The sequence below is a fragment of the Podarcis muralis genome, chromosome 3, assembly GCF_964188315.1.
Source record: "Podarcis muralis chromosome 3, rPodMur119.hap1.1, whole genome shotgun sequence".
NCBI classification, from domain to species: Eukaryota; Metazoa; Chordata; class Lepidosauria; order Squamata; family Lacertidae; genus Podarcis; species Podarcis muralis.
Window position 1 is genome coordinate 15,920,983 of NC_135657.1, and position 237,708 is coordinate 16,158,690.

General features: G+C 43.1%; 5 protein-coding genes and 1 long non-coding RNA gene across 8 annotated transcripts; 1 reads left to right on the forward strand and 5 right to left on the reverse strand.

Moving 5' to 3' along the window:
* Positions 1-37,688: 37,688 nt before the first annotated feature.
* Positions 37,689-89,999, reverse strand: MSH2 (mutS homolog 2). Its single transcript, XM_028725015.2, has 16 exons — positions 89,636-89,999; positions 86,402-86,556; positions 85,162-85,440; positions 83,142-83,288; positions 78,163-78,312; positions 76,066-76,199; positions 61,012-61,208; positions 59,603-59,712; positions 51,387-51,510; positions 49,784-49,934; positions 49,542-49,639; positions 42,995-43,240; positions 42,132-42,336; positions 40,655-40,902; positions 39,472-39,644; positions 37,689-38,155 (listed from the first exon to the last, which is right to left on the reverse strand). Exons 1-16 carry the CDS (start codon positions 89,904-89,906, stop codon positions 37,985-37,987), a joined length of 2,859 nt encoding a protein of 952 aa, XP_028580848.2. The 5' UTR covers positions 89,907-89,999; the 3' UTR covers positions 37,689-37,984.
* A 4,180-nt stretch (positions 90,000-94,179) lies between these two features.
* Positions 94,180-105,540, reverse strand: EPCAM (epithelial cell adhesion molecule). Its single transcript, XM_028725016.2, has 9 exons — positions 105,152-105,540; positions 100,127-100,231; positions 99,749-99,992; positions 99,069-99,134; positions 98,575-98,635; positions 97,469-97,570; positions 96,963-97,157; positions 95,380-95,421; positions 94,180-94,641 (listed from the first exon to the last, which is right to left on the reverse strand). Exons 1-9 carry the CDS (start codon positions 105,219-105,221, stop codon positions 94,600-94,602), a joined length of 927 nt encoding a protein of 308 aa, XP_028580849.2. The 5' UTR covers positions 105,222-105,540; the 3' UTR covers positions 94,180-94,599.
* A 211-nt stretch (positions 105,541-105,751) lies between these two features.
* Positions 105,752-123,208, forward strand: LOC114594846 (uncharacterized). Its single transcript, XR_003706096.2, has 5 exons — positions 105,752-107,364; positions 108,524-108,652; positions 114,401-114,562; positions 116,069-116,165; positions 122,894-123,208. It is a non-coding gene; the product is annotated as an uncharacterized LOC114594846 (long non-coding RNA).
* Positions 123,209-125,806: 2,598 nt separating this feature from the next.
* APMAP (adipocyte plasma membrane associated protein) lies at positions 125,807-144,400 on the reverse strand. Its single transcript, XM_028725013.2, has 9 exons — positions 144,126-144,400; positions 139,756-139,872; positions 136,054-136,169; positions 134,493-134,585; positions 131,539-131,655; positions 130,093-130,267; positions 129,298-129,432; positions 128,396-128,588; positions 125,807-127,243 (listed from the first exon to the last, which is right to left on the reverse strand). Exons 1-9 carry the CDS (start codon positions 144,338-144,340, stop codon positions 127,034-127,036), a joined length of 1,371 nt encoding a protein of 456 aa, XP_028580846.2. The 5' UTR covers positions 144,341-144,400; the 3' UTR covers positions 125,807-127,033.
* Positions 144,401-147,790: 3,390 nt separating this feature from the next.
* On the reverse strand, positions 147,791-182,021 carry ACSS1 (acyl-CoA synthetase short chain family member 1). 3 transcript variants are annotated; one of them, XM_028725010.2, is made up of 14 exons: positions 181,510-182,008; positions 174,343-174,439; positions 168,312-168,511; positions 167,545-167,720; positions 165,760-165,912; positions 164,350-164,497; positions 162,480-162,617; positions 161,081-161,173; positions 155,751-155,863; positions 155,170-155,296; positions 153,971-154,098; positions 152,944-153,007; positions 150,530-150,648; positions 147,791-149,004 (listed from the first exon to the last, which is right to left on the reverse strand). In XM_028725010.2, exons 1-14 carry the CDS (start codon positions 181,859-181,861, stop codon positions 148,828-148,830), a joined length of 2,085 nt encoding a protein of 694 aa, XP_028580843.2. In that variant the 5' UTR covers positions 181,862-182,008; the 3' UTR covers positions 147,791-148,827. The 3 variants fall into 3 exon arrangements, with proteins under 3 accessions (XP_028580843.2, XP_077781601.1, XP_077781600.1); XM_077925475.1 differs by lacking the exon at positions 181,510-182,008 and adding an exon at positions 178,574-178,592; XM_077925474.1 differs by lacking the exons at positions 168,312-168,511; positions 174,343-174,439 and having other exon boundaries at positions 181,510-182,021.
* Positions 182,022-194,296: 12,275 nt separating this feature from the next.
* Positions 194,297-204,561, reverse strand: VSX1 (visual system homeobox 1). Its single transcript, XM_028725009.2, has 5 exons — positions 204,035-204,561; positions 200,939-201,017; positions 199,048-199,171; positions 197,624-197,804; positions 194,297-196,282 (listed from the first exon to the last, which is right to left on the reverse strand). Exons 1-5 carry the CDS (start codon positions 204,483-204,485, stop codon positions 196,011-196,013), a joined length of 1,107 nt encoding a protein of 368 aa, XP_028580842.2. The 5' UTR covers positions 204,486-204,561; the 3' UTR covers positions 194,297-196,010.
* Between the last annotated feature and the right edge of the window lie 33,147 nt (positions 204,562-237,708).

Sequence of the window (237,708 nt, forward strand, 5' to 3'; positions counted from 1 at the left end):
GCAAATCCACTTTTAGAACGAAACTGACTTTTTGCAGTTAGGAAAGTGACAGGGAAAATGCATTTGAAAAATGTGGCGTGAACGAATGATTAACAAGAAGATGTATAAACACCCTGCAAGCAGATCAAGATGAATGGGACAAGCATCTTGGCTCAGTTGGTAAGAGAATGGGATTCTTAATCTCAGGGTTGTGGGTTTGATCCCCACGTTGGGTAAAAAGATTCCTGCATTGCAGGGGGTTGGGCTAGATGACCCTAGTGGTCCCTTCCCATTCTATGATTCCATGAATGTTGTTGTTTGTTGTTTAGTCATTTAGTCATGTCCGACTCTTCGTGACCCCATGGACCAGAGCATGCCAGGCACCTCTGTCCTCCACTACCTCCCGCAGCTTGGTCAAACTCATGCCGGTAACCTCGAAAACACTATCCAACCATCTCGTCCTCTGTCGTCCCCTTCTCCTTGTGCCCTCAATCTTTCCCAACATCAGGGTCTTTTCCAGGGAGACTTCTCTTCTCATGAGGTGGCCAAAGTACTGGAGCCTCAGCTTCACGATATGTCCTTCCAGTGAGCACTCAGGGCTGATTTCCTTAAGAATGGATGTGTTTGATCTTCTTGCAGTCCATGGGACTCTCAAGAGTCTCCTCCAGCACCATAATTCAAAAGCATCAATTCTTCGGCGATCAGCCTTCTTTATGGTCCAGCTCTCACTTCCATACATCACTACTGGGAAAAATTCAATTAATACCCATTGTCATATAACACCCCCCACAAGCAAATCAGCATGAATGCTCAATAAAGACCAAATACAATCTAACCTCCTCTGTTTAGACTTTGTGCAAGGAAATCAGGATGAATGCTAGATAAATGGGAGCCTTAGGGCAGACGCTTTGAGACTATTTAAATAGAAACACAGGAAGCTCCTTATGTTGTCAGAGCATTCGTTGATCTAAATTAGTATTGTAAACATTGATTGACAGCAGCTTGGGGTTTCCCCCAGTCCTACCTAGAGACAGGGGCCATTGAACCTGGCATCCTTTGTATGAAAAGCATGTGCTCTACCAATTGGGCTACGGACTCATTAACATGCAGCAGTCAGTATCTTTCACGTAGGAAGTTGAACTATTCATTTAGGCCAGTATTGTCCTTTATGACAGGCAGCAGCTTCCCATAATCGCCAGCAGAGGAGAGGTCTGTCCCATACCTATCTAATTCCTTGCACATCACTTGATTTATTCCATTACTTGATGGCTTGCAAATGGATGAGTGAACCAATTCCACATTGCCATGGAGGTGACAAATTTATCCATGGTGCTTCCCCTGTGGTGACTCGTCATCATTATTATTACTAATGTTAGTCGTTCCTTCTCTCCCAACACCAAGCCCAAGGTGGATTGCAGATCCTTAAAGGCTATCTCAATAAAATGCAATAGCCTGAAGCGATTGGTGGGGCTTTGTGCTAAAGGAAAGCACTGCCACTCTCGTAGGGCAGAGCACCCCATTTTTGGCAATCCCACCCACCTACTGCAGTCCCTGAAATGCTGCTCTGGGAGTCATGGGCTGTCTATGGAACAGAATGGGGTATTGCAGGCCTGGGGCAGTTTCAGGAGAGGCAACAAAAATGATCAAGGAATGGGTGTGAAACATACTCGGAGTCGAGAGTGGATTTCATGCTCTTTATTCAGCTCTTAGTGGTGAGGAGGAATGGAAGTTCCCCCAGAAAGTCTGCTTTATATACATTATTTACACAGTGGGCCCCGCGTGATTGGCTAATTCCGGGATTCACCTGTAGGCCAATCAGGTTGCGGATTCACTTCCACCTGGAGCTCGATTGGTTGGCTCCTGCATTCTGGATCCAATTGTTCTAGGACCAATCAGACTGCTGTATTCTGAATCCTATTGTTCTAGGGCCAATCAGACTGCTGCATTTTGGATCCTATTCAACTCAGTACATAACACCACAGGGTGCAACTCCCCTGTGAGGAAAGGCTACAGCATTTGGGACTTTTTAGTTTAGAGAAACAGCATCCCCTCCAACATTTCTCCAATGAAAAGAGGGACATCCTATTCTGTTGAAAATAGGGACGTCCAAAGGGAAAGCAGGACAGTCCGGGATCAAAACAGAAACCGGGACACATTTTGTACCTCCGGTGACTGCCCCTGGGAAATTGTGATACTTGGAGGGTCTGAAATGGCAGGAAAGTGGGGACGGAATATGATAGAGGTGTATAAAATATTGCATACTGTGGCAAAAGTGGAGATCTGAGAGTCCTGATATCAAAGCAGGGAGTTCCATAAGTACACAAGCCATAATTTGACGCTGCAGTCCTCAAGTGATGAGCATGCATGCCTGAGACTCTTGAGCTTTTCATTTATATTTCTTTTGACTTTTGTCCCTTGTTGGAAAAGTAAAAAGGGTGTGTGTCCTTTGCTGCCTAGGCTTCTCAGGTTTTCTGACTCACAGCCACAGGGTTCCCTCCTTAAGAAAGGGCACCATGCAGACAAGGACCCTGGCACAGCTTCTAGGTGACTTGATAAAGCTTGGCTGACTTTAATCAAAATATTGCTTTATGGAGGAAGATAATCTTCATATTTAAGGATGCCTGAAGCCTCACCTTAACCGTATAACTTGGAAGAAAGTCCCACTGAAATGAATTATGGAACTGACATCCAAGCAATGTGATTTTGAAAAGAAAAGAAAAAATCTCAATGTAGGAGGTCTTTAGACTCAATCTCCAGTGTTTCCAAATTGGGAAAACAGGGCTGCAAAAGATCTAATTTTGAGAAACTAGACAGCTTAGTTTGAGACGAGTTGACAGTACGAGGCCAGATGGACCACTGTTGTGGTTCAGTATAAGCCAGCTCTTTCTAATCCAGGATTCCTGAGATCCAGGTTGACATTTCAAGCACAGCTGAACAGGAGGTGCAACATATGCAACAATGGCCTTATTATCACCATAGAGACGATGGTAGGTGACACAGCCATGTATCTGGTTTTTATATTATTACTATTGGAAATCCATTATAGCCATCTTTGGGTGTTTTATTGGAAGTGAAAGCTGAGGCTTTGCCCAAGTGAATCCATTTTCCATATTGATTCCACTGTGGCTGTCATAAGCAGAGCAGTGTAAGGCTCGAATAATGAAGCTGACCTCATTATTCAGTGCAGACCCAGTCCAAGGGAGCCAGTGCAAGACACTTGTGGCTACAGCGTCTCTGGATATGGCACCCCTTGATAGACCCTTTTAATCCTTCACTGAAACACAAAGGAGAGTCAACCAGCTTCCAAGGAAGTCTATTTCACTGTGGACCAGCATGGACCATCAGCTCATGGACCTTCATACAATGAAGCTGAACGCCAGAAGATTCAGATCCGAAGTAGTTTTTCACATAAGGTAAAGGTAAAGGGACCCCTGACCATTAGGTCCAGTCGTGGCCGACTCTGGGGTTGCGGCGCTCATCTCGCTTTATTGGCCGAGGGAGCCAGCATACAGCTTCTGGGTCATGTGGCCAGCATGACTAAGCCACTTCTGGTGAACCAGAGCAGCGCATGGAAATGCCGTTGACCTTCCTGCCAGAGTGGTACCTATTTATCTACTTGCACTTTGACGTGCTTTCAAACTGCTAGGTTGGCAGGAGCAGGGACAGAGCAAAGGGAGCTCACCCCGTTGCAGGGATTCGAACTGCCAACCTTCTGATCGGCAAGTCCTAGGCTCTGTGGTTTAACCCACAGTGCCATCCGCGTCCCGTTAGTTTTTCACATAGCACATAGTTAAACTATGGAGTTCGCTCCTACCAAAGGGGATGGTTTCAAAAAAAGAATTCGACATCTTCATGAAGGTGACAGCTATCAGAGGCTACTAGCCCCTATGGCTATGTTCTACCGCCACTGCCAGAGGGAGTACACTTCTTAATGGCAGTTTGTAGGAATCACAAGTGGGGAGAACGCTGTGGTGCTCAGAGATTATTTTCAGGGTCCCACAAGCATCTACTTGACCACTTTGAGAATCAGGTGCTGGATTAGATCAGTATTTTCCAAAGTGGGTGACACCGCCCCCTGAGGGCCACTGGAATGACTAGACTACTGCAATGCACTGTACGTGAGGCTACCTTTGAAGGTGACCTGGAAACTACAACTAATTCACAATGCGGCAGCTAGACTGGTGACTGGGAGACCACATAACACTAGTCCCGAAAGACCTACATTGGCTCCCAGTACATTTCCAAACACAATTCAAAGTGTTGGTGCTGACCTTTAAAGCCCTAGACGGCCCCGGCCCCGTATACCCGAGGGAGCGTCTCCACCCCCATCGTTCAGCCCGGACACTGAGGTCCAGCGCAGTGGCGTAGCGTGGGGGGTGCAGGGGGGGCCGGCTGCACCGGGCGCAACATCTGGGGTTAGGGCAAATCCACGGGTTAGGGGGCGCAATTCCACAGGTTAGGGGGCGCAAATCCACGGGTTAGGGGGCGCAAATTACTTGCCTTGCCCCGGGTGCTGACAACCCACGCTACGCCGCTGGTCCAGCGTCGAAGGCCTTCTGGCGGTTCCCTCACTGTGAGAAGCGAGGTTACAGGGAACCAGGCAGAGGGCCTTCTTGGTAGTGGCGCCCTCCCTGTGGAACACCCTCCCTTCAGGTGTCAAGGAAATAAACAACTATCTGACTTTCAGAAGGGAAGTTTTTAATGTTTGATCTTTTATCGTGTTTTTAATATCATGTTGGGAGCTGCCCAGAGTGGCTGGGGAAACCCAGCCAGGTACATGGGGTATAAAAAATAAATTGTTGTTGTTGTTTTGTTGTTGTTGTTGTTGTTGTTGTTGTTGTTGTTGTTGTTGTTGTAGCCTCAAGTGCCATTAGGGGGTGTTGAATAAAAATAAGGGGGCAGTGGTGGAAACATAAAGAAAGAAGAGAAGAGAATTTTGAAAAACACATTTCGCCTATTGTGTAATGACTCTTACCACCAGGTCTGGCGCCATTGCGGGACGGCAGCAATGCCTCCCCTGGACCCTGCAGTCGTGATGGAGGTGAGGGGTTTTTCTGGGCTTGGGTGAACCCTTTTTAGCTTCTCTCAGGCCCAGGAAGTGGATCACAGCTCGCCTGCCTGTTCATTATATAGATACATAAAAGGACGCAAATTTGTCAGTGCATCTTTCTGTTCGTTCGCTTAAAGAAGGTAGATTCTTCCGGGGGAGGAGTGGGAAAACCCCAAATTGCTGTGGAGATGGCAATCCTGAAGAGATTGCAGTGGGAGGGTGGGGTGGAGATTGTTAACCCTTTCCTCCCATCAATCAGCGAAAATGTCCCCACCAAATATTTGGCGAGGGGGAGAGCCAACGTGAATCCAGAATTTTATTTTGATTCCCAAGTCTGGAAGCGGAGTTGCTACATCACTTCCAGCTTAAAGCAGGAAAATTAACAACTGGAAGCTGCTAAAGCAGGGGCAGCCCAACCATTAACCGTGGTGAGGCAGTGGCCTCAGGCGGCAAGCAGGTTGGAGACACCTGGGAGGGACGTCAAATCTGGGCTCCTGAAGCGTGTGCATTTTTGTCACCCACAGCCAGCACCTGGGAAGAGCAGAACCACTGCTGCCTCTAGCTACTCCTCTTTTTTTCCTCCCCTGCTGCCTTCCATCACCTCAGGTGGCAGAGCAGGAGTGGGGCTTTTCCTGGTTTGCCTCAAGCGGCAAAATGTCTTGGGCTGGCCCCATGCTAAAGCACCCACTTCTAGAATCCCCCTCAGTGTCCAGGGAGCAAGGTGGAAACCCTAGTAGCAAATGGACCGTGATGTGAAAAGATGGTTACATAAACACTCCCTGTGGCACTGTAAATAAAAGCATCCTCCATTCTGCAATTTCACACCAGTTGCCGTCCTAAGCCATTTTCAGGTCACACACACAAACACACGCTGCTTCATTTTCTCTCCTATTTTTGTTTTTTTGGCCTTCTAAAACGTCTCTGCAGGAGGGCTTGGGAGAGTACAGAAGCAGTTGCTGACTCATTGTTTGAGTGTGATGACTTTTAAAAACACTGGACCAGTAGGAAATACTTGCTTAGGGCTTTTATTATTCATATGAAACAGAATGAGCATTAATAGGAATATTACAGAAACAAACAACACACACACACACACACACACACACACACACACACACACACTTCCCAAGTTGCTTGTGATTCTCTTCCTGACTGCTCAGACCAAGGGGACAGCACTGGGTTCATAACAGGACTGTGCACCTTTAACACTTAGAAAGGAGGAAGTCTGAATTATAAAAAAATAAGATCGCCACAAAGGCATCTCTGGAAAACGATGTGCTTAAATTTGCCCCAGCAGACAAGACTCAAGAGTCTAAAATCTGTTTAAAAATATGTACCTTAAATACATCAGCAGAAGCCTAGAGTTTGCTTCCATGGTCTTCTACAGCTTCTGGGGTGATTCACTGCACTGTACACACAGATGCACTCCCCAAAACTGAGCTCAGTAAACATTTTTTCCTTACTCCTGGATAAGGGGCACACTCCCACCTCCTATCCTAAGACTGAAGTAGCAGCAAATTATGCCATGTAGGGGCTCCTAAGGATTACTGGATTTCCCTGCCATAGTAGTTTGCTCCCAAACTCAGAAGCCAAACAGGAAATTACTTTTAGTTCTCTGGGGATTTTTGTTGTTGTTGTTGAAAAAGGCATTTGTTAAGCCCATTGCTTGTTCTGAGGAGCAGTTGATGTTCCTTTCTGCTGATTGCCCGATTTCCATTTACACTAGCAATGCATTGGCACTAAGGCTGCTAGGTTACCAGCTGGAGAGACTCTGCACCAACTTTATTGACTTTTCAGCACCAGGTACAGAACATTTTATTTTCCCATGCTATCAGCAGTGGATTTAATTTATGATCTTGATAATTTAACGTCTTTAAACACGACAGGAGAGGGAATAAACCCAATGTGGAAATAAAATGCTAGTATGCAAATCTGAGTGCGTGGGATGCTGTCAGTATTCCAAAAGGATGCTCCATGGAAGGAAAAAAAGGTAAAGGTACCCCTGACCATTAGGTCCAGTCACGGACGACTCTGGGGTTGCGCGCTCATCTCACTCTATAGGCAGAGGGAGCTGGTGTTTGTCCGCAGACAGCTTCCGGGTCATGTGGCCAGAATGACTAAGCTGCTTCTGGTGAACCAGAGCAGTGCATGGAAATGCCATTTACCTTCCCGCCAGAGTGGTACCTATTTATCTACTTGCACTGTGTGCTTTCGAACTGCTAGGTGGGCAGGAGCTGGGACCGAGCAACGGGGAGGAAGCCTTCCACGGAAGGAAGGTTGCTGCAATTAACTTGCATGCATTGGACCAGCCTTTCTCAACTTTAGGTCCCTGTATGTTGTTAGACTACAACTCCCATCATCCCAGGCTAGCTGGACCAGTGGTCAGGGGTGATGGGAGTTGTAGTCCAACAACATCTGGGGAGTCAAGGTTGAGAAAAGGCTGTATTGGCTGATAGCCAAACCTGTCACTTGTGCCAACCTTCCTTCCCAAATCTCACCTGAGTCTCCTCTCTCAATCACTTCCCCCCACCTTACCTGGAGGCATAAGAAGGCAAGCAAAGGAACTCCTTCTTGAAGCCCTACATACGCTCACAGGGTGGCATTCAACTAAATTGACACTGACCAGTTTGGTGTGGCAGTTGGAGTGTTGGACTGGGAGATCAGAGTTAAAATCTCCACTCATCCATGAAGTTCCTTGAGTGCCCTTGGGCCAGTCACTGTCTCTGAGCATTTCTGCAACCAAACACTATGTACAAAAAAGAATCTGTCAGGGGCAAGTGTGCATAAAAACACACGCAACATGACAAAATGCATCATATTGGAGGGAACTCTCACACAAATGTACATTTTAGGCAAAACTGAATACCAAAAGACATTTTATTAGGAGAAATTCACACTCAAAATGCTGATGAATTTTCATTTTAATCACAAATTGCTGTCATTTTAGAAGAACTGAATTTTAAGATGGGAAAAAATGCTAAACTTACAGAGGCCAGATCTGGCAAAGTTGTTCATCCTGTGGGATGACCAGCTTCAAACAACAGGCTTAAGTCTAATGAATGCATGAAGGGGTTAATGCTGTCCTGCTAGGTTTTGCTTCGCCCACTTCCCCTCACCTTGGAAGGAACTAGGTCATCAAGCCTTTATTTTCCCTCAGTCTACCCGAGAAGCTCAGCTTGTGAAGAGGTTTGAGCTGGTTGCTCCAACTCAGACCACATGGCTCTCACAAGCCACTCTTGAGTTCCTAGACCAATAATTTAGGAAGAAAGAACTATATTTTGCTTCCATGTTGTTTCTCAGTGGTCCTGTTTGGCTCCAGAGTTCACCGTTAGAAGGAGTTGGTGACTATATGGAACCTTGAGGCTTAGTGGCAGAATGCCTCTGAATGGCAGTTGCTGGAGAGTTGGGGAGAGTTGTTGTCTTCTGGCCATCACTGTGAGCTCTCCAAAGGCATCCGGTTGGCCAGAGGGGAAAGCAGGATGCTGGAAGAGATGGGAACTTTGCTCTGAGCAGGCAAGTTCCTTCTTACACTCATAAGGGACAAGTTGGCTAGAAGTCTAAAGATCAAAGCTGCAATAGTGTGTACTTTCTAAAGAAAAAACAAAGCCAAAATCTGATCAAGGCAAATTGCCACCTGCTTGTTCTGCGCCATTTATTTCACTTCCAGAAACCAGATTTGGGAAGAGGTTAGGGGAAAGTTCATAGCTGGGGAGCCTCCTTCTAGGTGGGTTGCCTCCTTCCAGCTTGACAAACCCATCTCATCCCTCTGCAAAAGCAACTAGGATACCTAATAATAATAATAATAATAATAATAATAATAATAATTTATTATTTGTACCCTGCCCATCTGGTTGGGTTTCCCCAGCCACTCTTGGTGTCTTCCAACAAAGATTAAAAATACATTAACAAAGATTAAAAATACATTACATTTTTGGCCCTGATGGGCATAAAATAGCCCTTTTATGTGCTAGGGAAATCTTATTTCCCTGCAACAGAAAGCTTTATCTTGAAAAAACTGTGTCTGGACTGGAGCTACCCAGAAACAACTGAAAAATAGCTGCATTATCACCCGAGAAACTTAAATCAGAAAAAAAAACTTCTTATTTTGAAATTCAACATGGCAGCATTCAAATATTGTTTTACTTTGCTTCTCAACAGTAGTATTCAGGAGGAATGTGTGGTGTAGACATTCCCTCCCCCATCTTCCTTTATGAGCACTTTTGTACTATGACATACTCCCCCCCTATATGAGCGTAGCCTTTACACTTGTAATTGTTCCCAAGAGAGCAGCTCCTGGGAAGTGATGCTTTTCCACTTTACCTCTCACACCATAAGTGCAAGCGTGAGTGTTCTCAGCAATTCCCAAGACTCCTACAGCCCCTAATTAGCTCTCAAAGCCAATTAAGCGCAAGTATTTAACGCGTTCTCTTAATTTCAGTTGGGATAGTTCAGATTCCTACCAACACAGTTTCATTCGTTGTCTCAGAGCTCCCATGTCACAAGAAGGGAAGACAGTCCTTGTCTGGGAAAAAGGCGGGATATAAATAAATATAATAGTAATGCTAACAATAATGTTGTTGTTGTTTAGTCATTTAGTCGTGCCCAACTCTTTGTGACCCCATGGACCAGAGCACACCAGGCACTCCTGTCTTCCACTGCCTCCCGCAGTTTGGTCAAACTCATGCTAGTAGCTTTGAGAACACTGTCCAACCATCTCGTCCTCCGTCGTCCCCTTCTCCTTGTGCCCTCCATCTTTCCCAACATCAGGGTCTTTTCCAGGGAGTCTTCTCTTCTCATGAGGTGGCCAAAATATTGGAGCCTCAGCGAAGCCTCCGCTGCCGCCCGCCAGCATTTTAAAAAACCCCGGGACAGCAGAGGACTTCTTCTCTGTCCGGGGTGATTTAAAAGCCCCCGGGAAGGCAGGCAGGGGGGAGCAAAGACTTTTGCCCCCCGCCGGCCTTCAGAAGAGGTCCTGGACCTCTTCTGAAGGCCAGCGGGGGGCGAAAGTCTTTGCTCCCCCCCGCCTGCCTTCAAAAGCCGTCCGGGATAGCGGAGAAACGAAGGCTGGCGGCGGGAGGAGGTCTCTCCGCCCCGCCGCCAGCCTTCGGAGGAGGTCCGAGGACAGTGGGGAAGACGCGCTGCGCTTCCCCGCTGTCCCGGAGATTTCCCTATGGGCTTTCGTCTTGCGAAGGAAGCCCATAGGGAAATTCGTTTTGCGAAGCGCCTCCAAAACGGAAAACCCTTTCGTCTAGCGGGTTTTCCGTCTTGCGAGGCGTTCGTCTTGCGGGGCACCACTGTACTCCAGAATGCAGCACAAGATTCAACTAGTGCAGAACTTACTTGCATCTCTTGAAATTAAAAGCACTTATCTTTGCCTGGATTGAGCTTCTATTATCTAGAAAGGTCCAGCTTGTCCAAAGTCACCATATGGCACTAACAAAGCCAAACGCGGCATTTTCTGCAGAGTACTAATTAAGGTGCCCTTGACCAAACCTTCTAAAAAAAAAGAAACGTGGTTTGAAACCTGTCAGGCACCATCTTCTGCAGAAGGGGAAAGGGAATTCTATGATTCTATGAAAGGAGGTAAAACTTCATACAGGAAAATGCGCGTATGAAATGCCAGAGGCAGAGAATCACAGAACCATAGCATCGCAGAGCTGGAACCCCACGGGGTTGTCTGCTCCAACCCCTGCAATGCAGAAATCACGACTAAAGAATCCTGACAGATGGACCTCCAGGTCAATTAGGCCTTTTTCAAGAGGACCAAAAAATAAAAAATAAAAAAATCCTGCCGTGGCAACATCACCCAAACAACTCAAACTTTTAGTGATGTTGCCTTAGTAGGAAAATAAACAACATTGTGCCCCTGAAGAACACAGGAAGATGCCTTATAACAAGTCAGGCTGCTGCTCCATCTAGCTCAGTACCTGTCTACACAAACTGGAAGTAATAATAATAATAATAATAATAATAATAATAATAATAATAATACATCCGGGTTAAGAACTTAATTTGTTCTGGAGGTCCGTTCTTAACCTGATACTGTTCTAAACCTGAAGCACCACATTAGCTAATGGGGCCTCCCGCTGCTGCCGCCGCCGCCGTACGATTTCTGTTCTCATCCTGAAGCAAAGTTCTTTTTATATATATATATAAATTTTAATTAGTTTTTTAACATATCATTTTCAACAGTAATTACCGGTAAACATACTTTTACATCTTATTCAATTTTTTTGACTTCCATCTAATCTCTTAGTATGCATTTCTTATTTTCCCTATTACATTTCATTCTCATAATCAATAACTCTGTCTTTTTCTACTTTGTAACACTTTGTATATTTCTCCTTACAAAACTTCTTGTAGTCCTACTAGCGTAATTTGTTGATTACAGTTGCTCTTCAAATAATTCATATACTTCTTCCAATCTTCTGTAAATCTCTGGTCCCGCAGGTTTCGAATCCTTCCTGTCATTTTGGTCAATTCTGCATAGTCCATTAATGTCGTCTGCCAATCTTCTTTCGTTGGAATTTCTTCTTGCTTCCATTTCTGGGCTAACACCTGAAGCAAAGTTCTTAACCCAAAGTACTATTTCTGGGTTAGCGGAGTCTCTAACCTGAAGTGTCTGTAACCCGAGGTACCATTGTAATAATAATAATATATTTATACCCCGCCAATCTGGCTGGGTTTCCTCAACCACTCTGGGCAATATTAAAAACACGATAAAATATCAAACACTAAAAACTTCCCTAAACAGGGCTGCTTTCAGATGTCTTCTAAAAGTCAGATAGTTGCTTATTTCCTTGACATCTGATGGGAGGGTGTTCCACAGGGCGGGCGCCACAACTGAGAAGGCCCTCTGCATGGTTCAGTGTAACCTCACTCCTCTCAGTGAGGGAACCACCAGAAGGCCATCGGAGCTAGACCTCAGTGTCCAGGTAGAACGATGTGGGTGGAGACGCACCTTCAGTTTTACTGGGCTGAGGCCATACCTGTCTCAATACCTGATTACACAAACTGGTAGTATCTCTCCATGGTTTCAGGCTTGGGGAGTTGAACCTCGGTCCTTCTACACACAAAACAGATGCTCTGAGTTATATTTTTGCCAAAATGTGTTGGGCATTTTATAAGCACGTTTTATTAGTTCGAAGAAATTCTTTTTTTCCGTACTGTTTTGAGGTACGGCCCGCTTGATTTTTCCCTCCTGGTGTTTGGTCTGCCATCCCTTCCTCACCACGTAAACCCCACTTGCCTTCCGCAGAGGAAGTACTGTATTTTTTGCTCCATAAGACTCACTTTTTCCCTCCTAAAAAGTAAGGGGAAATGTGTGTGCGTCTTATGGAGCGAATGCAGGCTGCGCAGCGATCCCTCTTGCTGTTCTGGCTTCTGAGATTCAGAATATTTTTTTCTTGTTTTCCTCCTCCAAAAACTAGGTGCATCTTGTGGTCTGGTGTGTCTTATAGAGCGAAAAATACGGTAGATAAGATCAATATCCCCGTAAGGTTTTTAGACTCCTGAGAGGGAGACACTTGGCTCAACTGTCAGCTTTAAAGTGGCACTGAGAGAAACAGAGAGGAAGGTGTGGCTTCTAAAGTAGATCGAGAAGTCAATGCAAACGCTTCAAGGGCGCTGTACTAAGAGGCTCACCTCAAACAGCATTAATATTGATGTTGTCAGAGATACAGCCAAGGGCAGGCCTGATCAGCAAGGAGCTGTCTGTCATTGCAGGGTGTAAACAGTCTGAGGAGAAGAGATGTCTGTGTGTTGTGAGGAGGTATAAAAGCCATTCAAGTTTTTTTTAAATCTTTGATGTCTCATTGAGTTTTTATATTTTGCTGGAAGCCACCCAGAGTGGCTGGGGCAACCCAGTCAGATGGGCGGCATTCAAGAATAACATTATTATTATTATTATTATTATTATTATTATTATTATTATTATTCAGTTGTTCTGTGGTGCTTCCCCAGTGTTACCACTTCATTGCCATCTGGAGGTGCAATCTTGTGCTATAGCTCAACAAAAGCAGCATTAAAAATAAAGGGGATCATTTGTGGTACAAAACAGTCGCAGGATTTCAGCAGGAAGTTATGGAAACGACTAGAAACAAAGTCGTATGTCTGTCCAAAAGCTTTTGCAGATATGAACAGTATTGAAAGCTGAATCACACATAACTGCCCTGGTACTATCATGAGCATAAATTGTTGCCAATGCACAATAAAAAAGGATTTCTGGAAGTGCCCTTACAGCTGTTCCCAAGGCCAAATCTGTTTCAGTGAGTGCTAGTTTGCCACCTCTGTTTTATAGTCTGGCTAAGATTAGGGAGAATTAGTTAGTTAGTTAGTTAGTTAGTTAGTTAGTTAGTTAGTTAGTTAGTTAGTTTATAACAGCAGCCTTCAATTTTGTATCCTGCATTCCACACCTGAGTAGTGAGAGACAGTCTCAAAATTCTATTTCGGTTCATATGCAACAACAAGGACAAACTCAGCCATCTGAATGATCTCTTGAAACTCTCCTCTCATTGTGCTATTTATTCTTTCTTTCTCTGAGAATAATAATAATATTTAAAAACCCAATCCCATGCCCATTTTCTAACCAACGGCACTCAACACACTTGGAAGAAAGGCTGAGATTAAATATTTGCCTTTCGAGAAGTCATTTGCATTCCAGCTACAGACACACTTCACCTTCTTGGAACTGGCTCAGAATTCCAAACAGCCCCACATTTCTTTTTATTGGAAAGATGCCCAAGAAGGCACGATTCGTCAGCCTGGGTTTGCCTTTCAGAGTATAAGCGTTGTATGTTTCAGGACCTTGCCTGCATCCGACTTCAATGCCTCCATTTTGTGCCGATTTGCGTGCTGTTTGTCAATTTGACCTTTGACGGGAGCATTTCCAAACCTGCTCTACCTGTGGAGCCAGCAAAGGGATCCGCTCATCTGTGAGGAACTTGTGGAGCAATCTGCATTTTTTTCTAACAGCAGAAAAACAAGCTGAAACAACTTAATTGGGCAGGAAGAACAGGTTTCTTTGCCAAAGGAAAATAAACTTCTTGCTTTCACTGCCTGAAGAAGACTGCAAGAATAGCGGGTGGGGGTGAATTGTCAAGAGGACTGTCAGCTTTTTCTGCTCCCGTGAGTTTAAGAACACCTTCACAGGCAGAAGTGTGGCAGGCAAAGCCTTTCTTGGCATGGAGATAACTTCACCTACTTAATTTCTCAGGCTGCTGTTGAAGACACCCTGGACTGGTAATACACACCCTCCAACATTTCTCCAATGAAAACTGGGACATCCTATTGTATTATTATTATTATTATTATTATTATTATTATTATTATTATTATTATTGACACTTGGTGTTCAGCACATGTGGGTCGCAATTCGGTGCTTCTGCGCATGTGCAAAGCGTGATTTAGTGTTTCTGCGCATGCGCGAGCGCTGAAACCAGGAAGTAACCCATTCCAGTACTTCCGGGTTCGGCGTGGTGCGCAAACCGAAAAACGCACAACCTGAAGCGTCTGGAACCCGAGGTATGACTATATTATTATTAATAATAATAATAATAATAATAATAATAATAATAATAATACCCTGCCCATCTAACTGGGTTACCCCAGCCACTCTGGCAGCTTTCAAAATATATAAAAACATAATAAAACATTAAACATTTTATTAAAACCTTCCCTATACAGGGCTGCCTTCAGATGTCTTCTAAATGTTATTTGGTTACTTATCTCCTTGGCTCGGAGGTCACATAAGGCCATGCCCTCTAACATTTCTCCAAGGAATATGGGGACGTCCTAAGGAAATGTGGGACATTCCAGGATCAAATCAGAAACTGGTACAGCTTCTGTAAATCTGGGACTGTCCCTGGAAAATAGGGACACAGAGAGTCTGATAATAGGGGTGGGGTGTTATAAGGAAATATGGGGTTGGCTTTTACAGCCCAACTCCCCATCAAGGGACCCAGTATGACCCAAGTTCTTTATCAGTCAGAGAAGAATGAGTGGAGGCAGGAAACTGTCGAATAAAGCAAGGCAGAACTTTATTTTCTGTTGAAACCGAGTCCACCCCCCTTTGCAAGAAGGTGAGGGCGAAGGAATGAGTTTCCAAACTCTAAAATCTGACTGTGCAGGCAGTCTGAAACGGGCCCCAAAATGCAGGAACAGGAACACCCTTTTATGGTCAAGAGTACAGGAACAGGAACACCGTGGGCAGGTTATACACGTAAGTTGACATCACAGATGTTCCTGCTCCTGTACTCTTAACCATAAAACCATAAAACCATAAAAGGGTTTCCTGTTCCTGTACTCTTGACCATAAAAGGGTTTCCTGTTCCTGCATTCCTTATCTTGGGGTAAGAAGGTCACCAACTCTAAGAGTACTCCTGGTGCCGTTCCCGGGGGGGGCTGACAAGGTCTGTGCGTCATTGTGGTCAGGATGTAAGATAAGACCCAGATGTGTCATCCCTGCTCCACTTTGGAACTGGCAAGGCCATTCATTAGGCGTCACGGACTGATAAAGGAGAGAGCTTTGTTTATACAGCTGTGTTCTTGTTATGCATTTGCTCAAGTGCTCAAGTTAATGGTTTTTAGCTAATGCACCCTTGGAGAAGGAAAAATGAGGATTTTGGGGCCCGTTTCAGACTGCCTGCACAGTCAGATTTTAGAGTTTGGAAACTCATTCCTTCAAGGGGACCCCAAAAAAGGTGTGTAGCAGCTTGTAAAGGCTTTAGAAATTGCCTGAGACAACCATCATACAAACGTCACAGAAAAGAGGCAGAAATATGAGAGTATGACTTGCCCGCTGTCTGTCAAGATACCTGATCATGCTTGCTGATTGCCTTTTCCTGGCCAGTGTGGGCTATTCTTTAGGAATGGTTCTTGAATCCATTATCATACCTATTCCTGCTCATACACAGAAGATGCTCTTTTGACAGGTCTGCTCTACTTGCAACAGATACTTGTCAGACAGGTTTCACAGAGGGGTGGTGAAAAGTTAATTTATTTACAGGATTTGAGGGATTAGCAAGTGGAAGGAACACATGTCTATCAGGAAAGGCTTTATCGAGAACTTCCTACTGTCTGTTTTGGAGGGGGTTTCAGAGTTCAGCTGCAGGCTAAAAATGGCTTTGGTCTTGTTCTCTGTACTATTTCAGACATGTGGTTTGTGTGCGCGCGCGCATGTCGTTTGTGACAGCTTAGAATTTTTATAACGGGGAATTTGATGCAGTGCATATTTAAAGGCAAACCTGCCTGATTTGCAATTTCCTAAACAATATGCAAACTGAAACACAAGTATCCTTTGAAATTTGCATTTCTCTGAATTTTGCAATGCAAAATCAATCCAGTGAATATTGTCAGCCCTAATTATGCCTGTTCCCCAATTTGCATTGTGTTTCCTTTGCATTGAAATGAATGGTAGTAATATAACATTGCAAAATATTGACAGTCCAGAGGCACCCTAAACAACAATACAAAGGAAGAAAAATGACACCAACTACATTCAGCGCACAATTTGAATGAAATAGACACATCTCGTTCAGCAGTTAAGAACACTGCTTCTAGTATGGATATGTATCTGAACAACAGGCTATTGCACTGTGGCTGCCATTCGTTTAAGTCTCATAATGACTCCTATTTCAACACAGAAGAGAGCATTTGGATTAATGATGCCCAAAATAGTCAATGCACAGATCTCTGATAATACCCAGGATGCATTGCACTACTTTTACACCAAACCATTTTTCATGCAGTTTCATTGATCGCATTTCATTATTTCAACTATCTTCTTTCTAATGAGGCCCTGATCACAAGAGGATGAGGTGCGATAAGCATATTAGTTTCAACACTTGCTTCCAAGGATAGTAAAACCAGCAAAGCCCTGTGTGTGAATGCTGATATTTACTAAGCTTGCTTTCGTATTAAACTGCAGTGTTCCTTTCCAATACGGAACACAGCTTATCCATTGGGGGGGGGGGGCGTGCCCTAGTGAAGTACTGTTAATGTTCTGATACACACAATATGGACATTTCCAGATGACCTGTTTATTGAGCATTCAGCCTGATACACTTGCAAGGAGATTAGATTATGCTGGCTATTTACTTAGCATTCAACATGATTTGTTGGTGGGGAGGTTAGACAATGTATCAAGTGTCATCCCATACTTTCTATTGCATTTCCCCACCATGTTCTTTATCGTAAAAAGTCCGATAATTCCAGGAAGTGGGCTTGCTGCACGATACCTCCCAATTAACTGTATTTGCATACCCTCCAACATCCCACTGATCAAAATTGGGATGCTCGCATTTTGGTCCCTAGCTCTTCATAGGCGACTTGTATGAGCGCACAAGACCAAAAAATGAACGTCTTTTGGTCTGGCTCTCTGGTGTGAGCCAGATGATTTGTGTGAGAGTGCGAGACTCCCAAAAACCCTGAGCATCTTTTGGTTCAGTGCTCTGGCACAAGCCAGCTGACTCGCAACAGTGGGGCAGACCCAAAAACAGGACCTTCTCAGATCCAATCAGAAGCCAGAATGGCTTCTGTAATTTCAGGGAGTCCTCCTTAAATTGGGATGGTTGAGGAGTATGTATTTGTGCAATCTGGCCTCATGGATCAAACGGAGAGGCCTGGTGGGCCCAATTTGGCTCACAGGCCAGAGATTTCACACCCAAGCATTAGAAAATAGTGACAGGCTGTCACTCTTTTCAGGGCATACTAAAGAAATACTGTAGCTGTTTTAATAAAAGAGCTGTTTAGCTTACTGTGCCTTTCATTTTCCACTATGGCAAAATGATATTGGCTGAACAAAATATGCTTGCTGAAAGCAAATGCGGCACCTGTGTCCATTCCTCCTCTAGGCTTTTGCTGTCAAAACATGCATCTTCCTAGAAGCAGATATTGTCCTCTGTGTTTTTGTTGCTAAACCAAAGCCACTCTGAAGGCTTGTGTTAACGACCACATGGAACCAGATACAGGGGCACCCAAAGAGACAAAGACAAATCCCTTATGATCCAAGACCCCCGATTCCAATAGCAAACCTGAAAGCAGGTGGCCCAGCTGGGGACAGTGGGATTATGCACTTCTAGAACAATAAAGCCACTTCCCAAACTAAAGAGGAGGTGGGGTTGCGGGCTTCAAGCCCCTCCCCACGCTCTCAGGGGCTGGTGCACAGCCCCCGCGATACTAGGGGAATCCTCAGCAGCGTCATTCCCCCAACCAGCCAATCGGCTGGTTCGGGGGGCGTGGCCCGGCCCTATTTAGGGCCGGCCGAGGGCTGCTCTCTTTTCATCGCCGCACTACAGTTGACCAGGTTTTCCCTCCCCACCCATCCTTAGGTTAGGTTGCTATGGACTCAGGTTGGTCGCCGTCAAGAGGCCTGGTAGGAATTTTTCCATTTGGCAAATTGGCTCTGGCCATCTGGTTTTTTCGCCTACCTCATAGCAATCGTCACAATTTTTGGGGCACTGGCGGTTAGGCGTTGGTAGGGGTATTGTTATGCAGATTACATGGGGTGGAGGAAGCGCCATCACCTCCCCCCAAAATCGAAGGGTAGTCCGGTAAAGGATTCTGGGGGGGCGTGGCCTCATCCTAAGCCTATGGAGGTGTGGGCCAACGGCACGCCCCCAAGCGGTGACCCCGGGGGAATGCCTAGTTGACGTGCCTCAGCAGGACTCCCCCTACTGGTGGTTAACCCTTGCCGGTCTTCATCCATGCGGGCTGAAGCCGGTTAGCTGATAGGACCAATGCCTAAGCCAATACCTCTCAATTCCTGTAATCAATAAAGTTGTGGCCTAATTTGACCCATTAACCTTAAACTCTTGGGTTTTGTGTATTTATTTCCCGGGGGGGGGGGCAGGAACTCGGCACGCAATACAGAATTCCTGGTTTAGGAACCTCATGTGTGTAACCAGGGTGCGTCAGTGTGTAATTTATTTTCATTTCCCAACACAGTCCTTTGGATTCTGGATAAGGGCTGTTAACACAAATCTCCTGGAGCAATAAATCAGGCCCAGTCAATGATGTCTTGATGCCTGATTCAAAGGACAAGTCGTCCCCCGCCCCATTCCACATACAGAAGCCAACCAGACTAGCGATTGAATCTTGCTTCAACACTGGCAATGGGATAGTGTCCTCTACTGTGCCAGAGGGTATAGGCTCGTTTAAGGAAATATTTTTCAACCTTTGGGAAAAGGCCTGTAGCTCAGTGGCAGAGCATCCGCTTTGCGTGCAGAAGGGACAGTCTAAAAGTCCCCTGTTTTCACATGCTTGAAGGCCCTGGGTTCAATCCCTGCCATCTCCAGGTCCAGCTGGTAAAACACCCCAGTCTGAAATCCTGTGGAGCCGCTACCAATCAGTGTAGATGAAGCTGATCTCTGTGGACCAATGGTCTGACTCAGAAAAAGGGAAGCTTGCTAACCTTGAGTCCTCAAATGCTGCTGCCCTACAATTATCACCAACCCTGGCCATCAGCTAAGCTGGCTGTGGATGATGGGCATTGTAGCCAGGCTGAAGAAGATTAGTTTAGGGAGTGCATGAAAGACAACGTGCCACACTTTGAACAGGTGGGCTTCTCACCTTTCTAAAGCACAGCATGCATGCATCTATATTTATACCAACTGTGATGGCCTGGGATTCAGGCTCAGAGGCTGAACCTGAGGAATCCCAGCCTGCATAGGAGTCCCCACCTCCAGAACCAGCTGAGCTGGGGCTGGGGCCTGAGCCTGAAGGGTCCTCACCTGCGCTGGATCCTCAGGTGCAGGCACCAGCTGAGTCTGCTCTGGCCCCTGAGGTGATGGAGGGCCCATTGCCTGCAGGTGCTCCACTCTCAGCCCCATCAGGGGAAGAGGAGGTTGCCTCTGGGTCCGATAACCCTCCAGCCTCTCCTGAGCTGCAGAGGCTCAGGGCAGAGAGGCAGAGGGAACTAAGTTCCTGCAAGAGGAGTGCTTGCCTCCAGCCCAGGAGAGGCAAGTCACCTGTGGATCGGGGCCGCCCTATGCCTCGGGGCAGATAAAAGCCAGCCAGCCCCAGTCCCAAGTTGTGGGAGCAACATTGTTGGTAGCCTGTTCCTGCCTGCATCCTGTCCTGCTCTTCTGCCAGACTTCTTGACTCCTCCGGACTCCCAACCTTGGACCCAGCTACAGCTTTGATGGCCAGCCTCCACACCGCACCATCGACCTCGGACTGGACTCGGAGCTCACCTCTTGGCTAGCCCCAGGGTCAGCACACCGACCCATTCAGCCTCCATCCCAACCACAACATTTAGGATCAGAGAACTGTAGAGTAGGAAGGGACCCCAAGGATCCTCTAGTCCAGCCTTTCTCAACCTGCGGGTTCCCAGATGTTGTTGAACTACAACTCCCATTACCCCTAGCTAGCAAGGCCAGAGCTCAGGGATGATGGGAGTTGTAGTCCAACAACATCTGGGGACCCACAGGTTGAGAACTGCTGTTCTAGTCCAACCTGCTGTAATGCAGGGATTTCAACTAAAGCATCCATGACAGATGGCTATCCAACCTCTGCTTAAAAACCTCCAAGGAAGGAGAGTCCACAATCTCCCATAGGAGTCCATCCCACTGTCGAACAGCTCTTACTGACAGAAAGTTTTTCCTGATGTTGAGTCGGAATCTCCTTTCTTGTAACTTGAATCCAGTGGTTCGAGTCCTACCTTCCACAGCAGGAGAAAACAATCTTGTTCCCTCTTCCATGAAACAGCCCTGGAGATATTTGAAGGTGACAATTGTATCTTCTCTCAGTCTCCTCTTTTCAAGGCTAAACATACCCAGCTCCTTCAGCCGTTCCTCATAAGCCATGGTTTTCACAAATGCAGCTACAAAACTGTGCCAGGGAACTGAGAAGTTAGTGACATCCCTGGTGCTGTGCAATAGGTGCCTTCCACAAGGCTGTGTTTGTGAACTTTCCCCAGGTCAAGTTCATCCCTACTTTCAGTGAGAGTTCTAACAACCAAGAGGAACAAAGTCTTTGTTCCATCAAGACCCGCCTCTGTAATATTTCTCTATAACCCATCTTTCACTCTCGGAAATGTTCCCATTGATTTCAGGGAGAGCAGATGGAGGCATTGTGTACTCATGACAGAGCCCAGTTGGATTTCCTCTTTGGCGGGAAACATCCTGTGATAAACGCACACTACAATAGCCCTAAGGCAGCTGCTGCTGCTCCTTTATTTGACTGAACGTTAAGCTCCTCAAACAAGACCCCCAGCAACAGCACAGAAAAGTGGAAGGTGATAACAGGCAAGTCGGAAGACGAAAGCCAATACCTCATACAGCCAACAGGTATAAGCGCACATTGCAATATCAAAGACGCAAGTGGAGAGGGAGAATAGTGTTTTTACAAGGTATTGATTGAAAACCATGTCAACACTGTGATTTCAGCAAAATGACCGCTTTGTACAAGTCATTACAAGCCAGCGAGAGGGAAAGGATGTTAAATACAGCAAGGGCCAGGGGACGTTATTTCACATTTCAGCAAAGAAGATTTCGAGGGTGGGAATTATTGTCAGCGAGGCTTCAAATAATGCTGGCCCAAAATTTCAGCTGCCAAAAGAATAATGGGAGCAATAAGAGGAGGCAGCCCAGTATCTCTAGACCATGGGTAGACAAACTAAGGCCCGGGGGCAGGATGCGGCCCAATCACCTTCTAAATCCGGCCCGCAGATGGTCTGGGAATCAGCGTGTTTTTACATGAGTAGAATGTGTCCTTTTGTTTAAAATGCATCTCTGGGTTATTTGTGGGGCCTGCCTGGTGTTTTTACATGAGTAGAATATGTGCTTTTATTTAAAATGCATCTCTGGGTTATTTGTGGGGCATAGGAATTCGTTCATATTTTTTTTTTTTCAAAATGTAGTCCGCCGTCCACCTCCAAGGTCTGAGGGACAGTGGACCAGCCCCCTGCTGAAAAAGTTTGCTGACTCCTGCCCTAGAAAAACAAAAATCTAAATGTGCCTCTTTTAACTACCGTAGTTGCATCTATTTATCTATTTATGCGTTTCTGTGCGCTCTAGCACTCGTCATGGTCCTCCGTGCGCCAGTAGTGGTTTAGGCATGCTGGCCACATGACCCGGAAAGCTGTCTGTGGACAAACGCCGGCTCTCTTGGCCTGAAAGTGAGATGAGCGCAGCAACCCTATAATCGCCTTTGATAGGACTTAACCGTCCAGGGGTCCTTTACCTTTTTACCTTTACCAATTCCCTCCTGCTCCCTTACTGTGTTATTCAAGCCAATCAGGGAGCACATACCAAGGAAGGCGACATCACAATGCTATGCAACCAATCAGTTTCACTACAAAATGTAGTGAATTGCCCTCTTGGAAAGTAGGGGATGGATTGCATTCTCAAGACAACAGACCAACACACACACACACACACACACACACACACACACACACACACACACACCGTCTTCCAACATTGTGTGTGCTCAGAAAATATCCCAGTTTTTAATACCTGCAAAGTGACTGGATAATATCTGCCAAGACACACTCTTGCCGATGTCTAAAGACCCTAATTCACAAGACTCCTAGATTGTGTGCTTGTGAAACGTGGACCACTTATAAAAGCCATCTCCAACTCCTCGAAAGATTCCATCACCTGTGTCTCCGGAAAATTTTACACATCACCTGGGAAGACAGGTGAACTAATGCCAGTGTACTGGAAGATGCAAAGATCACCAGTGTTGAAGCAATGATTCTTCAACATCAACTTCACTGGACTGGTCATGTTGTGCGGATGCCTGGTTATTGTCTTCCAAAGCAACTACTCTATTCCAAACTTAAAAATGGAAAGCGTAATGCTGATGGTCAACAAAAGAGATTCAAAGACTCACTCATGGCAAATATTAAAAAATGTAGTATAAACACCGGCAACTGGGAAACACTGGCCTGCGAGCGCTCCAGTTGGAGAACAGCCTTTACCAAAGATGTCGTGGGCTTTGAAGACGCTCAAACTCAGGACGCAAGGGAGAAACGTGCTAAGAGGAAGGCACGCTTGGCAAACCCTCACCATGATCAACTCCCGCCCGGAAACCTATGTCCCCACTGTGGAAGGACGTGTTGATCCAGAATTGGCCTCCACAGTCGCTTATGGACTCACTGTTAAGACCCTGTTTATGGAAGACGATCTTACTCAGCTACTCATGATCGCCAAAGAAGAAGAAGAGATTGTGTGCTGGAATTGTTTGAGTAGTCAGGTTAGCTTCCTGGTGAGGCAATGGGTCATTAAGGGAACAAAGGAAGGGGCTCTGTGCAAGATGAAAAATGGGTGGGAGGCCCTCCCCCAACTCATTGGTAGGTAGAAAGACAAAGGCAGGGTTGAGAGCAGAGAGTTTGGAGTGATTTAAGCTAGAAGAAAAGCAGCAAGCTGAGAGACAGAGCAATATTTGATTTCCATTTGAATCCAAACCTGTGGCTATGAAGGAAACAAGGCCCTCTTGGGGAGTTAATGCTGTGAACCCCTCCATCGCAGACTCAGGTGGCATATATGTGTGAATACACCATATATCATAAAGACTGCCCCAAAGGAAACACAAAACGTAGGTAACCCCCGGAATCTCACAGCACTCAGAAATTGGAATGACTGTGCAAGAGTTTGTGAAATGCATATCCGCTGAGGCGGCTTGCTAACAGGTTAATATCATGACACTCCTATGCTCACAGTTATCCCTGCAGTTATTTATTCCATTTTGGACAGGACTCACGTCTGCCAGGAACTAGGCAATGACCTTGCCTGGTCAAGAGCTTCTCATTAATGCCCCAAACGTAGAACTGTTCAATAAGAAAGATTAAAAATGTGATAAAAGATCTTTGCAGAAATTGAACTTGTGTGATGAAGCAACAAGATCTTGGCGGAAGAGTCTTGACCTTCAAGTTAACTGCTGTAACAGGCAATAGATTTGCTAATCATTCCTCTGGTAAGGAATTTAGTATCCTGGGGTCAGCAGAAATCTTCAGTTAAGGATCCAAATGTTATTTTCTTTCTCTCTTTACAAATGTCCATGCAGAGAACTAGGGGCCATGAGCCAGCAAAGGTTAAGCCCTTTAAATTTCCATTGATTTAAAGATCTGAAACACACCCGCACCCACTGAAGAGCTATAGTGCTTTTGCTCTGCATGCAGAAAGCTTTATGTTCAATCCCTGGCATTTCCAGGTAGAGTATTTTATTTTTAAAAATACCTGTTTATATTGCAGCCTTCTAGATTGCCATTCCTGGAGTAACAACTCTTTAGGATGAACTCAAATGCCCAACTGCGTGTAGAAGTTATTTTAATTATTTACCATGTTTCATACATCTGCATAGTCTTATATTTAATGGATAAACATTTTTGTCTTATGCTTTCAAAATTTATGGGAATAACCCATGCTATTTTTGAGAAAAAGAGGTGCTGGGACTCACCATGAAACTGTTCTCTTAGAATGGCAATGGCGCTCACTTAAGGAGTGCCAGAACTGAGTTCCGGCTGGGGGGAAAATGCCTTGGAAATAACATATTCCTGAAAGGAAGAAAAAAATGGAACGAAAAATTGAAAGCGAAATAATGGCTGCCAATCACAAATAATTCACCAATTTGTATCTGAAGAAGTATGAAATAAAATCCTGGAGATCTCATTAATATTATCTGTATTATTTGAAGAACTGCATTTTTTATATACGGTGACTTGTCTGGATAATTTGTATTTGTAATTCTGTATTTTATTCACATACACTAGCATACGTTTGCATTCAGCTTTCAATAATAATCTTCATTTTATTGTCATTAGGGTCCCTATGACTTTATCTTTCTATTACTGGGTATAATTTTTTAAAAAGCCAGTGTGGTGTATTGATTAGACTAGGACCTGGGAGAGCAGCATTCCAATCCTGACTTATCCATGAAGCTCACTGGGTGACCTTGGACCAGTCATCATCTCTGAGCCTAACCTACCTCACAGGTTGTTGTGAGGATGAAATGGGGAGTAAGAGAACCATGTATATCACATTGAATTCATTGGAAGATAAAGGTATACCAGGGTTGCCATATTTCAAAAGGTGAAAAGCTGTACACAAAAGCAAGATCTCAAAAAAAAAAAAAGTTTTTAAGCTATTTTAAAGGAAATTCGCCAAAATCTACACTTCCCACTTCCGACATGGGTTGCCATATGTCCGAATTTTTAGCGATTTAAGCGATTTCTGCCTGGACACTGTTTCCAATTATTGAATCCTGGCAATGTCTGGAAAATTCTGGACGTATGGCAACCCTAAGAGGAAGGAAGGAAGGAAGGAAGGAAGGAAGGAAGGAAGGAAGGAAGGAAGGAAGGAAGGAAGGAAGGAAGGCTGCTTCCTATGTTCCTAAATCCCTGGAGCTTAGAGTGCTTAACATTTGGCTGGATTATATGATATATATGAGCAGAGTCTTTTCTGTGGTAGCCCCAATATCAAGGAACATTTTTCCAAGAGACATTTGTACAGACTCCTGCCTGCTGGCTTTCTGAAGGCAGGTAAAAACCATTCCTGTCCTAGCTTTGAGGTCCAGCTATTGTTATGCTTGCTCTATATTGATTTTCATTTCATTGCCGTGCTACTCCGTTTTACGGTTCTTGTTTTTCATTTGTGTTTTATTACTTCATTGTTCGATTGCGGTTTGCTTTACTCGCTTACGAAATCCTCGTCAGCAGCGGGCGCTGCAGACACAACTTTTAATCAATAAGGAACAATGAAAGGCTTCCATTCTTGCTTTCAAGTATGTCACACTAACGTCTATTTCAGGTGAGGAGTTTCTGCTGTACATCAGCTGAAAACTGGGAAACGAAAGATAAATCTGGCTGGAGTCAAGGCCCATGGAGAGTGTCGCCTTTTCAAACAGAATTCTCAATTTAGTTGAAAGCACCGAAGAATTTCATTGCACTTAAAGCAGCGCCATGTGGGAAGACAACTTGCTGGAAGGCCACCCCCACCCCCAGGAGAATCAGGTGACAGATCCCAGAAGATTTTTCTCCCCCTGCTGTTCAATGAATAGAGTCATTGGAGCCGTAATATTTTATTGATAGATACTTGGATGCAGAAAGCAAAGACCGAGAGGCAGACTAGTCAAAATACGAGTTAAAATAGCTGGCATTTTTCATAAAGAGGGGGAGGGCGGAATGCTGCGTGGCAGCTAACTAGTTTTATTTGAGAATAAAAATTGGAGAGAGGAAAATGCTCCCCCTTCTTAATAATGCCTCTCCTTCAATGAATGTCCAATTAAGGACAAAAATAAACGTACAGAAAGCAATCAGTGCTAATCATACTCCATCTCTGAAAACATCCAGCAGAACTCCTTATGGCCCAATTAGATGAGCCCGGCAGCCTGAGATTATGCTTGTTTACATGGAAGTAAGCTCCACTGAGTTCAGTGGGACCAGTCACTGGTACAAGTGCTGGATTGGGCTGGATTGGGGGAGCGGATGTACATTTGTTATGTATTTCCATATCCTCCAACATTTCTCTGATGAAAATAGGGACGTCCCTTTGCATAATGATAATTTTACTATTTATACTCACTCATCTTATTGGGTTGCCCCAGTACTGGGCAGCTTCAAACATATATAAAAACATAATAAAACATTAAACATGGAGGGGGGGGGGAAACTTGGAGGGTCTGTATTTATCCCACCTTTCCTCCAAGGAGTTCAAGGCCTCTGCTCCATTTTATCCTCACAACAACCCTGCGTAGTCCGGCCTTTCTCAACCTGGAGTCACCAGATGTTGTTGGACTACAACTCCCATCATCCCTAGCTAGAAGGACCAGCAGTCAGGGATGATGGGAGTTGTAGTCCAACAACATCTGGGGACCCAAGGTTGAGAAAGGCTGATTTAGGCTAAGGGATGGCGAATGGCCCAAAGTTATACAGTCAATGAGAAATTGAATGAAGCCCTAGCCCAACACAGAAACCCAGCTTCCCCCAATCTGGTGCCCTGTAGTTGTTGTTTGACTACAACTCTCACTATCCCTGACCCCATGCTGGCTACGATTGATTGTAGACCTTCCAAGCGTCCGAATTATTCTAGGGACGTCCCTGATTTAGAGAAGCTGTCCCAGTTTCTGATTTGATCCCGGAACGTTCTACTTTTCTTTAGGATCTATTTTCATTGGATAAATGTTGAGGGGTATGGAGTTATCCGACCCCCAAGCCATCTAAAGGCAATCCTGTATAGAGAAGTTTTTTAAAATGGTTAATGTTTTATTATGTTTTTTATATGTGTTGGAAGCTGCCCAGAGCGGCTGGGGCAACCCAGTAAGATAACATTAAACAGAACGTGTGCAGAGGAGGGCAACCAAGGTGATCAAGGGTCTGGAAACTAAGCCTTATGAGGAACAGTTGAAAGAGCTGGGTATGTTTAGCCTGGAGAAGAGGAGACTGAGAGGAGATACGATAGCCATCTTCAAAGATCTCAAGGGCTGTCCCATGGAAGAGGGAGCAAGCTTGTTTTCTTCTGCTCCAAATCAATGGCTTCAAGTTACAAGAAAGGAGATTCTGACTCAACATCAGGAAGTACTTTCTGACATGAAGAGCTATTCAGCAGTGAAACAGGTGGTGGACTTGCCTTCCTTGGAGGTTTTAAGCAGAGGTTGGAGGGCCAAAAGTCATGGATGTTTTAGCTGAGATTCCTGCCTTGCATGGGGTTGGACTAGATGACCCTCGAGGTCCCTTCCAGCTCTACAATTCTATGATTCCAGAATACTCATAATCCTTACAAAACACAATTTTATAGTAATGAGAAAGAAAAAGAAAAACAGAGGGGGGAACTAAAAAACAAACAAAAACCCTTTAACACATTTATGTCATATAATATCGGGGGGGGGGGGGGGGACCAGATAAAAACAAGAAAAACTTATTTCTTCCTATGTGACATTTATCTGTCAAGTGATAAAGCTTTGGATTTGGCTCCACCTTCTGATGTGATAGGGGACGCGGGTGGCGCTGTGGTCTAAACCACAGAGCCTAGGAAGGTCAGCGGTTCGAATCCCCACGATGGGATGAGCTCCCGTTGCTCGGTCCCTGCTCCTGCCAACCTAGCAGTTTGAAAGCACATCATGTGCAAGTAGATAAATAGGTACCACTCCGGTGGGAAGGTAAATGGCATTTCCGTGTGCTGCTCTGGTTTCTCCAGAAGCAGCTTAGTCATGCTGGCCACATGACCCGGAAGCTGTCTGCGGACAAGCGCCAGCTCCCTCGGCCTATAGAGCGAGATGAGCGCCGCAACCCCGGAGTCGTCCACGACTGGACTTAACAGTCAGGGGTCCCTTTACCTTTTACCTTCTGATGGGATGGAGTCCCCTGAAAGCCCCGTCCTTCCGGTGCCTTAACCAGCAGTGGGAAATCTGTGGTCCTCCAGTCATTGTTGGACTCTAACTACCATCAGCCCCAGCCAACATGACCAATGGTCAGGGGTGATGAGAGCTGTCGTTCAGCAACACCTGGCGGGCCACATGTTCCCCACCCCTGCCCTAAACTCCAACCATGTAGCAGATTTTTAAAAATATCAAAGTTGGCAGCCCTATACTACAGGCCTGACTCAAAAAATCTCCTGAGCATCATGTGCTTGCAATTAAATGAGCAACGTAGCACAGAACCCTGACAGCGCTGCAGCTGTAGCAATTACCTGGCAGCAATTGCCAGAGCTGCAGCTGTGCTTTTTCAAGCCGCGAAGCTTGTGGGAAATCGCGACTGGATTGCTGACGGGTGGGCCTTGTTCAACACAGCAAGGATGGCCAGGATGCATCCCAAATAACAGAGTCCAGTGGCACAAAACTAGCCCCAAGAGGGAAGGGTACATAAGCAAAGTCACACACAGTTTTGCTTTTCCAATAAATAATAGTGAGAAAGCACCACCCCTGCATCAGAGCAAAGGCCTGTCTAGTCCAACGTCTTATTTTGCCCACTGGCCAGGCAATGCCCGTGAGAATCTCACAAGAAGGTGTCACCCTACAATGGGGGTCTGGAAATATACCGGTCCTCTTTAGCCAAATAAAGCGTCTCCACCCCCCATTGTTCTACCCGGACACTGAGGTCCAGCGCTGAGGGCCTTCTGGCGGTTCCCTCACTGCAAGAAGCCAGGTTACAGGGAACCAGGCAGAGGCCCTTCTCTGTGAAACACCCTCCCATCAGATGTCAAGGAAATAAACAACTATCTGGCTTTCAGAAGACATCTGAAGGCAGCACTGTTTAGGGAAGTTTTTAATGACTGCACACTTACTGAGGTTACGGGACATTTTTAGTGGTGACTCCACATCTGTGCAATCTGTTTCCACCTAAGATTCACATAGTCCCAAACCCTGACGCCCTTTCAGGCATGCTGTTGAAACATTATTATTGTTGTTGTTAACTCAAGCCTTTCATCTTCATTGAGAGTTTACTTGATTGGTGTTTCCCTGCTGGTGGTAAAACAAGAAAATAAAAGCTCACGACACAGTTATCTTTGAGGTTTTCCTTACTGTTTACTGTTTAAATTGGGGGGGGGTTCCCCCCAGTGATTTTTTTTTAAAAAAAAGGTTTTTCACCATTTTTCAGAGCTCCCATGAATCGAAAAGCGGATTATAAATTTTCAAATTAAACGAATAAGTGAAATAAAACCGAGTCAGCTTCTCACCCCAGGCTAATATCATCACAAAGCATCCTGCATTAATTGAGGCCCCACAGGGCAGTTGTGTTTACAAGCCAACACAATTTTTCATCGCTAACTGGATCATTAACACAACAGTGTGTGAAGAATAGCGCTCTATGCAATTCAGGGTGCGCTGAAAATCACCTCAGAGGGCGTCAGCAGCCTCTCCTTTACCTCTGCCAGGATGCAGAAAATTATACCATTGGCTGCCAGCATCCCAGGATGAAGATTGCCATGCATTATATATATATTTGAGACAAAAAGGTTAGAGGGATCAATTTATAATTTAATTAAGCTCAAACCTCTAGACTCTTTCCTTACAAGGTTAAAAATACAACTTTACTTTAGACTCTCCAGGCACACCATGTTTTATTTCAATCCATAATAAGATAAATATTTATGTTGTTACTTGAGGGACAATCGTTTTTCACTCGACGCCCTCAGCAAAAGGCCCAAGTAAACAACTTTGCTGAACGCAGAGTTTCTTCCATTAAACATAAATAAATGTTTCCACATTTTCAGGTTTGTGGCAGAAACCTACTTCTTTTCGCACTCATACCGCTAGGACCCGGAGTCAGCCGATTTAACTGATTGGCAGGAGAGCCAGACAAAAGTGAAGGACTTCTTCATGCAGTGGGTAACAACTTTGTGGAAGTTGCTGCCACAGAACGCAGCAATGGGCAGTAGTTTCGGTGGCATCGAAAGGGGATTAGATGAATTCATGAAGGACAACCGCAGATAGATTTACTAGCTCAGGGGTAGCAAATCTTCTGTTCTCCAGATGTTCCTAAACTCCAGCTCCCATCCACCCCAGCCATCATGGCCCAATGATCAAGGATGATGGCAGCTCTAGTCCAGCAGCATCTGGAGAGCAACACATTGGCTACTTGGGGTTGTTTCCAAAGCAATGCACAGCATAACTTCTGTTTCCTCCTCTGCTGCCTGCCCACTCTTGTCCAGATGGTCTTCTAATCCTCTGGAGCTGATGTTGAGGGTGCATAGGGAGATGCAGGAGAAAGAAGGGTGTTAAGTATAATTGTTTATTTCTCACTGAAATGGAGAATTCCTAAATGTGTATTACTGAAGGCTTCATCATGGGGATTTTCCATGGGGCTATATTAAGCTCTCTGGGTTCCTAGATGGGTTGATACTTAATTGTTATTGTTCTCTGCTAGCTCTGACATAGTGTTTTTTCTTTTTTTCTTTTTTCTTTTAGCTCTGACATAGTGTTTAACCGTAGATCAGGTGACAAAGGTATTTGGCTACAAATCTCCATTTTGAAACCTGATCTCCATTTGCCACTTGATCTAGGTTAAACACTCACATGTTAGCTAGCAGAAAGCAGCAATAGTTACCGTACTTATCAACCCATCTAGGAGCTCAGAGACCACAATATACATCAGTGGAATTTCCCCACATTAAAGCCTTCAGTAATACACATTTAGGTATCCCCCCATTTCAGTGTCAATTAAACAATTATGCTTAACAATGGAATCCCAGAATAATCACAGCTTTCATTGCGGGAGGCCAAGGCTGCACGAGGAAGAGTGGCAGCAAGCAGTGCTTCTTTGCAACACAGCATGAGAGGAGAATCTTCGTGGCTGGCTGTTCAGAACATCCTTCCAGAGCAGTACCCAAGGGCAAATGTCCCATTTACCCAACTGGAGGGAAAAAACCTTCAGTCCTGCTGTTTGGGAAAAGACACCTGCTTTGGAGCTCCAAGGCTAAGTTTAAGGCAGGGCTCATTGCCTCCAGGACAAAATGATTGTTAATCCCTTTAAAGAGCAACATGGCATTACTTCATGGGCATTCTTCTCCTCCAGGGGAGACATGGCGAGAGGTCTGATGGCGACATTTTAATTTTCCTTTCTCATTAGCTGCTTTATGCCAAAGCTGGCCGTGTTTTTGTGTGTGGGAGAAGCCACACTTGCTACGTTCGGGCCCGCTGCCTTATTAGCGACAAAATTATTTGTGTTTCTCTTCTCTTTGCAGAGCTGGCCGCCAAGAGGTGTTTGTGCATGATCGCTTCTCCACTCAATTTGTTATCGTAATTGCTGCCATTGCCATTTTTAAAATTAAGCAAATAAAAGCCAAGATTGGTACCTGGCGTAGCAGTGATCAGAGCAATAGAACAGGAAGGCATAAACTTGGAGATGTTAATTCAAGGTTGCCTGTTATAGCCAGAACAGGCTATAAATAACCAGATAAGATGGGGGAGAATGCCCTTAAACCTCAGAAGAAATTCATTCTTTTGTTTTCAGAACATTAGGGAGGTTCTTTTTCCATTTTTCTCCCTCTGTGTTGATATCCTTGATTGAGAGCAGTCAAAGCAAAGCCAGCACTTCACTTCTGAAACTGGAAAAAGCTGCACAGAATGCTAATTCTTTTATCAGTCTTTTCACACGTGGAGCATCAAAACCGAAAACCGGTAGCATCTAAGGCATTACACTTCCTTTTTAACTGCTGTGAACTCTTTGCCATAATTAAAACCACCTTGGTACCCAGTGCTGTAAGCCCATCAGATCCTGGCTGCCTCTTCAAACAAGTTCCAAGGAAATTGTTGAAATGGCTGAGATTGAGGAAGTACCTGGTGACCAATATGTTATGATCCTGTGATGGCCAATTATAAGCAAAGATCCACAGTGGATTATTATTATTATTATTATTATTATTATTATTATTATTATTATTATTATTATAAGATATTTATTAAGATTTTACAAAATGAAAAAAGAAAAATACAAAATAAAAATAGTTAAAAAACAATTCCATCTTTCCATCACTTATTTTTCATATGCTTATTTCCCGGACCTCCCTGCACCTCCCTTTTTTGTATTCCAATTCAAATTATTAGTTCAGCAAATCCTTTCCCTCTTTGTTTATCCTAGTCTTTAATCTTAAAATATTATAACCTTAAATTTTAACCTGTTAATAATCCATTTTTTCATATTCCTTATAGCATTATAGCTAGCAACCACTTAACTTTTTATCCAACATCATTCTAACATTCATTAATTTTACAATATTTCTGTAAATAGTCTTTAAATTTCTTCCAATCTTCTTCCACCGACTCTTCTCCCTGGTCTCGGATTCTGCCGGTCATTTCTGCCAGTTCCATATAGTCAATCCACAGTGGATTATTCAGTCGGCCAGCTGAACGCTACTAGCTTCAGAATAATAGCAGCTTTTTGATAACGACAGAACAAAAGTGGGCCATGAAATGCTTCCCTTCCAAGTACTCAGAGTACAACAACAACAACAACGTCATTAATTATATTTCGCCCATCTGACTGGCTTGCCCCAGCCACTCTGGGCAGCTCCCAACAGAATATTAAAAACACAATAAAACATCAAGCATTAAAAACTTCCCTGAACAGGGTTGCCTTCAGATGTCTTCTCAACTTCAGATAGTTGTTTATTTCCTTGACATCTGATGGGAGGGCGTTCCACAGGGCAGACACGACTTCTTGCAGTGAGGGAACCACCAGAAGGAGCTGGACCTCAGAGTCAGGGCTGGACGATGGAGGTGGAGACGCTCCTTCAGGTATACAGGATGGAGGCTGTTTAGGGCTTTAAAGGCCAGCACAAACACTTTGAATTGTGCTCGGAAACGTACTGGGAGCCAATGTAGATCCTTTAACGCAAAGGAGTATTTACTTGGACATCAATATAGGGCTATTTAGTATAGAGAAAAAGTAAGAGGTGACATAAGTTTATAAAATTATACATGGCATGAAGGGAAGGCATTATTTTCTCCCGCTCTGATAAAAACGGCACTAGTTGGCCTCTGTGAGAACAGGAATCTGGACTAGATGGGCCATTGGCCTGATCCCACAGACTCTTCTTATAGGTCGAATGACAAGGGGGCCACCCATGCTCAGAGAGTGTCCCCACATGCAACATCTTCCCCTTGATCTAAGTGGAGGGAGTAGGGATGAGCATATGAACTTATGCCTTCCATTGAAGTGAATGGGGAAGGAACATATGTCGGGATCTCCGCTCGGCCAAGCTGATAAATGTCATTTTCTTCCCCCAAGTCTTCGGAATCGCCTCTCGACGAATAACGACCTGAGCCTTTGATGAGGCTCCAAGGCACGTTCCATTCAGCAGAGTTTCCAGCACGGGAAAGAGACGAGAGGTTTGGGCTACATTTATTTCTAAGCTACGCAGACAGAAAAAACATCCTCTCTCTATGAAAGAAGAGCAACTGAACAAAGGAAACAGGAAACCACTAATGTCACATCCTGTCTCCTTTCCCGTGAGACTGGAAGGTCTCTGGAATGTAAACAGAGTCCTGTGACTCCAAGCAGCTGCACAGTGATAAGAACAGAAACTAACACCATATACCCCACTCAGTAGCCAGACCTAACTTGGGTGAATCTACCCATTCAGGACCAAACAAGACCATGATGATAAACCACATGGTGGTCCCTTGAATGTTTGCTTTTTCTTTATCAAACACTTGTCATGGGCAAAGTGCTCTGGTGTGAGACTATGGTTCACTTTACCCATGAACATGCGAGCAATGATTTCTTTGAGTACAATCTTACCATAGGATCCTTTTTTGGATATTCCGCCTTACACTGCATTTGGAAGGCCCTCTCTCTCTCTCTCTCTCTCTCTCTCTCTCTCTCTCTCTGTGTGTGTGTGTGTGTGTGTGTGTACACCCACACGTTTCCCTCCAAATATTTCTGGACTACAACTCCATTGCTCATTCTGGTGGGGGGTGATGCAAATTAAGAGTTCAACAACATCTGCAGGGTCACAGATTCTCCTCTCATAATAAAAATATATCTATCTGCACATAGATATCTAGTGCATTTCTAAATGGAACTAGTACAGTAACAATAGTATTATTAGCTAAATTTTACTCAGAGTAGAACCACTGAAATTAGAAAACGTGATTAAGTTAGGTCCATTAATTTCAACGGGACTATTCAACTCAGTAAACCTGAGTTGAATAACACTCATTATATGGGCATGTGCCATGAATATATCTGATATCTTGTAGAAAACAATATCCGGCTTATTACGGTGCGTAACAACCCCTCCCCGTTGCTAGAAAGAAGAATCAGGAAACAACGTGGAAGAACAACTATTCTGTTAATCAACACAGAAAATGTTAAATCCTAATGTTAGAAACATTTGTGCCACCTTGCTGGAAAGGATATTCTCTTTAATAAGCAACTTTTGGATGTGCATGGGCAAAAACCGAAGATTTATTTTATTTTTATTTCTTGCTTTAAATGTCATTTATTTTCATCACAGTGATGACTTGTCAGAATGCACTCCAAGCGCATCTCACCATCCCCCCCCCCATGAAGATAAATGCCAAGCTGAAATAAACAGATGAGAGAATATATTTAGAAATCGGACGTTTAGCAATACAGCTTTTTGCCTTTTTTTAAGGCTGGTTGTTGTGGGGGAGGCTAAGAGAAATGTAAGAGGCAAGTTATTTACTGTAGATCTTCAGAAACAAAATCTTGTTATGATGGCAATTATCTAGATTAGCACATGCGAGGCAGAATTACGTATTCATCGATCACATGCTCAAGGAGGATATACAGGACAACCAGGCAGTGTTCTGTTGATCCTTATTGCAGCGTAATGGTATCATTCACTTTTAGACCATTCCCAATGCCATTATGCTTTGAAGCACCAAGTGGCTAATCATGTCGTTGGCTAGGGATGGGGAACCTCCAGTTTGCAAGCCAGAGTTGGCCTAACATGTGTCCCCGTGAGCCCGAGGCAACTTCTCCCAAACCATGCCCATCTGTCCCACACCTTAAGTCATATGTGAGGCAGATAGAAACATAGAATTGTAGAGTTGGAAGGGACGCTGAGGGTCATCAACCCCCTGCAAAGTAGGAATCTCAACACGTGGTCCCCCAATTTGAAACCGTGCTGGCTCACGCTTAGCTTTGCAAAGGCGCTAGCAGTTTTATTGCTGCATCACCAGGACGCCGCCCTGGTGGTGCAATAAAGAAGAAGAGGAGGAGTAGTTTGGATTTGATATCCCGCTTTATCACTACCCGAAGGAGTCTCAAAGCGGCTAACATTCTCCTTTCCCTTCCTCCCCCCCAACAAACACTCTGTGAGGTGAGTGGGGCTGAGAGACTTCAAAGAAGTGTGACTAGCCCAGGGTCACCCAGCAGCTGCATGTGGAGGAGCGGGGAAGCGAACCCAGTTCACCAGATTACGAGTCTACTGCTCTTATATGTGCTGAGTGGCTGACTTCCAGCACATTTATTATTATTAAATGCAAACTTTCTTATTTCAGGCAGTGGCCCAGTCTCACCAATGAAAAAATAGAGAAATGCGGACCCAGGGTGGTGCTTTCAAACACCAAGTAAAAATGGGCATTCTGCAACACCCCCCCCCAGAAAATGAAATACTGCAAGTGCATTTGCCTGCCTAATGCTCACAACTCTACCATATAATATCCCAATTTCCTCCGCTGAATAGAAGCAGAAACCATCCTTTTCAAAGATGACAGCACCTCTGAAATATACCACCGTGGGCCATGTTTTGTAAAAAGAGGGAAAACAGGTCTTTCACTGCAACCAAATGCTATTTTCCTCCGTAACTGAAAAGCCACTGAATGAACTGCTTATATTGTCGGTGCCTTCAGTCCTCAGTACCTTCTTTGGATGAATTACCAGTGTAAATAAGCACACCAGAGGAAGAAAATCTCATCGGCACACAGGGCTGACAGTCAAGTGACACTTGGACACTCAACATCAGCACAATTTCAGCTGCGAGGCTTTGATGGCTCTGCATTCAGTGCAAATGTACTCCAGAAAGTCGGGGGGGGGCAGAAATTAGAACAAGTAGCTTTTCCTTCTCTCTGCTTGAAGAAAACAGCAAGGTACAGCCTGTATGATGGATGATATCTTACCTTGGAGCCTGTGGAAGAGTTGGGCTCTCCCTTTGCAGAAGGAGGGATTTTACCCTTGGAATCCATCCAAACTAAGGCTGCAATCCAACTCATGAGTAAGTTTCATGGAAATTAGTGAGATTTATTCTGATGTTGATATGCACAGGATCGGGCTGCAAAAGCCACCTTTGATGTTACATTTCCCCACACCAAGTAAGATGTCTAGTGTAGTGTGTGTGCACATTTTGATGCCACCAGAACTTTCAGTCTCCCAACGATATCGTAGGTTGAGGACAGTACTAATGTACTTGGGGTATAGTTAGGGTCATAGAAAGCCATCTTATACTGAGTCCGACCAATTGGTCCATCTACCCGGACTGGCAGCGGTTCTCCAGGATTCAGATGGAGGTCTCTCTATCCTTGGGAGATGCTGGGGATCAAACCTGGGAGCTCCTGCATGCTCTACCAGTGAAGTATTGCTCTTTCCCAAAATTATTCAGCTGGAATGACGAAGAAAATTCCCGGTGACACCCAGGAGTGTATATTTATGCAAAAGAACTGTGAGCTCCATTCCATTCTGGTGCTCAAAACAGCTCCACCTTCCAGGCCCGATTCTTCCTTCTTAGAAAGCTACTTTTACTTGATTTGCAGTATTGACTGCACTGTAAATTCCCCCCTTCCTTTACCCACCTGTAGTTCTCACTCAGTCAATATTGTAAATAAGGGGTAAGTGGGGAAATCTCAGGTCAGGGGGCCAAAAGCAGTCCTCCAGGCCACTGTATCTGGCCCTCAAAACCTTCTCTAGTTATCTTCCACCCCAGGCCATGCCCCTCACTGCTCCCTTGAGTCCTTCTGTTTGTGGCTGGAGAGCGTTCTTGAACTGTGGTTACACCTCTTGCCTACTACAGCTGTTGCTCTACCTATTTTTTCCTCTGGCCCCTGGAAGGCTTCCCAGGAGGAAATGCGGCCCTCAAGCTAAAAAGGCCTCCCCACCCCCATTGTAAACTGCTGAACTAACAGAGTCTCCACACAGATGTAATAAGGCATGGGAGAACATTTCTAGCAATAGTGAGCACCATGTCCAATTCTGTTTTCCTGCTGTTGCTTATTTAAATATTTCTATATGCAGCGGAAATAAAACAAGGAGTAACAGTTTAAACCATGATGCATTGCATTTATTTAAGGGCAACCATTTCAAAATTCGAATACCATAGAAAATTTTCAGCATATCCACAACCCCATCATAGGAGAAAACCACTCAATAAGTAACATGCAAGTAAGTCCTAGCTGGGAAATAACATTTTGTTCTGGTCTCCAGTATTTAACATGGCACCTGCCATTGTGAGAAACAGGACGCGGCATCACCTCCTTTGGCAATGGCCTTTGGCCGAGTGCAACTGTGCACTTCCAACCTGAGTTCAAACGGCTCCTTGTTTAGATTTTCTCATGTCACGCAGCTAGCTTTGTTTGGGAAAGGATTTCGTTCACATAGCTGTTGTTTTTTGCCCCGACTTCATCTTTCAGCTGCTTCAGTTTGGTTCTGATGTCCTCCTCAGACATGTCCGCCAGTGGCAATGCTTTCACATTAGAAAGGAAATCCTTGATTATTTTTTCACCTTCCTAGAAAGGAAAAGAAAATGATGTTCAGCCTCTGATTTGCGTCCTCTGCAGCATGGGTGGGGAGCCTGCTGCACCATTTCTAAGCCCCTACGAAGGCATTCATCTGGCACTGAAAATAGCAATTTCAACAACCCAGGGTTTGTGGATCAATGACTTAAAATGGCAGAAAATGGCAAATTAAGCAGATGTGATACACAGAAGATCTAGATTCAGACTCCTAGTTAAAGTGTGTGTGTGTGTGTGTGTGTGTGTGTGTGTGTGAATACTGATTGTTATCACAGAATCTATTTGCTTTGGCTGCTGCACCCAAGTGATTTATACAAGTCCTGATAGCCTTTAATTCCTAATACTGTGTGTAACTGATGAGATGAGCTTTAGTCCATAAAACCCCAGGCTACAATAATCCGGTTCATTATCTTAAGGTGCAACTAGAGTTTCCTTGCTGCAGCAAACTGACATGGCTACTTCTCAAAATCAGTTCACAAAGCGTTCTTTACAGTTCTGTTTATACCATTCAGCAAACGTGTCTGGACAGCATCAGTCTAACTGAAGAAATCAGGGAAGAAATTTGCAGACTGAAAAGGATTAAGAATTAAACACACATTGGCGAGTGAGCTTTTGCAAGCCAGTGCTTCAAAAACACAGAAAGTATCATCTGAGCAGTTGTTAATGCAGCAGCTGTTGCTCACCCACAAATCATCATCTTAAAGCAAAGAGGCCGCAGAATGCAAAACTCTCAGTGATGCAGTAAGCTAAATTTCCTGGTTTTGGAGGAGATGGCTCAGGGAGCTCAAAGTGGTATCAGTCTTCTGATAAATGACATAGAGAGACAGGGACCCCTGGATGGTTAAGTCCAGTCAAAGGCAACTATGGGGTGTGGCACTCATCTCATTTTTCAGGCCAAGGGAGCTGGCATTTGTCCACAGACAGCTTTCTGAGTCATGTAGCCAGCATGACTAAACCGCTTCTGGCGCAATGGAACACCGTGACGGAAGCTAGAGTGCACAAAAAACCCCGTTTACCTTCCTGCCACAGTGGTACCTATTTATCTACTTGCACTGGTGTGCTTTCCAGCTGCTAGGTTGGCAGAAGCTAAGACAGAGCAACAGGAGCTCACCCCGTCATGGGGATTCAAGAGACAGGAAGGCAGGCAGAGTATACTATGCACCCTATAATGTTTTTTTGTGGGCACCATTCCAGGGGCAGTGGTATCACTTAAGAGGCTCTTGTTGACAAATCCGTATCTAAATCTTGTAGATACATTATAGAAAAGGGGGAAAGAAATGATTTCAACAAGTGTATGACAGTTAGCAAACCTGCTTCTCTTTGTAGAAGTTCCTGGCTGGTGGCTCTTCCTCCTCGGCCTGTGGATTTCCAACGGTCTGGAACTCCCCCAACTCCAAGGCCTTTGTCTTGGCATTCTCTATCACATGCTTGGGAAAAGCAGCTAGCTCTGCCACGTGGATGCCAAAGCTCTGGTCACAAGGCCCTGGAAGAAGCATCACTGGGGTCAGTCCTCAAAAGGTGAAAGCACAACCTGTGCATCTGATTCCATGCTGCGTATTTCAGAAAGAGGGGGGACTGACTGCCTGAAAAGTGATGTCCGGGTCAAACTCCGCCCCAATTTCTAGCAGTTAAACATAATCCTGCTTGAGCTGGGGAAATCTGAAACTCAGCCTGGGTCAGGGGGTTTCAAACCCCATTAAAGTGAACATTGCTAAGAAGCAGTAAGTTATCAAAATGGGACAAGAGTACAAAAGGAAAATGTCCATTTGGGGTTGCAAAAGCATCGTGCGTCAACCATTAAAAGTAATTTGCGGGGGCCATAAATTGGAAAGGATTCAGAGGACAGGAATGGAAAAGGGCACCGAAATATGTACATATCTGGCCCAGAGCCAAGCAATGTTGGGACACCCCCAAAAGAGGAGTAGCTTGGAAACTTCCATTTAAGTTAACGGTGGCTTCCTGTGTCATTCAAAACAGGAAGGGTGGCTAACATTAACCATGGCTGCTTCAACAAGCCAGTTTCTCAAAGTAGTTTAAGTAGGCTTGTTTGAAACCAATCAGCTAGTGTGGGTTAACCACAGTTTGCCCTCCAGGTGATATGACAGGCTGCTAACTAAAAGTGAAAGCTTCCCAACTCCTCTTCCTGGCCAGGTGGAGGGGTGGGGGAGCACATGAGTCCAGTGTTCACAATACACTAAACTAGGACCAGGGAATCTATGGCTCACCAGGTGTTGCTGAACTCCAGTTCCCATAATCCCTGACCACTGGCTAAGTGAGTTGGATTCCAACAATGTTTGGAAGGCCATAGGTTTCTCACAACGCCAACCTTCCCCCATGTGGTGCCTTCCAACTTCCATCAGCTCCAGCCAGCATGGCCAACAGGCAGGGATGATGGGAGTCGTAGTCCCAAACATCTGGAGGACATCAGACTGGTGAAGGCTGCTCTACAGTAAACAAGGTGGATTTGTTCCAGGGATCTGAAGCGAGCCTCACCATTTTTCACACGATACAGCATTGTCAGCGTGTCCTCTGTGGTTAGCGCTGTGACGTGCAAGTTATTCACGGTGGGGATCTCGTCAGCAAGTGCGGTCAGTTCGTGAAAATGAGTGGCAAACATACAAAACGCTCCAATTTTGCTGGCAATATATTCCGAGATTGCCCAGGCCAATCCAAACCCATCATAGGTAGATGTTCCTCTCCCAAGCTCGTCAATGATTACCAATGAGTTTTCTGTTGCAATCCTAAAACCAGAGGCAATAAAGTTGTCAAAAGTGGTACAGCTTCAAAACTAAAAAGGCAAACTACACCCCTGGCCCCTGAACAATCAAGGACACACAAATGCTACTTCCTCAACATTCCTCTCTTTTAAGAGCCTCCTCCAGATAACATTCCCTCTATTTCCAAAGTTTAGAACTCTTGTGTAGGACTCCTGTGTAGCCCAAACACTCCAAAAGTACTTCAGGGACTGAGGATGCTCAGTAGCCAAAGAATGTAAATGTCTGAATTTCATGGGAAGGAAGGTGAAGAACCTACGTGTGGAATGTAGTGTGGAGAGAATCAGAACCTACAGGGTTAAGAGGTTCTGTGTGACGTCTCACATTCTGAGGCGTGGTTTACTGAGGGGAGTGTTTCCTGTTTCTCAGTTCTGTTCCGTTCGCAACGGAGAGAGACGAGCAAGATGAGTGCTCAATCACCAGGAAAGATTTAAGAGTTGTTTTTCTACACGAATAAAGACTTTTAGAAGATAAGGAAGACACCGTGCGTGCAGTCTGATTTATCACACACACACGCACAGCAACAGTCTCACGCTGCGTGCACTCTGCTACAGTAGCTGACCGAAGAGCTGAGGGAAGCGCGTGGGCTCCATTTACAGCTACGTAAATACCCGAAGATGTAGTGTCCTAGAGAAGGGTACTGATATCCGACTATGGGACTGAACAGGAACACAGGATACTGAAACATTTTGCTGTAGGTCCCATTTGTTCCCAATAATACTGAACTAAAACGGCAATCAACTTAGAAGCAAAATGAGCCCGTTGTTTTCTTCCTATGTTTGGAGACTTCTGAGATTCTCAAAAAGATACTACAGTGGTACCTCGGGTTACGTGCACTTCAGGTTACATATGCTTCAGGTTACAGACTCCACTAACCCAGAAATAGTACCTTGGTTTAAGAACTTTGCTTCAGGATGAGAACAGAAACGGCATGGCTGCGGCGCGGCAGCAGCAGGAGGCCCCATTAGCTAAAGTGGTGCTTCAGGTTAAGAACAGTTTCAGGTTAAGAACGGACCTCCGGAACAAATTAAGTACATAACCAGAGGTACCACTGTATTCCAGTTGCTGTGGCCAGTCTCAGAGAGTATCTGTCCTGTGCACAAAACAGATCACAAGCACCTTGGGGAGTGGGGTCACTAAGCTTGTAGAAACACTTGGGGCTTCTGGCAAGCAAGGTTTGCAAACGGAGGTCTTACCTAAGGATGGCAGACGTCTCCAACATTTCCGCCATGAAGGTAGACACGCCTTTCAGCTGGCTGTCTCCAGCTCCTACCCGAGCCAGGATGCAATCGACAATGCTTATCTCTGCAGAGTCACATGGCACAAAACAGCCAATCTGGGCCATGAGAACAATCATCCCTGTCTGGCGGATGTAGGTGGATTTCCCTCCCATGTTTGGACCTGCAGAGCAAGTAGCAGCAGGAAATTAAGCGGCATTTCAAGCAGGAGGAGTAAAGGTCTTCTTGACAACCTAATATGCAACTTCAGTTTAACATACTGTGCTGTTTTTTAATTTAAACTACTTAGTATTTCAAAAATCTGTATGCGGCTTACACTGTACATGATATAAAAAATGTATCTATTGAAGCAAAATGCTACCTAAAACCAACAAAACAATAATTCTGATTAAATACAGCTATTCTTCAATGTCCTTCTTCATTAACTTTTGATTAATTATCATATTCATAAGCTGTTCTACCTTGTCAGTGAGCGACACCACCACCAATGCAACCATGGCTGTTCCATCTGCATTTTATGAAAATCACTTCCACTGATTTGCATGTTGGGTCAGTTTTGCACTGGTTGTCAGTCAGACTTCAAACTTGAAAGCTGGAACGCTAAGGCTTGCCTGAAGATTGCTTCCCCATTTCAAATCAAAACACCCACCTAAATGCAGAACGCTCGTCTGCAGAAATTATTATAGGCTCATTTCTTCTCTGTTTTGAGGCCGGGATACAGGCTTATTTTAAAAGCATCCTCATAAATAACACGTACACATACAACACAGAAGATGGAGGCAAGAGGGGAAACAGGCATGGCATATAAACGAAGTTTTTACCGGTAATGATATGGAACATCTGCTTGCCCTTCTCAAAGGTCACATCGTTCGGGATGAAGGAAACGTCATCTTGAACTTCAATGCAGGGGTGTCTTGAGGCTTTCAGCACAATCTTCCCTGTCCCCTTTTCCAGAATTGTTGGGCGTACGTATGGGGTCGGCGCTGCATTTGACGCATGAGCAAAACTGACAATAGCATCCAGCTGGGCTATGACATCACTCAGGATCTGTATGGGCTCCTTATACCCTGTTGGAAAAGCACAGGCTCAATGCAGCTTCCTGCTTTGCAGAAATCTAAAAGGAATCCAGACATTATTCTGGCACTGCCACCCGCTTCTATCAACTTCTACCATCCTAGCACACAATGGGAATTCTAGCTGGTGGTGTGATAAGCCAACTTGCAGGTGAGAACATAGAACACTTTTCTTTCTTTGCATTTGAATATCCCAAGGTGGGGGCGGAGGGGGAGGTCAATTGGGGTCCTGCCTTCATGGTTGCAGGTGCAGCCGTTTCAGTTATGCAATATCCTTGCACCTCAGTGAAATGTGTTGCTGTCCCCTCTGGCTGAGTGGTCCCTCTCCCTGCAGGCTCAGTGTCCACACAGGAATCTGCATTATACGAAGTCCTATCAAGGGTCTATCTAGCTGAGTACTGTTCATACTGGCTGGCAGCTGCTCTCCAGGGTTTCAGACAGCAGACGTTCCCTGTCCTATCTGGAGATGCTGGGTTCTGAATCTGAGACCTTCTGCATGCAAAGCAAATGCTACACCTCTCCCTTACCGCTTTCATTTCACTTTAAAAAAACAGCCAGACTAAATAGCCACACCTATTTCACTACATTAAAAAAGGACACATAAACCAGTGTGGCACAAGTCTAGGTAGTGTGTATGGAAGTCCTGGGCTGCCCGGACGACAAGACCTGCCCCCTTCGGCCTCGCTGGGGTGGTCCAAATGAAAGCAGAGCAATATGTTTAGACCAGCTTGGCTGCAGGAGTTGCCAGAAGGAGGCGCACAAGGTGCCATCCAACTATCGTAGGGACTCCACTTTGGATTTGTCCAGGGCTTACTCTTTAACCTTTTCTTCTCCCAAAGATGTCCCACAAGCTAGCAGGTACGGGTTGTTCCTCAGGGTTTGCTCCCAAAGCCTTTCTCAGGAACGAGTCTAGCCACAAAGCAGCAGAGGTTTAGGATCAGGGTTTTCCTTCTCCTAGATGGGCTCCCTTCCCAGGTTGACAATCCCCATGTGCCCCTCACTTCCCTCTACAGCACGTGCAGAAACAATCTTCTTGAATATTGGACCCGCTACTGGCCTAGTCTGTTCAATCCGCAGGAGCCTGACTTCGCATGCAGAGGATAAAAAGGTAAAGGTACCCCTGCCCGTACGGGCCAGTCTTGACAGACTCTGGGGTTGTGCGCCCATCTCACTTAAGAGGCCAGGGGTCAGCGCTGTCCGGAGACACTTCCGGGTCACGTGGCCAGCGTGACAAAGCTGCATCTGGCGAGCCAGCGCAGCACACAGAAACGCCGTTTACCTTCCCGCCAGTAAGCGGTCCCTATTTATCTACTTGCACCCGGGGGTGCTTTCGAACTGCTAGGTTGGCAGGCGCTGGGACCGAGCAACGGGAGCCGCGGGGATTCGAACCGCCGACCTTTCGATCGGCAAGCCCTAGGCGCTGAGGCTTTTACCCACAGCGCCACCTGGATAGTCAAGTCTTAAACACACACTACCACAACTGCAGTGCTCATCAGGAACAGTATCTTCCCCCAACCCCCCATCCTCTCCTGACATATATACACTAAGTGCAACCCTCAGCCATGAAGGCTCCTGAAATCCTCAACCACCAGTACTCAAAGTGAAGCAAACTAACCCAAACCACCACTTAAGTCGCTGAGGATGTCTGGGCCATAAAAAGTGTTCTGCCCCTAATAAAAAGGTAAAGGGACCCCTGACCATTAGGTCCAGTCATGGCCAACTCTGGGGTTGCCGCGCTCATCTCGCTTTATTGGCCGAGGGAGCCAGCGTACAGCTTCCGGGTCATGTGGCCAGCATGACTAAGCCGCTTCTGGCAAACCAGAGCAGCGCACGGAAACGCCATTTACCTTCCCGCCAGAGCGGTACCTATTTATCTACTTGCACTTTGATGTGCTTTCGAACTGCTAGGTTGGCAGGAGCAGGGACTGAGCAAAGGGAGCTCACCCCGTTGCGGGGATTCGAACTGCCAACCTTCTGATCGGCAAGTCCTAGGCTCTGTGGTTTAACCCACAGCGCCACCCGCGTCCCTGAGTCTGCCCCTAATAATGACACCCAACTCCGTCCGTCCCCCCTCAACTTCAGGTGAAGCACTGCATTCCTTAAAAATATGCCTGAAGGCAGTTACTGACTGCATAAGGGATAACAAATGGAAGCTTAATCCAGGCAGTAAAGAAGTGATAATGATGGGACAGCCCAAAACTATCCTAGCAGAGTTAGATCCCCCACTAAGGATGAGATTTGCAACCAGGGGTTGCTCCTAAACGCTGAACTTCTGTTGGATTCTCAGGCGGCTGCAGAGCCTAGGAGTGCATTTTGCTGGGTTAAGCTAGTGAGCCAATGTGATGCTCTTTTCAGATAAAGAGTTGAACTCAGTCCCTCATGCTTTAGTAACCTCCCACACAAGTGACTGAAACACGACCTACATGTATTCTATGTTTCAAGAAGCAGCTAGCGCAGAATGCTGCAGCTCATCTGGTTACGGAAGAAGCCTCAGTGAAATATTCCAGATCTAGCTCATCTGCAGTGGCTGCCTGGCCCGGTCGCTTCCAGGCCCAGTTGAAATTGCTGCTGCTGATCTTTTAAAGTCTGCATCAGAGCTGGGGAACCTCAGGCCAGGGCCTTGATACAGCCCTCTTCACCCCAGGCCATGTCCTCTCACCCCTAAGCAGCCATGTTCCACTCCCAAACTGTCCTTTAATTGGGTTCGTGAACTGATAATACCTATCGCATGCCTAGATGGAGAGCTGTGGGGCAGTGGGACTGAGGCTAAAGAGCAATGAATGTAAATTTGGCTTTTGTGTGGTAGGCTGTTTCTACACCCACAACCAACCACCCACACACCCTTTCTATTCTCCATCCTGGGAAGTGAAGAGACACTATCAGAGCTTATTTCAGCCAGGATAAAGCACTCAAAGACAGTGTAAAGCAGGGGAAGTTGGGGTGCTGCCTGGGAAAGTCCCATGAGCCAGATACTGAGGTTTGGGGGGCTGCATTCAGCCCCTGAGGTTCCCCACCCTGTTGTAGCATCAAACCAAGATATGGTACTACGCCTGAACAGGGTCATGGAGTACTATAAAGCACTAGTTGTAGGCTGCGCCAAAGTATCATTAAGCTCCAATTAAGCATTTGAAACCAACTACACTCAGAGCCTGTTGACACTACTCAGGAAGGATCCTGCCGCTTATATGCCAAGTCCTAAAGTATGTAAGCGATGTCAGGTGACAACATTTTAGCACTCAGAAAGCTCATTCTGCAAGTGCACACCAGGGAAATCACTCTTGCACATTTTAGTATTCTCTCTGGAAAGTTTTCCAGCGCAAACCTTCGCCATCTCATTGAACTGGTAAAGAGCAAGGGCTAATTAAACTGCTGTGAGCAACCCTGGCTTTGAAAAGGCATATCACTAGCTGTTAACACTGAATGCATAAATTGGTTGACAAGACAGACCTGCTGTCTCTCTATTATACATAAAACCTTCCACAGGGACAGAATTTGATCTTCTTGACAGCATCATTCTCTCCCCCACCCGCCCCGCCCAAACAAACACCCCAATTCACTTTCACAACGCCTCCCAACTGTGCATTTTATTGCCCCAAAAGATCTTCTAACTACCATGCAACGATGTCTGGCCAGATGTTCAGAGACCAGTTTCTACCCACAAAAGGCTACTGGGGAAACAATTATAGATAATTGCCCTGGAAGGAGAAGTTAGGGAAGGTGGGTGGTGTTAGCTAATGCAGTTAAGAAAACCACCACTAATGTATTCACTGAGACGTTTGCAATTCTGCTCCCATGCACCCACAAAGCTAGGAGGCATTCACTCAAGCAGCTTTTCCTGAAACTGCTGCTGAACATGCTAGCGTGCTCCAGTAGAGCCACTTCGGCTTTGGGTCAAACCAGATGAGATGGAGATTCAGTCACAGATTTCCTGATTCTAGTTTTTGTTCATTTTTTTACACATGGTGGTAGGGTACTTTTAATTTTCCCATAACAGGCAGGAAAGGGGCACAGGAAGCTGCCATATAATAAAGTCAAACCACTGGTCAATCCTACTATGTACAGCCTACAAACTGACAGGCGGAGGCTCTCTGGAGATTGTACAGAATGCTGCCATTCTGCTTGCGCAATGGACTTTCGATTGCTCAGTTAATCTCTCCCCTACCTCCCAGCTCCTGTGCAACTCCCCATGCACCCTCAAAAAACCGGCTCGCGGGGGCGGGGTCCTCCCAGCCCCTTCTTATCTCTCTTCCCACAACTTCCCTTAGTGTTACCTCTACTACAGAAATTTTGATTGTAAGATCCTTTGGGGTAGGGAACTGTATTTTGCCTATGTAATTCTGTAAAGTGCTTTGTACATTTCACGTCAAGCGATAAACACAAGATGTAGTCAAACAAAGAAGCCAGACGATTCCACAGCTAAACTAAACACCAGAGCACCCACAAATGAAGAATGAAAAGATTAAACGGTGCAATCTATTTGTTCGTTCATTAAGCAGATTAAAAATATGAATTTTATGCAGGCTTTTTATTAGAGCTGTCCTCAGCGAAATTGATTCAGCACCAACTAAATTACTTGCGTCTTTTTGCCAGCTCGATATAAAACAGTCACCACAGAGGCCATGCCAAGTTCCTTCCTTTTGCAAGATGAAAACTGGGCTAAAATGGACAGACTATGGCCGTGTTTACACATTTGAAGGACTATGATGCCTTTTTAGACAGTCATGGCTTCTCTCAAAGAATTCTGGGAACTGTAGTTTGTCACAGAGCTACAATTCCCAGAGTTCCCTGTGAAGAAGGACTGATTGTTAAGCCATTATGGGACCTGTAGCTCTGTGAGGGGGAATAGGGGTCTCTTAGCAACTCTCAGCGCACTCAACAACTATAGCTCCCAGAATCCTTTGGGAGGACGCCATGACTGTGGTATCACAGCACTTTAAATGTATGGTTTGGATGTGCCCTGTGATATAAATCAAGCTTTGGCTGCAGATATCTTAGTAAGCTGGACCCCTTCAGAGGCCATCTAATTCAGCTTTAATCCAATCACATGGCAAATACAGCAGCCAGCACAAGGGGGGGGGGGGTTGGTTGTATGAATGCACCATTAAACAAATTGATAAAACCTTTAAAAAATGACAATCTTAGCTGACAATGTATTTCTTTTCTTATTCATTTATTTATTTCCAGCCATTTTACCTAAGCGGTGCAGTATCAATACCTCTCAGCACGTTTTAACACCTAAAGCAGGTGGTGTTATAATCAACACTTCCGTTTCACTCAAAACAGCTGGCAGCAAAATGCAAACGCAGCGCACAAAGGTAAAACGCTACGAGGCCCAATCTCACACACTAAACGAGGCTAACTGTTTGAACAACACATTCCTTTAGCTGCCGTGCCCAAGTGCTTGGGCGCCCGCTGCGCCCAAGCATTTAAGCAATCTGGAACAGCTTACGCAAGAGAAAACCACAAGTCTTTCTCATCTCTATCACCATCTTACTCATGCTAAAGCTGCCTGCACATCAGTGCCCTGTCGGAACAGGATTTGAGGGTTCCCGTTGCTTGAATCTACATCCGATTCATGAGCGCAGAGATCTCTGCAATGGCGCCCCTTTAGGACACTTAGGGGTGCAGAGATGCAAACTGTCACATTAAAAATCACAGGACATGTACACGTGCCAAAAATAATAGATCAGTGACAAAAAATGGCACCAGCATGTTTTAAAGCAAAGAATAGTATTTGGATATAAAATACTATTCCTACCAGTTTTAAAGCCCTCTCTAGACATTGATTGAGATGCTGCGACCTCAGACAACTGATGCTCAGAGCTGCTAGCATGCTCACTTTTGTTTCTAGAAGCGAGACCACCCAACCCGCCACTGTCTGAACAGCCGTGGTGTCAGGAAATGTTCCTGGAAAACCAGAACAGGGAAAGGAAACCAAGGTGGAAGGAAGGCTACGGTTCTGAAGTGCCTTCTGTTTCATTAGCAGCAGTTGTGCCGACATCTGTAGCTGAGTGCTATATAATATCCAGAGGAAAACCCAACCAAGTTCTGCTTGGCATCTCTAAGCAGACGTACGGCTGCAGGCCATGTTGGCAAATTGTTTTCCGCAGTTAACGTAGTTTGTCCTCACCACAAGATGGGTCACATTTCTCTTTCAGAGAGGCCGCAGGCTGAGAGCAGACCAATTACTTTTGTACTCACTCCACAAATGGTGTGTGGGTGTTCTACTCCTGGTTAAAACATATCCTCGGAACATATCTGGCGATTCCATGTATAAGCACACAGTGTTCCTTACCTGAGGCAACGCCGATGATTTCCTTAACAACGATGGCCTGGCTTTTTTCATACTCTCCTCTGATACTTATGTATTCTTCATTGATGCTTTTCAGTTGACTGTGCAGGAACAAAAAGGGAAATGTTAGCAAACTTCCGCAACCTGGCAGAACACTTCACTGACTCGCACCCACCCCACAGGAAGTTTAGAGGACACTTCCATTGCCGTTTCGAAGCAAAGGCAGGGATATGTGTTCCACGCACATGTTAGAGAACTTCACCCCGTTCTTCTGGGTTTCCAAGACCTTATACTTCAGGTTGTTTCGCAGGACCTTCTCTTCTCTGTAGGTGATTCGGAAAAAATGCCCAAACTGGGAGTTGCATTCTAATTTGATGCTCTTGCCGGCTTCCAAACCTGTTTCATGGGAAGGGATTGGGGGAGAATAAAATCCATGACTGACTGTGGCATTATAAACACACAAATCACATTTTCGTTATCCCCACTCAGTGAGTCAAATTTCTCTCTTGGCTGGGTTTTGCTGCTTGATATTGTACCAGGCCACCTGCCGAGAAATTAACTCATAGTCACAGGGCTTGGAACAAGTCCTAACACCTAGCTCGCTAAGAGTTAGAGGAGTTTCAAACTGCGGTTCCACTCACCACTTTAGAAATCCCTCTACTGTAATGCCACGGAAACCTAAGATTATCCAAACTGGCAAGGAGAGGGTGCAGCTCTTATAGGAATGCTTTATTTATTGACACTGGATTGACAAGATCATCACAAAGGATAAACGCATGCCTGTACTTCAACCGTTCTGGCTGCTGCACCTCCAAAAGGATATTGTAGAGCTCAAAAAGGTGCAGAAAAGAGCAACCCGAAGTTATCAAGGGTCTGAAATACTTCCCTTACTAGGAAAACTTACATGGGTTGGGACTATTTAGTTTAGAAAAAGGGCAAGTGGGGAGAATGACTGAGATTTCCACTGTTGTGCATGGTGTGGAGAAGGTATAAATGCAGAAGTTTCTCTCTTTCTCACAAGACTCAGGGTCATGGGTTTGAGTCCCACGCTGGGCAAGATTCCTGCATTGCAAGGGGTTGGACTAGATGACCCTTGTGATCCCTTGCAATATAGTACAGTGGTACCTCGGGTTACATACGCTTCAGGTTACAGACTCCGCTAACCCAGAAATATTACCTCGGGATAAGAACTTTGCTTCAGGATGAGAACAGAAATCGTGCAGCAGCGGCAGCTGGAGGCCCCATTAGCTAAAGTGGTGCTTCAGGTTAAGAACAGTTTCAGGTTAAGAACAGACTTCCAGAATGAATTAAGTTCTTAACCCGAGGTACCACTGTACTAGACGCCAACGTTATCCAACAAAAGCTGAATGGTGAGAGATTCAGGACATACAAAGAAAGAGTCCTTCTTCACACAGTGCATAGTTGCAATGATAGCGTTTGATGGCAGCTTTAAAGCACTCATTCCACATCGCCTCATTTGCCAACAGATCTCTGTGTGTCTGCCAAAGAAAACCTGTGCACTGCGGGGGATTCTGGGTGCAGGAGAAGAGGTGTTCACTGAACAGAGACAAGGCGCTGGTCAAGTTTGCTGTGCTTCATGCAGGCATGAACTGACTAAGAGTGGACCTTAGAAGATATCCAGTTCTCCTCCTTTAACCATGTACTGTGGGAGAAGTTTCCAACAACAGGTTTGGTTTTTTGGTTTTTTAAAAAAGCAAGTGCACAACTGTATTTTAAACAGTGAGAATGTGAAGCATTTTTCAGCATCAGAACACAGACTGGAAGTGGCTTGGGGGGGGGGGGACTCTAAATCACTGTGTAGATAAAGTGTAGGTCAGGCCAACATACTTAGTTCCCTTGCTGCCGCCTTCAGCACACCCTGCATTTTCTCCTCTAGCTTATCCATATTCTCTCTCAGCTCAATGAGGCTCGGCTCAATGGAGGGTTTCAAGAGGTATTCGTGGCTCTCCACCTGGGATATGGAGAGAGAAGAGTTATCCACAGAAGAGTTAAAAGCAGCCGCCATGACCCTTCGGTCATATTACGAAGCATTTAAAACCCACCAGTTCATCTAAAGCAACTTCTGAGACCACATAAACTAAGTAACAAATGTGGAAGATTAAAACTCTTGATTAGATCAGTCTAAGTGTCAAAACAAGTATTTATCAAAATATATGTTAAGTTTAGGGGACGCGGGTGGCGCTGTGGGTAAAACCTCAGCGCCTAGGACTTGCTGATCGTCAGGTTGGCGGTTCGAATCCCCGCAGCGGGGTGCGCTCCCGTTGCTCGGTCCCAGCGCCTGCCAACCTAGCAGTTCGAAAGCACCCCTGGGTGCAAGTAGATAAATAGGGACCGCTTACTAGCGGGAAGGTAAACGGCGTTTCCGTGTGCTGCGCTGGCTCGCCAGATGCAGCTTGTCACGCTGGCCACGTGACCCAGAAGTGTCTGCGGACAGCGCTGGCTCCCGGCCTATAGAGTGAGATGAGCGCACAACCCTAGAGTCTGTCAAGACTGGCCCGTACGGGCAGGGGTACCTTTACCTTGTGTTAAGTTCACAGAACATTCTGGGGTTTGCAGCCTAAGGGCTGATCAACACCTTACATAAAATAAAAATAAATGAATGAATCACATGGTGAGGACTTTTACCTTTTTTTATTAAAAAAAAAGTTCAGTCACGTGAACTCTATGCATATCAAAAATGATATGGATTTGGGATGATTCTAATAAACATTTATGTCATAGAGAGATGTTAAACTTTTCAACAGTAGCTCCTCATTTAGAGATAGCGAGATGTCGGCATTCCGTAACAGATTTGTCCCTTGATTTGGTGTACTTGAGTTTGGGCAGTTGCTCAGGCAACTGACATGCCAAATCCGAGTGGCCAGGGGTAAAACGAACCCATTGTCTTTTCACGTAACTTAGCAACCATTTACTTCATATATGCAATGTGAGGACCATACAAGAATACCACCCAAGACACATGGCAATCTGCGGAGAGATTTTGGTTGGTTTTCATGTACATTCTTATATATTCTATATGTCTGCAATGAAATTCAAAAGCAGCTAACAAGCATTTCTCCAGAAAGATCAAACGGTGCAGTCACTGTCTGATCTTTCTTGAGAAACACGTTAGCTGTTTTTATTGCTCATCTTTTATTACTGAGTTTTGAAAATACAAAACATAAAAAAAAGAGTAGCACATCAGCAGGCTAGGCTAGAATCTCTCTCCACCAGTGTGACAATTCCTCACCTGCAGCCTGAAGCTGCCTAGCTCAGGAAAGACTCAAACCTTTGCCAATCTGGTGCCTCCAGGTGTTTTAGACTGAAACTCGTGGCCAGCAAATGTCAACTGAAGCTGCTGGGAGCTTCCATCCAAAACACCTGAAGGGCGCCGGAATACTCTACACTGAGATCCTGTTGAACAGGTAAGCTCAGACTGAAAAAGAACATAAAAATGTAAGATGAGCCTGAAGGACCAGGTCAAGCCTGTAAGCTGGACATGAGCGCAACAGTACTCCGCCAACCTGAGATTCCCAGCAACTGGTATTCAGAGGCATAACGCTGTCTTTTCCACCCGCCCAAAATGGCAGATCATCTGGAATGCAGATGAACTTCACACTCCAGTCACACTTAAATCTAAATCTTCTCCATGAGTTCCTCAGGAGCAATGATCTTTTGGGGCTACAAAGCACAGTATGAATTCTAAAGAAAGAATGAGAGTTTAGTCAGGCTGCCTTCGAGATCCCCAAAAGAGAACGCCAGAATAACACTTCTATGAACACTGCAGAAATCTAGTGAACAGATCTTAGGCAATAATATATTGCGATGTCAAACCACTTCTCACATATTTTCTTGTAATCAGGTTTGAATTACTGGATCACGTAGGGTCATGTCCAAAGGAACAATTTGTGCATAGTGTGTCAAGAACGGTGTTAATGCTAAATAATGCAGATGTGGTAGGAAGAACAGACTCAACAGATGCCACTAGTTCATACAATGCACCATTTATGTATGGAATCCGCAGCCACCAGGTGTTTTGAGGGCCACTAGACTGGATGACTTGACGGCGACGTCTCTGGGCTGCTTCTTTGTAGGTGATGAGCGTTAAGACACTCCCTTTTGGGTTTGGGAGACTGGGACAGCTGGGTTGGGATGAAGGGGAGGCGAAGGTGAGCCAGCCTTGCTTCTAAGTGATAGGTAGAATGCTGGGGTGCTGCATGTCTGGCGAGACCATGAGCACAGCTCACACATGTATATTAAGCACGACAGGCAATTGTGAGGCTTCACATTTTTACTGATTTACTCTTGTATTTACTGTGTTTTTATTCTTCTTTTGTATTAATCTGTTCACTGCTTTGTGGGCCTTTGGGTCCAAAAGTGGCACATAATAGCTATATGAATGGACCTCCAATGATAGAGAAAGCTAAGCGGCAGCAGAATGGGACAGCTATTGCCTTAATTGCCCTGCTTGAGGACTTTCCCATGGGCCACTGTGGAAAACTAGATGGGCCACTGATCTGACAAAGCAGACCTCTTCTTGGTAAACTTTCCATGTGGAAACAACGGCGCTGCCACTTCTAATAGCAGATTGCTGGAGCATATTCAAAACAAAACGGGTGTCCTCCTGGGGGGCTCACTTCTGCTTGGAAGGGCTTTTGTGAAAAGACGCAGCTGCTACTGTGATCGTTTTGTCAGAGAGATGCTCTAACATTTACCCAGCAGGGACACATTAGCAAAACAGAGGATGAGGTGGTCTACTGTATTCCCGAAACATCGGCCCAGCCTTCCAGATAAGTACGTAAGTCAAATCAATCAATTGAAAAGTTCATCAGCCGGCTGCCTGACCGTACCTAGACCTAGAGCAAGGGTCAAAAGGTAGCTAGATACAGGCAGGCAGGCAGGCAGGCAGGCGGCTGATTCCAAGGAAGTGGGTTTCTTCTCCAAATTGCTGAACAAATCTCAAATAGCAGCAAGTCATCAATGGCAAAAAGGACAATAAATAAGAAGCACAAGGTCTGACTAAGTATTAGATATATAGCAGCATGCAGAAATAACTGAAACAGGGCTATGGAGCTCTAGGTTCGAGGTCTACAAATTTCTAGCAGCCACACACAGTGGGATGAAAACCCAAAAGGCAAGCAAAATGATCCACCAATATGTTGTGCTACTAGATCTCATGATTGCTCTGCTAATATTTTAACTTCGAGGACAGACGCTCTATTGTTGCTGTTTTAAACTTCTGGATGTTAAGGGATGGGGGAAGGACTTTTGTGCACTGAAGGTTCAGCTATGTCAAAAAACATTTCCTACCTTACCAGGAATTGATTTTTGAAAACTCATCTCATGTTAGGTATAAGATAACATTCCTGAGGATCTATGCTTTTTTTTTTCTTTTTTCAAAAACAGATTCTAGTCCTCAAGGTGAGTCACTGCCTCTCTCAAAAGTACTTTTCTTTCTTTTCACCTTGTACCAGAGCATCCTCAGAAATGCAAATTGCTTTGTTTTTGGTTTCCCCTTCATAATATGTTATTAAAGCTTTTTCGCACTTTGATTCATCAGTTAACAAACAAGATGGTTTTCAATATCCAGAGACTGGTCCCTCCCATTCATTTGCCCTCACATGTTAACTTCAACTTATCATCTCTGCACTTTTCTGCCCATTTGAGAAATCCATATAATGGGTTTCTGAAAGCAAAATTCAAAAACCATCTTCTATTAAATCCATCCCTAGCATTTTTAGGAGAAAAAAATCCTTTTAACTTTAAGCTGCCACGTCCTTACGCTGCTCACACGTTATCTGTTAAAAAGCTATTTTCAAAACAGTCATTTCATCAGGGAAAAACGGGTTTCTCGTAGGTCACACTACTCAAAATGGGACGAGGGAACCTCGCTTTTACCAGAAGCTTTGGGGGAAATAACAAAAGAGGTGAAAGCCTTCTATCCCCTTCACTCCCAAACTTGTAAGGATGATGAAAAATTCATTACAAAAATGCTGGAAAGGACTTGTGTGCTTTCTGCACATCACATTGTAACCTGCATTGCAGCAAAGAAAAGCTATCTAGAGCCTGCAGGGAATGGGAGGAGGGACAGAGCTTTGTGATCACACTGTACTATCAGCAACTACAAAGAAGCCCTTTGCTTGCTTGCGGACCAGGAACAGCTGAATGCCACCACCGAGGAAGTCAAAATATTCCCAGAAAAGTGCAGAGCAGACCCCAAAGAGAAAACAGGGGAAGTGAAATTATCTTTCCCTACATCTCCTGGCAGCTACCTGGACTACATTCAGGGGCACACCAATTATTTTTCTCCGTCCCTCTTCTGCGCTACAGCTCAATGGCAAAGCACTTTCACTGCATACAGGCACTCCTGGCTCAGTCTCTACCGCTGCCAGCTAAAATGTTAGGGATGCAGGAAGCTAGCTTTGAACCAAGCCAGACCCTCGGGGTCCATCTAGCTTAGCACTGTCTGGCAGTAGCTCTCCAGGGTTTCAGCCAGGGAGTATCTCCCAGCTCATGCTGTTGACATTCCAGAGGATGCTACCTTGCAATGCCCTGCCAGAGAACGTGTTAGCTCAACTGTAAACGGCATCTTTCTACCACCCCAGTGCTACGCATCCCCAGCTGAACTCCCCTTCTTTTTTTTGCAGGTCTGAACCACTGCATTCACTTGGCCTTTACAAAGTTAACCCAAAGCCTAGGGCCTGAGTAACTTGCGATCCCTCGGCTCGAGATCAAGAGCAAGGTGACCATCCGTATGCTGGCGGCACCAGGCAATATTTCTCCTTTCCATTAGATTCTGGCAAGGGGTGGAAGTGCTGAATCAGTGCTTGGGTTCGGTTAATGGAGTGGATGAGGGCCAAACCTGAAAGACCACCTGCCCCTCTATGGACTAGTAAGTTCGCTTGGATCAGATGGGTAAATTCTACTTGCGGCACTGTACCCTACAGAATACCCTGCGGAACAATACCCTTCCTTCTGCCATCAGTTGTTTCACACGTCTTGTAAAAATATACACTTTCCATGAGTCATAAGACTGAATCCTGCTTTATACGATTTCCCTGAATCTGTTTTATTATACACACATACAAAACAATAAAGGGATATTGTTTTTACCCTGTACACAGTGTACACTGCTTAAGAGTTTTAAAAGTTAAGCAGTTAAGGTAGGCATGTAAAGAAAATACATAAAATAAACTGGAGCCCAGTCAAGAGATAATACTGGTATTATAAGCCAGTCAGAATTACTCCAAAGCACAACTGGAGCAGATCAAGGATGGGGCCACTCTGGGCCAACCAAATTCAGCTGTCTATGACCTGGTCCACATGCAAAATAGTATGGGATGGGATCCCACCTTTCTACCGCTGACATCAACCAAGAGACACTTCACCTCTGACTTCCAAGTGTAACATCCAAAACACATAGATGGTGCGACCAATTCCAGGATTTTATCTAGTAAACTGGGGTAGGCAACCTATGGCCCTCCAGATGTGGCTGGACTCCCAATTCCTACTTTTCCAAGTGCCCCATAATGCCAAATCCGCATTTGCAAGGAAATGTTCCTTCACTGGGTGGGGTAGCTCCTGTGCTCTGGGGGTCCCTGCCTACTGACATGGGGCAAGCACTCACACTTTATTGTTTTCGACACTGGCTGAAAGCTTTCCTGTTTGGGCAAGCCATTTGCTTTTAACTGGTTTGTGGGTTTTAGTTCTGTTCAGGGGCTGCGGCACAGTGGCAGACCAGCTACTATGCATGCAGAAGGTCTCTGACAGACAATGTGAGCTAAATAGACCAACAGCCTGGCTCAGTATAACACAGCTTCCTTTGCCCCAGCTGTAATTTTATTTTGCACACCACTTGGAGAGCTTATTGGTTGAGCAGTTTGTAAAAATTTCTCAAATAATAAATAAAATCTCAACCTTGAAAATATCTCCCCCTGGACACCCACCAAGGCTTGGAAGAGACTATAAGCTCCTTGTCACAGGAGGCTTGTGACATTGTTCTGTGAAGTGCAATGTACACAAGTGCCACTATATAAACTGCCATAATATATACACGCTACCTCACGCAATGTATCTGTGGCTCTATAAACCTAAGTCCGTGAAGCTGGAAGTTTACTCAGCGCAGGCCGAGCAATATAATTTGGTTGCTATGCCAACCTGCAGCTTTACCGTACCCTATTAAAGAGAATGATAGATTCTTACAGGTCTTAATGCGAAACACAAGGCCGTAGAATCAGAACCTGCGAGATCCCGCTTTCTCGCCCACTGCGGACAGTTTGCTGTTCCAGCAACCGCAGCTGCCCCTCCAACATCGGCCTTAATTAACTTCCATGGATTTTGGAAATGCAAACAAAACTTGGAGTCATGTGTCTTACTTGGCTTCATTTAAACTTATCTACTTTAATATATGGAGAATTTCTCGCCCTTTTGTTTTTGAAAGCAGGTGGGTAAAACCTAAGGGAATCCTCGACAGCAGAGAGACACTCAGGAGGAGTGGCTCACGGCAACAGGTCCCTAGCGGCGGCAGAACTGTCTTACTTGCTGCGAAGAGAAGCGGCAAGATCAGGCTGCACGAATGTACCTGCAGGAACATCAGGCTGGCAAAACAAGCAAATGCACTTTTTTTTTTTTTATTTCTGTGTCCTACAGGTTGCTGAATCCATTTTTCTTTGTGTGAACTTCTGATGGGGGTAGAGCCAGACTCTATACGTACAGCACTTAAGTTAACTTCCTATTTTCTCCTCATCCAGATTTCAAGTCGGCTGAATATCTAGGAATATCCGAAGCTTTATAACCAAGCCAGACCAACGGTCCATTTATCTCGGTAATGCAGACACTGACTGGCAGCAGCCCTCTGGGATTTCAGGAAGGGAGTCTTTCCTAGCCTTACCCGGAGGCACCAATGGGTGCCTTTTGAAGTGGGAACATGCTCTAACACTGACCTACAACCCTCCAGTCGCAACTTGACCCAGGCAGCCCAACAAACTTTAATTAACACACATGAAAAATCAAAGCAACCCTTTGTGGTAGGGACAACTCCTATTCAAAAGGATTCCCCAATAGCACTAACACTAACACTAACACACACACACACACACACACACTGTTCCTGTAGCATGTAACTGCATTTCAAGAATTAGTTAAGACCCATGTGTAGCTACTTGGGTATGCCAGCATCATGGTGCTGTGCACGTCATTCTGTGTTAGAGGCGCTCAGCTGCATTGGTTATGGGATGCGATTCCTGGATGTTGATGCTCTCACCTTGGAGAGGCAAGTTTCGTGTTGACAGCCTTCTGACAGGCTGGCCTTTCGTCCCAGCCCTATGATTTTATTCATTTATTAAGCTATTTATATACCGACAACTCAAAATATATCAAGTGAACGTACAACAATATATACGCGTATAATAAAGCCCAGCACACCATAAAACCAGTATAAAATAATCGTTTAAAGGATGGGCTAATCTAGAAAGTTTAGGCAGCTGCATAGGCTTGCCGGCCTTCAAACAGGTGTTCAAGAGATGTAAATAGGTATCTGCCGTGTCAATAAGATGAAATGATCACAGCACATTCACTGAAGGAATGTCTCTGCCCACTGAAAGTCGCCCCCACCCTGGCCACTCAGATCTTCAGAAGAGGACCCACCACATCTAATATATAAGGGAAGAGCCCTATGGCTGTCTGTAGCAGGGCCTTCTCTGTGGTGGCATAAAGTCTCTGGACCTCCCTCCCTAATAAACTCTGTGTCCATTACTCCCTACGTTTCTGAAGCACATCATACAGTTAGCTTCAACACGTGCCATACAGTACTGACGGGACAGATTTATGTTATAATCTGATTAATGCCAGTCCTTGGTGATTTTTTAAATTGTGCTGACACTTCGTTTCTTTTATGGCTGTTTTTAGTCATTTTGGCGGAACAGCCTTGAATAAGTTTTTAGAAAGGCAGGCTGAAAAGTTTAAATGTAGAAAAGTTGTGCATGCTGCTAATACCATCGGGTCATCATCCACCCAGCACATCTTTGACAGAACCAAGCCACATTATTCTGCTTCCTTTAGATTACCGTGTTCATGTCCAAAGTTTCATCAATCATATTTTGGAAATTGGAGAAGTCAGACAGCAGCTCCCTCAGAGGTCCTGTGAACACTGCTTGTACTAATGTCTTGCTGTTTTCTGAAAAAAAGGAAAAAGACAAACATGTATCATAATCACCATCAATTTATTCCTTGCCTTGTAAACTGCCATCTCAAGGCAATCTAAATATAAGATAATTAAAAACAGTTCAAAACGGCAAATATGTTTAAAGCAAGAATTGCTCTCTAAAGAGCAATACAGAAGCCAATTTTCAGGGAAAGGTGGCAAACACTGCAGAGACAATTTTAATTTTTTAAAAGACAACAGACACAATGTATTCCTCAGGCTGCCAAATTAAAGAGTGCTTTTAATATATATTTCAGACATCCCCATTTCATTTTCTTAGCTACTGGCACATTCAAATCAGAAAAGTACATCTGCAGAGGTCAAAATAGTCCATCCCTTTTCTTCTCTTAATGAGCAAGGCAGTTCTCTTAAGTTCACCATTTTGCTTTTTTTTTAAAAAAAGAATCCAACCTTCTACTTTAAATTGCCCTGAGAAGATACACTTATTAATATTGAAACCAGGAGTTGTGGGGTGGGGAGAGAGGTGGAAAATCCTCTGGATTTTGGACTACAATTCCCACCACCCCCAACCAGCTCTGGAGGGCACTGGCTTGGCAAACGCTGCTCTAAAATTTTAAAAAACTGGAGGAATAATTAGCCATGCACTTCACAAATTAGTCCTGCAAAAGCAACACTTTCTATGTGAAAAAGGAAGGAAAGAATGTGTTGTCCTTTTTAAAAAAACACAGACATAAAGACGTTTTCATTTGCCAAGGCTTCTCAGCATGTAAACTAGCTGCTTTTAATTGCCAGTGTTTTTTCCAGCCCTTGCGCTGCTTTTATAGCTTTTACAGCTAGTTTTATATGGAGCTTTTATTGCCTCTGCTGTTTTTCTTGCTTTGTGCTTGATGGCTTGATGCCTCCTCTTTTATGACAGCGCCTGAGAGTTGTGGGCTGCAGCCCTGGGCGGCAGGAACCTGATCCCAGGCCCACTCAAGAAGCAGAATGATATTGGGGGCAATTTCCTCCTCTAGCGCTCCTAGCCTAGATGGGCAGCCCCCACACAAACCCTGCAGCCCATGCTCTGAAAGCAAGGAGAGGCTTTGGCCCTCTAGGTATTGGTGGAGCTACAACTCCTATTATCCCAGCAAGCACAGCCAGGGACAAGTGGGAGTTGCAGGTCGGCAATATCTGGAGGGCTAAAGCCACCCCACCCGTGTCCCAATGGAATCCATATTACGAAGCAAGCAACTGTATTCAAGTGCTCGCTGCCTCTTGCTGGCTTAAGAAAATGGCTATTCCAGATATAGCACAACAGTGAAAATGCATCACCGTCAACTCTGTCCAGTGCTTCTATCACATTCGGTATCTGATTAACAGCCTGGTATATTTTGTAACAGTCCTGGAGTGTGGCTTTCTTGGGGAATTTTTTCGCTATCCGGTTGAAGTCCGGAAAGCGACGGAGCACGTCTTCTTGAAGAAACTGCCTCAGCTCTGCGTCTTCCACAAAGGCCTCCACCAAGTTTAGCCTGAGGGTGGGACAAGATGAAACAAAAAGAGACCAAAAAAATCAGTTCGTGCACACAGGGCTTTCGTAGCCTCCGGAGGCAACTACAATCGCTCTCTGTCCCCACACTTCTTCTTTTATTTATTAATGGAAGCACAGAAGATTCAGCTTGCACCAACAGCCCACTCCCCGACGGTGGCTGAAAATCATAGTGAGAAGAGCCAAACAACTGAAAATCTTGACAGCTTGGAGCCAGTCCCTTGGCAGTTTGCTTTGCTGCCATCAATAATGTTCATGATAAATGTCTGGTCAAAGGTTTCAGCGAGAATTAAACGGGAAACTGTTATCTTTAAAAAGTTCAGCAACACCCTCCCTTGAAGCAGAACACTAAATTATATAATAATAATAATAATAACCCCCTTCATGGATCACACGCATCCATTCTTAAGGAAATCAGCCCTGAGTGCTCACTGGAAGGACAGATCGTGAAGCTGAGGCTCCAGTACTTTGGCCACCTCATGAGAAGAGAAGACTCCCTGGAGAAGACACTGATGCTGGGAAAGATGGAGGGCACAAGGAGAAAGGGGGCGACAGAGGACGAGATGGTTGGATAGTGTTCTCGAGGTTACCAGCATGAGTTTGACCAAACTGCGGGAGGTAGTGGAGGACAGAGGTGCCTGGCGTGCTCTGGTCCATGGGGTCACGAAGAGTCGGACACGACTAAACGACAACAATAATAATAACAACCATGTGTCTTCCTTTGCAGAGGACAATCCTCTGAAAAGGTGGCCAGTGCCAACCTGGTTGAAAGATGAAGCCTATAGAAGGAGGGTGGGGATTAGTATGATGATGATGATGATAATAATAATATTTATACCCCACCCATCTGGCTGGGTTTCCCCAGCCACTTTGGGAGGCTCCCAACAGAGGACTAAAAACAGAATAAAACTTCAAACATTAAAAACTTCATCATCAACATCATGACATTTCTATCCCACCTTTCTTCCAAGGAGCTCAAGGTGGTCACATGGTTCTCCCACCTGCATTTTATCCTCTTAACAACCCTGTGAGGTAGGCTAGGCCTAGGATGTTCAAAGCATACCCACAAACACAAACACACACAGAGTAATGCTTAAAAGACGAATCTTTAAAACAGAGATGGAAAGCAAGTGTCCTGCAACCATGACTTTGCATTCCATTTTTATAGACAAGCCATGGACCACCCAGATGGAATGGGGTGGACCACTGGTGGTTCGAACTGGCCCATAGAACCCTTGCATGTAGCCTATACAGCACTCTCTCCTTCTCCAAGGAAAAACATACAAGGAGAAGCCATAACAGCATCTACCCCCTTCCCCGACTAAGCTTCATTCTTTGGGGGCCAAATATTGACGTGTATGCCCCAACGTGCTTCACTACAGAAGCACATTGGAGCTCTACAAGATATTGCACTCTTGGCCCCACCTAGTCGGTTCAAAGGACAAAATTGCTTCCCATCCTCATCACAAGGCAAAACCCGATAGTGGAGACAGGAGGGGACGCAAGCTCACTAGCAGAAATGCAGTCTGAGGTTCCAAATATTGTAAGCTAAATAAGCTTACCAGCTTTGTCTTTTAATTAGTACTTCCATCCACCACAAACAAGTACCACTAAGACAATCAACTTTCTCTGCTTTTTTTAATTTTGCAGAAGGCTTCTCAAGAGCAGCACAGCCAGCAAGGGGGAGACGGGTACATGTGCAGGAGGAGAGACTGGGAGAACGCTTCTGGTTTTTCAGTTCAGGTGCCAAAATGCCACCTCCGGAGAAACGCCTTGAGTCAAAGTATATGACCCATCCTCCTCCGTTAAATCCAAAGCAGGGATCAGAAAGAATGAATTCTAGAGAACATTACCCGCTTAATTCTCTTTTCTTCCCATTTTTTTTTCATTGTTGAGGCTATATGGAAAAAAATCCCACTTTTAAAAAGGGTCATAAAGCAAGGAGACTTTCCCACAGTCGTATGACAAATGAGACCTGCAAGTAGTGGGTTTTATTTTCTCCAAAACTCAATGCACCCTCTTGAAGGATGATTTTTCTTCTACTCCTGCAATAATTCCATGGCATTAGAATTCTATCTCTTTCTGTTTCTGCAGCAAAGCAGAGCGCTCGGGATATTTTTATTGCTTCTTTCTCCATAAAGGGGACGATCCCTTACCTTCCTACACTCCAGCATTATTGTACTAGGAAGAACAAATTAATGCAAGCTTTGATAGCCGTCAAAGCACAGAGGGCTGAGATCTGCCGTCAGTTCAATGCACAGCTGACTTGTTAATTTATGCTCACATATAAGCAGGCAGGCTAACTCTCCGTTAAATGCTTCTGGAATCAAGTAGAAACTCTTCAGTGACATCTTGCTAAGAGCCTCGCTAGAATAACCAGCGTTACGCTTTTCTTCTTCGTACACACAACTGTGACTTTGGGGGAAATTAGGTTAGATATCAGAAGCTGGTGGAGCCAGGGACAGATCTGGTCCTGACAAATGTATCTGCCAGTTTCCAAGTAGCTCATCACCACCCCTTATGCCCTAGGCTTCCTGGAAGTTTGGAAATGAAAGGGAGGAGGGAGAAAGGAATGTCAGAAATGAAGGCTCTGCCTTCCTTCCATATCACTAGAAAGCAGCTGATGGGTCACTTTATTTGCAAAGCAGTTTCTTGCTGAAAAGATAAGTCCAGAATAAAGAAGGGGGAATAAAACGTATGAACTCAAATCAAGGGACACTGGCTAGACAGCAGCACTGCTGAGAACGAGGAAGAAGATCCAGGAGGCGATTGTGAATCACAACTAAATGTGGCACAAACATCATGATGGTGCTAAAAAAGGAAAATGACATTTCAGACTCATGAGCTGAAGCATCTTATTGCATGACGTATCCAGCAGTTGTTGAGCAACCGTCAGGCTTTGGCTGAAGAAACTATAGGTACCATGCTCTTATGGAGAATTCAAACTGTAGCACAAAGGCAAATAAGCAGGACTCCAAAATACAAGGAAGGAATGGGAGAATTTGCCTTAGAGTGGAATGAGGGTCTTTTGGAAGCAAATAAAATCTCAAAATTTGCAGCAAATAACCTGTCATGTTTGTTTGTTTGTTTGTTTGTTTGTTTGTTTGTTTGCATATAGATGCCACCTTCAAGGGGTACTGGTTTTGGTGTGTGAATGACTGTTATATGTCTTAGTACCAAACAATGATGACACAACCTTGATGGCAGAAAGTGAGGAGGAATTAAAGAACCTTTTAATGAGGGTGAAAGAGGAGAGCGCAAAATATGGTCTGAAGCTCAACATCAAAAAAACGAAGATCATGGCCACTGGTCCCATCACCTCCTGGCAAATAGAAGGGGAAGAAATGGAGGCAGTGAGAGATTTTATTTTCTTGGGCTCCATGATCACTGCAGATGGTGACAGCAGTCACGAAATTAAAAGACGCCTGCTCCTTGGGAGAAAGGCGATGGCAAATCTAGACAACATCTTAAAAAGTAGAGACATCACCTTACCAACAAAGGTCCGTATAGTTAAAGCCATGGTTTTCCCAGTAGTGATGTATGGAAGTGAGAGCTGGACCATAAAGAAGGCTGATCGCCGAAGAATTGATGCTTTTGAATTATGGTGCTGGAGGAGACTCTTGAGAGTCTCATGGACTGCAAGAAGATCAAACACATCCATTCTTAAGGAAATCAGACCTGAGTGCTCACTGGAAGGACAGATCCTGAAGTTGAGGCTCCAATACTTTGGCCACCTCATGAGAAGAGAAGACTCCCTGGAAAAGACCCTGATGTTGGGAAAGATGGAGGGCACAAGGAGAAGGGGACGACAGAGGATGAGATGGTTGGATAGTGTTCTCGAAGCTACAAACTTGAGCCTGACCAAACTGCGGGAGGCGGTGGAAGACAGGAGTGCCTGGCGTGCTCTGGTCCATGGGGTCACGAAGAGTCGGACACGACTAAACGACTAAACAACAACAACACCAAACAATGCTTCTCTGAAACGTGTTAATGCTGAACGTGACTACTGGAAGAAATCAACAAACAAGCAATACATGAAGTACTGTATGTTCAACGGAAACGCAGCCATGCAAATATTATCAAATTTTACAATGAAGATTAGGCAAACCTGGTCTGTTTGCAGAGAACTGCTTGGCACTTCTAAATTTATTCTGCTTCCACGATTTGGCATTAGAAAGAAATGTAGAGGCAGGGTAAAGGAACTGGTAGACATTTCCATATTGTTTTATGCAACTGTGATGAATAGGAAGCTTTTTATTTTGTAAAACAATTAACCTCCAAGAATATTTCATATAATAAATGAACAACACACATTTCCTCCAATAGTTGCTTTCAGCATTCAGCATGACACCAAGCAAGGCACACATTAAAGATTAGTTTTAAAAAAGAGTAAAAACAACTCCAAACACTCACAGATAAGATATAAAATAGAAACACGATTTAGCACTAAGATGTATAATACTCCTTAATGTGCACCAAAGCCAGGGTTTCATATAATTCACACACCTCTCTCTTGCTCACACTTCAGAGTCATAGATCTCTTATAAGCCTCTCGTTCTGCAGTTCTTTGGGGCAGAGTGCTCCCCTCTTGTTATTACTAAATAACAAAATTGTAAGAACTGCATGAAGGGAGGCTTTGAAATTAGATGCTGAGGTTATCAAGGCCAAGTGCGGACTACATATCTTTTTCTAGTGCTCAGCAGAATCCACTGCTGCAATTTTGAGGCTTGCCAAGAGAGGTAGCAGCGTGTTGCAGCAAACACAACAGGTAGTCCTGTAGCATCTTACAAAACCGATTTATCACGGCACAAGGCCAAGTGGGAAAGTCCACTTCCGTCGTTGCAAGTGCCATCCCCAGATGACAGGGGTAGATAAGATACTCATTCACAAGAGGGAGAAATTGCAAACAGAGGGTCACAGATTAAAAGGGTGGCAGTGGGTCTGTGGCATTTCTCTGCAAGTCACAAATATATGCAAGAGCAGAACAGAGGAGCCCATTCAAAAGAGCAATTATAGTTGGGGGGGTGGGGAAGGGTTACATTAAGATTCTGTTAACACCTACAGGGAAAGAGCAAACCAGAGTCCTGATTTAGTCCAAACTGAGCGCAACAGAATTTGCTGGTTCTGTAGTTTTATGCTAGAGCTTCTTGTTAAGTCTTTTTGTTGAAAGTATAGTGACTTTGAAGTCAGCTGCAGAATGCTCTGTAATGTATTACCGTGGAACCTCGGGTTGCGAACATGATCCGTGCGGGAGGCACTTTCGCAACCCGCAGTGTTCACAACCTGTGATTTAGTGTTTGTGCACATGCGCAAGCGCCAAAACCCAAAAGTAACCTGTTCCGGTACTTCTGGGTTCGGCGCGGTGCGCAACCTGAAAACACGCAACCTGAAGCGTCTGTAAACCAATGTATCTCTGTACAGCTTCCAAGGCCTGCTAATTTTTATGTCAGATTTGAGCCCCAAGTCCTATTCTTAAACACTTACAAGTTATTAAACTGGTAATAAATATTTTCCCATGGCTATTATTTCACGTGAATCCTTTCTGCTAGAGCAGAGCAAATCTGCTGGATCTGTATTTATTTCTACATGCTGCTTCAGATTATCCAAACGTTCATCTGTATTACTTTTCTGTCCCAGGGGCAGGGCAGGTCTGCTTCCTACCTAACAATTCTGTACTGGAGAGCTGAACGTTTATATATACTGTATATGTCTGGCTTATCTAGTCAGAATGATGCTGCCCTGAAGCTGTATCCAGAACAACTAAGGAATGTTGCAGTTTTCCCTTAACAGACTTATGGCTCTGAAACATGTAGAGGTGCATAAATTTTTTCTTTGGTGATAATCCAAAATCGAGACCACTTAAAATGTGCCACTAGGAACATTAAAAAAACCTATGTGAAGTGTTGGTTCTTTCTGTTGTAAGTATAAACAGCATGTCTCCACTCAGAGAATACTTTCCTCTCACAGTGCGCAAAAACTTTTGAACAGAATAAATTTTCAAGTTACAAGTCCTCAAAATTTATCGGGGATGTGTAAGACTCAAAGTAAGGTAAAGGTAAAGGTAAAGGTAAAGGTACTCCTGCCCATACGGGCCAGTCGTGTCCGACTCTAGGGTTGTGCGCCCATCTCACTTAAGAGGCCGGGGGCCAGCGCTGTCCGGAGACACTTCCGGGTCACGTGGCCAGCGTGACAAAGCTGCTCTGGCGAGCCAGCACCAGCGCAGCACACGGAAACGCCATTTACCTTCCCGCTATAAAGCGGTACCTATTTATCTACTTGCACTTAAGTGTGCTTTCGAACTGCTAGGTAGGCAGGAGCTGGGACCGAACGGCGGGAGCTCACCCCGCCGCGGGGATTCGAACCGCCGACCATACGATCGGCAAGTCCTAGGCACTGAGGTTTTACCCACAGCACCACCCGCGTCTCATAAGACTCAAAGTACAGCAATGCAAATGTAGCTTATTTATAAAGAGGTACAGATACTGGGTTGTATCCAGTGCTAGTCCTACTCAGAGTAGACCCACTGATGTTCACAGGCACGACTATTCTTTTTAATATGTCAACTCTTGAGTAAAACTTAGCTGGCTACAACGTTTTTAGCTCCTGCTCAGCAGCCCATGTGGTCCTCAGTACCACCTGAAAACAGTGTAAGCCTCTGAAGATAGACGCAGGTGGAAGAGCAGGGAAAGGGAGGGGAGAGGACTCTAGATCAACTACAAATGGAGACCCAACTGTGGTTCATGCCAGCACAGATGTACCGGAGATGTTGGGGAATTGCATGCGCACGATTTGCCTTGCTGTAATTTTGCACCTTTGCACCTGCTAAAGGCAGGTGGTTGGTATGCATAATAATGCAGGGCTCTGGAGAAATTAACAAGGAAACTTGACAGATGGGGTTGGCGTTCCTGCAAACAACAGGTATATCAGATGCACAGGAGAGTCCATGGCACTTGGGAGCATTGGATCAGGTTCAGCTGTCCCTGCTGCCTAATAAAATTCAGCAATAGATTACACTGCAGCCCACTTGACAGCCTTTTCACAAGCCATTAGAAGCGACTTCATGTTGGGAGACCCCTGGTTTCCAACAATTCCAGGGATGATGTGCTATAATAAGCATGTTGGCATGACTGTTCCCTGACTTTTATCTTGCCCCACCAAGGTTTTGATGTGCCTGGGTCAGGGTCACTTCTCCTACCTAGGCAGTTATCTTTCCACAAGGGTCAACACTGATGCCAAAATCCAGCATCGCCTAAGCTCTACGAGTGCGGCTTTCTCCCAATTGAATTGCAGAGTGTTTGAGGACCGGAACATTCGCAGGGAAACCAAAATGCTTGTTTACAAAGCTGTTGTACTACCAACCTTACTGTATGCTTGTGAAACATGGCCCACTTAGAAACGCCATCTCCAACTTCTTGAAAGATTTGATCAACAGTGTCTCCGAAAAATCTTACACATCACTTGGAAAGACGGGCAAACTAATATCCGTGTAGCAATGATTCTTCAACATCAACTTCGTTGGACTGGTCATGTTGTGCGGATATCCACCTGATTATCGTCTTCCAAAGCAACTACTCTATTCCAAACTTAAAGATGGAAAGTGCAATGCCAGTGGTCAACAAAAGAGGTTTAAAGACTGTCTCAAGGCAAATCTAAAAAAATGTAGTATAAACACCGACAGCTGGGAAACACTGGCCTGCGAGCGCTTCAGTTGGAGAACAGCCTTTACCAAAGGTGTCATGGACTTTGAAGACACTCAAACTCAGAACGCAAGGCAGAAACGTGCTAAGAGGAAGGCACGCTTGGCAAATCCACACTGTGATCAACTCCCGCCCGGGAACCAATGTCCCCACTGTGGAAGGACATGAGGATCCAAAATTGGCCTCCAAGGTCACCTACGGACTCATTGTTAAAACCGTGTTTATGGAAGACAATCTTACTCGGCTATGACTGAAGAAGAAATCACAAGCCAGGGTTGAGATTGATCACCTCGGATAATACATCTGGCGTTTTGAGGATGAAGGAGTACTGAAATTTATAGCCGAGGCTACAGCAGCACTGGTCGTACTTCTGCACGCTATCGTGTGTGACTTGATCTTTCTGCCAGAACGGGAAAGGCTATAGCTCAGTGGTAAAGGACACACTATGCATGCAAAATGTCTCTAGTTCACTTTCTGCTGGGCTGGTGTAGTGGTTAAAGTGTTAGACTAGAACCTGGGAGACCAGGGTTCAAATCCCCACTCGGTCATGAAGCACATTGAGTGACCTTGGGCCAGTCCCTGTCTCTCAGTCTAGCCTATTCTCATAGGGATGTTGTGGGGATTAAATGATGGGAGGAGAATGATGTACCGCCACCTTGAGCTCTTTGGAAGAAAAGGTGGAATATGAATGCAATGAATGAATGAATGAATGAATGAATGGGCTTTTGAAAGAAGGCTACTTCTGGACGACTATTTTAAAATCGTCACGGTCACTGCCCTCTCACGTCACCTCTCTCCCTTGCCTCTGACTTTATGCAGGATTTAAGATGCACTCAGAATGCCTCCAAAGAGCGAGCAAAAAATCAGCTGTCAATCCTAACACTTCCTCAGGACTGGAATTCAGGCGATATAAGAAGTTCTGGTTCCTGAACCTGCGCTGCACTCTGGAAGGGCCCTGAAAGTCAGAATGTTTCCAAAGCACCTACCAAAGGATTTTCTTTTGGTTGAGGGGGTGGTGGGAGGGAAAGACATAGATCACTGATGTTCCCAAATCCTGGCAGGTTACCAAGACCATCCAAAATTAGTGGCCCATCTCTAATCTCTACAGAATTCTAATAGCGTTTTATCTATAGCAGCAAGACAAGAGGTCTCGCAACATTCATACCTGTTATCTGATCACAGCCAGAATGACCACTACCAGTTTAAATGCCTTTTCAACGCTTATTTTGTTATTCTGGCACAATTCCACTCAGTCCCAGAACAATTTCATGTTGTTCAATCAAATTAATTCCTCACTTTGAGCTTGGCCAGACCTTTACAGCATTAAGAGAGAAATAAAAAATGTAACGCAACAGCATGAACCATCCTTTCACAACCTGGTGCCCTCCAGATGTTTTGAACAACAACTCCCATCAGGGCTTTAACGGGTGCCATTTGAAATACAATGGAGAAATCAAGTTTCCTAGCAGCAAAAGTGGCTTACGCTTGTCGCTGAATGGAAGCCACCCCTTTAAAAGACATGCCTAGCATTTAAACAAGCCCTTAAAGACCTTTATACTCAACTAGGTATTGGGTAGGTTTCCCTGGAAGACACATGCAGATGCCTGGAAACAGACATTAATTATGGTTCATTTCAAACCCGTCATCGTCGTATTAAGGTTTTTGACACTCGCTTGTTGAAAGCACCCATAGTAAAGTGTTAACCACAGTGCTGACAGCACAGGAGGCAGGTGCTAACTCACAGCAGAAGCTTCTGAACGCCTCCTCCCAGACACCTGGACGGAGGAAAGGGGAGGAGGGGAATGAGCAAGCCCAGGATGAAGATAGGCTCACTGGTATCTGCTAAACCAGGGGGGGGGGGACCTTTGACAGCTCAAGGGCCACATTCCCTGCTGAGGAACCTTCCAGGGGCCACATGCCAGAGGCTGCTGGAGCCAGAGGCAAAACTATACATTTGTGCAGTAGGCTGGTTTCTGCACATACACCCCTCTCTATGGAGGTCTATGGGTGACATTTAACCAAGTTTTATTCAGAGTAGACCCACTGAAATTAATTGACCTGGCTTAGTCACATACGTTCATTTCAACAGGTCTCCTCCTGAGTAAAGAGCAGTTGCATACCACTCCATTGTTCTAATTTGGCAGGAGACAAGTTAGTGTTATGGTCCTTTCTTCTGATTAAGCTTCAACTGTGCTGCTATTCTGCCAAAACAGGAAAGAAAAAGGGAAAGAGAAGATCACACAACTGACCTGGTGTTCATTAACTTGCAAGACACTTCAGGGGGCAAGACTGCCATTTCACATTCATTTTAAGTTGGTGAGTTTTAGCAACTGGGAGCGGGTGGTTAAGAGCCAGCTAGGAACTGCATCTGTGTACAGTCATTCCTCGGGTTACAGACTTTTCAGGTTGCGTTTTTCAGGTTACGGACCGCCGAAACCTGGAAGTACCAGAACAGGTTACTTCCGGGTTTCGGCGGCCGCACATGCGCAGAAGTGCTAAATTGCACTTTGCACATAAGCGTCGAATCACAACTCACATGTGCGCAGACGCGCCGCTGCAGGCTGCGGACACTGCGAGTTGCGAATGTGCATCCCACACGGATCACATTTGCAACCTGAGCGTCCACTGTACTGTACTTAAAAACTTGCTGCTGCTGGGAGCGCTGAAGTATTACTTGGCGGCCTTAATCCAACATCAACGGATTTACGGTATGCTCCTCAGACTTTGGATCTGGGCACCACAGAGTTGAATTGCCTGAAGAAATTGGTCATTAGCCCACAACTGTGATTTTACAGATGAGAAGCAGAGGCAGCTTTGTTCTCACAAAATATCCAATGGAGCATCTAAGGTGTTTTTTTTTTTTTGGTTTTTTTTAAAGAAGTATGGTGGGGGATGCACGAAGAAACATTTGATCACATCACACACACATACACACAAATACACACACCCGCAGTCTGAAGCAGCACTGGCCAGATACAGCATTTTTACGTTTCTTCATTCATTAAAATGCTTACAACACAGGTTCATTAAAAAAAGAAAACCAAAGCAGCTTGCAAAAAGAACTAAAAGCAATTAGCGCACTGTATAAACAGAACGTAAATCAACAGAAAGCCATACTGTTGAGATTACAATCAACAGTTTTTATATTTTTAAAAAATAGGTCCTTGTGAGAAAAGATTGCCTTTGCTTGACGTCCAAAAGCCACCAAACATAGGAAAGTGGGAAGCTACCTTGCGGCAAGCTACCTTGGACAACCTAACTCACGGGCTGGCAGCATGTTAGGAATTCTGAAGAGAGGGTCTCTCCCAGTCCTCCCAGGAGATGCTGGGAACGAAATCTGGGAATTTTCGCATGCAAAACGGACGGTCTACCGCTGAGTTGCGGACTTCCCTAAAAGGAATGGAGATACTCAAGGGAAGGAATGCCTTAATGTCAGTGCTATCTCAGAGAAGGCTCCGACCTACATTGCCACAAACACCTCGGCAGCTGCTCCTCAGAAGAACAGACAGAAGCCTATGGACCAGGACTCATGTCTACCATGAATGTGGTCTTAGGAGAGCAACATTGTCAGTGCATCACATTAGGAAGGAGGAAGATAATGATATTACTGGTATTATTACTAATACTACTTATTTTTAATGCAATTAATATTTCTTTTCTAAAAAGTTATATACCACTTAATGTCAAAATAGGCTTATACAAATATAAAAATTGTTTCGCTAAGAAGATGTGGACAGTGATGGGCACCTGTCGGGTGGGGGTCTGTATCACAGAGGGCTAAAGTGCAAGGGGAGATTTTCACCCGCCTGATTTTAGGAAATTCCCCCCTTGTACCAAGCCCTATGGGACCCACAGTGTCAACTGTTCAGGAGGGACCCCCAATTCTCTGGAGAGTTTTTTGGGGGCATACAGGCGATGGGAAGAGCAGCTCAGTCGGCAGAGAACGGCTCTTAATGTCAGGGCTGTGGATTTGAGCCCCAAGTTGGGCAAAAGATTCCTGCATTGCAAGGGTTGGACTAGATTACCATCATGGTCCCTTCCAACTCTACAATTCATATTCTAAATCATATGATCCACTGAAAGTGTTAATTTTTAGCTGGCAGCTGGTTTCATCTTCTCTTTTGTATTTTTTGGGTATATTGTTTTAATGTAAACTTGTGGTTTTATTGTTAGCTGCCTTGGGTATTTCCTTTGGGAAAGCATGATACAACTTTTTATAATAAAGAAATATTACTACTGCTACTATAATAACCAGCGTGGGGGGGTGTTACGTTAAGTAATTTATATACCACCGCAAGCACTTTGCTTGCTTTACAACCTTCACAACAGCCCCGAGAGAGAAGCTCCCTAAGTTTTTGCCCCCTGTAGCTGAGCAAGGATCTAGGCACCTGTGCCAACGAACACCACGAAAAGGTTTTCATACAGGGTTCTGGTCTAAGTCAATCCTCCACAGGGAGTCTGTCAGGCTTTGTTGAACAGAGCTTGATGTGTTTTCCCCTCAGGCTTTAGAAGACATTCATAGTTCTTCCCACACAAAGTCTTCTTATAAGCCCACATGCTGTCTGCTGAAGTCATTGGTCGCTGCTGACAAGCCTAAAGAAAGATATCTTCTGAGTAAGAGCTGCTTCTTTTTTAGGAGGATGGCACTACTACCATCCCAACTTCTATAGATCTGCAATGGAGGAGATTCTCATGGAGCGTTATCAATGCCTGGTAGCCACGATGTGGGATAGCTCCGTTGGTGGAGCATGAAACTCTTGATGTCAGGGTTGTGGATTTGAGCCCCACCTTGGGCAAAAAAGTCCTGCATTGCAGGGAGTCAGATGACCTGCGTGGTCCCTTTCAACTCTACAGTTCTATGATTCTCTGGTTATGCTCTGCCTCCAAAGTTGGAAACCACAGAATGGGAGGCTGCTCGTCCTCAGGTCCTGCTTTGAGGAGTTTCCTGCAGGCATCTGGTTGGCGACTGAGAACAGGAGGCTGAACTGGATTGTCCAGCCAGCTCTTCTTATGTAGTAAACTTGAGATGGGTGCAGAACAGAGACAGTGAATGCTGCCTGGTTAAGGCTGCGCTTGTTGGGATACTGTCGGGGAGACGGGGGCATCAGGCAGGCATCAGGCAGGCCCCCAGCTGGCTCCAGCCACTGGTCGGCAGCCGGTCTCCCTTGGAACAGCAGCAATCAGCGACACGAGCCTGAGATACATTTAGAGACCCGTGCACGCTCTGTCAGCAGAGTGTGTAAATCTTGTCACAGCAGAAGAGGCGGGCAGAGAAATGTGTAAGTATAACATACAGCATTTTATTCAGCATCGTTCAGGAACAGAGGAAAACATGTCTGCTTCCCTTCGTCTCCAGCAAAACAGCAGTAACACAAAAGCTATATACAAACGGAAGTTCCCAGCAAGTGCTGGAAGTAAACAGGCATGTGACACACAAGAGTCATACCTGTTCCCTTTTAAGGTCGAACGGAACTATATCCTAACAGTGCTGTCACCCACATGCACACAGTCTTTATGGAATTCTCTGCTGCAACCCTTTCCCACCTCCTAAAAGCTGCTCCTGAATGCTCGGCAACCTCCCTGGGGTTGCATGCAGCGCACTGAGGTGTGTGATCATTGTGAAAACTGGGTGACACCTAAACCCACCTCAGACAGGCACATACTTGGAAACACTTTCTGCTTTGGCCACACTGTATCCTGGTCCGGTATCGATGGAAGCAGTTCTATTAGCAGTGTCTCTCGACCTTGGGTCCCCAGTTGTTGATGGACTACAACTCCCATCATCCCAAGCTAGCAGGGCCAGTGGTCAGGGATGATGGGAGTCGTAGTCCAGCAGCAGCTGGGATCCCAAGATTGAGAAATACTGTGATAGCACAAGGATTTCTGGCTACGCAAGGGAACCCCTCCTTCCTCTCTTCAGGTGCCCACTAAATCTGTTCTAGTGGTTTCTCCAATCCTGCAGAGCAGATCTGGGCAGGGTGCAGGGAGAGGAGAGGGAGGTTTAGTTCAGCTGCATAGCCAGAAGCCCTTGTGATGAAAAAAAAAACTACTTTGTTGATGCTGCCCGGGCTATTCTTTCCATGTCTATTCATTATCCAGCTTCTTCCCTTTCAGAACTAAAGGACTAAAACTTAAAAATTGTACAGCACAGTATTAAAGCCAGAAGATACTGGTGCCAAACTATTCAATGTATTGGATTCATTAAGCCTGAGAGTCCACTTTAATCATACAAATCCATTAAGCCTATCCTAGTTAAATTCAGATAGTCCACTAACATACACTATAAATCAGCCTTCCAGACCTTCACCAGGCAACCTGTGACAGGTATTTTTGGAGCTGAAAGACCAAGCTGAAGCCCCTTTGCCATGCAAGCACAGCAGGGGCACCGACTGTCATTTGCAATCCTCTTTTCCCTCTCTGTTGACCCACAAGTGAATCACACAGCCCTGAGCTGAATTGGGAGCTTTTGTTGTTTGCAAGATCAAGGATGCAAATCAACATTACTTCTTTAAAAGGTCAGATGCTCAGCTTTAGCTGCACTCAGCTTCCCCAGATTTCATGACCAACGTAATACCAAGTCTGGTGCCATGAAGCAAATAATCATTTTACTGGCTTAAGACAAACAGAATCGGAAGTATGAGAGCAACAGCTAATACAAACGTTAAGATAAAACAAGGAAATGGCATACCTAGTACAGTACTGAAGATTCACTGTAACAGAAGCAACAGAAAACTCAGAGAGTTGGACTCAAGATTAAATTAGCTGCACTTGGTTCCCACTGATTTCAACGGCTCAGAAGTCCAACTAATTGAAGCCCAATTCCTCTTATCATAAACATACTCATGACTTGCAGCAGAGAAAACCTATTAAGGGTGGTTCTAAACACTAGAACTACCACTGATTATGTACACCCAGGAAGTTTTCCAGCCTTACCAGAACTCCCTGGGCTAGTTTCCTTCCAGCTACTGAAAAGCAACCCTGCCTTTTTGGAGCAATCTAAACAACCATCCTCTGAAAAGCAAACAACTCAATATACTCGCTTAAACACCAACAAAAATTGTGATCCAAAACTGTAGGAAAGTAGTGGTGCGTTTTCTAATCTAGGCAGTTCCAAGCATCAGCCCTGAAAAAGAGAATATTTACCTTTCTTCTATTTTGTTCCTGTCCACTAGGGGCTGTTTGATCCACTGGTTCACCAACCTCTGTCCTTGGGCCGTTCTGCACTTATTTAACAAGCCAGCCAAACAGTGCGTACCTTGAGCATTTTCTGAAGAACGCTGAGGGGAAATAACACATTGTGGTAGAAAGTCAATTAAAAGAAAAACCAAAAAACATTTGTGCAAAAGTGAGTGAAACCCCTCTAAAAGCAGAATAGTGGCAAGTGAGAACATGTATGTGTTTTGCATTTTAGTACTTTTCTTCTGAATCAAGAGGTGGTGCTCCATAGTGGTTAGAGTGTTGGACTATGACTTGGAAGGCCAGAGTTCAAATCCCCACTCATTCATGGAGCTCACTAGGTCACTTTCGGCCAATCATTGTCTCTCAACCTTGCAGGGTTATTTTGAGCATGGGGTGCAGAGAGCCACGTATGAGTGTGTGAGCTCTTTGGAGGGCAGTGTTGGGAGAGCGCTCTGGGCTATCTGCAGCCCCCTGGATTTCCAAGCATCCTCCGGTGAGTGTAGCTCTGGAAAAGGCACCCCCTTCTTCTCCAGGGCACTCTAGAAACATAAACCAACTTGATTTATGTGGGGTATAAATGTAATAATAGATAAAATTATTTCCTTTATGCTTGAGTTAATTTGGCATTCTGCAACAGAGTTCAAGCCCATCCTTCCAGTAACAAAGGAGGCGGATCATAGGGAAGACAAGCTAGCTGAATTGAGAGATGAGGGGAGAGAAAAATGGGGGCGAGGGTCTTTCCCTTCTATGTGGATGTACACAAATGTACTAGATCTGTGAAGATGAGGAACCAGGAACTTAGCTGTGGAGCGGTATCAGAGCGCAGCCCGATTTTAAAAACAATAAAAGCCATGTAGAGCTCTGAAATAAAATAACGGGCTTTACAGGGCTATATACCAAGATCAATATAACTTTAAAGCGTCCCTGGCTAGCTTCACAACGTGGCTTATGTCTTTCCTTATGTCAAGGCAGATTCTGCCACATTGCGTGGATTAAAGGTTTACTTCTCCAACATTTTCCTTCCCAAATGCTGTCTGATCCATCGAGGCAACACAAAATACATTCTCTTAAAGCTTTCAGCACATATTTTATTTATCTAAGCTTTGCCAGCCTAATATGCTATGCAGGAGTGGGGAATACTCGCTGCAGGGCATCTGCATATATTTGCATGTGCACACCTGTCAAAACAAGGGCTGCAACATGTAGTCTATCTAATCTATTAGATCTAGGATGAGGAAGTAGTAGCCCTCCAGGACTTACCGGACTATAACTCCTATTGTCCCTGAGCCTTGACCCTGAGCCTTTGAGATGTACATGCACCTTCTCTCTTCCAATTTATTGTTTTATTTGTATGCAGATTTTAATCAATTAACAGGCATAGTTTATTATGATTTAATAAGTGGATTATATCCACTTAAGTCATGCTCAGAACAGACCAACTGGAATTGATGGACATGACTAATGCAGGCAATTTGATTTTGAGGGGGGGGGGCAATTCAAGAATAAGTTAGACCAAATTAATGGCCGTTTAGGCTTCTTCCACGTGAATAGTTCACTTTTTGAATAATAAGAGTTATAAAGATGCTTAGGTTGGATATGGCCAAAAAAAGGGTTGGGAACCACTGCGTTAGGCCATCAAAATCTGCTCCAGAGGTTTGGGGGACCCTCTGGAGCAGATCTGAGGAGTGCGCAGGGAGCTGGAGGGAGGAGAGGAATTATTTGTGCAAGCAGAAGTCCTCTCACACAGTGCTGGATGCAACCTACTGGTGTCAGTGGGTCTACTTTGAGTATGCCTTGATCAAAATAAGTTCCAATTCGAAAATCCTTAACCTGGGCTAACTCCTGAGAATACTGTTCTCTTAATTCAACTAAGATTTGTTTCTGGCATGAGCTTGTGTTCACATTTCATTTACATGCTTATCTGGATGCCACTTTCCCACCCAAAAAATGTATCCAACTTAAAACAGATGTGCAAAAAAGGGCATGTGTCCCTATTTTAGGCAAGTTTGTGTTGCAGGTCTGTGCCCAGAGTCTTACGTACATAGCAACGCCCCGGCTTACCTGGAACAGGTTAAGTGCCCTGACAGCGGAATGATCCAGTGTGACATATTGATGAAGGTTCATGGTGGAGAGTTCAAATTGTCCAAAATTAGACTCGTCTGTTAAGAGTTCTAAATACTTAATCACTGCAGCCAAGGAAGTGATGGCGATCTAGGGGCAGAGTGTGAAAAAAAAGGGGGGGATTACTCCACATGCAGTAAGACAGGCAGCTTGTCACTGGCGTACTTTTAGGTACAGAGCTGGATGCCGTCCAACTAAGGAAGAGTTCCCAAATGAACAGCAGAATCGGCAGTTAAATAATTCCAAGTGAAATTATTGCTAGAAATTATACGGCAATCTACTTCCGAAGATACAAGCAAAAATGAGTTAGCACCTGGGTTCTGGGAGCAAAGACTGCAAAGCCACTGTATCTCCCCCTGCCCCCCGATCCTACTGCTGCCATGCTACCCAGACTTAAGCAATGGTTTGGTATAGCATTATATCCAAAGCTGGGATAATGACTTGTCTGGCTCCAAACAAACCACGGTAAGCCACAGAACAAACCATGGTTATAGGAAAACTATGAGCCCAGGTTAGATGCAACACTTAGCCAAACCATGGTTTAGCCCCCCAGGCAGCAAAGCAACAAGAGGAGTTGCAATATTCACTCAATGAACACATGTGTTTGCACAAAGCCATGGCTGACTCTAAGTTATATGTGAACTAGGGTCTGTATCTCTGTGCTAGAAAGAGACAAGGTGAACAGACAAAGTAGGGCAGGAAGCATTAAGAGCCCTATCCTGGACTGTCCCGGTCAAAGGCTTTATCCTTCACACACCTTTAAACTAGTGTTCAGAGAACCGCAATAGCCACTATCTGCGGCAGGAGAGTAAGGAAAGAACAGAAGCAGCCATTTATTCCACACTGAAAGGACTATGCAAATATAACAAAAGTACTTTAGTGCTGAAATGCAAACGTAAACTGCAGTTGTTTGAAAAGCTAGCTACAAACAGATCTTCTGTTTAAAAGTGACAGTGATGCCCATTTTCTTATGCAAAACTCCTCCATAGTGCTACTTCTCTCACTTGAAACTGCATGTTAAACATCACCAATAAACATTTGCAAAGCGTAGTTCAAGTGCAGAGAGAGAGGGAGACTAAGGCTACATTCAGGTTTGTGGCAGAGATGAGAATTGAACCAAGGACTTTTAACTCACACTTAGCAACTGCACAAGCCTTCCACCATTCAAATAAAGGTTGTCATAAAGAACAAAACCACAAGTATGGTTCAAAGAAAACCTTTGGGAGAGCATTAGTTTTAAAGCAAGCCTTATACCTGTTTTCAGAATGTTATTAAAAGTTGCAGGCAGTCTCCCCAGCAGGAGGAGGAAGTGCTAGCCATAGCTTATGTGTGTTAATTTAAAATTGCCCACGCACTGAGTTGGCTGTGTGTAATTTTAAGTGGGTGAGGGAGGAGAGCATTAAAAAAAATGGTAATTTTTAAAGATGCCAGTCACTTATCTTGTGTAGAATGAATGCAAGAGGTCTAACCTATCTCTCACAGATTTTTTGCTACAGTTATTATTATTATTCCATAAAATTTATACACCGTTTAATTGTAAAAAATACCTCAAAGTGGTTTACAGAAGGTAAAACAGTAAAATCAAGAATTATTTACAGCCCTACTTAAAAAAACATACAAAAGTTAAAATACTAAAACGGATTAACAATTCCTCAACTTTCTAAGCATCCATCCTAAAGATTCCAGGAGAGCTTCCCTGAAAAATAGTAATTACTGATGGGCTTTCCCTCTCCCAGTCACCTGTTTACAGTAGTTTAAGAATGTCAGCATTCTTTAATTTAGGGTGGAATTCTAACCCCTAGACAGCAGCTTCAGGGCTTGCTGGAGCAATGCAGTCAAGCACAGCATCCACAAATCATCTCTGCTGCACCAGCTCACAGCTCATCTTGGAGAAGAAGCCCAGATTGGGCCTGTCTTCACGATGGCAGCAGGGGGTGCACAGAATCAAGTGAACCCTGTGCCAGTCCAGCCCTCCCCACAAAAGCCTTGCTCTGGGTTTTCTGATGGCTACCACTGGTATGAATACCAGCAGCAGTGGCTTCTGCCCATTCGCCATTTGAGCAACTCTATGGGGATGATCTTCGCCAGTGTAGTTCCCCAGCTGGTGGAGACTGGCAGAGTTGAATGGAAAGGTGGCTCCAGTCCCCACAAACGCTTTCTACCATAGCAGTTTGGATTGCTCTGATATAACAGCTTGATTTTACCATACAGTCGTATCTCGGTCTAAGTACAGTCCTGTTAATGAACGATTCAGGCGACGCACTCCGCAAAACCGGAAGTAGGTGTTCCAGCTAGCGAACTTTGCCCCGGAAAACAAACGGAAGCCAAGTAGTGGAAGGCCACCAGCGGCGGGAAGCCTCATTGGGGAAAGCACGCCTCGGTTTAAGAACATTTTTGGTGTAAGAATGGACTTCCAGAATGAATTAAGTTCATAAATGGAAGTACCACTGTTTATTTAAATTGGCTGTTGCTGCATGAGTTTTCATTCCATGTATTATTATTATTATTATTATTATTTATCACCACCATCTTAAATCATCTTTTCTTACTACGTTAGTTACCCTGGGAACACAAGTATATATTGAGAATACAGAATATGAATTACGTACGTACGTACGTAAATAAATAAGTAAATAAATAAATAAATGTTACAACAACTTTCTTGAAAATATGGATTAAGATGGGGTGGGTACAGTAGCTTTATACATTAACTAGACAAGGCAGCAATGCTAAATATCACTTTTAAAATATTCTTCACATCCATGCTGTAACGGTTGCATTGCTTTCTGTAGCAACGTAAATGTTTAAAGAGGGCTTTATCTTGTCTATCTGCAAAAAAACCCTGTGAGTCACATCATTCCAATTTTACAGATGATGCAAAATAACAAACAAAAAATAACAGCCAACGAAGGCTAGTTTATATGTGCCATTTTGTCTAAACAGAGGTAGGACCCATGTAGAAAAATGTATATACCACTATGTGTGAGACAGCAACATGTATTTGGAAGTCTCTCCAGCAAATAATAATAAAATAATACTTCAAAAGCATTTGTGTAACTTACTTGATATTTAACTTCAATGAGAAGTTGCAAGAAAGTATTTGTTTTGACCATGCCCATTTTTACCGTGCATCCCATTCCACGGTGCAGCTTAGGACTAGACCTTAGGACTGAAGTCTAGAGCCACCAAATGACCACTCAGGGAGCAGTAGATGTCAGTGAAGTGGCAAACAGGCCCAGTATCAGCATCTGAACTGGTATGAGAATGCCTGAGTCACTGCAGCATCCTTTCTTTCTTCTCCTAAAACATATTTTTGGAACATAGGAACAGCCCTACCTGTAACTGCCAGGTATTGAACCTGGGATCTCCTGTATGCAAGGCAGATGCTCTACCACTGAGCTAAGGCTCTTCCCCTTAATATTATAGTCCAGGAGCAGACAGCCAGGCAGGTACATTGTTACAGGTGCTCATTTTATGTATTATTGTTTTCTGCAACAAAATGGTACTTATTCCCAGGTAAAGGTGTTCAACAGCAGGACAGCAGTAGCAAACACCCATTTTATTTCTGTGGCATTGGCAGTGCTACAATTTGAGTTTAAAATGCAAAACCAATCATGCTCAGGAAACTTTAAAAAAAAAAAAAGAATGCTCAAGATTGGTTTAAGTTTTTTGCTCTAACAGAATCAGCATTGTAGAAGCTGCTGTAAGCATGGAATGGCATTTGTGGCGGGGGCGGGACAGTCTAGCACAAGGGCCTGCAAATAAAATGGCTAATCTGGATGATACCGATTCCTCCAGTATCATCCAGATTAACTATTTTGTTTGCAGGCCCTTATGCTAGGCTGACCCCTCGTGGCAATCATACATCATAGCAGCCAGCAAAAGACAACTGTCCAATCTAGGCTGCCAGCAAATGAGCTGCAGTGAGATCAATGAAAAACTTTTAGTTGACTAAAAATGGGCTCCCAACTGATCAGGTAGCAATTTATTTACACATGTTATAGATATATTTAAGAGCTCATTGTTTTATTATTAAAAAAATGGAATCTGCAAGCATCATAAAGGGCATTTCTCTCCTCTCCTTCACACAACTTCTAAAATGATACCCAACATGACACGCTTGCATCAGAGAATTGTACAGTTGCAATGCAGAAATATGCAGCTGTCCCATACATGAATCGAATCTGCAACCTTGGCATTATCAGCACCACACTTTAACCAACTGAGAAAACAAAATACGCTTCTTGTTTCAGAACTACTGTTTTACCCACATGCACATTTAATTGACATTCTAAGCCAACTGGCATTCCTTTAGTCAAGGAATAGATAGATAGATAGATAGATAGATAGATAGATATCTGCATCAACCACTGGCCTTTGCAATTTGAGTATAAAATACAAGCATGTATAAACAAAATTACCAAAATAAATCAAAATAACAGCCATTGCAATTTGGCCTGGTTCAGACCCTCACTGAGACACCACTCCAATTTATCAGGAAGAATAGCACAAGTCAGTTTGGATGGGCATAAACCCCCTGGAATGCCTCTTTTTAGGGACTCAGATCAGCCAGCTAAGCCCTGGCCTAGCCACGATGGCCGGCAGACTTCTGACATAGCCCAGGCTCAGCTGGAGATCAGTCTATTCCAAATTCCACTCATACCAGTGGATTGCTCTATAGGGCACAAAGCACTGGGAAGCACTGAATTCTGGTATACAGGTTCAAAACACCACTCCAAACACGTACAAAGAAGAAAGCTGTCAAACAGGTTCGGCCATTTCCTCTCCTTTTCAAAAAGAATTTACATGCAAGTGGCCAAAGAGGAGGCGCAGGTGCAAAATGCCACTGAAGCCACAGGTTACCAGGCTATGACACTTTTATGATATATATCCCCCCACCCTCAAGCCTGGTTACCCACCTGTTGGTCCATTTCGGGTAATTTTGCACTAGACATCTTCTCCTTCCCTTTCGATCTCAGCAAGCGGTTGAGATCTTGAACAATGTCCTTTGTTACAAACTCGGTCTTCTTCCTCTCTGTAATCAGAATCCCTCCTCTCTGAACAACCTGCAAATATATATATATATATATATCTTTAGATATAAAAATTGAGAATGTTCTCTTCCGTTAGAGGAGGGATGGGGAACCTGTGGTGCTCTAGATATTATGGGACATCAACTCCTCTTGTACACTGGCCACTGGCCAAGCGGGCAAGGCTAATGGGGAGTCCAACAACATCTATAGAGCTGCAGGTTCTCCATGGTTGGAATATGCTTCTGAATACCAGCTGCTGGAAACCACAGGAGGGGAGAGGGCTCTTCTTCTCAGGGCCTGCTTGCAGGTTTCCCACAGGCATCTGGTTGGCCAGTGTGATAACAGGAAGCTGGACCAGGGGGGGCCACTGACTTGAGCCAGTAGGCTCTTCTTTTGTTATCAAGTGCACCCGTATCAGCCTAAACGTCTGCTCAGAAATTGACTGAACTCAATGGCTGCTCACTCCCAGATAAATGTGCACAGAACTGCAATTTGACCACAAATTTACTAACTTCCATGTAAACATGCATGTAAATCTCTCAATGAATTCATTCAAAATGGATTGTACCATAACATTTTAACCAAAATGTTTGAATCAATGTAACTACTGATAAACTAATAATCAAAGTGAATTATTTAATAACAAACACAATAATGTATTCTCTTTAATCGTTTGTGGTATTAGCAATCAATGTAGGGTGAGATTCTGGCAAAATATAAGCATTCCTATAGAGTCCAGGGGGGAAGGTACTTTACATACATTAAATCTTTCCCATTAAAATCTATAGGATATGGAGCCACTTTAATTCAGAAATAGAAGATCCCATAGTGTTTCATTGGACTCCCAGGTGAGCCTGGGATTGCAGCTGTAACATGTTTCACTTTGGATGGATTGTGTCCATTTTAGAACATGAACTACTCATTATTAACAAAAGATAAGCACTAGGAAAGATGAACATGCTTATTAGACATATAACCCACTACAGTCTAGAAACTATGAAAAAAGCACTGGTTTCTCCATAAAAGCTCATTATTTTCCCCTCTGGGTGAGAAATATACACTCCCTGCTCCTTACAATCCCCCTTATATGGTGGAAAAGATGGTTGATGCTTTTACATTCCTATAAACTAAGCTGTGAACTTTGTACATACTATAAATATTTCATGAAACTGATGAAAGCCAAATACCTATGCTCCAAAAATACGTGACGATAAATTGATGTGTCACCATCCCAAGTAAGTTTGGACTTGTGAGTTGCCATACCAAAAAGGTTGGGAACCACTGAAGAATGTTAAAAGAAAAGGGAAAAGAGAACCCTACTTTCTCTTAGCTTTTCTATTCCTGCAGCACAAATTAACTTGAAGGCCCTGTCCACTTCTGTAAGTCTTCTACCAAATTTAAGAGGGGGGGGGTAGAACGGGCAGAAGGACAGAGGCTTGGCTAGTAATCATGGCTCATGTTTGTAGGCACCGGGCAGTAACCACAGGAGCCTAATTCAAACATAATGCAAACCAGGGAGTGAGCGAGGGAATCTAAGAGTGTGAAGGGAGGAGCACATGACCCTGAGAATCAAGCCATGGTTTGGCCATGACATTTGAGCCAGGTCCTTGAAAAGCAGCCATAACAAAAGTATCACCATCTCAGCGAACTTAATCAGCCTGGTATAGAAGGCAGAAACTGGAATCAGAATAATAATAATAATAATAATAATAATAATAATAATAATAATTATTATTATTATTTATAGAAGCATTGACCCCCACCAAAAACTCAACATAAACTTAACTGCTAAAGCGAATTAAGGCTTGAAGACCTGTTTCAAATGTAATCTTCAATGAGCTGCTCCCGCCTCTGCTCCAAATTTATGTAAACAAAACCTACAGCCCATAACATTTCCATGGCTTACCCCTTTCAGCTTTTCCATCTCTCCAGCAGCCTCTCCAGTAGGTAGAATACATTCCTTGGGGCCCATCTGAACTAGCAGAGCTTCAAGGTTTGAAAACTGGTCATTATCTGGAAACTCACATACTTCCAGCTTCCTCACTAATGTATCCACAAACCCAACTCCAACAAGTTTTTGACCATCAGCTGAGGATACCCGAATGCCCACAACACCAACAGAAGATGACATATTGTGGTTAGAAAACAGAACGTCTTCAAAATGGGCAAGGTTCCCCGGAGAGCCCTATTTAAGAAAGAAAAATCACAGTTTGAGAGTTTCTTCACCTATGTATCTGGTCCACCTGCCTCCCTCTCCCTGCATTAGAAAGACCTTTTGAAACACCTATTTGGGTAGTCTTAGCCTGAATAGTTTCTTCATCTCGCCCGAGGCCTCTAAAGTTTCAACTGCAGATTCACAAGGTTTAACATGGATCAGCTTCCTCATCATTGTCTGTGGGTCTAGGATTCTTAATACAATTTAATGTCCCTTATGCCCTTAAAAGGATCTCCAATCTCATTTTCCACTGGGCAAATGTGGAGTCAGTAAGCTTTGCAAGGGTAAAGCTATGGCCACTCATTGGATACTGGGCTGCCATGGTTAAAAAGTAAGTAAAAAGTAACATTGGCAGGGGTTTGCTATCCCCATTAGCAAAAACAAGAGAACAAAAAAACAAAGAGCTCAAAATTCAAAAAGCAAAAACTTTTCTCAACAATCTAGGTGCTGTCTGGGCCCATAAACCAATGTTGGAGAGAGGTTTGGAAGAGATTCGTACTCAAGGAGAGAGGGGGGGAACAGAGGTTGCTGCAGGCCTGCTAAGCAACACCCACTCTGGCAACTTGAGCTCTGGGCTCAGATTAACCCTTTTGTGCATGCAAGTGTGAATCAGTAACTGTATGTAACAATAATGACAATTTAAACATGTGAGGCACAGAATTGCAGGCACAGACTTATTATCTCAGGATCTAGGCACTGGTCTCTTATTGACCCAAATAATTATTCAGCTCTCAACACGACTGGTGCTCTGTGATGCTTTTTGAGTGATGCAAGGTGACTCCAACTGCTAAAGAATAGAACCCAAAATCTTAACGGATAGCAGAAAGGCAGTAGGAAATGCATCTTACTAGATATCAGATGAAAAGCACACACAGATTTGCAAAGCAGTAAGTATTTTATTTACTGCAACTGTTTGTGATGAAGACTTTACCTTATATGCCAAATACCACTCTCCCTCCTTGGTGGATTTATTTCCCGCCTTATTCTTATACACCTCAGCCCTGTAGCGACGAATCAAAAGCAGATTCCTCAAAAAAGATTCAAAGTTCATCTTGCTAAGCGCAACACTTTCAAGTTTCCGGTTTCCTAAGAGATGAGAAAGCAGCGTAAGGAAAGTGGCTGACATACCACACAGAGAAAATTTGATCCACTGAAGTAAAACACATTTGATTTTGATGGGAAAGTTAATTTGCTCCTGTTGAAATCAAACATGCTCAAATTGGTGTAGATTACGTTCATGATAGCTCCCACACTTACTGTGAAAAGATTTTTTTAAAAAAAGATTAAACAGCTTAGAAAGTAAACGTGACAAAGCAAAAGGCAAACAAGAAATCACATGAAGTATACCTTTCCTGTTGCATATAGACAAAAGGCTTACATACTGAATCAAGACAGTAAAATGAGAGCTCTAAAATAAATCTCCAAACCACAGGTGTAAACTTGAAGGGGGGCTTGATTCCCCCGGGGGTCACCTCCCCAAGAACTTAATCCGTTCCAGAAGTCCGTTCTTAAACTGAAACCATTCTTAAACTGAGGCGCACTTTCCTAATGAGTCCTCCCGCTGCCAGTGCCGTTCCACCATTCGGATTCCGTTCTTAGTCTGAGGTAAAGTTCTCAAACCGAGACACTATTTCCGGCTTTGCGAAGTTTCTAAACCGAATCGTTCTGAATCCAGGCTGTTCTTAAACCGAGGTACCACTGTATACATTCAAGGCAACATAATTAACAGGAAACTAAAATATTATCTTAAAGATTTCAAAATAAAACATTGCAAAGGAAGTCAACTAGAGAATGCACATTTAGAACAGCAGAGCTAACACACACACAAAAAGAAAACATTAGTAAAGGAAGTAAAGTATAAAATACACATTTAAAACAGCATGGTTAGCAAGAGAATAAAATACTATCATAAACATAGAACATATCTACTGGGTAGTGGCCCAAGCTCAATGACCTGGATCTGCACTCAGAGACAGCCAAGATACCATCAAAATCATTGCAAATCATGCTCAGTCTTACATATTGACAGTCTCACATGACAGACTCATTTACAACAGCAGCTGCACCACAGGTGTGGGTGGGTGTATATACAGTGGTACCTCAGGTTAAGTACTTAATTCGTTCTGGAGATCCATACTTAACCTGAAACTGTTCTTAACCTGAAGCACTACTTTAGCTAATGGGGCCTCCTGCTGCTGCTGTGCCTCCGGAGCACAATTTCTGTTCTCATCTTGAAGCAAAGTTCTTAACCTGAAGCACTATTTCTGGGTTAGCGGAGTCTGTAACCTGAAGCGTATGTAACCTGAGGTACCACTGTGTGTGTGTGTGTGTGTGTACACCAGAGAGCCACTGGTGATCAAAACTTTTGAAGCAAAAGTCCATTTTAATGGAACTGGGGTTTTTTGTTTTTTGCTTTTGTGTATATATTTATTGCAATGTGATGGTTTGCGTGTCAGACTAGGACACTGGAGAACAGGGTTCAAATCCCAACTTTGCCACAAGCTCACTGCCGGCATAACCACAGGGTTGTTGTGAGGATTAAACAAGGGAGAGGGAGGACCATATATGCCACCTTGAACTCCTTGGAGAAAAAGCTGAGATATAAATGCAGAAAATATATAAATAAAAGATACACATATAACATTATTTTTTTTAATGCTTTAAGCTCAGAAGTTAACATAATCTCCTGCCTTTACTTCTGTGTTCTAATTACAGGCTCTGCTTGCTTTTTATAACTTAATTAGCTGTTTATCTGGCAGAACTGTTTGAATAGCATTAGCTGTATAAAAGTAAATGTAAAGGGACCCCTGACCGTTGGGTCCAGTTCCGGACGACTCTGGGGTTGCAGCGCTCATCTCGCTTTATTGGCCGCGGCGTACAGCTTCCAGGTCATGTGGCCAGCATGACTAAGCCACTTCTGGCGAACCAGAGCAGCGCACGGAAACGCCGTTTACTTTCCTGCCAGAGCGGTACCTATTTATCTACTTGCACTTTGACGTGCTTTCAAACTGCTAGGTGGGCAGGAGCAGGGACCGAGCAATGGGAGCTCACCCGATCTTCTGATCGGCAAGCCCTAGGCTCTGTGGTTTAGACCACAGTGCCACCCGCATCCCTATTAGTTGTACACTGGTACCTCGGGTTACATACACTTCAGGTTACAGACTCCGCTAACCCAGAAATAGTACCTCAGGTTAAGAACTTTGCTTCAGGATGAGAACAGAAATCGTGCTCCGGCGGCGCAGCAGCAGCAGCGGGAGGCCTCATTAGCTAAAGTGGTGCTTCAGGTTAAAAACAGTTTCAGGTTAAGAATGGACCACTGTATAGGTGAGTGTTATTTTTCGGAATCTCAACTAAAGCAAACCCTGACTCTTGCTGATTCTGAAACCCACAAGCGCACAATCAAAACTTGATACAGTGGTACCTCGGGTTAAGTACTTAATTCGTTCTAGAGGTCCGTTCTTAACCTGAAACTGTTCTTAACCTGAAGACCATTTTAGCTAATGGGGCCTCCCGCTGCTGCCGCGCCGCCAGAGAACGATTTCTGTTCTCATCCTGCAGCAAAGTTCTTAACCCGGGGTACTATTTCTGGGTTAGCGGAGTCTGTAACCTGAAGCGTATGTAACCTGAAGCGTATGTAACCCGAGGTACCACTGTACTGTATTTAACTTGACCACAAGCAGACTCCGCCCCCCCCCCCCCACCTCGGCTGCAGGGGGCTGACTCCCACTTCTCCCCCGCCCTTCCCCCACCCAATTCATTTCAGCTCCTGTTGTTCAAGACTTGCTGCAACTTTGCGTTATTTTCCTGCTTCCAAACGAAAAGAACAAAATGCGCGCGTTGGAGAAGGGGTTACTGTTTGTTCCCATTTTATATTGTAAAGCTAAACCAAGCAAGCAAGCTTCCTTGAGGAGCTGTTGTTATGAATGCATGTTAGGAACTGTCCTGCGTCCTTCGGCTGGAGGGCGGCGTGTAAATTTACTTGATGATGATGATTGGAAGAACGGCAACAAAGCAGGTGACGAACGGAGAGGCAGCTTCGGCGAGCCCCGTCGTGTTAACGGAGCCGGCGTCCGACGGAAACCTGCGGGGGGGGGGGGGAACCGACCCCCTGTCCCTTCCGAGAGCCGGCAGCCTCCGGACTCAGCCCTCCCCCCGGCGCCCTTACCTTGCGCCAGCATCCGAATGACCGTCCGCGTCTTGAAGACGTCGGCGGCGGCCAGCAGCGCGTCCCTTCCATGCACCGTATAGTAGTCGCCGCGCTCGAAGAAGCGCACGGTGGTGTCCGGCTTCTCCGGCAGCGCCAGGATGGCGCGCACGAAGTTGCTCTCGGCGTTCGCCCCGTCGGGCCAGCACGCCTCGCGCGCCGAAGTCGAGGGGGAGCCGCCGACGGCGATGTCCACCGAGACCGCCAAGGCCGCGTTGAAGTCGGACGCCATGCTGCCGGAATCTCCCGCCAACCGAAAAAAAAAACTGCCGCGCTTACTGGTCGCGCCTCCTCAGACGCCGACTGCCACGCCGCCCTCTCGGCCGCCGTAGCGAGTCACGTGCTCCTCGGAGCCCGCACGAGCCCTTGCCGGATGTCATGGCAACGGATGCGCGCGCCGCGACGGCGGTTGAGATTTTCAGGGCCCGTTTTGCGCATGCTCTGGAAATGGTGGGCGGGCTTTGGGGCTCGCCTGTCTGTCCTCCTCTCGCTATTGAATGAATGAGGATCTTAGCCAGGGGTCAGCAACCTTTTTCAGCCGTGGGCTGGTCCACCCTCCCTCCGACCATGTGGGGGGCTGGACTATATATTTTTTTTGGGGGGTGAACGAATTTCTGTGCCCCACAAATAACCCAGAGATGCATTTTAAATAAAAGCACACAATCTACTCATGTAAAAAGCTATGGTTTTCCCAGTACAGTGGTACCTCGGGTTACATGCGCTTCAGGTTACACACTCCGCTAACCCAGAAATAGTGCTTCAGGTTAAGAACTTTGCTTCAGGATAAGAACAGAAATCGTGCTCCAGCGGCGCGGCAGTAGCAGGAGGCCCCATTAGCTAAATTGGTGCTTCAGGTTAAGAACAGTTTCAGGTTAAGTACGGACCTCCAGAACGAATTAAGTACTTAACCCGAGGTACCACTGTAGTGATGTATGGAAGTGAGAGCTGGACCATAAAGAAGGCGGATCGCCGAAGAATTGATGCTTTTGAATGATGGTGCTGGAGGAGACTCTTGAGAGTCCCATGGACTGCAAGAAGATCCAACCTCTCCATTCTTAAGGAAATCAGCCCTGAGGGCTCACTGGAAGAACAGATCCTGAAGCTGAGACTCCAATACTTTGGCCACCTCATGAGAAGAGAAGACTCCCTAGAAAAGACCCTGATGTTGGGAAAGATGGAGGGCACAAGGAGAAGGGGACGACAGAGGACGAGATGGTTGGATAGTGTTCTCGAAGCCACCAGCATGAGTTTGACCAAACTGCGGGAGGCAGTAGAAGACAGGAGTGCCTGGCGTGCTCTGGTCCATGGGGTCAAGAAGAGTCGGACACGACTAAACAACAACAAAAACACGTTGATTCCTGGACCGTCCGCGGGCCGGATTGAGAAGGCGATTGGGCCGGATTCGGCCCCCGGGCCTTAGGTTGCCTACCCCTGGTCTTAGCCATGCTCTGTGCCCACCTGCCGTGTTTACTTGGGAAGTCCAGCCCTGCTGAGCTCTGCGGGCATCACTGCTTAGTGGTCCTTGTCTATCCTACCTCCAGCAATCCCCGCTGAACTTCGTGGGACTGGCTTTTGAGCACACAGGTGTAGGACTGCGCTGCTAAATGAGCTTAGTTAAAAATATAAAAAGAAGTGCCCTGCTGGATCAGAACAATGACCCAGATAGTGCAGCATCCTGCTCTCAAAGAGGGCAGCCAGATACTTGTGGGGAAAACCAGGGAGCAGAGCATGAGCCCAAGAGCTCCCTCCCCCCCCCTCCTGTGGCATTTAGCAACTGCTGCTCAGAAGTGTTGCTGCTTGTGCAGGCAGAGCATACAGTGGTACCTCAGGTTAAGAACTTAATTTGTTGCGGAGGTCCGTTCTTAACCTGAAACTGTTCTTAACCTGAAGCACCACTTTAGCTAATGGGGCTTCCTGCTGCCTCCACACCGCCGCAGCCCAATTTCTGTTCTCATCCTGAAGCAAAGTTCTTAACCCGAGGTACTATTTCTGGGTTAGTGGAGTCTGTAACCTGAAGCGTCTGTAACCCGAGGTACCACTGTATAGGGCATTATGGCTAGTAGTCCTCGGTAGCCCTCTCCTCCATGAACTTGCCTTATGCTATTTTAAAGCCATCCAAGTTAGTGGCCATCCTTGTGGGAGGGAGTTCCATAGTCTTGACTTTCTTTTACATTGAATCTTCCAACATACAGCTTCCCTGGATTTCCAGGGGGAACGAGAAAGGGAGAATAAGCATAAAAGTATCCACTTTTTCCATGCCATGTTTATACCAATGGTTCTCAAACTTTTTTTTCTCCAGGCTGCACTTTCAGGAAAAAAATGCATTGAAAAACACAACTGGGATTGTCCTCAGTATCACCTGATGTTCCTCTTCTCATTTTGAAAAGATAGTAAAGGTAAAGGTACCCCTGCCCGTACGGGCCAGTCGTGTCCGACTCTAGGGTTGTGCGCCCATCTCACTTAAGAGGCCGGGGGCCAGCGCTGTCCGAGACACATCCGGGTCACGTGGCCAGCGTGACGAAGCTGCTCTGGCGAGCCAGCACCAGCGCAGCACACAGAAACGCCGTTTACTTTCCCGCTGTAAAGCGGTACCTATTTATCTACTTGCACTTAGGGTTGCTTTCGAACTGCTAGGTGGGCAGGAGCTGGGACCGAAAGACAGGAGCTCACCCCGCCGCGGGGATTCGAACCGCCGACCATACAATCGGCAAGTCCTAGGCACTGAGGTTTTACCCACAGTGCCACCCGCGTCCCGCGTGAAAAGATACCCATCTGTATTTCACAAATGTTTTTATAGTATACCATGTAACTTAATTGTTTATATTTTCCTTTGGTTGTCCTTGAATCTTCCCACCACTGCCATCCTCTCCTGCAACGCTAGTGTGGCGCACCACACCATTTGAGAACGAACAGTTTATACGTTTCTATCATGTCACTTCTTACTTGCCTGTTCTCTAAACTAAAAAGCCCCAAATGCTGCAACCTTTCATTAGGGGAGTCACTCCATGCCCTTGATAATTTTGGTGCCCCTTTTCTGTTGTTTTTTTTAAATATATATATAATATTAAGTTTTCCAATTTAATAATCCAATGAACCACATTAAAACATTCCAAATTGCAATACAATAAAAAAGCCAGATATAAATGCCAATTTTTTTTATCTTTGGGTGACTTCCCATGCTCTGAAGTGCTGATCATCTAATCTCACATTGCATTTCTTAATCAATAAGCCATTCCGATGTTAATCCTTCACATAATTTTCATTTACTTTCACAACCACTGGTCTGTTCAACTTTTGCCTTCTTAAGTTCTGTATGAAATATTTCCCCCTGTTTTCCACAGTCCAGCAATTCCATTTTGTTTCTGCCCCCTTTCCAACTCTACAATATTATTTTTGAGGTGAGGTCACCAGAACCATACACAGTACTCCAAATGTGATCGCACCATAGATTTATATAAGGGAATTGTGATACTGGCACTTTTATTTTCAGCTCTTTTCCTAATGATCCCTAGCATGGAATATGTCTTTTTTACAGCCTTTGTATGCAAGTACCTTCATCGAGCTAGTATAGCAGGCCCCATAATACACTGATCTTCAACTGGTGCTCATGGCCTGATCCAAAGTGGGTCACAACAGCAGCAGTACCACCATGCAAATATATGGTAAGTGGTTAAAAAATGGGTCCTCAGGTTTATGTTTGGGTGAAAAGTGAGTGCAGAGTCAGAAAAGGTTGAAGATAACTTGCCATAACACACTTCAGATGGAGGGAGAAATATTTCTTCCCCCAGATATTGCTCAACTACAACTCCCATCAGCTACAGTAAGAATGGCCAATGGCAAGGGAGAATGGCAAGCTGCAGTTCAGCAACATCTAGAGGGCCAGAGGTTCCCTTTTAGACAGGTACAGCAAAAGGTGAGAAGGTAACTATCTAAAATTAATAAATCCTAGGCATGCAGTCTTCAGTGGAAATTATTTCTAAGGAAAATGTGCACCAAATGATAGCTCTGCTGTCTTCCAGCCAAGTACTTCTTTGCACTTCTGTTACTCTTCAGGTTTTCCTCCCTGCAGCCCAGTCCTATACCTGTTTACTCAAACGTTCTCTGTACGATAGAACTTACTGCCAAATAAGTGGCATGGCACCTGAACCAATGGATTCAAGTTACAAAAAAGAGATTCCAATCAATATCAGAAATAACTTTTTGACAGCAAGAGCTGTTCCAACAGTGGAATAGACTCCCTCGGGAGATGGTGGTCTCCTTCACCGGAGGTTTTTAAGTAGAGGTTGATGGCCATCTGTCATGGATGACCTAGCTGAGATTCCTGTATTGCAGGGGGTTGGACTAGATGACCCTTCGGCTCTCTTCCAACTCTACAATTCTATTATATCAAAATACCTTTTTCCTAAATGCGAATCCAATTAGAGTTATCTGTCTCTAAAACTAGAATGAAGATATTGGGAAGTGTCTCATTAAGTCATTCTTAGAAATACCACAGAAGAGCCGAAAAGATTTTCAGAATTTATTAAAATTACTTGTAAAAAAAAGAGCAAATTTGAAGGAAAATATTTACAAGCATTAAAAAAACCCACACACACTATATTCCATGATCTGCAAGAGATGCAAGGTGGCCAAATTCATTTAGTAACTTACTAGACACCTCAAAGTTTATACAAAACAGTTATTTAACATACATCCAACAAAAAGGCATCAGTAATTTTACACAAAGAAAGGACGTTCATCTTGCCCAACTAGTAAAAATGTTTAAAAAATGGATTACAGCCCAGCAAAATGCAGTCTAGTGTCAAAATTTGAAGTAATCCTTTTATTAAACTATAAGGAAGTATTTAAACAAAAAAAAAGTCTCTACAGGTAATCTTCAGTTTACATGCTTTTGCCATGTTTATCCTTATTTCGTGTTACAGCAATTATGAGTTTAGTTCTCTGTGCATTTCGTTCATTTCCTTTACCTGAAGACACACAAAAAAGAGTTTTATTCCTTTTCAGTTTTGATGCCTTTAGAACATGTTCATATATTAATATTACCAATAGAATGGACACCAGTCACCAGCCTAGAAACTAATTTTTGCTATAATGTAACTCCCCTTGCCCCCAATAATGTCTTATGTTCAGCTATTTGGCTGAATTCGTCTACAGAAGAAACTACAAAGCTGTAATTTGCAGTTTTGTTTTTACTACATAAAAAAACCTCTTCCCTGGGCCAATGTATGTATCAGATCCTAAGCTCTCTAGAAAATAATATTTCCTGTATGCAGCATTTAAGTGACTCCCCAAATTGTTAGATGTCAAAACACACCCCCTCTCTCACACACAGAATGTTGGCCATACTTGTTACAAACATGGCATATGAACCTTTCAGCAACTTATTGCATGGCAAGTTAAGCAAACAGATACTGTAAGAACCTGAGAATTATTCCTGTTCACTTTCTTGATAGATTATAGTTTTCATTATTATTTTGTTTTATTTTTCACTCTTCACACTAAGGTCACAGGGCAGGTCAAAACAATTTTACATACAACATTAAAAACAATTTTAAAATTTTTAAAAAATGAACCACAAGAAGTTAGAATAAGCCGTAAAATATGCACCTCAGATGTTACAAGGTCAGAGGAATTTTTATAGTACTGTTCTATGCTACTGCTTAAATTCTTAACAGTTCCTTTGATTTTGATTTTTTTAAACTCACCTCAGCTTTTTCATATTTCCCCTTCTTTCTTCTAGTAAAGACCTGCAGGGAGAGCAACAGGTTACACCAAGTTTTTGCAAAGCTTAGCAGTTCAAGGATCCACAGAACACTCATGCAACATCCACGACTTCCCAAGTCCCATTCACTGAGGTCCCCTAAACGATAAAACCTTCTGGCCAATCAGGTCCATGTTGCCTATGAGACCTGAAAGCAGGGATGGCCCAGCCCAGGGGTCTGCAACCTTTAAGACAAAAAGAGCCACTTGGCCCCTTTCCAAAGGAAAAAAAACTGGGAGCCGCAAAACCATTGCGACATTTAAAACAAATATATCTCCAGAGCCGCGATCTGACAGCGGGCGGGAAGGTGACGTCGGGACGGTGCGTGACTAACGCACGCACCGCCCCCATGCGACGTCACAGCCAGTACAGCGCCCGCCACAGTGGGGAGTGTCGGGGTGCACAATGCGCCTCTTCCCCTCGCTAGTATCCGCCCTGGAGCCGCGGCAAAGGTGTAAAAGAGCCACATGCAGCTCCGGAGCCGCGGGTTGCAGACCCCTGGCCCAGCCCATTTCACCATCTAAGACAAAACAGGAATTGCCACCTCCTGCCCCCGCACCCCGCCACAGTGTCCCACCAGAATGCTCCAGCTTTCATCAAATTCAGGTGTTTCACAAGTGGGGCAGAAAAGATGAATGGATCTGAAAGCAGCCATTGTGATTCCGCTGTCTGAGGTGGGTGCTGCGCCCTGTCTCATGGGTGGGCTTGGTTCATGTGCACACAGGACCAAGTCTCATCTACTATAAGAATTTATTTATTTTTATCACTGCAAGCCAGGTCACTGTGGGAAGCACAGTAGCTCAGTGGTATAGCACATGCACTGCATACAGAAGGTTGAAGATTTAGCCTCTGGCATGTCCAGGTAGGACGGGGAAAGACCCCTGGAATGAAAGCCCAGAGAGCCACTGTCAATCAATATAGTCAATTGTGAGAATAATGATCTAGTGATCCAACTCTGTTTAAGCATCTTTTTCCATTTCTTTCTGTAATTTGAACCAAGGTATGAAAACTGGACTGGAATGAGCATATTTCACAGCAGCAGCCACCCACACCAGTGTCTGCCCGTTACAGAGACTTACGATATGGTCTCCAAAAAGTTTGCATGCTGCTTCTTTAACAAACTGGGCATTTGTTCTCACTATGATAGCTTCCTATTACCTAAATTCAGCCTATAGCATGTATGACAATCAAGTATTTACCTCGCTTATTCTTATCCTATTCAGGAGTGAATAGCTATTTCCACATAAAATACTACTACCTCGGACATAATACATGAAGTTATTCAACCTTAAAGGTCCTCCCAGGAGGCCCTTCAGGTCCCCCAACCTTCAGAATACTCGCCCAAGGAGGTTCATCTGGTACAAAAGTCTCTGCTGAAATAGAGACTTCAGATACCAAGTTCCATTATATTATAACTGGCTATTTTATTTCTGCTGCTACTGTGACTGTTGCCTTATTACACAACTCTGGAACATTTTTAACCTGAAGAATGGGGTTAAAGTATCTTATAAAGTTAGAAAAACATACCAGTACAAGAATACCAGCAACTATTGCCAGTATTATAATCACAATTACAGCAATAATTCCAGGATTCAAATTTTGCATTGTGAACTCTGGTGCCTTGTCATCAATATAGTAGATTATAACATCATTAAATTGAAGAGATCCTGTTGACCTGCTAAGGGTAAGATTTGGTCCTATAATCACAGGTTCCCCTTTGATCTGAAAGAGTAAAAGAACTAGTTACTTTTGGAGTAAGCAGTCCAAGCAATATCCAATCACTGAAATACAGGCAACTACTGATTTGTGTGGGGTTACATTTCTGATCCCCATGGACATTGGTGGAGTGTGCACAAGCCTATTACGCCCCCACCCTGTTCCGCCCCCTTTTCTGGTCACTTACGGGTCACCACACTGCACACGTGCCCAATTGCATATAAACTGGACAAGTGTAAATCAGTCGTTGCCTGTAAAGCACTGAGTTTACACAAACCATTCTATTCTACCTTGAACAAAAGGACTGGTATACTTACATCTTTTTCAAAATAATACGCCACATCAACTATATCTACATCTGTGGCAGATTTCTCTGAAGCATTTTGTTTCAGTTCGATAAAAACGAAAGGTTTTTCATACTGGGATGAAGAAAACACAGCAATTAGATCCACATAACCAATAAATAAATAAATAAATAAACAAACAAACAAACAGACAGACAGACAGACAGAATGTGACTTTGTTAGGTTTTTAGAAATCTCTTGGAGTTTAAAAATCATGTTCTTTTTGAATAGTACTATAGTAATAATAATAAAAAATATTAATAATGTTATTATTTACACCCTGCCCAATTGGCTGGGTTTCCCCAGTCACTCTGGGCAGTTTACAGAATATATAAAACATACACTTTAAGATAAGTGATTTGTTTGTTTCAAGAACTTGTATTAAAAGAGATTAATATAACAGTTCAAATATCACAGCTGTATGATACGAACACTGACAAAACGTCTTGAATTAGCAGGGTATGGAATTACAGGTGGAAGCTACAAAGAGGCACATTTTTTGTGAAGCCTAATACGTTCCATTCTTAAAACTTGTTCTTGGGAATTCTGGGGGACTCCCTCTTGAACCTTCTCGATTCTTTTATGTTTTCCCTTCAGTAGTTGATTATATATTTTGCTTTTAGCTTGGCTTTTTATATTAATATAAAATACGTACAACAGAAAGTCCTTTATATAGTAAAATTAAATATTTAACGTCGGGGTTCAAGTATATCTCCTCTATCTTGAAAGTTTAAAGGCCATTTTTAGAAATACAGTGGACGCTGGGGTTGCGAACGTGATCCATGCGGGATGCACGTTCACAACCCGCAGCGTCCACAAACCACAGTGGCGCATCTGCGCACACACGGGTTGCAATTTGGCGTGTCTGCCAAAGCACAATTTAGCGCTTCTGCACATGCGCGACCGCCAAAACTCAGAAGTAACCCGTTCCAGTACTTCCAGGTTTCAGCAGTCCGCAACCCAAAAAAAGTAACCTGAAGCATCTGTAACCCGAGGTATAACTGTATGTGAATACTAGCACAAAATTGTCTGTAGGAATCCAAATATGACATAAAATCTGCAAAAATTGCTGTTCATACCGTAGCAGTTATGTGATTTTTATTCAATTTGTAACGCTGAGAAAGTTCATTTCTGATTTCACTACAAAGACAAGAATTAGAAACTGTTAGTACTTGAACATGTGATTTAGAATTGAATCTTGTGTCATCCTCTAACAACAATCTAACATCTTTGCATTAACCCCTAAGAGACACATCAGCAACTTCTATTGGTTTCTTCCTGTCAACTGCAACTTCTGCAACTGTATTTACACCTTTCCCCATACTTGGCACTAGCAGAAACAGAGGCAAAGCTGGCTTAAACCAACCCTCCTGTCCACTTATATTTTGCCACCAACATCAGTTAAACAAGCAAAGTGTAGATGCAGTATAGCAAGAACAATGGCTTTGGAGGAAGTTCACACTGCATTAGTACACAAATCACTTCCTTTTGAACTACATTCTGAAGAACATCCCCATCTTGAGAAATTGTATGTTTTGCAATTCTAATTACTTCAAACAGACTAAAGACATACCTCTCAAGGCTAGGTTTGTCCAAATCAGTTTCTGTCCCAGAGTGCTTCATTTCCATCGAAATCCAGCTGAAAAATAAAGTATTGCCCTCAGGAATTTAGCTGGCCGATTCCACACATTAAATACAAGCTTAAGAAATGGGATTTCAAATGATCTTTTATTTGTAAAATTACAATGGGAACAAACTTGACAATATAAGGAGTGGGCAACCTCAAACACCACCATTCCTAAAGCCACATCTGCAGGGCTAGACATTTGGAGACACATACCACTGGGCAAATTGTGTGGCAGGCAGTGCACAGGGCTGTATATACACATATTCACTTTAATCTCCAGGCTCTGAAGTAGACAAAGTGCCTTAGGTTACTATTAGCAGTGTGGGGACAGTGATATTGGCTGCATTAGGAGTGCCTTGAAGTGCAGGGAAGAAATTAAACCACACTCCCACCCAGCTCTCAATGCAGGGGAAATCTATTTCTGCACTGATTGCTGATCAGCTTGGCAACACAGGAAGTGAGTGAGCCATGGCAAGCTGCAGTGTGCGCTGCTGAGGGACATATGTTGCTTGCTGGTTGCCCACCTGTGACATAAAACATTAATGTTTTGTACCTGCATGTTTATATATTTGCCTGGCACCAAATATTTATATTTCAAGGTACATGCAGTTTCATTGGAGGCTTACCTTGTCCTTACTACTTCATCGCATTTAATGTCTTTACCCCCCTTGTCAGTTCTTCGTACTCCAGCTGAGTTCACACACCAGCAAGTGTCTGTACCATTGCACTGCTTAGCTTTGAAGTTACCATTGTCATCACATTCTGGATCATAAATGCCATCATTGTCTCTAATAGCATGTTGTGGTCTATTACTTCTGCCAGTGTTTTTGCGGTATATTTCTGCTTTCATCAGCAGGCATTTTGAAGACACTGAAAATAAGATGGCAAAGAACCACATTTAAAGTTACCATTTCAGTTTTAAATGTATGATTCTGCTGGAATGCTAGGGCTTCCCAGCTCATATTTTAAACTGAAGCAAGTTATCCAGGAGTTGTTGTACTCACATGTTCCACAGTCCACTGTGATATTGGACCCAAAACTTGTGCATCTGCATGTACTGCTAATTGAAATACAGTTTGCCACGTGCTTGTTGTTCAGGCATAAGCAACCTGTAATAATTAAATGTATCAGTTAGGAAGGAAACCAGTCAGGTACCATGCAGGCAAGTAAATGTCTTCACTTCTGAGGGAGCAAAAAAGTCTCTCTCTCGGTAGATCTCCGAGCACTCAAGATAAAGCCAACAACTGACACCAGAAATCAAAGCTCAGATGAAGTTATAATTTTAAGAAGAAATGGTTTAACTCAAGTGTACTGAATTTTAACTTAAAAAGAGGCCCATTCCAAAACTGTTTTTGTAATATTTCTGAAATTACTTCCTTCTGGTGCATTGTAATAATGTTATCAAAACAGTGCAGTTTGCATATCAGAGTATTTACATTGTTTACCATCAGCACACAGTAAAAATGAAAGTGTAACCTTGTGAGCAGAATACTCAACAAGTCTTGGGATATTTGTGTAATAATTGTGCGAGTCAGTTGCATGTCTGTGCAACTCAGACTTGAGGCAAGTGCTGAAGGCACTTCAGGGCTAGCAACCTCTTCCCAATCCCACTGGGTTCCAACAACTGCACTAACACTTAACTGTACAGAATAGGCACCTGAATGTAGAAGCAAATCCAAAGGGGTAGTGGTGGAAATAGTAACTGGGATCTGTAAGTCCTTGGCGAGACCTTGAAGTGCTTGCCAGTCAACTAATAAGAGTTCACTGGTTCCAGGCCCTTCTTCCCAGGGCTCACCTGACATTGTCCAAACAATCAAGTCTCTAACCACATCAGTTTACAAACATGGATACATATGCTATAATGTTATTGTTTTAGTTTATTAAGTTGTTTAAATTGTTATTAAGGAAATGATTATTTTTCTCCTTCCAATAAAGTACAGCAGAAAAGTTGTCCAAATATAAATAGTTAACTTATTAAACCTCACAATAATTTCATAATTATCTTTCTATGTATTTCTAATAGAATAACCAAATCAGTAATTTTTTTATATAACTGTAAAAACTACCTTGAAAGTTTATTATTCCAAAAATCAAACCTTCATCTGGTTGTAAATATTAAGATTATACCAGCAAGATTGTCTTTCTATAAAAAAATGATTTAAATCAAGTCTTACTTAATTACTTAAATTAAAAATTACTTAAATCAAGTGATTAAAATCAATTTCATTTAAATCAAATCCACCCTGGTTTGGAAATAACTAAGAAATTACAGTGTGTTGCTCCCACTGGCTAGATAGGAGTAGAAAAAGCGGGAGTCTTCTGCTTTTGAAGATGTCATCCCCATCCTCAAAAAGGGGGGAAAGGAAGACCCAGGTAACTACTGATCAGTGAGCTTGACATAGATGCCAGGGAATGTCCTAAAACAGATAATTCAATAGTTGGTCTGTGAGCATTCAGAAAAGGATGCTGTGATTACCAAGACCCAGCATGGGCTTCTCAAAAATAAGTCATGCCAGACCAATCTGATTTCTTTTTTTGATGGAATTACAAACTTGGTGAATCAGGGAAATGCTGTGGACATACTGTATCTTGATTTCAGTAAGGCTTTTGACAAAGTCCCCCATGATATTATTGTGAGGAAGCTGGTAAAATGTGGAATGAAAGAGGTAATCGTTAGGTGGATTTGTAGCTGGTTGACTGACTGAACCCAAAGAGTACTCATTAATGGCTCCTTGTCATCCTGGAAAAAAGAGACAAGTGGGGTACCACAGGGTTCTGTCCTGGGCCCGTTGTTGTTCAGTGTCTTTATAAATGATTTGGATGAAGGAATTGAGGGGACGCTCATAAAAATCTGCAGATGACACCAAACTGGGAGGGGTACCTAATGCCGCAGAAGACAGAATTAGAATTCAAAATGACCTTAACAGATTGGAGAACTGGGTGCAAGCTAACAAAATGAATTTCAATAGGGACAAATGTAAGGTTCTGCACCTAGGCAGGAAGAACCAGATGCACCAATAAAGGATGGGGGACACCTGGCTTACTAGCAGTACATGTGAAAAGAATCTAGAGGTCTTGGTGGACCACAAGCTTAACCTGAGTCAACAGTGTGATGCAGGAACAAAAACAGCTAATGCTATTCTAGGCTGAATCAACAGAAGTATAGTGTCCAGATCAAGGGAAGTCACAGTATTACTCTATTCTGCCTTAGTCAGACCACACTTGAAATATTGCGTCCAGTTCTGGGCACCACAATTTAAAAAGGATGTCGACAAGCTGGAACATGTGCAGAGAAGGTCAACCAAGATGATCAAGGGTCTGGAAACTAAGCCTTATGAGGAACACTTGAAGGAGCTGGCTATGTTTAGCCTGGGAAAGAGGAGACAGATGAGATATGATAGCCATCTTCAAATATCTCAAGAGCTGTCTCATGGAAGAGGGAACAAGCTTGTTTTCTCCTTCTCTGGAGGGTAGAAACTGAACCAATGGATACAAGTTACAAGAAAGGAGATTCCGACTAAACACCAGGAAGAACTTTCCGACAGAGCTGTTCGACAGTGGAATAGACACCCTTGAATGTTTTTAAGCAGAGGTTGATGGACATCTGTCATGGATGCTTTATTTGAGATTCCTGCATTGCAGGGAGTTGGGTGACCCTTCCAACTCTACAATTCTATGACTGCAATTTCCACTGGAAAGGGTTATAGCTCAGTGGCAGAGCATGTGCTTTGGATGCAAAATACCCCAGGTTCAATTCCTGGCATTCCAGAGAGGGCTGGGAATGTCCCATCTCAAACTCTGGAGATCTGCTGCCAGTCAGAGTAGACGCTACAGAGCTGAATGCCTCAATGGCTTGATTCTGTATAAGGCAGCTTCCTCTCAAAGTCTAAAGAAAAAAAGATTCAAGAACTCAGTGGAGGAAGTCACTAATCTAAAAGAAAATTTTAAGACTTGCGTGTTGAATAATTTGAATACACACATTTAAAGGATTTGGTTCTCTCTCCAGGAAGGAAATATCTACTGCCTTTTTTTAAAAAAATAAAGTGTGAGATGCTCAACTAGCTACAAATGAGATGCTACATTTTTAATAATTCATGATACCAATATTCAAATTTTAAGTGAGGGTTTGAAAATTGGTGACAGATGGTTATATAGAAGAAACCTACTTGGGACATACTAAGAAACACTCCTTCAGCAAGAGTCACAACACATGGGCATTTTCAACAGAAATTTTACAATTATCTCTCCTCTAATAGAAGACCAGATTTGCTCTCAGGCACCTCCCCTAAACCTGGGTGTAGTCTCAATTGCAGAAAGGAGCCAGTCACATCTCTACTCTGCTCTGTTTCTCCTACCAGGAAATGTGAAATCTGAAAACAGCTCAAGGCCTCAGGGATGGGCTTCCATTTACCAACAGGAATCACATAGGAGCTGGCACAGATTAAAAAGGAAAGCAAAAGTTACTAGCCTGTTCTTTCCAGGGCTCTTAGAACTATAACAATGAAGCCTCTTCTTTTCCTGATGGAAGAGGTGCCCAGAAATGGCTGCAACAGCTCTTGAGCTCCTCGCAGCCCATTTAACCCCATGGGCTTGTAAACTGTACAAAACAATCATATTGATGGCACTCCCATCAGACAGCAGATATAACCAACACTGATGAACCTTCTATTCACACCCATAGAATACACAGCAGCAGGAGAGGAAAAAGAAGGCTGCTTTGGTTAATCAGGTGATTGATCCGTTAATATCACAGCCCTAGAAGGTTCCGACACCAGGGCTGCTCCAGGAAATTTTACTGTCCGAGAGGAAGGGTTAAGATGACACCATCATTCTACATAGTGGCCAACTGGACCTAGCATTGGCAATGGGTCAGTGTCCTCCACCACACCCATAAGCCACAACCGTAGGGAGTTGCAGGGCAGGTTGTATAGTAAACACAGTCCTATCCTCAAACATCTCACCTGCCCCCCCCCCCCCGCAGCCACCTCACTCCACCTAGTGGTGAGGCCAAACTCTGCACATCACCTAGCAGTTCAACAGCTATGTTTTTTAAAACTACTTCCTCTTTGTGATGTCACAGACTGAGCCTCATTCCTGTTCTTTCGAGGCAAACCTGGGGGGCGGGGGAGGGGGCCCCAACGTTTGAAAGGCAACGGTCCCTGGAAAGAAGAGTACCTCTGGCAACGCTTAGATGTGGGGGGGGGGGGGTAGGGGAAGAAAGTTTCTTCGGCTCAGGGAATTCCTTAACTTGAGAGACGACACAAAATAAATAAATTCCGAAGACATTCATGAAGGGAACCCTGTAGCTGCTGAGCCCAAGTTGGCCTTACCTCCCATTTCTTCAAGACAAGTTATAGTGAATATCGGCATAACCATATTGAAAGCTGCTTCACCTGAGACACGCACAAATACTATATACTGCCCACATCTCAGCACACCTTTTTTAAAATAATAACCTCAATCTAAGTTCTGAAATGAAAGCATTTTTTTAAAAAAAAAAAAAAAAGGACAGGACGTCTTCGATGCGCGGGGTTGTACCTAGCTAAGTTAAGACTTTCCGGGGATCCAAATCCATCCCTCGACTTCGACGGATCTACTCTCGGTGAGACGACCAGTGGGATCAAAATCTGAAGAAAAACTCCCCCGAGGACCGCGCTTGAGTCCGGCAGCCGCCCCCAACTCTCCTCGGAGGCCCTCGCTCTCTCTCCAGGGAGCGCTTTCCCAAGCGGCAGGATCCTCGACGGGGGGCAGCCAGGTGCACCCCCAGCCATTGTCCCCTAACCCCCACCCACCCACTGAAGGCAAACCGAAGCTCTTTCTGCCCCGGTGAGAAGAAGCGCCTCGCCCCTTCCCTCCCCGCCCCGACGGGGCGCCATTTTGTGGCGAGCGGGCACGGCTCGCCTCGCTCCTGAAGGGGCTCTCTCCGGGCAAGGCGCCATTAAACCCCCTCGCAGGAGCGGATAGTCGGAGGAAGGAGCAGCAGAGAAGGAAGGGGGAAAGAGAAGGAGGCTTCCTCGACGGATACGTACTGCAGTTCACGGTGGCGGCGAGCGCCAGCATCGCCAGCGCCAGGTAGACGGTCCCGCGGGGCAGCTCCATCGCCGGGCAAGTTGAAGGAACAGGTAAGCAAAGGAGGCAAAATAGTAAAATTTAAAAAAAATAGTAATAGAGAGGAGCGCTGCTTCGACGCGCCTTCTCCTCGAGGCTCCGCGGCGCCCTTTCTCCCCTCGCGAAGACGCTCAAGCTGCTCAGCAGGTTCCGCAGGTAGACCAAGCCCCCTCTCGGCCGGCCGCGCCCGACGTCTCAGGTTGCACCTGGGGCCTCCTCTCAGACGCCGCCTCCCCTGGCACCTGTGCCGCTCGCTTTCCCTCTCGCGCGCTCTCGCTTCCTCCTCCTCCTCCCGCGAAGGACAAATGAGTCTCTCGGGGCTCCCGCCAGCGCTTATAGCCCGCAGCGCCACCTGAGCGAAACTGGGAGCGGCCGGCGGGGCGGGGCGAGTCCGGCAGCCCAGGCGAAAGAGGCTCACCTGCCCGCCCGGTGGGCCATATATGGACTTTTCCGGCGCGAGACACCTTTGGAGAGGGGCAGGGCGGGTGCTGAGGTAAGAGGCGCCTGGCACCTGCTGCCTGAGGGAATGCAGGTGGATCCTGCTGGAGCGCCGTCTGAATGTAACTTTAAAAAATGGGGATGGGTAGTGTTTTCACAATTTACAGTGGTACCTCGGGTTACAGACGCTTCAAGTTACAGACTCCACTAACCCAGAAATAGTACCTCGGGTTAAGAACTTTGCTTCAGGATGAGAACAGAAATCGCACAGAGGCGGCAGCGGGAGGCCCCATTAGCTAAAGTGGTACCTCAGGTTAAGAACAGTTTCAGGTTAAGAACGGACCTCCAGAACGAATTAAGTTCTTAAGCCGAGGTACCACTGTACCTGGGTGCTGGTCCAACTGGGGAAGGCTGGGGATCGCCCGGTGGATGGCAGCGCAGTGCGCAAACTGAAAACTCTCGCTCTCTTTTCTCCCCACACCCCAACAAGAAACCAAGAAGTTAGCCCGCAAGAATTTAAAGTTCAAGGAATAGGTTTTGACAGCCTGCCTGCCTACTGGTAACTGTCGCAATTGTGCCCAAAATAATTGGTGGCACTGGTGAAATCTGTGGCAAACACAGGGACAAGAAGGGGAATTCAGGGCACCTGTGGGGAAAATCAGAAAGGATACGGGATGCCCTCAAAGTTTAAAGTTGATGGATTGTGAGCTGCATATATCGAAAGCTTCTTCCTTGTGCTGTAATAAATGTATCTTCAAGGACCTCTAATGGAACTGAGTTTCTAGTGTCCACTAATAAAACTACATAACTGACCCTTGTGGTACCTTCCAACACTAAAATTCTATTTTATTCTGTTATTATTTATTAAATTTGTATACCACCCTTCATCTGAATATCACAGGGTAGTTCCCAACCTAAAAATACAAAATGAGAACACAGAATACAACAAAAACCAATAACCTCACTCCCATGAACACACTTGAAGGCCATGGAATATTAATCAGCCAAAGGCCTGGTTAAAGAGAACCATTGTTACCTGGAACCTAAAGATAGGTACTGAAGATGCCAGATGAGCTTCCCTGGAGAGAGCACTGCACAAATGTTTATTTTTTGAAAGCATAAATTCCACTCCTTAGCCCAAAATGGCCCAGATTGACTTACAAAGGTCTGTGATAAGACAGTCCTTGCCATCAAGCATATAGTCTAAAAGAGCACAACACAAAAGGAAAAATGAATTGGAAGGGAGAAGAAAAAAGCAAACTCGGGCATTACCGGTATTTCTTAGTTACAGAATTCTGTATTGACTAGCAGGAATAGAAAGGTTTCAGAGAGAGGACAAAAATAAAGTTGCTGGTCTTTCAACAAAGCTCATGGAGAAGCCTTGTAGTCCCATCTCTCTCCCTCCTATAATGTTGGAGTTAGTAAAAAGCTGCCTGAGCTGTTCAGCTTAGCTTAGCAGCAATAAATTTATGTTGTCATATATTGTTCCTATTAAAAAGGAAGCTGTTTATAAGTCTACCTGTCTTTACGGAGTGCTGACCTGACAGCAGATCCTACTGAAGCATAGAAAGCTGACTAAGTACTCCACCCCTGGCCCACAGACAAAGAGATAATATTATACTTATTAATACCAAGCCATTCCTGTTGTATTCCCACCCTGTTGATGGATCCACCTGCAAGAAGCTGTTTTACATTGGTATGTTCATGCTTAATAACCTTACTTTATCAGATTTATGGAGGAAACCTGAGATTCACTCACACATCCATAATCTGCTTTGAGAGCCGCAGAAAATGATTCTGCACACCTTAATCTCTCTTTTGTATTCAGAGTTGGGCATAGTCAAGATCTGCTCCCAACACTCCTTAACTATCCTGTTTTACAGAAGAGTGAAGTTGGTTCCCAGTTCCTAGTTCCTTATTTGCATTTTTATTTGTAGTACAGAGGAACAGGGGGGAAAGCAGATATTCAAGAAATATTAACTTCCAGCTCGACAGTTCTCTGAGTCTATGAATGTCCAGCAAACTGGAAAAGGAAAAGGAACACACACCAAAAGAGTTTTGTGTCACCTTTAAGACAAACAGAATTATTGTGGGAGGAGCTTTAGCAACAATAAAAGTTGTGCCACAATCAAATTGTCGGTCTTTCGGGTACCATAAAACATGGAGCAGGGCCATAGTTCAGTGAAAGAGACGTGCTCATTATGCCTCTCCCATTCCAGGTCCAATCTCTGGCCTCTCCCATTAAATAGAGCTCAAACTCGTAGCAGCACAAGAAATGATCTCTGCCTGTTATTAGTACAAAGAACATACCCTGGTTGCCAAGTTTCAACCACAAAGACCATGTGGATTTTTAAAAGGGACAGATCTGTCCTTCAAAACCAGGGGTGAAGAACGTGTGGTCTTCCACATGTTGCTGTTCTTCAATGCCCACCATACCTGACCATTGGCCATCTTGGCTGGGCCTAGTGGGAGTTGAAGTCCAGCGACTCCCGGAGGACTACAGGTTTCCCTCCACTGCTCTAAACATGTAGTACAAGCACTACAGATGAATTGGGGCTCTCTGACACATGACCATCAATGTTTAGCTTGAGGTACTGTCTACTTTTTATTGAGCAGATCTGAAAGCCTTTTTGGCTGAAGAAAAGCATAGAAATACTTTAAATAAGTAGATTTTGTGACACAGGATTGCCCTTCACACATACTTACTACTGGCAATACTGCTGTAACTATAATATGGAGCAGTGAGCATACACCAGACCCAGAGACCTGCGAGGAATATGCCTGAAATCCTTGGTATCTGAATACATGAATCCTCTCCCCAAGAATTTATTGTATTTTTGTTTTTTGCTTTTCAGACAAAAATTGTCTTCCAAAGTGGCTCACACCAATCAAAAATAAAAGAAGATACATGTGGCAGTTACTGTCTATAAAAAAAAGGGACACAGGCTCTCAGGCATACAAACAAAAAAGACAAGACACACAAAGTAAGGTGGAGTAAATGGGAAAATGTAGAGGAGGGAGATTGATTTGGTAATGCCGGAATGTAGTTGTGAGTTGTAAGCAGGCATTTATTGCTAAGTTGAGATCAGCTGATCTGCCTCGCAAGTGTGTTTTCTTTCACAGAAGTACAAAAGCAAGTGGTTCTTGTTCCTCTGGGCACTGTGTCCTTGCTTTTACAGTCCTAGGGTAACTGGGAGTTGGAACAGTAATTTTTCTGGTGGGGTAAGGCAAGCTCCCTACTGTTACTTGTTCTCTGGTTGGTGCCTGGAGCAAGGTTCGTCTTTCCCTTAGCATGTGTTCTTCCTAGGTGGAAGGGTCCCTTGTTCCTCTGGGCAGTGACAAAAGTCATAAAGTTATTCCCCTCATTTCTGTAATCCTTAGGAGACAAGCATTCCTTCCTTTCCTTGCTTCAGATTCTGCAGAGACCCAATAAGTATAAATACTCCAGGAACAAACAAAATTGTGATACACAAATTAGCCAAGAATTATAAAACATATTCCACACTAAAGCATTACAGAAATGGCAGCCTGTTATATTAAATACTGATAATAGCATTCCATGGCTACTTCCCATGGATTCAGCCCTCAGGGAAACAAAAACATACGTAAAAAATCCCCGTCCCGCCCACAAGTATTCAATGAAAGTGTCACGGAAAACTTGCTCATTTTCCATACTGTTGCTACCCATGTTATCTGGTGACAAGTATCTTAGAAAGGAATCGGAACAAGAAACAGCAGGCACTTTCTGCCTTTTCTCGCTCCCCCCTTTTACCTGTTTTGTTTGATTTATTGCTTTTTCTCCTTTTATTGTTTCTTGTGTGTACATGCTAGTAAAAGTGTGTGAGAATAGAAAGAGCACAGGGAGTTGTGTGTGTATCAGAAAGTATAATTGCTGTTAACAGAAGGCCTTGGAAAACCAATACACTTTTAAAATTAATTGACAGCTCCCCAAAGCCCCAACCACAGCTTTTTACCATTCTTTAAATAACGGTGATGGGGAACACAAGAGTATGTTTCTTAAGCAATCTTTATGAAGTGAGTTTGTCTATCTGCTCCATATCTGTAAGCGGATTATTTGTACAAGTGTACAATCTGCCCCCTTCAAAAAGTACTGCATATATACTTGTGTGTAGAACCCAAGAAGAACAGGCAGAGGTACCCAAGTGCTGAGAACCAGGTACAACTTTCCATGAGCTCAGCAAGCTATTTTTATACATTGCCCAAGGGCAATCTGAACAGAAGAGAGAGAGAGAGAGAGCGTGCTAGGCGAGGAGGAGTAACAGGCAAATGGAGACCATCAGGAAGATAAGAGAGAAATTAAAAGGCGAAGCAAAGGGCAAGGGTGGATTGTTGAGTTCGTCATCAGTGTAAGCAAAGCATGATCATTGTCTGCTAGACAGAGGAAACTATTACTCATATTATTTGGTCACACAGAAACAACACACACTTTTTTCATGACACATTTTCTTGTAAAAACTGAACAAGAGCCTGTTGGATCAGGTCATTGGCCCATCGAGTCCAGTATCCTGTTCTCACAGTGGTCAGCTAAATGCCCGTGGCAAACTGCCAGCCAGCCCCATGCATGAGAGAACTCCAGTGGTTTCCAATAACTGGTCTTCCTAAGTATACTGGATGTAAAATGTATAAAAAGGTAAAGGACCCCTGACAGTTATATCCAGTCGCAAACGATTCTGGGGTTGCGGCACTCATCTCGCTTTATTGGCCGAGGGAGCTGGTGTTTTGTCCGCAGACGGTTTTTCCGGGTCATGTAGCCAGCATGACTAACCCGCTTCTGGCGAAACCAGAGCAGCACACGGAAACGCCATTTACCTTCCCGCCGGAGTGATACCTATTTATCTACTTTGACATGTTTTTGAACTGCTAGGTTGGCAGGAGCTGGGACCGAGCAACGGGAGCTCACCCCATCACAGGGATTCGAACCGGCGACCTTCCGATTGGCAAGCCCAAGAGACTCAGTGGTTTAGACCACAGCGCTACCCGCATCCCATCTGTAAAATGTATACTGGATGTAAAATAAGTATACTGGATGTAAAATATCCCAGGTTCAATTCATACTAGAGCTGCAGCTCCTCACTGACATGTGGCTGTGACCATCACAGCAACTGGGGAGAAAAGGCTGTGAGCAGACAGGCAGCTATAGCTGTTCCTGAGCCTCACCTGTGTGATGTAGATCTCTGCCTGCTCCCAGACCCAGAGCATGGAGTTCTAGGATGCACATAGGTCATGGCTAGGCAGCCCATGGGGCTCCTAATACCCCAGTGCTTTTTTTTCTACAAAAAGTAGTGCTGGTACTCACCCTGAAGTTGTTCCAGTAAGTGCCACACTTTTTAACAACAAAAAAAAGAGTTTCTGGTACTGCGTACCCATGAATACCCCATAAAAAAAGCACTGCTAATACCCAATCATATTTAAACTATTGAAAGAGATTAGAGAACAGCAATAATGTGAGCATACCTTAAGGTAGTCCATGCCCAGGAGAACCCTCCTTACAACATATTTCTATTCCCCTCCCATAGAATTGTAATTTGACTGTTTGTGAGACCTTTCCTTGACACTGGTTTTGTTTTTGCTTTCCTGTAACTGTTGAATTGTCTTCTATTTTCCTTGTTGCAGTTGGTTGGATTTATATTCATACTCATTTTATTGTACCATTGTGTATTATAATAGGAAAGCAATGTATGTATTATTTATCAATAATAATAATAATAATAATGAATGAATGCTCTAATAAAGTCTATCAGGTTCACTTCCTTTAGTGGAAGAATCTGCAAGCTTTTGAGCTACCAGTAACTCTTTTCTAGGTTTGATGAACAGTTCTATATTAGTCAAATGTTTGCATAGTCTCCCAACAAAAACACCTCCATCTAATACAATACATGACTTAATCTCTCTCTCTTTTATTTGGTCTGCCCATTGACTGTATCCTGCTCAGTACTTAATATTTGCAGCATCCATTTATTCTTCTTGGTAGGGAATATCTATTCTGCACCACTTCGTTGCCAGGTTCATGCCCTCCCTAGGGAGTTATCTGGCAGCAGTAGCCAAACACTGGTCTGAAATTAGTCATGCATTTAGAACTGTAGCTTTAGCAGTAGTGTTGCTCCCAGAGGGAGAGGTGTGCTATTCCATTTTTTTTACAACAGAGAACAGATAAAAAATAGTAACTGGAAAGCACACATGATGAAGTTGCTTGCCTGGCCAACTTCATTAGTATAAGCACATGTCCAGAGATTGACATTGTGCCCCCCTCTGCCTGTAAATTTTGTCTCCATTTGAAATTTCCCTTTACTCCTTGTTGGGAAGAGGGCTGTTGTATTCAAGTCCTGCTGGCTGGGTTCCCATAGTCATGTGAGTGTGAGTTGATCAAGATGCCGGACTATGATGGATCTTTGGCACGGCTTTTCTTATATTCTTATGTCCTTTTAAGTAACCACTTTCTGGCTTCTTTTTTTTTTTTTAAAAAGATATTTATTAAGGTTTTAAACAATAAAACAAACTTCACATTCACAACCAAATAGGAAAAAGAAAGAAAAAAAACACCATCACAATCAATCAAGAAAACAAAAAAAATAAAAAATAAAAAACCCCTAAGAAATAGAAGAAAAAAGACATAAAAAACCAATTTCTTAGTTATTATTTTCATAACCCTCCTTCCAGACTCCCTCACATCTCCCTTTTCTGTGTTCCCTTTTACACAATCTTATTCAGCAATGCCTCACCTTTCAAATCTTATTTTGTATTATACATTTCAACTATTATGTCTCCAATTTTTACCTTTATTATCAGTTATTTAAGTTTGACATAATATTATTCTGACTTCACCTTTGTTCTTATAAACCATTCTTTACATACTCCTTTCGACTATGTCACTAATGGCATATTTTCTTTATATCCTGCATCATTCTAACATTCATACAATTTGCAATACTTTTGCAAGTAGTCTTTAAATTTCTTCCAGTCCTCTTCCACTAGCTCTTCTCCCAGGTCTCGGATTCTGCCAGTCATTTCTGCCAATTCCATATAGTCTATCAGTTGCATCTGCCATTCTTCCAGAGTGGGCAAATCTTGTGTCTTCCCACTTTCTGGCTTCTCCCCAAGCATGCCTGCCTTGCGGATAACATGTGGTCTGTTCTGCTTCTTGATCTGATCCTCCAGCCTGCCCTGGGGCTACAACTCCCAAATTCAAACCTCTGAACTAACTAATCCTTTACTTTTTTGCTTGTCACTTGCTTCCATCCAGTTTTCCAGGATTCTTAATAATTTCTAGTCTGGAATTTATCCATTCCTTCTGCATTCCAGTTGACCTGCTCTTGCCTCATCGCACCATTAAGGGGGAAGTTCTCCTTCACAAATCCTATGGAACTGACTGGGGGCAAGAGCACAGTTGCACTCCTATTCATTCCAATGGAGTTTGCAAAGGACTTTTCAGTGGATTTTGCCCTGAATGCACAACTTGGATCTTAATCTAAATTTACATGGGTAGGCAAACTAAGGCCCGGGGGCTGGATCCAACCCAATCACCTTCTCAATACAGACTGCGGACGGTCCAGGAATCAGCGTGTTTTTACATGAGTGGAATGTGTCCTTCTATTTAAAACACATCTTTGGGTTATTTGTGGGGCATAGGAATTCATTCCCCCCCCCAACAAAGTATAGTCCCCCCCCCAAGGTCTGAGGGACAGCAGACCGGCCCCGTGCTGAAAAAGTTTGCTGATCTAAAAGGAACTGTACACATATATTCTCATGGCAATGTCTTACTCGTGCTTTGGCAATGTAGTACTAAAACGAGCAGCAGAACTCATTGCTTGCATATTATTATCAACAAGACGTATTTACAGAACATGTTGCATTTCAACATGGTAGCTTAACAAGTTGAAACACAGCCACCAGCTCTATTCATGCTCCTGAGTGTACAGGACTTTTGTGATAGCAATCTTTTCTGCTTCCTCTCATGATACGGTATGAGTCACTAAAGTCACTTCTGTGACCTGTTAAGAAGTGCACACCTACCCCTTCCTAAAATGTCCAGTATGAAAGTTCACATTGACTTAAGCATTGTCTTCTAAAAAGCAGACAAACAACATTCTTCATAAGAGTAAACATTCCACATAGGCATCACCAAACGTGCTGCAAAATGACATGCTTAGAAGGAGAAGAACTACCTTCGAAGTTGCATCTTGTAGTAAAGTCATAAAATTGTGTGAGAGAGATGGAGGGCCTGTCAATACACAGGGTCTGTGGCTTTAATTCAAGTTTGCTGTGAATATGTCAACCGCTTACTGACAGAAGCAATTAAATAACCCAATGCCCTTGCTTTTTCATCTCACTTCAGGTTCTGGGTAATCCCTTCATTGTACTAAAACTGAGGAGGACTAAATACAAAGAACAGTTTTCTGAAAATAACCTATTTCGTAAAGATTCTCACTTTAAAAAAATATCTGATGGGCTACTAGCTGGAATGACAAACACATTGGTTGTATGTTGCTCTGGAATTTTTACTAGGAGATTTACACAATTTTCTTGAACCAAAACTAAGAAGCAGATTTGTGTTGGGTTGCCAGACCATTAAAATGTTCTTGGGAACAATATATAAGTTTATAAAGCTTCAAGTGAAGAACTCAAACTATTATCTTTATTCTGTCGTGCGTGTGAAAATGACCATGGAGATTCCTTCTGTGTCCATATATGGTGTTGTCTCTTTCACTTCCCAGCTGCTGTTTTCTCCCATCGTGGCTTCGGGCAGAACTGAATATCGAAGTTTCTCAGAGGCCTTATCTCTCCGTTCCTCGCTTCGATGTCTCAGAACAAACGGCATTCTGCTAGAAACCATTCTGTCACAGATCTTCACCATTTCCCCCTCTTCCTAGGAAAAGGTGGGCAGTTTTCGTACGTGCTGAAGATTTAATACTCCTTTCCAACTCCCATAATCTCTGCAGCATTCTTATCACAGCCCCCCAATTCTTTTCCTTCCAGCAAGATATTTATGCCCCAATTAAACTTTATCTTAGATTACATTCTGTCAGTAGCACCCACAAATCTCAGTCTCTTTTTCCTTGTCTGTTGTTTTTAAACAGAGGTGAGAGAAATTACTATGTCTTTCCAACACAGTCCTACTTGAGCTTCCTCTCCCCCTCCATCCTTCATTTCAGATCACACACAGTTTCCATTTTTACTTGTTAATATCAATACTACTCCAACATCACTTCCTCACTTGTAAATATATTTTTATCTTATATTCCGGAGAGGGTTGCTGAATCACAAATATATAAAAGAAACTTAGAATAAAGAAACCATGGGCTTCCCTCTCCCCAAACGACCCTCACGCCGAATAAATTCTTATCTTAATTCAAACCTTTGATCCATGTAGCTGGCATATTCAGCAGTACGTTGTTGCAACCCTTTCCCATCACATGCCGGTAATTTAAAGCCAATTAAAGATCCAATTAAACAGAGAACCTGGGGGGAATTTGGTATCCTTGTTTTTTGTTTGGCAATGATCCCCTGCTGTCATGGGGGCTGCCTATACAGGTGAGATCGGGAGCCCTTTATAGGGAAGTTTTTTAATGTTTAATGTTGTATTATGTTTTTATATATGTTGGAAGCTGCCCAGGGTGTCTGGGGCAACCCAGTCAGATGGGTGGGGTAATAATAATAATAATATAATAATAATAATAATAATAATGGAATAGGATGTCCCTATTTTTATCAGAGAAATGTTGGAGGGTATGGAATTAAGTAGCAGTAATAAGTTTCCCTTGTAACAAATACATGGGGCAAAATGTATAGTCCATGTGCATGATATTGCATTTCTCTTTCAGGCATCCTAAGAAAAGCAAAGAGCTACCTGGAGGTTATATTTAAGAAAGCGTATTAATTTTCTAGTGCCTCTGGTCTAGTGAACAGAGTGGCATCACCAAGAATGCAAAAATTGATCGCTAAAATCTCAGTTCAATATATCCGCCTTATAGGAAGGAATACGTTATTGCACCAAGGAGTGTTTAAAGTTTAGCCAAACAATTGCTCTTCTGGGCTTGACTAAAATTTCTTAGGAGAAATGTTACTCATTTTCTGTGAGCACTACTTCATAGCACACTTTATTGCACCGCCCAAGAATTCCCCAAATATATGTAGCAAGTTAAGTCTTGTTATTGTGGATAAATAAAGGTAGCAGTTGGGGTGGAATCCAGTTCAAAGAAAGCAAAATCCCACACCTTTCTGTATCGCAAGACAAACAAGCTTTCGTGTGTCGTCAGCCTAAAGCTTACTTAAACCCTTGTTTAAATTTATAAGGAAAGTACAGACTCAAGCTTGATTAAGAGTCAAATACTTGAACAGAAGCAAAGTGTGACAATGACCCTCTGGTTTCTGTACATGCTCAGAGTTCTTCACTGCTGCAGCTTGTATGCAACTGTCAAGAAAACAAAAACCAGCTAAGGCAGGAGGAGGAATCAAAGGAAATAAACATAAACAAAAAGGGTGAGTACTACCATGGCTCCTGCTTTTTTCAACAAGAAAGGTATTTCTGGTGAACCGTATGTCCCCCTTTCCTGTAACTATTGTGCCTGTAGCGAAGGAGCCCTCTATATAGCAGAGACTCTCTGTTCACTTTCTAGTCGGTTTCTGTGGCTTTCCAGACTTCTCCCAGACCAGAAATATGTTGGAATTAGAATGCAGAAGTGTCTACTGCGGTGAACAGAATGTAGAAGTGTTTTTCGGGGGGCAGGGGAAGCAGCAAAAATGCACACTTTCACATGCCAAAAATCTTGCGCAACACACAGACACAGACCACAGCATTCTTCTAGAACACGAGCTAAAATGCAAATATGTGTGATGGTATAGTGTACAGTGAATACAACCATCATTCACTGGGGACATGAAATCACTGGAATTAAGACACTAGCTGCAGAAACGATTCCTTCAGCTCTCTTTCGACACAGTGTTAAAAGTGCAATTTCAGCAACCAACAGTGCCAGCACCTGCAGTGCTAGGTTACATATGATAATAAAAGAAAACACTACGTTTTAAGTAGGGTATGGGGGCAGGATACAGTAGAAGTATCTGACATGCAAGTCCTTTTCTAGGCTTTGCATGGGTAGGTCCAAGGTTGATCAATTGATACAGATTTTGTGGCTGAGGCGTGGAGGCAGGACCCAGCTGCTATTCTGAAAGCCCCAGGTAACGTTCAGCAACTGTTGAGCCTTCTTGCTGATCTGGGTCTGTTGGGGCAGTAGTGTACACAACGTGTTCCACAAATCATGATTTGCACTTGCCAAGAGCTGAGTCAGCCATGTCTGTGGTTTTAACAGGCGATAAAGCAGTAAGATAAAGTGGAATTCTATAGGAGGTTAAATCTCTTATTTATATTGAATCATTGATATGCCCTGTTTGTAAAATATTGGACGAAGCAGATATAGATTTGAAGTTTACAATAAGAACACAAATAGAAAACAGGAGGGGTAAGAGAGGAGAAAAACAAAAGGAGTAGATGCTACATGACTCTTCCCATCCCTCTTGAGGGCAAGAAACTAACAACCACAGCAACAAGAATTTCCCTATGGTAACAGCAGTCACGAAATTAAAAGACGCCTGCTTCTTGGGAGAAAAGCAATGACAAACCTAGACAGCATCTTAAAAAGCAGAGACATCACCTTGCCGACAAAGGTCCATATAGTTAAAGCTATGGTTTTCCCAGCAGTGATGTATGGAAGTGAAAGCTGGACCATAAAGAAGGCTGAACGCCGAAGAATTGATGCTTTTGAATTATGGTGCTGGAGGAGATTCATGAGAGTCCCATGGACTGCAAGAAGATCAAACCTATCCATTCTGAAGGAAATCAGCCCTGAGTGCTCACTGGAAGGATAGAAGATTCCCTGGAAAAGACCCTGATGCTGGGAAAGATTGAGGGCACAAGGAGAAGGGGATGACAGAGGACAAGATGGTTGGACAGTGTTCTTGAAGCTACCAACATGAGTCTGACCAAACTGCGGGAGGCAGTGGAAGACAGTAGTGCCTGGCATGCTCTGGTCCATGGGGTCACAAAGAGTCAGACATGACTAAACAACAAAAGAAAACAAGAAAAAAAAAATGGTGGGAATGTAATTCAGAGCCAAGGTTAGGGAGGAAAAATAGAGCTCCAAAGAAAGATTGTTGTTCATTTAATCAAGAGTGCACACACACGCACCCAAATCAAAAGGTTTTTATTTCATGAATCTAACCAATTCACTGACTAAATGTCAGAACTCTCATTGCGTACCCTCCAAAATATTGGAAGGGCAAATTGGAACATGACCCTCCCTGCCACTGCAAGGCCCACCAAGGCCACGAATGTACTTCCAGAAGCTGGTGCTGCACTTCTGGAGGTGCAGCCCAGCTTCCTGAAGTATGGCGGCAGCCATGGTGGAGGCCACAGTGGTGGCAGCAGAACATCCGGGATCCGCTCCCGGCTTCTGTGAAAAACGGGACAATTGGCTGGTATTGTCATTGTCCCACCATCCTAGACAATGAGTGGGATTCAGCATCAAGCAATGATGGATGCTTTATCTGTACAAGTGTTTCAGCTTCCCAGAGGGAATGCACCCTCTCCTCCAGACTTGCTCTGTTCTGGAGGTTCTCCTGATACCCACCCACGCCCACCACAAGAACTTATTTTAGGAGGGGGGAAGTGTTAATACTTGGGCAGGGCTTCCACTGACAGGACTCATTAGCACCGAAAGCTGTCAAACATGCTTCTGGGCGCAGTGTCCTCCAGAAGCAATAGAGGCAGTTCCTTGGGTATGCACTGGCTGAAGAATTTGTAGTGCTTCCTTTCGCCTAGATTGCCCTCTTGGAACAAAACAGGATATCCCACCTACTCAGGGCACTGTTGGGATGCGTCTGGGGAGACGGGGGCATTTGGCAGGCCCCTAGCTGGCGCCAGCCACCGGCCGTCAGCCGGGTAAACTCCGGTTCTCGGAACAGCATCAATCAGCGACTCGAGCTTCCGAACCCTTTGGAGACTGAGCATGCTCTTATCAGCAGATTGAATAAATCTCCACAACGGAATTGGCAGACGGAGACATGTGTAGGCATTATTTACAGGCGTTTATTCAGCATAGCTCAGGAACAAAGGAAAAAACATGTCTGCTTCCCTTCGTGTCCAAGCAAACAGCAGTACAGCAAAAGCAATATACAACGGAAGTTCCCAGCAGACTGTGCTGGAAGTAAACAGACATGTGACATACAATAACTCCACATATCTGTTCCTCTTAAGGCGGAACAGAACATCAATATCCTAACAGGCACGAGCGCCCTCAGTGGTGCTTTATTTTCATGAAGCCATTTGGGGCCAAATGAGGGGAGAGACTCCATCAGGCAAGGCCTCCTTCCACCTGCCTTGCTCTACCCTCTGCTTCTCAGTGTGTATTGTATTGTTTTATGTACCGTGGCTTGCCGTTGTTTTATTGATTATAGTTTAGATATTATTGTAACTGTTGAGTGGATTTCTGTTTAACTTTAAATGTTGATATTATTATTTTATACTATTCTAATGATTGTTGAATGTTACTTTTTTGATGGAGCTTGCCTATTTTAAAGTTATGTTTTATTATCACATTTTTGTATTGCATTAGATTGTTATAAGATGTACATTTTTTGTTTCTCCAGCTTGTAAACCGCCTTGAGTATTGTAAGATAGAAAGGCGGTATACAAATTAAAAATGATGATGATGAAGAAGAGGAGTTTGGATTTGATATCCCGCCTTTCACTCCCCTTCAGGAGTCTCAAAGCGGCTAATATTCTCCTTTCCCTTCCTCCCCCACAACAAACACTCTGTGAGGTGAGTGGGGCTGAGAGACTTCAAAGAAGTGTGACTGGTCCAAGGTCACCCAGCAGCTGCATGTGGAGGAGCGGAGGCGAGAACCCGGTTCCCAAGATTATGAGACTACCGCTCTTAACCACTACACCACACTGGCTCATGAATGAAATGTGCTGGCCTCCTGAAGCGAGGTCCTTCAGCATAGTTAACTGGCTGCCTGTGCTCTAAGGACGTTTGGATTCCGAGGGCCAGTTCTCTCCTGTGCAAGTGTGATTCACTTAATGTTTACCCAACACTAGGTATTTGGCATCCGAAGGCTTGGACAGTTGTTGTTGGCATCCGTCTGTCTCGAGGGACAATGGAGTGCGCCTCCGGGGGTGAAGTCTAGCAGCACTGTGCTAGCAGCACCAAAGTGACCTCACCAGAGCGCAAGCCTGGGCAGTGTGTATGGAGGTCCTGGACTGCCCAGACAAGACTCCCCTCTCAGCCTCGTTGATGTGGTCCAAAGGAAAGCAGAGCAAGACATTTGGCACCTGCTTGGCTGCAGGAGTTGCCTAAATGGCATGAACGGACTGCACTGAAAAATACCATAGTTGTTTTGGTAACACGGAAAGTCTCTGTTGGGCAAGGTCTTTTTGATGGATCATTCATATGTGGCTATCACACAGTCAATGCTTGAGGAATATGCATGGGATAGTTAGCATTCTGGTGTACCAATTCTTGTTCAGTTACCAGAAAAGTTACTATGTTAAGGTGCGGCAGCATAAAAGAGAAAAAGGGCAGTGGCAACATTGCCCCACCTTGCTGTTTGGCAGTTGCTAAATGGACTTTGACTGCAGCCGTTGAGTTTCCTTTTACACACCCGACACTGCAGGCTTTCTTGTATTGGCTTGGGTGGAAGGCACTTTTTATGGACTATGGTGCATGTATGTATCATAAGAGCTGTCCTGCCCACTATACGACAATGAACTGCTCAGTTCTCAGAAAATGAAAAGAATCTGCACCAAGCACTGAGCAAGCATTGGCTGATTTAACTCACAGACTGTATTTTGCTGTTGCCAAACCTAGATGCATGCTTGCAGAAGAAAAAATAAATCTAAACCTTCAGGAAACCCCATATTCTGGACAAAGGGAAACTTGGAAAAACAAGTGATAAATTATTACAAAGTCTGTAGTATGTAGGCTGGGGTGTGTGTGTGTGTGTAGTTTATTGTGAACTTACCTGATGTGTTTGCAGAGTTGGACATTCTTTTGAGCATGGAACAGTTTTGCAAAGAAAGGTGTTTTGATTTGCCTTTTTAATGGCACAGTGCCTCCTTTGTCTTTAACGTGTAGTTAAAAACAAATTCAGCAAAAAGGCTTTTTCTGGCATGAGGAGGAAACAATGGGGAAGAGAAGGAGGTTTCCTCTCCTACATTTTTGCTTGTCCCAGTGTTAAAGACAAGCCTTGCTAAAAAGGGGGGGGGGGGTTGGTACTTGCACAAACCAAGCACTTGTTCCTTCCCCCACCCCTTATTTTATTAGAAATTTCTAGCCACAAAAGCATCATCATGCCTTTAAGATCTTTTGTAAGCTTTAAAATTGGCATCTACATTGGCAAATCTTCCAAACGCTGTCCCAGCTCCTGCCAACCTAGCAGTTCAAAAGCACACCAGTGCAAGTAGATAAATAGGTACTGCTGTGGCAGGCAGGTAAACAGTGTTTTCATGCACTCTGGCTTCCATTGCGGTGTCCTGTTGCACCAGAAGCGGTTTAGTCATGCTGACCACATGACCCAGAAAGCTGTCTGTGGACAAACACCGGCTTCCTCGGCCCGAAAGCGAGATGAGTGCCGCAACTTCATAGTTGCCTTTGACTGGACTTAACTGTCCAGGGCTCCTTTACCTTTACCTTTTTTATATCCATAATACAGTACAAAAAGAAGTAGTTTTCATCAGCCATCAAGGACACTGAAGATCCCTCCTCTGTCTTGCCTGCTATCATCTTTTAAAACCACGGACAAGACTGATTCAAGTTGCAATCCAAACCCCTGATCCACCACATTAGAAAGGGGATTGGATGGGCAGAGGTTCCCCTCACCATCACTGCCACACCCAAAACAGTTCAACTGCTTCCATTATTCTCCAGCTTGCTAAAGGGGTAGGCAGAAGAAGAAGAAGAAGAAGAAGAAGAAGAAGAAGAGGAGTTTGGATTTGATATCCCGCTTTATCACTACCCGAAGGAGTCTCAAAGTGGCTAACATTCTCCTTTCCCTTCCTCCCCCACAACAAACACTCTGTGAGGTGAGTGGGGCTGAGAGACTTCAGAGAAGTGTGACTGGCCCAAGGTCACCCAGCAGCTGCATGTGGAGGAGTGGAGACGCGAACCCAGTTCCCCAGATTATGAGTCTACCACTCTTACACCAGTCTTACACCACACTGGCTGAGGTAGGCAGTGGAATGTTCTAACACAGTGTTCCAGAGATGAGGAAGGCTAGTGGCCAAGCAGAATCCACAGAACCTGAGCTGGCGCCACTGCTGTCATTTGAGCAGTTTTACCTGCCTTCCGCTGCAGGGGTACCGATGCAGCAGTGGCTACACCACTCTGTCACAAGCCCTGGTTCCCTGCAGATGGTTTGGATTGCACAGGTAACTCTTGGCCAATGCAGTTGTGGCTTGTGGAGTTCACATCCTGCCCCCAAAAGCCACTTGGAAAGACAAACATTCTCTCTTGTGGGTACTAAAGGCACAGGAGTGTTGTCAAAAGAAAAAGTGGCAATGCTGCCTCTAGCTTGGGAAACGTGAAATTGCTTTGTGTAGAAACTCCTTTTCAGAAGGGGAAGTTGAGTTCCGGGTGGTGACTCATGAGTCACAGAAGTCTGGCTGAATTTCCCAGGGGAATCACAGAGGAGGAGGTCCCTGGGAGCCTCTCTGTTTGCGGGAAGCTCACTAGTGCCACATACTGAGTAACTATTGTTCTTAGCAATTGGATGCATAAAGTGTACATTTCAAAAGGCAAGAAAACAAGAGCGCTGCTGGATCAGAGCAAAGGTCCATATAGGTGGACTGCAATCCTACTTACACACACTATAGATGCAAATAAAGCTGCCAATATCATGAGACTTTCCTAAATATCCTTAGCACAAAATTTGCCTTTATTTTTTACAGTGCCACTGGCTCAGCATTTTCACTGAGCTATCTACTGTGCTCCAAAGATTCTTTTCCTGGTTAGTCACAATTAGCTCACGCCCCATCAAGGAATGCTTAGATTAGAATTCGGTTTGCCCCAGTGACTTGACTTTACACTTTCTGACTTACATCAAACCACAAATCCCTGGAGGAATAGATTGGCTTGCGCTGTCAACATTGCTCTAATACAAACCATAACAATTAATCGCAAATCCTCTGGATATATACTATTCTTTTCTTGCAGTGTAATCTTGAACAAACATCTGTACCTTGTTCAAAATTTTGCTCCCCTAATCTAATGCCTTCATCTGCCTCAGCTGCAGCAAAACTTGTCTCTCTGGTATCAGTCTCTACAGCCACAGCAGCTGTGATAACTCTCCAGCGGTTTGACTTCAACCCCGAAGGCGCAATCCTCCATTGTTTCCTGAGACAGACGGATGCCAACCAGTCTTTAGAATAGAGGTGTATGTACGTGCTTAATGATCATTTGCTGCCTGCATATTTGCAGCACTTGTAACTTCTGTTTTCATGTCCATGTAATAAACTGAACTTTACTGCTTCCTGTTGTGACATATACTTGATCCGGGTATACGTATAAGGGTTAAAGGTAAGCACACATTTTTATCAAAAGCACTGTGACTCCATGCAAAAGGTTCCTTTCTTCTAACCGCTGTACATATGAATTCATGCGTGTGACAAGCATGTGGGCTCAGATGTACATCTCTTAACAATACTTTCTGTCACAGCACTCAAAAGGTGTATTGCACAAGGGCAAGGGCAAATATATATAAAATACATAGCAGAATGCACAGGAATCATTTAGCAAAATGCAAATTGAAAATCCATGCATGTGGAATTTCCTGACCTGTAGTCCCGATTCCAATGGGTAGCTTAGAAAATGAGCCACAAGCCTCCTACAAAATCTAATTTTAAATTGTCTCGTAACAAACTGCAGGAAACATGTCCATGAACACTCCGAAGCCAGACCTCTCTACAGCCAAGGAGGGCAGCATGCTTTCTCCTATTGAAATGGAGCCAGTGTTCTTTGCCCGACAAAGCCGTTTCGCCTACCATAGAAACTTACTGCAGCTACATTATCAATAATTAATCCCAATGGAGGATGAATCACGAAGGAGCAGCTGACTGCAAAGTGTGGCGTTTGCTTTCTTGCTGCAACAATTGAAGAGGAACAGAATTGTCTAAGCTAGGCCTGAGAGCCATCTTAAGGGACTGCCAAATGCAGAAATCACAAAGAATAAGACTAGTTATTTCTCAGGTTTCTAATACTTGGCACACTGTTGCTTTTTCTGGATTAAAAATAGAGATACTATATGAACGAGAAATATTTTTCTATTTTCTCCGTTGGTTTTCAGAGCAGATAGGGGTCCTTGAAATTTCAGGACAGGACAGGTATAGACCGCTATCATTCTGCCCTCCCTTTTTAACCAGTTAGCAAAGGCTTAGGCATGGAACTTAATACCACAATTCATCCCCTTTCACTATGTCCAGAACCTAAGTGGATTAGGCCCTGAACATTTGGAGATAACTTTTGCACGCTTACTCTGAATAGACTGAGCTACCGATTAACTACCTTTTCAGAAAAGAAAACCGGATGTAAGGTAGGGCCTAGAAACTCCCCTGAAATACCGTATTTTTCGCCCTATAGGGCGCACCGGCCCATAGGGCACAACTAGTTTGGGGGGGGGGGATAAAAAAAATCATTCCCTGCGCACCCCAGGCTTCAGGATGCAGGCTGCTATCTGCAAGCCTAGGGAGCCCGGCGGGAACTCCCAGCGGGCTCCCCAGGGTTGCGGATAGCTTCCTGAAGCCTGCATTCGCCCCATAGGATGCACACACATTTCCCCTTCATTTTTGGAGGGGGAAAAGTGCGTCCTATAGGGCGAAAAATATGGTAATTGTACACTATGCTTATGAGTTTCAAGTACACTGGGGCTGTATGCTGTTGAAATGTAGATACCAAAATATCTGAAAATTTACTTACTTAGTTCAGAAAAGAACCTCCGTATTTTTTTAATATGATCACAACAGCAAAACCTTTATATGCTAAATAAAAGATATATGGAATACCCCAGCTTAGAGATTGGCTTGTCAAGTTATAGAATTCAACAATTATCAATAAACTAAAATGGGTGTCTTTTGGGTAAAGTTAGGCAGCAGCAGAGTTGAGCAGGAATGATAATTTTAAAGAAAATACTGGAATACCAGGTGTAGTTTATGGTAATCCATTTCCTTTAATAAAAGTTGAAGGTAATAATGGGCTGGATCCAGATGATGTTAATTGGACCTTAGGTTCCATTAGAATCAATGACAAGTTAACTAAATTAACTTGTCACTAAATTAGTTCCCACTGATTTCAATGGGACATACATGCAACTTAACTCCATATGGATCCCACCCAGGGTTTATTATTTTTGAACTTTTTTAAAAATGCCAAATTATTTCCCTGCTGGATTTTTCCCAGGAAGTTTCAAGGCAAGACATGCCCCTTGTAGAAGCCAAATTCTTTCTCATGCAGAATTTGTACTTCTACCCACCATGTGCCTGCAAATTTAGTACAGGTTTACTAGCAGCAATCTGTTTGCAACTGTACAGGTTTCCAAAGTGGCAATCTGTTTGCAACACATTGCATGCTAGTGCCTTAACATGGAGGGAGGAAAAATCAGTAAGACCAAACCAATCAGTGGCTTTAACTTGTAAAGACCTGCACAGCTTGGCTTAGGACAAGGGTCTCTCAAGGACCACCTGCAAATGTCTTGAGAAAATCTGGCAAAGCTGTTCTCCGGGTTCCTCTGCCTAGTGAACAGAGGTGGGTAATATAACTGGGGGACTGAACCTTTTCTGTGGTGGTGCTTCCTAGATGCTTATGCCTGGTTCCTCCGTTCACAAGTTTTCAGTATTGGACAAAAATTGTTTTATTTGACAAGGTATTTTAATTCGATGCCCTTGTTAAGCTTTTGTTGTCTTGAAGCTTTGAGTTTTAGCTGAATGTTTATTTGCTACTGCCACTTTTTAGTTTTGTCCTTAACTTGTTGGTTTATTATGTTTAGCTTTATGTTCATAATTATCCAGTAAATTTCACAATCACTTTTTTAAAAAGGAAAGACAAGATACACATAATTAAGATACTGCACTACAATTATTGGATGATTTAATCATTTAATCTGTTGTTTCCATTGACAAATTATATTAAAGATTTTAAACATTTGTTTGCGTTATTTGAAATGCTGCCCAGATGTAACTCAGTAAGCCAGCAAAGCATTGGTTGGTTTTACTCTTAAAAACCTTATGCATATTAAATTCTTCTGACAAAATCTTGACATCTTAAAAAAACACCCCTGAACTACCCAAATAATAATAAAAGCACTTAACTTTATGAGTCAAAAACATAAAATAAAATAAAATATACTTTAAGTAACAAAATATCAGTTCTTATGTGCTTCAAAAAATTATTTCAATCATACAATTTATACATTTGAGTCAACCTTATGTTTATTACTATATGAGTGCAGTTTTCAGTCAAATCCATACGAGAAATAAAGGCCTCAACGGATAGCTTGTACACCAGTCAGGTACAGGGTTTAAAGGCTTTTTCCTACATTGCAATCTAGCGACATGAAAGCATTCCTATGACTGAAAAGATTGTGTTAGTGGTCAAATAATCTGTGCAGACACAAGCTTCTTCCAAGTCAGTTGTAGCTATTTACCATTCGGAGGATACATTTTCAAGTTTAGAGAGCCACACAGGAGTGATCTCATGTCTTTAAAATTACCCATGCAGAAAACAGCGGACAGAAAATAGAATTATACCTGTAATTTATTTGCTTATTAATACATCTATAAATGATAGCTTTTATAATATGCATGCTTAGAAAAACATGCCTATAAAGACAAATCCAAGTTGGAAGCAAATGCATGCAAGACATCATTTTGGACTAGCAAGTAAAGTCCAAGGATGTAATTCCAGTATGTTATTTGAAGTGCAGACAGAATTATGTACATCTTTCACTAGTGGAAGCAGCTTCTAAAGAACATTATTAGATGTAGCAACTTTTGTTTTCATGAGGTAATTTTGTATTTATGTGTAAGTAAGTAAAGATACCAAAGATTGTATACAACTCACCAAGAATTTCTTCTACGCAAGGCCCATCAATTCAAATGGGAGTTGCACAAGACATTAGTGGATTGGGTTCACCGGTTTTATGGCATGGCATGCTTAATGTAAGAAACGCTCAGACATTATTCCCTGCAAATTACTTAGGGCCTACAGTGCTCATGACTGACTGCAATTTCATTCTTCTTCCTGGGCCGTTTGCCCTTCTAGAGGAACTCAAGACAACAGCGGCAGTGCTTTTGGCTGAGAGAATTAGACGTCCTCGAGTTTCAGTCTGCAAATAAAGGGAGACCGGAAGGAGCCCAAATAGAGATGTCCATCATGTTCATGTGCTTCACTTATGTAAGTTGCCACCATTCCATTCGGATCATGGAAGCTTCTTCTGTAGGATCCAGTGTCACTTAGTTCTAGAAGTAGGCTGTACTTGGGCACAAATTTTATCACCATTTCTTGACTGAGCAGCTGGGGGAAGAAAGTATTCATTTTAGGGGTAACCACCTAAGTCGTAAGCATTACGAGTACACTGAACAGTCAGTTAAAATATGTTCACCAATTCAGATTTTAAACCCCAGAACGTCCAAAGAGTATCAACCATCCAAAAGCTCTTTGAAGCAATTTATTATGGGGCAGAATTAAAAATATGCTCAAGTATCTTCCCCAACCTGGTGCCCGTGACCCAGATGTTTTAGATGACTTCTCCGCCATTCCTGACTATTGACCATGCAGGCTGGGGCTGACGGGAGCCATAGCCCAAGGCTTTTGGAGGGCACTAGGTTGGGTAAGGGTGCACTAAATCAATGGGGAGTGTTAAAGCTTGCCCAAATTAAGCTTCTCGTGATGGGTGCTTTTTGTTTTTTTAAAAACTGCAAATGTAAGCATTTTAATCTTAAAGCATTTTTAATTTACTGTCTATTTGAGTGAATGTTGCAGTTTTAGTGCTTTTTAATTTGTTGCATCCGTTTTATGCTTTGTTCTGCTACATAAAAATAAAAACTACTTTTATGTTTCATAAACTTGTAAACCAGCCTGGGAACGTAAATTTATGTTGAAGGTGTGGGATATAAATATTGATGCGTTTCAATCTTCACACCAGCCCAACAAGCTGGTAAGGTAATAAGCACCAGTGCTGGCAAGCTGGGACACTTGTTGGACTGCTAAGAGGAATGAAGAACATCAGCCCTCGGAACTTCCGTTTGCCAGCACCACCAAAAGGGAGGGAGGACTTCACAGGTGCCTGCAACAGCCATTGCCTCTCCAAGTCCTAGGGGTTGGAGTGGTTTCAATACCATCTGCCTAAAGCAGGAACAACTGGTTGACTAGGAAAAGGACTCTCAAGGGGAAAAAAATCCGTCCCCCAGAACTTCCTTTTGCTGCCACCATCTTTGAGACAGCACAACAAAGGGTCACACAATTTAAACATTTGATTGATATTGCCCGGTATTCTGGCTCTATCATTGTGAGGGCAATATGATCTGTCCATAAATCGGCTATTTCAAATCACTTTTTGAGAAACATTAATATTAATACACTGCTTTTAAATGTCTTTTTTTAAACGAACCAATTGGCTCTCAAGATAGATTATGCAATTTATCATCAAAGCAGAATTTGTTTTACCTTAAATATTATTCTTTTAATCCATGGTTTTTCAGATAAGAAATCCAACATAGAAAATCCAGGATTGGACCGAATAGCTGACATAGCCACCCAATAACCTCCAGAGCTGCTTGGACGTATGTTATCTGGAAAGCCGGGCATATTTTCTATAAACATGTCTTCTCCACCTTTCATTAGGCCAGATACGTAATATCTGCAAAATTAAAGTGCTTTAATATATTACAAGATAATAGCACATGTCAAGGAGGAACCATAGAAACCAACAAGTGCTTCCTCCCAGGAGGAAGAAGAGCCAAGAAAAGACCTACTATATCACAAGTGGGCAAAATTCGTCAGAGCAAGCGAGTCTGCAGTTTGCATAGTAAAAGCAGTGAGTTCGCTTGCAGAGCACAGTATTTAGAAAAGTCTCTTCAACAAGGATGATCAACAAACTTTGCATCAAATATATTCCTAAAAAGATAGGTAAAGGGACCCCTGACCATTAGGTCCAGTCGTGGCCAACTCTGAGGTTGTGGTGCTCATCTCGCTTTATTGGCCGAGGGAGCTGGCGTGCAGCTTCCGGGTCATGTGGCCAGCATGACTAAGCCGCTTCTGGCGAACCAGAGCCAGAGCAGCACACGGAAACGCCGTTTACCTTCCCACTGGAGCGGTACCTATTTATCTACTTGCACTTTGATGTGCTTTTGAACTGCTAGGTTGGCAGGAGCAGGGACTGAGCAACAGGAGCTCACCCCGTCGCGGGGATTCGAACCGCCGACCTTCTGATTGGCAAGTCCTAGGCTCTGTGGTTTAGACCACAGCGCCACCCGCGTCCCTAAAAAGATAGCTGAGCTTAAAACACTTGGCTAATGCTGTTGGTGCAAACTTTAATGTATAGCCAGCTTGGGAGGCATCCCACATACCTTCGTATTCTTGCCATAGTTGTTTCGGCCACCAACACAAAGTCTTCAGCAGGTGAGAGCTGGACTCCATTTGGAAATCGGAGCCCTCCCATTAAGACTTTCACTTCCTTTGTGACAGTGTCATATTCAAGCAAGCTAAGGGCAAAACCATTAACACAGTCATTAATTTTTAAATTCATTTGTCATAAAGATGCGTGCAAACTAATACATAACCATGTAGACAATAACAGAACCAATACAAGGAGCACATATGTGTAAGAGACCCACAAGTCAGAAGGGGTCTCAAGCAGAGCAGTATTATAGTCCAGTTTCCTAGAGATTTCAATACTCACAGGCTCATTTAACTTCTGTGAACCTACATGTTTCCTAGTTGCTTCATTCACAAATTTGCTTGTAATGCCGTATTTTTATTGGCTTGGTTTCCACGCAACTCTAAGCAGAGTTTATTTTGAACTATGGTTTCACACAAACAAGCAGCCTGCTGGTGCAGGCTTCTCAAAAGTCTCACCACTCCTGTCTGGGCCGTGCTTGACAGACACTAACCACAGCACTGGCTCACAGGTATGCATTAGTAGGAGCACAAGCAACCTAAACTCCAGCTCAAGGGTGGGGCTGCTCATTCAATTAAGCTATTACTATTACCTTTAATTAAGAATTAGCACATTGGCTAAGAGAAAATTCCACACCAGGCAGTCCCAGCCGTGCTACAGACCAGAAGTCGTACTGCTCTGTCAAAATTCTGCTTTCGCAACGGGCATCAAAACACTGCAAGGATTTTCCCCAGTTGGGACTTACCGTCCATCATCGGAAGCCTCCATGATTAACAAGGAATAGTCTTTTCTGTGCCATTTACTACTGGAGTCAGTAAAGTAGATTTTCCTTCCGTCTCGCGTCAGTGTAAGATCATTCACAAAGGACATGTTTTTTCCTTCAATGGGAATCTTGGAGGACACAAGTGGTTTCACTTCACCTGATCACAGAAAGGAGGACTTGGTTAACCCCTTGCTTTCCTACATGCTTGAAGTTTAGATTACAGTATTTTTCGCCCTATAGGGCGCATCTCGTTTTTTTTTGGGGGGGGGGGAATAAATAAATAAAAAATTATTTCCCCAACTGCGAGGCGGGGGCGGGGGAAGCCCGAGCTTCCCCCGACCCCAGAACAGGCTGTTTCCCGCAAGCCTTGCGAGCCCGCGGGAACTCCCGCCGGGCTCCCAAGGCTTGCGGATAGCTTCCGGAAGCCTGGAGAGAGAGAGGGGTCGGTGCGCACCGACGCTTCTCGCTCTCCAGGCTTCAGCGAAAGCCTGCATTTGCCCCATAGGACGCACACACATTTCCCCTTCATTTTTGGAGCGGGAAAAGTGCGTCCTATAGGGCGAAAAATACGGTAGTTAATAACTTTCCAATGATAAGAGCTTTCCTTATGCATCAAAATGGCAGATGGAAAATAATTTACAAATATTTTCATTTACTTTGGCTAAGGAAGAGGAATCTGTGTTTGCACATAAGAAAGGTTTTTTGTTCTTAAAACTGAACAGCTTGCATTTCAAGGTGTGCTTTTGTCGTATGTTACTTAAAGTAGACAGATCCATCAGGCTGAGACTTTCCCAACTCCCTTCTTGCTGTACTGAAAGCTTGCTTTAAACAGCCACCTTTCCCTGAGTGTTTTCTCCTCTCTGCTTGCTCTGCTTAAACCTCTGCCATTGTTTAATACCGTCATTTTCCTCTTTTGTATGAGAGAAAAAGGATGCAGAGCCATGGAATATTACATAGTCCTTTCACACAACTTGTTTCCTTCCCAGTATTAGGGGTTGTTTTCAGCCTGGTTTCCCAGATTCAACATAGTAATTTGGAACAGGTATTTTATTAGCAAGCAAACATTCATGTATGTACAACATTTATCAGCTGCTAATCTTCACTAACAGAACAAGATGACAGGATTGCTCATCTTAAAACAGTGACATATATCATCATGGTGTGTGGGCAAACGGCTGAAGAATAGGAAGGAGACATGAAAATGGGGGTGATCTGTATGCAAAGAGGAGTTGGAAAAGGAAGTGAAGGGGAAAAGGGGGGGGGTGCAAAGAGTTGCCAAAAAGGAGTAGGAGGCATGGGAATGAGGTTTAAGAAGAAAGCAGGGAAATGAAAAGCATCTGAAGAATAGGAGATCATGGCGACTTCACAAGGAAGACAAAAGAAATGCCAAAGCAAACATGAACAGGAAAAACATGAGTGCAAGTTTACCTGAGACAGGATTGATTTCAAAGAGTCCATAGTATGCATCTGCCACAAAAAGGGTGTTCTCTGGTCCAACTCTGATTCCAAGAGGTCTCCCACATGCGGTTTCATCTTCTCTGGTTCCTTTTAAGACACATTTCCAGCAAGTTAACAGCAGCAGTTTTTATACAAATATTTCTATACTGCTTTAGGAAAAAATGCCATTACTTCAGAATTTAATCCAAAAACAAATATTCAGCAAAACTTTACTGATATCAACACCATTTTACGCTGACAAAATTCCAAAATGGTATCTTTAGTGGTCTGCTTCAGGAAACAACAATGCACCTTGCAGATTATTGATATTTTCCGGGCAACATTAAATTGTGCTAGTGCATGAACACAACAAGACTTTTGCCTCTCTCCTCCTCCTGTGCGCGCCCTGTGCTATCCCTAAATCTGCTCCAGAGGGTGGGGGAACTCCCAGAACAGATTTAGGAGGCACACAAGAGGAAGAGAACTTTTACTTACGCAAGGATAAATCCCTGCACTGATGGAACTATCAGTTTAGTTCTATGCTGTGTTTAGTGCTATGCTGAATGCAACCCTTTGTACAAGATCCAACTTCATGCCAGCAGGCGCAACAGGACTTCCTCTTCCTTTCCTCCCACTTCTGTCCCACCCCCAGCAAATTTTAGAGAAATTCCTCTTGCACAAGTAGGCTGACACTTCAATGTCACCCTAACATATTTATTGTGAAGATTTCATGGACAAATAACTAGTTGCCTTATAATAAATGTGATGTATAATCTCTTCTAGTTGTGGATTTTTATTGCATTTATGTTTTTGTTGCCACTTTTAGGACAAGTTATTCTTTTTGCAGGCAGAATGAAGATGTAGCCAAAGCAGCAGCAAATGTTTAAAACTTTTACGTTCACAGTGCCCTCTACTGGCTGTTCCAAAAAAGGAAACCAACACAAGCAAAGCTAGACATTCATTCTGCAAGTTACCAACAAGCATTACTGTACAACTCTGTCTCTTTCTTGCCCCTTACTGACTTCACACGGCACAACATGTGAAAAACATAGCCTGTGGTAAGTGAAGTCATTTCCTTTTTCCAAAATACATTTCTCTTCCACTGTTCTATGTAGGAAAACACTTCCAGCCGGAACAATGCAGAGTTGCCTCTCTCAACTTTAACAGGCTAAAGCCAATCACTCCAAAAAGTTGGACCACTGCTATCCTATATTCTCTTAAGCACCTCTGTGTGTGAAGGGGATAATCTGAGTGTAAGTTATTGGACTGTGCTATATAACAAAATAAATGGATGGAAGCATTAGAGAAAAAGAAAAGGTACACAGAATTTTTTTAAAAGAAAAAATCAAAGGATAGATGTTAAGGAAATGAGATCCTACAAGTAATGGTGCAAATCTGGATGCTGCAATGAGGCTTCTCATTCTCCACGTGCAATTTCAGGTGTTGTAGTTCCTCATTTTTCATGTGCAATTTCAGGTGTAGTTCCTCTATTTTTCTATAGTATTAAGCTAAGCTAAAGTCAAAGATATGAGGGACGCGGGTGGCGCTGTGGGTAAAAGCCTCAGCGCCTAGGGCTTGCCGATCAAAAGGTTGGCGGTTGCTCGGTCCCAGCGCCTGCCAACCTAGCAGTTTGAAAGCACCCCCGGGTGCAAGTAGATAAATAGGGACTGCTTACCAGCGGGAAGGTAAACGGCGTTTCCGTGTGCGGCTCTGGCTCGCCAGAGGCAGCTTTGTCACGCTGGCCACGTGACCCGGAAGTGTCTCCGGACAGTGCTGGCCCCCGGCCTATAGAGTGAGATGGGCGCACAACCCTAGAGTCTGTCAAGACTGGCCCGTACGGGCAGGGATACCTTTACCTTTCTATATACAATGTTTAAAGTCAAAGATGGAATGATGTGCAGTACCAGAATGAAGGGCATGTTATCCACATTATATTGAGATACTGACTGTACCTGACTGCTATATGATATCCCCAAGTGTAGCCAAACACCACCAGCCCTGGCTTCCCATAAGCTACTGGGCCCAGTTTATAAACTACTTGATGGCCTTTCCCAGCAGGTCCCAACCTGTCCAATGAGACTGGCAGGAGACTGGCTGGTGGTACAAGCAATGGGTGCTGTGCATTTGGCAGTGACATGGCAGGGATTTTAATGCATTTTTTCCTTTTAGTACCGGTAGTTTAATTTTTTTATACAGCATTGTACTAATTGGATGAAGGTTGGTTTGGAAATAAATAATTTCTTTTGAAGATTGCCCGAATATAGCTGTGGCAATTTGGTAGCTTGGAATAAGGGAATCCCTATAATCTTTCACTGGTAGCCATGAGTCTGGGAGAGCATCGATTTCCCAAGACCTTGCTGCATTCTCCCTTTCATTTGCAGAACCTTGTGACACATCGACCTTTACAAATCTGCTCCTCTTAACCACTGCATGGTCAGTTTCCTGCTCCGAACATCCCCTCTGTTGCTGTCCCATGTCAAACTCAGCTAGGGTATTTTCAACCAAAGCCATTATCTGGCAATCAGGGCTGCAGTTGAGCAGTTAGCTAGAATCATTGGCATGAAGGTTAAAAGAATCACAAATAGAGAACCATCAGGAAGTGTTGATACAGTTTAGATAAAAAAATAACAAATGGTAGCGTGTGCTGAATTACTGACCATTACTCCAAAGTGTTAGCAAGTCAGTTCTCAGACCAAACCTGTATAATAAGGCCTATGAAACTATATACCAAAAAATAACCTGCCTAAAATGCACTGTGAAGAGCATTATGAAATTAAGCTATTTTTCCATTTAGGAAAAGAAAAATCATTTGTGCACCTTAAAATGAGTTAGATAATAATCAAGCAAATGATTTAGCAAAGCTTAAAATGTTGACAGTACAATCACTATACAATTCAGACCAAAATGCAATAGCAGCAATAAAATACGTCGTTCCTCTAACTTACCACAGGGGCCATGTCCAAGTCGGGCTAATGTGTGTATTTCGCCATTTTCAATCTTTAGAATTTTTCCATCCGCTGTACCAGTGAACAACACATCTAAGAGAGACAAGTTGTAAGATAAGCTTTTTATGAATTCTGGAAACTGGAAGTACTGTATGAATTGTACATTGTTCCTTCATAAAAAAAAGCTCATGACCTTTAAATATTAAAACTAAAGTCAGCCACAAATCATGTCCACAGTAGCAGTCATCTGTGGCTCAAAGCCACATGAACACACTCCAGTCAGCATCTGGCTCATAAACAACAGGACTCCAATTACAAACCTTTTGGAGGGATAACTTAGATCCTTTATATTGAGATACAATACTTGTTCAATTTTTACTTTCTTTAATGTTGATATCTCTTGGATTTCTCACCATCAGTGGATTTTTGTAGCTCTGGTGGCTCCTATTCACCAATTAAGGTTCCAGTAGAAAGGGAAAGCATTGCTTGTTTTCATCTTCCATAATCCAAGCTAATAGATGGCTTTTTATTTTGATGCATTTCCCATTAGTCAGAGTAATCAGAGATTGACCAGCCTTTAACTGTAACACTGGGACAATCTTGTGCATTCATGGTTATTTTCTTATTTCTAAATTTTGACATTCTTGGTAGTGTCCTATTTTTGGTAGTATGTGTGTTTGGTTACATTTTCTTCAATTTACATGTTTGCTGTTTATTATTTTGATTATGAACTGTGAATAAATGGTCTTGCCTGTGAATCTATAGTGATTCTTGCCATTTGCTTCCTGGAAAGTTACAGAGGCCATGTTGGATCAGAAAAAAGGACTTCTAGCCAGCATCTTGTTTCCCAGTGAGCAGCCAGATGCTTCTAGCAAGGCCATAAGCAGGACATGAAGGCAATAGCCCTGTTCCATTGTTGCTCCTCAGCAACCATTAAGACACTTATCCACTTACAAGAGCAGGGACATCCAAGCACCTTGAGTATTAGACCCTGAACACACCAGGTGGGGACCCAAGGTACACTAGCTCTCTGGATATAGAAGATCAGCTCTCCCTAGCTCTTTCACATATCCCACAACACAACAGCTACAGAAACCACACTACTGTTACAACTTAGAGTGTGTCAAATCTTCTAACATGACATGCTCTTTCACTGTGTGCTTTATAGAATTGAAGATTTGATTATTTCAGAAATCAATTGCACAGTTGTTTGGATCAATAACAGTAGATCAATGGTTACACCAAGAGTTACCAACATGACTTATGGAGTAGTTATTACTATAAAGCAAGCTTCCTCAAACTCGGCCCTCCAGATGTTTTTTTGGCCTACAACTCCCATGATTCCTAGCTAGCAAGACCAGTGGTCAGGGATGATGGGAATTGTAGTCTCAAAACATTCAGGAGGGCCGAGTTTGAGGAAGCCTGCAATAAAGTATTTGTGGGGGAAAACAGAGCAAGAGAAAAAGTGATTTTTTGCTAGGCTCAGAAGGTCTCATGTTTGACTCAAGCTCCAAGCATTATGACCCTTCACAGTTTAGCATGCAGATGTTATTGTGCTTACCGCCGATGTTTGCAATAGATTCTGGTCCAACAAGCTGATTTTCAAATAGCCTTTCTGCTTGTCGGAGCTTGAAGTTTGGCTCTAATGCGCCAGTGAGGAGAGGAGGTTCTTTGAAGCTAGGAGAGGGGAAAAAGGAGAACCAATTTCATCGGTGGACTGAAAGAAAAGGGCAGGCAGCCAACCAATTTTGGAAGATTCTGGATACAGATAAACCTAGTTTTCCTTTCTACCTCGGGCACTAAAAGGCAGGTGAGGCTGGACATGAGTTTCAAACACACTCTGCTCATACTGCGTATGGAAGGTATATACTTGTGTACATAAAACGCATCAACATAAGATCCAAAATGTTACAATATCTTGATAGAAAGTTTAAACTATAGTTTAACATAACATGCAAAATAAGCCAGCATCAAGCCAACACACTCGAGATGGAAAAGCCACAGAGAGCCCTGCAGATCTCTCTTAATTCAAAATAGGGAAAAAACCCCAGGGCATTTGCAAGATCAGCATGATGGACACTATCACAAGGACATACAATGGACCACCTATTGGGGAAAATTCCACTCTTACATCTTTTATACTAGTTTCCCATTCTAGTTCGGTGTCAAACGAACAAACACCAATTGTTCAAATGGCAATGCTTTCAGTTTTAAAGCACTTTTCAACTTTGTACTCATTTCCAACGTTGAAGCATTTTAATACTGCATATTTGTAACTCAATTATTTGCACAGCTTTTCTGAAACAATTCTCCATTGCGAGGTAAAATGCTTCTTAATGAAGACTTGCTTTTATGGAACACCTTACAGATCACTTCAAAATACACACCGTGATTACTTCCGCCAATAAGATGTAGTCATCCAGAGAAATGATCATACCACCAGGTGGTCAGTAACACTACCGAACAGCTTAGGAAAGAATCTTACCTAAATGAAATAGTAGCCATTTCCCTGTTCTAGATCTGCTTAGCGCTACTTAATCATGTATTTTGCTGTCAGGATAATGTAAGTTAAATGGACCAAACCTAAATACAACATGAAAGGTTGTATGAAATGGAGGATTCTAAGGACATTGATGTGATTACGAATGTTAAACTTGTCAATTCCTGAAACTTATCATGTCAGTAAGATTTACAGGTTGATCTAACCTTATTTACTTGACAGTAAGCCCCCACTTATTTCAGAGGGACCTGATTCACAGAAGTATGCTTTGGACTATAGACTTAAAAACTTTTTTCATCTCAAAAAGATAAAAGTATTTATTCTGACATATGTATGGCTCCTCATAAGAAAGTTATATGGATGGCCTACATTATATAAGCAAAGAACACAATTGAAACACAGTGGTACCTCGGGTTACATACGCTTCAGGTTACATACACTTCAGGTTACAGACTCCGCTAACCCAGAAATAGTACCTCGCGTTAAGACTTTGCTTCAGGATGAGAACAGAAATTGTGCTCTGGCGGCGCGGCAGCAGCCAGGAGGCCCCATTAGCTAAAGTGGTGCTTCAGGTTAAGAACAGTTTCAGGTTAAGAACCGACCTCCGGAATGAATTAAGTACTTAACCCGAGGTACCACTGTATAATGCAAAAAGCAGAAGCATTAAGCGGGAGGGAGAAACTACATAAATACTACAAAACAGAACTTGTCACATCATACACCCCCCCCAGTTTCAAACATAAAATAAAAAAGGACCCAGGATGCAGGGTGCCAAAGGCAGCAGGGAGTCATAATGATACATAACTTACAACAACCCTGTTTGACTTAGTTTCAACCCCCCCCCCCAAAGCCTTTGCCAATTTTTCTCTGAGCTTTCAAAGTCTAATGTGTAATCAAACATTTGTTTGCACTTGCTTCTCCAGCATACCTTTCTTTGTGTGTTTGTGGTAGCATTTAATGCTCAGCAGGTTTGGGTACTTTTGACCAATGGGCAGCTTCCTCTTTCTACCAAGGTTTGCTCAATACCACCACTGCATAACCAGTCACAAGAACAAGTCTAGTCTCCCATGCCTAACTGTATGCAACTGTCTCACATTATCACGTGAATGTAAGCTGTATTCCTGTAAAGCTGTGACTCAGGTGTTCACCTGGGCCCAAGTTTTCATGCGTGACTATTCTGATGAGCACCAGACACTTTTTGGCACCTGCTAAAAATATTCCTTTTTAGAAAATCCTACCCAGATGCTTTAAAAATTGAGGTAATTTTAATCTGTTTTAGTATTTTAACTTTTGTATGTTTTAAAGGTTGTAAATTTGTCTTGATTTTTCTGTTTTATCTTTTGTAAACCACTTCATTTTTTAAAATAATACAGTGGTGTATAAATTTTATGAAAAATATTAATAAAGTAAGTCAAATTTATTACGCCAAAAGATTTCTGGGGAATAGCCCATTTCCTCAGATGCATGGAAGTGTTATCCTGAGTTTCAGGGGTGTGTACAAATTCACATGCAAGCATTTGTATGAGTTCCCTTAAGTCATGTGGGGGCACCCCTAAGAAAGGGTTAAACTGTTCCATTAACCAGGTGCCACTACTGAAAAGGCCTTCTCCCTGGTGGTGAAAATATGAACGGCGGCATCCAACCAAGCCGTCCTCAAGAGTAGATCCACTGAAATAAAATGAATTTAGTCAGTCATGACTAACTTGTCACTGATTTCAGTAGATCTACTCTAAATACAGTTTAAATATATATATCATCCAAACATATATTCATTTTCAAAACCAATGCAGTAAAGCTTTAGTACTAACACCTGGCAAGACTGAAATGAGAACTGAATAGTCTCATTCCAACAATATGGGATTTTATTAATCTGGAGTGTTTTCCTTGTTCTGAAATCTTTCCCAAATGAGAGATGTCAACTTTTGGGTGCTCTCAGTGCCTCCAAAGTACAATTTCCTTCAAAGACTTCTTAGTGAACTCCTTGCTTGAGGTACAAGAGAACTGGGCCTCTTATCATTAAGCTCTCTCCATGGGTACCATACAAATATCCTTCTTCCTTCCCTCAATATTCCTAAAAATGTGCTGAATCCAAATTTGGCTTCATGTTTGCAGAGACCCTAGATGCAGAGAGACCATAGGCTCATTTTAGCTGAGCAATCTGCACAACCCATGAACAAGGTATACTTATTGTGTTGGATCAAGTCCATGTAGGCACCTTTGCAAACATGTACGCAAGACAGGTGCAGAGCAGACACACCAAGGGGAGTTGACACAATTCCCAGAGTGCTAAACAAATGAATAACCAACTCTAGCCAGATGAGAACACTTGCCAAAGTAGTCCTATTGTGCTTGAAGATCCTCTTATTTGCTCGCAGTCTTAAAGGATGCGCTGTTCGTTTCGCTTCAGAAATCAATTTTCCATCTTCCTTATTATATTTGATTGCATTTATTTAAAAAATACATACAGCAACTGTTATTCATTTCTAAGATCTGAACTGAGACAGCAAATGTGAAATTTGTTGAGATACCAAAAGCAATCCAGCTTTCAATACGTCTTTCAGTATCAGAATACTCTATATCTTAGCAGGCTGCACAGTCCTGTGTATACTAAACATCAGTTTAATCAGGTCTTACCCTAATAATACCTGCATTCTGAAGCAAAAAAATTAAACTTACCAGCGATAAAAAAATGCTAATGAAGTATTCAGTTAAACACTTAAATTACATGCTACATTCTGATATCATACATACTTTGCAACTCACCTTATAGGCTGAGGGTCTATTGGACACTCCAGAAGAATTATTGCTCCAAATAAGGGAATAATTAGCGATACAGCCAAAGTCATGAAAGTCACACGGAATACTTTGTTGCTGTAAGTACTGTAACAAAAATACAAAACAGATTAGAAACTTAAATTGAAACTCTGCACAATTTTAAACAATGATCACCAGTGGGTTAGTGTAAATCTGTACCAGCGATTTCAGGCCAAGATTATACTATTTTATGAATGTGTAACTAGCAATGCATCTATGTATGCCTAGTTTTTCCACACAAGCATGTTGTATGAACTCAATGATTACGTTATTCCACTAAACAAAGGGGAATCACTAGTCAAATGAAGAAAAAACTCCAAATATCCTTTTCAAACCCATTACAATTTACAAATGATGTTACAACTGAGCTATACATTCAGATCACAAAAGGACATCTCAGGAATGTACCATTGCAAAATGCAGATGTAAGATTACACATCCAAATGCTTCCTCATGTAGAAAAGCTCCCTGCACATGGAAATCATGTCTAAGAAGATTCTAGCCTACCCTTCTTCCCATTCTATTAGTTATGCACAAGCAAGAATTTAAACTTTTATAGTTCATAATTAATATCCCACCTGCATTCTTAACAGTATAGTCCCAAGGAAGGATATAGCTTGTGATACAGAAAGCTCAGGCAGCAGAAAGGGAGGGAAATCACCTCCTCTTTCTACTTCTCTCTTAACTGCAGAGATGCCTTCTGTGTTTACTTGAACCTTTGCAGCTTATGCAAATAATCTTTGTGGAGGGCATATGGGAACAGGGGATTTGCCAATGGAGAACAGGTGAGTGGATTTAAGAACTCTGCATGTTCAATATGACTGGTACTTTCCAGTATGTGTTAGAAGCTGCCCAGAGTGGTTGGAGCAACCCAGCTAGGTGGGTGGGGTATAAATATTATTATTATTATTATTATTATTATTATTATTATTATTATTATTATTATTATTAGTTTGAGGTAGTATCCACAATGCATGAATCTGACAGTTTAAATCCAAACCTTTTTATAGCCTCAAGAGAGATTAAGGGTAAGTAAGTGGGAGAAACAGAACTGAAGTTCTGTGGATGAAACCAGCTTAAGATTTTACTTTCTCAGGGTAAAGGTTGCATTTCTAACCCTTAGCAAGCTTTTTAATCACCATGATTTGTGAAAGGAAAACGAAGCAAAGAAAACTTGAAATCTCATTTTCTGTACCATTTCTCTTCAGTTATCTACAAAGATAGATACTGGAGTACATTTAGATACATGAAGGCCTTTGGTATTAACAAATACAGTGTTGTGTCCTTCATAAATCAAGGACAAAAACTCTGCTAAGAGGAATGTTACGCAGCATTTTTTTTCTCTGATCAGCACATAAATGACTTTTTTTAAACAACTGGGAAGGGATAAGACAGGCTTAAAGGCCCTAGGAGCTGGCAAGGTCTGAACATCAACATTTCATCAAAGAAATGAAGAAATGCTGAACATGGATAAAAATGAATTGTGCTGCTCAAAAACCTATCCGTATACTTCTTCTTCATTTAACATGTCTAATTTGAAGACCACCAGCAACACGGAATTTGGTAAAGAAATTCAGCCATAGGAGATATGCCCATAGGACAGATAACAAACATCAGCCAACAGGCCCCACTGAAATGAATGGGATTACTTCTTGGTAGACAGGCAAAAAGAATTCCCTGTTAAATAAATAAAATAAAATTCAGTTTCTCAAACTGCAGTTTTGATGACACCAACATGCAGCCTTCTTCCCAGTATAGAAATTCTGGGACAGCAGAATTTGGCATTATCGTATTAGTTACACCTGAGAACTATTGTTGAAAGAGCCCTGCCCCACCCCAAGCATGCAAGATTGCAATAGGTCTGTGTGACTCAAGAGCTTACAACCAGAACCTGAAGCGCTGGAAGTTTATTGTTTTTGTTACATGTTTCTGCAATGTAGAAAGTATCCTATCTAAGTAATTTCTCTCCCAAATTTCTCTCTCCCAGATTTGGTGTGAAGGTAACATGTAGATTATAAACTGTTTTTCACACACACCAGATCAAGGATAGGTACAATCACTGAAAAGGATAACAAATTCAAGCAGGTTTACCCAAGAGGTTTACCCAACATTATGTCCCAAGGAGATGTGACATAATTATCCCCTTTTCTCTTCCATAGATTACCTCCAGGTACAGGTGTACAATGGAAACATGTGTTTACTGGAAGGTGAATCAGATATGTTAGCCATTGGGAAATAGGGAAATACTCCTCCAAGGAAGCATAAATGTAATTACAGTATTCTGCAGTCCAAATGCAAACTGAAATATGAACAGAGCGCTGGGTTTGCATGTACAGTCATAGCTCGTGTTGCGTTAGGTTCATGTTGCGTCTTTTCAGCTTGCGAATGTGGCAAGAGGTGTATACTTCTGGGTTTTGCCATGCGCACACACGATCTACATGCTTCGTGCATGCACAGAAGCACTCAATAGTGCCACACGGAAGAGGCGCTCTAGTTGCGGACTTTTCAGGGTGCTGACAGCACCCCAGAACAGATCCTGTCCGCAACTAGAGGTACCACTGTAATGTAAAGCCAAAGGTAGAAGAAACCAAGGCTCATAAGTCAGCAAAAATCAAGGCTTCACATGATGGTTTGTTGGCAGTAAAGAAACCAGAGTTTATTAACCATTGTTTAATAAACCATGATTAAAGCGTTAAGTGCAAACCAGGCTGTTCTTTCCAGTGGCTAGTGCTTCATTCAGACTCACTAAGCCATCCCCCAAACCACATAGTAAGTCACATTAAGAACACAGTAAGCAAACATACTCAGAAATTTACTTACGAAGGGGCTTGCCATGGATACTATTGCCATGATTGCCATGACTATTAGCATTTCTGAGTCATACTCTCGTATTTCAGCTGCTCACACAAATCCACCAAACTATCACTTATCTGAATTTAGTATTTGAACAATGTTGTCACCAGATAACTCCATATACTTCCACAGAGCTTGAAGATTTCGCCATGCTGCAAAGATGACTGAACTCTCCCCTAGTTAACCTTTGTCCTCTCTACGTAATGCTTCCTTTGCAAATGAGCTTAACAGGCTTCAATGCTGGAACCAATTTTCAACACCAGAGTTCTGACCAGGGCATTTTATACAGAGAGTTTAATAAAAGAAGAGTTATTATTTGTATTGTATTTATATACCACTTTTTTCTTCAATGAGCTCAAGTTAGCATACATGCTTCTCCCCCTCCTCATTTAACCTCCACAACAACCCTGTGAAGCAGGCTAGGCTGAGAGTGAGTGACTGGCCCAGTGAACTTTATGGTTGTGGCGGGAGCAGGGATTCAACCCTGGTCTCCTAGGTCCCAGTCTGACACACTAACCACTGCACCACACTGGATGTCACATTTCATGTGCATGTGCAGCACTCCCCAATTTCCATAACTAGTTACCACACATTTGGGATTTAGAAAGGGTTCAACTTGGGTCTGTCTTCTGGGTTTTTTTATTACTGCCATTTCATTGCCTTTATTGCAGAATTATTCTTTTTGTTTATACAACCAGAGCACATTTGACACTTTACAGCCTTGTATAATGGGTGGGCGGGGGAGAGCTGGATTCCTCCTTCCCAAGCACTTTTCGATCTACATTTTGGTAGGTTTGAAATGAATGCCCCAAATTTGAGTGTAGCATACGAGCAAATCTAATAAAATCCACGTGTTGGTTTTTATTGTAGCTATATTGTGATCACAGAAGGGGCCCCCCGCGCGCGCGTGTATTTACTGTGGGGAGGCAGAAGAAAGCGATGGGCCAAAATACAATGCAATACGAGACACAATGCACCGTGTTTGTGTTACATCGTGTTACATGCCTTGGCAGCACTGAGAGAGAACTTAATCAAATTATTCTTATTATATACGAATAAATGCCAGCAAATGAGAGGCCTTCCAAAAAGGTTTGAGCCCAGGAGCATTTCGTTGCAGAATTACGCGGCCCTCTTCTCCTTCCACCCTGCCCTAGGCAGGGAGGCAGCTCAGCCTCTCCCCTCCCGCCCGAAAGCACCCTCGGCCAGGCAAGACCCACTCCTTAAACCCGGGGTCTGGGGAGGAGGCCGAGGGGGAATGCCGCCTCACGCCGCCCACCCACCCCAGCTGCTCCCTCAAGGGCCGAGGCGGGGACTCGCTTTCCGGCCCCCTCGCGCCCCTCGCTCCGCGGCCGGAGGACCAGCAAGAAGGCTACCCCTTTCCCTCAGGGGCAGGCAGGCGAGCGAGCGAGCGAGCGGGCACCCACGAGGTCACCTCCCCGAGAAGCCGGACGACGCCCCTCACGCACCTGCCATCCTTGGTCTCCTGAGCCGTGTTGTCCTCGGTGATCACCTGAGGGCGTATAGGGCGCCGCTGCCTCAGGCCTTCCGCCTCATTCATGTTGCCCCCGTCGCCCCTCGGCGTGACTGAGGAGAAGAAGCGCGCTCGCCCGCCGCCGCAGAACAAGCTCTCCACGCAGCGCCAAGAGGAGGGGCCGCCCCGGAGCTCCGCCCCCGCCTCCATGCTTGCCCAACGGCCGCCAGGCTGGGGCCCCGCAGGCCCCGCCCCCTACATACCCGCCCAACGGCTGCCACAGAGCCACGCCTCCTCCTCTCGTAACGGCCGCCCCGCCGAAGCCCCGCCCACTCGGCTATGCCCGCCCAACGGCGACCCAACGGCCCCGCCGAAGCCCCACCCCGCAGCCCAGGGTAGACCAATCGGCGGCAGCCAGCTCTGAAGCCACTTCCCCCGTGACCAGAGAGCCGAATGGGCCGCCCTCAGCTTCTACGAAGCCAGAGCCTCGTCGCTCTTCGGGCCATGACTGGCTGAGGCGTTGCAGTGGATCGACTTTCTCTCTCTCTCAGACACACATACGAGCTTGACGCTTCATAATAGGCAGCTCCGCCCACACTACGCGTCTGAACGTCGGTAAGGCCGTCCCCGCCCACCCACTACCCACCACGCCCCCTTTCCCAACGCCTGCCCAATCGGTGTCACAGTTGCATGCTTAGGGGGCGGAGTCAAAGGCGTATATCTTTCCCCGCGAGGAAAATAGAACGTAGAAGTTCATTGCATTAGCAACGGGCAGTTGCAATGTGTTTTAACAACAACAACAACAACAACAACAACAACAACAACAACAACAACAACAACAACAACAACAACAACAACAACAACTTATTTGTACCTCGCCCATCTGGCTGGGTGGGCGGCTTCCACAAAGACCAAATATACACTAAGATGTCACACATTAAAAACTTCCCTGAACTTCCCAGATGTCTTCTGAATGTCAGATAGTTGTTTATCTGTTTGACATCTGATGGGAGGGCGTTCCACAGGGCAGGCGCCACTACCGAGAAGGCCCTCTGCCTAGTTCCCTGTAGCTTTGCTTTTGGCAGCGAGGGAACCGCCAGAAGGCCCTCGGCGCTGGACCTCAGTGTCGGGGCAGAACGATGGGGGTGGAGATGCTCCTTCGGGTATAAGGCCGTATTGTCCATATTGGTTTGTTTTTGTTCTTATTATGTATTTTGTTTTTCTGTTTTGTTTTTTTATGTCATGAAACGCCCTGCCTGTGATCTTTGGATGAAGGATGGTGTACAAATGTAACAATCATGATGATGATGATAAATAATAATAATAATAATAATAATATAAACAGGTGGTTTGGGAGGGAATAACCTCTGGAGTTTTCTGTACCTGAGCAAGTTGGGTATCACCCCAAAGAATCAGTAGGTGCATATGCAACATCAGAAATAGAAATATTCACACATCGTCAGGGAAACATTTCAAGCTACCAGGACACTTCCTGAATTACATTTCATCCAATAAATTCAGCTTAGGAGGGTCTGAGTAGAGACAGGTTCTGCACCAATACAGATGTAACTCAGCTTTGTCAAGTTGAGCGCTGCTGCAATTGTAAATGGTATATATTACCAGTGCTTTTTTATGGGGGGACGCAGGGGCACACATACCCCTGAACATTTTGTGAATCTAAGTTTTGCCTCATTGAGGGGCAGTATTTCAATATGAGTAGGAAAATGGGAATACCCCTAAGCGTTTTTAAAGAAAAAAAGCACTGTATATTACCTTACATATAACATTAGTTGCAAGAGGAATCTTAAGTGCACTTTCTGGCTTAAATGAGGATTCCATTGCTTGATGCAGAAGTGAGTAGCCTCAGCCCCTGGGGAGCAAATGCAACCACATAATTCTCCTGAGGAGGCCACACTCCTCGCTTGCCCTGGTTCACACTCTCAGGGTTTTTGACTGGCTGGAACACGTGCTTGAGTTTTGATCATGACTTTTGCTTATCTGGATGGAGGATAGAGAAGAGTGTGTTTATAACCCAGCCTACTGTACGAAGGTAAGATTTCATTCACACGTTTGACTCTGGACCCACCCACTATTGGCATGCGGCTGTTGACTAGAAGGAAGAGCTACCTTTAGCTGAAAAGGGCTGCTTATCCCTGACAGAAAGCATTTTGATATTCTAGCACACCTGGGCATCCTAGAAAGGTTTCCAGAGACCAGCACCATCACTGACACCTGGCCTGGGCTTCCAACTGCAGGGCCTATTAGTGACTAGTTACTGATTCCCATAATTCCCAGGAGCAATATTAGGGCTGGACACTCCAGGGCATTGTAAGAAATTAATATGCTAGCTTTCAGTCACTCTCAGATTGCTGCAGCTACTACCAACACAATACACCATATGTCTGAGGGGATCCATATACAAGGGACAGCCCACCGGCAAACTTTGTGTACCAGGAGATCCCTTAAACCTGTTGACCAGACGTTTTTCAGCATTTCTTGGATAAACTTTTATCCTTAGCCTTATTAACTGTAATTGTTTTTAATTAGAATAGCACAATTTGGTTTTAAAACTGCTAAGCCGATTTGAATTTTTAAAATTATATTCAAATTTATTAATTGCATGTTCAATTAAATAAATGCATAATAGGTTTCAATTTCACTCAGAAGCTGCTGTTTTAATACAGAATATTTGTTTGTAAAGCATATATTCTCCAAAAATAAAGACGCTATCATTCCTCTTGGTCTGTGGTGGGAGTGCGGGCTGCTGTTATCATGTCCCAAGCATAGCTGTTTTGAGGGAGTGAAGCCATATTCAGGTGTTTGAAGAACATATGAGGGGACTATGTAGACCTTCTGTAGGAAAGTGTACATTAGACTGCCACAGTGGATATTTTTATAGATTACGAGCAGCCTAGAAATCAGCAAAGATTTGTTTAATCAAGGGAGATTCCAATTCCCTTAAGATATGCTGCCTAGTGGCCATTAGATGGCACCAATTTTCTGTGTTGGTAGGATAAACTACTAGAAGTGAGCCTTCCAACAGTTCCTTTTGGCTCCAAAATGCAGCATTGGATAATTTATGCTACCTAATAAAAGGCAGAGATCGGAGAGAAGATTGCCTAGCATGCTTAAAAGCAAATGAAAAGAAGTCCCTTCCTGTTTGATGAAGTTTGAGGTTTTGGCCAAAGAATTCTTCCAGTTCAAAAGCTGCAACCATAGAAGCTCTTTGCAAAGACATACAGATCTGTATCCTAATACTTCAACCCCTTCATAAATGTTCCTGCCCTTTGGAATAGAGGCACAGTCCAGTTAATGTACTAACTCAGGTATTTTAATATTTGTATTACTTAGCTGCAGCCCTTTGAATCCTAATATGGTTTTGATACAATATGCCATTATATGCCTTTTTATAAACCTAGCATAAAGTATCAATAATAACTGGCTGTAAAAACTATAGCAGATTTTTTCTCATACAGACAGTTAACAATGAATTTTCAATGAAGATTTTCAGAAATATGCTATTTCCATTTTCTGTTTGTTAAAAGCAATACGGTTTGCAGGGCCGAAACTAGGCTTTCTGTCACTTGGGTCAAAGACCCAGTTTTGCACATACCCCCATGTGTGTTTGCGTACATACATACATACATACATACATAGACACAAACCTCAACATATTTATTTGTAAAGGGAATAAAAAGTAGGCAATATATTATTTGAATACAAAGGAATCCTAAGAGGTGTTATGACTGTATCATCAAAAGAAAAATGAGCAACCTTTCCAGTAAAAGCAAATTGTGTCAAAAATAGAACTTCCTTGTTCAGCAAGTGTCTATCCGAGGTCAGGATTTTTTGAATTGGATTTATTTGGTCACAGGATCAATAAAACACTGCATGTCCATAATATCAGCCAAAACCCTCTGGTTTCCTTTTAAAACATTCCCCTCCCCTTTGAGGCTTTTTGTCTCCCACCCTTCTTCTTGGTTCTGTGCAAACCCTTTCAATGAGTTCAAATGTGTAAATTTACTCCCAAATAAGCTTCAACAAGATTCCTTTCAATGTTATTTTTGTTTGATTACTAATTTTAGGAAATGATAGTTTTGTAGTCATTTTAAGTTCCATGTAAGGTGAAGAAATGCTTTTTTTCTCTACACATTTTTCCTCAAGCCATATAAGCATATATTATATATCCTTATTAAAATTTTATCTTTCAGTTATTCCTAATTAAAATTTGCTTTCACAAAATATGAAAAATAATTTATTCTACTTAAATGAATAATGTCCCTCTGCTGTTAATGAATGCAGTATCCAGAAAGATATCATGGGTTACTCAGAAGAGAGCATTTCCCCCAAGAGTAAGTTCAAAGAGTGATTAATATTTCCAAGGCACTGGTTTTAAGGTTGAAGTAATGCTTTCTACTTTAGAGTTCCCACTCTGCGTGGTTTTAATAAAGTATTAAAAAAGATAGGCAGGATACCCAAAATATCAGGATCTAACCTATATGCTGCATAGTTTCAAAGAAAGGCAAAGTGCAGTGAAATACACACAAACGGTATTGTGATATACTGTATGTATTTTTCAGAAGGAGAATCTTCTGAGCCTCACATGATTAAGCAGAATTCCTTGAAAACTTGTGCGTCTTTGATGGTTCCTTTCGTTTCTCGGGGTTTCTAAAGGAACATATCCTCACAGCTTCTCATTACAAAGTAGGATGCTTAATTTTGTACTTTGCATATGCATCAAGTATTTCTTCAATGACACTGGAGTCATCCAGTGTGGTGATATCTCCCATATCGCTGACATTGCCTGTCACTATTTTCCGTAGCAACCTTCTCATTATTTTCCCTGAGCGAGTTTTAGGAAGGCGCTTCACTACCTGTTTGAGAAGGGGAAGAATTGTGTTATTGTGAGAGTGAACAACTATGACAATAATATGTTAAATTAAGCCAGACACATACAGCTTTCAGCCTCTGGCCTGGTTCTGACATAAAAGAAAACCATGGTTTCCCCATTACAAGAACTGCAAATGGAAAAAGTTTAAGTGTTCTTTTGCAATTTGGAACAAACTGTGGTTTCCTACCATGTCCAAAAATGGCAAAACTGGTTTGTTCAAGAAAGTTACAGTGGTGCCTTGCAAGACAAAATTAATCCGTTCCGCGAGTCTCTTCGTCTTGCGGTTTTTTCGTCTTGCGAAGCATGGCTATTAGTGGCTTAGCGGCTATTAGCGGATTAGTGGCTTAGCGGCTATTAACGGCTTAGCGGTTTTAAGAAAAAGGAAACAAACTCGCAAGAACTCACAAGACGTTGCGAAGCAAGCCCATAGGGAAATTCGTCTTGCGGAACGACTCAAAAAACGGAAAACCCTTTCGTCTAGCGAGTTTTTCGTTTTGCGAGGCATTCGTCTTGCGGGGCACCACTGTACTTGGAAAACACCACAATCTGAAATTCTGGTTTGATCCAAGTATGTTTTAAGTATGGCTTGAAGATGTGACAGCTTTCCTGAATTTGAACATAACAAGAAACCAAGCAGCAAAAGGAAACTTTAAACTTCCTACCCTTGCATGCATAGAAGAAAGTAACGGGTCTGCTTAAGCCCAAGCCTGACGGCACATTCTTATAATAGGTTACCCTTTGCATCTGGACAGTGCCATTGTTTTGTGCCTATGTGATCTTTTAGCCATGTTCATGAAGTGGTAAATGTAAACATATGCAAAAAGACACGTCTGATACTACCTTTAAAAGAAAAGTTGTATATGTACAGAGGACAAAGAATAACGGTGGCACAAGTCAAGTAGTAGGAACTTAGGCTTCGAAAAACAACAACAGTCTAGTAATATGAAGCCAGGGTTTAGTAAAAGGCTTAGTAATGCCATTTTATAAAAGGACTATAAGGGAATTAATCATGAAGTAAGTTTTGTGTAAAGCGGTAGCACTATAACAGAGGACAATATATTTTGGAAGTAAAAGAAAGTCACCCCCTAGTTCAAGGGTCATCTGGCTAATGCAGTGTTTGCTAAATCAAGAAAAATCTGTCTGGCCATTACTAAATGAAGGCAACTGCATTCAAAAAAACATGACTGGAGCTATTCCTCTTAAGTCATGGATTACCAAGATGAAAAAAGCCTATGGAAAATGTCGATCAATTATTCTGTTCAAGCACTTCTAGTCAATAATGGACAACCTGCCCCCATAAACAGCTGTCCCCATTTCACCGTTAAAGAAGTGGGAAACAGGTGAGTACTGCTAAGTCCCTTTAACCAAACTAGTCTAAGAGGAGTCTGGGAGATACCTGTTTCTCCTCTAGAAATTGTCCCCAGTGCCATAAGGAAGGTCAGTAGATGCATGTTGACCCCCTGTAGCCTGACATTATTAAAGACAAATTCTGATCCTGAAGAACTTACCAGAACATGATCAGGCACAGCATACTTGGCTATCTTGGAGGCAACTATTGCCCTTAGCTCTTTGGTGACTGTTTCTGGATGTGCTTTCTCATCTTTTAGAACTATGAAAGCAAATGCAGCTGGAAGAAAGGACCACAGTTCATTTACTATACATTAAACTACTCTCGACTCTTCCTTTTCACTACATAAGACAGCACATGTAGAATAGCCCATTGCTGAGTGCAATGAAGTGTGAAAGTCTTGCCTAAAGCAATGAAGTGTGAGGATATTCTTTTCTAGTCAAGTTAAGAAATTATGCTAAAATTCCTGTTCTGATCAATGTAGTTTTTCTTCATTGTTTAAAAATGTTTAAAATTCAAGTACCATTCTTAGATACAGTTGTGAAAATATTATTGCAGTGCAGACTTACACATGTCTACTTAAAGGGGAGTCATATGAGTTAAATGGGATTTAATCCCAAGTAAGTGTGTACAGTGGTACCTCTGGTTACATACTTAATTCGTTCCGGAGGTCTGTTCTTAACCTGAAACTGTTCTTAACCTGAAGCACCACTTTAGCTAATGGGACCTCCTGCTGCTGCCATGCCGCTGGAGCACAATTTCTGTTCTCATCCTGAAGCAAAGTTCTTAACCTGAGGTAATATTTCTGAGTTAGTGGAGTCTGTAACCTGAAGCGTATGTAACCTGAAGCATATGTAACCCGAGGTACCACCGTATAGCATTGCAGCCTTAAAACCAAAAGCTTTAATGCCAAATCATGCCACATTTTGAGTAATGAATCCTCAAAATACTAAGGTGTTCAAAGTTTTTCTAGAATCATAGAACTAGGGAGTTGGAAGGGACCACAAAGGTTGTCTAGTCCAACCCCCAGCAATGCAGGAATCTTTTGCCCAAAGTGGGCTCAAACCCATGACCCTGATATTAAGTGTCTCATGTTCTACATCGTGAGGGGTAAGAAATCTTATAAATATATAAATACTGGATTATTCTACATGTGCTTCCTTATGTACCGAAAGAGAATCAAATATGAGAAATCAAAAGCACTACTCCTTGTGCGAGAATTCTTGGATCAAGGTATCATGAATTTGGTTTATAAGCTGACCCTGTTAAACAAATCCTGTTGCTAAATGTTTTAAGCAAAAGCATTTCAATTCAATGAAATACTATTAATCCGGCAGTACCGTATTTTTCCCTCTATAACACGCAGATTTTTTCTCCTAAAAAGGAAGGGGAAATGTCTGTGCGTGTTATGGAGCGAATGTGTGGTCCCTGGAGCCAAAAAATCAGACAAAAATCAAATCGCAAGTCACGGAGAAGGGAAACCTGAAAAGAGGAAGTGGCTGCTTTCCTGCATTCTGCCTCAGGGTCTTACTGCCCACCCCCCTCTGTTTCGTTGCTGTGTTTGCTCAAACGGAACAAAGAGCAGGGAAAGCCCCTCCCCTCCAGGCAAGCAGAGGGGAAAGGAGAGTCGTTCCTTCTAATTCCTCTCTGTGCTCCGGTGCTGCGTCTAGGGACTAGCAGGCAACATGTAGGTGGGGGAGAGAGAGAGAGGGAGAGAGAGAGAGAGCTGGCTGCTTTGGGTGGGGGGAAACTATTGCCTTTCTTTCCTCCCTCCCGTTAAATCCCTCTCCTGCATTCTTAGCCAGCTGCTTCTCTGCACACCCCTCTCGTGCTCCTTTTCCCTTCTTTGTTTTTCCTTCCCTCCCCACTTAAAATGTGGTTACAAAGCATAGATCCACATGGATCCTCAGGATCTTTGCATTGGGTCACCCCAAATTCACCATCAGATCACATAGCATGTCCATGGCTACAGCCTACCCCCCCAAAATCACGCACCCACTGTTGCCTGGGGCTGCAATGGTGCAAAAACGTGGTTAAAAAGCATGGATCCACATGGATCCTCAGGATCTTTGCATTGGGTCACCCCAAATTCAGCATCAGATCACATAGCATGCCCATGGCTACAGCCTGCCCCCCAAAAATCACACACCCACTGTTGCCTGGGGCTGCAATGGTGCAAAAACGTGGTTAAAAAGCATAGACCCACATGGATCCTCAGGATCTTTGCATTGGGTCACCCCAAATTCACCATCAGATCACATGTCTGTGGCCACAGCATGAAGCACAAAAATGATACATCCACTGTTTCATTCAGAATGTTTTTTCCCTTGTTTTCCTCCTCTAAAAACGATGTGCTTGTTATGGTCAGGTGCGTGTTATAGAGCGAAAAATACGGTATGTTTTAAAATTCTGATTCTGCACATCTGATCAAACTGGTAACAGAGGCACCTGAAATAGAATCTATTATTTTTTTGTATTAAACCATACCTTTCCTTATCTGAACCTATAAAAAGCAATAATTAAACATGAAATTAAGTATTTGAATAATATCTTCAAAACATTTCATTTGCTTACCTTCCCCTTTGATATCATGCGGATAACTAATCACTGCTGTTTCAGGTACTGCAGGATGTTCATCCTTTAAAAAGACATAAAAAAATAAAGTTATGCTTCATGCCTTCCTTTTACAAGTTGCGTGAATAGATTCATGCATGCATGCATGCATGTCACTTGGGCCTAGTTCTTCAAACTGCCACCAGCAGTTTCTGTAATGGAACGTTACTCCATGGAAAAAAGAAAAGAGGTTCCCACACACACAAATCTGGCAGATCAGTGAGAAGGTTCGGCTAGAACACCACTTCACAATACAGTGGTGCTTCGCAAGACGAAAAGAATCCGTTCCGCGATTCTCTTCGTCTAGCGGTTTTTTCGTCTTGCGAAGCAAGCCCATTGACAGCTTAGCGGATTAGCGCTACAGCTGTCTAGCGGCTTTTCGCGATCAGCTGTTAAGCGGGTTATCAGCGGAACAGCTGATAGGCGGCTTGGCGGCTTAGGAAAAGGGGGGGGGAGCGGAAAAAACCCGCGGGGACGCGCAAAATTTTTTCGTCTTGCGAAGCAACCCCATAGGGAAATTTGTTTTGCGAAGCGCCTCCGCGACGGAAAACCCTTTTGTCTAGCGGGTTTTCCGTCTTGCGAGGCGTTCGTCTTGCGGGGCATCACTGTATATTGTTTTGTATATACAAGGGTGTTTTCTTATACGTAGTCTGATGTGGTATTCCTGAGTTTACCCTCTAACTTATTTGAAAAGACTAGGCCTTGATCTCTCATCAGCCACTGACTCTTCACCAGATGTGTGAACCGTTTCCTTCTTAATAATTGTGTTTATGGTGATATCAGGTGGTAGACTGTCTGTGGTAACTAATCTGTAACCACATAAGCAAGTTATCTCTTAATGCCACAATGAAGATGTCAATGAATACCAATATGTGAGCAAGCCCTAAAATGAAAATCTTGTGGATTAGTGTGATTCCCCGATGGTCAATTATGTTCCCACTGACTTAACTTAATTAGGGCCAACACTTTTCATTGCCCTAGTAATTACCATAGCATCTTCAATCTCTGCAGTTCCAAGTCTGTGCCCACTGATGTTGAGGACATCATCCATTCGCCCCGTTATCTGGTAATAGCCTTCTTTAGTTCTATAAGCACCATCACCTGTAAAATAATAACCTGTAACAACAAACAAGCAGTGTCCGTTAATGCCTTTGATGGCAGCACTAAAATTCAACATCAGAATGGGCACTGTCCATTAGTCCTTACAGAATAATTTAGAATCACAGAATTGTAAAGTGGGAAGGGACCCTGAGGGTCATCTAGTCCAACCCCCTGTAATGCAGGGGTCTCAGCTAAAGAATTCCTTGCAGATGGCCACCCGACCTCTGCTTAAAAACCTCCAAGGAAGGAGAGGCCGCCATCTTCCGAGGGAGCCCATTCCATTGTCAAAAAGCTTCTTCTCCATCGGAAGGTTCCTCCAGCATAAACGCTTTGTGCCACAACTGAACATGTTTGTGGTTTCCAATTCTGGTCATAAGAACATGCGAAAAGCTCTGCTGGGATCAGGCCAACAGCCAACTTAGTCCAGCATCCTGTTACCTCAATGGCCAACCAGGGAAACCCGCAGGCAGGATCTGAGCACAAGAGCAACATTCTCCCCTGCAATTGTTTCTAGCAACGGGTCTTCGGAAGCAATTGCAGCCTCTGACTGTGGAAGAAGGACAGAGCCATCCTGGCTAGTAAGATAAAGCTAAAGGACCCCTGACAGTTAAGTCCAGTTGCGGACGACTCTGGGGTTGCGGCGCTCATCTTGCTTTACTGGCCGAGGGAGCCGGCGTACAGCTTCCGGGTCATGTGGCCAGCATGACTAAGCCGCTTCTGGAGAACATGATTCATAACCACTCATTGGTAATTTTTTTAAAAAATGGGAGGAAATAACCCATGGGTTATTTCCTCATAGGTGACATTTTAGAAGTATGTACATAAAATAATGTATAAACACCACCAATTAGTAAATATGTTTCACAACTTTTCATTTGTATCACTGTTGGCTTTACATATACAGAGACATATGCTTAACTGGCTTGGCTAATACAAGCTGCAATATCAAGAAATTGCTGGTACAAAATTGATTTTTCTTTCTTTTTTGAAGTGTCACATATGCTATACAGTACTGTCAAAAGAAAATAATTAGCAACTTATGCAAAAATTATGGTGCACTACTTGCACCAGTGTTTCCACTCTCACCTGGGTAAGCTTTGAAATAAGCTTCTACAAATCTCTGGTGGTCTCCATAGATGGTCCTTGCTATACCTGGCCAAGGCTGTGCTATGCAGAGAGCTCCAGAGACATCATTGCCTTCTAAAACATTTCCCTGAGAGTCCAAAAAAAAAAGAAGCAACTGTCAATATAACAATTACCGTAAACAGCTGAACTATATTGCCTAACTGTATGTTTCATTAATATTTACAATTTAGGACATCACCAGCAAGAGAACCACAACCTTCTATCAAAGTCCTAGACTAGAGAGCATTGATATAGTCAGCAATTTCCCTAACAAAAGCAAAGTCCTATCTGGATAGCAGGTCTGACTAGAAAGAAAATAATAAATGATAAGCAATCCTCAACCCCTTTCTATCTAAGTTTCACAATCCTTTGCAGCAAACCATTTATCCAGGATTTTATTAATGTTTGAGATAGGTAGGTAGGTAGGTAGGTAGGTGGGTAGACAGATATGAGACAATGATTTGGGAGTTTAGGAACAATATATATACCAAAAAGGCACTATGTCTTTGAATGTTCATTGATCATATTTTAACAAATCTCACCCTTTCATCCATCAGAACTGGGGTAATCCCATAGAAAGGCCGCATTGCTATGGCAGGAATGATCTCAGCTCCTTTTTCTGAAGGCCGAGGAGCGATGCAAATGCCACCAGTTTCTGGAAGAAAAATGGTGGAAAGCAATTGAAATCCATTCATCCTCTGCTCTCCTATAGGCTACAGTACAGTGCAGCCCCAATAAAAACAATAGCAGGTTTATTATTCATTGCAATAGGAAGTGGATTGAACCCTTTAAAAATACTTAGAACAACCTTGCAAACAATTCCAATATATAACAAATAATTCCAATCCACACCATCCATGCCTTGCAAGGGAGTCTTTTCATCTGAGAGGCAGAATATCTGAAGGTATAAGGTTTGACTGCCACCCCAGTCTCAAACCTCTGAAGGCACACACACACATAAATATAAGCATTATTATATGGTGGGGCCTTACTTGCTTCTTTTCAGTTTTCCAAATTTCCAGTTACTGAAATCCCCATCAATAAAATTATCTCTGTTTATTTTTTTTTTGGGGGGGGGGGGGGCAACTCTCCCATTCAGGCAGGCAGGCGGGAGAGAGAACACTGGAAGAAATATAGCATTTCTAGATGCAACCCATCTGTCAGTGACAGTACAGAGGCTTCTAATCTAGTCTTCTCAGGCTGCCAGGAGAAACAAGCAATAATTGGTAGGGTGGCTCATGTAAAGGCATTACAAGAATGAACCCAAACTTCATTTTGTACTGCAAGTTGGTGGATTCCAACTAGACTAGACTCTGATGATGATGAGCAAGTATGGGTAAGGGCTCCTGAGAGGTTAACAAAAGCCCATGGATAGGCAATGGATCTATTTTTATATATATATATATATATATATATATATATATATATATATATATACACACACACATACACACACACACATACATATATATATATATATATATATATATATATATATATACACACACACACACATATATATATATATATATATATATATATATATATATATGGGACGCGGGTGGCGCTGTGGGTAAAACCTCAGTGCCTAGGACTTGCCGATCGTCAGGTCGGCGGTTCGAATCCCCACGGCGGGGTGCGCTCCCGTTGCTCGGTCCCAGCGCCTGCCAACCTAGCAGTTCGAAAGCACCCCTGGGTGCAAGTAGATAAATAGGGACCGCTTACTGGCGGGAAGGTAAACGGCGTTTCCGTGTGCTGCGCTGGCTCGCCAGATGCAGCTTGTCACGCTGGCCACGTGACCCGGAAGTGTCTTCGGACAGCGCTGGCCCCCGGCCTCTTAAGTGAGATGGGCGCACAACCCTAGAGTCGGACACGACTGGCCCGTACGGGCAGTGCTTTTCTCCCATGATAAAACTCCAGGCAGCATACATGGGGCTCCCAGGCACTGACCAGAACTTTAGCTTCAACTAAACTGTGCCATGTGTCTTCAGACCATGCTTTGTACATAGATGCCATCTTCCACAGGATCCCCATCAATCTGGACTCCCAAGGGTGGGTATACTACACCAGAAGCCCAGCATTATCAAGAGCCACAGAAATGATTATTCTCCCAGACATAAAATTTTCCTTGGCAAGCTCCTTTTTAACAAACTCAATTTTGTCTCTGTCCCTAGCCACACAATGGTTAAGAGCAAGGATGGGCACCTGCAGATCCAGGTTAAAATTTAGATTTCTAGCCTACTTTATATGGACTGCTAAACCATCCACAATGGAAAAAGATGAATGCTGCTGGGCGGGGGAGACAACCACATCTTAAAGGAGGGGCAAGCAACTATAGATTCCCATATGTTCTTGGACTACAGTTCCTATCATACCTGACAACTGGCTATGGTGGTGCCAATGGGACTCTAGTCACTTCATGAAACCACACTAAAGCATCTATAGTGGCATCTTTGGGGACAAGTTCTTAACATGTTGCAGTGACTAGTATAGGGAAGGTATCAGTTCCTGTGCAAAAATACAGGGACGCAGCTTGTTTTATTTCTCTTCCCAACATGAAGCTGCCAAGAAAATTGTATTCAACCCAATTTCATATACTTAGCAAGTAATTTCAACAGCAGTGATAGAAGTGCAAGGATATTATGGAATGTGCTTCCTTGTGCTGTTTTCACAGCACTTCAAATGGTTTGCTTGAAAAGCGGTTTATGAGACTAAAATACTATTATTATATAGGATTAGATTCTCCCACCCATTATGGGCATTCTGCGATTATTTTCAATTCAGGACTGAGCCTCTTAATCATTCTTTCCTCATTTCTCTCAGGATAAATGTTAAATCAGATCAGAGATTTCAACCTTAATCAGATCTTTTATAGCCTAACACTAACAGATACACAAAAAGAAGCAAAAGTAATAAAACCGCCGGAATATTAGGCCCTACAAATAAAGAAAGCCATATCCAACAGTTGTATTCAATTCCTTTGATAACTGTGATTTACTGCAAATGAAGAGCTACTGGTAAATGTGTAATTTTTGCTATTCATATCTAGGGATTTTGTCTCCTGATTGCCCTGTGAAGGTTGGAAAAGGAGAGGGTAGGGCTGTCCTAGTTGGCACAAAACAGCAATCCTTCATCTCCCTACCCCACCCCCTATTTATGGAGATCAGGGCTCAAACATGGCTTATATGCTAACAGGGAAATTATTTGGGATGTCTCAAAGGTAATGGATGTTTGCCCTAATTACAAATCATTGCAAAATACATTAAAGCTATTGTTACTATTTATCGTGCATATAGCACTTTTAAGGCATTAGTCCCTTTATCCTGTTTGTCCTCTTAACTGGGGAAACAGAACACGCTACTCCTTTTATAAGAAAGGAAACAGAAATAAACTCACATGTAAAATAATCACAAGCACAAAATTCAACAGGGAAAGGTATGAAGTGTATAGTACTGACTTCCAAGACTTAAGTTTCAACTTGAGAATTGTTCCCATATAGTTATCATTATTTTCTCTCAAACTTAAGTGCTGCATTGGTATGCATCTTAAACAACAGTTAATGGTTCTTGCTTTAGTTTTTTTTAAATTGGATTTGGGTACTAGGTGCTATTGGTTTGTTGGTTATCTTAAAAAGGTGCTTCAAAGAAAATTATATTGCAATGCTTCTCAATGACTACATTTTATTGTGTTAATGTAATTATTTTAGAACCGCTCTGGGATCTTGATGGATGAAGGTCAGTTTAGAAATTGGCAGAATAGTAAAACTAGAAAGAGAACTGTGCAAGAGACATAGTGAATAGGGAAAAGGTTGAGCACCCCTTATCCAAGCCCATTGCTTCTCAACTAAAAACAGCAACAACCTTCTGAAGCTAGTGTCAGGCCTAAGGCACATGCATGTATGCAGCATGTGTAGTTAAACCCTAAATTTCACATTCACCTAAAAGACAACAACGCATAGACAATCCACTAAATTCTTAGCCGCCTATCTGAAAAGGGAGATAATAATTCCTACTTTACAGGCTATTAATAATACAATATACACAAAATGCTTTGAATACTTGAAATTTGCTAGATTCATTAACCACAGTAGTATCTGAATATTCAAGCTGCATTTAGCACCACGCCATATTCCATGCATCCTTTTGGCACCGTGAGAAACTTTTGTTTAGAATACTATATAACCTCAAAAGTCTTGTCAAAGCACCTCACAAAAAACTCTCAGAATAAAAATCAAATCCAAATATGGTGTCAGAAATGTCTCTATGGTGAAAGGATTATGACTGTTTTCCCCACATCCTTGGTCCTCCTTGGTGTCAGTTTTTGGTTTCTGTCTGCTAGACTGCAGAGCCTGTTCGGGGCTTCTGAGGCAAGGGAGTGGAGCTGAGCAGCTGGATCTTGCTCAGCCCACAATGCAGGCAAGTCTGCATTGTTTAATGTTCTGGAGTTTGCTGTTCCATGCTTAGATATTTCTGTGCTAACCTTGAATTAAATGCTGGTATTATTATGAGGCTTGGGACTAGATTACCTGAAGGGCAACTTGTTCCCACACAAGCCTGCTCAGCTGCTAAATTCTTACTACCTGAGGCTCAGGGACACTTGTGCAGGTTCCCCTGCCTTCATAGGTGAAGTAGATGGTTACCCAGAAAGGGCTATAGCTCTGGAATGCTGCCCCAGGGAAGCTCCCCTAGAACTGGCTGCTGTCTTTCTAGCATCAAATGATTTTTATTTTTATTTTACCAGACTTTTCAGATTCAATTTTGTGTAAGTCTCCAAAATAAATGGGGAAGAAACACAGTTAATCACCGGAGCACATTCTTTCCATACTGAAAATTATTGGCCTCTCCAGTTAAACATAGCAGGTGATTAGAAAGACTTCTGCCCAAGACTCTTGGCAGACACTCTCAGACACAATAGATAATACTGGGTGAGATGGACAAACAATCTGACCTCCTATAAGGCAAGCTACCTCTGGTTTGAGGGCTGAAGGTTCATTGAACACTGGATCTGAAAATTATGCTACTGTGTAGAGCTTGATCAAACTTTGCAAATATATTAACACAAGATGTGCACAATGAGCTCCCTGTTACACACACACACACACACACACACACACTCATAATCTCCCTCTCACTTATCCACTCATCCAAATGCTTTCAAATGGATTCGTAAAGCCTGATTTGTTAATCTTTATGCCTGTTCAAGTTGATTATCTTGTGGCATACTGCTGCTTCAGAGAGCTATGTTCCAGAGCGGATAAACAGCAATTAATGAGCTATTTTTAAATTGATTGTGAGATGTGCAATTGAGCTAACACGATGGCAAATCAACTCACATTCTATATCCTCATAAACACTCCATGCGAATTATTCTTACCACTACCATTTATATCCAAAGGAAATAATAAATCCTCTCACAGGAATGTGTGCATTTGTTTTTGCATTGGGTATAAAGCTTTTGAGAGATTAAGGTTTCTGCTTCTGAGCATCAGCAATAATGGAAAAAATCATTCTATTTTCAAATAAATATTTAAACTAGATAGACTAACTTCAGGGGTGTTCTCATGAAACAGCTCAGGGGATCCGAACCCTAGGCTCTTTTGTAATGAGAGTTTATAATTTAGAGATATTCCCTTAGTATAAAGAAGTCAGTAGTTTGAAGACTTGCACCAAGGTCAGATGCCCCAGGCAGTTCCAAAGGCCTAGAGGTTGTTGCACAAGCCATTTCTTGTTCCTCTAGCCTGATAAGATGGCTTTAAACAGGATGCTAGCAGCTACCCAATAAACACACAATGTTTATTGTGCACAATGCTCTGTGTGTACGTGTGTGAAGGGGGAGGGGTAGAAAGATTTTTAAAACTGTCATTTATTTTTACCTGTTTGCCACCAAGTGTCCACAAGAGAACAGCGTCCCTCTCCTACCACATTGTAGAACCACTGCCAAGCTTCATGGTTTATGGGTTCTCCCACTAAAATCCAAAATAGTAAAAGGAAGAATTGCGAGTTCTGCCAAAAGTGTTTTATATTTGGTAACTGATCAACAATCATATTAAGAATGACTGAAGGAACTGGATATGTTTAGCAAAAAGAAGAACTGGTAGAGAAACATGCTAAAAATGTTCAGAATTGGTTGTCCTTTCTACTAAAAATAGGACATAAAGCAACAGGATGAAATTAAAAAGAAGATGCATTTTTGTAAACCTTTAAGTTACAAACGCAAATTAAAAATCAGAAAACTTTGGAAATTTTGAAAATGAAATGTGTGTATTTGCATCTACTGCAGATACTATAAAGAGTGAGGGGGTTGGGTGTCATGAACCAAATTTCCCAGGTTATTTCTCCACAGCCACAAGCACTTGGGTGCACAAGACCAAGAACGGCAACAATCAAAAAGGTTCTTCAGATATCTGCAAAAGAGGCAGCTCACATCATCTTGTCAGTTAGATTACTACTGCTCAGGTATGAGAGTGGCCAGCCCTTGCAAATACAGCAGCCTATGAATTTGTGCTTTGCCTGATTAATAAAGTATAATTTATTGGCTGGTGCACTCAGTGCTCAAACTGGAGCTTCTATAGCACTCTTGCCATACCATTTCAAGATTAGTTCACTCACAGCTCCAATGTGAGTGTGACACAGGACTAAACTGGCTATGTAAGTAGTCTTCTTCCTTATCATCTCCAGAATCCATCTTTAATCCCAAATGTTGAGATGGGTCCCAACTTCAATCATCAATTGCATATTTCTACTTTTTCTCTAAGCTGTGAAGAGGGATGGCAAAGCCTCCTGCAATTTTAATAGTTGCAGAGATTCAAGGATGTTTCAGCTTGTCATGCCAGAGTGAGAAAAGCTTTACCTACTGAAAGCATATCCAACCACTCAATTATTGGACTCTTGGGTGCTAGAAGTACTTTTGGGAGGTAAATAATTAGTGGGGCACAAGTCCTTGTGTTCCTTTTCCATCTGGTTATTATTTATCTCTCCCCCTTTTGTATAAGATAAAGCTTCCACTGATGCAATCCAGCTAAGGTCAGAGTGTGATCCACATATGGATCCTGACCTCCTAGTTGAAGAGTAATATGACATTTTCCACTGTCAACAAAATTTGCACTGTACTCTTCATACTCTCAGATATTTCTAAGATTTAACTCATAAATCTCTGACAAAATAAAAAGCTTCTCTCTCTCAAAATTATTACAGGACTGGAAAAATCTGCTTCCATAGAAATCAACAGTACTGACTTCAAACGGAACAAAGCGTTAAATTTTGCATTCTCACCTGATCCAAGTGTAGTTAGGGAAGATCTGTCATACTTCTTTACAAATTCATCTCCATACTTCAGCAGCAATCGCAATGCAGTGGGAGCACAATAAAATTGATTAATTTTTAACCTTTGAACAGTTTCCCAGTAACGACCTGCAAAATTCCAAATGGTCATCTTAAATTTTTCTGTGAACTCCATAAGCACTTTGTTGTTGTTGTTTAGTCGTTTAGGTGTGTCCGACTCTTTGTGACCCCATGGACCAGAGCACGCCAGGCACTCCTGCCTTCCCATAACCACTACATGCTCAGAATAATTTGAGTACAATGAGAATACATACATTGTAATATGGGCACAAATCACCTACTTTTTAAAGACTTTAAAAATATTTTTATAGATTTTCTGCCTGTCACACTAGCCCATCATTCTGCTTTGTGTTGTTGAGCTGATACCACTATTAGTATACCCCACCCAAAACACTTTGTACAGGCTTATGTTTAAGGCTGGAGCAGTTAAGTCCACTGATCTATACTAAAATCAACACCTACCTTTTAAATCAAGCCAAAACAGATCATTTGAGATACCATTTGTACTCCTTAAACACATAGCAAGATGGTGACTGGCAGGTGAATGTGGACAATCTCTTCTTAACAATTAAGACCAAACTGTATCATACATCCATTGGTTTGCAGTCCTTATGCTACAGATTCACCAAATATATGCGGTGGAAGGTTGGCAGCTGCTACATCACCTCTGAAAATTCTCATTTCTAGTATCTTAATACAAGTACATCAGTAGAAGGTTATAAAGGTAAAGGTACCCCTGCCCATACGGGCCAGTCTTGACAGACTCTAGGGTTGTGCGCCCATCTCACTCAAGAGGCCGGGGGCCAGCGCTGTCTGGAGACACTTCCGGGTCACGTGGCCAGCGTGACATCGCTGCTCTGGCGAGCCAGAGCCGCACACGGAAACGCCGTTTACCTTCCCGCTAGTAAGCAGTCCCTATTTATCTACTTGCACCCGGGGGTGCTTTCGAACTGCTAGGTTGGCAGGCGCTGGGACCGAGCAACGGGAGCGCACCCCGCCGCGGGGATTCGAACCACCGACCTTTCAATCGGCAAGCCCTAGGCGCTGAGGCTTTTACCCACAGCGCCACCCGCGTCCCAGAAGGTTATAGTAGAAGATATATAAATCAATATAAAATTAATTTTACTTCTGACACTCCCTCCCTATCAGCCTCCAGGTTCTCACCCAGGGTCCAAACAAACTTTCAGCTCACCCACAAAAATCTCACACCAAGAAGAATGCCTGGAAACAGCAGACATCACCCTTGTCTCTCACTCTAGACCTGCTTTTTATGGCCAAGCCCAAGGTGGATGGTGCTTCCTCAAGCTGCCACAGCTGTGTCCCATTCAGCTGCATTCTCCACACCCAGTTCCAGGTACAGCAGGTTTGTACCTGCTCTATGTTGCTATGATGCTGAGTTTTTCAGATTATGTGTGAACCAACACTCCTGGTTTCTTTTTTTTCAAATCACTAACAGCAAGACAACTCCACCTGTGGTTTGTTTGGAGAGAAACCAACCACAAGTATTCACATGTAATGCTAAGCCATACTTTATGGTATGTTTCCCCCAGAGGCATGCAGGGTGGAGCAAAGTGGGGGCAACTGAGCGGCATGCACCAGTGCATTGTTCTTGCATGGTAATCTGTGGCTTACCATCATGTGCATATCAAGCAGTGTCTACACTGTAGCTCTCTGGGGATTATCGACAGGAATCTTTTCCCAGCCCTATTCGGAGATGCCAGAGTTTGAAACTGGGAGCTGTTACATGAACAGCCCTTCTCTATGCCCAGGAGTTAAACTTTTAAGTTTTTACTTAAGGCACCTGGATTAGGATAGACTGGAGTGCTTTCAAACAGAACTGTGGTGCTTCCATTGCAGAGTGGTCCATACACAACATAGCTGTGTCCCGTGATCCAACCAATATCAGCCATACAACCAAAAATGTCATCTTGCTTGTAGTCAAACACATGCTACAAAGATGAACAGTAAAGCAGGTTAAAGTTTACATGCTTAATAATTAATTAATTAATTAATTAATTAATTAAACTCTCCATCATTTTTCAGCAGTTACCATCTTTACCATATGGTACACCTCATGTGGTGAAACAGGTGTACAGCCACAGATTTCAGGCACTTTGCTCTTCACATTCATGGTTTCATGTAATGGCCAAGGGCAGATCCACACCATACATTTAAGCACATGCCTCCCCACAAGGAATCATGGGAACTGCATTTTGTTCAGGGTGCTGGGAACTGTAGCTTTGCGAGAGGAGAGCTACAGTTCCCAGAATTCTTTGGGGAAATATGATTTATTTTGCTCCATCAAACCATTATCAGCAAGCCAAGAATAAACATTGCTGGAGTGAAACAAACCATGATTCCCAATTCATATGTAAGCCAGAGATCATGGGTTGATTTGTCCCAGTGTGAGCAGGGAGGAGCAAAATGACCAAGGTAAGCACATTCATAGCAGAAAAAAGGAGGGCACTGACTACTAACTAGGACGTTGCTTTTAGGGAAACTCTAAGCCAGGCATTGACAAACTACAGACCTCCAGATGTTTGGAACTACAATTCCCATCATCCCTGACCACTGCTCCTGTTAGCTAGAGATGATGGGAATTGTAGTCCCAAACATCTGGAGGGCTGGAGTTTGCCTATGCCTGCTCTAAGCACTGTTCTTAAGCCCTTTTCAGCAGAACATGAATACCTCTCCATTCACCCAGGCTTTTTAATTGATGTAGTCTGCGCCTCTCAGTTTTAACATTTTGGAGCGCAATGAGTTTTGATTTTTGTTGTGTTTATGTAGCTTTTCATTTTGCATGTTATTTTGTTTATTGCCTGTTTTCACTCATTTATTGTTAAGCCACCCAAAGAAATCTATTTTTTGTAGCAGAATACAAATGCTGTAAATAAGTGAATAAAATATCTGGTAAGTGACATTGCCCAATAGAATGTATAACCAGAATTATGGAGGGAATAAAATACTTTTCAGTACTGAAGCTGAATAAATTATTTAGACATTTTAGGGCTAAAATGTCAGCTTTTGGTGTGCATATAATTTAAGCAGCAGAAGGAATCAGGGAAATTTTTACCAGGCACCATTTCCAAAAACCATCAGTACCTCTCCCCACCCACAAACAAATTTATTTTTACTATCTGTTCTCCACAATTATTACTGATATAGTAAAACAACAAGTGTTATTTTCCAAGAGATATGATTTCTGATGTACCTTGTGCGTTAAGGCAGCATAAAGGAGATAGCCAGCTTGGGTGTGAACAATCCCTTTAGGTTTTCCTGTGCTCCCTGAGGTATAAAGCATAAAGAGCATATCTTCACTGTCCATTATTTCAGGGGAACAAACTGGCACCTCCTTAGCCATCTCCTAAATAAAGAAAAGAAAGAGGAAGTATATTATTATTATTATTATTATTATTATTATTATTATTATTATTATTACCATCAACATCATCATACCCCACCCATCTGATTGGTGGCTTACAGCACATATTTAAACATAAAAACATCCAAAAAAAGGGCCATTTCATAAAAACTGAAGCAATGTTCTGGATTCATAGAGTTGTGGTTTTGTTTATTTAAACATTTTCATGTTTCTGTGCAGAAACAGTGACCCAAAGTCTATTGTGCTGCACTCTACTGACAGCTGCCATTGCCAGTGAACTCCAGGCACACCTTGGGTATGGATACAGTATTGTCCAGAGGCTGTGTACCTGCTAATTAGCTACTGGGTAACTCAGCCAGGAGCCCTAAGTCCATTTACTGCTGTTTTGAGGGAAGTTTTGATCTGAACGAGAGTGAATCAACTGAAGTTTAATTCAGACAGGACAGGTACTGCTAAATGGGAGATCTGCTGATCTGGATATACATGCGGAACCTGTACTGATGGGGTTGCATGTCTCCTGAAACAGTAAGTTTGCTGGTTGAGAGTTCTCTTGGATGCTCAGGTGCAGGCACTGACCAGGAACGCCTTACCATCTTCATTTGGTAAGTCAGCAGTGTCCTTACCAGGTGAAATCAGATCTGACCTCTGTTATACATACCTTTATCACTGCCTGGTTGGATACCTACGATGTGCTCTACACAGGGCTGTCCATGAAGACAGTTCAGAAACAGTTGGTGGTTCAAAACATAGCCACTAGGTCTTTTGCTAAGACCAGGAGATTTATACATATTGCTCAATCCTTGACCAACTTTCCTCGTTTGAAATCCGTTCAGACTCAATTGTGGTTGCTGCCATTGGTCTTTGAAACATCTTGGGACAATGATTATCTACAGAACCACATCCTCCTGGATGAACCTGCTCAAGAATAGAGTTTCATTTTGGAGAGGCTCCTCCATGCTCCCACTTGCCATCTGAGGTGCAGAGGTGGCACAAAAAGAGCACCTTTTCAGTTGTGGTCCCCCCACCCAAGGGAGTAGATACTCCATCACTCCCCACCTTTTGATGACTGTTTTATTTCAATGTGCTTTAATTAATACACCTCCTCTTTCATAATATTTTACATTGCTGCTATTTTTTTTTATTTTGCTTGCAATTTTTCATGATCCAAGATTGAACGCACTCACCTAAGTCTTCCTGCTACACAGTTTTAAAAATCATTTTGGTAGAATAAATACTGTATATGAACACCTTGTCTTAAAAGTTTTGTCCACCATTCTGAAGTAAAAGATTTCTTAATCCACAAATATGTCTAATTTTCAAAAACAAACATACAGCTTCAGAAAATAATGGGGATGGGGGAAAAGATGGGTTTCCTCTGCAAATTTCCCCAGTTTTTCTGGATTCTCATCTCTAGATATGAAGCTGCAATCCAAGGATGCACTAACTTGACAATTCCAAGTTTCAGCCTGGCCTTTGATTCATTGTAAAACTAGGCTCATCAACATTAATTTGTTCTAGACAAAACACCAGCATATAACCTGCTGTGATAAAATATTATTGCATCCTATAGAAATACCTGATTTAAAAGAAGTACCATGAACATCATGAACATACTTCTTCAAGGAGAATATCACGACTGCCCATGTGGATTTTGTTGGTAGTTCTCTGAGTCACAAAGACCCACTTGACACTTGGACAATTCTTTACAGCTTCATCCACGGTCTTCTTCAGTTCTATGACACGTCCGCCCCTGACTCCCTGGTTAGAGGTGATGACTGCTTTGCATTCAGCTAACAAGAAAAATCATTTGTGGACTTAGCAGTTTGTTTTCCTCCATTATTGTTCCGAGTAATATTGTAACCAAGACATTATATACTGTATAGTATAGCAGAACAGTAACTCATACACAGTTTCCAGAGGGGTAGCTGTGTTTTCTGTTGCAGCAGAAACAAAAGGTCTTGTAGCAAAACTAGAAACAGACTCTTGTCCACAAAAGATTACACCCCTGATAAATTTGTTAGTTTGTAAGAAGCTTCAAGACTCTATAGTTAAGCAGAGGCTTAACTCTTATCATAGTGCTGTGGTGCTTAGTGCGCAGATAACAAATCTCTGCATCTGATATCATATAACTGGCTGGTGGGTGTAATGAGGCCCATTGGCCAATGTTCCTCACAACATACTACAAAGGGCTCTAATGTACACACATGACTTTTGTGCATACAGAGGCTAACACATTCTTTTCAATGATGGTGAATATTAGTCATGCATAATGGGAATGGCTGTTGTGTGTGAAGAGAACTACCCTGCAATATGAGAAAAAAGTCATACTGTACTATGAATGTTTATCAGCTACCCCTTCCCAGCATCTGTAAACTACTCACAGTCATTGATCCTCCCTGCCAATGAATCTGCACTGAATCCGGCAAAGACAACGGTATGAACAGCACCAATTCTGGCACAAGCCAACATGGCAGCCACTGCCATTGGGGACACAGGCATATAAATAGCAACTCGGTCCCCTTTTTTTATTCCATTTTTCTTTAATGTATTAGCAAGTCGGCATGTCACATCCAGAAGCTCCCTGCAACACAGGAAAGAACAACCATGTCATTTCTGTATGCTCCAATTTGTTAAATATGTATTTCTATAGCATAAGGCTTGTATAAAGCAATGCCAATCATAGTAATTTGAGTTTTTAAGAAAATTTCGAATTGGAAGATATCCCAGGAAAAGCCCCTGTGCCGATTAGGGTAATTTTCATTGGGGGGGGAAATCCATTTCCACCAGATTTTTCTTTTTATGTCCTAGTGGATTTTTACTTTACTTCTATATCGTAAACAAAGTTAAAAATTTGAAACTGCAAAAAGTTATTAAAATAAAAATAAAAATTTGAAACTGCCATGTTTGCCTAATATTGTACAGTACATGCAATTGGTACCCACTCATTGTTAGTAGTGAACTTATGAAATGGGGGGAAATGTTTTGGAAATTATTCACTGGCCAGTCTAAAGATCTATAACAGATAATTATTATTCCACCAAAGTCCCCATCTATGCAGGATTTAGTTATTTACTATGTATTAATTACCTGCCATTAAGACAGAATGAGGTATGTCATATAATGAAATATATGCACTGTTTTAACAGCTGAGAGCAACCATTTTAATACATGATCTAAAGTTCAGAGAAGTTGTTATCTGAATTATACCAAAAAATGGTATAACAATCCTTAGCTTTGTCTCTTGCTGGTCTTTTGGATAACAACATTGGCTGAACCATAGAAATCAATAGTGCTTTTGAAATATTGACATGAGGAATACTTGGCCTTCATCAACATTCTTAGCATTCGAGAGACACTTACAGTGTTCAAATATAAAAAAGAATGCTTTGTAAGAAGCATGCCTCCTTGCTCAGCCTTAAAAACTGTAATTTGTTTCATATGCATTTGATTGTGTAATTACTTCTTACGCAACTAACAGCCCAACCCGAAATCAACAAATCTATGAATAAGGCTATTTTTTAAAAAGTTGTTTTTACTCTTAGAATGGAGTCTAAAAATAATTAAATGGAGACTGATATAAAGTTCGTATCTCTTCCAAAGCTGCCTACAAGTTTTATGGCTAAACAAAAATGAGAAACTGGGATGTCTGCCAAACCATAGCTGTCTTAGCAGACAACCATTCCATCTCACACTATCCAAATAATTCAGATGTGTTTTAAGAATATGGCATCAAAGTCCTGCACAGGATCAGAACATTTTCAGAAGGGACTATAAGGACAGAACTACACATTGTGAAGTAAATTTCCAAGCTGAGGTTTGTCTCCTATTACTAACAAAGGGACCAGAAGACATTTACAAGGGAGAATTGACAGGTGGAGTTTAATCCTGCTCATATCCATGGATGAGTCTGGTGAAGGCTGGTCCATTAGGTCAAATGGGACACTGCTCCACCAACCTCAGTCGGCTCCACCTACCTGCTTTCAGTCTTGAGGGTGGCACTGGTTGTCAGTGCCTCCTCTCATTCCCAGCATTACCCTTGTGCAGCTCTCTGCCTTCTGCCCTACCAGTCCCTGTAGGCACGAGCCACCGCTGGATTATCCCGTGCAAATGCCCTTGGCTATTTTTCCTCCCAGTAGTGCTCTGTAACCAGATGAAGCACAGCAGGAAGAAACAGCCAGGAGAAACTTGCAGAATGATAAGAGTTGCAATCCAGCAACATCTGGAGGGCCACAAACTCCTCCCTCCCTGTATTGTGCTCAGAAAGAAAGCCAGCCAGCAACAAAAGCTAGAACTGTTTCCATTCCTATTAATGTATATATATATTGTTGTATAATATTTTCCATTCCTCCACTCAAGAAGTAGGCTGCAACGCTATCCAGGCACCCGCAATTCAACACCTCTAAAAAAAGGCGACAGCCTCTTGTGCTGACAGTTCCTATACAGTTATCAATATGCCAATGCTTCCATGCATTCTCCTGAGATAAAGCAAATATTTTCATGGAAATATATTACATTTATCTATCCACTGGTAGCTGTCAATGGATCAGTTTTATGACTGTGTATTTTGCAAACAGGAGTCAAGATGGCACTGTGTATTTTGCAAATATGCATCAGGATCATGCTGCAAAAATCCGGAGCAAAACCTTAACTGATGATCACCAGTTCATTGTCACTGTATTGTATATTTTCCGAATACATGTAGCTACAAGTCATAAAATAATAATAACACTATTATGATTATTATTATTATTATTACTACTACTACTACTACTACTACTACTACAGTATTATTATTATTACCCCACCCATCTGGGTGCCTTACAACACATATGATACCACAAAAAACACCAACCATTAAAAACTTCCCTATACAGGGCTACCTTCAGATGTCTTCTAAAGGTTGTGTAGTTGTTTATCTCTTTGACATCTGATGGGAGGGCGTTTCACAGGGAGAGGACAAAAGTGCCAAAACTTTTGAATGAGTGGCAAACAGCTTTTGACCTGCTTTTAAAAAAACAAGGATTTGAGAAACTCCCAATGAAAATATTTGCTTTATCTCGCAAGTTAAGGCCCAAATTGAAAATGGCCCATCCTCCCAACACCATCTCAGTGTTCCCCAGACACTCCAAGTAGGAGGTACACATTATTTACTTTCAGATATGGAAATATGTATGTATGCCACAAGTGCTCATGCCCAGCTTAGGTTGTTTCACCAGTTATGGTTCCTTCCTGGACTGGGATAGCCTGGCCTCAGTTGTCCTCTTGCTTAGACTACTGTAATGTACTCTACATGGGGCTGCCCTTGAAGACAGTCCAGAGGCTACAGCTAGTGAAGAATGCAGCTGCTGCATTGATAAGGGGTAGCCTGAAGGGACCATGTGATACTGATACAATATAAAACCTTCTAATGGCTTGGGTTCCAAGGACCCAAAAAAGCACCTTATCCAGGTCAGACCCTATCATCAGGTGAGGCCTTGCTGATAGTGCCACTGCTGGGAGCTGCCCAGTTGGTTCGGCTGACTCATGACGGGGCCCTTTCAGTGGTACTTTGCCTGTTGTGGAAAGCCCTCCCTAGCGAGGGGCACCTGTCTCTATCATTATTAATTTGCAGGAGAAATTTGAAAACATTCCTGTTTACCCAAGCATTTGGTGGCTGAAGAATACTGCTCCTGGCAACCTCAAGATCATTAACTGTCACTGTAACTGCTTTTAGATGTTTTCAATTGTAGCTGCCTTTAGAATGTTGACTGTTATAGAATGCTTTTTCCTTGGTTTTTAAATTGTGTATCTGTTTGCCATTCTGGTCTGCTTTGGGAGGAAGGGCAGGATGTAAATTCAATAAATAATATGTGGATATAACACAGACTATAATAATAATCCCTGCTAAAATGTCCACACTATTTACTGATAAAGTACAGTACTCATGCCTCTTGTCAACACACATATTTTTATTTCCCTGGTCACCTGCTTTCTGTGCGATACCTATATCTATTGAAAGCAACAGCTGGGCATGGACAAAACTCCTTAGAGCAGTCAATGCATTTTTATAGCAGCTTGGTTAATTAGCTGATAAGTCTCCCAACAGCTTGCTATTATTAACAGATATCAGAACAGCTTGAAAGGAAACACTGTGTTTGCAGTCCTTGTCCCTACTGAGACAACCAAAGACTAGAGTATGGTCACAGCTCAGTTTCTTCAAACTCTCTTACTTGAAGGCAAACCTAACAAAATACCTAAAGGAACACACTGGCGTTTAAAATAGCCAATGAGCCTTATGCACAATTTGGGAGAGGGGAACCATGTCAAGATCAAGAATGCAACACACGGGGCTATCCGTTCCTCTTCCAGCCCCATGCTGTGGTATCAGTGAAAACAACCCCCTACAAAACTGCCATTTGCCATGGGACATACATTGCTACTGGCACCAATAACAATATAGCTCCCACAGCAAATAGCAACTTTGTCCTCTGTGGGGCAATTTTCATCAGAATCACAGTGCAAAAGGAAGGGCCTCGCATTTTATTTACGCTACTTATAGGTTTATTACAATTAAATAATATAGAAATTATGTTAAATAAATAAATGCACCATGTCCAAATCACCCCTGAAATTGCTATTTAAAAAGCAACATATACATTAAATGTGATCAGACATTGAATGCAATGAATGGTTTGGCTGAGAGTTCCAATGTATTTAATTTCATAAATAAAACTAAATATGCTATTCATATGAATCTCAGACTAGAGTGGATATGACTCCATCATATTGAATATGAAACTAAATATTTGAATATATTGTTAGGAGTTTGTGGGTGGCTTGATTCCCCTAAATTTATTGGTGTCAGATCCTCCCCTAAATTCCTGGGTCTAGTGTTGGAGTTTAATCAAGGCTTGGAGTATTAAAATGGGCTGCCAGATGCTGGATTTAGCCAAACAGGCCAAATCAATTTCCCATACAGGCAATCACCTGGGAGAAGAGCCAGTCTGGAAAACAAAGAGCAAGGTGATGTGCCATTAAGAAGACAAGGTCTGTGCCAGCCAGTCTCCCTTTCCTACCTCCTTTTTTCAACTATCCCTTGAACACAGACAACCCCCCCTTACCGTTTTCATGCCTCATTCTCCCCCCTGTTCTGCAGCCCCCTCTGTGCGCACACCCCATGATAGTATATATTGCTGTAGCTTTAAATTGAGTAGAATCTTAAGAGCAAGTCAGTCAGTTAGCTTGTTCAGTTAGAGAAGGTTAACTTCAGCTTATGGATGTTGTGTGCATGTGAGTGCTTGCTTGGTAATAACATATATTTTCTAAATTATTACTTTGCATCTGGAACATCATGTTGAAGATAGCAAATGGTTCCAGGAGTGAAATACACTGTGTTAAGGTACAATCTCTGCTGTTGTTTAAAACCACAATTTCCCTCCCATGACCAATTTACCCCTGCCATTGTTTAGAAGAGCCACTCATTTCCTTTCAGTATCCCTTCTTGCTGTCCTGAAACTTCTTCCTCTTCCATTCCCTTGCTGTCTCATGTGAGACAGAAAAAGAATGCACAGCTCGGAAATAATTCATAGCACTTCACTCATACTTCTGCCATTGTTCCAAACCACCACTCTCCCCTGTCAGTGTCACCCCCATGCCATGGCCACCGCTGTTGTGCAACCAGCTTTCACTTTTGCTCCTCTACCCAAACTTGGCTTCTTGGCAATCCAGGGTTGTGATGAGGCACTACAAATCCTCCAAGGTGGGCTGCACAGAAATATTCTTACATTTTTCTTAGACGCAGCCCATGTTCATTTGCAGAAAGACCTCACATCCATGTGGACTGGTTCCTTTTTCTTACACTAGCTTCAGCTTGATTGCAAACTGTATTTCCTCTTCTGACACAGCTAGCTTCTTACTGTACATGTGTTGAAATAGCATTGTCAGGCAAATTTTTGTTACGTTTTTATGTGTAACTATGTTTAAATGTAACTGTACTTTTGTAATATTTTGTAATAGATTAATTCATCCGTTTTTTTTGTAGACATATTTTTAATATATTAAGTGGTTCAGAAATTATTTAATCATAATAATGAAATTCTGTCTTATTAAATACCTGTTAATGACAACTGAACAGTTATGAATATTCTTTAGGCTACATTGCCACATGGTTTCCAGTAGCCCCTTTCTGACAGGCTGCTCAGCTACCGCCAAATGTCCCATCAATCTACTGCTGGGTTCTAGCCCACTATTTGGGAACCGCTCTGCTAAAAGAAACACTGGTTGTCTTTGCCATCTTGTTCACCACTACTCCTGGACCGATTCCTCTTCTTTAGGCTGGCCATCATCAAAGAATGGAAAAGATTTTGTACAAAAGCTCTTGAAGTAGGCAGTAAGCACGCCCCAACTGCAGTATGACACATTCTGAAGTCATACCTGTAGGTGACTTTCTCCTCAGTGCCAGGCTCATCTTTTTCCCAGATCAAAGCCACTCTCTCTGGAGAGTGTTGTGCATACCGGTCCAAGCAGTTAACTGCACAGAAACAAATTATAAAAAAGCAACATTTACAGTAGATTCTAAAGTGTCAGATTTGATAAGCAACTTGTGCTGTTAATATTTTTAAAAGATAATGAGCAAATATAATTTATTTAAAAAGCCTCTGATCATGCAAATCTACAATAATGTCCCAATGAAATAGTCAAGAGCATCAAAGTACAGTATTCAGAATCATTAAAATAAATGAAATTGCACTGTACATCAGTTTAGTTCATAAACATACACTACAGTCAAGCATCTACAAGAATTCTGAGGTAGTAAATGTAAGGACGTCATTAGATACGGCTGCCATATACAGTGGTACCTCGGGTTAAGTACTTAATTCGTTCCGGAGGTCCGTACTTAACCTGAAACTGTTCTTAACCTGAAGCACCACTTTAGCTAATGGGGCCTCCTGCTGCTGCCGCGCCGCCGGAGCCCGATTTCTGTTCTTATCCTGAAGCAAAGTTCTTAACCTGAAGCACTATTTCCGGCTTAGTGGAATGTGTAACCTGAAGCGTGTGTAACCCGAGGTACCACTGTACAGTTGTTGAAACTTTGACAGTATGATTCTGTTTATAACACAAGATGGCCACAACTGACTAACTCCCTTCATGGGTTGTTGATGTTCTTTGTAGTTTAGACCACCTACAGTCTAAAACCAGGCAAACAAGAGCTATGTGATTGGTATGTAAGCCAGGAATGTATGCATAATATTTATCTATTTATATTTATTGAAAAATATAGCTTCTAGCTAAGGCCTGCATAGGAAAGGCAGAGCAACAGGACATTGGAAAGGCAAGAGACTGAAAGTCATTTGGTTAATGTAGCGCTCCCCCCCTGCCCCCACTCTCTCTGCTAAATATTACAATTATGTGGAGGGATTGGGATGTGTATAACATACTGAAAGGAGTCCTGCCTCCTAAGCACAGCATGACTGATACACACAATTCTCCCTCAGCTTTGAGTTTAGCAGGCCCTCTTTCCAGCACTTAAAGGCTAGGAAATCCAGCCTTTTAAAATCAAAGTTGAAGTTTGGCCATCAGATTTTGCAGTAGACAGCTGTTGTGTAATTATGTTTCACCCTTCTAAAAATGCATATGTTTTGTAATTATAAGCTCATGTTTTGGAAACCTAATACTGTAGTGTTGTGCTCTTCAGCCAATCCCTTCAATGCCTTTGTTGGTGTCCTTTTAATTTGACCCTAATGGAGTCCTCTATTTACAAATACTGTAATCAACAATCAAGGACAGTTCTTAACTGTACAAAGCTTAGAGAAACTTTACTGGGAAAATTATGCAGTAAAATACTTAATTCTACTGTATGTTCCCCCACCCCCCGCCCCCCATGCCCGAGACCAAATATAACATCTTTGAAAATTAAGGCTTCTTCAGTAAACAAAAGCAGCACTAGTCTCCTTTAATTATTCCAGACACGTTCAAGTACCTTTTCAGCTCTTATGTGTATGGAAATGGTAGCTTAACTAGGTCATTTAACTCTTCTCTTCCTTAATATTTAACATTTAAATGGTTTTCATGACCTTGATTATTTTTATACCCTGGTGACTTGATTGAGAATTGCTTTTTAGCTAAATTCTACTTATTTTTAAATATTTTTATATTCCACCTTATATTCATTTTTTTACCCTTTTATTACAATGCAATTCTTCTATGAAACATGTATGACAAGATACATTCCCCCCATTAAACATTAACACTTCAACTCTAAACCAATTTAAGCAAGTTATTGTCATCTTCTAAGTAAGAATGCATACAACAGTGATATGAAGATAAGAAGAGAAAGTGATAAGTAGAGCAAATAAGTAGAGTGATAAGTAGAGCAAATGTGAAATGGAGTCACAATATAATTAACAAAAGTGTGCATAATATAGAAAGCTCCATTAAAATAAATGAAAGTTGGCAGCTCTTCCTGTTGAATTTTGAACAATGTCACATGTAAGCTACAAAGAAGTGGACCAAATGCTAGTCAATGATCAAATTGAAATGGATTCTAAAGCAGTTTCTTTCAGCATAATAAGCCATCTGTGAGTAACTAACACCCTCACCTTGTAGAATATTAACTTGTAAAAAGAAGCAGCTGAAGAAAATGTGGCATTTCTGGAAAATGTCATCTGTGACTTTACTGTATATTTCTCCAGCATGTCAACTGCAATGATGAAACCTGATCACTGTGGTAATTGTTGAAAATAGAAACTCACATGCAGAAAGTGTTAAAGAACTTATGAGCCTAGGTTTATCTCCCATGAGTTTTATGAAGCTGTGTTGCACTTTGAATGAGAACAATTGGAATAATGAAGGATGCAATCCTAAGCACTGTAACTAGAGAGTTAAGGCATACTGAACTCTGTGGGACTTCAGGGGCGCCGACTTATAAAAAATATTGGGGGGGCCCATACCGACTTATAAAAAATATTGGGGGGGCCCAAGACCTCCAAACCGCTGCTGCTGGGGGAACGAAAGGGGCGAGCCCCGGGCTGCCCCGACCTTAAGTGAACCTGTGAGGGCCCGCCCTTTGCGGCAGCCGATTGGCTGCCGCCGTGGGCGGTGAATATTAATGAGCTAGGGGGAATCCCCGCTTCTCGCGGGGCTGACGCCAGCCCCGCGAGATTGTTGATGGGTCGAGAGCCCGCAACCCCACCCCCTCTCTAGATCGGGAGTGGCTTTGTTTTAACTCATTACTGAATGTATTTTAAAAGGTAACTATCGTCAAACAAGGAAAATAAAAAATACCAACATAATTTTGTGATTTTACAAAGCATAATATAACTAATAATTTTCTTAAATTATTGGGGGGGCAGAGCCCCCCCCCCAAACGAATTTTTGACGGGGCTCGGGCCCCCTCAGGCCCCATGGAGTCGGCGCCTATGTGGGACTTAATTGTGTGTAAACATGGTTAACAGAGCAGTGTAAGAGAAACAGCTGTATCTTTTTTATTAACTGAAATGAACTGTAAGTGTAAATGAGTGCAACTGTATTTAAATTAACAGAGAGAAAGTGGGGAGAAAGATCCTAACATAACCTCTACTGTAATTGTTTCTAAAGAAAGGAAGCTTTTTTTATATGGAGAACAATCATGGGTGTAGCCAAGGGGGGCCAGTTGCCCCCCCCATCAAGTAATATCCTTAACTGACCAATCATGTCAGTCCTCCCCCCCCCAAAAAAAAAACCTGGCTACACCATGAGAACATTAATCATGCCACTTCCCACAACCACCCCACAGGCGGAACTGACTCTGACTGGCAATGGCTTTCCAGGATTTCAGGCAGGGAACATTCCCAGCAGATGCTTGAACCTGGGACCTGCTGCATGCAAAGAAGATGCTCTACTACTGAGCTACAACCCTTCCCCTATAAAGTACTGTAGTACTGTTCCAGGATTACTGTAGCCTGAGCTTTTGCTCAACGTGTATCATCTCATGTGCCTCATTTGCTAAGTTTAGCATTCAACTTTAGTGGTGGTGGTGGTGATAGCCACTGTTTATGCAATCACAGCTAGCGGCAAGCAGCCATGGGGACACCAGTTCGTATAAGAGGGATTCAGAGCCACTAACTTATAATGAACCACTGTGGATTTAAAATCTTATTACCTTGTTATTGCTAGTTAAAACAGTGATTACAATTAGAACCTTATTGATTGCACACAAAATCATTTGGCAGTGAGGGATCAGCATTCTGCATAGCACATGCTGAGGCACTTTCACCTATTCTTTAGTATTACTTAACACACACAAAATTAAGGTCCTGGTATTATAAACAACTTTACAGGAGAAAAGCAGCTATTAAAAAGGCATTTTTGGAATGCTAAAGCCACAATGTTCAGTTCTCATCTACCAAAGCTGCACTAACACATACTTTATGACTTTGACAGCAGAATCAGTTGCCTCTAGGAAATTCACAAGCAAGGCACAAATTCAATAGCCCTCTCTCATTGTTGGTCCCCAACATTGTACAGTAAGAACCTCAAATAGCTTCATCTTTCACTATTTTTCCTTAATTTTTCAATATGTAATTGAATATGCTCAAAGTCTACAGTCACAGATTCATTATGTTTAGCATTAAACTTATAATTCTACTTTGAATAATCTTTGCCAAAGGAGAAAAAAGAAAATTACCAAGACAAATAGACAGGGGAAACCTTCGCTATATTCAGCTTCTTTCAAAGCAGGACATGTGGGAGTAATAGTCTGTTCCAAATAAAAAATAAGGCAGGGACTGAGGGTGCATGGCTTGTCCATCCCATTAAAGTAACAGAATCAATTTTAAAGCTCATGGAACTATTTTTATATTGGTTAATCTTCATTTTTGTTATTTATACTTCTGTAATTGCTGAAATATCATAAACCATTATGACATGGCAAAAAGGAAAAGGGATGCAGGAGCAAAAATAAATAAAATCAGTCTCATGCTAAGTACATAATATTAGGAGAGGTTGTGGGTCATTTTTTCAATTGTCGACTGTGGTCAAGTTAGATTTTTATTTATTTTTTAAAAAATTGTCACAAAGCATTTTAGTATTACAGACCCTGCAGAAAACCAATAATAAAGAGAAATCACATCCTCATCCGCTAACAGTTTCATTTACTATCCAAGTTTTAAAAGCAGGAGGGGTGGGAACAAATAGTGCTTTTACCACAAAGCCAAGTTCAACTTCCACAAATGAGGCTTCCTAGCAACAAGCATTCCATGTACCAGAAAAATGTAGTGCCCATAGCAACTATTTGAGAGAATTTGTGTTGAATTAAGTGGTTAGCACCATCACCAACTATAGCTCCTTGAGCTTTCCATGTTTCAGTATTGATACATTCACTCTTTCTGTAGAATCATGTAAAAGTACATACTGTACAGTGTATGTCTTACAAAGCCTTTATTTATACATGTCTTATTTTTAACAGCGGGATTTTCAAAAATCTAATAATAGGTTCGTTTGCAAGGAAAGCTTCTGGAAGCTGTTTCATTTACATTCTTAAGGCATTGCATAGCTTTTTGATAGGACACCACTTTATTTTCTACTAGTCAGACTAAGCCCATCCTATATCTAGCTTGTTAATGCAACAGTTACAAATGAATCAGCCCAAACTAGAAAAAATGGCCAATCTCATTTTAAAACAGATGATAGTTTCCAGAAGATCTGAGGTCAGCCAGGTGGTTAAAAGGTTGTGGAGCAGATGTGAAGAGTCTAAAACAATGAAGGAAGCAAGTGGTGGTTTGTATTTTTAACAACTCTGTGGAAAAACAGGGCAGCAAATTAAAGGGCTTTGGGGTCTAGTTTTCTTTTTAGTGGAGCACAGTAACCCTTGATGGGGTCAGAATTATGGATCCAACAAGATAATACTGTTATTTATTTGTGCTTAACTGTTTGAATATAACTGCAAAGTCTAATGCATGAAATATTTGTAGGCCAATGTGAAATGACATGCACTTTGCAGCCAACATCCAAGGACTATGTTCATTCTCAGGGTTAATCAATGGAAAAAGCTGCCACCTGAAATAATCATAAATCAATTAATATAAGCATATCTCCTATATTAGGTAAACCTATATGGCAGTCTCAAATGTTTAAAGACATGCTTTTAGTATATATCCAACCTATGTGCATCATAATCACACACACCCGGCAAGGGTACTCATTTCATTCTGCTTCCCACACTCTCAATATGGTACACAGCAAGCAACCAGGAGTATGCAAAATTGCCACCCAAAAGAGCTCTCAGAGAGCTTTAAGTAATTATGACTTTTAAGTTCTTTGGTAAAAAAATATATATACCTGCAAAGGTTCTTCGTAAGTTCTTTGGAACAGGGACCTGTTTTTTGTTCATATTACAGTACTTTGGAGGCAGTAATGTTTCCCACTACCAGTTGCTAGAAAACACAGGAGGGGAGTGGTCTCTTGTGCTCATGTTCTGCTCCTTGGTTTCCCACAGGCATCTGGCTGGCCACTGTGAGAACAGGATGCTGGACTAGATGGGCAATTGGCCTGATCCAGCGGGCTATTCTTCTGTTCTTATAATCTGCCTTTTATGTTGATATATGACTATACAGTATAAATAAGGTAGGCCCTGCAACGCTTGCTCAACCGCATTCCATGTGGTATTTCCAAGCACCAATGGAAATGTCCACTGGAGGTAAAATGTCTCCCCGCCATCCCGCAGCAAAGTATTTAAATGCTATTAATTTGTAAGATGAAAATGCTGCTTCCCTCCCTCACAAGAACCGCAGCAGCAAAAAAACATGTCATATGAGAATGAATGACCTCAAACCGTGACCTCAAACCCAGTGAAATAAAAATAATGAGCAATTCACTTATTTGCATATTGCTTTCCCTCCCAGGATATCTTTAAGGAAGGCCACCTGCACCACACAAAACAAAGGTTGCTTCCATTATGTGAGCTGACAATTGCTGAAAAAGCTTGTTTGTCTACTTTGAACTCTATTTCCTGCACTCTGTTCACAGGGCCACATTGGCTTTCACAAATGCACGGCAGATGGTAGGGAGAAAATGTGTTTTAAATATGAAGATGCATTATCCTAAGAGCCACAGCTAATTTCCCCCTTTATGTTGACTCTTCGAGGTCTTATTCCAAAACTCTTTCCTAGCCTAGGCACCCTATGAACTGCAGATCCACAAGATTTCCAGAGCATTCTGCACTGGAAAACTTGTGTAGTCTTACAACTCATGCGGGCTCCTCAAGCTCAGCTCCAGAAAGCCGCAGCTCAGGCCCTAAAACTTGTTTTTCGCAGCAGGGCCGATCGAAAAGGCCCGACCTGACACAATGCAGGTGCCTCTGAGCATATGCAGAGCGCATCCGACCCCTTATTTTCTTTCTCCTCGCCGCATTAACAGCCACCTCATCACTTTGCAGGCGCCTGGTTTTCCATATCACTTGGGTAGTGATTTCCAGGCACTGAATTAGATAAGCTTTCAAAACCTGAAGGACTCGAGGAATGAGAAGAGGGACCGATGAGAGAGATATATATAGATATATATATAAGATGTGCGCGCGCCAGGGGCAACTCCTCGCCCCTCCTGCCAAGGGAAGGCGCTCCTTACCCGCCACATTTAAGCGGCCGCCCAAGAACCAGCGGACGCGGCCCTGCGCGAAATCCCACTCGCAGTCGGTGTGGTGCGCGGCGTCCCACAGCAGCGCCTCCCGAGCCAGCGCCCCCCAGAAAGCCCCGGGCGCCTCGGCCGCCCTCCGCGACACCTCGCCATAGCTCCCCCTCAGGAAGGGGTCGCTCGCCTGAGAGAGGCAACGGCCGCCGCTGAGGAGGCGGCCGCACGAAGGCCGTCCCCAGGGGGCGCCCGGCCAGCTCCGGCTCCACCAGGGAAGCCTCCCTCGCCGCCTGCTCAGGGCGCTCCGCAAGCGGCTCAGGGCAGCAGCCGCGGACGGTGTGGCTGCCATAAGGCCGCCGGGGAAGGTTTGGCAGGTGCGTAGCGGCGGGGGGCGCTGAAACCGGCTCGGCGCCGCCTCCGAGGGGGCGAAGGAGGGGAAGCAGCTTTCGAAATCGGTCGCCTGAGGCTGAGTTGGCCCAGCCAAGTTGGCCCTGCGCGCTTCCTCCTTCTCCTCCTCCTCCTTCGCCTCACCACGCCTTTCCCGCCCTTTTCCCCTGCGTCTCATGAGGCGAAAGAGGAACTCGGCCTCTTTAGCAGAGGGGAAACTTTAAAAAAGAAGAAGTCTGTGGAACAACTGAAAAGTTCCTGAGTTTCGGAAACTGCCGTAGCGGGGAGCGGTTAAGCCGTTAAACCGTGAGGCGGGATTCGAAAAAAGTTCAAAAATCGGCACTCAGCCGCGGCCGAAGCTGAGGGCGACCCCATTTGGGCTGGTTTCTCTCTCTCGCTCAGCCTCACCTGCATCACAGGTTTGTTGAGGAGGAAAAGCATATTCTCTGTAAACCGCACGTTTTGAGTTGCTAACTATGGACCTTTTGAACTATTTGCCTTCTCCCACAGCCGAAAAGCAAAACGACTTTTGCGGATGATCTCTCTTAGGATTGAGACCCGAATTTCTATTCGGAAACGCTAATTGCAAACGTTGGAAAGGTGGGTGTGTAAATAAATTTCGACTGGTGCGGTACCTTAAGGTTTGGCAATGTGCTTTTTCCCCCAAAGATAAATTGCCACAAAGCTAGGCGTAAGTAACCAGGGGGCAAAAGAGAAAATATGGAAAGTGTTTTATCGATTCCTCATGTGTGAAGTATAATGCTTGCCCTCCGACCCCCCAACATATGCTAACTATGGACCTTTTGAACTATTTGCCTCATCTGGAAATCTTGTGGAGAAAGTGTGCCAGCGTGTATAGCTGTTGAGGTGTCTTCATCTCAGCCAAAGCACCCAAGAGATGTGTCACAGAAAAACCAAGTGATAGGTGGACAAAATATATTGTCATGCCTCTCTAGTAATGCATATACTGCCACCAAGCTTTGTACCCATTTCTCATCCAGATTATATTAGAAATAATTATTACGTTAGTGATGTATGATTATTTTTATTAAGCAGATAGGATTCCATGTCTGTTCAAACTTAAATTACATCTACTTGCATTTTTCGCCTATTAAATTAGTTTTTATTTAAAATCAGACTTGGTCCAATCCACTGTTCATTAAGGAATTCCTGGTTAAAAAGGTAACCCATCTGTTGAGGTCCAGTCGTGGACAACTCTGGGGTTGCGGCGCTCATCTTGCTTTACGGGTTGAGGGAGCCAGCGTAAAGCTTCCGGGTCATGTGGCCAGCAGGACTAAGCCGCTTCTGGCGAACCACAGAAAAAGCCAAGAGCAGGGATGGGAAAGGGAACATGTAGCCCACCCAACATTATTTTACTACAACTCCCATAATCCCTAACCATTGCCTATGCTGACTAGAAGTGATGGGAGCTGGAGTTCAACAACATCTGGAAGGCCATAGGTTCCCTGCTTCTGCTCTAGGGGAATACACGGTGGTACCTCAGGTTACATACGCTTCAGGTTACAGATGCTTCAGGTTATAGACTCCGCTAATCCCAGAAATAGTACCTCGGGTTAAGAACTTTGCCTCAGGATGAGAACAGAAATCGTGCCCCGGCGGCAGCAGGAGGCCCCATTAGCTAAAGTGGTGCTCCAGGTTAAGAACAGTTTCAGGTTAAGAACGGACCTCTGGAACGAATTAAGTACTTAATCCGAGGTACCACTGTAGTGGTACCTCTGGTTGCGAACGGGATCTGTTCCGGAGGCTCGTTCGCAACATGAATAGAGCGCAACCTGAAGCATCGTATCTGCGCAGGTGCGCATGCGCAATTTGGTGCTTCTGCACATGCGTGAGTGGCGAAACCCAGAAGTAACCCTTTCCGGTACTTCCAGGTTGCTGCGGGACATAACCTGAAAGAACGTAACATGAAGCAAGCATAACATGAGGTATGACTGTATATTCAATACCTTTTCTGTTTCTTCATTTTTCCAGATCATGATTTCAGTTCTGTATCAACAGTGTTTAAGACTGAGTTTGAAAATGTAATATTGCCAATATATTTGGGGTGGTATGAAGGAGGAGGAGGATTAAATGCTACTTTCCCTCTACAGTTCTGGTAAGAACTCAGCTCTCATTGAATTGCTATTCCCATGCTAATCACTGAGATACTTACGCTTCATTTGGAAACGATTTCCCATCTGTTGAGCCTTCATTATTCATTCAAAAAAATCTGTTTGCAGGAAAATGTATGCTGGCTGCTGAAAGAGTACTGTAATTATTTCTACTAACGGTGATAATTGGTTTCCTTTTGTGAACTGGGGAATGCTACCTTTACAGTTCTCTGTTTAAGAGGATTGTGTTTTCCACAGAAACAGATATATCTAATTCATGTGTTTGCTTGAATGGAGCAGACCAACAGAAGACTAATCAGGGAAGGCTGTTTGGCACCACCCCTGCCTGGTCTACTCTCCCAGGCAGCAAGATAATGTGCGTGTTTTGTTGCTTGCATCAGTTTGTCCACTGATATATTTGCCTGCAGGTACGGTAAGTGAGTGTTTATGCTGATTGCAGTACAAGGTATTGGTTGATTGTTGGCTGAGTGAATACAGTTGAGGTGTGGCTGTGGCCTGCCTTGCTATAAGAACAGGCTCTGCTGTGAGTGGCTGATTTAGTTCGAATCCACTCTACGGTGGTCAGCTCCTATTGCTCTATCCCAGCTTCTACCAGCCTAGCAGTTCAAAAGCACACTAGTAGATAAATAGCAGATAAATGGGTATTGTTGGGGCAGGAAGTTAAACAGCGTTTCCATGTGCTCTGGCTTCCGTCACAGTGTTCTGTTGCACCAGAAGCGGTTTAGTCATGCTGGCCACATGACCCAGAAAGCTGTCTGTGGACAAACGCCGACTCCCTCTGCCTGGAGCGAGATGAGTGCTGCACCCCATAGTCACATTTGACTGGACTTAACCATCCAGGGGTCCTTTACCTTTACCTTTTTTACCTGCTGATTTGGGGAGACATGGGGCATCTCCTATTGTCAGTCAGGCTATGAAATTGTAGGCAGGCACTGTGGGAGGCAACCTGGGGTGAGAGTCTGGTAGAGGGGAAGTTTGGTTGGGTGGTGTTCCCACTCAGTAATGTGGGAAATGGACTGAGGATTAAATCTGTAGATTTAGATCTAAACCTCCTCTCCCAATGCGCGTGGGAGAAATGCAAAAATAAAAACTTGTTGTGAAGTCTTTTTAGCAGAGTAAAACATTTGTAAGTTTTGCAGCTCATTAAAGCTTAGGAATTAGCCAATTACACATTTCAATCCCAATTATTTGTGGTCTGTTGACCTCCCCCTCTTCACCTCCATTCCAAATAATGAACTCCATTTTTTTAGGAAGATAAATGAAAAAGGGTTTACTTACATTTCAATGCATGCAGCAAATACAGCAAAGTAGTGAGCAAAAAAATACTTATAAGTTACAGTAAAATAAAAGTTGGTAGTCTTAGCTAACATGGCTTAATGCAGGAACTTTAGTCATGCACATCTGGTCATCTTTGAGTCATGGTGGAAAGAGAAAGTCTCCTCACAGGCAGAAGGAAGTAGAAAGGATTGTCTCCTTTGTTACAGAGTTCCCACCTGGAGGAACTCCAGACGTCCTCTCTAAGAAGTTAAGGAACTCTCTGTCTAGCAAAACATGCATTTGTGATATTGACTGTAAACCTCACAAGTAAGATACAAGGGGAGGAGTGTTGAAGTGGACTCAAATCTTCCTCTTGGCATGTGGAATGTTATGTGCCTACTACTGGGCCTTAGTTTGTTATCTTGTGACCCTAATCTCCCAGTTGTACCTGGTGATATTGAATGATGGTTCTAAAACATGTCTGGGTAAGCAGGTAGCTGAAAAGCTCCATGATTTGTGGATGAGCAGGCTAACCAAGTGTGTATTGCTGGGGAGGCCAGATCTGACTCTGCTCTGCCTACCTGGGTATTCAGTATGACATCAGCCCAGACTGGAGGGGGTGAGGAGGTGTTGCTGTAGTGAATAGGGGCTTACTTCCCACTACCAGAAAACCTCTCTCTCAGAGTGGTACTGAAGGACCTGCATCTGGTGTTGGGCCAAAGAGACAGGTTAGAGATGCTGTTGGTGTACCACCCACCCTGCTGTTCATCAGCTATCCTGACTTAGCTGATCTAGGCTGTCCTGGGTGTTGTGTTGGAGGAACCCAGAACTGTGGTTTGGGGTGACTTCAACATCCAATCTGAGGATGTATCAGGTCTGGCTCAGGAATTTATAGCAACCATGGGCCTGTCTCAAATGGTCATTGGTCCAATGCAGGAGTGGAGGACCAGTTAGAAAGATCTGCCCGTGATGGAATCTGATAGATTCCTAACTGTTTGCAGGGGACGGTGTCCAGTGGATAGAGCAGAGGATCTTGTTGAATCTGTAGTTTTGTTATGGAATGGTGAGACCATATGACCATTGACACAATCCCTCCTGAGGGCCCTTCAAGTGTTGTGGAGTCTAGAATTTTTGGTTTGAAAGTGGAAAGCTAGCTTCAGATTTCTATTCAGCAGAGCACTGTAACATGAGGAGTGAAGATACAGGCTAATATATATGGGCATACAAATAATAATGCACCAGTGAGAATCCACAAAGACCTTGCGACATACTTTTATGTCCACATTTAAAACCTTACATGTTGGTGGCCGTTTCTGCCTCCTGTGGAAGCAAGTTCCATAGTTTAACTGCACTGTGTAAATAAGTACTGTAGTTTCTTTTATCTATCCTGAATCTTCCAATATTCAGCTTCATTAGTTGTCTATGAGTTGTAGTGCTATGAGAGAGAGAAATCCTTTTCTCTATCCACTCACCATGCCATGTAAAAATTTATACACTTCTATCATATAATATTTTGTTTGACTTTTCTCTAAGCTAAAAATTCCCAAGGGCTGCAACTTTTCTTCATAGGGGAGTTACTCCATTTCGTTGATCACTTTGGCCACAGCAATCTCTGCTGTGAAAGTCAGCTCCTATTGTGATAATATTTTCTGTTCTTATAACTATGGCTTGATAGTGTATATTGGCTATGTACATGGCCTCCGTGGTTTTCTCAGGTTTTCTTGGTGAAAATACCTGTCACTGTGCATGAAGAAAGATAACGTGTTATACTAGAAACCTAGAGGGCAGGGTGTCCAAAATGTCCTTTTACCATAGAAAGGGGAGAAAAAAATGATAGCAATGGGCAGGTGTGAAAGTGAGTGGGAAGAAACCTGAGAAAGCAGGAAAGAAAACCATCTTGAGGTGTTGAGGAAGAGTGATCTAAGGGCAAAATTAATGGAGGAGGTATGAAGTTAGAAGCCTAAGTAGAAAGAGAGATGGTTTGGTGGTGGAAAACAAACACAGGGACAGATATATCTAGGTGCTATTGGCAGTATTGGGTGGCTGAGTTTTATATGTTTAAATAAATGAACCAGCCAAATTTTGGCTTTCAGTTTCTAGTGGCATATGTTCCCAAAGGGCATACATAAAGCCACAGGCTTAAGCTAGTTGAACAGTCATCTCCTCTATCCTGAGACCACTAGGAATGGTAGTTTTATGAGCTGGTTAGAGATTTCTATCACAGTTCTCAACACCCTCACCAAAGTATAATTCCCAGGATTTTTTGGCTATAAGGTAAAAAGGTAAAGGAGCCCTGGACTCCAGTCGAATTTGACTATGGGTTGCAGCACTCATCTCCATCTTCAGGCCAAGGGAGCTGAATATTTGTCCACAGATAGCTTTTTTGGGTCATGTGGCCAGCATAACTAAACTGCTTCTGATGAACAGAATACTGTGACGAGTGCCAAAGCACATGGAAACGCCATTTACCTTCCTGGAGGTCACACAGATTCAAACTGCCAACCTTACAACTAGCAAGCCTAAGAGGCTCAGGGGTTTAGACCACAGCGCCACCAGCGTCCATTTGACTATAACAGTTGTGTTGCTGTAAAACTGATATAATTTTGTAGCATTCAATATATCTGATTTTTCTTTTTCTCTTTCTTTTTACTGGAATCCTTATACAGAGGTACCTTGGTTTACTAACTTAATCTGTTCCAGAAGTCCATTCTTAAACTGAAACCGTTCTTAAACCGAACACGCTTTCCCTAATGAGGCCTCTCGCTGCTGGTGCCCTTCTACCGTTTGGATTCCATTCTTAGACCAAGGTAAAGTTCTCAAACCAAGACACTATTTCCGGTTTTGAGGAGTTTGTAAACCAAATTGTTCTTAAACTGGATCGTTCTTAAACCAAAGTACCACTGTAATCTACATGCTTGTACTAAATAAACAGAAGAAGAGTGTATATTCAAGATATCTTAATAATTAAGGAATAGCTATAATTGCTGCTTAGTGATTCAGAGGGTTTAATGAAAATGGCCAATAATTCATTGGTGTACTGGACTTTCATTCATCAACAGTTTTGTTGATGATCTACAAGTGAAAAATAATTGAAGAGTGCCCTCTTCTGTTTATTGCATGAATCACAAGTTTTGATGCGGGACTGTTCCTGAACTTTGCTACTGCAGTGTAACAAGAATGTGAAATATATGTATCTGAAGAAGTGTGCATGCACACGAAAGCTTATACGAAGAACAAATTTAGTTGGTCTCTAAGGTGCTGCTGGACAATTTTTTTATATCTTGTGAAATATATGGTTTATTGGTGCACAAAGCAGAGACGTTGATAGGTGTATACAAATTCTGAGGTATATTGAAGGATAAGTAAAATTAACAAGGAGAGAAGTAAAGAAGTATATACAAAATAAACAGCTGTTTGAGATATAAATTTAATGATGATGATAATGATGCAATGAATCCAATACGGCACACAAGAGCAACCAGGCCTGTGCATGCAGATCCCTTTTAATGAACAATCAATCACATGTTTAGCAGGAATGTTTTAGTAGAAACACTACTCCTTTACTAGCCAATCAGTGGGATCTTAGCCCTTTTCTTTCTTGTTAGCTTTACCAAAGTATTATTTGCAAATCATATCATAAATGTTGCAGGGGAGAAGGCCATGGACACGTATCCCAGCATAGCTATATCTTAAGTGTCCAGAAAGCAAAGATTGGCATGTCTGGTTGTGGTGTGTCATGTGGCCTGGCACATTCATTGTGCCCTGGCACATCCATTGTGCCCTGGCACATCCATTGTGCCAGGGCCTCAGCAGGATGGGCCTCAGTAGGTGTTTCACAGATATATGAAAGAGATAGCACAATGGTCCTGCTCTGAGTGACTGTGCAGTTTGTGAGTTTGGACCTGTCATGCCTAAAATCAGGTGAAGTCAAACCAAAGTCATGTTTTTGTCTGCCATGTTGATTCAAAATGGCACATGGTGTTAAAAAATCAACAAAGATGGTTGCCCACACTTCAGAAACCCTCATTCTGAGTTAGGCGATGATATCTCAAGAGGTGGCCAAACCTATGCCAAAAAATGGACAAAGTCACGTTACCATCTGCCATCTTGATTCAAGATGGCATTGGCATCCAAATGTCAATGAAAATTGCTACTCCCACCTTGGGAATCACTGTGAACAGTTTGGCAATGACATAGGTTCTCAAGAACCTATAGAAAACAGGTGGATGAACGGACAAAGTATTTTCCAAAACATACAGTAGATAAAGTGATCTGTCAAGTCACTTGAACATGGCTCAATAGGAGATAGACAGCCAGTGTAAATACCGCAATAAAGGTTTTATATGCAGATGGTACTTTGCCCCCACAAGTAACCTAGCTGCTGCATTCTGCTAGTATTTCTGACCTCTGCTTGGCTTCAGCGCTTTCTGCCAGTTGTGGCCCCTCCCAGTCGCTACTGAGCAAGATTTGGATGCAGCATTGTTTGCACTGCCAGATTGTCAGCAGCCACACAAAATGTGGTTAACCATAGTTTGGATTGCTGTGCTCATGGAGAAGTGAAAGAGGCATTACTAATTGAATATATACACACTAAGGCCTCCAGTATAACTACATGCATAGGGGGAAAAAGAAAATGGACAGAGCAGGAGGTTCAAGGCAAACTTGCTATCAGCAATGCAAACCAGAACTACGGAAAAAGGGACGTGGATCATAATCCCACAGTTCATCTGTGATCTTGGGGGCAGGCAGGGAACACAGCTTGTTTCTTCTATATGACTCACTGGATAGTAATGAACACTTCATGTTCTCTCTCATGTGCAATAACCTGTATTACCCTCTGGGGGGCAATCTCTTTAAACAACACATTTGCTTAATCTTTCAATCTGAAACTCTTATCAAGCAGCAAGATGGGATAAACCTAGATAAAATGCCAGTTAAAAATTAATATTCCTAAGTCATTCAGTAATGGCAGAATACAGATGTTTCTGCAACAAATGCACACAGCCTTCCCTTTTATGTGAACATGAGTCATTCATTATTAAAAAGAATGGGGGAAAGTCGTTTTATGAAAGCCAAAGAAACATATAATCCAGTCAATCTCATAACCCCCTCCACAAATTAAAATCTAAATAATCTCATTTTTTTCACATTTCATTTTTTATGTCCTCCCTACCCCCACACCTCTCATCATTAATTCAGCAAATACTCTTAAATCCTAGGATCTAACTGTCCATATGGCAAAGTGAAAAGATGTAAATATGAAAGAAAATGTTGTTGTAACCCAGATAAATTAAAAAGAATGTGGAATTACTTACAGCATTATGCATGTTTCTATTTTAAACATTCCAGATGGAGAGAGATGGTTGTTTCTAGAAAAGCATTTGTGCTGTTTATTCTTACTGCTTACTAGCCCCGCTCAGATCACGTCAACCAGCCAACTAATGGTTCAGCGTCATCACAATAATTGGTAGTAGTGATAATTATTAGGGTAATGTTTATATGAAAGAGGTTGGCTTGTAAATACCATTTTATTTTATTATATTTCTATTGCAACACAATCAAAATTTGTCCCCCTTTAACTGAGATGCAGTGCCACCCTCTAATACTTACATAACCTTATTTGAGGTTTTCCCTGTCAAGAATTGGTTAATCGTTTTGGTTTAGATAGCAAAAACCAAGGCTACATATCACGAGCCCTTTTTGTGTTATTCATCAATGTGTTTTGTATTAGAAGAATCCACAAAATACTTCCTCTCTATTCAGACATACATAGTTAGGATTGTGTTGGGACATCTGTAGAGTAGAAAGGTGTGTGTGAAGGGCTTGTTCAGAGAGATGTCAAAGCAACAGGAATAGGTATAACAGCATAGCCTGAATAATGGGGTGGGTCATAGCAGAGGTGATTTTACGGTGCCTAAAAGGGAGAGGGTTGAAAAACTGAAGCTTAGAAATTCCTGTTTTTAATATGTATGTTTTCTCTGCTTTTATTGTTTCCAATGATATCTGGCTTCTGTTTTCCAATGTGACAAGCAAAGAGATGTGCCATCTGTGTCATGTAAGGGGTGTGGTCATAAATGCAACAAAATGCTAGTGCCAGCACTGCACGGCCCAGATAAATTTGTTTGCAAATGCTGCCGAATCAGGATTAGGCTTTAAATGTGCCAAACCTCGGCTCTTGTAAAGCCTAATTTCTGATTAAATAAGCCTTTACCCATCATTATTTATCATGTTCACTGCAAATTCACTTTTAGGAACTCAGCGTTTGAGTCACTCACAAATAATTACTTACTCGCCAATCTCTTTTCATCCTTTCCTGTTTATTCCAGCCAAACCTAGTTATTTTGAGAGTGTTTCAAAACATGCATTAGGATAACAATCCGGAGCATCTGTTGATCATAGTGTTTGCATTACTATGATGTTCTGAACAATATTTTCCTAAAATTTTCATAGCTCATGTTTTTGTTACAGTTCTCTCTACATTTTCTTGCTGTGTAGACAACCTGCCAGCCCTGCTCCAGGTGGGAATATCATTACATGTTTGTTCACATGTTGATCTCTATTAGGAATCTTTCCAGACTGGAATTACCTAGATTTTAATAAAACCTTTACATCATTTTCAGATAAAATTTGTCTGGCAGAAAAAATTGGAAACATTTCAATATGTCTGTTAGAATGTGATTTGGGGCCAATTCTGTCTTACACAGAAGATGAAAATGTACTACGAGTTTATCAAATGGTATGAAGTGTAGTCATTTTTAAAATACTATTTTACTTTCTGGATTACAACCCACAGCCACTGTCCCCAAAGCCACCTGTAATTTACATCTTTAAATATTATGTATTTACTAACAAATGTTTTTTAGGAAGACTAAAAAGCTACATCCAAAAAATTATCTAGTTAAGAAAATCAATGTATGAAATTGAGCCCTGTCTCTTTATACCACCACCACCCTCATGGATAACTTCTTTGTCAATGATTGAAGCTTGTGAAAAGCACCTTTCTAGTCTGTAGTGCCAGTGGTCCACTGTGTCTCTGGGAAGTCTCTGGGAAGTCCTAAGCTCACGGGTTACCTAGTAACTGAGGCTCCTGTAACTACTTCTCTTTACTGTCCTCAGACATAGTAAAAACTCCTTTCAGCCCTGCTGTGGCATCTTTGTCTCCCTTGTTGTCAAGCACTGAAATCCAGGACTCTCAGGTGCCCAAAAGCAGGAAATCAAAACCCTGATCTGACACTGAGATGGGGATATGTATCAATGCCTTAATATGAGAAGCTAGAACCAGTGCTGCTGGGTGGGGGAATTGTTATTACCAGCAGGATATTGCTATCAGGTAAACATCAGAGGGCAAGGCAATTCTAAGCCCAATGTGCCCAGTGTGTCATCACATTTTGCTTGATACCTCTAGGTGACAGTGGGACCCCCACACTGCCTGTTCAGCTCTTCATGTTGTCTAAGAAGCTGTTTCTAAAGGACATTCAGACAGTGTCTGGGGCTATGGCATGTCACCTAAAGATCCGTCATGTGCATGAATTTTATTTATTTAAATTGCTGTGAAAACAAAATTATTTCTCCCTTTCTCAATATCTGCTTGGTTTCTTTAGAGGAAAAAGTAGGAGAAATTTTCTAATAATCTTAATGTAGGCAGAAACTGAATCATTCTAAATGCTCCTATATTGAGGGATCATATCTAGCTATATTCAGATACTTTGGATGTTCTATTGAACCCAGTATGTATGGCTCCTTATCATCCTGAGAAAAAGTGATGACAAGCGGGGTGCCGCAGGGTTCTGTACTGGGCCTTTGTTGTCCAACATCTTTATAATTGACTCGAATGAAGGAATTAAGGGGATGCTCATCAAATTTGCAGATGACACCAAACAGGAAGAGGTACCTAATGCAGCAGAAGACAGAATTAGAATTCAAAATGACCTTAACAGATTGGAGAACTGGGTGCAAGCTAATAAAATGAATTTCAATAAGGACAAATGTAAGGTTCTGCACCTAGGCAGGAAGAACCAGGTGCACCGATATAGGATGGGGGACATCTGGCTTACTAGCAGTACATGTGAAAAGGATCTATAGGTCTTGGTGGACCACAAGCTTAACCTGAGTCAACTGTGTGATGCAGGAACAAAAACAGCTAATGTTATTCTAGGCTGCATCAACAGTAGTGTCCAGATCAAGGCAAGTCATAGCACCACTCTGTTCTGCCTTGGTCAAACCACACCTTGAATTCTGGACACCACAGTTTAAGAAGGATGTTAACAAGCTGGAACATGTGCAGAGAAGGTCAACCAAGATGATCAAGGGTCTGGAGACCAAGTCTTATGAGGAACAGTTGAAGGAGCTGGGTTTGTTTAGCCTGGAAAATAGACTGAGAGGAGATACAGCCATCTTCAGATATCTCAGGGGCTGTCACATGGAAGAGGGAACAAGTTTTCTCCTGCTCTGGAGGGTAGGACTCGAACCAAGTTACAGAAAAATAGATTCCAAGTAAACATCAGGAAAAACTTTGTTAGTAAGAGCTGTTTGACAGTGGAACAGACTCCCTTGGAGGCTTTTAAGCAGAGGTTGGATGGCAATCTGTCGTGGATGCTTTAGGTGAGGTTCCTGCATTGCGAAGGGTTGGACTAGATGACCCTTGGCACCCTTCCAGCTCTACAATTCTATGATTCTATGACAGATAGCTTATAGGAAGTAATGAAGCATTGTATTGTCTGATAGCAGTCTTAGTGCCCTGTGAAGATTTATTCTGCACATTGCACAGAGAGAGTGACTGCAGATTTTGAAACAGACTATCCCACAAGCTCACACATTTGCTCTATGTTCATACATAGCTTTGAGTACAGTAGGCTGATGTCAAATCAGCAATGTAGTCTTTGCAGCAGGGGGGCCATTTGCTGAAAAATCTAGGCCACCCAAGTCTCACTCTTTCATCAACAAAGGTTTTTGTAACCAAAATAGGACTTGCTTAGAAGCTGTATTCTCAAAATCAAGCATCTAATATATATATCTTCAAAAGCCACAAACAAACACAGAACTTTATTTGTGAATGCATAATAATAAATAAGTGGCAAACAAAACAAGTAGGGGAACATTCAGAAAATGGAGGTATCTAAAGTGCTTTCAGACAAATATAAAAAGACAAGGGAAAAGATCAAACATTAACACTTTTACAGACATAATTACAAAATATTTTTCCTATGGCATTTTACAAAATAGGATTTTTTATTTCTGGGTTCTATGGCTTGATATTTTAATACAAGTGTGAATTCTATGCATAGCATGTCAAATAACATTCAAAAATGTAGAGTTATTGCATATGTTTTCCCAAATACAAATTTGTACAAATGCACAGTGTAATTCCATTTATTATGCTCAAATCATGGTAAAGGGACAGATTCCTTATCAAGTAGAATGTGCTGCAGCTCAAGGTGAAATCAGTGAGTCAAGAACAAGGAGATAGTCCACAGTGTTCCCGGGTACCATCTGCTTCCCTGCATCAGTTGGACCTACTGCATATTGTAAACACAGGTACCCTGATGTAGCATCTTCTAAACAAAGAGGGTTGATACACAGCTTTGTGCAGGGAGGATCTAACTGTTTTCTTCAGGGTCAGGAAATGGTCTTTGTGTGCAAAGAGAATTTGTTCAGCACAGTGTTTGTTATAGACTGAGATTCTCATTTTCTAGAGCTGTACACAGCATTCTCTGACACAAAAGAAAATAGCACATGTGTTCCACAGAACTCTCTATCTGGGCAAGAGGATTCAATCCAGCATGTGGTGGTGGTGTGAATCCTGGTCAAATTAAAGGGGATGCTGTCAGAACAGATTCTGGTGGCCTTCAGAGTTTGGTACGTATAAGTATACCTTGTTTACTATAGAATGAAAGGTCAACAGATAGTCTACCCCCTGTAGGACTCAAGATGTGCACAGACGCTTTTTGCTGACAGTTTCACTTGTAAGGAAAAGAAGCCATGGTTCTCCATACACATTCCAACATCATGTCTTCCATACATGTTAAGCCCTTAAATCGCTAGGCATTACTTGTCAAGGCTGGTTTGTTGTATCCCCTCCCCTCCCTAATCTTTGTAATGTCACCAGAAATATAGAAATTAACCATTCCTGTCCTATAGTAGCATGTAATCTAAGGAACAAATTTTCCCTAAGGTTGATCACTTCTGAAAACAACACCCAAAGTATTTTTGTCATTACCACACCTTGGATTAGCTTAGATGAAGTGCCTTCAGTTTCTTTTTCTACTATAGCAGGTGTGGCTAACCAGTTGCTTTTGGTCCGCAACTCCCATTGGCCTCAGCCAGCTTGGCCAATCATCAGGGATGATGGGAGTTGTAGTCCAGCATCCAGAGGGCCACAGGTTAATCTCTCCCATGTTATAGAATGAGGATGCCCTGGTCGTTTTTCTGGAGCTGCTAATCAAAGGTGACTTAGTGAGACATTTTAAAGGAAAAAAGTCAGTAACCCCAATTTATATTGTTTACGTATAAACAACTTTAATGTTGAAAAAATAAATTTTATATTTTGGATGGGCACCATCTAAAAAAGGTCCCACTTTTATGTAAAATGTTGCATTAGTTAGCTGAAAAATAGTAATAAATATTAATTAAACATTAATAAATATATTTTCCCATAGCATTGAAGAGGTTTCTTCATTTATTTATTTATTTTCTATTGTATCACATCTCTCCTCTTTCTGATTCTTAGTGCTCACTGTCCTTCATTTTGGGCTGGGGGCCTCCACTGAGACACTGTCTCAAAGTGTCGTGCTTTTTCTCATGCTTTGCTGTGCTGGAGAGATCCATTGCAATGTCATCAGAATTGTCCATTGAGGTAAATTTGTCAGTGGAGCTTCTTTCCTGCTCTACCTGCTTAATTTTTAATTCCTCTTCAGGGCGTTGAGATTTCCAGTCACTGTTCCCCTTTTCCTCGCTTTCGGGCTTAGTTGTAACATCCATTGATTTTTTATGCATTCCTTTAAAGAAAAGCAAAGACCAGAGAGAGTACTGAGAGAGAATACTGATTAAACCTAACAGTGACTGAGAAAGCTAGTACTCTAGCTTGACTGAAACTCATTGGGGTCAACTCATAGCAGCCCACTGAAATCAGTAGACCTGCAAGATAACCTTATCCCATATATGCCCGCTCAATTGCTTCAATCTGCAGAACTAGTACTAATACAGGTGCCGCACAATACTCATTCTGCATTTGTAAGAAATTTACATTTTAGTGCAGCAGCACCCATATTTCGGGACTCCTTGTCTACTGACATCAGGAGTACATCACTCTACTTTTTTGGGTGTCAGGTTAAAAACATTTTTGCTTAGGCAAGCCTGTCCAGACATGTTAAATATTGACATGTGTTTTAATACAGTTTTTAGTTTATCATTTTAATTATTTTTTGAATGTTTTAAATCATTAACTTTTTTTTAACTGATAATTTTATCGTTTTATTCTTGTTGTACACCACTTTGAGGTTTCATTGCAATCAAAGAGTATATAAATATTGTGAAATAAAAATAAGTAATAGTCATCAACGGCTGCATCCATTGCAGTACCACACATGCCATAGCTTGCTCATGTAAAACACATGAGCAGATCTGCCCTCCCCATCCACATGGTTCCATCATTAGCCATGCATACTAAGATATCATACAACTGGATTCATGGAAGGCAGGTCAGTAGCTCTGCTGATATTCAAACATGGCGGGATCTCCATAGGGGATTTCACAAGCAAGGCAGCTGTTTTCTCCATGCAATGTCCCTGTCATACAAGGAGGAAGTTTGAAGCACTAGGAAGAAAGCTGTTCTGTCAGCTCTGATAAAATTCTTAACCAAAGGTTAATCTGTGCTTAACACAAGAACAAAATGTCGCCTTATGTAATTAAATCTAAATTTCACTCTAGTATTTTATAAAAGTGATGGCAAGTCAGCTAACAATCACTTCCTTATTTCTCAGTTAATGAAGTGAGAAGGGCTTTCAAAATGACAAGCATTACTGGGGTAGAGAGCAGGTGTATAGGGTGTAAATAGAGAATGGATTTGTATATTATAAGAAGTATGTGTGCAAGCATGAGCAAACACATGAGTGCACAAACAACACAGTGGGATCCTTAACAGTGAGGGTTGGAAGGTAGATTTCACCATCATTGCAGCAGTGCCCACAAATGCACTCAGCAACACAATTGGGATGAAGGCTGTGAAGCCTAAGTCTGTTCTCTACCCCAGTAGTGTCTTTCATTTTGAAAGCCCTCCCCACTTAATTAACTGAGTTTCAGCCCAACCAGCGAATGCAGAGCACTATATGTTTGCTTACCGAGCAGCCAGGGGGCACAAGAGCCCACAAGCCCACTTTTGGCAGAGTTGATGATTGATTCAGGTAGCGGGATGGAGTGTCTCACCATAGCACCATAGAGACCATATTCTGCCATCACGCTGCTGCGGCCCCAGCACTTCTCACGCTTTCGCCACTTGGCTCTTCGGTTTTGAAACCAAACCTTTTGGATGCACATCAAGAAGTATATATTTAGCAAAAGTATCCATATTTGTGTGGAGGACTGAGGGGAAGGAGGAGAGGAAAGAAGATCAAATAAAACATGTCAGATCAAGAAAGCATATGTTCTAAGTAAATTTTGAGTTCTCTGTTGGCATAAATGAAATAGAAGACACACACAACCAAATTAACAGTTTCTCAATCTTATTCCTGCACTAAATAAGCAGTAAAAATTCTTTTTCCTTTCATTGTGTTCAGTGCTATTTTTCTAGAAACAGAAGTGCCGGAACCCACCATGAACACCTGCTTGTTCTCTTATAATGGCAATGGTGCCCACCTGAGAGGTGCCAGAACTGAGTTCCAGTTGAAAAAAACTATTTGTTCCAGGTGAAGATGATACTACATAAATTAACTGATAAGGTTAACCTTCACTCCTTTTGCTGTTATTTTTCTTTCTTAATACTACTGCCTTACTTGTGAAATACTACCTGGTCTGGGATCATATCACTTCTACATTTTGTATAGTACCAGCACCCTGTTGGTGCAAATTTACAGTGGCAGAAGAGTCATAATATTGGAAAGTGCAGGCTAGATATTGCAACTAACATCAGTTATTTTTTACTTATTTCAATACATTTTTATAGAGCTGAATTAGAATCAGATAGCTGGAAGATTATACAGCTTAGCCTCCTGCACTGTTGCACAATTTGCTAGGAAAAAATAATTCCTTAGAGCTATTTACCCAGCCACTCCTTAATCCAAAGGTTTCAAAGTCAGATGGGCTGGAGTGCCAAATTCCCCATCAGGCAGATACTCAACATTTTTTTTTTACTGAAAATAAAAGATGCTGTGGTCTTCAACTTCCTTCAGCCTCAGCCAACATGGTCAATAGTCAGGCATGATAGGTATTGTAGTCCAGGAAAATATCCATTCCTACCTGCCCTGAGGGTCTAGTAAGCTCCCATGACTTGTGTTTGATCAGTGCTTTAAATGAATGTGTTGACACTCAATACAGGCAGCCTTTACTGAGGACTGTAAATTATTATTAATTATTTATTATTATTATTATTATTATTATTATTATTATTATTATTTATAGCCCACCCATCTAGCTGGGTTTCCCCAGCTGCTCTGGGCAGCTCCCAACAGAATATTAAACAGAATAAAACTTCAAACATTAAAAACTTCCCTAAATGAACTTTCCATTTCCACACTTTATGGTGGCTTAACAATAACAAACAACATACCTGTATCCTATCCTCAGGGAGCTCTGTTTTCATGGCTAACATTTCTCTGGCATACACATCCGGGTAGTGGGCTTCATTGAAAGCCTTTTCCAATTCCTCCAGCTGATGGGCAGTAAACACAGTCCTACAGGGACAATAAACTCAGTAATTCATAGATGGCCGTGTCACATCCTTCATAAACAACTTTCTGCTCTAGTAGCAGATGTGTAAATTGGAATTATATAGGCCAGAGTGAGAAATACCAAGTTTAACAACTCCTGTATTTGCTGTTTGCCTGGAACTGCAAGTGTGTGTGTTTGCATGTGTGTGAGTGTGTGTGTGTGTGATGGAGTACATGGTTGATGGACTGCATTCATCCTGCAGGCCTCAGACAATATTTGGTGGTCCCCAGTATTGAACTCCACCTCCCATAAACCTCAGTCAGCATGGCTAATGGTCAGGGATGATGGGAATTATATAGTCCAGGAACATCTGGAGGAATTAGAAATTAACATATGAGCTGTATTTTTTGGCATTGCTTTCTATGGGAAAAGTGCCCACAATGTTTTCACTAATATAAAAGCTGCACAGTTATTTGTGACTTAATCTTTGATGCCTTAGGCAGGGTTGGGAAACTAGTAGCCACCAGCTGTTGATGGACTCCAGCTCCCATCATCCTTGACCATTGGGTTTACTGACGGGCTGATTGGAGTTGTTCCAACCTGGTCTGAGACCTTGATCTCTAAATTACCTTGCTCTTGTGCAAGGTAATGGGAATGAACAAGAGGGAGCTAGAGTCCACCCCAAGCTCTGCTGCTCAGACAAGCAGGCAGATCGCAAACTATAACTTCCAGAATGCTGTACAAAATAAGAACTGGCATAGAAGGGTGTCCCTTTGTGTTTCCATCTGCCTAGGAATTTGTTTTTTTTCTGTAAAATCCAGAAATATTACCAGGTCTTCAAGTCTAAAATGGAAGAGAAATCCTTTCATTACCAACATTTGATTTAAATTAACTCAAAATCTCCTAGCTCAATCAGATTTCATGCTGCCTAGTTTACTGTTGTGCTTTCAAGACTTACAGTGCAACCTTAGATATGCATAGGATTACAACCCCACTTACCTGGGAGTAAGCCCCCTTGAATTAAATAGGCCTTGCTTCTGAGTAGACATGGTTAGGATGGCCCAGTTAAACTGGGAACACAGGAAGCCACCTTTATACTAAGTCAGACTACTTGTCCATCCAGCCCAGTACTACCTACACTGGCTGGCATTAGCTCTTCAAGGTCTCTGACTTTCCCCATCACTTGCTGATTCTTTTTGCTGGGGATTGAACCTGGGACCTTCTGGGAGGAAAACATGGGTTTTACTACTGAGCCATGTCTCTGTTGTGCCTTCAGGACTTACTTTGAGCCAGGTTTCTCCCAATATATTGTTTTCACGGCTGAGGCTTAGCACTGAGCATATGAAAAAACCAAAAAGTTTCTGCCCATGTGCAAAGTGTCTTTCCTTTGCCACTGAGTAACCACAACTAACCATTAGGACTTCCAGGTTAAATGGTGTGACTTCTGTCTTGTCCCAAGCCCCAGAATTCTCTAGCAAAAATTCACATGTCTGATCAAGTGGCAATTTCTTTCTTCAACATCAACAGACCAGATAATTCATTTTAAAAAGTTATACAGTACTGTCCAATACAATACAGAAATGCTAACAGTGAAATCCTATTATATGTGTCTACTCAGAGGTAAGTCCTATTGAGTTCAATGATCCTCACTCCCAGGTGGGTGAATATAAGATTGCAGCTTAAGTGAGATTTTAAAGAGAGGGAATGTAGCGTACTTACAAAGTTTAACTCTGGGATCTAATGCTACAAGCTGTGTCTGGGAAGACTCCAGTTATATTTATCTGTCATACCTGTGCCGCCGTTTCTTTCTCTTGATCTGAGAATCGGATGCCTTGAGGTTGTTCTTGTCCCCCGACAAACTGTCTTCATCTAATATTTTGGTTGGGGAGAAAAACATAAATATAGATCAAAAGTTTCCCTCCGTATAACCATTGTTCTATTCAACTTATTTACATGCCCTGTTTAAAACAGATTTTTTCCCCAAAGAGTTTCCAAATTGTAAAAGAGCAATAAAAATTACTATGAAGAAAATCAACAGAAGTAGATTTCAGAAGTAGAATTTGTTAATGACAACTCTGCTTTTAAGGCTCATCTAAAAATGGGAGGAGAGGGAGCTCTGCAGACTTCCCCAGGGAGGGCATTTCACAGCTGCAGTGCCAACTAATATTCTACTTAGTACAGCATCTTCAGTGTCAAGAAATGGCCACTGATGAGGGTATATTGGCTGTTATCTACCACATATGCCACCTTTTGACCAGCCTGTGTCCAATAGTCCCTGTTGCGGCAAGCGCCAAGGAGGGGGGCAGGTAGCTGCCAACCAGGACTACAAACAGGGCTGGCAAGTGGCCAGAGCTGATTGAAACTGCTCTCCTCAGTCATTAGGAATATAGGTCAACTCCAACCATCTCCACTGCCTGGCAAAATAAATGGGAAGGAAGCTGCCACAAACACCAGCTTTTCAGCACCAGCAGAGCAACTAGAGCAGGTGGGAAGAAGGCTAAGGCAGGAATAGAATCGGGGGCAGTCCAGTTCTTCTACCAAGGGACCAACAGAACAGGGGGCTCCAAAGTAAACCTAGTTGGTCCTAGATGGAGGCTCCTTTTAATCACAATAAAAGTTACCAAACAGCTTTTATTTTTCCATTTCAATATTTTATTAATGCATAAGATATACAGAATCAATTTGTTTGTTTAAGCAAATTACTTTGAAACGCCTCCGTTCTCCCATAGTTCATAGGACAGTTTTTTATTCCAATGTATACTGTTTTGCAGAACCCTTAAAAAAACCAAGAGAACTCCAGCTGAGTAAAATTCTGTAGGAACCAACACCTTCAAACAGCCGCTGAAATTTTTAGCTCAATATTATTTTAGTGCCCTTTCCCTCCTTCAGTTTTATGCTGACCTCTCAGCTGGCAGCCGTGCTGCCTCTGAGATTACTAACTCAAGCAGGCATTCCTTTAATCTCTTCCCTGGAAAGACAGAGGCTGCCATCACACGCTTACACAGCAGTGAGTGAAACCCGAGGAAGCCCAGTGCCATGGTGTTTCCCACCTGGTTAGAACCCCACCGTGGTGGAGGCTTCCAGTCAAGTGAGAAAGGCCTACTTTTGATTGCCATTGGCCATGCTGATGTTCAACACTGCAGCTAAATGAACTATAACCACTGAAGAGAAACTCAAGCATGGTTTGGTGTGTGTTGTGTGAAGAGGATCTGAGTGAAAACATGCATGAGTAAAAATGTGCATATAACTTCCAAGTCCTAGTGTTCACCCACAGAGATAATGACCAAAATCACACACTGGAAAACACCGTGCCACAATATTTGACCCATGCTCCTCACCCAATAATAGTGCTGTAAGCAGCAATGCTGTTAGATTCTTCCCATGGACTCACCTGTCCCAACAAGCTGTTTGCCTAATATCTCCACACCTATATACATCTGCACATCCAAAAGTGATCCCTTATAAACAGAACGTCACATAAATGGTCCTTGGTGAATCTGTGTGGACAGTTGCACATGTGAAAATATTTGTACATGTGTGTTCCCACATGCAGAAGCTTGTCATCCAAATGGCCAATCCATATAAGGATTGTTTCAGATCTTTTTGGAGTTCTCTCATCAGCACTTTTATTTGCAGAATTTGTTTAATGTCTGCCAACAGTTAATGGTTCTGAAATAGCCGCCTGGTGCTCCAAATCATCTCCTTCCAAATCTTTCCCCCGGCAGATCAGGTCACCAGGATTTCATGTAAAATATTAGCATATCCATGTAGCTCTGCCTTTGGCTAGAACAGGGGCTAGAGTATTGGTGACAGATATGATAAACTCCATGATAAGATTCCTGCCCAGTCATGAAGCTCACTGGCTGGGTATGGGCTCGCTTTGGGAAGGGCCGTAGCTGAGTGGTAAAACATGTACTTTGTGCATAGAAGGTTTCGGGTTCAATCCTCAACATCTCCAGGAAGGGCTAGCAGCGACTCCTGTCTTAAATTCTGGAGAGCTGCTGCCAGTCAACGTTGACAAAATTGGACTAGATTAACTAGTGGTCTGATTCTTTCTATGTTTCCAAGTTACTGTTTCTCAAGCAACACACCGTAGAGTGTTATAATGTTGTGAAGCTGTAATGTGGGTTATTGGAAGGACAGGATGCAAGCACCTTTTTCATGGACACAGACAGGTCCTGTTTAACAGCTACATGATCTCCGGAATTCAACAGGTGGCACTTTTGCCTGTACAGAGATGTAGTGAGAGTTGGGGAAACCTCATGTTGTGGTGGTTCATATTATGCTGCTTTTAAAAGGCACAGGGTATCTGTTAGCAAATATATGAAACTTAAGATTGTTATCAACTTTAGATTTGGGAACCAGATTTCCATGTTGCGCTGGAAAATAAAGATTGGTGATAGCCCATCAATGCAAGACCCATGCAGTATGAAGACCTAAAGGGTTGGTTTGTTCGTTTATCTATGGCGTGCAGTGCCTGCACCTACCAACTGAGGATATTTCACGCATCTGGTAAGTAGACTCCAGCCCGCTGACCCTACCAAAAGATCTCTCGGTCCGTAAGGTGGCACACAACAACTCTTTCAAAGAGCTCTTGGAACTTCGGAGGTGTCCAAAAGGAACTGATCGGCGCCTGCCTGCCTGCCAGCCTCTCAGCGGCTCTGTGCTGTCTGAGCGCCCTGCGGAAAGCAGCGCTGTTCCCAAGCAGCCACGCTGCGCAAAGGTCGGGCTCCTGCCCTGCTTGGTGCGCTTCCTCCGGCCGCTCACTGCTCGATCTAACCCGGCCTGCGCTCCTCTACCCCTCCCGGCCTCTCGCCCCACGGCAGTCGCTCTCCTGGGTTCCCCTCCCCCCGGAGAGGACCTGCCCCAAGCTGGATCTCGCTTACCGGAGATGTTCTCCTTGTGCTTTTCGGCTCCGGGGCCGTATTGGTGCGGGTGGTGGCTCGGGTGGTGGTGCGAGTGGTGATGGTGCTCCGGGCGCGCTTGCAGAAAGGGCAGGTGCGCCGGCAGAAGGCAATGCGCCCCGGCCGGCTGCTGCGTGGCGAAGCCGCACAGGAAGCCCAAGCCCATGGGCAAGGGACCTCCGCCGCCGCCTCCTGCCAGTCCCGCTGCCCCTCCGCCGCCGCCTTCGCAGCCCGAGCCGGTCACGGAGGAGGTGGCGGGCGGCTGCAGCTCCGCCTCCAAGCCCAGCAGGTCGGTGATGGCGAAGCCCTTGGAGCGCAGGCTGCCGCCCGACGGGCTCCCCAAGCGCGCCTTCTCGGGGCCGCCGCCGCCTCCGCTGGGCGCCAGCGCTTTCCCCTTGGCTTTCCCCTCCGCGATCTCCTCGCGGCCCGTCATGCTGCTGCTGCTGCTGCCTCTGCTCGCCTCTCCTCGGCAGCCGGGCGCCGACACACAAGCGCCGAGAGACTCTCCGAGGCTTTTTATCCTGCGCGCCCCAAGCCGCCCGGCGCCAATCAGCTCCAGGGAAAGTGTGCGCGGGACGGAGGGGGGGGGGTCACTCCCTGAGAATTAATTGCCACCAATTTCCTCGCGGTCCGATCACTCTTTCCCCTGCTCCCCCTCCCTCTTTTCCCTCTCCACTTTCTGACTTGGGTATTATTTGCGCTGGGTAACAATAAAAGACGCCTGCTTCTTGGGAGAAAAGCGATGACAAACCTAGACAGCATCTTAAAAAGCAGAGACATCACCTTGCCAACAGAGGTCCATATAGTTAAAGCCATGGTTTTCCCAGTAGTGATGTGTGGAGGTGAGAGCTGGACCATAAAGAAGGCTGATCGCTAAAGAATTGATGCTTTTGAATTATGTTGCTGGAGGAGACTCTTGAGAGTCCCATGGACTGCAAGAAGATCAAACCTCTCCATTCTGAAGGAAATCAGCCCTGAGTGCTCACTGGAAGGACAGATCCTGAAGCTGAGGCTCCAGTACTTTGGCCACCTCATGAGAAGAGAAGACTCCCTGGAAAAGACCCTGATGTTGGGAAAGATGGAGGGCAGAAGGAGAAGGGGACGACAGAGGGCGAGATGGTTGGACAGTGTTCTCGAAGCTACAAACATGGGTTTGACCAAACTGCAGGAGGCAGTGGAAGACAGGAGTGCCTGGCGTGCTCTGGTCCATGGGGTCACGAAGAGTCGGACACGACTAAATGACTAGACAACAACCGATTTCACTACGAGGTGTGGAAGCCACATTGGCTTCGGCGTTTGTCCCCCGTCTCCCTGCCCTCCACGCTGTCCATCCCCCGTCACTGGCACACAAGAAGAGCCTGCAGGATCTGGCCAGTGGCCCATCTTAATCCAGGATCCTGTTCTCATACAGTGGCCACCCACATCCCTGTGAGAACCTGCAAGCAGGACCTCAGCGCAACGGCACCCTCCTTTCCTGCAGTTTCCAGCAACTGGCATTCAGAAACATCCTGCCACGAAATTGTCTAACCCTCTTTTGAAGCCATCCAAGTTGGCGGCCGTCACTGCTTCTTGTGGAAGAGAGTTCCGTAGTTTAACTGCATTAAAAAGTATTTTATCTGTCCAAAATCCTCCACCATTCAGCTTCATTGGGTGCCTACGAATTCCAGTGTTATCCAAACTTCTATCCGGTCACCTTACTCTCCTTTTCTCTAAACCTAGAAGTCCCAAAAGCTACAACCTTTCCCCATAGAAGAGTAGCTCCACCTCCTGGATCATTTTGGTTGCCCTTTTGTGGATTCTCAAGGCATAGCCCATAGGAAGCTATATCAAGTCAGACAGGTGGCCATTTAGCTCAGTACTACCTACACTGATTGGCAGCAGCTCTCCTGCGTTTCAGATGGGGTTCTCTCCCAACCCCACCTACAGATCCCAGGGATTGGACCTGGGACCTTCTACATGCAAGGTAGATGTTTTGCCACAGAGCTATGGTCTTCCCCTCAGGACCACTGGATATTGTCACCCCTTAACCACCTCTTCATTCTGTCATAGTGATATGGCGACAGATAGTAATAAAGAATGCTAAAGACAACCACTAGCAAGATAGCAGGGTGTCTGTTCAGAGATACTAACACAGCATAACTGTAAGTGGGGGTCTAAAGGTAAAGGGACCCCTGACCATTAGGTCCAGTCGTGGCCGACTCGGGTTGCGGCGCTCATCTAGCTTTATTGGCCGAGGGAGCCGGCGTACAGCTTCCGGGTCATGTGGCCAGCATGACTAAACCACTTCTGGTGAACCAGAGCAGTGCACGGAAATGCCGTTGACCTTCCCACCAGAGTGGTACCTATTTATCTACTTGCACTTTGACATGCTTTTGAACTGCTAGGTTGGCAGGAGCAGGGACCGAGCAATGGGAGCTCAACTTGTCGTGGGGATTCAAACCACTGACCTTCTGATCAGCAAGCACAAGGCTCAGTGGTTTAGACCACAGCACCACCTGTGTCCCATAAATGGGGGTCTACACTGTAGCATATTTAGCATAACCGTTAATTAGACAGTGAAGGCATCCTAATAATCATCTGCAGCCATTCGGACCTGGAAAATCAACAACCATCAGATTTCTTGGCAATGAACCCTTGGATACCTTTAATTGCCTGTTCTGTCTTAATTCTCTATGTAGTGAGGGAGTGCTGATGGCACAGGAGGGACAGATGATTTATTAAAAATGCAGCATGCTATACAAAACTTCCCATTAGGCGTAATATATATTGTAAGCCATAGCAGCCAGACTGTATCTGCAAAGCTGCCTTACAGAAGTTCAAGCCATTTGTTTATCATTCTAGCCCCATATTCTGTACTCTGACTGGCAGCAGCTCTCAGGCTTTCTCATTACCCACAACTTGAGCCTTTTAGCTGGAAATGCCAGAGATTGAGCCTGAGGCCTTTGGCATGGGAAGCATGTGCTCTGCCACTGAACTATGGCATCTTCCAATAGAGGTACCATTGTCTTCCAATAGAGGTACCATCGACAGGGAAAACCACTTTTCCAATTAAGGCGAGGATGAGTCCATGGGAGTCAGAAGGAATAAAGTTAGGCAGGAGTTTATGGTAGACTCACAGAGCAGGGGACTAACAGGCAGGAAAGTTACAACTCTAAGGACTATTAAGGACGGGAGGCAAAATTAGGAAGCACAAGCAATCAGAAACAAATCCTTCAGGACCCTGGACAGGTCCCATGAGCAAGGTTATTTGTTGCATGAATGCCAAAATCCATATTAAGACTATACCTTTAATAAGACAACTAAACTATCACAAGGGATGCGGTGGCGCTGTGGGGTAGACTACAGAGCCTAGGACTTGCCGATCAGAAGGTCGGCGGTTCAAATCCCCGCAATGGGGTGAGCTCCCGTTGCTCAGTCCCTGCTCCTGCCAACCTAGCAGTTTGAAAGCGTGTCAAAGTGCAAGTAGATAAATAGGTACCACTCCAGTGGGAAAGTAAACAGCGTTTCCGTGCGCTGCTCTGGTTCGCCAGAAGCGGCTTAGTCATGCTGGTCACATGACCCAGAAGCTGTACACCGGCTCCCTCGGCCAATAAAGCAAGATGAGCGCCGCAACCCCAGAGTCGGTCACGACTGGACCTAATGGTCGGGAGTCCCTTTACCTTTACCTTTAACTATCACAAAGCAATGTGTAAGCTTTTGAGTTCTCCATAGTTCTTCATCAGACAAGATGGTAAACAATGGGATGGGGGCAAACAAAGCAACACAGATGGAGAAAACCAAGGAGTCTGCCTCTCTTCATATCAATCCCCCTGCCCCCCCAAATGCAGCCCTCCAAGCCTCTTAGTCTGGGTATTCTCCCTAATGACATTCTTTTTCTCCAGGCTGTACCCCTTACTGGCTTGCTTCACACCCTCCATGAGCATGAAATGTGTTCTTGAACTCTGGTTGTGCCTCCTGCTAGCCTAGCTAGAGACAGGGTCTGTGAGCAACGTGTAGAAACTAGCCTACTGCACATAGGTAAAATATACATTTGTTGCTCCACCTATTTGTGCTTCCGATCCCCACGCACCATTGGCATATGGCCCCAGGAAGGTTGCCTAGAAGGAAATGTGGCCCTCAACTTTTTTAAAAAAGCTCTTCACTGGCTCATGTGCTCACAGACACATTGTCCTTTTCGCTTAGGATCTTAGACAATATATTGCTGTCTGTTCACTGGTGTTTGGGGTCAGGTTTGGTGTTCCATGAGTTAGCTGCACAAAAAGAAATGAGAAATGGAATTTTGTTTTTGGGGATGGGGGGCAGGAATCAGTGTCAGGTGTACAGTGACTCTCAGCTGCTGCACTCTGCAAGCTGCTTTTGCGATTATACCAAAGGGAAGAGGGAGTTGCTTCTCAGTCCATCTACAAGTGATAGCATGGGCAGCATTGGGCGCAGGTGGAAGCTGTGGGGTGAGGCAAGTATATTTCTGGGGAGGGGGCAAGGCTTGTCCCACATTTCAGATATCCGAAAGAGAAATAATGGGCCATACGACATGAATTCTCCCACACCAAATCTCCAGTAATTCCCACTGATCTTTTTAAAGTTAACTTTCAAATAAACATGTCTAAGATTGTAGCCTTATTTTAATTTCTCGTTTATGATTTAAACTTCCCAAAAACATCCAGCACTTCTTGGAGGTGAGCCTCCCCTTACCCTCCTTTCAGTGCTCCCTATTCTGCAAATGATAGTCCTTAATTCTGTAAGAATTAATCTGGAATAATTGCTACCCTTTAGCCCTTCACTCAAAATTATTGATATGGAATAGAAACTTCCACTTCACCTGTGAGCAGAAAAGAAGAGAAAAACACTCTCTCTCTCTCTCTCTCTCTCTCTCTCTCTCACACACACACACACACACACACACACACACACTCTCCTCATTTATTGTTTATTTTGGCAATTACTGGGAGGGAGGGGACACCTGAGAGCAACTTGCTCCAAATCTGTGTTGTATCAGGGGAGATTGTAGGGTATCTCTCACGAACACACTCCATGTTTGAAATTCCACCATAAAACCTACATTGGTTAGCATGTACAATTGGTTTTAAACTGGCTTTCTCCCCTCCCAGTTTCTATTCTGCATTAGCAGTGATCCCAAGAGAAATATATCCTAACTAAAATGCATTCTTCAGGAAAGGAAGGAAAACTGCAAATTCGACACTGTTTCTGGGTGGTTTGTTATTTGGCTGACCAACAAAGCCAGCTTGCCAGCTCTTCAGTGTGTCTTTTGGACACTGGCATCAGGCTTGGCCAAATTCAAGCTGATTCCAGGTCAACTTTATTTTTAGCATCCGTCAAATCCACCAGTAAAGCTAAAATCTGCTAGATTTCAGGCTCTCTCTTTTAAATTGAGAGAGTTGTTGCGTTCAACCACGAGCCACGTGTCACCAAACAAAAACAGAAAAGCGGGAGAGGGGAGACTGCAGCTATTTGTACCTCTGATTCCATTTCTTGCACCTGGTTTGCATTTCCCCGCTTCATCTGTTTATGCAAACGATTTACAAACAGCTTACATCAAGTGCTCTAAAGCAGATCACTTTTTGATTTGGTCCTTTTCTGCTAAACATGCAGATTAAGCAGGGGTCTTCTGATAAAGATAATTACAAGAGGGCTGCGTATTAACTTTACATTATTAAAGAAAGACCCAAATCTCCCCTTGCAAGCTGTTCCTGGGATTAGCAAAACAATAACTTTCATTTAGGGTAATTGTGATGTGAATGGCTTGGGTTTTATGGTTTTGCTTTTGACGATTGCTTTTTGATCATTATTATTCTTGGTTTATAAGGAAAAGCTGGAATCTCGTTTTGAATTAGTCAGGTGTGAAGGAAAAGAAAAGAAAAAAAGGAGTTAGTAGTTTCAGACTGACTCATTAATGACAATGCTATTAGGGCTGCTGGTAATTTTGCTAGCAGCTCTGCTTACCCCAAACCAGGAAAAGGGAAATACGGTAGCTGTAGATTTTTAAGAAGCAACATTGGCTGCTTTGTATCCACTTATCAAAGAGTAAGCCCCATTGAACTTATTGGGAGATATATATAGGATTGCACTGTTTGGAACAGCAACATATTGATGACTACAGAATAGAAACATGATTCATGCCTGAGATTTGTAGCCTATATTGTTCCATGGTCTCAGGACAGGTAACACTGTTAAAAGCACACACACACACTGATGTGTAAAGACATTTTATAACAGCTGTCATCTAACTACAGAATTTTGTTTGATACATCTGCCTTTGATTTAAGTTACTGATTTATATTTAAATATACCAGTATCTCAATTTTTTCCCTATCTTAAATAGATAAATTAAACTAGCTACCTGAGCATTTCAAACAATAAACAATAAATAGCTACCCTTATTTGTTCAAAGGAAAGTAAATCTTTATTACCATATTTAACCTTTTCAATCCCTAGTATATTACACACAAATCAAAATCCCTAGTATATTACACACAAAACAAATCCCAAATTTAACCTGGTGTGCTGCACAACATGGTCTGTAGATCAAAATTGGTCCCATTGAACCAATTAAATCTTTAGGTGACTGATGTACTAGTTGGAAAGCAGGGAACAAAAATTAAAGTTAAGAATTACATTAAAAGTTGAATGCATTTTTGTATCCAGAACATCCTAATGAAAATATTAGCATGTTAAAATTTGTTCTTAATTTAAGTAAATAAAGTGGGGGGGTTCTCTTTTTAGGAATTTTAGTTCATATTAAACAATACTGAGTTTAGTGCACCTATAAGAGATTAATTTGTGTATTAGAACTGAAAGTTGAAATCCTATGCACACTGATTTGGGAAAAAGCTCATTTGGCTACAGTGGGTAACCATGGAGAACCTTGAGACACATAGTGCCTTACTAAATACTAAACATTTTTGGAAACATGAATTCTATTCCTAAGTTATTTAACATTTGGGTGGCGATTCTAGCACCAGAAATGTCTCTGCTTATCACTGTAACATTACCCACCCTTCAAAAATAAAAGCAGGATATATAACAATGACTCCTGGCAAACTTGTAAATAGTTCCTCTTGCTGGGTTTTTATAAATAAGGCACTCCATTAACCATTGTGGCAATGAAAACTTGTCTGGGGGATAAACCCCTTCACGGGCTTTTAGGTTGTCAATTAAGAGCATTTCTTCCCTGCCGATCAGTTTAAAAAGATGTCACTAGACAGTTAACCCCAGTTGAGAGAATTATTGTTGACTCTTCAGGGTGTATAAATGAGCTGGTTTCACTGCTGTACAACATTTTGTTAAAGGCCACTTTTAATTTAAACCAGAATCATAGGCCTGGGTGGGAAGAAGACGGGGGTATCCTAGAGAACTCTCATTGAAAATAGAACATGGCTGATATTAAATGTCACAACCTTTCTCTTTTATACACCAGAGCACCATCCCATTATACTGGAGGGAGTGCCAGGAAAATGAGTCTTTTTTTGAAATGTGGTGGAATTGTCCCAAAATTATTAATAATAATAATAATAATAATTTATACCCCACCCATCTGGTTGGGTTTCCCAGGGGTTTTGGGAGAAGGTATTTGAGGAAATCTCATTGAGAACATAAATGCCCACTCAATTGCTTAGATCTGTGCCACTGTTACAGGTATCACATAATACCTGTTCCATATTGTAAGAAATTGATCTTATGGTGTGACAGTACCTACAGTTTGCAACTCCCTACTGGCATCAGGCTGCACCTTCGCTGTATTCTTTTAGGCACCTAAAACAAAACATTTTTTTTTATACAAGCCTATCCAGATATGTAGAAAGTTGATTAGTGTTTTTAGTTTATCACTGCCTTTAATTTTTTATAAAATGTTTTAAATAGCTGTTTTAAACTGTTTTTACCAATAATTTTGTTTCACTCCTTTTGTAAACCACGTTGAGGGTGTGTACGTTTTTTCAATCAAGTGGTGTATAAATTTTATGAAATAAATAAAATAAATAACTGAGTAAACAGTCCACTCTTCCCCTTATCTGGTACTTTCAAATTTATTTGTAAACACTGATCAGGATTTGAAGAGCAGAGAATCTGTTTCACATCTCCTTACAGCAGAACAGGCTACAATTGCAAAGTTTTGGAAGATTTTTAGTCTTGATAATATGGATTGTTGGTATACCAAGACTTGGCAATTTGCCTTCCTTGAAATTATTTTGCGAAAGTTAAAAGTATCCAGAGGTCAAAGTGCCCAATATTGCTTTATTGTCATTAGGTTTGATTTTATTTTCTGCATGAATCAGGGCCAGCCCACACATGAGACAAGGTGAGGTTGAGTGCCTCTGGTGGCAGGATTCACTGGGGCAGCAGATCCCAATGTCAACCTTCCTTCCCCCAGCTTGTCCTTGATGTAGATCTTCCTTCACCTCTACTTCCCCAGTGGGAAGGACTCCCCCCCCCCAATTTTGGGGTCCACCTCAGGTGCCATAATGTATTGGGCCGGCCCTGATGTGAATGTAGCAGCTGAAGGACACCAAGTCCCACTGGTTTAGGTAAATGTCTGGATTTAGTAAAATTCTAGCTTGTCATCTGTACTTTATTTTTGGAATTACTGTCTGTTACTATGTAGTCACAAGCTGCAAAATCTTTTACTGATGGCATGTCTTGGTACTGACTTTGCGAGTTTTACCTTTATTTTATTTATGATCTCCAAGCTACGACAATCACATTATTTATTTTTACTCTTTTTTTCTTTGTTATTATTAAAACCTGCTTAAAACTGTAAACACAGTAAAAATACTGGGGTGGGGTGGGGAGGAAGACTTTCACTGGTAGTGCGAGGGAGCAAATCTGATGTAGTAATTAGAGAAGCAGTAATCCGACCACCACCCACAACAAATTTCCTGTCCGACTAGATATTAATGGATAAACCCCTAATTTCCCCCTCCCCTCCCCCCCACCCTTTTTTTGACGTGGCACCAGAATCAGCTTAATTTCAGCAGTTTTACGTTAAAGGCTGAGCTCCTGGCGGGAATGAGGAAGCCTTAAATATGCATATGGCCAAGTCATTTGGAAAGTTGAGGGATAAAGCATATATAATTGCTCCTAATCAGTTTATGAAACATAAAAGCTCAAAAGCGAGAGAAAGCCGATAGACAGAGGAGAGGAAATCAGAGTTTTAAATCTCCTGCACTTTAGAGAGAGAGAGATGTGATTACTTACACAGAAGCAGACAAAAACTACCAGCTAGACATAAAGACCGGCTTTCTGCAGTGTACCTGGGGATTTTGCAGGAATATGTGCCTGTTGCGTGCTCTAGCTTGCGTATTTTCTACGCATCTTCTACTCTGAACCCTTTGTGAGTGTACTTTTTTGTTCCTGGGCTTTGCTTTGCACGGACATGGCTTTTGCACTTCCGCACTGCGTTCTCCCATGATTTGCACACTTTCTTTCTTGCAAGAGGGAGGAGGGGGGGAGGCAAAGAAGAACACAAGTAGAGCATGCTCTGGACTGAGCCTTTTGACAGTAAATCAGTTAAAGGATCTCCTGATATATGCTCATCAGATAGGATTATCTGGAATTAAACTAATCAGTAAATGTTTCTCTGCTCATTATTTTGCAAGGGAAGATTTTTGGCCTATTCCCCGACGCCAAAAGATTATTAATCCCTTAAAGAGCAGGACATCAAACATCGCTCCTCGCTCTAATTTTCTAGCATCCCCTCCCTCCAGGGCACATGGAGACTCTACAGTCACGTGTAAGGCAATCCTGGGGATTGTGTTTGCGTTGGGAGTGCAGAAAGTAGATCGAGATGTACTGATAGATCTCTGGGTGACTTGCAGAAGATCAGCGAGGATTTCTGACTCCCAACTGTTTAAACATAGCAGCAACAAAATGTAAGACTCGTCAAAACATTGCCAGAGGGCATTCCAAAAAGAGCAATATCACCTTTCTAGTGTGTCCTCAGCAATTAGGAAGTGAATGATTATGGATTTGCTCATCTCCATGCAGGTCTCCCCTTCTGGGTCAAGTGTCATGCACCAAAGCTAGACATACCTGTTGATCAGACACAAGGTAATGGTTGCTTCCATTGGAGTCTGCTGCCTGAAGCAGTTGCATCATAAAGCTCTATGGGAAAGCATGTCATTTTAACTCAAACCTACCTTATAGTGCTGCTGTAATACTCCAGACCAATTTAGCATCTACAAACACATAAGACAGAAAGATGAATGTATCCTTGACAAATCAGTGCATTGGCCCCATTGTATGGACTACAAGGAAGAACAAACTCCTTAACATTCCTCCAGTCTCTGCCTAGTTGTCTGGCACAGGTTTATGTCCCTATAGACTGCAAGAAGATCAAACCTATCCATTCTGAAGGAAATCAGCCCTGAGTGCTCACTGGAAGGACAGATCCTGAAGCTGAGGCTCCAATACTTTGGCCACCTCGTGAGAAGAGAAGACTCCCTGGAAAAGACCCTGATGCTGGGAAAGATTGAGGGCACAAGGAGAAGGGGACGACAGAGGACGAGATGGTTGGACAGTGTTCTCAAAGCTACCAGCATGAGTTTGACCAAGCTGTAGGAGGCAGTGGAAGACAGGAGTGCCTGGCATGCTCTGGTCCATGGGATCACGAAGAATCGGACACGGCTAAACAACTAAACAACAACAACAATAGTTGCACCTGATATCTCCTTAGTCCACTGAAGTGACTGATCAAATTAATGCCTGCCTCTAGCTTTTAATTGATAGGATCCTAATTTCTGCATGTTTATCAAGAAACCACACTCACCTTTGTGGACAGCAGAATCTAGGCAACACTCCCAATTCTCAGACCGGGGAACCATTCACCTACAGTACCTTTGTCTTAGCAGGATTCAGCTTCTGTCTACTGATCCACACCTAGCCTACCTTCAGCTTCAGCTTCCGCACAGCCTCTTCTGTCTCAGATTTAATGGAGAAATAGAACCGAGTGTTAGTATACCGAAGACACCGAAGACTTCCTGATGACTGTTCTCAATGGCTTCATATAGATGTTTAATAAGAATGGGAATGAAACAATGCCTTGTGGTAACCCACAACTGAGTTGCCAGGGTGTAGACACCCCAGTTCTGTTCTCTAAGATCATCTATGCCGGTAGGAGTGAAACCATTGTAAAAACTGCCTTCGGCTCCCCGCCCACAAAAATAGTTCAGCAGTACACCAAAGTCAATGATGTCAACATCCACTGACAGCTCCAATGAGAGCAGCAGAGTCACACTCCCCATTTCTATCCCTCAAGCAGCATGACAAGAGCTGATTCTGTACCAAAGCCAGACCTGAACCCAGACTGGAATGGGTCCAGATTATGTGGGATGTAAACACAGGAGCAGTCAATGACAACATTCCTAGAGTGTACATGTTAGAACATGGGGGGATGTCTGTCCAGCAAGCAGGTAAACTTCCTGGGGACGGACTTCCTCCGCATGTGACTAGAGGTGGGTGTGGCCTCACCTGTGCAGGTAATGACAAAAGCACAGGGCAGGCAGACACTGTCTCTCTCTCTGCCATTTTCCTTCGATGAGGAAACATCTAAGGATGCTCTCTTGGCTCCTAGCCAAGAGAGGAGATAAGGTCTATCTTGCTACAAGATAGATTCTAAATGTATGTAACCTTTTTTAAGCTGTGCCTTCTGGGATCACATTGCGAACAGAACGTGAGTAAACTCTTTTATACTTTTATAAAGACTGTGTCGTGTCTTGTATTTTAAGAGGGAACTAAAGGGGAAATTACCAGGGTAATTATTATAGAGGTTCTAGCGAACCTGTGCACACGTTACCGTTGCGCACTTAAAGGGGAATGTCTATAAACTCTGCTGATATTTTGGGAACTTGTTAGCACAAGTTGGATAAGGATATAATTAGTCAATATATCCTCTCCTGCACCCCAGAACATTCCCACAGATTATTGGTTTCCTCCAAAAGTACCTGGAGCTGAACTGCAACCACCCTCTCAAGCACCTTGCCTCAAAAGGGGTTATTGTGTAGGTGTCACATATGAATTTCAGATACAGGAATGATGTATTAGTATCATCTGGGGGAAAGGGAGAGGCTAAAAGTGCACCCTCACATCTTTCCTTTATAATTAATATATATCTGAAGTCACACCCATTCACTTGGTGGCATGCTCCAATTCTGGTTCTACAATATATTCCTGTTAGCCTCGTCTGCAGGGTGCCCAGTCAACATCCTTGCTAATTCCTGGTAATAGATTTCTTTCTTAAGGCGTTTCTCTTTGATTAAAAACAGAAGAGCAGTCATGATTTAAATGGACTTTAAGATAAGAGCAAAGCGTGTGTTGACACACTCGACTTTTGCATCTGGAGTGTCACAGATTAATCAAACTGCTGGAAAGTGGAAGAGCAAGACAGCTGTCAGAGCAGTCCTGGCTAGATCTTTTAATTAATTCGTGGAGAAATACACAGTGGGTGCGGGGAGAGAAGTAAATGAACATCCAGTTCCTAACGTGGCAAGATGCAAAATATATCCATTAAAAAACACAGTTATTTCGGTAACTTGAAATGGCACCTGCCTCATACACTTACAGTTGCAATCCTATACATGTCTACACAGAAATAAGCCCACTGAGTTCATTGAGAATTAGGTAAAGGGTAAAGGGGCCCCTGACCATTAGGTCCAGTCGTGACCGACTCTGGGGTTGCGGCGCTCATCTCGCTTTATTGGCCGAGGGAGCCGGCGTACAGCTTCCGGGTCATGTGGCCAGCATGACTAAGCCGCTTCTGGCAAACCAGAGCAGCGCACGGAAATGCTGTTTACCTTCCCGCTGGAGTGGTACCTATTTATCTACTTGCACTGGTGTGCTTTCGAACTGCTAGGTGGGCAGGAGCAGGGACCGAGCAACGGGAGCTCACCCCGTTGCGGGGATTCAAACTGCCGACCTTCTGATCGGCAAGTCATTGAGACTTATTCCCAGACAATACTGGATTGCAGCCTAATACACACTTACCTGGGAGCATGGTCTATTAGACAGCAGGACTTACCTCTGAGCTGACATACATAGGATTGCACCCCATGTGCCTCAATTCACGGCAACAACAAATTCATTTTAAGAGCATTTCTCCCACCCAATGCTGTGCAAAGTTTACATTAGTTAAAGATGCATAATATGCCCTTTTGTGTCCAGATTCCTCACTGGCCTTCTAGAATCATGGACAGAATTGCATTTTCTGCTCCATTAATTCCATAGGCTCCAACTCTCCCTACTTACCAAAGAAGGTCCCTATTTTCTGCACCCAATAGATTACTTTCTGTGTTTTGTTTTGCTCCTATTTTGTCCTTTGGTTGTTAACAATCCAGAAGGCTTGAACCCCATACTGCCTACAAGTACTTAGAACAAGAGTGAAGAACAACATTATGCGAGTGACAGAAAGAATGTTTAGTTTACAATGGTAACAGACTAAACCAATAAAATTAAAATTAAAGATAAGTGAATGTGCCTAGTTTCCATGTAACACTGAACGTGGGTGGTGCTGTGGTTTAAACCACTGACCCTCTTGGGCTTGCCAATTGGAAGGTCAGCAGTTCGAATCCGTGTGACACAGTGAGCTCCCATTGCTCTGCCCCAGCCAACCTAGAAGTTCGAAAGCAGGCCAGTGCAAGTAGATAAATAGGTACTGCTGTGGCGGGAAGGTAATTGGCGTTTCTGTGTGCCCTGGCTTCCATCACAATGTCCCGTTGCGCCAGAAGCAGTTTAGTCATGCTGGCCACATGACCTGGAAATCTGTCTGTGGACAAATGCTGGCTCCCTCAACATGAAGCGAGATGAGTGCCACACCCCATAGTCACCTTTGACTGGATTTAACCATCCAGGGGTCCTTTACCTTTTACCTTACCATGTAGCAACCTTTTCAGCTACTTCACAGAACACAGGCCCAGTGGGGCATTTAGGTAGCTCTGGAAACAGCTGGGTGGTGAAATTATTTGAAATAATATGTGAAATTCCTCAGGTTTAGAGGTTTCTGTATTTATAGGGGGGGTTAATAAGGGCCTGCCATTATGCTTCTCGCACTTATTTGAAGATTACATTGGAGGCTGAGGTGGAGAAGGCACAGCTAATTCCAACAAGACCAAATTTAAGAGTCAGGTTGTTTCGCTACAGCTGAGAATTTGGTGGTGCTCATATGTTACTACAGTGGTACCTCGGGTTAAGAACTTAATTCGTTCTGGAGGTCCGTTCTTAACCTGAAACTGTTCTTAACCTGAAGCACCACTTTAGCTAATAGGGCCTCCTGCTGCCGCCGCGCCACTGGAGCACAATTTCTGTTCTCATCCTGAAGCAAAGTTCCTAACCCGAGGTACTATTTCTAGGTTAGCGGAGTCTGTAACCTGAAACGTCTGTAACCTGAGGTACCACTGTATGTGATAATGATTTAATTTTAGTAATGTATAAAAATCATTTTATTTAGACAAAACACTATTAATGGTTTATGTGTATATATTACTTGTCTCTGCCACTGCCTTTGCCGTGAGTCCCTTCAGAGACACTTAGTAATGACTGTTGGCATATAAACAAACATTAAGAATCATATCAAAAATAGTTACATAAGCACAACCTGAAATGATGTATGCTATCTTGCAAATTGCACAGTGGAAGAAATCCACTGTGGCCAACCAGATGCCTCTGGGAAGCCTGAAAGATGGGCATGGGTGCAACAGCACACTGCCCACCTGCCTTTCGCAGCAAGTGGTGTTCAAAGGCATAACAATATCTCTGACAGTTCAGGTACAATATAGCCATAATGATTAGAAGCCACTGAATGTAAATTCAAAGTCCCCCTTGTAGGATTAATTATGTACAGCACTTCATAAGTCATATATCCAACTCCTTAAATCATTTGATAATCCAAGTGTTTTGCCAGCCATTGTAAATTCTGCTTGCTTAAAATAAACGGCTGGTGAACCAAATTATTTAACCACCTGAAACCCTTCAAAATAAAGAGACTCTTGCCTTCCTGAATTCAGTCTCTATTTACCAAGGGACCCTCTACAAAATACTCTGAAGTCGATGGAGGGATCTCCATTAGTCTTTCAGTCAAAGTCCAGCATCCCTTGTAAATTAAATATAGCACAAAGTACTAAATTAGCTTCGGACACAGCAATTATTTGCACTTGCTTATACCTAATTAGAGTTAATTGAAAGGACAACAGGAGCTGCAACTTGGTGGGCTGGTGGGAAGACCTGGCCACACGGCAGAACCGAGTAGTGGGACTCCAGCTGTGATAAGCTGCAAACTAGCTAAAAGGATGTCCACTTCAGTTCTCTCTGCAAAAGAGCTATTATTTTAGTGCACTATGCTTGTCCAATTGCCTCAACTTATTATTTTGATCACTCCTTCCAAATGTGCTAATTTAAACAGAAACCATCAAGCTCATTAGTGAGCCTCTCATTAAAATGGAAAAAAGAATATATAAGCACCAAAGAAGGAGCCACATACAATAGCTGCCATATTCATTAAATCAACATCCTCCAAAAGGAGCAAAACGGCTTCAGAAAGAGCACAGAAACTCTGGACAAGTAGGGTGTTCTGTGTCAGTCCCCAGGTGACTCTGAGGCATCATATCTCTTGCACAGGAGCTTTCCAAGGTCCTGAAAATTAGGACCTTGCCTTGCTACTTGGCAGTAGCCAGCCTGCCCTCCAAGATGTTAGTCTTCATCCCTTCCTTGTTTGCCCATTTTAGACTGTGAACGAAACTGTTGCTATTGTGACATTCCTGTGTCTTCCAGTAAATTTAGCAGCACAAGCTAATAGTCAGTTTAGCTGTTAAGTGCAGGAAATTTAGAGATAGTATCAGATACAGAGAAAGATGATAATTAAAGAAGGAAATAAAAGAACACGTTCAAGACTTTGACAAAGCAGAGAATCCTTAAAGCTCTCTTTCCAGAGATAGCGCAAGAATTTGTACAATTCTCTTGGGCAAGCACATAAATTCTACTTTAAAATGTTAAAACTCTCAATAGAGAGGAAAACATACGTATTTTTCCTATTGCCATGTCCCCTTTTTAGTGAACATCTGTCACCAAATACATTTCAGAATAATATCATAACAGTGGCTTATAATTAATCAATTAAAAAAATGGAACAGATAATTGTACAGTATGCAGTGATGAGATGCTAATGGTTGCTAATCCAGTGTAAGCTCTGGCCAACATTTTTAATGAAATTAATCAAAAGAGTGAAATATCAGCCTATAAAGCAGGCTCCACCAATCTGGTGCCCTCCAGATGTTTTAGACTACAACTCCCATCAGCCTCAGCCGCTAACGCTGGCAAAACACAGCCTATGAGGCCACCCATTACAGATATGCTAAAAGAAGATCTCAGGTGGCAAAAATGGGAAAGATTGTAGTAAGACATCCATGGCACAGCAGAAAGCAACACTTTTGCGTTACCTTATCCAGTGGTACCTCGGGTTACAGACGCTTCAGGTTACAGACCCTTCAGGTTACAGACTCTGCTAACCCAGAAATAGTACCTCGGGTTAAGAACTTTGCTTCAGGATGAGAACAGAAATCGTGCGGCGGCGCAATAGCGGCAGCGGGTGGCCCCATTAGCTAAAGTGATACCTCAGGTTAAGAACAGTTTCAGGTTAAGAACGAACCTCCAGAACGAATTAAGCTCTTAACCAGAGGTACCACTGTATCCTGATGTGACTACAGCTCTTTTGATGATTGAATTTTAAACCAGCTTCAGAACTGCTGCAAAAAAATCCCCTCTTCCAGACTTCAGTGGGAGGGAAGGAGATAGCTTCTCCTCCTCATTCATGAGCACCCTGCCCACATCACCACAAGAGGACATAGGGAATGGTGTAACTCAACACCCAGTCACAGAACACCACCACCAGTGTATAACCCCTTACCCAGGGAAACAGTAATACAGATGATCAGGCATGTGGCATCAGACTATATATCTCTGGCCTCTGTCTAATTCTCTTTTATACTCCCTTCTCTTGCGGGGGCCCAATTAGTGCCATTGTCTTCCGTTAAGAGTTTGGGTGTAATCCTTGACGCCTCCCTTTCCATGGAGGCACAGGTTACAGCAACAGCCAAGGTGACATTTTTCCACCTTCGCCGCATCAAGCAGTTGGTCCCTTACCTTTCCCTCCCCAACCTGGCCACAGTGATCCATGTGACGGTCACCTCCAGGCTTGACTACTGTAATTCGCTCTACGCGGGGCTGCCCTTGAAGCTGTCCCAGAAACTCCAGCGGGTACAGAATGCTGCAGCGAGGCTCCTCACGGGGTCTCTGCCATGGGAGCATATTCACCCAGTGCTTTTCCAGCTGCACTGGCTCCCAGTGGAGTACAGGGTCAGATTTAAGGTGCTGCTTTTGACCTTTAAAGCCCTTCACGGCCTAGGACCCTCGTACCTGCGGGACCTCCTCTCCCAGTATGCCCCACGGAGAGCCTCAAGGTCCATAAATAGCAACACTCTAGTGGTCCTGGGCCCTAAGGAAGTTAGATTAGCTTCAACCAGAGCCAGGGCCTTTTCAATACTGGCTCCGGCCTGGTGGAACGCTCTGCCTCATGAGATCAGGGCCCTGCAGGATCTGGTTTCTTTCTGCAGGGCCTGTAAGACAGAGTTGTTCCGCCTGGCCTTTGGCTTGGAGCCAATTTGATTCCCCCCCCCCCCTCTTTCTTTTTCCTTTCTCCTCCTGTGAAGAGGCTGCAATTAAATATTTTAATGTTTCAGTATTTTAATTGTTGTATTTTAATCTTGTTTTTAAGTTGTATTCATTCAACTTGTTTTTATTATTGCTTGTTAGCCGCCCTGAGCCTGGCCTTGGCTGGGGAGGGCGGGGTATAAATAAAAATTATTATTATTATTTTACAGCCATCCAAGTTGGTGGCCATCAGAAACAGTGTTGAAGAATCTCAGATGGCGCGTTCTGGGGGACTTCAACATCCATGCCAAGGCGACTGGCTCTGGGGTGGCTCAGGACTTCATAACCATGGGGCTGTCCCAACATGTCATCAGTCCAACGCATCTGGACCATGTTTTCTCAACTGGGCAGGAAGAGGGTGATCTGGAGGCTCTTCTTTGTGTGCCTCCTCCATGAGAGGTCCGGAGCGTGGCTCCCCGCTTGTGGAATGCACTCTCCAGGGAAGCATACCTGGCAACTTCATTGCATATCTTTAGGCATCAGGCAAAAGTATTCCTCTTCTCCGTCTTTTGGCTAACTAAACAAAGTATGGCCTTTTAAACGTACGTGTGTGTGTGTGTGTGTGTGTGTGTGTGTGTGTGTTCATTAGTATAGCATGCATTTTTTCCTGTTTTTATATTGTAAGCTGCCCTCTGATCCTTCAATGAAGAGCAGTATTGAAATTTAATAAATAATAAAGAGCCCTTCTTAGCAGCCTGGCCCAGGGCCTCATTATGATGCTGCTGCTGATGTTTGATGATGGCAACACCAAAGGACAAAGTTTAGTAAGTGGTGTGTTGAGATACCCAGCAATTTAAGTGGTCTGGAGTACGGGTTGAAAACCATTTGCCATACTCAATTGAGTTTACCCTGAGTAATGGGCAGGGGGATTAAGAGGCACAGATCTACGCTTTCTAAGAGCTGCCTGGCACAGAATTCAGCACAGTTAGAAATCTGGGTTAAAGCATGTCTGATCCTTTACTATTTCCAGGCCAGTTCACCCATCTCTAATTGGCACACACTGGGTTACAAAGCATCCACAGAAGTATTTCTATATTAATTACTATCCAAGTTTGATAGCTTGAATAGCTTACCATATGGTATTAATTTTCAGAGGGAAGCCCCCTGTTGCAAAGTATGGCTTGGAGTGGGGGGGAAAGTTAACCCATCTAAAAATTAAAATAGACATATGACCATAAGATAAAGAAGCACCCTGTCGCATTTAGAATTCACCAATGGCTGTCATCTTCTTCCAAATGCAGACTGACACCCAAACTTGAGTTAACAGTTGTGCATCATTGCTTTCAAGGACTAAACTCCTTCTGGTACTACAGCTATATAGGTGCCATCTTTAATTATTTTCAGTGGGAAAAATATCCTTCCTAATTATGGGAGACAAGAAGTTAAGGAGGTTTACTTGATTTCATCCCGTGCCTGCTTTCAACTTCACTGATAGTTTTCATAGAAAAGTTAAAATCTCTTTGCCTCAGCTGATCAATCTCTAAAATGGGTATAACACAAGACTTACAACCCCACCACCACCAACCATGTATGTCAGCCCGCCAAGGGCTCAATAGATGTCCTGTTTCATTGCCTGCTTGGGACTGCAAAAATTATTGAGGTGGTTTGAGCACATGTTAGGGCCCAATCCAAGGCGGAGAAGCTGCCACGTTCAGAGTTGGATTTAGGCATGGGTTCAAATTCCCATTCAACCATTAATCTTTCTGGCTGGTGTTCAGGCCAGCTGCTAAATCTCAGCCTAAGCAACCTCACATGGTTGTTGTGAGGGTAAAATGGGAGGGGCACTGTAAAAAGAGTAGCCAAATAAACATGTGAAATGAATAGCAGCTGTACAGGATTGTACCCTACTCAAGAAAGAATGAGCCCACAGGAAACTTTACAAGACCTGGAGGGTATAGACCCAGGCCATGAGTCAAACAGCATCAAAAAATCCAAGTAAGGAGAACAGGTTTCAAGCAGCCAAGGATGGCTCAGATTGTGCAGAGCCTTGGACAGCTCCCAAGAAAGATGAATATCGCTTTGACTTCATCAAAATAACATAAATGTAGACTACTGCAGACTGCTGAAAGCTAACAACATTTTCAAAAGCCAGAACCCTATAACAGAATCTCACACTAACATTTGTGAGTAACGACCCTTGATGTTTGGGACGCAGGTGGCACTGTGGGTTAAACCACAGAGCCTAGGACTTGCCGATCAGAAGGTCGGTGGTTCGAATCCCTGCGACGGGGTGAGCTCCCATTGCTCGGTCCCTGTTCCTGCCAACCTAGCAGTTCGAAAGCACGTCAAAGTGCAAGTAGATTAATAGGTACCACTCTGGCGGGAAGGTAAACGGCGTTTCCGTGTGCTGCTCTGGTTCGCCAGAAGTGGCTTAGTCATGCTGGCCACATGACCTGGAAGCTGTACACCGGCTCCCTCGGCCAATAAAGTGGAGATTTTTTTATCCAAGTCTGCACCTGTATTGGATTTGCAAATGTTTTTATATATGTTTCCATTGTTAAACTGCTTTCAGAAATGAAACAAATAAATAATACACATCTGTAGCACTGTTAGTAGGGGCAGGGGGTCCTCATTCAAGGAATACAGTCATGAGAATATTTCAGTGTGCTTTTTGATGGAGAATGCATAGGATGAAGTCACAAGACTTGCAGTATGGTAGCTGTACCTACAGTATGCTACTAAATAACTGGCATGTTCTCAGAAATTTATGTACCAGCCTAAACCATCTGGGGAGCAAAGTTAATTCAGAACATCTCAAAACATGTCTTTTCTAAAGCTGTAGTTCTTAACTGGGTTTGTATCCATCTCATTTTACTTCTGTGCTTGAATCCATAAAATATCGAAATCTCACAATCTTCTATTCTTAAGGCATCATTTATTTTGAACCTTTTTGATTATGTGTTTTATGGTCTTGTTTTCTGTCATTTGCCTAAGTTTTCTTATTAGGGCTGTATTTTAGGTGTTGTTATTTTTAAAGGGTATTTTGGTCATTATACACGCACATTCTGTACGCTGCCTTGAGTACACATCATCATAGAAAGGTGGTATATGAATATTGAAACAAACAAGCAAACACACGTAACCATTTAAATTACAGAATGAGACATTTGGGAGAGAGGAATTAAGAAACAAGGATTTGGGGGGAAACTGAAACATGTATGGAAAACAATAATAAAAATATGTAGGCATTTATTTTGGTTCCTTGTTCATACCATTTGAGATCAGCATGATTATTCGGGGATTCATCTGTTATTGCTTTTTTGTTATTTAACAGCTGCACATTAATAACAACTCCATTTATTGAAGGATTTGAGTTGGGATTGCTATAATAAAATATACAGATTTATACTGTTCGCTTAAGAGAACTCTTTGCAAAAGTAGAATTTCCCCTCAAGTGATTATGAGGTCCAGAACATATTGTTTTTGCTCCAAGCTGCAGCAAAGCCCCATCACTGCTGAGCATGGTGACAGATGTCTTGTGTTAATGTTGAATGATTAAATATCTCTGTAGCCACTCCCTATCTATGTAGCACCACAGCACATCATCCGTGCAATCTGTCTTCAATCTGTTCTTTTTGCTGAAAGCTTCGAGTGTCACCGATTGTCAAGGAACTGACACTGCGGCACAATCTGCATGCTGTTTCTTAGGGCCAAACCTCCGCTCACAAAATCCTTGCAAGGAGGGAAGGGCATCCCATTTACATTTCAGGCAGCTGCCGAGACCTCTGGTCAGTGATGATCATTGCAGACTTTTTAAGAAGCTGGAAGAAGCACCAGGAAGTCTGTGCACCTTATAGTCTTGCTGCCTGCCATCCTTGTTCTAAAACTGGTACCCAGCTTTACCGCTCCAGTATGCTAATGGTATTGCACACATCCTGCAGATATGATCACAAAGGTCTCTGCTGATGTGTGTCATGACTCAGAAGTGATCCAAGCACAAATCAGTAGAACCAAAGTTCCTAAGGATTTAGTATCACCACTTTTTGTGCAAGTCAGACATTATCTGGAGCACTTTAAGGAGGATATTTTTAAAAAAGGTTAAAGGACCCCTGGACGGTTAAGTCCAGTCAGAAGTGACTATGGGGTGTGATGTTCATCTCGCTTCAGGCCGAGAGAGCCAGCATTTGTCCACAGACAGTTTTCCAGGTCGTGGCCAGCATGACTAAATCACTTCTGGTGCAACGGGACATTGTGATGGAAGCCAGGGCACACGGAAACACCAATTACCTTCCCGCCGCAGCGGTACCTATTTATCTACTTGCAGTGGTGTGCTTTTGAACTGCTAAGTTGGCAGAAGCTGGGACAGAGCAATGGGAGCACACCCTGTTGTGGGGATTTGATCCGCCGACCTTCCGATCGGCAAGCCCAAGAGGCTCAGTAGTTTGGACCACAGCACCACCCACACCCCTTCAAGGAGGATATAGACAACGTATGTCAATGAAAAATGGGAACCCAAACTGATATATAAAGATGAAGATGGGAGGATTCTGGGGGTCCAAATAAACTTTCAGGGGGAAAAGGTCAACGTGATAAATATTTATGCTCCAAACTCAAACAGAGCAGAATTCTTTAAAAAACTAGAACAAGTGTTGTTAGAACTTGAAAACAACAAGACGATGCTATTGGGAGACTTTAATGCTGTCCCGATACTGGAAATGGATAGACAAACGGATAAGGGAAAACACAAACAAGGGAAGTTACCAAATTCATTTCAAGAGTTAGAAGAAAATATGGATCTAATAGATGCATGGAGGTACAAGCATCCAACAGATAAACAGTTCCCTTTTTTTTCTGAAGTACATAAAAGTTGGAGCAGATTAGACCAAATATGGATTTCAAGGATCCTCTCATTAAGGATTACAAAATGTGAGATACAACCAAGGACCTTTTCAGACCACAACTCGTTAACACTAGAAATAAAAGGGGCAACCCAGGGAGGTTTCAGATGGAGATTGAATGAATGGCTATTAGACGATGATGAGGTCGTTGAGAAAGCCAAAGCCACCTTAAAAGAGTACTTTGACCTTAACCTCAATACCGGAGTAAATATAGAAGTGGTGTGGGATGCCAGCAAAGCGGTCTTAAGAGGCCTTTTCATCCAGCAAAACAACTATAAGAAAAAAATAAGACAGCAAAAGAAGGAAGAAATTTTAAAACAGATAAAGGAGAATGAGAAAAAACTAACTATAAACCCAAAAGATGAGCAAAGTTTACAAACAGTAAAACTACTGCAAACACAATACTCAATGCTAACCAACCAGGAGATTGAAAATAAAATTAAAATAATGAGGCAAAGATATTTTGAGTCAGCGAACAAAATTGGGAAATTCCTAGCGTGGCAATTAAGGAAAAAACAAAAACAGAATGTGATAAATAAGATAATGGTAGGGGATGATTTGATAGTAGACCCACAAAGAATACAAAAAAACTTCCTCAATTTTTACGAGCTGCTATATAAAAAAGGAGAGGAAGATCTAAACCAAATAGAACGATACTTAGAAAACTGTGAAGGGAGGACTATAACAGAAGAAGAAAAACATCAACTAAATAGACCCATAAGTATAGAGGAGGTCCGAAATGCGATGAAAAAAATGAAACTGGGGAAGGCACCAGGGCCGGATGGCTTATCGGCTAAATATTACAAGGTATTGGGGAATCAACTCTCGACCACGTTATGTGATACTATGAATAACATCTTGAGAGGAGGGAAAATACCCGAATCCTGGAGAGAAGCTTTTATAACGTTAATCCCCAAACCAGATACAGATAAATTGAACATCAAGAACTATAGGCCAATATCCCTGTTAAATAACGATTATAAAATCTACGCTGACATCATGGCAAACAGACTGAAAAAGTATCTAACAACTCTAATCCATAAAGACCAAGCGGGGTTTCTACCCAATAGATTCCTGAAAGATAACGTGAGGCATGTGATCGATCTATTAGAATATCTAGAGACTAAAAATGAGATACCGGCAGCCTTAATCTTTATAGACGCAGAAAAAGCGTTTGACAATGTATCTTGGTCGTTCTTGCTAAAAACCATGGAAAAAGCAGGGATAGAGGGCGAGTTCCTGAAAGGAATACAGGCGATATACTCAAACCAATTTGCCAAACTGGTTATAAATAACAACCTCACAAGTAGATTTAAAATTGAGAAAGGAACGAGGCAGGGCTGTCCTCTCTCCCCACTTTTATTTATAATGGTTCTAGAAATCCTGGCAAATAAAATAAGATCAAAGTCAGAGATACAAGGGGTTAAAGTGGGCTTAAAAGAGTACAAATTAAAAGCATATGCGGACGACCTGATACTATCTTTGGGAGAACCGCAAGAAAGCCTTAATAAAGCCCTGGAGATAGTAGAAGAATATGGAAAACATTCAGGTTTCAAACTAAATAAGGCCAAAACAAAGATGCTGACAAAAAATTTGGATACTGATGAAAAGGAGAAATTAGAAAGGGAATCTGGAATTAAGGTAGCAAATAAAGTAAAATACCTAGGAATCTGGCTTACATCAAAAAATATAAATTTAATTGAAGATAACTACTCAGCAACTTGGAATAAAGTTAAAAAAGATCTGGATGTGTGGAGTAAAGTTAAACTCTCATGGCTAGGTAGGATGGAAGCGATAAAAATGAATGTGCTACCTAAGATGCTGTTCTTATTTCAAAATATTCCGGTCATAAGAGGATCCAAAATCTTCAAAGAATGGCAAAAAATACTCTCGAGATTTATATGGCAAGGCAGAAGGCCTAGGATTAGATTTAAATTGCTTACAGACAAGAAGGAGAGAGGAGGACTTGCTGTTCCCAACCTAAAACTCTATTATGAAGCAGCCTGTCTATGTTGGGTCAAAGACTGGATAACCCTGGAGAATACCGACTTATTAGATCTAGAAGGTGTAGACAATAGGTTTGGCTGGCATGCCTACCTTTGGCTAAACAAAGGGAAGGTGCACAAAGGATTTACAAACCACATCATCAGAGGCTCTCTCTATGAAGTTTGGGAAAAACACAAAAAAATGTTAGAACAGAAAACACCCTGGTGGTTATCCCCTACAAATATTTTATCAATCAGGAGGATAAATGAGGAAGAACAAAAACTGACATATGAAGATTTATTAATTAGAGCGCAAGACAGTTGGAAATTAAAATCATACGAGGAGTTAAAGGAGAAGCTGAAGGGCTGGCTACAGTACCACCAGATTAATGCATTATGGACAGAAGATAAAAAATCAGGAATGAATGAAAAAAAATCCAAGTTCCAAATTGAAATAATTGAAAATAAAACCAAGATAGTGTCTAAAATGTATAACATCTTATTAGAATGGGACATGAAGGAGGAAGAGACCAAAGAAGTCATGGTTAAATGGAGGATAGACTTGGGGCATAACATCGAATATGAAAAATGGGCAAAACTCTGGAGGGAGGGAATAAAATTCACGGCAAGTGCTGCAATAAGAGAGAATCTAGAGAAAATGATATACAGATGGTATTTAACACCGGAAAAATTAAATAGGATGTATAAGACTGGCAATAAGGAATGTTGGAGATGTAAAATAAAAGAAGGCAACTTTATTCACATGTGGTGGACATGTGAGGAAGTAAAAAAGTTCTGGAATCAGATACACAACGAATTAAAAAAAATACTTAGATACAATTTTCCTAAAAAACCTGAGGCCTTCTTGTTAGGGATGGTGGGAAAGGAGATACAGGATAAAGATAAAATCCTATTTCAATACGCAACAGCAGCAGCAAGAATTCTAATTGCCCAAAATTGGAAAAATACAAACTTACCAACAGTAAAAGACTGGCAATCGAAACTATATGGCTTCATAGAACTGGCCAAAATGACGCAAAGAATTAGGAATCAAAAGAAAGCAAAGTTAAATGAGGAATGGATCAAATTTTCAGCATACATAGAAAGCAATTTTAGAAATTTACCAACTATAGCAGGTTTACTGTAAAACTTTCGACGCGCAAACAAAAAACCAACACCAGCTGTAAAACGTAATGTGCAAAAACGTATACCCGAAATCAGTAAGGGAGGAAGTAGAGGATGATTTAAGTGTTGTATGTAAATTTTTAAATGTTCTTTGTTCCTTTTGTCTTTTCTGCACCTGTTAACTCGGGTCTTGGTTTTTGCTGTATCTTGTGTATTTTTTGTTTTCTATCTTTGGTTGTTTGCCTTTTTCTTTTTCGCTACTCTTTTTTGTAAAGTTTTGTTGGTGTAATGATAAAGGAATATTAATAAAAAGAATTTAAAAAAAAAAAAAAGGAGGATATAGACAAATTGCAATGGGCTCAGAAGAGCGCAATGGAGATGGCCAGCACTATGCAAACCAAGGCTGAAGATGCTGGGAATGTTTAGCTTGGAGGAGAAGAATGTGGAGGGACGCAATAGTACTTTTTAAGGACGATCATATAAAATAGGGCAAAGACATGTTCTCTGCTGCCCCAGAGGACGGGACTAGATCTAAAGGGCCTAAGTAACAGGATGGTAGATGTCAGTTGAATATAAGGAGAAACTCCTTGATGGTCAGTGGAATAATGGAAACAGTTACCTAGAAGGATGGTGGCTCTTCAAGCAAAAGCTGGCTAGCCATCCTTTGGGTATGCTTTGCATTACGCACAGGATTGACATAGAGGTAACTAGGCTGTTAGTATGTTGCAGGAGGGATTCAAGTGCACACCAGAACTTTAGGTTTGTGCACTTACAGTGGTTTGTACAAACTTTAGGTTTGTGGCCTTAATCTTAATGGAACAAACCTACTTTTTAAAAGACAGAATTTCAGAAATGCACTGAAAAGCATAGGACGAATGGGTGATTTAGTGGGAAGATGTGTAAACACCCCATAAGCAAATCAAGATGAAAGCCTGCTGTCTTATAACCAAAGATCAGACATAGTCTAACCACCACATAAAGAGATTAGGATAGCTGCTGAATAAACCAGTCACCCTAAGTAGCTTGGCAAGACCCCTTCCAACTATGTGATCGTGGGGCAGCTGCATCAGCTGGCAGTTTTTGAATGCCATTAAAGGTAGCAGAAAATGAGACTGAGAATGGTCCTGGGCAAGCCCAGTTGAAATGACCCAAATGTAGGCAAGAACATTATTCTATTCTTGTGCAATCGCTTCCCATTCATTTCAGTGCGGCTTGAGGGTGTATATCACATGTTGATTGCATGGGTGAGGGAAGTAGTACTATTTGCTTGTTCCACAGGACTCTTCTTATGTTCTTAAGGCCAATGGCCCATCCAGTCCACCATTTTCTCCTCACAGTGATCCATCAGTTGCCTGTTGGAAACCTGCAAGCAGGGTTCAAGCACAAGAGCACTCTCCCCTCTTGTGGTTTCTAGCAATTGGTATTTAGCTGCATTACTAACTTCAACTTTCTTGGCCTCCATGATCACTGCAGATGGTGACAGCAGACACGAAATTAAAAGACGCCTGCTTCTTGGGAGAAAAGCAATGACAAACCTAGACAGCATCTTAGAAAGCAGAGACATCACCTTGCCGACAAAGGTCCTTATAGTAAAAGCCATGGTTTTCCCAGTAGTGATGTATGGAAGTGAGAGCTGGACCATAAAGAAGGATGATCACCGAAGAATTGATGCTTTTGAATTATGGTGCTGGAGGAGACTCTTGAGAGTCCCATGGAGAGTCCTCTTGAGAGTCCCATCAAACCTCTCCATTCTGAAGGAAATCAGCCCTGAGTGCTCATTGGAAGGACAGATCCTGAAGCTGAGGCTCCAATACTTTGGCCACCTCATGAGAAGAAAAGACTCCCTGGAAAAGACCCTGATGTTGGGAAAGATGGAGGGCACAAGGAGAAGGGGACGACAGAGGACGAGCTGGTTGGACAGTGTTCTCGAAGCTGCCAGCATGAGTTTGACCAAACTGTGGGAGGCAGTGGAAGACAGGAGTGCCTGGTGTGCTCTGGTCCATGGGGTCATGAAGAGTCGGACACGACTAAACAACTACAACAACTAACTTCAACTATATACATTTTATGAAATAAAATATAAAATGCAGTGGCAGAACACTTCTCAGAACACTTGGTCCCTCCCCTGGATCCAGCTCCTTACTCTCTAGCTCACTACCTGCCTCCTCAGGTTCTGACATTTTTGGGGGGTGAGGGCTGATTTTGCCTCCTGCAAGCCGCTGGCACCCTCCCTGGAGTCCTCAAGCCCCAGCTCTCTGAGATCCTCCCACCCTTTCCCCACGATCAGACCATTCCCTCTATGGCATCTCCACGGGACTTACGACATCGGAGGATTTCGTCCCTTACATTGTGCTTCCCACTCTTTTGTCCCCATTTGACACAAACAGCTTGGTGTTTATGCATTCCAGAGGAAAGGCAGCTTCGAATAATCAGATTGATTCTATTTCCTAGCCCCAGATAATGGCTTCTTCGTCCAGCTTTCTAATCAAGTAAACCAATCAGTTAGCGAAGAGATTTGCAAAATGAATGGTGTCTCCTGGTCAACTGAAATGCCAGTTTTTCACCCCATGGGTGGCACTGTGATTTTCACACACTGTGATTTTCACACACTGTGACAGCAGTAATGCCTACACTGAGCCAGTGATAATGGCTCCTAGTTTCAGAACATTAATACACAAAGGGTCTTAGGACCTCTAATGACTTTTGATAATAAAATTTACAAAGGCTCATGAGAATGTTTCACTTTCCAACTCCTTATGCCAAAGCTGATACTACAAGCCGCCATTGCTAGACACCTGACAACATCCATCCCCAGCAGAAGTCCATCCGCAGCAACCTCATGGCACTGCTCTTCCTCTTCCTCTTCCTCGCTGGTACGGCCCATTCGCTTGCCCTCTCCAAACGTTCAAGCAGGGAAAAGACCAACTTCCAGTGTCAGAGGCAGAATGCCTTGGAATAACAGTTACTGGAAATTGCACCTGGGGAGAATGTTGCTGAGCTCAGGTTCTGTTTGCAGGCTTCCCAAGGGCATCCAGTTGGTCACTATGGAAACAGAGAGCTGGACCGGATTGACCTTCGGCCTGATCCAGCAGGGCTCTTCTTACGTGCTGAAGGAGCAACAGCTGCCCCTCGCCTTGCACTCTCCCTCTGAGCAATTTTGTAGATTGCCGCCGGAGGAAAATGGTCAGTGGGGAGAGTGGTGTTGAGAGGCCAGCCCCCCACCCAAAAGAAGTCTAGCAGGAAATGCTGCTTTATGCTGAAGGGCAATCATGACATCACTAGTGGAGGTCTGTATAACCTTCAGTATCAAACTGAGTGGTATCAACAGAACACAGTGATGAATAATAATAATAATAATAATAATAATAATAATAATAATAATGTGCCTAAAAGTTCCTAAAAACAATACAAACTATGCATGTTTATCCAGATGTAAAGGTAAAGGGACCCCTGACCGTTAGGTCCAGTCGCGGATGACTCTGGGGTTGCGGCGCTCATCTCGCTTTACTGGCCGAGGGAGCCGGCGTACAGCTTCCAGGTCATGAGGCCAGCATGACTAAGCCACTTCTGGCGAACCAGAGCAGTGCACAGAAACACCGTTTACCTTCCTGCCGGAGCGGTACCCATTTATCTACTTGCACTTTGTGCTTTCAAACTGCTAGGTTGGCAGGAGCAGGGACCAAGCAATGGGAGCTCACCCCATCACGGGGATTCAAACCGCCGACCTTCTGATCAGCAAGCCCTAGGCTCTGTGGTTTAACCCACAGCACCACCCATGTCCCTTTTACCCAGATGTAAGTCCCACTATACATAGTAGGGCATTTTCCCTGGTAAGTGTGTTCAAGATACAAGCAAGATAATTCCTGACCACAGGTTCACGACCTAAAAGACACAACATGAAAGGAAAAAGGAATGTGCAGGGAAGGAGAAGACAAGCAAATTCTGGTATCCGTTCATCAACTTTCCACACTGTAACTCAGCAAAGAGGGGAAGGGTTTCTTGCTCCTTTTTGCCCTGAATGGAACTGGTGCATACGTTTTCACTGATGATATGGTGGTTCTTGCTTGTCTTACAAATGATAGAGTGAGGTTCCACATGTATAAAAAACCTCCGGACTCCTGAAAGACATTAGCTCCATGAACCACTTCCAGGCACCTTGAGCTATCTGTTAGCCTCTTTCGGTACCTCAGTTTTCTGGAGGTAAGAACAAGGAGGCTGCTCCCTGCTGTTTTCCAGCCTTGCTGTTTCTGATATAGCTTGTTGTTCCTGCTCAACATAAGCATGAATAGCTTAAAGAATCAAAGAAGAAAACAGTCAGAAATTCCTTCCTTGCTCCTCTCTTCCCAAAACAAAACAAAATGCTTCCAAAGGGCGAGTAGGCATGTAGCAGCATCTCTCTCTTTGCCTGAAGTATGGGACAAGGAGAGGACTAGACAAGCCTTTCAAATCACAGGTGCCTGTAATTACAGGGTAAGGATCAAATATGGGAGATTCTGTATGTGAAGAATGCATTCCACCTTCTAGGACGGCAGCTCAGCTCTTGAGAGGTTCTCTTGGAGCAAGCTTCAGTGAAACAAATAGGCGTGTGTGGTCGGAGAGCAACAATTTTTTATTTATTTTGTTTGCAAATGCAAGCTCATCTCCCTTGTACAGAACATCTGTATAATCTGGAAGTATATTGTCTTCCCCAAACTATTATCTGTTTGGCATCTGGTTGCAATGACCTACTCCAATGACAAGTCACACGCGTTGTTCTTACACACACACACACACACACACACACACACACACACACACAAGCCATATGCAAAGGACAGATGAGGCTGTTTTTATCAAAAGGGGCCAACGTGGGGAGGGGAAGCTGGTGAAGCTGGGATCAATTCACATGCTTTTACACATGCCACTTTAACTCCCACAACAAAAAAAGAAAGAAACCTGTTACGAGGGCACTTAACCATGTCAGAAGACAGGACAGATTGTAATAAGGGCTCGTCTACCCCCCTCCTCCCCGAACATTAAGTCTTCCTTGCTTTACAGCATCGAGCATTACATGTGGAGTTTAGCATTACTAGGCTAGCCCAGAGCACAATCGCTTCTGTCATTCTCCTACAGAATTTTTCATAGCTATTTATACAGAACAGTCTCAATACTCATGGGTCTATTTCATTTCATTTCACCTTTCCTTCAGGAAGCTCTTCTTGTTTTATTTTCGCAGTCGGCTGAGTGGCCATTTGAGCCTTGAGGTGGAATCCTACTTGGCACTAATTATTTCATCGGAGCAAGAATTTCTGCTTGCCACTCTCTGTCCTTCTAAATCTGTACCAGGGGGTCCCCCATCCCAAAGACGTCCCACCATCACACTTTCTGGACTTCTTAGTATAACACCACCCTAAATCTCTTCAGTTCTAGTCCAGCTTTCCTTGGCACTACAGTAAAGTGAAATATTTATATATAGTACATGATGAGTGTTCAAAGTGATCTGTATGCCGCTTAGTAATCTTTACAATAGGTAGGCCAATATTAAGGTAAAGGGACCCCTGACCATTAGGTCCAGTCGTGGCCAACTCTGGGGTTGCAGCGCTCATCTCGCTTTACTGGCCGAGGGAGCCGGCGTACAGCTTCTGGGTCTTGTGGCCAGCATGACTAAGCCACTTCTGGCGAACCAGAGCAGCGCACGGAAACGCCGTTTACCTTCCCACCGGAGTGGTACCTATTTATCTACTGGCATTTTGATGTGCTTTTGAACTGCTAGGTTGGCAGGAGCAGGGACTGAGCAACGGGAGCTCACCCCGTCGCGGGGATTCGAACCGCCAACCTTCTGATCAGCAAGCCTTAGGCTCTGTGGTTTAACCCACAGCGCCAACCACGTCCCAGGCCAATATTACTCCCCCTCTATTGCCATATTCATTCTAAGAGCCAAACAAGGCTGCTTATGGCTCATGTTTTCTTCCCACATTTCCCAGCAAAGTTTAGTGAAAGCATGTGCACGTGACACCATCACACTCAGCATTGCTATTATTTATTAATGTATACGCTGCTTAATGGCAAAATAGGCTTCCAAGCAGTTTACAAAATATTTAAAAAGTCATACAAAGAGTAAAATGTAAATTTCTATAATTAAAATATGCAGTAATGCAACCCCATTAAAACAATGCAGCAATTTCAAAAAAGGAGAGATTGAGCTATCAAAGGATTGCCTGGGCAAAGAGGTGTGTCTTCAAAAGCTGGAAGAACGTCAACACAGATGTGATGTCTTGTATTTCAGCAGGGAGTGCATTCCATAACCCCTGTGCTGCCAGTGAAAAAGTCTGCCTCTTGTGTTACTGCAAGCCAATAATCACTGGGTCCTGGCCAGATTTTCCCTCCCTGCCTCAAGTGGCAGCCAGACTAGCAGAGCTGGGACATGGAAACACTCAACATGATGACATGATATTGTGATCCTGTTCCAATTTAAAACACATCCAGGAGCCATGAGATGATGCAGTGTGGCAGCAGGCGGTGCATTTATGGTAATGTACAATCTGGCCTTTAGAGAATGTCTGAAATTAGCCAGTGGCCAAGATGAGAAGTGAGCCAGCGACCTTCCGGATTGCAGCACTTTCCCCTGCATGTTTTCCAATAAGGCTCCCCTAATTGCACACGTTCATTCAGATACCAGCACCAAGCACCCTTGGGCAGCTGCCAGGGCCCCAGCATCCTGGTAGGGCCTTCTTAGGCCCTGACCGTTGGCTTACAGACATTAGGTGTGAGGATTTCCCACAATACTCCCCAACATAGCATTGCTTTGGAGCAATCTTGGGTATTTAAACAGCTACCTGCCACTGCCAGGGGAGCCTGCAGATGAAGACCCACCAGTCTAAGAGGGGACCCACCAGAGGAAACTTAGCCAAAGGCCCATCACATTTAGAGCTGAGCCTACGTTCAGAAAAAGCAAAAGCATCTATTATCATTGGGTGCTTGACCATTCTCTCATGATCAAGCATCCAGTGGATATGTGTTGTATTAGAAGTACTGGGAATTGAGACACTCCCAAAATTGAACAAAGTTAAAAACAGGTGTTTAAAATATTCAAAAGTAAAACTTCGCAGTTAAGCTAAAAACAGATTAAAACATGTATCATCTTCTACATGTCTGGATAGCGTTGTCTGGACAAAAATACACCAATAACTATGCAGAGGAGGTGCTTGTCTGATGTCAACAGCAGGGAGTTCCAAAGGATGTATTAAAATATGGGTTTCTTAGAAGAGCAGAATGAATATTATGTGGCCCCTGTAACCATGCCAGTTCCACATTTTTAACTGTGTATTTGCAAAAGAAGCCAGGCATAACTTGCATGTTCTTCTACCCCTCATTATCAAATATGAAGAACTGAGAAGTTTCAAGGGCAGCTGTAAGAGGGTGGCCAGAAATAAATGTTGGCTTTTTGACAGCAACCCATGTCCCACCCCAAAAAGCCTATCTGAAGTTAAATCCATTTTCAGACAATTTGTGGGACTTTTAAAATTACACACACACATACACATTTTAAAATAGGTTGGGAGTTTTTTAGTGTTTGTCAGCCAGCCTAGTACAGTGGCTTTTCCACTTAGTCAATTGGCTTGAATACAGAGCCTATATATCTTTCCATACATCCCCACGAGTAAAAGGCCTTTCTCTTAAAAAATGAAAGCTGAATATTCAGGGAAAGGGTCTACAGCAGCCTGAAGGGGTCCAGCATCTCGCTGCCCCTCCTTCTCGCCTACAATGCTGTTTGGAGTTTATCCATCTAATAGGTCACGCTAAAACAGGGCAGTCCATTTCCCCCCTTCACTTTCCCTACACCTAAATTTGCAAGTTAATAACAGGTTTCCATTAATTATTGATTTCCCTGATAATTCTTGTTAGAGTGGAATTAACACTATTGTTCCTGAACAAACACTCTGGCCAAATGCTGTGTTTAGTGGGCTTGTAATCAGCTTTACCCACTTTTCTCCTAATCTGATTGGAACAGATTTCCTACCCA

Bases quoted from the DNA above. Each gene is read 5' to 3' on its own strand.
- APMAP (XM_028725013.2), bottom strand. From the start codon at position 144,340: ATGGAGGCGGGGGCGGAGCTCCGGGGCGGCCCCTCCTCTTGGCGCTGC. The intron at 134,586-136,053 runs GTAAGCACAATA...TGTCTCTCTTAG, and splicing joins ATCTATTGCAAACATCGGCG to ATGTGTTGTTCACTGGTACA. The intron at 130,268-131,538 runs GTAAACTTGCAC...TTCTGTGATCAG, and splicing joins TGAAATCAATCCTGTCTCAG to GTGAAGTGAAACCACTTGTG.
- MSH2 (XM_028725015.2), bottom strand. From the start codon at position 89,906: ATGGCGTCCGACTTCAACGCGGCCTTGGCGGTCTCGGTGGACATCGCC. The intron at 85,441-86,401 runs GTAAAGTCTTCA...TTTCTTAAATAG, and splicing joins AGTGGTATTTGGCATATAAG to GGCTCTCCGGGGAACCTTGC. The intron at 49,935-51,386 runs GTATGTTGGCCT...CCCATGAAACAG, and splicing joins GGCGGCAGCAAGGGAACTAA to GTTTGGAAGCCGGCAAGAGC.
- ACSS1 (XM_028725010.2), bottom strand. From the start codon at position 181,861: ATGGCAGCCACACCGTCCGCGGCTGCTGCCCTGAGCCGCTTGCGGAGC. The intron at 155,297-155,750 runs GTGAGATTTGTT...TTGGACTCTCAG, and splicing joins CAGTTCTGATGGATGAAAGG to GGAAATGTTTTAGAAGGCAA. The intron at 154,099-155,169 runs GTGAGAGTGGAA...TTGTTGTTACAG, and splicing joins TTATTTCAAAGCTTACCCAG to GTTATTATTTTACAGGTGAT.
- VSX1 (XM_028725009.2), bottom strand. From the start codon at position 204,485: ATGACGGGCCGCGAGGAGATCGCGGAGGGGAAAGCCAAGGGGAAAGCG. The intron at 201,018-204,034 runs GTAAGCGAGATC...CCAAAATATTAG, and splicing joins GCACAAGGAGAACATCTCCG to ATGAAGACAGTTTGTCGGGG. The intron at 199,172-200,938 runs GTATGACAGATA...TTGTCCCTGTAG, and splicing joins AGAAAGAAACGGCGGCACAG to GACTGTGTTTACTGCCCATC.
- EPCAM (XM_028725016.2), bottom strand. From the start codon at position 105,221: ATGGAGCTGCCCCGCGGGACCGTCTACCTGGCGCTGGCGATGCTGGCG. The intron at 99,993-100,126 runs GTGAGTACAACA...TCTTATTTTCAG, and splicing joins CACAGTGGACTGTGGAACAT to TGTCTTCAAAATGCCTGCTG. The intron at 97,158-97,468 runs GTAAGTATACCA...TTACTCTTTCAG, and splicing joins CGTATTATTTTGAAAAAGAT to ATCAAAGGGGAACCTGTGAT.